General features: G+C 42.3%; 1 protein-coding gene across 1 annotated transcript; it reads right to left on the reverse strand.

The window, feature by feature from the left end:
• Nucleotides 1-11966: 11966 nt before the first annotated feature.
• On the reverse strand, nt 11967-208327 carry LOC126187644 (prion-like-(Q/N-rich) domain-bearing protein 25). Its single transcript, XM_049928847.1, has 9 exons — nt 208250-208327; nt 96765-96957; nt 79749-79871; nt 46965-47108; nt 43568-43708; nt 27895-28014; nt 18162-18305; nt 13326-13469; nt 11967-13242 (listed from the first exon to the last, which is right to left on the reverse strand). Exons 2-9 carry the CDS (start codon nt 96895-96897, stop codon nt 13178-13180), a joined length of 1014 nt encoding a protein of 337 aa, XP_049784804.1. The 5' UTR covers nt 96898-96957; nt 208250-208327; the 3' UTR covers nt 11967-13177.
• Between the last annotated feature and the right edge of the window lie 80031 nt (nt 208328-288358).

Consider the following 288358-nt stretch of genomic DNA (forward strand, 5'->3'; position numbering starts at 1 on the left):
AGTCTCTTTTGCAGACTAATTGCATTTTCTCAGTATCCTGTCAATGATCCGAAGTCTACCATCTGCCACACCTACGACTTGGCCTACATGATAGTTCCATTTCATATCCCCACATTCTCTTACTGTCTTTCTTTTTCTTTTTTCTTTTTTTTTTTACAATTAGGTATTTTGTTCTCATGAAGTGATTTATTCCAGTTATGACTCAATAATATGCTGGTGATAGGATAACACAGTTTTCGTTTTCTGAGGTGCACTATTTTACATTTGTGAACATTTAAAACAAATTGTTACTCTTCACCATTTTGAGATCTTATCAAGATGTGACTGAATATTCGTGCAGTTTTCTTTTTTTAGGCTGTACTTCACTCGTAGATAACTGAATAATCTGTGAAAAGTGCGACGTTAATATTAATATTGTCTGCCAGGTTATTTATACACGACATGAACAGCAATGGTCAATACACTTGCCTAGGGAACGCCTATAGTTACTTCTATCGATGAGTCCCCACACAGGAGGGCACCATACTTCCTTCCTACCAACAAATCTGCAACCCAGTCACAAATCTCCTGTGATGCACCATGTGATCGTACTATCGTCAATAAACGTTGGTGTCGTATTGATTCAAACGCTTTTCGGAAGTCAAGACGTAACCTGCATTTACCTGATCGGTTTGGCCCGTTGCTTTAAGAAAAGAAAAGAGATTGGCTTCACATGATCGATGCTTTTCAGAATCCATGCTGGCTGATACGGCTGTTCGACATTGTCGTTATGTCTGAGCTCAGAATTCGTTCCAAAATTCCACAAGCTTATTGAACAATAGTTTCGTGAGTCACTCTGTTAACTTTCTGGTTGACGTAATTGACCTGTGCTTTTTTAAGTACTGGGCACGGCTATTTATTGCAGGAATCTACGCTATATCGTGAACAGTTGAGGGGCTAACTCAGCCGCATAATCTGGATAGGTTCTGAAAGGGTCCCACTGGGCCCAGCAGCTTTATTCAAGTTGAACGATTTTAGCTGTTCCTCAACACTACTGTTGGCAATTTCCATATCATTCATCTTTGCGTTCGTGCTAGAATTAAAATTTTCTTTGTAATGTAACATTTGAAAAAGGATTTCAGCATTCCTGTTTTTTTTTCTCATCCATGAGTGTCTGGACACTTTGGTGCCAATTACAGCTTTTACGTATGACTACAATTTCTTTGGGTTTTGTGAGATGGCTTTCGATAGGACTCTTCTGCGGAAGTAGTTTAAGAGAATATTTATTACCCATTTGACAGCCAAACGCGTTTCATTTAGTATTTTTCTATTCATATGTTCACTCTTTCTTTACAATTTTTTTTCTAGAGGGACTGTATATCACTGGGGATCCCTCCTCTCTTTGCTACAGTTATATCTCCCCAAAGCTTAGTCAGCTGCATCTTGTTTACTGAAAATGTAAACCATTCTACTTGTTTTAATTGCTCTTGTATTCTGCTACTCATTATCACTACAGCTTCCTAATGGTCATTGATGCGAAATTCAATGTGGGTATCCTCAAAGAGGTCAGGTCATTTCAATTATGAATGGGCTTCCAAAACGTCTGTTTAGATAATCTTCAGGTAAGACATGATTTGTCACTTCGTCATTTACAAAATCGTAATTACCGCAATCGACTGTTGCGCTCTCCAAGTCTTTTCCAGTGATGATAGCCTGATTGCGCAATCTATGTACTAGCTAGCTGAGATGTCCTCTATATCTAGGAGGGAGTGTGGTGCTCGAGAGAATGAATCAGCTGTAAGTTTATAGTTGTTGTTGTGGTCTTCAGTCCTGAGACGGGTTTGATGCAGCTCTCCATGCTACTCTATCCTGTGCAAGCTGCTTCATCTCCCAGTACCTACTGCACTTACATCCTTCTGAATCTGCTTAGTGTATTCATCTCTTGGTCTCCCTCTACGATTTTTACCCTCCACGCTGCCCTCCAGTACTAAATTAGTGATCCCTTGATGCCTCAGAACATGTCCTACCAACCGATCCCTTCTTCTGGTCAAGTTGTGCCACAAACTCGTCTTCTCCCCAATTCTGTTCAATACCTCCTCATTAGTTATGTGATCTACCCATCTAATCTTCAGCATTCTTCTGTAGCACCACATTTCGAAAGCTTCAATTCTCTTCTTGTCTAAACAATTTATTGTCCATGTTTCACTTCCATACATGGCTACACTCCATACAAATACTTTCAGAAACGACTTCCTGACGCTTAAATCTATACTCGATGTTAACACATTTCTCTTCTTCAGAAACGCTTTCCTTGCCATTGCCAGTCTACATTTTATATCCTCTCTACTTCGACCATCATCAATTACTTTGCTCCCCAAATAGCAAAACTCCTTTACTAATTTAAGTGACTCATTTCCTAATCTAATTCCCTCAGCATCACCCGACTTAATTTGACTACATTCCATTATTCTTGTTTTGATTTTGTTGATCTTCATCTTGTACACTCCTTTCAAGACACTGTCCATTCCGTTCAACTGCTCATCCAAGTCCTTTGCTGTCTCTGACAGAATTACAATGTCATCGGCGAACCTCAAAGTTTTTATTTCTTCTCCATGAATTTTAATACCTACTCCGAACTTTTTTTTGTTTCCTCCTACTGCTTGCTCAGTATACAGATTGAACAGCATCGGGGAGAGGCTGCAACCCTGTCTCTCTCCCTTCCCAACCACTGCTTCCCTTTCATGTCCCTCGACTCTTATAACTGCCATCTGCTTTCTGTACAAATTGTAAACAGCCTTTCGCTCCCTGTATTTTACCCCTGCCACCTTCAGAATTTGAAAGAGAGTATTCCAATCAACATTGTCAAATGCTTACTCTAAGTCTACAAATGCTAGAAACGTAGGTTTGCTTTTCCTTAATCTTTCTTCTAAGAAAAGTCGTAGAGTCAGTATTGCCTCACGTGTTCCAAGGTCGGCTTCTACAAGTTTTTCCATTCGTCTGTAAAGAATTCGCATTAGTATTTTGCAGCTGTGACTTATTAAACTGATAGTTCGGTAATTTTCACATCTGTCAACACCTGCTTTCTTTGGGATTGGAATTATTATATTCTTCTTGAAGTCTGAGTGAATTTCGTCTGTCTCATACTTCTTGTTCACCGTATGGTAGAGTTTTGTCAGGACTGGCTCTCCCAAGGCTGTCATTAGTTCTAATGGAATGTTGTCTACTCCCGGGGCCTTGTTTCGACTTAGGTATTTCAGTGCTCTGTTAAACTCTTCACGCAGTATTATATCTCCCATTTCACCTTTATCTACCTCCTCTTCCATTTCCATAATATTGTCCTCAAGTACATCGCCCCTGTATAGACCCTCTATATACTCCTTCCACCTTTCTGCTTTTCCTTCTTTGCTTAGAACTGGGTTTCCGTCTGAGCTCTTGATATTCATACAAGTGGTTCTCTTTTCTCCAAAGGTCTCTTTAATTTTCCTGTAGGCAGTATCTATCTTACCCCTAGTGAGATAAGCCTCTACATCCTTACATTTGTCCTCTAGCCATCCCTGCTTAGCCGTTTTGCACTTCCTGTCGATCTCATTTTTGAGACGTTTGTATTCCTTTTTGCCTGCTTCATTTACTGCATTTTTGTACTTTCTTCTTTCATCAATTAAATTCAGTATCTCTTCTCTTACACAAGGATTTCTACTAGCCATCGTCTTTTTACCTACTTGACCCTCTGCTGCCTTCACTACTTCATCCCTCAGAGCTAACCACTATTTTTCTACTGTATTTCTTTCCCCCATTCCTGTCAATTGTTCCCTTATGCTCTCCCTGAAACTCTGCACAACCTCTGGTTAATTCAGTTCATCCAGGTCCCATCTCCTTAAATTCCCACCTTTTTGCAGTTTTTTAAGTTTTAATCTACAGTTCATAACAAATAGATTGTGGTCAGAGTCCACATCTGCCCCTGGAAATGTCTTACAATTTAAAACCTGGTTCCTAAATCTCTGTCTTACCATTACATAATCTATCTGATACCTTTTAGTATCTCCAGGATTCTTCCATGTATACAACCTTCTTTTATGATTCTTGAACCAAGTGTTAGCTATGATTAAGCTGTGCTCTGTGCAAAATTCTACCAGGCGGCTTCCTCTTTCATTTCTTAGCCCCAATCCATATTCACCTACTACGTTTCCTTCTCTCCCTTTTCCTACACTCGAATTCCAGTCACCCATGACTATTAAATTTTCGTCTCCCTTCACTATCTGAATAATTTCTTTTATTTCATCATACATTTCTTCAATTTCTTCGTCATCTGCAGAGCTAGTTGGCATATAAACTTGTACTACTGTAGTAGGCGTGAGCTCCGTGTCTATCTTGGCCACAATAATGCGTTCACTATGCTGTTTGTAGTATCTTACCTGTACTCCTATTTTTTTATTCTTTATGAAACCTACTCCTGCATTACCCCTATTTGATTTTGTATTTATAACCCTGTATTCACCTGACCAAAAGTCTTGTTCCTCCTGCCACCGAACTTCACTAATTCCCACTAGATCTAACTTTAACCTATCCATTTCCCGTTTTAATTTTTCTAACCTACCTGCCCGATTAAGGGATCTGACATTTCATGGTCCGATCCGTAGAACGCCAGTTTTCTTTCTCCTGATAATGACGTCCTCTTGAATAGCCCCCACCCGGAGATCCGAGTGGGGGACTATTTTACTTCCGGAATATTTTGCCCAACAGGATGCCATCATCATTTAACCATACAGCAAAACTGCATGCCCTCGGGGAAAATTACGGCTGTAGTTTCCTCTTGCTTTCAGCTGTTCGCAGTACCAGCACAGCAAGGCCGTTTTGGTTAGTGTTAAAAGGCCAGGTCAGTCAATCATCCAGACTGTTGCCCTTGCAACTACTGAAAAGGCTGCTGCCCCTCTTCAGGAACCACACGTTTGTCTGGCCTCTCAACAGATACCCCTCCGTTGTGGTTGCACCTACGGTATGGCTATCTGTATCATTGAGGCACACAAGCCTCCCCACCAACGGCAAAGTCCATGGTTCATGGGGGTGAATTTTATAGTGTGTGGATAAAAATGCTTAGTCAAGGTTGCAAAAATTCCTTTCATTATAACTAGCTTCAGCTCATTGCTGAGTAATCTTTCAACCAATAAAAATTATTGCTTAATTCAGTGTGTGTCAGCCACCATGCATTACACATTGTCAGATCTGCTGAGCCGAATCACTCTTTACATCCACACATGGAGTAAGTAACTGTTACTACTGTCAATCTCTCTGTATTTAAACAAAAGTGTGGCAATATGAGCAATGGATATGGTTATGATGCATGGCTAACTTTTTAAATTTTATGACCATGACAACCTTCCACTTTAGTGTGTACATGATAACAGGAGCGATTCAGCTCAACAGATCATGATGATGTTTAATGCCTGGTGGCTCATACACACTTAATCAAGTAATAATTTTATAGATTGGAAGACAGTTTCTCATTGAGCCGAAACTAGTTATCAATATAGGAATTTTTGCAGTGTTGACCTAGGATTTAAATTCACACATTTTAACATAACGGATTGCCTGTCTCCCTATGTGACAATGTCAAATATCAACGTAAGTTGTTGCCCACCCTTGATACTGACTCTTACCCAAAATCCAGCTTCAGTTTCTGTCTCACTGAATTTGAGTTCCTTGTCTATTATACCTACGGTTATGTGAGCTCTGCTGCTTTTTAGAGTTCATCTAAGATGATTAGGCCCTTCAAGGCAAATTTCTAGGTTTTTGTGATGGCACTTAACCTATTTTATTTAGCTTGGGCCACAGTGTTTGAGCAAATGTTAGACAGATTTGTTAAAATTTCAACTCATTCACAAAATGAGCACATTGCTAGCTAATGAGGTTGTTCCCCAGGTTATCGCAGGCATAGCTGTCGCTAGTTCCTCACCCCATTCTCATCATGTACACCAGTAAAGCGCCATGTTTCATAAAATTATGTGCCATAACTCCTTGTGGAAGAAAATGCAGGTACCTTATTTAAAGTCTTACCTAAAGGGCTCTTGGATATATTTTCCTGTCATGCTTGTACATTGGTCATCTCACCAATCTTGCAATATGGGATTATGCATGGTATGACGTTCATTTAAATTTGGTCCTTGCCCTAGCATCTGTCTGACTTTTTTGTCTCCACTACATGACTAGCTTTCCACTCCCTTCTTCCTGATAAAAAATAGGAATAACTGGAGAGAACTTCTATCTTATGCAAAAAACAGGATGTTTAATTTTATCTATGGATGCTGCAGTGTTTGGGAAGCTGTCATCAAGGAGTTATTATTCTGTCTCACATAAAGCTTCGTGCTAGTAGTTTTATGCTTTGCACTCCCAGACATGCCTTTTTATGCTGTTGTCTTGTTTACAGTCATATTAGACATATAAAAACACCCATATTTTCCCTATCGCTGTTGTAACAGTTACACACAAGATTACTACCACCAGTTCAAGTGTCATCGTAACTATATGTGGATATAAGAAATGTATTCTTAATATTTCGAACGCCCACTGAAGTGATCCTATAAGCATCAGCGTATCTCAGTATTATATCCCTCTGCACAGTGCTTGTTTAAATTTGTCTAGTCTTGCCCTGTAACCATACAGACTGACAGCTTAACGTATTAAGAATGCAAACTTGGGGTCAAATCAAGTATTACTGCGCTTCTTAGCAAATAAAATGTGTTTGGGTCACCCTCATTTGTACTCTCCAAGCCATTGTGAGGTGCGTGGCAAAGGTATATCCCATTGTACCATTTATCAGGGCTGTTTCGCACTCCGTTCATGAATGGAGCATGAGAAAATTAGCTGTTTAAAAACCTCTATACATGCTGTAGTTAATCTAATCTTGTGCCCATTCTATGGGAGCGATTTATAGGGGATATTATTATATTCCCACTTTGTAACTACTCATTCTTGGGATAATTTACATCTATCTTCAACTGTCTGCCAATTCAAAAGTAATTTCGTTCATCATGTTGCCTGTTCAACAGTAATTTCGTTCATCATATTGGGACTTTTTGAAATGCTGATGAAAATTCTGATTTTTATCAAAATGCAGCGCCAGATCCCTCCTTTTCACATACCACTAAAGAGAATGGTTATTTTTTCTGTAGTTTATTTTGCTTTACAGTTTTCCCTTGAGTACAATATGAAGGGCTTGTTTCAATAGTGGTACATGTCCATTACCTCCACTTTTCTGTCTATAAAGCTTCTGAAATTAATGAGCCAAACAAACAGAAAAAAAGGTTCATCTCTAGTAAGAGGCCATATACTTGAATATTTCTGGTATCTCAACTACAGATTTTTCAGCACTCATTTAACTTTAGGCCTCTATATCTCAATATGAACAAAAATGGACTTGTATCATTATTGAAATAAGCCCTTAATATAAGCTATTTTGTCGATGTTTATTTTAATTTTGTTTAAGATATTAAGAATCAAAAATGAAAAGTTGTAAGAAACAGAATATTCTATATTGGTCTGCCTACAGAATTATGTTCCATATTAGTGAACGTCATGCATCACTTTGATTGAGGCAGTTCACATATATTCACTAAGTTTCCAGGCTTGTATTTTGACATCTGTGTGAATATAGATATACCTAAAGATACGTGTAGCAATAATTACTTTGTGTTCTCAAATGTGATGGCGATACCCATGGGAATGCCAGAGCATTCCTGTGGTAACTGTTAATTTAAATTTTGTTTAAAAGTTAAAGGATAGTGTCAATATTAGGATTTTTGTTTACTTACATCACCATCGGTGTACTTATTAGAATGAAACAGTGTCAAACATAAGTTGCCATGGAAGCTGAAAACTTGAAGTACACAGCTATTTATTCTATCACTCCTTTCTAGGTTCAACAATATGAAGTTAAATGTCTAGGACATCACATGGGGCATGCCACAGGGCTCTCTGTTTGGATCTTTACTCTTCACAATATATGTAAATGACTTGCCAAGTATGTGTGTAAATCCACATTAGTTACAGGTGACACTGCTTTTATCTCAGCTCAAAAATATTTAGGACCATTAAATCAGGAAAGTAAGTGTCCTCTCAGAGCAGCCAGTTAGTGGTTCCATATCATGAATTGTATATTAATGACGAAAAAATATAAATGTTCTCTTTAGTTTATTAATACCTATGCTAGCAATGACTGTGTTAAATGGAAGAGTCACACCAATTATATCCATACTAGTGTGTGCTACTTATTTATTAGGTACACTATAGTCTTGTGTTAGTTATAAGCTACTGCTCAGTGCACACTATATCTTCTGCAACACCCACATGACATATGCCATTTTGTTGTGGGGGGATTCCCCTGGAGGAATCAAAGTTTTAATTTATCCAAAGAAGACAACTAAGACAACTGGATGCATCAGTGGAGTCAGAAATAATGAGTCTCATAGGCTACATTAAAAAAAAACTAAAAATACCAACATTTATGTCTCTCTTTATAATACATTGCATAATACAAAAAAAGGAAAATCAACACAGTCACAAACTATAAAAATATGTCTATCAATATGGCATATGCCTAAAATCATAGACCAACAACACAGTAGCTAGGTTTAAGAAAACTCAAGAGAGTTATAAATACACATGAGTAAAGCTATTCAACATGTTGCCATTGCAGCCAAACAACATATCATGGAATATGTTTTAAACAGCCAGATAGAAATGGCTTAGAGGCAAAGCATTTTATACAAAAGAAGGATTCAAAATTTTCCCTAAAGATGATGTTATTTACTAATATAGTGTCATTCACATTAAACTTATATGTGTGAATATATTGAATACATCATGTGCAGTATGATGGACAATTATGTATCTTTGTAGACAATAATAATCTGAAACATCTTTTACATGGTGAATGTTGTTTATGTAATTGAATATGCAAGTATGTGTGTATTCAAAAGATGACATCAGTTGAAATTTTTAATGCCTAAAGATGGATTGTAAATAAAGAAATAAATAAAAAGCAAGAGCTTTACCTGCTCTGTTACTCTGTTTTGGTGAGATGTCTGCTATCATCAGTTAATGCTTTGTAGTGCTGGAGCCTCAACCACAACATAAATTCGAGCTAAGATAATACAAAATGGTTTAAAGTAGTTTGCAATACTGTAACATATCCAGATGCAGCAATGTGACAGAAAGTTGTAGCTATGGAATAGATGTAGATAGCATTACATTAATTCTTGCAGCTGTGTGTATATGTTCTAGTCCAAATTTAGAGCTATGTGGTCATCCTTAGTTGACTGTTTCTGGACCATTCTCCTAAGAAAAACTTTTTGTGCCTTTCTTTTTCGTGATGGTCTCAGACAGTGAAAAAAAATTTCACAGATGTTTACTCATCTCAGAGCAGCAGAAAAAAGCACACTGACAGAGGTTATCAGTGTTGACTTTAGAATTTGATTGATCAGCATCATTTATTCCTAAATCCAAACAGAAATGCATTTAGACTGATTGTATTTCATCCAAACACACAGGCTGGCTTTTATTTTATTCTTCCAAATGTCTTAATAAACATGTGAACCAGAAAAGTTTCACAAATTTCACTGATTTCTTTGATTACTGCCTGCCAGCTACTATTTTTTTTAAATTGTCGACCTTTACTGTACCAATAGTGAGGTTTTCTATTTCTGCCACATAGTTATCTGGAGTTAAAAATTATAATTTATTGCTGAAACATTCAAATTTCAGTAATATCCATAAGGAGTGACATAGTGGTATGGTCTAAAACACTGCAGAATTTATCCAACAGATATGCTCTTTAAATAAAGAATAGTGAAGTATATTAGGCTGAAAATTGACATTAACATGAAAGATGGCAAGAATTAATTCTTTGATAGTTACACCTTAAGAAAAATGTATAAGATATTATCTGAATAAGAAATACATGGCATTAAAGTTACTAGAATATTAATACATGTATGTCAGTGGACCAATGATGATATTTTTTTTCAGTGTGGCAGTTTCATCAAGTCTTAAGCATAATTAAGCAAATTTAGTAAAGATGTTAATCCATCAAAATATAAAGTTCTTTTACCTTTTTTTTTAAAGTAAACCTGAAAATAATCTACTTATTGTTGAATAATGTAGGTAAAAGCTTGATGCTAACTGGGTTCACAACCTTTGGGAAGTTTTTAAACAAATATATAATAGATAAATTCCAACTCCAAATGCAACTGCTCTTACAGCATGTCACAGCTTTCTGTCATTGACTAGGTTCCAAAATACCACAATGCTTGAAAATGACCATGTCAGAATTGCAAGTGCAAGAAACGCGGATGGAAATGAAGAATTTATAACAAGAAGATTCACAAGTTTCCATAGATATGTTATTGTATTCAAAGTTAGTAAAAATGTTTGAGCTCTGTTCTCTAATCTGAGGAGTAAAAAGAGAAAAAGAAACACATGTGTAAGGTGCAGAGAAGATGGGCTGAGAATTTATAGGGCAGCTAACTTTTACAGAGGAGGGTGCAAGATGTTCAGTGACAGGTAGTGTGAAAAAATGCTTGAATGGAGAAATATGACAAGTTAATTTTGTAAAACACTGGAAGCAGTCACAAATCTAGCAGATAAGATTTTCGATACTGAGGTACCCTGTTAGTGTTCCAACTGTGACTAAGTGAAAGAACCAAAAATTAATTATGTTGTTTTCTGTGGATATCAGACAAAGGAAAACTGCAAGATTAGCCTTCTTTGCATGGCCAATGTTCGCACATTAAAAAATTCTACTGAACCATTGGCACTATGACAGTCATGATCTAGAATCCCATTTCAGTGACCCGACACACTTGCTTCAACATGCTTGATTTACTTTGTTACATAAAGATTTTAGTCCACATTATTATTACTTCATTGATTATTTTTCTTTTTGGAGATAGTGTTGCAACAAAAATAATTACTGATAGTTGATTATCATCTGTGTCCTACTCCAAGTGCTTGGTCACTGCTTTTACAATATTTAAAAGCCTATGTCTGCCAGTTCCAATGTTTCATTGTCTTTTTCAAATTCTGTAGTAATTCATTTGATTATGTTGAAAAGTCAGGCCATAAAATAGGTTAACTTACAATGTACATCACAGTCCATAAAAATTAAAACCAAAATATTATCAAGTACTTCTCAAAAAAGTAAATGTTTTCCATATTTTTCATTTAAACTCTAGCTAATTTTTGTGATACCTTGTGTAAATCACATTTATATTAAGACAAAGTTCCTTAATCTACCTTAAATTAATGGCAATATTGAATAATAAAAGATCTCACTGTTCTGTCAACAAAATCATTCATATTCAATCATATGTCATATGGCTTTCTTGACTGAGAAATACCATGGACTGTAGTCAGCTGGCTCATCATTGACCCCTTTCCCTGCAGATATGTGAGAGTTATGTTGTATGTGTATTTGTGGAGTGCAGGTGAGTGTAATGGATGCATATATAGCGAAGTGTTATGTTTGTTTTGTATGATGATAAGAGAAAGGAGGGTGTGAAATCCAGTGTCAGTGCATAGCCTAATCCTCTCAAATAGCACCAAGGGACCACTGAGGTTAGTATCCCCATCTGATGGATGTGCCACAAGCCTTCATTTCATGAGACACCAGGGAGATATTTGAAATTTAATCCAGGACATTAATGCAAAGACTAGTGGTCAGGAACTTAAAGACACAATCTCTCCTCCTCTTACTGTCCAAATATTGGCAGCGAAAATTTTCCATCATCAGGACTTGTAGAAGCTTCTCTCCAAGTTCAGTGCCACCCCATAGGCATGTGTTGGTGACTTTGACAACAGGAGTGGGTATTAAAGGATTCTGTAAGTTGTACTAAAGGTATTTTTATGGTCTTATGTTCACTATTTTTGCAGCTCAGTACAAAGAAATGATTAGCTGTCAGCAAATTAATTCATGTTGTTTGAAAATATGAAAATAATATTTGTACAAACTTTTTATTTACGTACAACATTTTCTCAAAGTTGTTTTTTCTGATTGTAATCATTCACACTTACTGTATATGAACATTCTTTTATCAAATCAGAAAAAAACTTATATTGCAGAGATCTGTTGCTCATTCATTTCACCATTATCCATTTTTGTCTCGTTAGGGCACATTTTCATAAAGGGAAAGCTGTAACTCACTTGCAACTCTAAAATCCTAGTGATAACTATAAGTAGCTGAATTCCATTCCAAATGAAATTGGCATAAAAGCAAAGTTTTCATCTGTTACTAAAACTTAAGTTGTATAATTAAATATGCATAAAATATTAAGTAAGAGAAAGATTGGTACTATATATCACAGTAAGTTCATTTTCATACTTGTCCTACATGTTTATATAACATAGCTGCTAGATGTTCTGAGCAAAATACAAATAAAAAGAATAAAGAAAATGTAATGAGAATCAGATTACTATACAACCTTTGTACATTAAGAACTTGTAGAAAAACCATACTAAGGACAATCAATTTCCTTGAAATTGTCTTATTGACCTACTTATTTAGAAAATATGAGATGACAATTTTAACATTCTTCCCATATAATAAATATGCACATCATGTAAGTTACTTATGTCGCCATTGCTGTGTATCATCAGCACCTGTCTATGGATGGCTTGGCTACAAAAAAAGTCACAGAATACTCATTCTAAGCAAACACATTTCTCTCTTAGAATTGGAGATTAACTGGTTAAGTTGATAAAAAATATTCATTGCACACTAACAACATTGACTCATTATAACTTATGTATATGTGCCCTGCTCGTACAGATGAATAGTTAAGTATCTTTCATAACACAGTAACAGAACAGGAACTCAAGATGGCATACAATTACAAACATACATCAACATCTTAATCATTTTTCAGTCATCTTTCATACATATAAATATTAACAGTTTGAGTTATTATCTTAATCTGAGTTAAGCACCTTGACTTATTGTTCAATCATAATGAATGAGGTAACATCAAAAGTCATTGTGGTTACCTTAACAACATCAAATTTGCTTGCAGTTCCTGTAATTCACCTCATTCATCAAATTAATACTTTTGATGTTCCTCTTAAAACACTACACTGTGTTGACTACATCCTGTACATATCCACAGAGGGCACTAGAAAAAATCTCTTCATTATGATCAACATCAATTGCTGTTATCTCAAAGACAGAAGCAGAATCACAGCAGGAACAACGAAAAGTGTGGGATGATCAACTGCAGCTGTTGTAAAAGAGAAAACAAGATAAAATCAGCAAACAAAATCATTGCAACTGTTTTTTTCTTCTTCTATAAACTTTTCTTACCTCCTGAACGACAGTCAGAGTTGTCAGATGTTGGTTCATATCCTTTCATGCATTGGCATACACCAGAAACAGAGCAGATAGCTGTCATGTCATTTCCATGTTTGAGTACACACTCAGCACTATCTGAACAACGTTCATTAAGTCCTGAAAAACTAGCAATCTTGTTAAAACTGCAGACACATTGTTTAATTCACATTAATTTATATTTACTTGTAGACAAATGCGTTAAATGTTCCACATATTTTCCATTCCTGAGGTCCTACAGAAAACAGGAAATATGTCTTCAGCAAATGTAAATTCAAAGATTACTACCGTAAGAGATTGCCAAAATTTGTGCTGAATTTTTTTCAAGATGTATGGAAAGGTTTGAATTATCTGAATATACACATAAAAAAGGAGATTGGTATTAACAGAAATTACTTAAATAAAAAAGGTTAACCTACAAATTTGTTTTTTGTACAATGTATCATAGTATAGTGTTCCTGATGTTCTTAAACCTTGTATCACAGTGAATATTTTCTTTATCAGAGTAAATGTCTATATTTACAACACAAAATTAATTATTTTGTTTCGACATGTGTTCATATATACCCTATGAATAATGTACGGCCTGCACTAATAGCATGATCATTAAAATAGACAAACAACAACTTTTCAGAATCAACTGAGATGCCAAAAGTCATGGGATGCGTCCTAACACCTTCTTTTGCCTGGCTTAGTTCAGCAACCTGACAAGTCCCCTGCAGAAATATTGAGGCATACTGCCCCTACATTCATTCATAATTGCGAATGTTTTGCTTGTGCAGCAGTTTGTGCAACAACTAGTTTCTATATTACATCCCATAAATGTTTAATAGGATTCATGTCAGGTGATCTGGGTGGCCAAATCAATCGCTCAAATTGTCCAGAATGTTCTTCAAACAAGTCATGAAGAATTATGGCCCAAGTGACATGGTGCATTGTCATTTATAAAAATCCATCACTGTTTGGAAGCTTGAAGTCTGTGAATGGCTGCAAATGATATCCAAGCAGCTGAACATAAGCATTTCTGGTCAAAACGCATCTCACACAAATTGGAGCCCCCACCAATTTGTATAGTCACTTGTTGATAGCTTGTGTCCATGGTTTCATGGGGTATGCACCTGGAAAACTGAGTACTGAAATTAGATTGAAACACCCAAATCATGATTCTAGTTTGGTTTTCCTGTCTGTATCTTTTAAGAAATCTGGACTGAAATCTCTACAAATTATTGTTCCTTCTTGACTGGCAGGTAGCTCAATAAAGCATCTAGATTTCTCATAAATAGCTGACTGTTTTGTAGAGGCAATCTGTAGACTGTTACAATTATCACAGAAGTATTCTGCAGTAACATCTCACAAGCACACGCTTCTAGGTTCTGATTAACAAAAAAACTATTTGTTTCAGTATATTTGACTTTTTGTTCACCTTTTACAACATTGTCACTCCTTCTTTTTCCATATTAACTCTTCACAAAAATGATGCATGTCTATAATCCTTGATTTTTATACATAAAAAAGACACTCATTTACTGCTATTTAATATATAAATCTTCTTGTAAGACATCAACTGCCCCTGACTGTATTCATGTACGCAGAACTGTAAATAATATCAGCTATCAGTTTATGGTAGCAATATAATATAAATACTCATTTCTACTAACATAGTGTCTCAATTAATTTTACTCATTCAGTAAACTGTAAATCATAATTTATGAGTGCATATGATACAGTTTAAATGTTGTAACATTGCTCGTACCTCCATTTTTCCAGAATTGTATTTCGTTATCTACAGAATGATTTGCATTGTGAAACATTATCTCACTGAACCAAAATTTATCTTATTGAACAAAAATTTATTTTGCTCATAGCTGTAACTTGATCTATAATGACATGGGAAAATGACAAACCTGTATCTTCAAGAAATCATTGTCTGACATAGGAATAAATGAAGCTCATTGCCTCCACCAGGATAGATCAGCGACTAAACAAATGCATCCTCAAGTCAGAAAGGGTGCTTTCAGATATGTCATGTGGATGATAATGTGATGTGTCTCGAATATTAATTGTGTAGTTACTTGTAGAGGAACATTACATAAAGAAAATTAGTCTCCACAACAGACTTTGCTGAACAGCCATATGTGGTACATGGTGGACTTGACATCAGTGAATTAAAGAATGCAGTGCATTATTAGATAACTAATTTCCATGTCTTTTAGGTACAAACTATTAATTAACAAAAATGAATGGAAAATGATAATTCAGTCAGTGAATCTTCTTGATTGTACACTTACAGTAAATTCAAACAGGAAAAGATGTGCATTAACAGAATTGTCAGAAATATAGTCTGTAGACTGTATTAATAGTTAACTATCATTAAATTATAATATTTTATTTGTGCTCATACTTAATGAAGTTAGTAGGAAAGGAAATTCCTGTGGAAAGTTGGTACTTACTTAGTGGTGCTAAGTAACTATTATTTATCTGCTATTGATTCTTAAATATTTATGAAGTCACTGTGGTAATGTATAACACTATCACATATTTATATTCTGTAAAAATAGAGCCTTGTTTACAATTAACAATATACCAAGGAATTCTTTTCTTCTAAGAATTTACAAATTCTTAAAAAAGCTAAGTAATTTTTTTAGAAATGTAGTTTACTCTCTACTACAAGCTTTTTATCAGAAAATTAAAATTAGAAATGTAACCCTAGACAATTTTATGGAGCAACAGGAACTGAAATTATACAAGATAAGATACTGTCTCTAAATTCAACCCAACACCATCACATACACTGCAAATATGAAACATAACAAACTGACATTCTTGGAAACCCATTCTAGGTTCTTTATTTGTTTGCATAGTGAATTGATTAATGTCTGTTATTGGACTCTTACATCATTTTAATATCTATGAAGTTGCATAATACGAACCTTCAAGTAACTAAAGTGTGGGACCTTTATCAATAACTTTGTATCATGAGTAAACATTAACATTTTCATATGTCTGTTTTAGAGTCTACAGAGAGTATTTAAAAAATACTATAATCAAATATAAAATGATAAATTAGATACAGGACCAAATGAAAAATATACACAGAAAATAATTGTATTAAATATATTCAGGGATTGAATATTCCTATTAGCTTCATAAAAAGTTGCAATGTACATGGTAAACTGGCCTCTTTTTCATACAGAATGTAAAATCAATGCTTTTGCAGATACCATGTACGAGTATAATCAGGTAAACGCTAAAGTAGCTGTGAAATATAACCTGTAAGACATAATTCAGCTAGTAAACGTCATTTTTTCTGACATAACTTATGCTTTGCTTTCTGACCTATTGTTTAACAATTAATTTGATTTCATCATCATTTTTTTTCTTTTGCATCCTTTATTTATACTGCCTGCAGCCTTCTACATTTACCTTTCACCCCTTTTCATAACTCAATTAAATGTAGATATATGTAGAAAACGATCTATGCTAGAATTTCATCAAGGTTACTAACAAATCATTCATTTATAAAATTGTAACATTACATGATTTTTATAAAGTGCACTTTTTCTATTGCAGTCCAGGTGTAGAATTCTTCAAAAGGCAACATACACCTGAAGAAAATAAATGGAGTTTGAATATTTTTGAGAATATGGGCAACAATTTCTCTGTTTACTTTTTGTACTTTCACTAAAGGATTCTGCTTAAAGAAAGCCAGTAGTGTGTTCAGAAATAGTGTCTTTGTGGAACTAAATAAGAAATATTATTGTGTGGTATTTTATGCAATACCAGAGAACTTAATATTTTGGTGACCCTGAAATTTCACTTTTGAAACTACAATGTTCTGGCATTCTATTACACTCTTTTATTCTGCATCCTGTTTTGCTTCTCATTTTCCTGCAACTTGGTCCCACGTTTTACAAGTCACAGTTTACATTTTTCTCCTAATTTACATTTCTTTTCTCTTTACATTCAGCTGTTTCCTTTGCTATAGCGCTGTTCCAATTTCCTCTTCTGTCAAATTGTGTTGTTTCAGTACATTATCAATTTCTGTTCAGCACCCTCATTAATATTTCTATTGGATCATGAGTTAACATGCTTCATACTGTTTTAGAATACTTACATTACATTCACTTCAGTCTTTATCTCTACTTCATTTACTCATTTGTTCATTCATCAAATTCTGTAGATCAAACCATAAATACGACTTCAATGAATGTAGAATGAAGAAAAATCAGATTAAGGGTTAACATCCTTCTGAGGACAAGATCATTAAAGACATAGCAAAGGTTCACACTGGAGCAAGGATGGTGAAGGAAATTAGCTTTTTGAAAGGAACTGTCCCACCATTTGTGCTAACCAACTTACATAAATTCCAGAAAACTTCAATTTGGGTGGTTGAAGAGGATTGTGCACTGACCACAGCACCTCTGCATTTGATGTGTGAAATGACTCAACATACAGTATACATTAACAGGGAGAAGTAGCTAAATTTAGTATACAGTAATAACTTGGAACCATCATTAAACAGTTTTATTGAAGTTGTTCTTACTTAGACCTTATGTTTATGAACACACTTCCAAAGAAAGCAAAACCCAGGCTATTATCTGAATAGTTCACGATTTATTTTATTTTACATTTGGTCATTACTCCTATTTATCTTATGCATCAGGTAACTTATGCATCTCCAGTCAGTTGTCATTATATCCTTGATTATTTTCTCCCAGTTAGAAATGTTTTAACTTCTCTCAAGGCATCTTAACTAGTGACAGGATATAAAATTGTGTAGGTTCAATACTAAAAAATTGTTATGTTACATACCAATATTTCTCCAGCATTTAGTCTTAGCAGCAGTGTAGTGATAATCATCCTCACAGACACATAGGCCAGACTGACACTTGGAAAATTCAATGTATTTTGCACATTGTGCATCTTCCTGACATGGACTCTCTAACACTTCAGCAGCTGAAAAATTTACCCAATTGCAGACAGTAATCAACATCAGTATTTCTTTATTAATCACACACAAACAAACAAAAAACAAACAAACACACAGTACACCAATTGAACAGAGAGCTCCCAGAATAAAATTAAAACTACATTGCAATTGTAAAAATGATATCAGTGCAGAATGTTGACAGTGTCTTTTATGAGAGAATGAAATTGTCTCTGATCCACCACAGTAGTGCAAAATATTTAATGTTGCTTGTTGTCACTATTCAGGAAATTAAATCAAAATTTTATTGAAACTTCCTGGCAGATTAAAACTGTGTGCCCGACCGAGACTCGAACTCGGGACCTTTGCCTTTCGCGGGCAAGGCAAAAGGTCCCGAGTTCGAGTCTCGGTCGGGCACACAGTTTTAATCTGCCAGGCAGTTTCATATCAGCGCACACTCCGCTGCAGAGTGAAAATCTCATTCTGCAAAATTTTATTGTTACAAGTAAATATGCAGAACTCCTGAAAACTGGTTTTCTAACATAACCACATCACATTCAGCTGCAGAAAAAAAGCAAAGATGATACTGAATCAATTACTAAATCATTAAAGGGTAAAGATCCCCAAGGGTGATCAAATTTCGAGTAGAATTAAAAAGATTAGTATACCATATACTACTTCTGTACTCAGCTGTGCAGTGTTTCTTTCAGTTGTGGGCAGTTTCCTGACACATTGAAATACTTCTTGTGAATCATCTTTATTAAAAGGTAACAGAGATAACATACAAAATTACTGGCCAGTTTCTTAATTATCCATGTTTTCAAAATTTTTTGTGAAATCAGTCTTTAGGAGAAGTGGCTCATCTCACTACAAGAAGTTTGCTGTCGTTTTATTGGTTTGTGTGTGACTCATTAGTAGAGTTAAATGATCGGTTGAGAACAATAGGTATTTTTTGTTATTTAACAAAAGCATTTGATTTTGTGACTCAAATAATGTTCTTGCATAAGGTGGAACATTTTGGGATTAGGGGAAAAGCTCAACAGTTCTTCACCTCACATATGGAAAGTATGAAGGAGAAGATTGTCCTTCAGTATCAACAAACAGAAAAGAGGACTGAATCTGACTCAGGTCATGTAAAGTGGACTTTGCCACAGGGTTTGTTCTAGATGTGTTGCTTTTTGATACATACAAGAAGCATTTGCTACTAAAAGACAGATAATTCAAAAAAAAATTTCGCTCTGTGGATGAGACAAACGTTATTGTGAAAGACAAGGAATGTACTACAAATGATGTAGCTAATAGGATAGTTAATAACACCACCACCACCCAACTTCCAGGTTGACATTTAACTGCAACAAAACGCAATGCATACAGTTTCTGACACTGGACTCATAAAAGTGAAATTTTACTGTGCAAAGGTGATCAATTCTTACCACTGATGGTACATGGGAGGCTTTCTTGGAAGTATCACCTTCAAGATATTTTGCAGAAACGGAATGCCGCAATCTTCAGTGTAAGAATGATCTCCACTGCCTCTGACACTGAATGTGAAAGGCTTGTTTACTTTGCTTGCTTTCATGCTATTATCTTGTAAGTGAGGCAACTCTAGCATTCACCAAGAACATCCTTAGCTGAGGAGAGGGCACTTAGACTGATCTGTGGTGTCAGTTAATGAACTTTTATAGTCTTTTGTTCAGGTGCCACAGAATCCTAACCTTACCATCCCTGTATGCATCTTCCACTGTGGGATAGTTAGCGTAAGGAGGGCTATGCGTGAAGCGTTCAGTGAATTCGAATGTAAAATACTAGGTACCAACTTGACAGAAAATCCTAGGAAGTTCTGGTCTTACGTTAAATCAGTAAGTGGCTCGAAACAGCATGTCCAGACACTCCGGGATGATGATGGCATTGAAACAGAGGATGACAAGCGTAAAGCTGAAATACTAAACACCTTTTGCCAAAGCTGTTTCACAGAGGAAGACTGCACTGCAGTTCCTTTTCTAAATCCTCGCACAAACAAAAAAATGGCTGACATCGAAATATGTGTCCAAGGAATAGAAAAGCAACTGGAATCACTCAACAGAGGAAAGTCCACTGGACCTGACGGGATACCAATTCGATTCTACACAGAGTACGCGAAAGAACTTGCCCCCCTTCTAACAGCCGTGTACCGCAAGTCTCTAGAGGAACGGAAGGTTCCAAATGATTGGAAAAGAGCACAGGTAGTCCCAGTCTTCAAGAAGGGTCGTCGAGCAGATGCGCAAAACTATAGACCTATATCTCTGACGTCGATCTGTTGTAGAATTTTAGAACATGTTTTTTGCTCGAGTATCATGTCGTTTTTGGAAACTCAGAATCTACTATGTAGGAATCAACATGGACTCCGGAAACAGCGGTCGTGTGAGACCCAACTCGCTTTATTTGTTCATGAGACCCAGAAAATATTAGATACAGGCTCCCAGGTAGATGCTATTTTTCTTGACTTCCGGAAGGCGTTCGATACAGTTCCGCACTGTCGCCTGATAAACAAAGTAAGAGCCTACGGAATATCAGACCAGCTGTGTGGCTGGATTGAAGAGTTTTTAGCAAACAGAACACAGCATGTTGTTATCAACGGAGAGACGTCTACAGACGTTAAAGTAACCTCTGGCGTGCCACAGGGGAGTGTTATGGGACCATTGCTTTTCACAATATACACTCCTGGAAATTGAAATAAGAACACCGTGAATTCATTGTCCCAGGAAGGGGAAACTTTATTGACACATTCCTGGGGTCAGATACATCACATGATCACACTGACAGAACCACAGGCACATAGACACAGGCAACAGAGCATGCACAATGTCGGCACTAGTACAGTGTATATCCACCTTTCGCAGCAATGCAGGCTGCTATTCTCCCATGGAGACGATTGTAGAGATGCTGGATGTAGTCCTGTGGAACGGCTTGCCATGCCATTTCCACCTGGCGCCTCAGTTGGACCAGCGTTCGTGCTGGACGTGCAGACCGCGTGAGACGACGCTTCATCCAGTCCCAAACATGCTCAATGGGGGACAGATCCGGAGATCTTGCTGGCCAGGGTAGTTGACTTACACCTTCTAGAGCACGTTGGGTGGCACGGGATACATGCGGACGTGCATTGTCCTGTTGGAACAGCAAGTTCCCTTGCCGGTCTAGGAATGGTAGAACGATGGGTTCGATGACGGTTTGGATGTACCGTGCACTATTCAGTGTCCCCTCGACGATCACCAGTGGTGTACGGCCAGTGTAGGAGATCGCTCCCCACACCATGATGCCGGGTGTTGGCCCTGTGTGCCTCGGTCGTATGCAGTCCTGATTGTGGCGCTCACCTGCACGGCGCCAAACACGCATACGACCATCATTGGCACCAAGGCAGAAGCGACTCTCATCGCTGAAGACGACACGTCTCCATTCGTCCCTCCATTCACGCCTGTCGCGACACCACTGGAGGCGGGCTGCACGATGTTGGGGCGTGAGCGGAAGACGGCCTAACGGTGTGCGGGACCGTAGCCCAGCTTCATGGAGACGGTTGCGAATGGTCCTCGCCGATACCCCAGGAGCAACAGTGTCCCTAATTTGCTGGGAAGTGGCGGTGCGGTCCCCTAAGGCACTGCGTAGGATCCTACGGTCTTGGCGTGCATCCGTGCGTCGCTGCGGTCCGGTCCCAGGTCGACGGGCACGTGCACCTTCCGCCGACCACTGGCGACAACATCGATGTACTGTGGAGACCTCACGCCCCATGTGTTGAGCAATTCGGCGGTACGTCCACCCGGCCTCCCGCATGCCCACTATACGCCCTCGCTCAAAGTCCGTCAACTGCACATACGGTTCACGTCCACGCTGTCGCGGCATGCTACCAGTGTTAAAGACTGCAATGGAGCTCCGTATGCCACGGCAAACTGGCTGACACTGACGGCGGCGGTGCACAAATGCTGCGCAGCTAGCGCCATTCGACGGCCAACACCGCGGTTCCTGGTGTGTCCGCTGTGCCGTGCGTGTGATCATTGCTTGTACAGCCCTCTCGCAGTGTCCGGAGCAAGTATGGTGGGTCTGACACACCGGTGTCAATGTGTTCTTTTTTCCATTTCCAGGAGTGTATATAAATGACCTAGTAGATAGTGTCGGAAGTTCCATGCGGCTTTTCGCGGATGATGCTGTAGTATAGAGAGAAGTTGCAGCATTAGAAAATTGTAGCGAAATGCAGGAAGATCTGCAGCGGATAGGCACTTGGTGCAGGGAGCGGCAACTGACCCTTAACATAGACAAATGTAATGTATTGCGAATACATAGAAAGAAGGATCCTTTATTGTATGATTATATGATAGCGCAACAAACACTAGTAGCAGTTACTTCTGTAAAATATCTGGGAGTATGCGTGCGGAACGATTTGAAGTGGAATGATCATATAAAATTAATTGTTGGTAAGGCGGGTACCAGGTTCATTGGGAGAGTCCTTAGAAAATGTAGTCCATCAACAAAGGAGGTGGCTTACAAAACACTCGTTCGACCTATACTTGAATATTGCTCATCAGTGTGGGATCCATACCAGATCGGGTTGACGGAGGAGATAGAGAAGATCCAAAGAAGAGCGGCGCGTTTCGTCACAGGGTTATTTGGTAACCGTGATAGCGTTACGGAGATGTTTAACAAACTCAAGTGGCAGACTCTGCAAGAGAGGCGCTCTGCATCGCGGTGTAGCTTGCTCGCCAGGTTTCGAGAGGGTGCGTTTCTCGATGAGGTATCGAATATATTGCTTCCCCCTACTTATACCTCCCGAGGAGATCACGAATGTAAAATAAGAGAGATTAGAGCGCGCACGGAGGCTTTCAGACAGTCGTTCTTCCCGCGAACCATACGCGACTGGAACAGGAAAGGGAGGTAATGACAGTGGCACGTAAAGTGCCCTCCGCCACACACCGTTGGGTGGCTTGCGGAGTATAAATGTAGATGTAGATGTAGATATGTTGTTCACAATGTTAAATCATCCAGAAGAAACTGTAACATTCAAATATTTATTCAGTGAACACTAGACGTAAAAAAGATTTGTACTTGGATATCGTACAGAAAGATGTGCACTATTCAATACATTTCATTTTCAAAAGGCTTCCAGCATATCTGAAAAAATTGAATTATAAATTTGAAACATCCAAATCTATGTTTAAAAGCTTCCTTGTAGCACAATACTTCCATCCCATAAAAGAATCCTTGATGTAGTTGAGAACTACTCTCTGTAATGTTATTTATTCGCATACTCTCTTCGTTTTTTTGTTGTATTTGATTGATTCTTTAAGTTTTTGGATTATAAATTTTCTAATCAAGATTCTGTAAACTGTTTTCTGATACATTCCTCGACCCATTAGCTTCAGCTTGCATTGTTCCACGAAACCTGATAAATAACTGATTTAATGAATTAGCTTTTACTCCTGTAAACAAAAGACACAGATTTCCACATAATAAGGGACAGGTTATTAAGTACATAATTATATGGAGGAGTGACAGAATAGAAAATTTGGCTATGGAGGGTATGTGGCGTACAGGTGAAGGTTTTGGAGGAAAATAAAGGGTTGGGTAGGGTAAGCAGGTTCAAATTGATATAGAGTGCAGTAATTATGCTGTCATGAAAAGACAGTCTAGCATAAGTCTTTTGACTGACGACTATAACAACAACAAGGACATTAACAGTTGCGATATATTTTGTAATATTTAAAGACTGGTGTCATGGAAGCAATAAAAGCTGTTGTAAGGTATATTTATTCACAGACAACCATTTATGGACAAATGGACATCTTCGAGTGATACATTAACACTAAATCAAGTTAAAGGAAGGTTCCTTGGTGTCAAATACACTGCTTTGCAAAACCTAAGAACAAGGTAGATAAAGTAACATGAAAACTGTTCAGTGGAAATGAACGACAGTGTGGGACTATGTTGCCAGAGGTCTCTTACTCGTGCACAGAAACATGAACGTCACATGCCCTGAGGTTGGCGTCACTACAGCGCCAAATGGGAATGGACCCACATCACGAGGCAATTGAAGGAATGGGAACAGTTAGTGTGCGTCAAGCAGCGAGCACAGCGAACAGTTACGTACGTGGTAGTGGTGTTCTTTACTATGAAATGGTCTAGAGACAACATGTGGATGACTTCATATGGACAAAAATCATCGGAAACTTGAAGAAGGACCAAGGGTAACGAATATAGCCCAGGAGTCTGGTATCTCTCTAAGCATTGTTTCTCTTGCATGGAGGCCATTCTGAACCACAGTCACTGCAGCCCAAAGAAGAGGAGGTGGTCGACTACAGTCAATTGCAGCAACAGATCAGCGCTGCATTGTGCAACAGGCAAGAAGCGAACTACGTCAAACAGCGGGTGCAACTGCAGCCACATTTAACAGGACTGCAAGGTACAAAATCTCTCTCTCCACAGTGGCTCGACGACTGCGTCAGAATGCTCTCCTTCTCCCACGATCAGTACGTTGTGTTTCGTTGACACCAATACATCGGCGGCGCTGTTTGCTGTGGTGCATAGCGACTGGACCAGCAACGCATGGGATAGTATGCTCTTCCCTAATGCGAACAGATTTAGTTGAGCAGGGATTCTGGACGCACCCTCAAATGGCCAGAGGTGGGAATGCGTAATGCACCCGGGAACAATGTCGAACATGGTCGTTTTGCTTGTGCAGATGTTATGGTCTGGGAAGGTATAATGTTGCATGGGCATACTGACTTCCAAATCTTTGAACACGTTATACATTTTTGTGCCACTGTACCCGGTAAATGAAGACCGAAGGTCGAATTCGTGTAGTTGCAAAGTTTTGCACAGTGGCACGACGGAGAGCCATGAACAACATACGAAAAATCCTAACCTATGAAATATGAACGTGGGGTTGGATAGGGGCTTTAAGGGTCACTTTGTATGTTCTTGAATAACTCGAAAACAGCGGTTTCTTACGAAATTGTTTCCCAGAAGAAAATTATTCATTCAGTTTCTTACCAAAAAAATCTGACTCTACTTCTCTAGGACTTGTAGTTTCTGCATTACAGGGGATGGAAGAATTGCAGATTGTTAAAATATTGTTTTGATGGCAAAAAAATTAATGTTTATTGTTAAATGAAGTGGGTTAAGAATAAATATTTAATGCGTGTACCACATCTAAGCGCATCAGAACCGTATTAAGAGATACATTGTGTTCTGGGGCAGCGACAGACTGGAGCGGGTGTGGAGGGAAGATGCGTGAGGAAAGGCAGGTCGCTGGATTGTGGTCATCCATTTCCTTCCTACGTTGGTTTGCAAACGGAAGAGCAAGCGCCTTACGAATCATTGACAACTCGGTGTGCGGACATGATCGGCACATGAGGCAGGGGGGGGGGGGGAGGGAGGCGTTCATTTTTCACAACAAATGTGCATTAGCAATACATGGAATACAGATAATAGAAATTGTGGAGTGCACATGGTCTTTTTTTTTTAGTTTAGGCTGTAGTTTGCTGATCCTCTGATAAACACTCAGCAGTCGCTACGCAGAGAGCGAAATCTGATCTTATACAAAAGAAAGACACTTCCAATATCAAGATTTTAACTGTAAACGCAGAAGCATTTGTATATTTACTGACCTCCAGAAAAGCTGTCGCGCTCAGATTCTACTTGGAACTGGGAGCTGGATGAAACCCGACGTAAAAAGCTCCGACATATTTAAACAGACATAGAACGTATACTGCAAAGACAGTTCAGACGCCACAGAAAGGGGTGTGTTCTTAGCAGTCGTCAAAAATATTGTGTCTATCGATGTTGCAACTGAGCCTGACTGTGAAGTTATCTGTAAGCCATTCCAGGAAAGTCTACTCTCAGTAGTGCGCAAGTGCCCCGCTCATCCAATATTAAATGGAGGAGACTTTAGTCTACCGAGTATAGATAGACGTTTATGGATTCATTGATGGTGGTACGGTCTTGGGAAATAATTGTAAATACATTTGTCCGAAAATTGTCTTGAGCAGCTGGCTCTACTACCCACAATGGAAATATTTTGGATCTTGTAGCTGCAAACGCACTTGACCATGTCGAGAGTATTCGCATAGAGACAAGGATTAGTGATCATGATGTTATCGTAAACACGTTGGTTACTGAAGTTGATAAATCCATCAAAAATGGTAGGAGAGCTCTTATGCTGGAAAGAGTAGACAAGCAGTTGTTAGCATGGTACTTAGACAATGAATGGACATCATTTAGTTCCGCGATGAGTAATGTAGAGGTATTATTGGCAAAGTTTAAAATGGTTGTAAATCGCGTTATGGAGAAATATATGCCGAGTAAGTGGATTAAGTATGGATAAGACACACAATGGTTTTGCAAAAAAAATTCGGAAAATAGTGTGACACCAGAGATTGTTGCACTTACAGTTCCAAAAAAACGCAGAAATGTCGACATCCACAAGTTAGTAGAAATTCGTGCACTTGTGAAAAATCGATGCGCGAAGCGTACAACTTCCACCATTATACGTTAGCGAAGCATCTTGTTGAGAACCAGAAAAAATTCTGGTTCTACGAAAAATCGATAGCGGGTCCAAGGCTCATATCCAGTCATTCATCGAACAGCGAAAATAACGGACATCAAAGGAAGGCTAAAGTTTTAAATTTCGCTTTTAAAAAATCGTTCAACTAGGATAACCGTACAGACATACCATCGTTTAACCGTAGCACAAATTGGCTTTAAGATGACATATAAATGGACAACCCTGGCGTTTAGAAGCAAATGAAAGACTTAAAAACAAATAAGTACAAGTCCTGGATTGAAATCCAACACGGTTCTACAGAGAGTACTCTTTGGAATTGGTACCCATTACTTAGCTTATAAAGTATGCAGTCCCAAGCGGCTATAAAAGGGCAGGTGACTCGTGTTTATAAAAAGGTAAAACAACAAACCCGCAAGATTAAAGACCAATATCCTAAACATCGGCTTGCTGCAATATTCTTGAGCATATTCTACTTCTGAATACAATGAATTTCCTTGAGGCAGAAATGCTTCTGTCCGCAATAAGCATGGACTGGGCGAAATTCAGCTTGCCCTTTTCTAGCACGATTTTCCTTTATAGCTACGGTTAGAATAGAAAGTATTCTATCAACCAATACTTCAAATCGACAAACCCGTCCTGCAAAAAATTTGAGCTCATCGTTCCTCTCACTGGATCTAGACCACTTACAGTATTTTATTACATTCTTGCTTCTCTGTCATCCTCGAAAGTTTGGCGCATCATTAGGAAACTACCAAACGTCAGCTTGCTTGTATATCTGTTCCCTTTCCCTCATAGTTAAGTTGCTCAGCTTCGTTTTATAGGGTTAGTGTGCTGTGTGGCAAACAAACCGTTCAATTGTACCTTGTCGAATATTCTGATTTCCAAATTCCGAATTTATCAACAACACAAAAGGCTAATTAACTTAATTCTCATCATAAACGTTTGTTACTTACTAAAAAATAATAAGTAGGGCACTGTCTGGCAGTCATTCGATGTTAGTCCATAAGTACAGTAAGGAGCTGCCACTTGCATTTGGCGATATGAGGTATAACACGTAACTGGAACAAGGAATTACTGTTGTTTTTACCTACCTAAGAGACAGTGGCGACCGTCTTGGCTAATTTCATGATGTACTGTGCAGTGGCATACGTCTTTGCAGACGGCTCCTTCCGTTATACATTCTTCGTCAGTGTCACAATTCTGCCCAAGTTCTGAAATAGTTTTGAGTGTAATTTCATTAACAAATTAAAATAATCAAACATACTGTAAATCATGGTTACATACACCATAAGGAACATACACATTTCAATCTAATGTTATAGACACAGGACAGCAAAGCTCCACGGTCTGGTCCAGGTGGACTATTCGGGACTATCCTACAGCCGTGTCATCCTCTGCCAAAGGTGTCACATCAGGATGCGGGATGGAGGGGTTTTGGTTTTTCTGTACAGAGTTGTGCTATACCGAAAGTACGGTCGATTAGTTTTGGAACACTGCACGAATGACGTAGTAAATGGTACCATTGGTAGTGAAAAAAACATAAATGATTTTGTAAGAGAAAAAACAGGGAACCAACAACTTCTGTTACTTTTTAGTTTGTTTTCTTGTTTGTTTCGCACATTTTTAGGACCGCACATCATTCAGTGTTAGTCCAGTGAATATTTTACATTTTCACAGATTGCTTATAAATTGCATTTTGTAGGCAATAAAAAATTTTATCGTTCAACTTCTGAGCTTTTATGTAACCAATGCGATTACCTTTGATGCAAGTACAGTTCACATTCACATATGAATACACACATACAGGGTGTTGCCGTAGGAGCGTGCAAAAATGCAACAGGACGTAAAGAATGCTCCACTGAACAGTTTGAGGTAGGTAACGTGGGGTCGGAGAAGCCAGCTTAAGGAAATATGAAAGTAAACCTGTCTACCGCTTTGTCTAACATTATTGTTTTCCAGTACATTCTTTATTTCCCGCAAGGAAACAAGCAGGACGAGCCTGATTACTAGGAAGTCATGCTGTAGGTTTTGTTTGCGTTACTTATCAAAAAATGGTTCAAATGTCTCTGCGCGCTATGGGACTTAACATCTGAGGTCATCAGTCCCCTAGAACTTAGAACTACTTAAACCTAACTAACCTAAGGACATCACACACATCCATGCCCGAGGCAGGATTCGAACCTGCGACCGTAGCAGCAGCGCCGTTCCGGACTGCAGCGCCTAGAACCGCGTTGCCACAACGGTCGGCCATTACTTATCCATAAGGTGGCTTTGTCGTATCGTATATGACAGAACGTGCTATGAATCAACGACAGACCCATTCATTACTCAGTGCTATTCAGAGACGTACAGTACAATAAGTTGGAGCAGTACCGGTACAGTTTCGTAAGACTTACTGACACGCACCTTGTGTGTGGTGAAGTACGTTGCAATGCTCTCGCTGCTGAAAGGTTGTACAGGGAACGATTTCCTGACAGACATCATCCATCACGACGAGTGTGTATTTCTCTCGAAGGGCTGGCAACATGAGGACCACTCACACACTCGATTTTGAAGAGGAGGTATTCCCGGCGGGGTCAGGGATTTACTCTACCTCGTGATGACTGGGTGTTGTGTGATGTCCTTAGGTTAGTGAGGTTTAAGTAGTTCTAAGTTCTAGGGGACTGATGAGCATAGATGTTAAGTTCCGTAGTGCTCAGAGCCATTTGAACCATTTGAAGAGAAGGTGCTGGGACGTGTTGCAGCGGACCCCGCTACAAGTACTCGTCGTACTGCACGTGAAATGGGCGCTGCACATACTAGCGTGTGGCGAGTACTCCACGAATAACAATTACACCCATATCACCCACAAAGAGTCCATGCAATGCTTGTTACTGGCTTTGGACAAAGAGTCGCATTGTGTCAGTGGTTGCTGCAACAATGGATTGATCTACCAGATTTCCTCCAAATCATGCTGTTTACTGACGAGACCTCATTTGACAGTGGTATGTCGAACAGCAGGAACTGCCATGTGTGGGATGATGCAAACCATTACGCTGTATTAAAGACTTACCATCAGGTACGTTTAGCTGTGAATATCTGGGCCGGCAGGCTGTGGGCGTCAGTGTCATAGGGCCTTACCTTCTATTTGGCCGCCTTAATGGCCACCTGTACTTTGGGTTCGTGCAAAGAGTTCTACCAGAGTACCTGGAGACTGTACCCTTGGCGGATCATGAGAGATGTGGATACAACAGGACGGTGCACCGCCTTAACTTCAGTGTGGATGTCCGCGACCATCTCAGTGCTGTGTTTCCTGGTCGCTGAATTGAAAGGCGAGGTCACCTGACCCGAATCTCCTTGATTATTTCCTATGGGGGTATCTAAAGTCACTTACCTATGAGACCCCATTGTATACGGAGATGGAATTAGTTGCCAGAGCTGTAGCTGCCTGTGATGTGATTCTGAACACACCAGGGATATTTGTCAGCGTGCGTCAGAATCTTGTTCGCCGCATTGAAATTGATGGCCGACAGTTTCAACACATTTTGTAAGATACATCGCAAATGGTACGTTCATTGTGTCACTGATGGTATTTGCAGTTAATTGTAACTAATGTAAATAAAAAAGTACAGAGTAATGTGATTTTATTCCTATTATGTCCTTTAGCTGGCTTCTCCGACCCCAGGTTCTCTGCCTCAAATTGTTCAGTGGAGCATCCTCCATGTCCTGTTAAATTTTTGCAGGCTCTTACGGAAACGTGGATGTGTGTGTGTGTGTGTGTGTGTGTGTGTGTGTGTGTGTGTGTGTGTGTGTGTGTGTCTGTGTGTGTGTGTGTGTGTGTGTGTGTGTGTGTGTTACTGTTGCTATTTTACACTCAATAGAACGTTCTTCATCGTACTCAAAGGCAAGAATTTTTTCTTAATATTGACAAATGCGAAAGTTATTTATGTATAAAACAAATATGTTTTATATAAGTTCGACGAAGTATAGGAGCAACGTTTGATATACTGTTGTTTTGCAGGTGTTTTTATTTCACCTTTTTGTTGAGTAAATTGCACTTTCTAGCGGTATATGATTAATCTGTATTGTTTTCCTATATTTTTAGCGCAACATCCCTCTGTTGCACATTACAAATCAACCATTTTCGAATAAAACCTTATATAAACATTGACAATTCCAATTTTGCTATGAATAAGTGAGAAACAGGAGGATAACTATGCAGAACTAAAATTTTCCGTAGGTTACCTGGCCCTTTACATATTCTCACTCAGTTTCTAGATGGTTCACACTTCTTGTTTTAGGGGAATTTAGTAAAATACTGATCACAGACTTGAAGAAAGAGAGCATTATGCTGTAACGCCTGACATATATGCAACACACCTAACATGCAGGTAATGTGAGAACAACATTAGCTGACTGAAGCTACTAGAAAAACTACCATTGTCTCTGCTTACTTCTGATAGCATATGGTTACCTATGGTAGTTACACAACTCTATTCTTGACCATGCAATCGCTGATTCTCACTCAAGTAGCTCTTGAACTGGCACCGCGAGACTGACTGCGTCCCAGTCCAGTCTTCCCACCAAGGAAAAATCCCTGCCAGTACCAGGAGTCAAAACCAGGTCCTCTGCATAGCAGGCAGAAACACCGATCAAAGTGTTACAGAGGGGGATGTTATAGACATCGGGATATTTTTTTCACAGAGGTAGCTGCCATACGACTAGGAATTATAGTAGTCCCTCAATTTAAGTGCAAATACTGTCTTCTTTTTTCTTTTACAGCTAACCTATTTGCGTCTACGGTTATGTAATTCCATGCTCCACTTACTACATGTGATTTCAAGATTTGCGAATATACTCACTGAAAATAAGCTTTAGTCTGTGCTAGCCCCTTACAATGAGATCTTCAGGTTAACATTGATGTAATGGGTGATATCCTGAAAGCCATGGATCATGGCAGTCAGGCAGCTGCAGTATTTCGTGACTTCCGAAAAGAATTTGTCTCGGTGTCAAAGATTTCTAAAGGAAGTAGAATCACATTGGGTTGTTGTTGTTGTGGTCTTCAGTCCAGAGACTGGTTTGATGCAGCTGTCCGTGCTACTCTATCCTGTGAAAGCTTCTTCAACTCCCAGTACCTACTGCAACCTACATCCTTCTGAATCTGTTTAGTGTATTCATCTCTTGGTCTCCCTCTACGATTTTTACCCTCCGCGCTGCTCTCCAATACTAAATTTGTGATCCCTTGATGCCTCAGAATATGTCCTACCAAGCGATCCCTTCTTCTAGTCAAGTTGTTTCTGCACCTTGTGCCTCGCTTTCTGTCATGGACGAGATGATTATTCATATACGGGACAGGTTATTGATGAGGTTTTGATGTATTGTCACTAGTATGTCCCGCTTCTCAGACCAAACTGTTGGCTCAATCCCCTGCCATCTGTTAAATAATTTCCATTTATCTGCATGTTCCTTTAGATGTTCCTGCAAACGGACTTTCCGAATTAGAGTACCTGTGATAGGTAAATTAGTATTTCGAATTAGTACGGACTAAATCATTCATTAGTTAAATGTGACCTTTTATGTTGATTGCTAGTCTTGTCATATCATAAACGGACCAAATAAATAAGAATAACGTAACCACGTACCTGACAGACCAAAGCCAGGAAAAGGTTGCGTGTATGTGCAAGAGGATTGCTTTGAATGTTTGAAGGAGATGCAGTAAGTTTTTCAATTTTAACAGGTAACTGATGTAAATTTTGAATGACATCTCAAAGGCGTGTTTCTCCTGGCAAAGCAACCAACAAGCGACAAATGAAGCTCTGAAGCGTGTCACGATTGGCAACTAGCGAGTCCGGCGTAGTGGTCCCCGTGCCAGCAGAATACTGCACGAGCTGAGATCACATGGAATGCGGTAAATTCAACACACTGTTGGGAATAAAAAGCAGGTATCTGTATTGCAAACATTTCAAGACATCAAAACACCGATATTTAGTTTATAAAAGTACTTAGGGAACACGTCACGTAGCTCATTTCACTTTTGTCTGATCCTTTGCCTCTTGGTCTGTTTCTAATTCCGAAAGAAAATCAATAAAGTGCGGCCCACTCCACTCCCATCTTATCGTTGCTATGATTGTTTTACTATTGAGATAATATTCGTGAAAATACTTTTCAGAATATCTGTTTATGGTGTTGTTTACATGCAGAAGAGACTGTTTCGTTGTCAGTGGGCTGAGAATGACACGGCGGCCGGTCGGTTCCGTTGGGCCTTCCAGGGACGGAGATGTTGGATGTCCTGCTGAGGGGTGTCGTCCCAAATTCTGTCAAAAACCCGAGCTGGCTGGAGGACCGTGTACATAATACACCGGACGTTGTCAATTGGGGGGGGGGGGGGGGGAGATCTGTTGATCTTGCTGGCCAAGGTAGGGTTTAGTAAGCACGAAGGCAAGCAGTAGAAATTCTCGCCATGTACTGAAATGTAAATTCAGGATGACTTGTCACGAACTGCAATAAAATAAGGCGCAGAATATCGACCGCGTACCGCTGTTTCGCGAGGATGCCGCAGATGACAACCGACGAGATCCCGCTATAGAATGAAATGGCACTCCCGACTACCGGGTTGTATGATGGCCGACAGTCAGGATGGTGTCCCAACGCGGGTTTCCAGACACGTTTCTGCTTGGTGGTTTTGGAAATCAGCCTTATGCAAACGCAATTAGTTTATTTTTTTATATTTACCCAGACATGTTTCGACACCAATGTGTCATCTTCTGTGGATCAGATTTTATTACTATAAAGTATATCACATTTGTAATAATATAACTGTTGTAGGCATAAGAAATACAATATTTGCAAGTTGCTTCGTTTTGTTGGGCACTCATCTTAAAATTACATCGCTAACTGAACTGTATTGTTATGCATCGAATTTAGTGCTCGTTTACGTCGATTTTTTGACAGCATGACATCTGCAAACTAGCCATGAAGAAAATTATTACGTATTTGTGGAGAGCTGTTTCGAGGGTAGAGGTTTTGGACGTTCTGCACTTACATTTTCCGTCCTGTTTCGTGTTCCTGGTTGGTGTCTCAATCAGTAGCTGTTTGGTGCATTGCTTTTGCCCAATTTATCGCAAATTTCCGCTCACTACTTCACTTCACATGCACTTACACAAAATGTGGCGAAATGTGATCTGCACAGACTCTTCTGAGAACACACTGAATGAGAGGTGTCATGTTATCGCCGCTGCTCACTTGTTAATCGTTGGTCTTTTGTTTGTTATGGCGTTGCTTTTGAATGTGTGTGTGTGTGTGTGTGTGTGTGTGTGTGTGTGTGTGTGTGTATGAGAGAGAGAGAGAGAGGGAGATGGAAAGAGAGGTGGGTTGAGAACCCAGAAAACACAAGTTTTTTATGTTTTTTGTGGGGAGTCATTTTGGAAAAGTTCATTGAGTGTTCCAAACAGTGTTTCGTTGCACAGTGTAGTATTTTCATTCAGGACTGTGTTTCGTTGTATTATTGCTTTTTGTATGTGGTAGGTCTCTATTGTGAGTTTTTGATAGAGACTGTTGCTTTCTCTGAGGATCTTCAGATCAGTCTCCATGTTTTTTGGGTGGTGGTTTTCTTGTATTAGATGGTCTGCAAAAGTGGAGTGTGTACTACCACTTCTTAGGGCTCTGCTATTCATCGGGCCTCAGTTTCAAGCAGGACTCATCAATGAAGACAATTCTACTCCAGTCGGGATACGAGCCTGACTGTCACCCGCCGTATACCCATTTAGACGTCATCCGCGGCACCCTTACAGATACTCTACACCCAATTTAGTTGTCCTTCAAGGCAAACCACCCTGGCCTTATATTTTAGCAACATAATGCCCGCCTGCACACGATGAGGGTTCCTACTGCTTGTCTTTGAGCTAGTGAAACCCTACGTTTGTCAGCAAAGAGGCCGAATCTCATCCCTACTGAGAAATTTGGAGCATTATGGGCAATGACCTCCAACCAGCTCAAGATTTTGACAATGTAATGCGCCAATGACACGGAACTGGCACGATATGCCCATGGAGTACATTCAACAACGCTGTCAACCAGTGCCAAGCCGAATAACTGCTTGCATACGGGCCAGTGCCGGACCAACGCGTTATAGACTTGCTCAAATTGTGAAGCTGTTTCTCTCGACTAAGTCATCCAATTTTTTTTAAAGTTGTAATCATCTTTTGTGTGTACTTGTACATCACATCTATCGATTTCCATCCGACTCGGATAATTTTTTCGTGGTGCGTTGTTTCTTTTATTTTTTTCTTTTGTCTTAGGATTGTGATGCCAACTGAGAAGCTATCTGAATGAGAGGTAGCGGCACTTTTGTGTGTGTGTGTGTGTGTGTGTGTGTGTGTGTGCGTGTGTGTGTGCGTGTGTTTTATCTTGTATTTTAAAATCTGACTGAATATGTACATGTAATAGTAACTGAAAAGTGATGTACATTAAAAAAATACCCAAGCACCGGTAACTGCACCTTTCAATTATCTTTCTACTCGACGTAAACAAGCATGTCTCTCACATGGATAACACCTTTATGTGAAATGACACAGTAAACATACTGTACAGCAAAGAACACCTACAACAAATAGCATTATGCAGCATATTTGTGAGTCTGCTTCCCTAGCAAATTGACGTTACTCTTACAAACTCACGTTTTTTTTACAAAATAGTGCCTTTTCTGGAAACTGAATTTTATCACCAACAAAAGACCATATATAACCTTCCTTGCACATGATCTGTTGCTTTGAAAAGGCGCCTGTTCTTTACACCAACGCCAGTGACATAGCAACGGCATTCTTCATTTGAAGATGATGGTGTAAACCACCGAACGTGTAGCAGGGAAATAAATACGACTGAGTAAACTTCATACGAGGGGTATTCAATAAGTAATCCAACACCTTTTTTTCTAGGCCAGTTTTGGTTGAAAAAATACCGAATTTGCTGTGGGACATAGTGGAATATTAACGCTTCAGCTGTTATGGCTTCATGAACTTTCGAAAAGTTGCGGCGCTATTTGTAGGATTCAAAATGGCGTCTGTAAGAGAGGTGCGTTCCAAGCAGAGGGCTGTCATTGAGTTTCTTTTGGCGCAAAACCAGAGCATCGCAGATATTCATAGACGCTTGTAGAATGTCTACGGAGACATGGCAGTGAACAAAAGCACGGTGAGTTGTTGGGCGAAGCGTCTGTCATCATCCCAACAAGGACGCACTAACCTGAGCCATCTCTCTCGTGGCGATTGGCCGCACACACCTGTGACACCTGCAATATCGGAAGCGGACTCAATCTTTCGAAATGATCGGCGGATCACAATCAAACACCTCGCTGCAAAACTGGACGTCTCCGCCGGTAGTGCTGACACACTCGTCCACCAGTTGGGATACTCAAAGGTGCTAACCCGCTGGGCTCCTCACCGTCTAACAGGAGACCATAAAGAGCAAAGATGGACTATCCCTGAGGAACTGCTTGCGCATTACGGGGCTCATCGTGACAAGTTTTTGTCGAATGTCGTCACAGGCAATGAAACATGGGTACCTCACTTCGAACCAGAAGCAAAACGGCAACTCATGCAGTGGCACCACACCACCTCTACTACGAAGAAAAAGTTCAAAGCCGCACCCTGAGCGTGTAAAGTCATGGCGACGGTCTTCTGGGATTGCTACGGGTTTATTGTGTTTGATGTTCTCCCTCACGGTGCAGCGATGAGGACGGAAGTGTAATGTGCTACCCTCGGAAAATGAAGAAACGACTTCAGAATGTTCGTTGCCACAAGAATGCAAAGGAACTTCGTGACAACGCAAGGCCCACGCTAGTCTGCGCACCCGACAGGAGCTCGCAAAACTTCATTGGACTGTCCTTCATCAGCTACCCTATAGCCCGGATCTCGCACCTTCCGACAAAGGATGCACTCCACGGGAAGCTGTATGTGAATGATGGTGAGGTTACTGATGCAGTAAGACATCGGCTCCGACGTGGACCAGTAGAGTGGTACCATGTGGATATACAGGCCCTCCCAGTAAGGTAGCGAATGGCCGTCGCATTGAGCGGAGATTACGTTGAAAAATAGGTTTTTGTAGCCAAAAGAATGGTGAATAGTATGATACACAGGAATCCTGAACAAAACAAGCCTTTTTCGGAAAAAAACCATGTGTTACGTTACATATTAATGGCCCCTCGTATTTGTCAACAGTCACAGCTCCCATGCTGCAGCCCATTATGGACGAAATATTCATAGAAAATGTGTCTGAAGGAGTTTGAATGTTAAAAGTCTCGAGATAATGCACGAGCTGAAGCACTCGTGTTTCCACGAGGTTAGTAATGAGAGTAATAGTTGTAGCGTTGGGGCGCAGAATGGCGCAGTACTTTCCCTAGGAACATCCTTCTTGAATTTTCTCTTGAGGGCGGTCACGACTGTTTCTGCTGTGTTGCTCCCTCCCCCTACCCTTCCCCCTCCCCCAACTCCTCCTCCGCTGTACGCCTCTGGGTGGCCCAGAGCGAACGGTCCTTTTTCCAATGTGTGCTCGCGTCAGTAGCGGCTAAAACGTGGTCTACCCACCGCCGCTATCTCACCCCCAACTGTGAAGACACGACTCTCGCACATCAGCAAGGCAGCAGAACCTATCCCTTCCTTGGGGTCTCCCAAACGACACTGCCATTCGAACTTTTTTTTCCTTGCTGTTGGCGAACTGCGCAGCAATCTGACTGCCTCCGGACTGTGGCCGTGGGGCATGTACGCAATTTCATTTACACGTGTACTACTGTTTACTCTTGCAACAATTCTGCCTTTCCTAACATCGATTTTATTTGATTCTCTTGTTTCATACTGCTCCTTAGTATTACATCTAAATACTTACGATATGCCGCGACGTGCTCTATACGTCGGCCACAGATTTTATAATTGGGTACTGTAGGTTTCGCTGTGTTTGTTATAAGCATGGTCTTACACTTATCCACATTTAATGAGAGCTGCCATTCATCACAACCAAAGTGAAATTTTGTCCAAGCCTTTTTGTAATTCCTTACGTTACTGAATACAACAGCGTCGTCATCACACAGCCACATACTGCAGCGGATCCTAACTGATAAACCGTTTACGTATACTGAGAACATCAGAAGTCTACTGAGCTTCCTCGATGCATAACCGATGCTCCCTCTATTTTATGTTTAATATTCACCGTTCAATATAGTATACTGTATACTATTAGGCAAACATTCATCGGGATAATTACATATTTGCTATGATACTCTGTACGATCATATGTTTGTTAGTAGATGAAAATGTGGTACAGTGGCTAAGGCCGAACGCAAATCTAGGAAGACGTGATCTAACTGTCCACCTACACATGTTGTAAGCACGATGTCGTGAATGAGTGAAGCTAGCTGCATCCCTGACGAGTGACTTTTTCCTTAAATTGAGTTCATTCTGGGAGAGGTTGTTGGATTCCTCTAGAACGGTCATAATACACTGTCCAGTCACATTACTGTGACCACCTGTCAAAAGCCTGAATGTCCACCTTTTGCAGCATGGATCTCTGGGAGACGTGCAGGAAGTGAATCAATGAATTTCTAGAAGGTACCGACAGGGATGTGGAGCAACGCGTACTCCAGTGCCGTGCTCAGCTGTGTTGGATTTCTCGGTTGAACATCCATTGCGCCAACAGCCCGATCGAGGTAGGCCCGTAGATCCTCGATTGGTCTTAAAACCGGGAAGTTTAGTGGCCATGGGAGTACGTTAAATTCATCCCATACGTACTCATCCCCGTTAAACTCATCCTATATGTACCTTGAGCGTTTTGTGACACGTTGCATTGTCCCGCTGGTAGATGCCAACGTACCAAGGAGAAACAAATTGCTTGTAGGGGAGCATATCGCCCCGAAGGATACATGCATTCTTTTGTTGGTCCACTGTGCCTTCCAGAATGATGAGATCACCCAGGAAACGGCACGAAAACATCCCACCGTCCGTAACGCTTCCCTCTCAGCCCTGTACCCTTTGCTTTCAGACGTTCCACGCCTACACGCCAACGACGTAGTATGAGACGTGATTCATTTGAAAAGGCCACCTGTCGCTGCTCTGTGGACGTCCATTTACGGTATCGGCGGCCTTCGTCATCCATGAACAGCAGTCAGCGTGTCTGCATGAATCAGGCGCCTGCCGCAAAGATCTGTACATAGCAACATAATCTGAACGGTCGTTGAGGGTGTTGTGGCGTATCAATACAGCTACGCCACTCGGAAGTAGCCGAAATGCACGCGTTACACACGCCGGCTGGCGTGAGGTCTGAAACAGGATACGTAATGAATGCTATAAAGAAAAGTACGTAGCTGCTGCAATACTTAACTTTAATCCATCATTGTGGTACATCGCTCTTGACGATACAAATGAGACTCTTTAAATACAAGCACTGTAAGGCTAATGGCGCCTTGCTAGGTCGTAGCCATGGACTTAGCTGAAGGCTATTCTAACTGTCTCTCGGCAAATGAGAGAAAGGCTTCGTCAGTGTAGTCGCTAGCAAAGTCGTCGTAAAACTGGGGCGAGTCCTAGTACGTCTCTCTAGACCTGCCGTGTGGTGGCGCTCGGTCTACAATTACTGACAGTGGCGACACGCGGGTCCGACATGTACTAATGGACCGCGGCCGATTTAAAGCTACAACCTAGCAAGTGTGGTGTCTGGCGGTGACACCACAGAGGGGACACTGTTGGTAGCCCATTGGTTCATCTGGGTGGTCAGTTACTCAACGGTTCTATGTCTATTCGACTGTACACATCTCCGCAGCCGTCGTTCACGCCTGTCAAATATGGCCCGCAGTGCGTTGCAATTGTCTCGGAGTCAGTTTTGAATAGAACAATTTTGCCATTTTGTGCTGCAACCACGGCGGCCCGCGAACAGTTTACGAAGCTAGTCGTTTCGGAAATGCTTCCACCCTTGCCCCGAAAGCTAATGCCCTTTTGGATATCAGATAAATTGTTCCGTTTCCGCATTACGACAACGACTGCACTGCTTTCCATTGCCCCCCCCCCTTTCCAACACTCTTTATATACTCTCCACTTCCAGTGCTGCCACCTGCTGTCTGTAAATTATTACTGCACGTTGATATCGAGCATGAGCTGTGGTTACAAAACGCATACTGTATTTGAGCTTATAAAATGCTCTAGGATCCTCCAACAGCTGTATGTAAGCGATATTTGGCTCTAATTCTCGGAATCCGATCCATCACCCTTTTTGAAAACCGGAGTGACTGCACTTTTCTCCAGTTACGCATGATCGTTCACTGTTCAACAGATTCTCCATGAATATGAGGTAGAAAAATGCCTAATTCCACAGCGGATCCAGTTTAATGCGTAACTGAAATTCCTGCAGGGCCTCTTGGCTTGTCCACTTCAAGTAGATTTGTTTCTCAATACTGCGAGTCCTTATGTTAATATCTCTCATTTTTGAGTTTCTGAGGCAGTCAAACATTTTTGCGGTGCGCTGGCCACACAGTGCTTGTGAAGAACAGGGGTAGATAACCATTAATCATCTATCAAAAATGGCTCTGAGCACTATGCGACTTAACTTCTGAGGTCATGAGTCGCCTAGAACTTAGAACTACTTAAACCTAACTAACCTAAGGACATCACACACATCCATGCCCGAGGCAGGATTCGAACCTGCGACCGTAGCGGTCACGCGGTTCCAGACTGAAGCGCCTTTAACCGCACGGCCACACCGGCCGGCAATCATCTATCGAATTAGTGTAGAATGGCTCTGTTAGAAAGAGAACTCTCCAGTAGGCGAGGCTTGTCGCGTAGCTGACAAATGTCAGACCTTTTACTCGTCGTCTGACAAAAAAATAAAAAATAAAAAATAAAAAAAAAATAAAAAACGAGGTGCGAGTAGGACACGCGCACTGACCGTTCCGTACAAACTTAATTATGTATATAGGCACTCCATCCATTCTGGCAGTCGAGATCTCGACCATTTTTGCTTGTCATCGACACTGATACTGGCAAGATATGAGTCCCAGCGATTCCAAGATTTTCGAGAATATTATAAGTTCAATAATGACATGAAGTCATGCAGAAGAGAGGCGGCCATTATTATAATAGTCGGTAGTACTGTATTCAGGCTGACTGGGTCTCTATGCTAATGTTTGTTTCACATACAACTTGAAACGCCGTATCTACGTGCAGTAATCGTTCCTGGAAATTTCGGAGCGTATCATATGAACAACAGAGTCATTTCCTGCCTGATGTTTGACTTTTACTATTGCGACCCACTCTGCCTGAATGCAGAACTACTGATTACTTTAAATTAAGGTTGCCGTCGGATTACAAATGACAGGAGAAAGAAATGATAATTAAACCGAAACACCTTAGCTGCCGACAGGTGGCGTAGATATACATCATGGGGACAGCTGAAAATGTGTGCCCCGACCGGGACTCGAACCTGGGATCTCCTGTTTACATGGGAGACGCTCTATCCGTCTGAGCCACCAAGGGCACAGAGGATAGTGCGACTGCAGGGATTTATCCCTTGCACACCTCCCGCGAAACCCACATTCCCAACTATCCTCAACCTACATTCGTAGTACTCCTAATAGATATTTGCCAATTCACTCATTAGTCGCGCCAGACTAAGCTGACGAGTCCCATCAATGGTATCTGTTCTTTCGGGAACAGATACCATATTCATATAGTTAAAGGCTACCCGGCCTTTGACCTTCTTCTGTGCGAATGCACACGCTTTGCCCGAACTCTTATGGGACTCGTCAGCTCAGTCTGGCGCGAGTAATGAGTGAATGGGCAAGTATCTATTAGGAGTACTACGAATGTAGGTTGTGGACAGTTGGGAATGTGGGTCTCGCAGGAGGCGTGCAAGGGATAAGTCCCTGCAGTCGCACTATCCTCTGTGCCCTCGGTGGCTCAGATGAATAGAGCGTCTGCCATCCCGGGTTCGAGTCCCGGTCGGGGCACACATTTTCAGCTGTCCCCATTATGTATATCAACAACACCTGTCGGCAGCTAAGGGGTTTCGATTTAATTATCACTTCATTCTAGAGAAGCTGCACGGTCATCAATGGTATCTGTTCTTTCGGGAACAGATACCATCTTCATCTGACAGGAGAAATATTTTATTCGTGTGACATAATTACAAATTAACTATTTTCGGATTTTTTCTTTAGGCCTACTTGTACTGTGAAACATTACTTCTTTCGAAATTTGATCATTATCGATTAACGGAAGCTATAGGTTTTGATGAGTGAGTTTGCGAGACATAAATGACCGTACATTTCGATTGCATTGACTTAGAAGCTAACATTTACTATAGCGCCAAGCGACCAGAGACCTCAGATTGTGCCATAAATTTCAGCTTCATACGTCTAAACTTCCCTAAGAAAAACGTGTCTTACAAATGCGCGAGTAAAAGGGGTCTTAACAGATGGACAAACACTCATACAAGAGAGGAAAAACATTTTTTTTCATGTGATATAGTTACAGATTTACAGTTTTCGGATTTTTTCCTTTGGTTTCACTGTGGAATCTTCCTTTTAGGCAAATTTCATGGTTCTAGGCCAACGGAAAGTACTCTACGGATTTTGATGTGTGAGTTTGTGAGTATTAAAAAATGTGACAAAAATGGTTGTAGCTTTTTGTTGCATTGACTTAGAAGCTTTAATATTTTATTGCCGAGCGATCATAGAATTGAGTATGTGACATAAATTTTAGCTTGATATGTTTACCCGTTCCTGGAAAAAAGAATTTTTAACTGTAAGGCAGACAAACAAACAACCGGACAACGAAGTGATCCTACAAGGGTTCCGTTTTTACGGATTGAGGCACGGAAGTCTAAAAAGGACGGTTAGACTATAATCAGTTATGAAAACCATATAGATGAAAGTACGCAATACTCAAGGCAAAAAGTCTCAGCAAACATAGTCCCTAAAGTGCTTGCCGTCAGAGCTGCGAGCACTCCGTCATCTTCGCTATTGTGAAGTACATCTCTTCCGCTGAACAAGTGCTCATACCTCTTAAGGTATGCACTTTAGAGCGCATGTTTGCTGGACGTTTTTTTCTTGTTTCGGTCCACACTACCTGTTCCAAATATAAGAAAAGCAAAGAGTTTGCAATAGAAGAGATTTGTTTCATAGTATCGAAGATGCAGAAGTGCTGATAGCTTTTGAAGTATGCACTTTAGAGCCAATTTTACTGGATTTGTTTTCTTCTTTTCCTCCATACTACCTGTTCCAAAAATATGAACAGCAAAGAGGTTGCAGTAGAAGAGCTTTAATTCGAAGCATCGAAGATGAATTGTCCATAGTTCGTAAGATATGCGTTTTAGAGTCCATGTTTACTAAGACTTTTTGCTTCTAGTATATGTACTTTCAACTGTGTGCGTTTACGCTATTAATTAAATATGTGTGTGAGTTCCTAAGGGACCAAACTGCTTAGGTCATCGGTCCCTAGACTTACACACTTCTTAAACTAACTTAAACTAACTTATGTTAAGAACGAGACACACATCCATGCCCGAGGGAGGACTCGAACCTCCGGCGGGAGGGGCCGCACAATTCGTGACACGACGCCTCAAACCGCGCGGCCACTCCGCGCGGCAGCTATTAGTTATGAAACACCCTATATATATTTAAGGATTGTAAATTTTGTTGACATTTTCTTCTGAGATGTAAGGTCTTGAAAACAAACCCAGCCTACACAGAGAATAAGAAACCACTTTCTTTGCGCGCTTTACGTAATTAAGTAACGTAATTATCAATAAACTAACCCAATGTGCGTACACAGTCAGAGCCATTGTTAACAGGTCTGTACTGCTGGGGACACACACAGACCTGATAGAGGCAGCTCAGCATCACGTTTGGATTGTCAATGTGACAGTCGTTACTCACGCGGCAGGACTCGCCAGCCCCTGAAAAAGACACAACGGCCGAACATTAGGCGTTAAGGCGAAAGTCAAATACTTCAAACATTCAATGCAGAAAATACAATAAGAGTTGCAAGCAGAACCAACCGAATGTCCAATTAAGTTTAATTTGTGTACTATACACACATACTTAACAAAAAATTTCACAAGTTATCACTAAATTATAGCACCACTGATAGAAAAGTTTTAGGAAGATCTAAGCGGAGATTAGCCGATAAACTGTAAAGACGGAACAGGTTAACCCAGCAATATCAACGCATTTTCCATAATATATATACTGTCAAGGTGGAGGGGAGAACTTTATGCATATCATAACAAATTTTTAAAAAATCGTTTATTTTTGTTAACTGTCATTAACAACACATTTTTAAATAGGAACGGATGTGTAAGTAGAGTTCAGTACTCGAAAAGATCTTTTAGCACAATTTTAGCAATGCCTACGTATTTTCCATAACCATGGGGTTATAGGCTGCTTTATGATCACCACAAGTTTTTTTTATACAAATTTCCATTATTGTTGTTATCTTTTATTCACACCATACTTGTTAAGATATATAGACGCGTAAGAAGAATCCTGAACCTGGAAATATGAATATAACTGTTGTGAAAAGTCACATCCACTATTAACACTTAAATTTTCGGGTAAAGTTTTACTGAAAAATTTCAAACAGTTACTGAATTTGGCTGAGGTTGTCTTTAAAGACACAAAATTTTTTTGTTTCAAAATTTTAAAATATAAGGTACATGACTAGATAATGTTTTGGAAAGGTGGGCATGAAGTACCGCCCCGCACCCGCTTGGTATTTTAAGGGTTAAAGCCCAATCCAGAAAGCGCAAAAGAAGAAGAAGAAGTTTTGTCCTGAGCCTTATAAGTGCAGTAGCTACCAAAATAATTTTATGCTGTGTTGTCAGAGAGCAAAAATTCTCAGAAATCGAAAGTAAATAAATCATCAATTGCAGAAAATTAAGAACAAGGCAACGACCATCTTTTACACCTAATCAGACATTCTTACTGAATCAACATTACGCTATAAATAGTAGTACATAATATTAAAAAAGATAATAATATTCACAGTTACGGAAATGAATACATGGAATTTAAGAAACGCCAGTCTTATTGACATTGTGTTCAGCAGCCTTCGTTAAGTTCTCGTCGAATGGGAATAATGATAGCTAACAGAAACTTGTGGCAGCAGCAGAGAAGGAATCAAACGTGGACAAGCAGACTCATCATAGGAACAGCGAGAAATAATAGGGTAAGATTAGCAGATGAGATGGAAGGAAGCAACAATGTGGTAGAGACAGTGGTTTTCTGTTGCACAGAAAGAAAACAGCTGAAATATGCTGAGAGGGAAGCTGCACCGACGATAATAGACAAAGCTGTAATTTCGTCTCGAATGTAGAGTGGCTTTCGATAATATCAATATTATGATGCAGTTTTTTCCAGAATCGTGTTGCCGAAATTAAGAAGAACTAGTGTTATGCAAAGGCAAAGCCAAAATACTGGACACATTTGATTTCGTGTAACGGAATTATGATATACTAGGAGAGGTACTGAGGTCGCACTGACTAACAAGGGCAACTCCCCATCGCACCCCACTCAGATTTAGATGTAAGACGGCCAAGTAGACATCCCGTCAAAAACTGAACACAGATCAAGCATGAAAACAGGAAGAAGATCCACTGAATTATGAAAAAAAGAGGCAAAAGAGAAACAGTGGACGATCCAAGTTGAAGATCTGCACATCGTGCTTATAGTAATGATCACCGTGTCGTGGTTGTGTGATCACTGCGTTGAACTGCGGAGTGGCAGATACAAATATCGCTCGTACCACCCAGACATTTTTTCAGAAAATTATTAACTTTCCGTCCGGTCATTGACCTATCTGTTCTCCTACAGTCTTGGCAATTGTCATACTATACACTGGTTAAAGAATAAGAGTCCTGTGATAAGAACACATTACCGTCGCAAGTAAACGTGGTGAATAGTGAGAGCAGGCAAGATCGCCCGTAGACCTCTCACAGAAATGAAAACAAAAATAAGCGGTTGTGAACTATGTTACAACAAGAGAACTTAAAAGTCAAAACTTCCAAAACGGAACGCAACAGTCATAACATGTGGTACCTGAGTAGAACAAATAGGAGGTACGTAAGTCTGGAGGTCTCTTTCTTACATCTCGCTGTTGCAAACGGAAGTTACACCACGACCCAGACACACATTAGAACGCAGAGAACGGACACGTCAATGACCGAACGGATAGTTCATAATTTTGTGGAAAAAAAATTGGCATGAGCGAGGTATGAAGCTGATCTCCCCTTTCACAGTCCAGCACCGTAACAACATAACCACAACGCCATGGCTACGCACGTATGCTCAACGCTGCACATCTTGAGCTTGGACTGTTCACTGTTTGTGTTTTTCTTTCTATTTTTCTATTTTGCTTCCCTTATCACACTTCATTACACCTTCTTCCTGTTTTCATGCTTGATCTGTGTTCAGTTTCTGAGAGGCTGTCCACTGTCCATCTGTCCATTGGGCCGTTACAACTAAATCTGAGAGGGGGGGGGGGGGGGTGCGATGGATGAGGAGTTTCCCTTGTAAGAAACCGAAAAAGGCAGAGAGTGTGGAAATGACGTTGCCTATCCCGTCGCATGCACCCTAACTAAGCATACGAAGGACTGTCGTGATCAAATAACCGAATATTACACATATCTAACTCAAGCATACAAGGCTATCTCGAATTGTAAGGGTTTTTAACCGTTCCAGCCGCGTTGAACTACACCACAGTAATATAGCTACAACATAATTATCTACAGCAACACTTGTATATCATTGGAATTCATACAACTTCAGCCAAGAAATTACTTGCTACATAATTATATCAAAACATAAAGTATGTGACTAAGAATGTTATAACTATTACAGAGTGCACAGATAGGGTCGGGATACCTAAAGTTTATTAACAAATATTTCAAAACAGAATATGTAGAATGCACCCCTTAATACTAGAAAAAGCTTAATCTAAGATATAATGAAGTAACTTATTTGTACTGGTTCCCATACAGCAATAATGAGAGCTCTGAATGTCCAGTCATAAAACACGAACTCTCTCACGTCGTTCACATTTTAAAAAATTGACGATGAGCTCAGTTAGAATAAATACTGTGGCAGTAAGAAAATGATCACCTTCTGGCTGTCCAGCTGACTAAGTAAAGCTGTAGCTGAGCTGCGAACACTTACTTGAGGTGCGATGACACCGCCCCTCCACAAAGTGCGCATTCTCGCGGCACTGACAGCGCCCGGCGCTGTCGCAGACGGAGTTCTCGCTCAGGTTCATAACGCACTGCTCGGTCAGGAAGCAGGGATCGCCCACAGTTGTGGCAGCTGGAACATGCGAACACATCCAGCACTGTACACGTGACAGCACGGAGCATGGCCGAAGCTTAAACCTGACATACCCCCCCCCCCACCCCCACCCCCCAATTTTTAGAGGCTGTACAGTACTGCTCATAAAAGTAAGGATTGTGATTGTTGGGACAGTTGAAGGGTTGATACCTTTGTTGTATTCAGTATAAGATCGCATCCTATAAAAACACACAAGAAAACCGCGGTGCATCAACCCTTAACTGGGATCATACGGTTTTATAACATAAATGGTATCATGCTGTCTGTCAGACTCCAAAATTTTACTGTTGTTTCAAACAATGACCTCAAATAGTTACACATGTGTTTTAAAACATATGAAACGGAAATATCATAATTAATTTTAATAATCAAGAAGACAATACAGAAAATACGCAAGTGATGTTCCGAAAAAGTGGACTCCCCTACCTTTCTCAAAAATCTAGAAATGAAGCTTTTCGTTATTAAACTCACACTGTGCCAGTCTTTCTCAAGCGACAAGGAAACAGAAACAGAAACAAAATTGCTGGAGAGTTTCAAGAATAAATTCACATTTATTTGCTAACTTTTAAATTTCTTAGAGACCACAATCCGGGTGCTGTGTTAAGTACTGTCTCCTGATACACACAATCCTTAACCCGTATTGCGCCAGTTTTCTTGGCAGCTACATCCGAAGTCTACAGCGACCATGGAAAGGCACAAGGATTTCATCAATAAACATAGCATAGCCTGGGGAGTAACACTGCTGACAGTTCACAATAAAGATGTTAAAAATGTTTGACACTGTGGCAGTAGCATCTGATTTGTTTTCTGTCCCCTCGTCTGGTTTACCAAATAAAAGAGGTGTGGCTGTGAACTAAACCTTTTTCTGTCAAAAATAATACGTTCGGTTCCACCCAATGAGAAAATATCGTCTATAGATTCACTGCCAGATTTCGAGACTGCTGTGAATACAAGTAACGTAACTGATATCTTGATGTCTGGCAGACTTCAGAAATCCAAGAACATGAATATCATGTAAGAAAGGTATGTTCGTTTGGAAGTACTTTTATTTTACAGATGTTATTCATCAATCACTGAAGTTCTCATCTAAAATGTTATGAGTAAAAGTAGACCCGAGAGTTGTTCTGCATCTGGATTCCTACCCGAGGCATTTCCCCTAAGTCACAGACCAGGTATCTGCAACGCTATGTTACGTTGTCTTGTTCTGACATTAGTTGGATCTGGTGCTTTTCTCCATTTGCAACAGCTTCCCCTACCACAAAAGTAGAAATCTCGGCGATATGACTGTTTTTGACTCAGATAACGTTCATATGTTTGTATGTCCACCGTTCCATCATCACCACCACTCTCATCCACCTACCAGTTTTGAATTCGTATTGTCAGCACTCTCTATCTCGAAATCTCGATCAGTGTCACTGTCGTCCAATACTTCATTAATCTTTCCTTCCCAAATGCTTTTCTAAATCTGGTTCGTTTACTCACATAACTCTTTGAGAGTATCCTGTCTTTTCAGGCTGTTTTGAATGGTGATATCGAGCTAGGAGAGGCTCCATATTGTGCAAATAAATTACGAGATACTGTCAGTAATAACAATAATAATATTATACCACTGTTATCGCAAGAAACATGCAATGTTGTTAAACGCGTCCGACGGATAATGATCACACAACTGGTATCATACGTCTGCGAGACGTCATGGCGACTTTACTGCGGATTTACTGAAGGTCAAATAGTGCGATCGGCGCCCCACCTTCAAAGCAAGAAACCAGCATTACAACTGAAAGGTATGCGGTGGGAAAGGGCGAAACGACCCAAGAACGGGAGCGGATGTGCACCAGAAAGCTCGACAGCCGTCTCTTAGACGTATGACACCAGTTAAGGGAGGATTGTAGAATTAGAAAACATAGTTAAATGTTGTCACGTGGATTGAATGCCGGAACAACGGTAAAAAATACCTCAATCTCGCACTACTTGCAAGGCAAGCACACACCCGTCGGGTCACCGATGTTGCTTATCTTTTGCATTGTTGCAGTACATACTTAGCTGCAACAAATACTGATCTGGTACGACGTGCTTCACAAGCGTTTTGGAGAAATCGAGTTTCAAATTTTTACGAGTCTGTTGAATGCCAGCCGTCGAGTAATGGTGATAACTCACCAACCAGAAGTTTGTTCAGTACTGCATTCGAGTAAGATAATTTTCTTTTTTTTTCCCTAACAAACACATACATCGCTTCAACGAATCGTGTTTCTTCAGAAAGCAACAACAATAATAATCATAATAAACACTGTCGTACATTCGTGGCGAGGTATAAGCGAGGAAGTTATCACTTATGTGCCGGTACACACAGGCTCAAGTCTCAAATACATAGAAAGTTATTCAAAGCAGGCACACACACAAATGTATCCATAAATATTATAAAAATTGATGTATGTAAGCATATATGTATGTATGTTCCACATCTGCTCCTAAACCACCTTCCCGATTCAAGAGGATAAGAAGCGCCTGCCTACCAAGGGGATGGAGGTGGGAGTGCAAAAGAAGTGTAGCCCACGACCCGCGAATATCCACACTTTCTTCATCCAGTATTTGAGAACTGGGCACTTAGTGACTTGCAACAAACCTTGCAATGAATTTTAAACCTATACGAAACTTTTTCTCGCTGGAGACCTCCACAAAATGAAGAAAGGAAAAAAGTTTCTTACTTCATAAATATTCACTGTTCATGCTGTAAAATTGCTGCATTAGGCGTGACGGTTGCTTTTTTACTACTTAATGTATTCGCGATCCAGTTTGCAGACACAGTTCACATATACGACTGAATGTACCAGCAATGTTATATCATTCTACGACACATAGCTAAGTAACGTCATAAGCACTGAGATGCGTGAAAACTGAAGAATCATGGATGACGTTTAAATTTATTACTTCTTTGCTACTAACTCTATTCGCAACTCATTTAGAATACAGTATCCAAATACAGTATCCACATATTCCACTGAATGTACCTACAAAATTATATCGTTGTACAACATATAGTTCGGGAGATGTGACGTCAGAAACACTCAGCAGCGTGAATATGAAACTCCAGTGCGAAATTCTTTAGAGAGACAGATAAAGTATGTGTACAAATGTGAGTGACGTATGTTAAATATATGTGGCATGTGGGTATGCGGGCAATACCGCGGGTAAAAAGTCCTTCTAAATCCCTGGATCGATTTCCACCGAACTTGTAACACATATTACTTACTACTGTAACTGGAGGGAAATACTGTGGGGGTGAGAACCAGCAAACTCTTACTGGGGTGGGAGTGATAACGTGGAGAAAAGAGGGGGAGACAGACAGAGAGAGGGGGGGGACAACACGAAGCACAAGGAGAAGGGGAGGAGGAGATGGACACAGAAAGGAGAGTAGAGGGGATGGACAGAGAGAGAGAGAGATAAAGAGGAGATTTACGATTGGAATTGCGACAAACACGTGCCCGCGCAACGCAGGGTTCTCAGTTAGTCGATAAACAAATGATCATTATATCACAATTCCTTATAATATATGGAGTATACGTAGCCGACGAAAGCATCTCTTAGATTATTATTGGTATTGTCCATTTGCGAAGAAACATTTTCTGTAGTGATTACGAAAGAAAAAAAAAGTGGTGTTGCTCAAACGCAATAGGCCCTACGCCTTGACCGAGCGATGTGGCGCAGTGGTTAGCACACTGGACTCGCATTCGGGAGAACGACGGTTCAATCCCGTCTCCGGCCATCCTGATTTAGGTTTTCCGTGATTTCCATAAATCGCTTCAGGCAAATGCCGGGATGGTTCCTTTGAAAGGGCACGGCCGATTTCCTTCCACATCCTTCCCTCACCCGAGCTTGCGCTCCGTCTCTAATGACCTCGTTGTCGACGGGACGTTAAACACTAATCTCCTCCTCCCTACACCTTCTCTGATAGCGCTGAAGCCGGTTCTCGATGGCTGGCGCTCTAGGTTCCTAAAACTACGAGGCTCGATTTCTCAGAAACGTTTCAGAAGCTCATAGCATCAGAGAAACACGTGTCACTTCTAAGTAGGCACTACAATAGTGGGAAAGATGGACAAATTTGGTGACCCGTTGGCGCACGTTTGCCCTGTTAGCATTCCAATTTCTCTCCAGCTTGCCTAACCGTATAGACAAGTTTACAGCTCTCCACTAGCAAGGGGGTGTTTTCTCACAATACCTGAACGCGGTAGCCAGCTGGTGAACAATCAACATCACCTGTCAGCACAAAGCAGCACGAGTCATGCAGAAATAATGTATCTTGAGATTTTGATTTCCATTTGGACACATCTGTGTTATTGAGTGATCAACTCGTTTCATGACAACGATCCCAGTTGCAGCTCCCTAACTAATGACTTCCAGGAGCAACAAAATTTAATTTTCAATGTTTCATGTAGTTATTGATCGATTTATAAAATGTAAAATGCTATCATAATCTACTCATTACGAGACATGCGTTGAAGCAACAAAAGTCATGGGAGACCTCCAAATATTGTGTAGGACCTCCTTTTGCCCGGCGTACTGCAGAAGCTCGATGTGGCACGGACGCGACAAGTCGATGGAAGTTCCCTGCAGAAATATTGAGCCATGCTGCTTTCACAGCCGTCCACAGCTGCGAAAGTGTTGCTGTTACAGAATTTCGTGCACGAACTGACCTCTCGGTTATGTCCCATAAATGTTCGATGGGAGTCATGGCGAGCAATCTTGGTGCCCAAATAATTCGCTGGAATAGTACAGATTGTTCTTCTAACCAACAACTTTGAACCGTTGACGTGAAGTATCGTCATCCACAAAAATTCCATAGTTGTTTGGAAGATGGAGTCCATGACGGTTGCAAATGGTGTCCAAGTAATCGAACATGACCATTTAAAGTCAATTATCGGTTCAGTTGGATCAAAGGGCCCAGTCCACTCCGTGTAAACACAGGCCACACCATTGTTGAGTCACCACCAGGTTGCACAGTGCCTTGTTGACCACTTGGGTCCACGGTTTCGTGGGGTCTGCGCCACACTCGAACCATACTCTCAGCTACTACCAACTGAAATCAAGACTCGTCTGACCAGACCACGGTTTTCCAGTCGTCTAGGGTCCAACCGATATGGTCGCGAGCCCACGAGAGGCGCTGCAGGTAATGTCGTGTTGTTAGCAAAGCCACCTGCGTTGGTCGTCCTCTGCTATATCCACTTAACGCCAAATTTCGCTGAACTGTTTTAATGGATACGTTCGTCGTACGTCCCACATTGATTTCTGCGGTTATTTCACGCACTGTTGTTTGTCTTTTCGCACTGACAACTACTCTACGCAAACGCTGCTGCCATAGGTCGTCGGCCACTGCTTTGTCCGTGGTGAGAGTTAATGCCTGATATGTGGATTCTCGGCTGACTCCTGACTCTGTGGATCTCGGAATACTTAATTCCCTAACAACTTCCGAAGTGGAATGTCCCATGCGTGTAGCTCTAGCCAACATCCCGCGTTGAAAATCTGTTAATTCCCGTCGTGCGATCATAACTTTTTCACGTGAATCACGTGAATAGAAATGACAGCTCCGCCAATGCATTGACCTTTTATACCTCGTATATACGGTACTATCGCAATCTGTATAAAGCTGCTCTATGACTTTTGTCATCTCAGTGTAATTTCATGTTCAAGGTTCAACACAGTAAGACAAGTATGAAGGTTAGATACAGTGTGTATGTCTCGCATAATAAGCATAACTCTCAGCGCTCGAATTACCCATACATATCGGGGCACATCTGACTGGGTCACAGTTTTCCAGTCGTCTAGAGTCCAACCAATACGGCCACGAGCCAAAGAGAGGCGCTGCTTGCGATGTCGTACTGTTAGTAAAGGCACTAGCGTCGGTCGTCTGCTGCCATGCCTCATTAACGCCAATGAGAATGAGAGCACATAACCTTTAAGAAACTATTTCTCGCTGACACCTCGCCCCCCCTTCAAAATGACGAAACTAAAATTATTTATCGCTTACTGCGTTTTTGCTATTCATACAGTAAAACACAATATCACGAATAACATTTTACTTTAGTGCTTCTAAAGTAACAGCTCTATTCGCAACGTATTTTGCAAACAGAATCCATATATACCACTGAACTTACCTGCAAAATTAAATCATTGTGTGGCACATAGTTCAGGAGATCGGTGTCATAAACACTGAGATGCCTGAGAAGCTAGCTTTTGCTTGAAGTGGAGGTGAAACTACATTCATTGAGTATTCCATAATAAGAGCACTTAGCGACTTCCAACAAACCTCAAGCATAATATATAACTTTTTTTCCAAACTCTTACTTGCTAACATCCTTATCGCCAAATGTTTAACCGGTTAACCCATTTGCCCGCATCTGGTGGTCGTGCGGTAGCGTTCTCGCTTCCCACGCCCGCGTTCCCGGGTTCGATTCCCGGCGGGGTCAGGGATTTTCTCTGCCTCGTGATGGCTGGGTGTTGTGTGCTGTCCTTAGGTTAGTTAGGTTTAAGTAGTTCTAAGTTCTAGGGGACTAATAACCACAGCAGTTGAGTCCCAGAGTGCTCAGAGCCATTTGGTTAACCCATTTGTAAAGCGATAAGATGTACAAAGCAGAATTATACACGGACATATGATTGTTTAAACAATCAGCGGATTACCGGTACAGCCTAAGATAGCTGAGGTAAAGCACTAGCTGTCCGACACAATTAAACTGCATTGTAGCGAAGCACCAGTTAACAATTCGCGATTTTAGCGAGATTTTAGCTGACGTCAGATGACGTACGAAGAGTATGACAGCTACGGCAGGGCACCCCAAACACATCCAGGACGTGGTGCAAACAACGAGTCAGTTTTCTGATGTTCTTGTGTAAATTTTCACATTTATAACTGCGGACACTAAGGTGACAATACTCATGGGTATCTCGTAAAATCGTGTCCGACCTCCTTTTTCTGGCATAGTGCAGCAACTCGACGTGGCATGGATTCAAGTCGCCGGCCGCGCTGCCCATGCGGTTCTAGGCGCTCAGTCTGGAACCGCGCGACTGCTACGGTCGCAGGTTCGAATCCTGCCTCGGGAATGGATGTGTGTGATGTCCTTAGGTTAGTTAGGTTTAAGTAGTTCTAAGTTCTAGGGGACTGATGACCACAGCTGTTAAGTCCCATAGTGCTCAGAGCCATTTGAACCATTTGAACTCAAGTCGTTTGAAGTCACCTGCAGAAATATTGAGCTAGATCCCCTCTATCGCCGTCCATAATTGCGAAAATGTTTCCGGTGGAGGATTTTGAGCACGAATTGACCTCTCGATTATGTTCGACGGGATTCATGTCGGGCGATCTGTGTGGCCAAATCATTCGCTCCAATTGTCCAGAATGTTCTTCAAACCAGTCGTGAACAACTGTGACTTGGTGACATGGCGCATTGTCATCCATAAAAATTCCATCGTTTATTTGGGAATATAAAGACCATGAATATCTTCAGGTGGTCTCCATGTAACCGACCATAACCATTCCCAGTCAATGATCGGTTCAACTGGACTAGGGGACCCAGTCCACTTCACGTAAAAACAGCCCACACCATTACGGGGCCACCACCAACTTGCATAGACCTTTGTTGACAACTTGGGCCCATGGCTTTGTAAGGTTTGCACCATATTCGAACTCTACCATCAGCTCCTTCCATCTCATATCGGGACTCATCTGACTGGGCCACGGTTTTCCAGTCGTCTAGAGTCCAACCGATTTGGCCACGAGCCAAGGAGAGGGGCTGCACGCGATGTCGTACTGTTAGTAAAGGCACGAGCGCCGGTCGTCTGCTGCCATACCTCATTAACGCCAAATTTCGCTGCACTCTCCTGACGCATAAGTGCGTCGTACGTCACACATTCATTTGTGCGGTTATTTCACACAGTGTTGGTCGTCTGTTAACACCGACAAATTTACTCAGACACCGCTGCCCTCGGTCGTTAAGTGAAAGCTGTCGGCCACTGCGATGTCCGTCGTGAGAGATAACGCCTCAAATTTGGAATTCGCGGCGCGTTTTTTACATTGTGATCTCGAGATATTTAATTCCCAAACGATTTCCTGAATGGAATGTCGCATGCGTCTAGCTCCAACTACCATTCCGAGTTTGAACTCTGCTAATTACCGTCATGCGCGGCTATACACGGCGGAAACCTTTTCACATGAACCACATGAGGACAAGTGACATCTCCGATAATACTTTGAGTACGCAATACTACCGCCTTGACACCAAACCTTTCTAATGCAGTTATGTGCTATTTTCTGTGGCATTCGAAACAGACGTTGAAGAGGACTCAAAGCGAAGCGACGTGTGCGAAACTCGATCTCTAGTGACAAGATGTCCGCTGCCGCGCCGTCAGGAGGACGTCTGTACAGCTGCACCAAGTGCAAGCAAACGCGCCACTCAAGTACAGCTCGTGAGTTTAGCTGTACACTTGACATCCATCAGCCTGTGCTCTGCTGTTGTAGCGATCAAACAACTTTCTCGTGAAGATACTCAGTGTTTCCCAGCGAACACAACTGTCGGAAAAATGGGCATGGTTGACATTTACGGCGAATGTCACTAAACTTTTAGAGCAACGGTGTGATTTATGCAGAAAACCAAAGGAGCAGGGCGGATTCCGGAACATTTTCCCACACAAGCTGCCTATTACCCGGCGCCTCCTCTCTCAGACATTATTTGCCGTTTCTTGAGCTCTTTCTCTTTTTACTCACGCCGTAAATCCCTTTGTAGCCGTGAATCTGTGTTCGATCAGTGGTAACAACACCAATTGAAGGAGAAATGGCGTCAGAGGAAAATATTTCCAACAACTTGTGCGACCTTGCTGATTGTGTATTGTGTGTTAAACCGGGGAGCTAGAAACGACGGAGAGACTTCGTCCCGCCGTAGCCCTCTGTGGTTCACAACCCCACAACAGGCCACGGCAGTCCACCCATCTCACCACCGTCGCACACCGAACCCAGGGTTATTGTGCAGTTCGGCCCCCAGTGAACCCCCCCCCCCCCTCCACCCCGGAAACGTCACATAACAGACGAGTGTAACCCCAAATGTTTGTGTGGTAGAGCAAATTTTTGTGTACGCAGCCGCGCGGGATTAGCCGAGCGGTCTGAGGCGCTGCAGTCATGGACTGTGCGGCTGGTCCCGGTGGAGGTTCGAGTCCTCCCTCGGGCATGGGTGTGTGTGTTTGTCCTTAGGATAATTTAGGTTAAGTAGTGTGTAAGCATAGGGACTGATGACCGTAGCAGTTAAGTCCCATAAGATTTTATACACATTTTGTTGTGTACGTGTACGTGGAGACAGTGTTTGCGCAGCAATCGCCGACATAGAGTAACTGATAGCAACCGAGGCGGAATAAGAGGAACCAGCCCGCATTCGCCGAGTCAGATGGAAAACCGCCTTAAAAACCATGTGCAGGCTGACCGGCACACCGGACCTCGACACTAATCCGCCGGGCGGATTCGTGCCGTGGACCGTCACGCCTTCCCGCTTGGGAAGCAGCGCGTTAGACCGCGCGGCTAGCCGGGCGGGCTGATCTTGCTGATACTAAATGGTTCAAATGGCTCTGAGCACTATGCGACTTAACGTCTGAGGTCATCAGTCGCCTAGAACTTAGAACTAATTAAACCGAACTAACCTAAGGACACCACACACATCCATGCCCGCGGCAGGATTCGAACCTGCGACCGTAGCGGTCGCTCGGCACCAGACTGTAGCTCCTAGAACCGCACGGCCACTCCGGCCGGCTTGCTGATACTGTTATGGTTTTTATTTCAGTGTACTTAATGTTGGATCGTAGTGTCCTTTCTGTGAGATAAATATTATTTTAGTCTATGACTGTGGAGTAACCATAAACTTTTTTAGCGCTTTCTTTTACATAATATTTTCAATTTCACCGTTTTCCTCTATGTCTTCAATGGACAGATGGCAGTGTGCCACAATTAGGGGCTTTATATTTCACGTACCTAATGATGTGTAAAACTGACTTAACCTTTCTTTGAAATTACGTGTGATAATTATAAACACTTATAGATCTGAAGACGGCAAAACAACGTTTTTGAAACTAGTAATCAGGATATGTATAAACTGCTATCTGGACAATAAAACTGAAGATGGTAATATAACTTTACTGAAACTAGTATTCAGGATATGTATCATTTGCGATCTGAGCAATAAAACTTCTCTGTTGAAAGCTTTTTTACATCGATATAGAGCTCGCACTCATTCTGACAATGTCAGGTTGTTACAACATTTTTACACGTTTCCTTTAGAAGCGCCCATGAAGTAATGGTGCCTCCACGAACCCCCGCCGTAGACCACATGAAATACAGAAGTACCAGTTTTTCTCAATTTGCCTAAGCTTGAGGAAGTGTGTAATATTCATACTTTGACTCTGTAATGTAGGATAGTGACACTAAGACGACACTTCTGTTGGATATACAAATGGCCCCTAGCCCAACGGCTATCCAAAACCCTTGACCCCACCTTTCTATCAGCAACAGTACAAACCTATTAGTACGCGAGGTATTAGCCCTGGAAAAATCCCCTTTCCATGCGCCGCGTTTTGGAACATACTGCTAAGCATGTTGTTGCATACGTACCGATACATTTATAGTTTTGTGAGGAAGTTATGTATGGGGGTGTGTAATAAACCGCAACCAATTTTTTTTTTTTCATATGTCCAAGCACGTACAAGTCAGACGAGGCCAAATCAGGGTTGCAGGGTGCATCAGGCACCACTGACCAGTCCATTTTTGAAATCATTTGCGTTGTGAAATATGTGCGGGGGCATGCTAAGCCTAGTTTGAAAGGTGGCTACACTGAGTCACAGCGCCAGAGATCGCGCCAAAGAGTTTTATTCCGCCGCCTCCACTGGCAGTGCTTGTTGAGAAGTTCCCGTGAGCTGTGCTTGTTCAGAAGTTGCTGTGGGATGTCGATTGCTATACTAGTTGAGGCCATGTTGTGTGCAGTTGTTTTGATGGGCTAGACACCAGATGTTGTTGGATGTTGTAATGATCAGAGTGTACTTTTCGTCAATATATATGAAGGTAAAGAAAATTTTTTATTTCAAATGTCTTAAACAATAATGCCTCTTGGTCACAGGTTCAGTCAACAAAGCATCTGGCTTGTGTTCATGTATTAGAGTGTAATTCTGGTTTCTATGTGCAATTATAGTATTTCTGTTTTTTTTTAATTACTTCATTGTGAATGGCGTTTAAAGCATTTTGTCGAAGTGAGGAAGAACCGTGCCAGATGCGTACGTTGAATCGCACTTCCACACACAGAACAGTTACACTTGTGCTTTGTCGTTTCGTAGCTTTTATAGTTGCTGGGGACTTCATTAATTAATTGTGTCAACGCAAATTTCATTTCATTCTTTGTTGTTATTCTATGCAATCAGATTGCGTACTAATACTACTCAGGCCAACCGGACACACAGCTACTAAAAAAACAAAAAACAAAATATTTGCATTATAAATAATTAAGCCCCCATGCAAGTTACATAGATTAATCTGTTGATTGTGAACTTTAACGTGTCTGTCGCTCTAACCACATTATCAGCGAATCCTCTATTGGATTTGTGACAATACTGTCATCCGACTGCAGCGCTGTCTGTCTGCGATGTCGGTTTCTCTGTTACCAAACCTCTTCACGAAACGCCGAACATTTATGATGTCCATTACAGCGCCTCGTACATTTTTTCATCGATGTGGGTAAAACAACTTTAAAAACATGGATAAAGAACCAGAACCCTGAATTTTTCCAAACTGGTTTTGATGGCTGGGTTCAATGACAGTGCAAATGTGTAGAAATACATGGTGACCACACTGTGTGACGAAGGTCATTGGATAGCGATATGCACATACGCAGATGGCGGTAGTATCGCGTACGCAAGCTATAAAAGAACAGCGCGTTGGCGGAGCTATCATTTGTTCTCAGGTGATTCAAGTGTTGCCGGCGGCGGTGGCCATGCGGTTCTAGGCGCTCAGTCCGGAACCGCGCGACTGCTACGGTCGCAGGCTCGAATCCTGCCTCGGGCATGGATGTGTGTGATGTCCTTAGGTTAGTTAGGTTTAAGTAGTTCTAAGTCTAGGGGACTGATGACTACAGATGTTAAGTCCCATAGTGCTCAGAGCCATTTGAACCATTTTTGATTCAAGTGAAAAGGTTTCCGAAGTAATTATGATCTCACGACGGTAATTAACAGATTGGGTAGTCGAAGCTGCACACATGGGACATTCCATTTCGGAAATCGTTAGGGAATTTAATATTCTGAGACCCACGGTGTCAAGAGTGTGCCGAGAATACCAAATTTCGGTCATTACCTCTAACCACAGGCAATGCAGTGGCCGACGGCCTTCGCTTAACGGCCGGGAACAGCGGCGTTTGCGTAGGGATGTCATTGCTAAAAGGCAAGCAACACTGCGTGAAACAGCCGCAGAAATCAATGTCGGACGAGACGAACGTATCCGTCAGGACAGTGCGGCGAAATCTGGCATTAAAGGGCTATCTCGGCAGACGACCGACGCGAGTGCCTTTGCTAGCAGCACGACATCGTCTGCTGGTGATCGTGTCGGTTAGGCGCCAGACGACTGGGAAAGCGTGACACGATCAGACGAGTCCCGACTTCAGTTTGTAGAAGCTGACGGTAGGGTTCGAGTGTGGCGGAGGTCCCACGAAGCCGTGCACCCAAGTTGTCAACGAGGCACTGTGCAAGCTGGTGGTGGCTCCATAGTGAGTTGGGCTGTATTTACATGGAACGCACTGCGTCCTCTGGTCCAGCTGAACCGATCGCTGACTGTTCGGCTATGTCGAGGCCGCCTGCAGCCATTCACGGATTCCATGTTTCCAAGCAAAGATGGCGTTTTTATGGATGACAATGCATCATGTCACCAGGCCACAATTGTTTACGATTAGTTTGAAGAATATTTTGGACAATTCGAGCGAATGAATGCCATCGAATATTTATGGAACATAAACGAGAGTTCAGTTTCGTGCACGAAATCCTGCACCGGCAACGGTTTCGGTATTATGGACGGCTACAGTTACAGCATGTCTCAATATTTCTGTGGGGGACTTCCAACGACTTTTTGGTTCCATGTCACGTCAAGCTGTTGCACCATGCCGGGCAAAAGGAGGTCCGATATGATATTAGGCGGTATCGTATGACTTTTTTCGGTGCATTTTGAACCGTAGTGTTGCATAGAGGACAGTTCAGTCTGTGATCTGTTCCAATTCGCTGTTATATTTTAAATATAAAATTTTTACGACAGAGGAGGCACAGCTTTTTGATCTACCCTCGTATTATAATAGGCATTTAATAAGATTTTCCCCAGTATTTACTATTTTGCAAAATACCATGTGTAGAAGGATGAAAGTTTTTGGCACCTGTTAACATCAGTATCAGAAAATTTGGACAAAACGACAACAAATTTAGCGATGTGCTGGTTACTCATACAACATACTGGGCGAAGGGCATTAAGGTATTCAATGTGTAGTCATGAATAAAATACATTTGAAAATTCAAATGAATTTCTCGTTCATCGGTATTGGCTTACGTCGAATACTTATTTTACCATAAGAATAGCGACTGCTGACAAAAAAAGGCAGATCTTGCGAAGTTTTGCAAAGGTAATATTGCAGCGTTACCTCAAAAATGTGAGGTATGGTGATGAGAGTATACAGATGCAGCACCCCAGTTGCGAAATAATCAGTCAGTTTGCGTATTCACAAGAAAATAAATCGAAAGCTGCGTAGCTGATGTAGATCCAATCAGAGGTGAAATTCTACACTTTACACTTGTTTGTCCTCTACGTGTACCCAAGGGAAATAACATCGTTCAGTATATTCATTACTTTTATCGATTTCCCCTACTGTTTTATTGTTAAACTAGTTGAGTAGATAGAAGCGCTTGTAATATTGTGTTACAGAAGAATGCTGAAGATTAGATGGGTAGATCACGTAACTGATGAGGAGGTACTGAACAGAATTGGGGAGAAGAGAAAATTGTGGCACAAACTGTCAAGAAGAAGGGATCGGTTGGTTGGACACATTCTGAGGCATCAAGGAATCGCCAATTTAGTACTGGAGGGAATCGTGTGGGTTAAAAATCGTAGAGGGAGACCAAGAGGTGAATACAGTAATCAGATTCAGAAGGATGTAGGTTACAGTAGTTATTCGGACATGAAGATGCTTGCACAGGATAGAGTAACATGTAGAGCTGCATCAGACCAGTCTTTGGACTGAAGACCACAACAGCAACAACAACAGCTGAGTACCTGGTGTTTCCTGGGTACGTACCTTTTCCATTCTTCTATCAGTCCATTTCTCCCGTCACCCTCTGTTTGTCCATCTCCTCCTTCACCCGTTCTCTGTCCATCTCCTCCGCCCCCTCACTCTGAGCACTACCTCCTCAACCCCATTCTCGATCTATTTCCTCCTTCCCTCTCTCTACCTATTTTTTCGGCCTATTGTGTCTGTTATCTCCTGCTCTTTCCTTTCCCTGTTTCTCCCTACCTCTGTCCATCTCATCCTCCACCCCATTTTTGCCCATCCCGTCCTTCCCCACTGGCTGTTTATCCGTCCCTCCCTCCCCCTTTTCTCTCCATGTTATCACGCTCACCCCAATAGGAGGCTGCTGATTCCCATCCCCACAATACTTATTTCCAGACTGTAACTGATGTGTGTACCATAATTTGGTTGACATCGTTCCAGTATTTCTATCGCTCCAGGAATTTAGAATAAACTTTTAACCTGGGGCTTTGCCAGCGTGCGCACAAGTCAGATGTATTTAACATATTGCAACGTATTTGTACATATTTCGCCTGTATCTCTAGCGAATTTGCCGGCCGAAGTGGCCGTGCGGTTAAAGGCGCTGCAGTCTGGAACCGCAAGACCGCTACGGTCGCAGGTTCGAATCCTGCCTCGGGCATGGATGTTTGTGATGTCCTTAGGTTAGTTAGGTTTACCTAGTTCTAAGTTCTAGGGGACTAATGACCTCAGCAGTTGAGTCCCATAGGGCTCAGAGCCATTTGAACCATTTGAACCATCTAGCGAATTTCGTCCTGCAGTTTCGTTTCCAAGCAGCTGTTTTATAATGTCATGTCTCCTGAACTATGAGCTGTAAAATAGTATAAATTTAATGGTATTATTCAGTGAATATTTAGATACTGTATGACAAATGTGTTGCGAATCATTAGTAGTAAAGACATATTAAATTAATACGTCATGCATGATCCGACAGTTTTTCATGCATCTGAGTATTTGACGTCATACATCCCGAAGTATATGTTATAAAATGATATATTTTTTTGGGTACACTCAGCGCAGATGAGGGTACTGTTTCCGAAAATAGAGCTAGTAGCTTGCACGACGCGGCAGTTTTTCACACATCCCAGTGTTCATGACGTCATATCTCCTAAAATATGCGTCGTATAATGACATAATATTTCTGATACATTTTGTGGTGTATGTGAATATTGTCTACAAAATGTGCCGCGAATACAATTAACGGTAAACAAGTAACACATTAAAACTACGTTCTTCATGCGACAGTTTTACTGCATGAACGGTGAAATTATAGTAAGTGATAAACTTTTTTCCATTCATCATATTGTGGGGGCCAGAAACAGTTTCGTAAAGTTTAGAAATTATGTGTAAAATCTGTATCAAGTCTCTAAGTGCTCCCATTCTGAAATAGTGGATGCCGAAAGCATGGGAATTCACATTTCGTGTGCTACACTACCTTCTCACCCCCTTCACTTTTATAGGTAGGAGGTTGTACGTTATTACACCTGCCGCCGTTGTGGCCGAGCGGTTCTAGGCGCTTCAGTCTGGAACCGCGCGACCACTACGGTCGCAGGTTCGAATCCTGCCTCGGTCATGGATGTGTGTGATGTCCTTAGGTTAGTTAGGTTTAAGTAGTTCTAAGTTCTAGGCGACTGATGACCTCAGATGTTAAGTCCCATAGTGCTCAGAGTCATTTGAACCATTTTTGTTGTTACACCCACAGCGGCGATTTCCAGAAAGTAAGTGATACGCGTAGCAAGTTTGGCTGAAATTGGTCAGTGCAAAAAAATGGTTCAAAATGGCTCTGAGCACTATGGGACTCAACATCTTAGGTCATAAGTCCCCTATTAGAACTACTTAAACCTAACTAACCTAAGGACATCACACACACCCATTCCCGAGGCAGGATTCGAACCTGCGACCGTAGCAGTCCCGCGGTTCCGGACTGCAGCGCCAGAACCGCTAGACCACCGCGGCCGGCTGGTCAGTGGATTAGAAGGAGATCGGGAACACACATACAGGTACAAATGTATATACATACATACATTTTCATAGTAGATATGGATTATGAACAACACCGAAGTTTGTGTAACTAACGTTCTCTTGAGATATAGAGATATATGAATTTTTTCTTATTCAGTGCGTTTGGTACCCCCGAGGAGACACCTAGGTCTATTCTTGTAAGGTGCGTAATCAAGGTAGAAGATGTACTCTGGACCAGGTTAAGTCAATAGAAGTCTCAAAAAATAAATTAATTATTACCGACCGCGCGTACAGGTCATGTGGGTACCTACACTGCCGTCCACCAACGTGCTGGGGGCTCCCTCCCGCGCCTCGTCCTTGACTGCCCGGGAGTGCAGCGTAAAGGGCCACTCAAGATCGGCTAGGCTGTCGCTGCGCAAACGTCTTCTTGCCGTTGCCAGCGAGTTCAGACTCGGCAACGCCGCACGTAATGTTCGGCAGTTCTAACAGCATCCAGTTATTTGCAGGCGAGACACCAAATTATGCTGTTAAATTTCTTGGCAATCCTTTATCACCTTCATGAAACACTTTGAATAGTCTATATTATAAAGGGTGATCAAAAAGTTTCCGTTTGAGGGCGTTGCTGCGCCGTGTATGCAACGCAGCGCGATTCCGATGCGGGTATACCGGCACAGACACGTAGGCAAGGGATTGGTGTGGCATTCGAGTCCTTCCGACGTGTGCGCGGTTAATGCACAAACGTGAACTATGGCGACGTTGTTAGTAAAAGCGTCCAAACAGGACCAACATCCTGTTATTCTTTTCTTGACTGCCGAAGGACAAACATCAGTGAACGTCTGTCGGAGAATGAAGAATGTGTATGGGGCAGCATGTTCGTCGAAAACCACCGTTGTGGAATGGTGCGCCAAGTTCCGTGCTGGTCGCGACAAGACGACAGCCGATCTGGGAAGCCAGCACCATCCATTACTGACAAGAGGGAGACACTGGGGCACCCACCTCATGGCCCTGATCTCCCCCTATGCGAATGTCACACCTTCGGTCCCTTAAAAGAAGCCTTGAAGGGTCGATGATTAACGTCTGACAAGGATGTGTAGCAGACAGTGGAACTTCCCCTTTGTATGTAAAGAATGACAGTGCTGGAAAAACTCTTTGCGTTATTTGATTTTCAAACAGCTCAGCAAAGCTGAACATACTCAGACAGTTCTCTCTTTACTTATTCAGATCATCACAAAACTGACACACAATATTTTTAGCGCAACGCAATCTGACTTTCAATGATCCCTACAAAAGAATGGCCATCCCAATTGGCATAAAAAAATTCCAACACAGACATGAGCTGTAACAATAATCTTTATTTAGAAAGTGACAGTTCCCTTTCTTCTACAAAATGTCATATACACTCTGTTTCGTACAATAAATGTAACATATTTAACTTCACTTTGAATTACAACATTCTTACCTGGTTCATCACCTGCAATTAGTACGCCAATATAAAAAGGATTGACTCCCTGAAAAAGCTTATTTTTACATTTACATTGGTTTTCTAAATCTGACCTATACTTTCATGAATCACTTACCTCACAAAAATTTTCGTTACTTGAACTACTGGAATACAGCGAGCTCCAATACTGCCAGCTAAATAAAGATTCTAACTACTGAAGGCACTAACTACTGATAGGCATAGTTAGCAAATGAAAGATTTTGATTGAGAACAAACAACGTATTTACCTTAATAGTGCTCAAAAGTCATAACATATATATATCAGTTCATGACAACCAGTCTTACAAATTTCCTTTTTGTGACGGACACAAATCCAGATCGTCCGCTCATAGTAACCCCTCAAAACTCTGGCATCTCTCTCCCCACATTCACCACTGCTGGCGGCTCACCTCCAACTGCCCAACGCTACTCCTGTTCACATCCAACTGCCCAACACTACACTAGCGAATATTCCAAGAATGAGTCCAACCAGCCACAGACTGAACACAGCGCAGTCAGCGATTTTCATACAGAGCGCTACGTGGCGTTACCAACATAAAAACCTAAACAGCTTACTTACAACAGTTACGGACTTCTTCATGTAGGAGGACACAGTGTTTTACAAAAAGGATGTCTTCAACCTGCTGTGATTTGCCGGACTGGCATACCGATTGTGAACTGTACGGCCTTCGAACAGAACGTGTTTGATCGCGCCTTATACTAAACAACTTATCCGAGCACGGTCCCAGTTCGAGATTGCCCATCTAACGCTTGCTGGTGCAGCAGAAATTACACTCCTGGAAATTGAAATAAGAACACCGTGAATTCATTGTCCCAGGAAGGGGAAACTTTATTGACACATTCCTGGGGTCAGATACATCACATGATCACACTGACAGAACCACAGGCACATAGACACAGGCAACAGAGCATGCACAATGTCGGCACTAGTACAGTGTATATCCACCTTTCGCAGCAATGCAGGCTGCTATTCTCCCATGGAGACGATCGTAATGCTGGATGTAGTCCTGTGGAACGGCTTGCCATGCCATTTCCACCTGGCGCCTCAGTTGGACCAGCGTTCGTGCTGGACGTGCAGACCGCGTGAGACGACGCTTCATCCAGTCCCAAACATGCTCAATGGGGGACAGATCCGGAGATCTTGCTGGCCAGGGTAGTTGACTTACACCTTCTAGAGCACGTTGGGTAGCACGGGATACATGCGGACGTGCATTGTCCTGTTGGAACAGCAAGTTCCCTTGCCGGTCTAGGAATGGTAGAACGATAGGTTCGATGACGGTTTGGATGTACCGTGCACTATTCAGTGTCCCCTCGACGATCACCAGTGGTGTACGGCCAGTGTAGGAGATCGCTCCCCACACCATGATGCCGGGTGTTGGCCCTGTGTGCCTCGGTCGTATGCAGTCCTGATTGTGGCGCTCACCTGCACGGCGCCAAACACGCATACGACCATCATTGGCACCAAGGCAGAAGCGACTCTCATCGCTGAAGACGACACGTCTCCATTCGTCCCTCCATTCACGCCTGTCGCGACACCACTGGAGGCGGGCTGCACGATGTTGGGGCGTGAGCGGAAGACGGCCTAACGGTGTGCGGGACCGTAGCCCAGCTTCAAGGAGACGGTTGCAAATGGTCCTCGCCGATACCCCAGGAGCAACAGTGTCCCTAATTTGCTGGGAAGTGGCGGTGCGGTCCCCTACGGCACTGCGTAGGATCCTACGGTCTTGGCGTGCATCCGTGCGTCGCTGCGGTCCGGTCCCAGGTCGACGGGCACGTGCACCTTCCGCCGACCACTGGCGACAACATCGATGTACTGTGGAGACCTCACGCCCCACGTGTTGAGCAATTCGGCGGTACGTCCACCCGGCCTCCCGCATGCCCACTATACGCCCTCGCTCAAAGTCCGTCAACTGCACATACGGTTCACGTCCACGCTGTCGCGGCATGCTACCAGTGTTAAAGACTGCGATGGAGCTCCGTATGCCACGGCAAACTGGCTGACACTGACGGCGGCGGTGCACAAATGCTGCGCAGCTAGCGCCATTCGACGGCCAACACCGCGGTTCCTGGTGTGTGCGCTGTGCCGTGCGTGTGATCATTGCTTGTACAGCCCTCTCGCAGTGTCCGGAGCAAGTGTGGTGGGTCTGACACACCGGTGTCAATGTGTTCTTTTTTCCATTTCCAGGAGTGTAGATTTTCAATATTTCATGCAGTTATTGACCGAATTTAAAAATTTTAAATTGGCTGTTCATTAAGAGCTACAGTCGTAGGTTAAAATTTCATTACAGTTAGTCACGTGTTACAGTTAGGCTGCGTAACTCACTGCTCGCAAATTTCAGAGACTATATTCACCCAGTATTTGAGATTGAGAGCACGTCGCATCTTCTTGTACACTTTACAAACATTTATCTAAAGATTTTCTCTCTGATTCCCTGGAAAAGATAAAAAAGTTTGTCACTAGTTTCATTTTCACTGTAAATGCATTAAAACTGGAGCAACAGGTATGATGTTTTAATTTATTAATTCTCTGTTACCAGCTCATTTGCAGCACATTCTTAGAAGGTACCTACGTATACCACACAATGAATCTGCAAAATTATTATGTTGTACGACTCGTAGTTCGAGAGACATGATGTGTTAAACAGAAAAGGTGGATTCTTTGAAGGGGGGTTATATTTTCTCACCTATGGTGTGATATCGAGGACATAAATTAAATTTTGTTTTGTTCAGGAATATGATCGTACACACATGCAACGAAATTTCTTAGTTTTCAGTTTCAACGTTTTGTTGACACAGCACAACAACTTCCTTAATATTTCACAAAGCGTTTATTATCAGATCTGTCACAGTTGCAGTACATGTGGCTAGAGTTTGATTCTGACTTGCTAAGTAGGCACACGTTGATTGTGACAGTCAAAATGGCTCTGAGCACTATGGGACTTAACTTCTGAGGTCATCAGTCCCCTAGAACTTAGAACTACTTAAACCTAACTAACGTACGGACATCACACACATCCATGCCCGAGGCAGGATTCGAACCTGAGACCGTAGCGGTCGCGCGGTTCCAGACTGTAGCGCCTATAACCGCTCGACCACCCCGGCCGGCGATTGTGACAGTCATCTGTGAACATTTCATATAGCATGTATTGCCATTTTGATGGTTGTCATTAAGATCAGGCACTTTCAGTGCAGCCTCAGTAGGCCAGGTTTGAGAATGAACCAATTGGTTCGAAACTAATGGCCAAACGTATCTATTGCAACTGTGACGGATTTAATAATAAACGCTTCAATAAAAACGATTAGCGTTAACGTTGCGCAAGCTGTGCTTTACACACCATTACAGCAACGGAAGCGTTCTCCAGACACCACATCCCCGCGTGTCTCACGATCCCATACTGAAGCAGTTGCACCATGTTTCTGTGAAACTTAGCATTGGTCTACGTTATATCTATACCTTAGAGTTTCCTTTCACTTCCCCCAGTGCAACTTCATCATAACAGAAGCGAAAAAAGGCAACGCTTACACCTTTCTCAACAAGAATTTGTTTTTGTGTATATCTCTCTTCCTTTTGGACATTGCAAATATGTACTGTAGGTAAATCGTCTGTCCTGGTGCTTCACCTCCATTCGTCTCAGAATTTCAGCTATTTTATTTCGTCTCATATTATCGAAGGCTATCGAAAACAATCAAATGGCTCTAAGCACTAACTTAAGACTTAAACGTCTGAGTTCATCAGTCCCATAGACTTAGAACTACTTAAATCTAACTAACCTAATGACATCACACACATCCATGCCCGAGGCAGGATTCGAACCTGCGACAGTAGCAGCAGTTCGGTTCCCGACTGAAGCGCCTATAACCGCTCGGTCACAGCAGCCGGCTCTTGGGATCATTAAAGTGGAGAATCCTGGGAAAGATTCATCACTGCGCTGCAATTAGAAAAGTATCCTGACAGCATTTGCAGCTGGAAGTCCCAACCTGAACTCAACTGTGGGAAACTGGAAACGGGACGGCGAGTTCTCCAGGCAGGCGGCTGCCAGAAGGCACAGCGCCAAACGAGGCCCAGTTGGCTCTCGACGAGCAGGACCGGCCACAAGTCAGGTTCAGGAAGCCAAGTGTGACGAACAGACCTTCGACGTTCCTCATTCACACGATACGTTGTTAGAGCGTGTGCAGTGCGGCATCAGAGACAACTGAGAATGATTTAGTCGCCATGCACGTACTTAGGTTGACAGATACGGGCACTAAATACAGGGGAAAACATTCTACGCTAATCCGTGTACTCGGTACGTCACACACTATACACACCTACCAGGGTCTTCATCGGGTGAGTAGCTCAGCTCAGGACAAATTTTCTCATTGTACTATCGCTGCCTCCGTATCCGAGATTGCTTGCGAGGTGGCACTTGAGCCGTTGGCACATCGACCGTGCTTTCGAACGTCAACGTCGAGTGTGCCGAGTACAACGTGCTGCTGGCCGCTCGCAAGAAAAACTCCCCATCGCAACACCCGCAGATTTATTGCTAAAGATGGTCCAGTTGATAGCCCGCCAAATACTGAACACAGACCAAGATTAAAAACAAGAATAAGGTATACTAGATTGAAAAAAAAAAGCAAAATAGAAACAGTGGACTGTCCAAGAAAAAGAAATGCAATAAAAAGCTGTCTGAAACAGCAATTTGCGCCGCCAAGTAGGCGAGACGTAAATATTTATTTATTTTTCACAACATTGTGAACTCTCCTATCTGTCATTGAAATGTTTGTTATCTTTCTGTAGTCTTAGAGTTGTCGTACTATACACTGATTATAAAATATGAGTAATATGCTAAGAATACGTTACCGTTGCAAGTAAATGTGCTGAATATTGGCCGTCCGGAGTGGCCGAGCGGTTCTAGGCGCTTCAGTCTGGAACCGCGCGACCGCTACGGTCGCAGGTTCGAATCCTGCCTCGGGCATGGATGTGTGTGATGTACTTAGGTTAGGTAGGTTTAAGTAGTTCTAAGTTCTAGGGGACTGATGACCTCAGATGTTAAGTCCCATAGTGCTCAGAGCCATTTGAACCATTTTTTGATGAATATTGAGAGAAGGCGAGATACCACATAGATGTCTACAGGAATCGAAACAACAAATAAACGGGTGTGAACTATGTTATAACAAACGAATTCAGAAGACGTCCAAAACGGAACACAATTTCAAAAACGTTAAAAACGTATGTTCTGAAAGACCTCAGAGAAACTGTGCGATTGTCAAACTGTTGCGTTCATTTGTTGCAGCTCATGTAACGAACTATTATGTTTTCATCATTTCCTTGGGAGCGATCACATTGAAATTCATACGAACACCTATATGGGGCAAGCAGGCAATCGTACGAATTGGGTGCGTCGATAAGATATTCCTGTCATATGACACACGTACTGTCACTAATGCCGTGTATGACATGTTGTTGTTGTTGTTGTTGTCCTCAGTCCTGAGACTGGTTTGATGCAGCTCTCCATGCTACTCTATCCTGTGCAAGCTTCTTCATCTCCCAGTACTTACTGCAACCTACATCCTTCTGAATCTGCTTAGTGTATTCATCTCTTGATCTCCCTCTACGATTTTTACCCTCCACGCTGCCCTCCAATGCTAAATTTGTGATCCCTTGATGCCTCAGAACATGTCCTACCGACCGGTCCCTTCTTCTTGTCAATTTGTGCCACAAACTCCTCTTCTCCCCAATTCTATTCAATACCTCCTCATTAGTTATGTGATCTGTCCATCTAATGTTCTGCATTCTTCTGTAGCACCACATTTCGAAAGCTTCTATTCTCTTCTTGCCCAAACTCTTTATCGTCCATGTTTCACTTCCACACATGGCTACACTCCATACAAATACTTTCAGAAATGACTTCCTGACACTTAAATCTATACTCGATGTTAACAAATTTCTCTTCTTCAGAAACGCTTTCCTTGCCATTGCCAGTCTACATTTTATATCCTCTCTACTTCGACCATCATCAGTTATTTTGCTCCCCAAATAGCAAAACTCCTTTACTACTTTAAGTGTCTCATTTCCTAATCTAATTCCCTCAGCATCACCCGACGTAATCCGACTACATTCCATTATCCTCGTTTTGCTTTTGTTGATGTTCATCTAATATCCTCCTTTCAAGACACTGTCCATTCCGTTCAACTGCTCTTCCAAGTCCTTTGCTGTCTCTCACAGAATTACAATACCAGATGTGTTTCCCGGTGAAGAATTCGGTTGACTTATTGCCTTGTCATCAAACGTTTGCGGTTCCCATTCGAAAGCCACTTCCTTCCCGCTGCTACTGCAGTAGTTGTGTAGAATCAATTGTCGTTATAGGTCCCTACATTACGCTTCGCTGTTATAAACGGACGTCACACCACGAAACAGACACAAATTTCAATTAAGCGAACGGCGAAAAATTAAATAAGAATTGGCACAATGGAGGTTTGAAGACTACTCGCCCGCTTGTCAGTCAGGCACCTTGACCACTTAACCGTGATGTTATTTGGCTTGGCAGCAGCTCTGTATTGCACTTCTTGTTCTTCGCTGTTTCTGTTTTGCTCTTTTTTCACAGTCCAGTACACCTTCTTTCTGTTTACATGCTTGATTTGTGTCCAGTTTTGGAGGGGCTGCTAACTGCCAACCGGGCCATGTTGCCACTAAATCTGCAGCGCGCTCCAGCGGCAGTTTTCGGCTCGGCTGTATCTGGCTGGCAAATCACACTGTTCACGAAGAGGACGGGTATATAATTCCTATGTTAGCTCTATTAAAAGGCACATTTGCTCCCTTGTCCACATGCTAGTCACTTTGTTCCCCCAGTAGAATACATAAATAAAAATTTCAATATCCATGGACATTTTATAAGGCAAAGAGGAAAGCACCATGCGTAGTCATTATGTACATCAGCTTTTAAAAGTCCCATTAGAAAAAGTGCGATACAAAGTTACGGTTAGTTCTCTACGTAACATAAAAATTATTTCAACATGCTTACTTTTTAATAAAACCCTAAGGTCATTCTCGCTTGATCACTATTCCTGTCCAGTGGCAGAATCTTTACAACAAGTGAATCATAAAAATTAACACAAAAAGAGTGTAAAATATCTTACTGCAAGTAGTGCAAGCTATCTTGTAAATTGAGACAATCAAACAAACTCAGTCGTCAGAAAGAGAGCACTTTTATTTATATAACGTAGAATATTATAGAATATTCTTTCTTTAAATTAATAAAAAAGTATCACAACCTGTTAGAAAACACGAAGGTTAGTAAAATACTGTGTGGGTTCAACGAGATTCGAAAAGGAAGACGTCGTTTAGTATTGCACACATCTGCGACCCTGCTCACTGCGCTGCACCGACCATAAACGTCGGGCGAGTCTACTTTGTTCTTATCGTCTTCTGAAGGCTGTAGTTGTCGATATGTAATTAATTGACATTTAATTATTAGAACATCGCCTTTCTTATGAATGCTCAGTATGCCGATTCCTTGAAACGGGATACTTTAATAATACGCAAATTACAATAACTCTTTAACGACCAATATGACGTTTCCCGTTATGCTGTTGCAGCAAATCGTACAATTAACGACGGGTTTTCGCGCGATCCGCATCACGTTTCCATTGATCGACAGTTGAATCCTTATGGTCCCGTGCCCACTGCAGTCGTAACTGACTTGTCGTTGGGTCAACACGTGGTCATGTAGGGGTGCTCAGCTGCGGAGCTCTGTGTTCAACAACGGCGTGCTCCGACACACTTGTGCGGGCGCCAGCATTGTGCTCCTTCAGCAGAGATGCCTCAGATCGTCATCTATCCTACTTTACAGAACAGACAAGCCTCCAACCATACCTACTGGTAGCTCCACTGTCCTACTTCTTTCCGTAGATGCACATGACAGTAGCACATGAACATTACACCAGTTTCTCCCTTTCACAGGCTGTGCGGCATAATAATCTGCCCTTCGTCAAAGTCGCTTATCGCAATGGATTTCCCCGTTCGCGGCCCGTATCTTCGCTAGTGTGATCCCCCGTCCGTATCTCCTCCTCTTACACACTTTTGCTATCGTGTCACGTGCTCGCGACGCTAGCTAGTGGCATCCAACATCGCGGTGGTCAGTGGTCATAACGTTTTGGCTGATCAGTGTATGTACTTAAATCCGATTTCACCTTCTAGTTTCCTTCAGTACTGTGCATAATCTTAACGACACAAACTCAGTATTACAAAGCAATAGCAATCGTAGTTATTCGTATCACACACACATTAAAAAAGTTTTGCATCACCCCGGTTCCCAGAAGATAAACGTTGACTATGGATATTGTATCACAGACACAGTCCCTTTGACTGTTCAGAGATGTTACTAAAGCCGCCAAAGATGTAAACAACCGTGCATGAGCAGCGCCTATTAAACGGAGGGGGTCCGGCAGCCGATCAATTCCAGTCTTTCCACCAGGAAGGAGGTACACTGCTCGTGTTGTCTGTAGTTCAATCGTGCCTAGACGGTCATTACCGCAGTTCGATAGCGTCCGCATTGTTACTTTGTGCCAGGAAGGGCTCTCAACAAGGGAAGTGTCCAGGGGTCTCAGAGTGAACCAAAGCGATGTTGTTCGGACATGGAGGAGATCAGAGAGACAGGAATTGTCGATGACATGTCTCGCTCAGGCCGCCCAAGGGCTACTACTGCAGTGGATGACCGCTACCTACGGATTATGGCTCGGAGGAACCCTGACAGCAACGCCACCATGTCGAATAATGCTTTTCATGCAGCCACAGGACGTCGCATCACGACTTAAACTGTGTGCAGTAGGCTGCATGACGGGCAACTTCACCCTGACGTCCATGGTGAGATCCATCTTTGCAGCCACGACACCATGCAGCACAGTACAGGTGGGCCGAATGTTGCAGCTCAGGATTGGCATCACGTTCTCTTCATCGATAAGTGTTGCATATGCCTTCAACCAGGCAATAATCGGAGACGTCTTTGGAGGCAACCCAAACAGGCTGAACGCCTTAGACACACTGTCCAGCGAGTGCAGCAAGGTGGAGGTTGCCTGCTGTTCTGAGGTGGCATTATGTGGGGCTGAAGTACGCCACTGGTGGTCATGGAAGGCGCCGTAACGGCTGTAAGATCGTGAATGCCATTCATTCTCCGACCGATAGTGCAACCATATCGGCAACACATTGGCGAGGCATTCGTCTTCATGGACGACAATTCGCGCCCCTGTTGTGTGCATCTTGTGAACGACTTTCTTCAGGATAACGACATCGCTCGACTAGAGTGGCCAGCATATTCTCCAGACATGAACCCTATCGAACACGCCTGGAGTAAATTGAAAAGGGCTGTTTATGGACGACGTGACCCACCAACCACGTCGAATCGCCGTTCAGGAGTGGGACAACCTGGAACATCAGTGCCTTGATGAACTTGTGGATAGTATGCTACTACCAATACAGTTATGCATCCGTGCAAGAGGACATGCTACTGGGTAGTAGAGGTACCGGTGTGTACAGCAATCTGGACCACCACCTGTGAAGGTCTCACTGTATGGTGGTACAACATGCAATGTGAGCAATAAAAAGGGCGGAAATAATGTTTATATTGATCTCTATTCCAGTTTTCTGTACAGGTTCCGGAATTCTAGGAACCGAGGTGATGCCATACCTTTTTTAATGTGTGTACATCTATCCTGAGGAGACGAAAGTAATGGGATACCGATACGTGCATATACAGACGGCGGTAGTATCGCGCACACAGTGTGTAAATGGGAATGCATTATCGGAGGTGTCATTTGTGCTCAGGTGATTCATGTGAAAAGGTTTATGACGTGATTATGCCACACGTTGAACGCAGAATGGTAGTTAGATCTAGACGCATGGGACATTCCATTTTGGAAGTCGTTGGGGAATTAAATATACCGAGACCCACAATGTGAAGAGTGCCCCGAGAATACCACATATCAGGCATTACCTCTCACCATGGACAACGTAGTGGCCGACCACCACTGGCAGAGGCGTCTGCGTAGAGTAGTTGTCAGTGCTAAAAGAAAAGCAGCACTGCTTGAAATAACCGCAGAGGACGACCAACACAACTGCCTTTGCTAAGAACACGACATTGCCTGCAGCGCCTCTCCTGGGCTTGCGATCATATCGGTTGGACCCTAGACGACTGGAAAGCAGTGGTCTGGTCAGACGAGTCTCGATTTCACTTGGTAAGAGCTGATGGTGGGGTTTGAGTGTGGCACAGACCCCATGAAGCTATGGACCGAAGTTGTCAACTAGGAATGTGCAAGCTGGTAATGGCTCCATAATGGCGTGGGCTGTGTTTACATGAAATGGACTGGGTCCTCTGGTCCAACTGAACCTATCATTGACTGGAAATATTTATGTTCGGCTACTTGGAGACCTGATAGCCATTCATGGACTTCATGTTCCAAATCAACGATGAAATTTTTATGGATGACAATTCGCCATGTCATAACATTCTCGACAAGTAGAAAGAATGATCTGGCCACCTAGATCGCCTGACATGAATTCCATAGAATACTTTATTTAACATAACCAAGAGGTCAGTTCGGGCACAAAATCCTGCATCGGTAACACTTTCGCAATTATGTGTGGCTATAGAGGCAGCATGACTCAATATTTCTGCAAGGGACTGTTGGGTCCATGACAAGCCGAGTTCCTACACTAAGCCATCTTACGTTATCTGGTCGAGGTACCAATTGCCCCCGTTCCCTCTTCCAGTCGCAATAGGTGCAGGGGGAGAACGACTGCTGGTATGCCTCCACGTGAGCTCAGATCCCTCTCTAACTTTACCTTTGCGGTCTTTTCGTGAGATATACGTTGAACGGACCAGTTTATTAGTTGACTTTTCTAGAACTGGATGGTATCTAAATGTTGTCAGTAAACCACTCCGTGATGCACAACACCTTTCTTGTACCGTCTACCACTGGAGTTTGGTAAGTATTTCTTTTCTGTCTTCTCTGTCAGTCTTATCAGATAAGGGTCCAATACTGACGAGCAACATTCCAGTGTCGGTCGAACGACAACTTTGAACGTTACCTCCTTCATGGGTCGACTACACCTGCTGGGGGTTTTTCTGATGAATCTCTGTCAGCCATCACCCTTTCCTACGGTTCGTTTTATGTGGTCGCTTCTCTTCAAATTAATCTGCGTACTCCCATATATTTAATGGGTGTGACTGCTCCTAGGATTTTTTGGCAGTCGTGTAACTGTACAGTAATACGTCTTTCCGCCTCTTTATACGCAATACGTTGTAGATGTTCATTTAAGAGTCACAGAAAATAGTAGGAAAGCAGAGGACAGCAGCTCGTAAGATACTTATTCAGAGAAAGCAACAAATAAAGCTACCAACATTTTCGTATATTATTCTGGCAATCACCATAACAAGCACAGTTGCTGCTGAGCACAATCCGGACCATGACCATCTAGTTTTCAGAAGTTATTATGGTAGTTCTGTCACTTTACGATACCTCCAGAAACACGCAACCTGTAGTGGCAAAAAGTAAAATCTCCGTAGTGCAGTGTATGTTAGTCACCCCAGATATATAAGGTGATAGTAGCAGCTATAAAGCAAATCTTTGGTGCATGGTACCTCTCAGAAGCCCATGTCAAGCGGCTGTAAGCAAAGGGTCGGTACATCAGTTGAAACTTAGAACCCAAATACGGCAGTATCACTCGCCAACAACGATGTTATTAAATTAAGGAATATATGCCCTTCAGCTACGACAATGATGAGCATAGCGTATCTTTGGTTGCCATCAGTTAGGTGATACAACAGGGGCTGCACAGTTAAAAGATGTTATCTTCAGAGCTCTGCCTCTTTCGTGGGACTTTTGTCAATATTGGTCTTATGGACGTTAGTGAAGGCAGCAACGATGATGTTGAACACATACCGACATTCTTCTTTGAATGTGGAACAAATGAAATAAAATACATCACGGAACCGAATGTTACATGTTTTTTTTTCTTTTTGGTGCCTGCTAAAAGTATGAAATTATCCAGTGGCTATAACTGGGACTCCTTCAAAGAAAATTAATTTATAGACAGGCTGTACGTACGTGAAAAACCCAATTATCAGATTGAAAGGGAGATCCAGAGAGTAAACTAGAAGTTTTTTCTTTGCCAGAGTAAAGAGCGACGCTACGGTCGCAGGTTCGAATCCTGCTTCGGGCATGGATGTGTGTCATGTCCTTAGGTTGGTTAGGTTTAATTAGTTCTAAGTTCTAGGCGACTGATGACCTCAGAAGTTAAGTCGTATAGTGCTCAGAGCCATTTGAAGTAAAGAGCGAAATTTCGGATAATTTGTTGAATCCGCTGTTCACATTAGTCGACGCAAGACTGTGATTCCACTTCTTTCTATCGACACCGGCCGTCACTCCCCAGAAGATAAATATCCATATCATATCAGATGAACTAGTATTTTTGCTCTGCTAGAAGTTGAAGCAATTCGGTTGTTCTGTCTTTTTCTTTACACAACAGACGTCAGAACAAATGAAATGTATTACATGCAGGGGGTGGACAAATATTTGGAAACATCAAAAGCACAACGTGCCAACGGCCTTGGCGCAGTGGTAACACCTGTTCCCGTCAGATCAACGAAGTTGAGCGCTGTCGGGCTGGGCTAGCACTTGGATGGGTGACCATCCAATCTGCCGAGCGCTGTTGGCAAGCGGGGTGCACTCAGCCCTTGTGAGGCAAACTAAGGAGCTACTTGATTGAGAAGTAGCGGCTCCGGTCTCGGAAACTGACATACGGCCGGGAGAGCAGTATGCTGACCACATGCCCCTCCATATCCTCATCCAATGACGCCTGTGGGATAAGGATGAGATGGCGGCCGGTCAGTAGCGTTGGGCCTTCATGGCCTGTTCGGGAGAAGTTTGTTTTTTTAAAAGCACAACCCATTAACATGCCTCATGTTGTGCAAGGATAACGTTTGGCTTTTTAAACGTCTTCTAGGAATGGGTACATAAAGGTTCTGTATGGTTTTCAAGGAAATGTTGCACAGTTCTTCCGGCAAAATAGTGGTAATTTCAGGTAACAATGATGGAGGTGGACAGCGACTACTCACTTTTCTTTCCAAAATAGACCACAAAGGCTCAGTAATGTTGAAATCTGGTGACCATGGTGGGCAGGGGAAATGCGACAGTTCATCCTCTTGCTCACAAAACCAGCTCTGGACGATGTGAGCTGTGTTACAGGGCCCTGTCGTCTTGCAAAATAGCATCACCCTGGGGAACAAAGATTGTACCATGGGGTGGATCTGATCAGTCAAAATGGTCATATCTTCGGCAGCGATGCGAACTTGCAGAGTAACAATGGCGCCCATGGAATATCGCGATATGGTTGCCCAAATCATCATCGAACCACCACCATGTTTCACTCTTGGAACGTAAACTCGACCCTGTGAATCAAGACGCATCCGAGCAACTCACTTTCTTGCCATTACTCCATAGGCCAGGTTTTATGGCTTCGGCCGACACTTCCCTGTTACGGATATTTGCACCACTGATGAATGCTTTTGGAATTCCAGCTTATCCTGCAATTCCCTTCTTATGGGACTCCTTTCATGTTCTCTCTCTCTCTCTCTCTCTCTTTTTTTTTTTTATTTTTGACAGGGTTCGCGAATGCAACATTCTGCTCAGCAGTGGCCGTCTGTCACGCTCACTCAACACACACTTTCGTTCGCGTTGTGACATAGCGGATGATGTTACTCAGCTTTCCGCGTATGCGGTACTAATCTTCGAAGCGGTGTCGTCGTTTGAAACACCAAACACGTCGCCTCCCTTTGGTTACGGAAGCACCCAACACACGAGTACCAACAATTTTCCCACGTTCGAATTTTCTTAGCTCCGACACAATGCACTCACAACTACGCAGAACACTGTTCTTACTACTTCTGACATTTGCAACATACCGAGGACATTGCACAGGTGCGTTCCTGATCAGATACAACAGCGCAAGGTGCGTGCTTGGCTAGCGTCCGTATGTGTGTTCCAAGACGCATTCTTCGCGGTGTTCCCATATTTTTGTCCAACGCCCGTATATTGCCGTATAGAGAAAGTGGAGCCAGAACAAGTCAAGGGTTAAGATGTTAAGAGGTAACCGGCTTGACGCAAGCGCATAGTCTTGTGCCAGGAGCAAAGTACTTTGTAGTTTCAAGGTCGACGTCTCAAAATACCGGTCGGCACAAGTGCTGGTGTGTAAATGCCGCTTGTATACGTCGTACTCTCCTGGCAATACAAATAGTAGTCAGCGCTCTGGAAGGGCCTACCGTTTGAAAACTTTATTCCACTCTAGTAGTGTGTATTGACAAACAACAATTTCAGACAACGATTTCAGATAAGACGCAATACTCTGTCGTGAATTTTACAACATTGTATCGTCACACCACCAACTGACACAGTACACGAAAACAGAGTCGTTTAAAGCACAAAAAAATCCTGCTTACAGATAATTAAATGTAAAAATGTTAGAAAATTAAATTTATAAATAATTTTTCGCTCAAATAACGCCACAGAATTTTTTGTACTAGTCTAGGTATATTACACTTTATATGCACGTGAGTAAAAAAGCACGGAGAATTACGCAACAAGGTTAGATTTTTTGGCTCTCGTCATTATTTAAGTTCTGGAAGCTACCACTTAAACTGATGATATATAAACACGTAACATTACATTTTAGACCTTTTATGGTATGTGATATTACTTCCTATAAAAATACGTAGATTTATTTTATTGCTTCGAGCCAAAATACTGAGAGGAACGCGTGTACTGAGTGTTTTGGTGACATACCTTTGAGACACGCAGTGCTGCCATTGGTGAGCGTGTAGGCGAAGGCGCCGACCTTGCAAAGGCAGTACTTCTGCTCCTTGCAGTAGGCGTTCGGAATGCAGTCCTCATCGTACCGGCAATCGACTGGAAAGTAGGACAGAAATACAGATTCCAAGAGAAGACCGATGTCCAGCACAATTTCTTCACAGTCTGAAGAAATTCCATATCTCCATGAATGTTTTGAGTCTCAGTGCGACAGTAAGAATTAGTTAATATTCCGCTATAGACAAGGGGGACCACTAACCTGTGTAGTGGCGAATTTAGTTGATGCAATGTGCTAGTTGCTTTCCTTAGTAGTAAATGAACAGATTTGGTGGACACTTTACAAGAGACCAGGGTTAAATATGAAAGATGATCATGAACTGTGGAAAATAAAGGTGATGCATAAATTACCAGTTGTAAAATATTTAATACTGCAAGTTTTAATGATATCTTGGTCTGTTTCGGAAGAATTGTGATACCTCTTCACCACACACACTAATTTTAGTGGCGGAAAATCATTTTGAACAGCAAATTTCATAAAGATGGTAGTTTTGTTCATATGTTTCTCAGGTGTAGGATGACGTTACAAAAATTATTCAGTAATTTCGTGTGATCCAATTTTCCATATATACCTCTTGCACGTTCATCTGTATTTACTAATAATATAGTTTTGTAAATGAGGTTACGATCAGCGTTTAGTTAAAAAATTTGGCTATAAAATCAGCTAATGTAATTTCGACCATGTGGTGATTATCAACCGGAATAATCCAAACTATGCTTCAGCATATGTCAAAACGTAAAAATTATCTGACATTTGTACATGCCGTTGTCACTTCCTTATGTTGGGTATTTAATGGCAAGGATGCATCCTTACAGTTAAATAGCCGATATACAGTTGTGATGACGGCATGTACAAATGTAAGGTATTTTTTGATTTTGACATGTCGGCCCTCTGGAATGACAAGGCGTCAAATAAGAATTCATTCGTTTCGTGTAAATTGATTTCAAAATTTCTTTAACTCATTGTTCAGTCGTCTCTCCATCTACAATAGTGATTTTTTGATGTGGTACTAGTCAGTGCTTCTCACAAAGAACTGTGACAAACCTTTACAAAAGCAGTGAAATGTGCGATGTAACTGTGTTAACCTTTCCCCTACCTCATTCTTTGTAAAACTGTTGTTCCAAACAACCTCTGAAAACTACAAGAAATTTGTATCTGGTCATGCTTTCAAGGGCCTATGCGTTTCCAAGTGCCACTTACCTCTACCTTGTTTCTTCAGTCAATTTATAAGAGCAAATTTCCTTTGTCTTGTTTTTTTACTTCCAGAAATGAACAACTTACATGGCAGATATTTTCCTCGCTTAAGCGCTTATGTTTGTTAGGAAGATAAGATTTGACAAATTAAAACTATTAATTATACTAATATTCATATATTTTATCATTAGTTACAAGAAAAATTATTCAGTAATAAAAAAGTATGTTCCATCTGCCAAATAGACGTCGTCATCCCAAGGAATCAAACAAAGTGATATCAGGTGGTACTTCGGCGTTCTTGTAACTATGCTATTTCTCCGCAGATTGCAACATGACTACGTTCAACATGTATCAGAAGTCAGATAGAATCTCGTCATACTAAAAACTCATTTCTTTTCAATTTTATCAGTCGGAACCTTGTCATTGCAAAGGGTCGATGCGTTAAACCACAGCTCTGCAGTATTCCACTCGATAATAAAAGATTTTATAAATAAATTTCATTTATAATGGCGTTTAAAAAAGTATCGTGAGTAAGGACCACAGTTACAAGTTAATAATTCAGTGTATATCTGAAATACACCACCGGATTCCAAATGTTATTGCAAGAAGTTCCGTTCGCGCAGTTCCCAACATAACAGATTTAGCAGACAAGCTGAGCAGACCTCTCGGGTTGTTTGCACATGATGTTGTCATTTACCGTCTTATAAAGTAACCAGATGATAAAAAATAAATCACAAAATGATTTGGACTAAATATATGTATGGTGCAAAAAGTGTCAATTGATGCTAAATAATGAAAAGTGTGAAGTCATCCACATGAGAACTAGAAGGAATCCGCTAAATTTCGGTTACAGGATAAAACACACAAATCCAAAGGCTATAAATTGAACTAAATACTTAATAACTACAATTACGAATAACTGAAATTGGAACGATCACATAGATAATGTTGTGGGAGAAGAAAACCAAAGAGTGCAGTTTACTGGCAGAACTCTTAGCAAATGCAACAGGTCTACTAAAGAGACTGCTTACACTACGCTTGTCCTCCCGTCCTAGAGTACTGCTGTGCGGTGTGGGATCCGCATCACACAGAATTGACAAGGGTGTCGAAAAAGTTTAAAGATGGGCAGTTCGTTTTGTGTTATTGCAAAATAGGAGGGAGAGTGCCACGGATATGGTACGGGAATTGCGTTGGCAGTCGTTAAAACAAAGGCATTTTTCATTGCAGAAGGATCTTCTCATGAAAGTTCAATCATCAACTTTTTCCTCAAAATGTGAAAAATTTTTTGATGGCCCACGTCTACATAGGGAGAAATGATAAAATAAGAGAAGTCAAGGCTCGCACAGAAATATGTAAGCGTCCGTTTCCCTCCGCACTCTGTTCGAGAGTGGAACGGCAGAGAAATACACTACTGACCATTAAAATTGCTACACCACGAAGATGACGTGCTACAGACGCGAAATTTAACCGACAGGAAGAAGACGCTATGATATGCAAATGATTAGCTTTTCAGAGCATTCGCACAAGGTTGGCGCCGGTGGCGACACCTACAACGTGCTGGCATGAGGAAAGTTTCCAACCGATTTCTCATACACAAACAGCAGTTGACCGGCGTTGCCTGGTGAATCGTTGTTGCGATGCCTCGTGTAAGGAGGACAAATGCGTACCATCACGTTTCCGACTTTGATAAAGGTCGGATTGTAGTCTATCGCGATTACGGTTTATCAATCGCGACATTGCTGCTCGCGTTGGTCGAGATCCAATGACTGTTAGCAGAATATGGAATCGGTCGGTTCAGAAGGGTAATACGGAACGCTGTGCTGGATCCCAACAGCCTCGTATCACTAGCAGTCGAGATGACAGGCATCTTATCTGCATGACTGTAGCGGATCGTGCAGCCACGTCTCGATCCCTGAGTCAACAGATGGGACGTTTGCAAGACAACAACCATCTGCACGAACAGTTCGACGGCGTTTGCAGCAGCATGGACTATCAGCTCGGAGAGTGTGGCTGCGGTTACCCTTGACGCTGCATCACAGACAGTAGCACCTGCGATGGTGTACTCAACGACGAACCTGGGTGCACGAATGGCAAAACGTCATTTTTTTCGGATGAATCCAGGTTCTGTTTACAGCATCATGATGGTCACATCCGTGTTTGGTGACATCGCGGTGAACGCACATTGGAAGCGTGTATTCGTTATCGCCATACTGACGTGTCACCCGGCGCGATGGTATGGGGTGCCATTGGTTACACGTCTCTTGTTCGCATTGACGGCACTTTGAACAGACGTTACATTTCAGATGAGTTACGACCTGTGGCTCTACCCTTCACTCGATTCCTGCGAAACCCCACATTTCAGCAGGATAATGCACGACCCCATGTTGCAGGTCCTGTACGGGTCTTTCTGGATACAGAAAATGTTCGACTGCTGCCCTGGCCAGCACATTCTCTAGATCTCTCACCAACTGAAAACGTCTGATCAATGGTGTCGGAGCAACTGGCTCGTCACAATACGCCAGTCACTACTCTTGATAACTGTGGTATCGTGTTGAAGCTGCATGGGCAGCTGTACCAGTACACGCCATCCAAGCTCTGTTTGACTCAATGCCCAGGGCGTATCAAGGCCGTTATTACGGCCAGAGGTGGTTGTTCTGGGTACTGATTTCTCAGGATCTATACACCCAAACTGCGTGAAAATGTTATCACATGTCAGTTCTAGTATAATATATTTGTCCAATGGAGACCCGTTTATCATCTGCATTTCTTCTTGGTGTAGCAATTTTAATGGTCAGTAGTGTAGTCTGAAAGTTGTTCGATGGACCTTCTGACGTGCACTTAATAGTGAATTGTAGAGTAATTATGCAGATGCAGATGTAAATGTTCGCTCGAAACTGCCTGAGACAGACATGCATTCGCTGACTGCAGCAGTTTCTGTTGGGTTGAAACCGATCGTCATTGACAAGGTGTGACATTCGTCTCTAGTCCCTGACGGTTACCATTTGTCTACGACCACTGTTCTTACGTCGTGTTACGTTGTTGCGAGTGGTACAGCATTCCTCGTAGACACGTTCGACAGCCCACGTTGATTCAACAAATGAGGCAACTTCATTCGCGGTGTGATCATGCGGAGGATCATGCACGATAGCTCCTTTCTGCTTTTCTGTAGCATTATATGTGATTGAAGGTGGAGCGTGGAAGAAAGGAAAGGAAAAGGAGGGTTCATTGCTGTCAGATGCATTGGGACATGACGTGGAGTCAGCGGCGACGAATGAACTTGTATACCGGACCAGGATTCGAACCTCTGATATCCTGCTTACTAGGCAGGTGCGTTAACCACTGTGCAATCCGGGAGACAGCGTCACCGCAACTGGGCGGACACTCGATACGCCTCACGGCCGATCCACAGTCCCATAGAGAGCCACCTACCCGCAGTCCCTGTCCACACCCTCCTTGTTCGCTCTCTGAGATTCCCACAGGAGGTCGGACGTATTTGTGCATTCCCACTAAACAAATTGGATCCATTTCCCAGCTAGGCTCATCAAAGTATATAAATGCGTGGTGTCTATTTTTTCGGACATGTCCAAAACAGCAGACACCGCGCATTCATATTTTCTGTCACGTCTCCACGTCGACCATCTTGACTGCGCTGATTCCGTGCAACCCTCTGACGCACACACACTCTGCACCACCTACGCACGTCCCAAGCGACCAGTGTTCTCTTGTAAGCTGGTGACTGATAATTCGCCTTGTGAGCTTATAACAAATTAAGTCTCTTCTAACTATGAAGATAGCTGCTCGACTCTTTGAAACAATAATTGATTATGCTGTAATCAAGAACATCCTGTTGAGGAAGCAACATAGTAAAGTGAGGCTACGAATAGAATGTTGCTTTGTATACCTACGTCACCGTGATCTTAAGAAACTATAGTCCTATTAAAATTACTTGACAGTTGGCAAACGTCTGTCACTTGCCGCTGTAGTGTTGTCACAACCGCCGCCGGCTACTGCTCAGTTGTAGGCGACACACAGACACGGCGGATCACTTCACAAATGCTGTTAACGTGTAACGTAAAGCAGTGTCGGAAGCGGCCACCACGGCGTACGACGGGCGGAAATGGAAGGAGCTCCGCCTACAGCTGATTTTAAGTGCCACTGACTGAACTGCCGCAGACGACGCGTTTTGTAGCACTGAACTTAATTTCATGTCCTAAGCAAGCCACAACCTCGTGATGTACCATGTATCTGAGAAAATAGTGATCAACAACTGACGTCAGAAGAAAAATTACAATCGCCTTGTGCACGGTGATTAAAGCAAACCTATACTAGCAAACTCAAGACACGATTGTACCGTGAATATCAGGGATCCAGTAAAACAACAAATCTTCGACAGCGCTGCGGCGGAAAAAGATCCTGCAAGAACGGGACCAACGACGACTGAAGAGAATCGTTCAACGTGATAGAAGTGCAACTCTTCCGTAAACTGCTGCAGATTTCAGCGCTGGGCCATCAACAATTGTTAGCGTGCGAACCATTCAATGAAACATCATCGATATGGCTTTTCAGAGGCGAAGGCTGACCCGTATACCCTTGACGACTGCATGACACAAAGCTTTACGCCTCGCCAGTCCCCGTCAGCACCGACATTGGACTGTTGATGACTGGAAATAAGTAGCCTGCTCGGATGAGTCACGTTTCAAATTACATCGAGCGGAACTACGTGTACGTGTACGGAAACAACCTCATGAATCCACAAACCATGCATGTCAACAGGGGACTGTTGAAACTGGTGGAGGCTCTGCAATGGTTTGGGGCGTGTGCAGTTGGAGTGATATGAGACCCCTGATACGTCTAGACACGATTCTGACAGATGACACGTAGGTAAGCATCCTGTCTGATCACCTGCATCGATTCATGTCCATTGTGCATTCTGACGGACTTGGCCAATTCCAGCAGGACCATGCGACATCCCACACGTCAGGAACTGCTACTACAGAGTGCCTTCAGGAACACTCTTCTGAGTGTAAACACTTCCTCTGGTGGCCACCAAACTCCCCAGACGTGAACATTATTGAGCGTATCTGGGATGCCTTGAAACGTGCTGTTCAGAAGAGATCTCCACGCCACTTGTACGGATTTATGGACGGCTCTACAGCATTCATTCTGTCAGTTCCCTCTAGCACTATTTCAGACATTAGTCGAGCCCATGCCACGTCGTGTTGCAGCATTTCTGCGTGCTCACGGGGGTGCTACACGATGTTAGGCGGGTATATCAGTTTCTTTGGCTCTTGAGTGTATACGTTGGGTTGACACGCTATCCAGTGAGCCACGCCACTAAACTGTGGAAAACTGCTACATTTATGACTCTGGTGATCCAGTCGCATAAAAAAATTGAGCTTTACGCAGTGTCGTGCGAAGCTTATCTTGTGTAGCTGATCTCTGTGATAATAACAACGTATATGTGAGGCTGAATCGTGTCTTGTCCAGAAGGATCCAGTATGTAAGAAACCCGTGAATTTCGTTAGCGTCGTTGTGTGTGTGTGTGTTGTTTTTGGTGTGGTTATCAAGTGAGATGAAATACGAAAAAAAGGAGCCAGATGCAGTATTCGGGATCCAAACACATAAAAAAGAAAGCCGGACAAGGAATCGGAAGCGAACTAATTGTGGCAGTTTGTCAATGGCGAACGGTTTGGTCTTGTCGTTGAATGCTCTGATTTGAGGAAACCAGCTCCAGCGGGTAAAGTGTCGCTGTCAGACTACAGAATGCTTCAACCAACAGAAACTTAGACATATGAACATCAAACGGGATGACTTCATATCAAACACTACTGTCCTTGAGAAGGCAAAGATGTAAGGTACAGAAGCCACCATTATCGGCCTCCAACTCAGATGGATTGGGCATGCCCACCCGATGAGAAACGAAAGACTTCCTGGACATATTTTGTGTAGTGAAGTGAGCACATTGTTAGAAGGCCCCATGGTGCTCCTCTGAACCGCTATAAGGACCAGTTCAAGAACAATCTAAGGAGTCTAAACATCAACTCAAGTAACAGATGCGCCGCAGCAGAAGATCATGATCGCTGGCGCACAGATACTTCAGGTGTTGCCCTACGTATTGAATGGGAACGTCTGAGATGCAAACTTCGGCTGGCCTAGCCACGTCCTCCACCATTTATTATGTTTAACCCATGTGCCCGCATGTTTCATGCCAGGATTGATCGGCTAAGGCATCTCCATACCTGAACTGCGATACAATAATAGAAGTACAGGAGAAAAATGAAAACTCGGATACAAGTAAAAGGCGACTACGATAGGTGGAGGAGAATCCGAAACAAAGGTTTGCACTACGATGCAAATAATCGTTTCTGCGAGAAGCATTATTCAATTTTTGTAGTCAGGCTGTAGAGAATAATGTAAATAAGCGTCATTTGATTCGATAAACAAATCTACATTATTTCTAACGCGATACGTTTCAGATTGTTATAGGCTGGTACCATGATACGTGCATCATGCTGTAACACAATAACTTTAAGCATAAAGTAGGCTTCAAAAAAGTCTCTAATCTCGAGACCTATTTTGTAACAAGAGTTCATCCAAAGATAACATCCCACAGCCAATGAGGAAACAAGCGGTGAGTTAACCCCTGATAACATGTAGCTGCTGCTATCGCCGCGTGCCACAGTTTTATCGCTTACGCGACAGGCGTGTGACTCACTAACTAAACTGAATCCTCCGCTAACCGTACACAACAATGCGCGTATGTGAATATACAGTACTTCCATCATTAAAATGTTTGCCTGATGTTGTATATCTCTGTTTCTCTAGAGCGACCGAGCACATGAGTTTCAGACGCAGCGTTTTCAGAATTGTATTCCTCGCGATATTTTTCGTGGGGCAGTTTCATCACAATATGCAATCGTTGGAGGCGTGCCCGCCTTTTTGGCCGTTGAAGTACCTATTTCTCACTAGACAAACGCTCACCCTCGACTTCGTTGCACTATTCAGTTACAATCAATAACACTCTTTCTCTGTGATCTTCTCGGCGAAAGTGATGAACTCAGCGATGTTTCTTTCCGCGTCTGCAGTCTTTCGAAAGGTTGGATGCTACTCGCCATGATACACTCTTCATGTCAGAGTGGCACTTACACGCAAAGTCCTCAGCTAAATCTCATATACATTCTAATCTCTGCCTTCCCTCCATATTTTTTTTTCCAGCTAGTATTATGGTAGTTATTCCATGACGTCCTATCATCCTTAATTTTGCGGAGAACTTCATTTCTTGTGAGTCCTTTTGTTTTGAGTATTTTTCTGTAACATCCCATCTCAAACGCTTAGACCGATTTTCCTACAGACCACAATTCACTCCAGGAGCGTACATTCTCAGAAACGTCTTCCAAAAATTAAGATTGTGTTCGGTACCAGTAGAATTCCACCAGCGAAGAATATTCTCTTTCCCTGCACTAGGCTGTTCCTTATACTCTACTTGATTCGCTCTCTTAATTCTGCTTCCAAGATAGCAGAACTTCTTCAATTTGTCTACTACATGGTCCTCAGTTTTGATGTTGTTCGACGCTAATCGCATTTCTGTTAGACGTCTGATAAGATTTGTTCTAGTTAGTAATGTTAAAATCTGAACACGGAACTATAGCGTAGTCACATCGACCATTTTAGTGATTAATTAACCGAATTTTCTTGAATGACATGTATTGAACGACATATTGGAATTAACTTAAGTGTTTCTGTCTCAAAAAGTTGTGACTGTACAAACCTGTTTGTAATTCTTTTTATAGAAAAATGTACTTTGTACTCAGAAATCATCAAGGCTTTCCTATTTTTCTAATACTTAAGAGATATTGTTTTGTTATTTTTAAGTGATTTTTACATCCATATTTTCAAAAAATAGTTTTTTTGTAGTTGTTGATGGCTGATTAGTGTAACTGTTCAGGCTAGGCAGAGTAAATAGGATATCCAGGCTAAACAGCGTAGCCAAATAAAAAATCATTGATATCCTTCCACAATACATTTTAAATCCACTTCTGAACCTTTCTTTTATTTCCTTGGTTGCTTCTACGATACACACATTCAACTGTAGAGGATCAAGGTTGTATCCCTCCCTTATATTTTTTTAAAATAAAATTCTCTCTTGGTCTTCCTCTCTTATTGTTCGTCTTGGTTTCTGTACATATTGTATATCATCCAGATTTTACTATACAATAGTAGAAATCAGTATAAAGGCATAGATATTTGTAGGAAAATTATAATTGTCGGTTGGAATAGCTGTACTGGGTTTATAAGAAATAGTATGAGATACATTATACCGACAAATGCAGTCAGATGGTATCGCATTCGATGTCAGTAGTACAGTATATAACAAGATACCAATGATTAAGGTGGTAGAGGGTGGAACTCGGTATTTAGGCAGCTGGCTCTATGGGTGTCATGTGTGCGTACGTGCCTTTGTTGTGGAGAGGAAGTATACACCATTAGTGACCACGCGGTCACCATTATCATGGATGAAAAAGCAAAAGTCGGTGCGTACAAGGAAATGGAACTCTCTAATCGTCGAAACGCCGAGAAGTTAAACCGTTCAAGTGCAGTGATTGATAACTTCGTTAGATTGGGTGCATGATACGGACAGTATCGAAAATACGGGCAGAGTACAAAATTATCTGAGGCCTCGAAACTTTTACTTTTGCGCAAAGCAATGGCCACAAACCATCTTTCTTCTCAACTTGTTGCTGATTTACAGTTGCCAGTAACTGCCAGACGAGTACGACAAATTTTATCAAACGACAAACATCTTGTGTTCCAGAAACAACTGTAGAAATCTGCTCTAACACCAAAACACAAACATGCTAGATTGGAGTTTCCTGAAAAACAAATGTCTTGAACTTGAGAACGGAATAAAGTGACCTTCAGTAGTGAGATGGAGTTTAATTTAGGTAGGCCTGATGGACTTCACTATCAATGGCATGATCTGAGAACAGAGCAGCCAGTAAGAATGAGCAGAAATTTTGAAGGTGGAAGCGTTATGATTTGGGCAGCCTTCTGCGCTAAAGGTAAGTCACGCACTGCTTGGCAGAACACTACAATGAAATCTAACATATACACTGAGATGTTAGAGACAGGATTGGTTAGAATGCATGAGGACCTAGAGGACGAAACTCTAATGTTTCAACAAGATAACGCACCTGTGCGTTTCTGCTATAAGATAAAGATGTCTTGCCCTAGGCTGCACGTAACCGGATTTGAACCCCGTGAAAAACCTTTTGGGAGTACTTGCAACTTGCAAGGCGTGTTCATCTCCATGGAAGGCAGTTTGAGGCCCATGTGATCTGAAAAGAGCGACACAAGAAGAGAGGGCGACAGTTTCACTGCAGTAGCTACAAACCCAAACAAAATTAATACCGAACAGAATTTTTTGAAGTAATTAGGAAGAACGGAGGTTGGGCAACAATGCAATAGCTCAACAAAGCAGTGAGTGTCTTTATATCAATTTCCATCCGGAAAATGCAAACGCCTCATTTTGTTACTCGTGTTATGGAAGAAACTATTTAATTCCGTCATGATTGTTTGTCTCGTACGTATCTATTACTTTCGTAATAAAATTCCAGACATGTATGCTTCAGACACCGTACTATAACTTTCGTAGAAACCCTGCCTTTATACTGATTCCCACTATTGCAGTGTATTTCTATTTTTCCGAATTTTTAGATCAAGTTGGACCACTTTACAATGTAAACGCGTTTTCTTGATCGGCAGATCCTATGACAATTCCTTTTTATTTCTTAAATTTTGCCTCCATTATCAAAGAGTTTCATTACACAAGTATACTTCCATAAATATATAACAGTACTAACGATGTTGCAGAATTACTCACCCCTCTACCTGGTGTCATTTGCTGGAAAACGTGCTTCGATACTTTCGACGTTTCAAGAATTAAAACAGGTCTTACGCCTTACGCGATACATATAGTGACAAAACTACCCGGAGTGAGGGAAAATCAATGTTTGACATTGTTATTTTATAGACCAGACCTGCAGCTGCGAAAATCTTCGCCTTCTACTCGATATTAACTAATTGCAGTGAGAGAAACTCATGATCCAGTATGTAATTAACAGCTGAACACGGATATCTTTTTGCATTTCGGTCACCGGAAAATACTTAGACTGTGTACAGCGAGCAGAGATGTGATATCTAAGGATGTGCTCTGTTATCTTGGATATAAGCTTTCAGTTTACATTGCTAGTGATAATTTTTTTTCCGTCGTCGAATGAAAAACCAGAGCAATGCGGCAGTGAGTTTGAAATGAGTGAAACCGGCGCACTCGATTGATATTGTTTTTACACTTCAAGTAAATGCTAGAATGGGTCCTCAAATAATAGGACGACTATCTCTTGTCGTGAATTTAGCTGATCACGTTAACTGCAGTTTGAAGGATAGGAGTCACCTGTTCCAAGGTTGTTCTAAGCCCCATTGTGTTTTACCAGGCATTGTCCTGTTGGAGATAGTATTCTCCTGTCTTCCTTCGATCTGAGCACGGTTTCGTACTGTCAGCAGGGGTGGGGGGGGGGGCGAGGGGGGCGGTGAGAGCTACAGTGGAATCAATTCTCTTTGCAATTAAAGCTGTGTGCCGAACACGGAACCTTCATTTCCATTAGCCGGGATCTTACCGAAGTGTCTCGCAATCTGTCTCGCAGTTTCAGTCTGACAGCACCTTCCTCTTCCTGCAGTGTAGTCATTTAGCCTCTATCAGGTACATTTAGTAACGACGGAGGTGAATGCTACTTAAAGCGTCAAGAAGTAAAGCTGAGGCCACCCGTCGATCCAATGTGAAATTCTTCAGCTGACTAGGACTTGAGTAAACACCCATCCAAAAATCCTCTTAATGCCACCTAATTTTCATTTAAATATTTAAAATCAGAAAATAGAGGGTGATTCTGACATTTACATAAAATCGAAACGCACTGTCTGTGAGTACGTTCGCTAAAATGACCGTTCCGCTTTCGAATCTGTGTGATATTATTTCAGTATCATTAGTGACTACAAGACAGCCATCAGATACTGGTGACGTTATTAAAAGGGCTCAGTTGTCAAATGGTTTGCGTGAGGCTGTCAATGGAATCACTGCAGCTCACAACCAGACATATGTTTCACTGCTAGAAGTGTCCTACCAACGTGCGAGGTGATGCCGTAGGGTCTTTTCACACTCGTCTTTCAAGCTGCTGAACCTCTTCCCTAGTTATTGCTTTCACCTTCTACTTAAAACTGCTGATACGGTTTACAATTCAAGATAACGACGCTTTACGTGAATAGAAACTGTCTATTGTAGCTCAGTTATGCAATACTTTACCAATTCAGTATTATTGGTGTTACAAATAAAAGGCTTTCAGTACAGCACAGTGAAAACACAAGAATACGAATGAGGCAAGTAACTTACGAGGGACTGTTCCATGTCACTGATTCAAAAAGCACTTTTATATCTCAGTACAACCTTCTTATTCACAGAGACTTTTAGCATATTGTTCAGCGTGTCACTGAAAACGGCCAGCATAGAATTACTTTTTCTGTCTGCAAATGAATTTACTTTCTTTGGGAAAGATGGTACCTAAGAGCAGAAGAGGAATGAAAGCCCCTCGATCTGTGTCGAAACTATGCGCAAAATACTCCCACCTGAAATATTGCAGCGCGTCATTTGTTTCGTTGGCAGTGTTGTCAGGCACGTAGTTGCGCACGGATAGGACGCATTTGGTTGGTTGGTTGGTTGGTTTGGGGAAGGAGACCAGACAGCGTGGTCATCGGTCGCATCGGATTAGGGAAGGATGGGGAAGGAAGTCGGCCGTGCCCTTTCAGAGGTACCATCCCGGCATTGGCCTGGAGTGATTTAGGGAAATTACGGAAAACCTAAATCAGGATGGCCGGACGCGGGATTGAACCGTCGTCCTCCCGAAATCGAGTCCAGTGTCTAACCACTGACAAACCTCGCTCGGTAGGACGCATTTGGTGAGGACCTGTTTCCAGAGGACATTTCAGTACGATTTGTAAATACGAGTACTTATTTGTTCTTGATGCAAGAATGGATTTTGCGGTATAGCTGTGTGATTCCAGAACAGAGTTAGAATCGGAAACTCATGTGTATGGTGCCATATTTCTTTTCCCAGACGACGTAGTACGTTTCCTTCACATTCACGCATGCGCTGTCTCGAGAAAGTAACGAAGACCCGAAACACTGGTAAAAAAAACCAATATAGTATACTGTGTCATTTTCCTTGATTGACATTCCGTAATGCCATTTCCAGTCTTTGCACATTATGCTATGGGAGTAGGTAAGCAGCAGGTCTCCATCTTTGTCAGACAAAAGCCGGTTACTTATACTACGAGATGGGTAATGTCTTGTGAGGGACTAAAATCAGCTATTGCAGTGTCCATAGTTCTCTCTGTCTTATACCCATCATTTCCCTTCCTGGCAGTCTTCAGTGATTGGACGACGCGGTTTTCGAGAACTGCGTACCGTATTCGAAACTGCGCTTCACACAGCTCTAACCAGTGTGTTCTGCTGGGACTTCTCACCGTGGATAGCGACTATTTCTTTATGAATAATCTGTCCACAAAAATCTCGCAGTATTAGGCTGTTCGAATGTTCCACACTCACATGGACCGGCCGGCAGCTTGTGTGTGTTGTTTTGTTTTAATCATCGCTTGTCTCGATTACATTGTCAGCTATTGACACTGAACTAATGTTGCAATGAAGTGATGAAATCCTGAAGAGTACTAATCAAACGTAATATTAGCGTCAATTTGTAATTTTCTTAACATTTCATTCTAATAAATATTAATTTGGCAACAGAATGAGAGATTCACATCTACACCTATATCTACATGACTGCTATGCATTTCACAATTAAGTGCCTGGCAGAGGGTTCATCGGACCACCTTCAAGCTGTTTCTCTACCGATTCACTCTCCAACAGGAAGCGCGATAAACGAACCCTGAAATCTTCCCGTGGGAGCTCTGATTTTATTACGATCATCGTTCCTCCCTATGTAGGTTGGAACCAAAAAAATATTTTCACACTCAGAGGAGAAAATTCGTGATTGAAATCTAATGGAAAGATCCTGCCCAAAGGAAATCGCCTTTGTTTTAGTGATAGCCAACACAAATCGCGTATCATGTCCGTGGCACTCCCTCCCCTGTTTCGCGATAACACAAGACGAGCTGCCCATTTTTGAACTTTTTCGATTTCTCCCGTCAATCCTATCTGACGCGGATCCCACACTGCACAACAGTACTCCAGAAGAGGGCGGGCAAGCGTAGTGTAAGCAGTCTCTTTAGCTGATCTGTTGCATTTTCTAAGTGTTCCGCGAATAAACCGCAGTCTTTGGTCAAATACAAAGTACTGCCTTTATTGAAGAACCACGTTTTATTAAGTTCCTGAGAAGAGGTAGTGCAGTGAAGTAACGATGGAAAATTAATCAGAAGAACTGTGCTTCGGATCCTAGTAACCTCATTTAGTGAACCGCTCGCAAGCTGGCTTGCGTTTAAAGCGATAATTTTAGACTAAGCCAAACAGTGAGTTGTGAATGCTAACTGAAATCATAATGTTGAAAGCAAGTGAGTTGGATGTAATATTTTCTTGATTATAATCATAAAATTAATATAACTAACAAATAAAAATAATTATTACAACTCCAACATCAATTGTACTAAATGACCTTAATTGTCAAAAATTTTGTTACATTTGTTAGTGGAATAATGAAAGATGTGTAAGCTGTGAAAACCAACTTATCATCACAGTAGATTGTGTCAGCAATATAGTTCTTCGTACAGTATCTTTGACAACAATTTATTTCAGCTAACGAGGAAAATGTACACTATCTAATCAAAAGTATCCGGACATCTATTGGTGGGCATTAATGTGGGGTGTGTCCACCCTTCACATTTGTGACAGCTTTAGTTCTGCTGAGGACACTTTCAATTAAGTACCTGAATATCTGTGAAGGAGCCGATGCCAGAGAATGTAGTGATGCTGGATTCTGGGGTGCGGAGCGAAGTCGATATTCTAACTCAAACCACAGGTGTTCCATTGGGTTCAGGTCGGGGCTCTGGATAGGCCAGTCCATGTCAGGAGTGTTATTGCCCTACAGATACGGCTTTATGACAGGGTGGGTTATCATGCTGGCATTAACAGCCATCGTTTCCGAACTGTAGCTTTGTTTTACGCAGTGCACAGTGGTGTAAAATGTATTCATAGCCTTCCGCATTTAGCGTTTTCTTAAGCGCAATAAGGGGAGCTCACCCTAGCCACGAAAAAATTTACCACCTCCTCCGTATTTCATTGTTGACACTGCACATGATGACACGTAACGTTCTCGAGGTATTCACCAAATCCACACTCGTCCTCTGGATCGTCACAGTTTACAGCGTGATTCTTCACTCCAAATCATTCGTTTACAGTCATTCAATGTCCAGTGGCGTCGGTCTTTACACCATCTCAAAAGTTGCTTTGCCTACAGAAAATGGTTCAAAAGGCTCTGATCACTATGGGACCCAACATCTGAGGTCATCAGTCCCCTAGACTTAGAGCTACTTAAAGCTAACTAACCCAAGGACATCACACACATCCATGTCCGAGGCAGGATTCGAACCTGCGACCGTAGCAGTCGCACGGTTCCGGACTGAAGCGCCTAGAACTGCTCGTCGACAACAGCCGGCTGAATACAGAAACATGTGACTCATGAGGAGCTGCCTGACGATTGTACCTCAGCCCAGTACGCACAGTCATTGTGCTAACTGGAGTACTGATAGCACTTTCGAAATCGCGAGTGATTTGTTCCAGTGATTTCATGCGGTTTTCTACAACCACTGCCTGCATTGCTCGACAGTCCCTGTGCGTTAGTACATGATATCTGCCGGGTGTTGTATTAGGCGTGGTTGTTCTTCACTTTTCCACGTCACAATCATATCATCAACAGTCGACTTGAGCATGTTAAGAAATGTTGAAATTTATCTGACGTATTTATTGCTCAGGCGTCAAACAATACCCATGTCACGTCGCAGAGCTCTTCTCACTGGCCCATTATGTTGTTACTCTTTCTCTACTGACAGCACAATAATCACTGCCTCTATATATACTGGCATCCGCATTATACAGAAGTGTCCGGATACTTTTGATCAGACAGTGTAATACTCCCAAAGAAGGAAAAAGGAAAGAAAGTAGGGTTTAACGTCCAGTCGACATCGAGGTCATTAGAGACGGAGCACAAGCTCGGATTGTTTGAAGGAAGAGGAAGGAAATAGTGCGTCTCCTTTCAAGCGAAACATCCCGGCATTTGCCTGATTTAGGGAAATCATTGAAAACCTAAATCTAGGCAGCCGAACGCGGATAGTATTCCCAAAGTGTCGTGGGATTGTAAAGTAACTGCAAGTGGTAGCAGGTACTGGAGGAACGCCGGTGCAGTTATGGTCACAGCGTCCCGTCGACATCGAGGTCATTAGAGACGGAGCACAAGCTCGGATTGTTTGAAGGAAGAGAAAGGAAATAGGGCGTTCACTTTCAAGTGAACCAGCCCGGCATTTGCCTGATTTAGGAAAATCACGGGAAACTTAATTCTAGGCAGCCGGAAGCCGATAGTATTCCGAAAAGGTGTCGTGGGATTGTAAAGTAATTGCAGGTGGTTGCAGGTAGTGGAGGAGCGCCGGTGCAGTTACGGCCGCAGCGGGCAGGCAGCGCCGGTACTCACTCTGTCCCCTGCGGAGCTGCGCGGGGTGGTGCACGGCGCTGGCGGCGCCCGTCAGCAGCAGAGGCAGCGCCAGCAGCAGAGTCAGCGCCAGGTCCGTCAGCAGCGGCGCCGCCGGCTCGCGGGGCGGCAGCATGGCTTCAGCAGCCGCGGCGGCCGCGCGCCCGCATCTCCGCCTCTATCTTATCGCCTCCACCTGCACGCAGATAACACGCGCCTCTTGTCTCTGTTCGCCACTCAATCACTTGCACGTTCGACTTGACGCCGGAATAAATATTAGTAACCCTCCAAAAAAAAAATTTTTTAAAAATTGCACACTGGTCGCTTTGGACCACAGCGGCTACGTGACCGTCCACCACTAACCAGCCATGGCAGTGATAGGTGTGAGATGGGTCCGATAGTACACTACTCGCCATTAAAATTGCTACACCAAAAGAAATGCAGATGATAAACGGGTAATCATTGGACAAATATATTATACTAGAACTGACATGTGATTACATTTTCACGCAGTTTGGGTGTATAGATCCTGAGAAATCAGTACCCAGAACAACCATCTCTGGCCGTAATAACGGCCTTGATACGCCTGGGCATCGAGTCAAACAGAGCTTGGATGGCGTGTACACCTACAGATGCCCATGCAGCTTCAACACGATACCACAGTTCATCAAGAGTAGTGACTGGCGTATTGTGACGAGCCAGTTGCTCCGACACCATTGATCAGACGTTTTCAATTGGTGAGAGATCTAGAGAATGTGCTGGCCAGGGCAGCAGTCGAACATTTTCTGTATCCAGAAAGGCCCATAAAGGACCTGCAACATGCGGTCGTGCATTATCCTGCTGAAACGTAGGGTTTCGCAGGGATCGAGTGAAGGGTAGAGCCACAGGTCGTAACACATCTGAAATGTAACGTCCACTGCTCAACGTGCCGTCAATGCGAACAACAGGTGACCGAGACGTGTAACCAATGGTACCCCATACCATCACGCCGGGTGATACGCCAGTATGGCGATGACGAATACTCGCTTCCAATGTGCGTTCACCGCGATGTCGCCAAACACGGATGCGACCAACATGATGCTGTAAACAGAACCTGGATTCATCCGAAAGAAATGAAGTTTTGCCAGGTTTGTCGTTGAGTTCACCATCGCAGGCGCTCCTGTCTGTGATGCAGCGTCAAGGATAACCGCAGCCATGGTCTCCGAGCTGATAGTCCACGCTGCTGCAAACGTCGTCGAACTATTCGTGGAGACGGTTGTTGTCTTGCAAACGACCCCATCTGTTGATTCAGGGATCGAGACGTGGCTGCATGATCTGTTACAGCCATGTGGATAAGATGCCTGTCATCTCGACTGCTAGTGATACGAGGCCGCTGGGATCCAGCACGGCGTTCCGTATTACCCTCCTGAACCGACCGATTCCATATTCTGCTAACAGTCATTCGATCTCAACCAACGCGAGCAGTAATGCCGCGATACGATAAACCGCAACTGCGATAGGCTACAATCCGACCTTTATCAAAGTCGGAAACGTGATGATACGCGTTTCTCCCCCTTACACGAGGCATCACAACAATGTTTCACCAGGCAACGCCGGTCAACTGCTGTTTGTTTATAAGAAATCGGTTGGAAACTTTCCTCATGTCAGCACGTTGTAGGTGTCGCAACAGGCGCCAACCATGTGTGAATGCTCTGAAAAGCTAATCATTTGCATATCACAGCATCTTCTTCCTGTCGGTTAAATTTAGCGTATGTAGCACGTCATGTAGCAATTTTAATGGCCAGTAGTGTAATATGAGTCGACACGGGGACGCGACAGAATGGTATAGAGGAGCTGACGAGTGCTTACACGAAAGGCATGGCGGTTGTCACTGATAAAAATCTCCTTTCAGTTATATAGATTTTTTCCACGCCTGTTAAACCTGACTGTTAAAACCGCTCAAAATAACTGCTTTCTGAAACAACCAGTTTTCGATTTTTTTCCATATTACACACATCAAAAAAGTTTTGCATCACCTCGGTTCCGAGAGTTCCGAAACCTGTACGGAAAATTGGAATAGAGATCAACATGAAAATCATTTCCGCCCGTTTTATTGCACATAAAAACCACACATTGCATGTTGTACCACCATACAGCGAGACCTTCAGACGTGATGGTCGCTTTGTACACACCGGTACCTCTAATGCCCAGTAGCACGTCTTCTTGCATTGTTGCATGCCTGTATTCGTCGTGGCATACTATCCACAAGTTCATCAACGCAGTGTTGGTCCAGCCCCACTCCTCAACAGTGATTCACCGTAGACCCCTCAGTGTCCTTGGTTGGTCCCGTCGTCCATAAACAGCCCTTTTCGATCCATCCCAGGCATGTTCGATGGGTTCATGTCTGCAGAAGATGCTGGGCACTCTAGTCGAGCGGTGTCGTTATCGTGAAGAAGTCATTCAAAAGATGTGCACGATGGGGACGCGAATTGTCGTCCATGAAGACGAATTCCTCGCCAATGTGCTGCGATATGGTTGCACTATCGGTCGGAGAATGGCATTCACATATCGTACAGCCGTTACGGCACCTTCCATGACCATCAGCGGCATACATCGACCCCACATAATGCCACCCCAAAACAGCAGGGAATCTCCACCTTGCTCATCCTGACCGGGTTGCCTCCAGACACGTCTCCGACGATTGTCTGGTTGAACACATATGCGACAGTCATCGGTGAAGACAACTTGATGCCAATCCTGAGCGGTCCATTCGGCATGTTGTTCGGCCCATCTGTAACGCGCTGCATGGCGTCGTGCTTGCAAAGGTGGACCTCGCCATGGACGTCGGGAGTGACGTTGCGCATGCAGCCTATTGCGCGCAGTTTGAGTCTTAACACGACGCCCTGTGGCTGCACGAAAATCATTATTCAACATGGTGGCGTTACTGTCAGGTTTCCTCCGAGCCATAATCTGTAGGTATCGGTCATCCACTGCAGTAATAGCCCTTGGGCGGTCTGAGCGAGGAATGCCATTGACTGTTCCTGTCTCTCTGTATCTCCTCCATGTCCGAACAACATTGCTTTGGTTCACTCTGAGACGCCTGGACACTTCCCTTGTTGAGAGCCTTTCCTGGCACGAAGTAAACATTGCGGACGCGATCGAACCGCGGTATTAACCGTCTAGGCACGGTTTAACTACAGACAACACGAGCAGTGTATCTCCTTCCTTGTGGAAAGACTGGAACTGATCGGCTGTCGGACCCCCTCCGTCTGACAGGCGCTGCTCATGCATGGTTGTTTACATCTTTCGGAGGGTTTAGTGACATTTCTGAAGAGTCAAAGGGACTGTGTCTGTGTTACAATATCCATAGTCAACGTCTGTCTTCAGGAGTTCTGGGAATAGAGGTGATGCAAAACTTTTTTTGATGTGTGTACTTCCTCTAATAAACGAAGATACCGAACAAAGATAGAAAAATTTTGACTCTCTCAGTTTCAAGATATATAGAATCAAAATGTAAAATTAAATAAATACCGTGTTGTAAACAGGGATCATGTCAGTATTTGGGAATTACGAATAATCAGTGCTAAAGGTTGAAAACTGAGGTTGAATAAGTCTGGTTGTCCGTTTTCAAGAGCTACAAACAGATAAAGGTATGTTATGTAGATACCGGCAGAAGGTCAGCTGCTTTCTAGTTTTGTTGTGCATTATGAATGAATAGTTGCTAAGCTTTTAATTTATTAATGTTACCATAATCTCCTTCCCCTTTTATTATTTAATATAAATCACAGACAAGCCTATAATCTTTTAAAGCAAACGAAGCATTTCCAGGCTAGGGTTGGTGCCATTCTTCAGTAGTACCGCTGTTCGGCGATGACAGCGGGAAACCAACCAATAGATCAGGAGCGGGCAAGTCTTCCACACTGCACGTACACGCGTACCTCAAGCCACGACACACGACAGCAGCGACGATGTCTCAGCAGTGCTGCACCAATTCTTACGCTATGTGTGTGTTGCTCGTTCCTGACGGCATTGTTATCAAAACAGCAGTGATCGCTTTTCTCCATTTCTGTAATAGCACAATATTCGAAGTAACGTCAATGTTAAGTATAAAAAAGTACTTCTCTTTTAAGAACGTTTTATTTATAATAGCACTATTGCTATGGCTAATTGGTATTTCGTTTTTTTTACTTGGTTATTAGTAAACAATAAAAAACACGTGTTGCAACCGAGACCCAGAAAATACAGAAAACTACCGATTATTCGGAACTAAAACACCGGTATCGGTTTTCACCGACCGGTTTTCCCATTCCTGTTACTCGTGCCGTTACCACAGAGCCGATGAAGTTGCCCGATTCGTCGGTGTATTAGCGCGGACTGCCTGACGTGTTTACTAATGCAAGGTGTACCACTCAGAGACAGCGAATACGGTACAAGAACGGTCTTCGTAATCATCCTGAACGACCGGAGACGAGTTTTCGACCACGCGTTGCACATTTGGAGCTGGGTACCTCGTAAAAGGACAGCTACACGTAAAGCTGCACGTTTTTAATGGGCCAAACAATACCGAAGCTGGACGTTATCTGACTGGAAGCGGTAGTCGCGATGTTGCTTTTAACTCAAATTATGCCAAGGCCCAGGGACCGTTTAAACCACAATGTGCAGGAAAGTATATTTCAAGTCGAAGAAGGTTTAGTGGTGTTTTTCAAATGGTTCTGAGCACTATGGGACTTAACATCTGAGGTCACCAGTCCCCTAGAACTTAGAACTACTTAATACTAACTAACCTAAGGACATCACAGACACCCAGACCCGCGGCAGGATTCGAACCTGCGAACTTAGCAGTCACGCGGTTCCGGACTGAAGCGCCTAGAGCCGCTCGGACACCGCTTCCAGCAGTGGTGTTTTTAGAACCATGTGTCTGGCCCACTGACTCATGCTAGCCTGAACTTCAATCAGATTGTTTATTACATTCTCGGTGAGCGAGTGCTGCCCCTTCTTCTACATCTTTGTGATGGGTGTTCTTTGAACCTTCCAAGATAATGGCCGTGTTCAACAGGCGTACGTATACGTTCCTAGTCTGACGAACATTCAGAGTTGCAGTTGCACCTTGACCGACCCATTAAATCATCCGATCTTAGCTCCACAGAAAATATCCGGGACTATTCGGAACGGGTCGATCGTAACAGTCAGCAATTCCGCAGTTAGATAGCTCTACGGGTTCTGATCAGCAACGGCTTCAGCTGAATATGGCAAACCTGAAGAAACTTATGGGTTCTCTTCCTCTCCAAAATGAGGCCTTTATCAAGACCAGAGCCGATGTCACGCGTGGGGCGATTAATTTTTTGCATGTGCGTATTACTGACAAGTTCTTGACACAACACCGTTGTGTTTACCACCAAGAAAGGGAAGCATCTTGTCACTCTGCCAGCGGTTATTCTCTGTGTATTTTCTGTGAACCCACTACGTTGAGACCCTTAATTTATTTTTATCAATCCAAGTATGTCCTCTTTCTGTTTTATCGTTCGCACTTGAATTCTAATCTGACATCTTTGAAAACTAGTTCCCCTAGATCTTGGGAATATGATTTCTTTAATCGTTTTTGGTCTTAACCACACAACTTTCGACATACATACACTTCATTATAAAAGTAGGAAATCATCATCATCAGCAGCAGCAGCAGCAGCACGAACAGTTTCCAGCCTCAGACTGGGACTGTTCGAAAGACGACACCGCCATTTGCTCCTGTTTCCTCACCATTTTTCTGTGTTCATTCTGATCCAGTCTTTGCCTCTTTCTTCAACACACTCCTCCACACCTTTCTGCCATCTAACCCTTGGTCTTCCTCTTGTTCGTTTCCTTCGACTCTCCATTTCATGTATCTTGTTAGGAATCCTCTCGTTTGCATTCTGTTTAAGTACGAAATGTATATGCAAAACCAATACAACCAGTAAATATACGGGGTGAATCAAAATTCATAATCGCCGAAGGACGACATTCAAACCCGTATCCGGCCATCCAGCATTGAGTGCTCCGTAATTTTCCTAAATCGCTTAAGGAAAGTGCCGCGATGGTTCCTTTGATAGGCATGTCCGATTTCCGTCCTGCCCTAATCCGGGCTTGTGCTCCGTCTCTAACGACGACGTTGTCGACAGGACGCTAAACGCTAATCTCCACTACTCAAAATTCTCTGGTTCGAACTTCGCAGCGCGCCTCCTAGTATACTAACAGGATAAATGTGTTTCTAATAAAATTTCGTCACAGGCACACTTCCAGTAAAAAATGGAAGTCAAAGAAAGGCAATTTGTCAACACTGTAACCACATATAGGACGACGATGTTCATTCGGTAGTCTGTAGGTGTGCAACTTGCTTAGTACAGTGGGTACAGTTTTGCGTCAGAATACTCTGAGAGTTCTATTCTAGATCTAGGTCTAATTTTATTTAATTTTTTGTGGGCTACCCAATACTGCAGTAATATTGTGTTCATCAAAAGAGACAAACTGTTGAACTGCAGTTTTTTTCTTTTTACGTTGAACTGAGATATGAAACTTCCTGACAGATTCAAACTGTATGCGGGATTGTTACTCGAGTCCAGGACCTTTGCCGTGGGGAGGCAAGTGCTCCACCAACGGAGCTAACCGAGCTCTATTCAGAACCCCTCCTCGCAGCTTTACTTCCGCCGGGAAAGCATCAATCAACACAGTAATCATTTCAAGGCAAAATGCGTCTTAAAAACAGAATAATACCAACCGTTCTATTCTCCTTTCTCTGTTAGTATTAATTAATTGCTCGTGTTTTGTGTAAGACACGCTGTAATTGTTGTATAGCGATTAAGAAGTTAAATAAAGTATGATGGAGCCTAAAATCAGAAAAAAAATTAATTATACCCAGACTTGGAATCGGAGTATTCTAGCACAATACTCTAACCCCCCGCACTAACTGGACAACCCAGGAACACATTATCGAATGTAGATACTTGTTGTACATGTGATAACAGTGTTGCCAAATTGCCTTCCTTTCACGTAAATTTTCTGCTGAAAACCTGTAAGAGGCGAAATACTGTCAGAGACATTTTTGTACTCTTAGTATGGCGGGAATCTCACTTTGGCGTCCACGTGCGCTAATTTCGATTCATCCTGTGTATGCGATGGCTTCGCATCGTATCCAGTAATTAAGACGGTGTAGACGTAACACAAAAATAAATCGAAAATCTATACACCAATCCTATCGCTACCTACGTCAATCCTGAAAGCTATGAGTTGAAAGAAACAGATTATATATAAAATGCTTTTTTACGACCAACTGGAGCCTCATCGTAAAGGGACGGCTGTTAGATACAAAACGCATGCACGATTAACCCACGATGCCGACAGAAACAAGGTCGTAACTTCGTAAACACTGAACGTTTTGCTAGCACCACGGGCAGCACTGTTCGGTTCACGTCGAGCGAGCGTGCCGTCCCTACCATTCAACGGGAGCATCTCGAGCGCCATGACGTAAGAAGATACCGTCATCAGAGCTAAAACATTTGCTCCCCAGGAACAGCGCCGCAAGCGGATTACGCAGGCATCCTCGAACGATAACTCTTCAAACATGCGCCTCACGAATGGTCTAGACTTTAGGAGACGAAAGTGCTTAAGAAACCCGTCGACTTTACGGCGACGAATTGGTAAAAAAGAAGCTCAGAAGTGACACGCTCGATACTGTCGATAATGGTTTAACGTTGATAGCATTCTTCATTTACCATAGCAAAAACGGAGGGCGTGAATGGGCAAAATTGAGACAAGTAAATGGTATGCTACTTATCACAAAGATCCCCCAATGCGTTTGAAATATTCTGAGGACACAAAAGTCATGGGACAGCGATATGCACACATTCATCTACATCTACATCTACATCCATACTCCGCAAGCCACCTGACGGTGTGTGGCGGAGGGTACCTTCAGTACCTCTATCGGTTCTCCCTTCTATTCCAGTCTCGTATTGTTCGTGGAAAGAAGGATTGTCGGTATGCCTCTGTGTGGGCTCTAATCTCTCTGATTTTATCCTCATGGTCTCTTCGCGAGATATACGTAGGAGGGAGCAATATACTGCTTGACTCTTCGGTGAAGGTATGTTCTCGAAACTTTGACAAAAGCCCGTACCGAGCTACTGAGCGTCTCTCCTGCAGAGTCTTCCACTGGAGTTTATCTATCATCTCCGTAACGCTTTCGCGATCCTGTAACGAAGCGCGCTGCTCTCCTTTGGATCTTCTCCATATCTTCTATCAACCCTATCTGGTACGGATCCCCCAATGCTGAGCTGTATTCAAGCAGTGGGCGAACAATCGTACTGTAACCTACTTCCTTTGTTTTCGGATTGCATTTCCTTAGGATTCTTCCAATGAATCTCAGTCTGGCATCTGCTTTACCGACGATCAACATTATATGATCATTCCATTTTAAATCACTCCTAATGCGTACTCCCAGATAATTTATGGTATTAACTGCTTCCAGTTGCTGACCTCCTATTTTGTAGCTAAATGATAAAGGATCTGTCTTTCTGTGCATTCGCAGCACATTACACTTGTCTACATGGAGATTCAATTGCCATTCCCTACACCACGCGTCAATTCGCTGCTGATGCTCCTGCATTTCAGTACAATTTTCCATTGTTACAACCTCTCGATACACCACAGCATCATCTGCAAAAAGCCTCAGTGAAGTTCCGATGTCATCCACCAGGTCATTTATGTATATTGTGAATAGCAACGGTCCTATGACACTCCCCTGCGGCACACCTGAAATCACTCTTACTTCGGAAGACTTCTCTCCATTGAGAATAACATGCTGCGTCCTGTTATCTAGGAACTCCTCAATCCAATCACACAATTGGTCTGATAGTCCATATGCTCTTACTTTGTTCATTAAACGACTGTGGGGAACTGTATCGAACGCCTCAAATGGAGGTAGTATCGCCTACTCAAGGTATAAAAGGGCAGTGCATTGGCAGAGCTATCGTTTACACTCAGGTTATCCATGTGAAATGATTTACGAAGTGATTATGCCCGCACGACGAGAGCTGACAGACTTTTAATGCGGAATGGTAATTGGAGCTACGCGTATGGGACATTTGATTCCGGAAATCGTTAGGGAATTAAGTATTCCGAGATCCACGGAGTAAAGAGTGTGCTCAGAATGCCACATTTTAGACATTACCTCTCGCCATGGACATCGCTGTGGCCCACAGCCTTCACTTAACGACCGTGAGCAGCGGCGTTTGCGTAGAATAGTCATTGCTAACAGAAAGCAACACTGCGTTAAATAACCGCATAAATCGACTTGGGACGTGCTACGAACTTATCCGTCAGGACGTTGCGACGAACTTTGGCCTTAATGAACTATGGCTGCAGACGACCGACGCGAATGCCTTTGCTAACAGCGCGATATCGACTCCAGCGCCTCTCCTGGACTGGTAACCATATCGGTTGGACCCTAGACGACTGGAAAACCGTGGCCTGGTCGGATGAGCCCCGATTTCAGTTGGTAAGAACTGACGATATGGTTCGAGTCTGACGCAGACCCCATGAAGTCATGGACCCAAGTTGTCAATAACGCAATGTGCAAGCTGGTCGTTGCTCCATAACGCTGTGGGCTATGCTTGCGTGGATCATTGACTAGAAATGGTTATGTTCTGCTACATTTGCAGCTATTCGTGGACTTCATGTTCCCAAATGTCGGTGCAAGTTTTTTAGATGATAATGCACCACGTCACCGGGCCACAATTTTTCGTGATTGGTTTGAAGAACATGCTGGACAGTTCGAGCGAATTCACCATGTCACTGGTCCACAGTTGTTCGTGATTGGTTTGAAGAACATGCTGGGCAGTTCGAGCGAATGATGCAACCAACCACATTAACCGACTTGAATCTCATCCAACATTTATGGGACATTATCAAGAAGTCAGTTCGTGCGCAAAATCCAGCACGGGCAACAGTTTCGCAATTGTGGACGGCTGTAGAGGCAAATGGCTCAGTATTTCCGCAGGGGACTTTCAAATGATTCAAATGGCTCTGAGTACTATGGGACTTAACATCTGAGGTCATCAGTCCCCTAGAACTTAGAACTACTTAAACCTCACTAATCTAAGGACATCACACACATCCATGCACGAGGCAGGATTCGAACCTGCGACCGTAGCAGCCGCGCGGTTCCGGACTGAAGCGCTCGGCCACAACACCGGCCAGGGGACTTTCGGAGACTTGTTGAGTCCATGACACGTCGAGTTTCTGCGCTACGCCAGGCAAGAGGACGTCCGACACGGTATTATGAGATGTTTCATGACTTTTGTCACCTCAGTGCATGTCTATACGGTAAGGGAGAGCTCTTGATCAACCTAAATACCGTGTAAATTACACATGACGCCATAAAAGATTTGTATCGGTGATTTCCGTAGGTGTCTGTGAAAGGTGCGCGTTGGAAGATGTTCTGTTCACTGGAGAACTGGAGAATTTCTCAAGCTGTGGGTTTTTCCAATAAGCAGATCATTTACATGACCTTGCCATAGAATAACGAAACTGTCAAGTATTAGGTGCTGTGTGACTTACTTTGTCTTCACGTTGTCCGACCTCGATCCACAGTCTCCTATATCTCATGCTGTTACAGCAAAAGCTGCCGTCTTCATTTTGGTGGACTAGAGAGACGTTTTCAACAGTAGCTGAATTTGACCACATGATGTGGCACAGTGGTTAAGGGTCTGGACTCCCATTCGCGAGATGTGTAGCAAAATTCTCCACGCCAATGTTTTGCGTGTTTTCCGTTAGTCACATCACGTACATGCCGGGATGTTGCCTCTGAATAGGTCTTTGCCGATCTCCGCGCAGATCTTTATCCAACTCACCTAGTGCTCCGTCTGTTAAAATACCTAGAGGTCACCAGCTTTCAGTAATCTGAAATGTCGCCGGCCGGTGTGGTCGAGCAGTTCTAGGCTCTACAGTCTGGAACTGCTCGACTACTACGGTCGCAATTTCGAATCCTACCTCGGGAATGGATGTGTGTGATGTCCTTAGGTTAGTTAGGTTTAAGTAGTTCTAAGTTCTATGGGTCTGATGACCACAGAAGTTAAGTCCCATAGTGCTCAGAGCCAATCGGAAATGTCAAGCGGACGTTCAATGTCTGTGGTCCCGAAGAGTACGATAACACTCTACGGAGCCATCTGAATAGCAGGGAATACAGGACACACATAGCAGACGCTGTGTACACGGGTTTGTGTAGGTAGATGTTTCTGCATCTGCACGCGTGGCACCTGCTGAAAGACTGCGTGGAAAAAGTTCGTAAAGTTCTTATGAAAACTCATTTTTTATAATTACGTGATTTTTCGGTCTCGGTCATTTGTCATATGACGTCACTGAAAGGACACAACATGGCATCCGTTCAGCACATTTTTAATGGAACACAGCACAACATTTCGCTGTTTAGTATATTAGACAATAGGTTTCGTGATTTAAAAAATGAAAAACTGCACCAATTACTTACTTTTTCATGCTAAGCACAAAGCCTTTCGAGAAATAATTCTCAGTTTCACGTGCATTTGTTTACATTAATTTTTGTGTGATGTTTGCATGTGTGATTTTCTGCCTGTCTTGCACTGTAGTAGTCTTTTGGAGATCGCAAGAGAAGCAGAAAAACACTCACACAAACATCACAAAAATTATTTACGTAAATAAATGCACTTGATAATGAAAATAAATTCTCGAAACGTGTTGTGCTAAAAATAATTTAAATCAAGAATGACATAGCTGCAAGCTTTCCAAAAACATCGAATGTGACATACGAAATTAAGTAAATAGATTTCGTATCCTTTTGTTAAATTTTCCTAGTTATTTGTTAGAGAACACTATAAAGTAATTATTAATATGCATCTTTGAATCAGTCTCCTTGACAGGTAGTGAATGTGGAACCAAACCTAAATCCTTCCATTACAAACATAGGTTCTTCAACTTCTGTGCAGATACATTAGTCCCATTTTAAAAAATCTTGATATATGCGACGAAAGCATATAACATTTTACCTACTTTCAATAATTGTTTTGTTCAATTCTAATATTAAATTTCTTATTCAACGAAAATATCTTACAAAATTTTAATACAATATATGTGGAAAACGGACAAGAACAGTAACTGTAACTGTAAACGTGCTAGAGAAAATTTCTATAGTTCAAATTAATAGAACTATTGTCATGTTAAAGGTTGTACGGTTTCTAGTTTGGTTTCACGAGCGACTATATAAATCAAGTATGGCCTCCGCATAATATTTCGCTTTAATGCCACAGGCTGTTTGGAATAGGTAACTCCACGTTGTCACATGATGCAGTCTCTATTACTCCATGAACATTGTGTGCAACTATTCATATGCATAACCAGAGCTCCTATCAGCACGTAAGAAACATAAAATTATATCTAGCATTATACTGAAGAAGCTAGAAACTATTTTACAGCGTGCTGGTACAAAGTTCTGCATGTGGACTGAAATCCTTGCTCTCTTTCATTAAGGGTTCCGACAACGTTTGGCTTTGGGTGTAATAGAACGCTATTCCCAGGGAATCTGATAGCGTTTAACCAAGCGGTATCAATGTAATTTTGTTTCACTTGACGTACTGCTTGACCAATGTTCAGAGACGAACCAGGAGAATCCGAGAGGAAACCCGAATTATCTTAAGAGCTCTCCGCTACACTGAATGACATCACGTATAAAAATCGCGCAGCTGTCACTAGCTCGAAAACATAGTGTTAATCTGAAACTGATGACGTATATAATTATCTCAACGTGAAATTTGAGACAATAAACAGTACACACACTACACCGTATATGTCCTCACCTCGTTTCGTTCCACGTTTTTACGATAAGTTATCAATATTTTTACTAAGAAGAGGACTGATAGTCTATTCTAGGACTTTCATTTCCAGTCATATAACATTTATAAAGAGTATGACACCTGACTGACAAGTTCCTAGCTTCAGGAGGTGTTGGATTAAGTTCAGAAGTTTCTTATAACGAACAAGAACTAGCCGCCATAGGCTGTTCTATGATGCAGTCGAAATTTGGCAGGGCGAAAATAAAGGGACACCTATTTTAACGTAGGTGCCAACAATACAGGGTGAGTCAAGAAGGACTTCATAACTTTGGAATGATACAGAAATTTAGTGAGATAACTTACAGAATCGGTAGATGTGTCATTTTGTAGCGAACAAAAACATAACACTGTCGAAGGTCATTCTAGTTCGATGTGACGACCATTTGCGATACGGCAAACATTCCACCGGTAATCAATTTCTTCCCACACTCGTTGCAAGAAATCGGCTGTAACTTGTGCAGCAGCAGCGTAGATTCGATTTTCCATGCCGGCTAAACTGTTTGGTAGGGGGGAAAAGACACACCGTCTTTAATGAAATACCAGAGAAAGAAATTCAGTGACGTCAAGTCTGGGGAGCAAGGTGGCCAAGCGATTAACCCTTCACAGCCAATCCAAGCGATAATCGAGGAAACCTTGAACTTCTGTGAGGAAATGAGGTGGTGCATCGTCTTGCTGGTAGCAAAACATCCCATCTCGGTCATCTTCATCGATCTGTAAAATTAAAAAGTTTTCAAGCATATTCAAAAACACAATCAACAACGCGCGGGCGACCTGGTCATTTATTATGTCGCAATGGACAACCCATCCCAACAAACTTCTAGTGTCAGGAGTAAATTATAGGCCATCTTGGAGGTTCTTTAGCGTATTCGGTGCGGAAGTTACGTTGAGCAATTCTTGCAGAGTTCGTTTCATGAAACCAAAACACAGCGAGCACGCTCCGCACCATTGAAAGTAGCCATTTCAAGTATGCATTACGCTGGCGCTCCTGGTCATGGAATGATGTACTGATGCGCTGTGTGAATCAAACTTGGGGTTGTTTGCTATAAAATAACATACCTACCGAATCTGTAAGTTATCTCAATATATTTCTATATCATTACAAAATTATAAAGTCGTATTTGACCCTATAAATAGTATCCGAGACGTAGCTTCATCAGTCCTCTCGCGCAGCATATAACCACGTGAATTGGTACCGCAGTATCTGAGAACACCGCCGTGTTCAAGTCCAATCCTTTTTTTCTCTCTCTTTTGTTAGAGCGGATGTAGGCGGCAAATATTTTTTTGCGATATCGTGAAATGCAATGGAATTATTAATAAAACAAGTAAGCATTTCAAACGTTATTAAAAATAGCTTTTATCGTCGCAAATTAAACAGGTTAACACCTTCCAGAACACAGTTACCAACAGCTTTTGTCTCTCTCTAATAAGTCAGTTTCAAATCTGGCCCTTGATTCCAACAAGACGTAGATCAATTAATGGAACGGCAACACAATGTCTACGCTACAGCAACGAAATCGGGACAGCTAACAAAAGAAACCTATCATCAAATTTTGGACAAAGTTTTGCGACCTTACGTAAAAGCGGAGTCGTTTCTTACATTATTGACGACTGGGGTGGGCAAAGCGATCATTCTTACGATGGGCTGTTTGTTGGTGAAATAGGAGCACCGACGTTTTAGGTAAAAGTAATTCGGCCATAGAGTATGTGAGTATGTTAACCCTGCGACGTATACTTTTATTAACAGGTGAAGAATGACATTGGCCGATTACAGTGCCCTATTTTCATCGCAATCACAAGTGGTGCAATTAAAATACGCGACTTAATATAGCTTTAGAGAAAATTTTACGACATGCGTGCTTTGCCGCGAAATTACCTCCAGATCGCAAGGTATTTAGCTACAATAATTAGGATGTTTCCCTAATTACATTCACTCTAAAAAATGTTCTATGGCGTACGTGACTTAGTACATTGTTCGTGGTGATTGAATTTTCATACTTTGAACGTTATTGTGATAGATATCGTAGTGAGGAATGTTTTGGTGCTCTCGAAGACGTAAAAATCAAAGTAGAATGTGTGTGACATACTAGAATTTCTATGTTTTTAACTTGCAGTTATCGTTAATTATATAAGATTCGTGATGATAACATTTGTTTTTAACACGACATGCAATGATCATTTCTTTTGTAAATAATTCCATTGCACTTCAAGATGCCACAAAAAATATTGATGTCACACACTTCCGCGACGACAAAAGAGAGAAAAAGAACATAAAAGTGAATTTGAACACAGGGTGCAAAAATCCGAAGCTGTGCTCCTAACCGATGCGCTACCAACACACTTAGATCCAGGTTGCGCAAGCCGACTGATGAAGTGACGCTGAACTTTGACCGTCATTTTGTAGTAAGTTATTTAGCGATGGCACCTAAACCAAAATAGGTGTACCTTTATTTTCACCCTTCTGTCAACCTGCCAAGTTTCGATCGTTTATGAGAGCGAGCTATGGCGGGGTTCGCATTGTGAGTGATATTGGCCACGAGCTGCTTTTCGTTGCGGAGTGCTGCAAGAGCCTCTTGACAGGAGTTCTACAATCCACGCGAAAGGAGTTCCCATCCAACAGTTGTAGTTGCTTGCTTTTAAAAATATGCTTTACTGTCTACCATATAGCACAAGTATCTTGGATGTGCATCTGAAAGGATATAACGTACCCGTACAAATACACATAAAGTTAGCATATTATACCGTACGCACCCAGCAGATTTTTAAGAGCTATGTCGTCTATTTCTAGTGTTTTGTTTTCATTTTATTTTTTAACAGATTCTGATGATGGAAAAATCCGAAGCAAATAAAACTGCTATCTTGACGTAACATTCTAATAAAAAAGCGAGAAAATGACCGCGACTCTTACTCAGACTTAATGTCTTCACGTAATATACTCCGTGACCTTTTTTTAGTTTTAATCCACCTGCATTGTAGAAATACCAATGTAATATTGCATTCCTCAAGTTTCTGGAAATGTTCCGTAAAAGATAAAATTCAAAACGGCTGTAATAAGATGTCACGGACCATGAAAGTAGTGAGTCTTATCAACTACGTATTTCTTTCTTTCTTTGATATGACTAGGATTTATCACATATAAAACATGTTGCAATACAGTTGTTGTTGTTGTGGTCTTCAGTCCTGAGACTGGTTTGATGCAGCTCTCCATGCTACTCTATCCTGTGCAAGCTTCTTCATTTCCCAGTACCTACTGCAACCTACATCCTTCTGAATCTGCTTAGTGTATTCATTTCTTGGTCTCCCTCTACGATTTTTACCCTCCACGCTGCCCTCCAATGCTAAATTTGTGATCCCTTGATGCCTCAAAACATGTCCTACCAACCGATCCCTTCTTCTAGTCAAGTTGTGCCACAAACTTCTCTTCTCCCCAATCCTATTCAATACCTTCTCATTAGTTACGTGATCTACCCACCTTATCTTCAGCATTCTTCTGTAGCACCACATTTCGAAAGCTTCTATTCTCTTCTTGTCCATACTAGTTATCGTCCACGTTTCACTTCCATACATGGCTACACTCCATACAAATACTTTCAGAAACGACTTCCTGACACTTAAATCTATATTCGATGTTAACAAATTTCTATTCTTCAGAAACGATTTCCTTGCCATTGCCAGTCTACATTTTATATCCTCTCTACTTCGACCATCATCAGTTATTTTACTCCCTAAATAGCAAAACTCCTTTATTACTTTAAGTGTCTCATTTCCTAATCTAATTCCCTCAGCATCACCCGACTTAATTCGACTACATTCCATTATCCTTGTTTTACTTTTGTTGATTTTCATCTTATATCCTCCTTTCAAGACACTGTCCATTCCATTCAACTGTTCTTCCAAGTCCTTTGCTGTCTCTGACAGAATTACAATGTCATCGGCGAACCTCAAAGTTTTTATTTCTTCTCCATGAATTTTAATACCTACTCCGAATTTTTCTTTTGTTTCCTTTACTGCTTGCTCAATATACAGATTGAATAACATCGGGGAGAGGCTACAACCCTGTCTCACTCCTTTCCCAACCACTGCTTCCCTTTCATGCCCCTCGACTCTTATAACTGCCATCTGGTTTCTGTACAAATTGTAAATAGCCTTTCGCTCCCTGTATTTTACCCTTGCCACCTTTAGAATGTGGAAGAGAGTATTCCAGTCAACATTGTCAAAAGCTTTCTCTAAGTCTACAAATGCTAGAAACGTAGGTTTGCCTTTTCTTAATCTTTCTTCTAAGATAAGTCGTAAGGTTAGTATTGCCTCACGTGTTCCAACATTTCTACGGAATCCAAACTGATCTTCCCCGAGTTCCGCTTCTACCAGTTTTTCCATTCGTCTGTAAAGAATTCGCTTTAGTATTTTGCAGCTGTGACTTATTAAACTGATTGTTCGGTAATTTTCACATCTGTCAACACCTGCTTTCTTTGGGATTGGAATTATTATATTCTTCTTGAAGTCTGAGGGTATTTCACCTGTCTCATACATCTTGCTCACCAGATGGTAGAGTTTTGTCAGGACTGGCTCTCCCAAGGCCGTCAGTAGTTCTAATGGAATGTTGTCTACTCCCGGGGCCTTGTTTCGACTCAGGTCTTTCAGTGCTCTGTCAAACTCTTCACGCAGTATCGTATCTCCCATTTCATCTTCCTCTACATCCTCTTCCATTTCCATAATATTGTCCTCAAGTACATCGCCCTTGTATAAACCCTCTATATACTCCTTCCACCTTTCTGCCTTCCCTTCTTTGCTTAGAACTGGGTTGCCATCTGATCTCTTGATATTCACACAAGTGGTTCTCTTCTCTCCAAAGGTCTCTTTAATTTTCCTGTAGGCAGTATCTATCTTACCCCTAGTGAGACAAGCCTCTACATCCTTACATTTGTCCTCTAGCCATCCCTGCTTAGCCATTTTGCACTTCCTGTCGATCTCATTTTTGAGACGTTTGTATTCCTTTTTGCCTGCTTCATTTACTGCATTTTTATATTTTCTCCTTTCATCAATTAAATTCAATATTTCTTCTGCTACCCAAGGATTTCTATTAGCCCTCGTTTTTTTACCTACTTGATCGTCTGCTGCTTTCACTACTTCATCCCTCAATACAGTACAGTACAGTACAGTATACAGTATACAGTATAGCAAAAAAAATATTTGAATGGACTAAGGCAGAAAATTGTTCAGTAATTCCACGGTCGTCACAACAATTAATAGTATTTGGAAATAACAAAATCTATTAATAAGATGTAATGATATTGAATTAATCAAAAAATAATACATTCACAGTAGCTACAGAAAACGTTAAACACGAGGAACGTCACAAAACTCGAATGCTAATGGATTAATCAGGCCGGCCGCGGTGGCAGAGCGGTTCTAGGCGCTTCAGTCCGGAACCGCGCGACTGCTACGATCGCAGGTTCGAACCCTGCCTCGGGTATGGATGTGCGTGATGTCCTTAGGTTAGTTAGGTTTAAGTAGTTCTAAGTTCTAGGGGACTGATGACCTCAGATATTAAGTCCCAAAGTGCTCAGAGCCATTTGAACCAATTTTGATTAATTAGTTATAAAATGTGAATTGGAGAGACTTTTGTAGCTAGAGGCTTTGGGACGTTGATCATGACTGCTGGCAAAGAGGATAATTCGTCGTGAACGATAAGGAATGCGCTCAAATTCAAACGTGAATTTTATTGTCGGTTTAGAACATAGATCATAGCTATTCCTGATATTGAGAGTGAAATCGATCCGGAGTGTGGATCCCCAAATTCGATACATTTATAAAATACTTCAGTCGGGACTTTGAAAGAAAAGTTCAGCTTTTTGTAGTTTCAACGAATCACATTATGGAACAGTGTGGCGAATTCTGTTTATTAGAAAATACTTTTTTCAATTAAAGTAGTTTGTCGGTTCTCGTAATAATTATTTTGTATTGTAAAATAGTTTTGAACTTAGACTTTCACTTCACACAGCTGATTAAACTGTTTATAGGCATTACTTTCGGCTTAAAATTATTGACATATTTATATAAGATGAGCCATAAGTTACGCAACCCTGAATTTGAAAAAATCAAATCTTTATTAATGTACTTATAATGTATACACTCACCACATGTTGCTGCTATGGAAAAAAATCGCAACACCAAAAAGTAATTAATGTAGAGTAATGAAATTAAGGGAATACATTTGTCTAGGTAACATATTTAAGTGAATAACGTTGACAGATTACAGGTTAATGTAAGCGCGAAATAAGACATTGCAAACGCGAACTGCTGGTACGTTAATAACCGGTGTCATAGCCAGAATGTTGAACGCAAACATGCAAACCTGCATGATTTGTGTTGTACAAGTGCCGGGGGGATAGAACTCCATGCCTGTGGTACTTGATCATTACAACAATGCTGTTTCCTGGATGACACTGGTGTTGTCGTCCGATGATGTCCCATTTGTGCTCGATTGGAGACACATTTGGTGATCGAGATAGCGAAGGCAACATGTAGAGTAGAGTATGCTGGGTTACAACAGCGATATGTGGGCGAGGGTTATGCTGTTGGAAAATATCCCCTGGAATGCTGCTCATGAAGGGCAGCTGCGGGCTTTCACATAGCAAAATGAAATGGAATGACGTTGGCCCTCAACAACGTACCCTTCAACTCAGAGTTGCAACATTAAAAGTTTTGGCTGGTTTCGTTGTCTAGGGGCTGGGATACGTAGTTGTCGCATTACAGGCCAAATACTGCTGAGTCTACAGTATACGATAAGAATACACACATGAATCGAATGGTTTCTATCACTCGGCAATTGCGAATTATGAAAGTAACATATTAATTTACAAATGAAAGATTGCAATTAAATAAAATCTGCAGGTACTATCTTAACGACTTTAAATGATGAGTACAATAGTAGAAGTACTTTTGAGAATGAGGTATATTTCTGCAGCCGGCCGAAGTGGAGTCGATAACGGCGTAGCGTAATGGTCAAGCGCATTGCTTACTAAACAAAGCGAACTGGGATCAATCCCAGGTGCTTCATTATCGCCGGCACGGTAGCTCAGCGTGTTCGGTCAGAGGGTTAGCTGCCCTCTGTAATAAAAAAACTGAGTCAATCGATCAACCACGAACATAAATGGATGTCTTACGACGTCTGCCACGAGCAGATGCAACGAACAAAAGCGAACAAAATGAGAAAAAAAAAGTGGCCGTGCGGTTAACGGCGCTGCAGTCTGGAACCGCAAGACCGCTACGGTCGCAGGCTCGAATCCTGCCTCGGGCATGGATGTTTGTGATGTCCTTAGGTTAGTTAGGTTTAACTAGTTCTAAGTTCTAGGGGACTAATGACTTCAGAAGTTGAGTCCCATAGTGCTCAGAGCCATTTGAACCATTTTTCTATTTCTGCAAAACACTTATTGGTGTCGATCATCCAGTAATTAAATAAAATATAAGTTGAATAACAGGGAAACAGTAGATTCCTACAGCACGTAATTAGTTATGAACAACAACACAGCTCGCGAGATACTCACTTCTAAAGGCACGCTACGTCTTCACTGCAGAAGCCCCAGAAACCTCACAAGTGCACAAGTCGGCACTCCAAAGTATTTCTATCTGCCGCGACCACGCGCAAACCGCTCCACACTCTCCAAGTCTCTGTCGCGACCGAGCGTCAAGTCCAGCACTTCCCGTGTCCTGTCCCGTGCTACCCGCGCCGCACCGTTCCAAACCACCTCGCGTCCTCTCCGGAAACGATGCTCCTCCACAGCCTCCATATGTCTCTCTTACAAGGGAACCTCCCCATCGCACCCCCCTCAGATTTAGTTATAAATTGACGCAGTGGATAGGCTTTGAAATACTGAACACAGATCAATCGAGAAAACAGGAAGAAGTTGTGTGGAACTATGTAAAATGAACAAAATATACAAACTGAATAGTCCATGTGCAACATATGCAACATCAAGGACAATCTGAGTTGAGGAGCGCCGTGGTCCCGTGGTTAGAGTGAGCAAGCGAGGAACGGGAGGTCCTTGGTTCGAGTCCTCCCTCGAGTGAAAACTTTACTTTCTTTATTTTCGCAAAGTTAAGATCTGTCCGTTCATTCATTGACGTCTCTGTTCACTGTAATAAGTTTAGTGTCTGTGTTTTGCGACCGCACCGCAAAACCGTGCGATTAGTAGACGAAAGGACGTGCCTCTCCAATAGGAACCGAAAACATTTGATCGCAAGGTCATAAGTCAACCGATTCCTCCACAGGAAAACACGTCTGATATATTCTATACGACACTGGTGACGGCATATGCGCCACAAGACAGGAATATGGTGTCGACCCACCTAAATTGCACACTTGGCGAATGGGTAAAAAGATTCTTCTACCTTGCCCGATTTAGGTTTTGTGGATGTGATAATCACTCCCAAAAAAGTGATGAAAACATAAGAGTTTGTCACATAAACTGCAACAAATGAATGCAACAGTTTCACAGTCGCACAGTTTTCTCTGAGCTCTGTCAAAACATATGTTTTTTACGTTTTCAAATGTTTCCGTGTGTAGACCGTCAAATCCTGCATACGTCCAAGCAAATCTAAACATGTCCTTGAATTTTGGAGATCGAAGTTGATTATGTGTGAGTGCCTGAACATTAATAATAATGAAAATAAAAAATTAAACTTTTCACTCGAGAGAAGATTTGAACCAAAGACCTCTCGTTCCGCAGCTGCTCACGCTAACCACGGGACCACGGCGCTCGTAAGCTGATCCTCTCCTAGATGTCGTCTACCTTGCGCATGGACTACTCAGTTTGTATATTTTGCTTCTTTTTTTCATAGTTCCACACAACTTCTTCCTGTTTTCTCGATTGATCTGTGTTCAGTTTTTCAAGGCCTATCCCTGTGCCGACTTATAACTAAATCTGAGGGGGGTGCGATGGGGAGGTTCCCTTGTTAGTAACGAGCGCTGTGATTGGCTAGAGCGCTCTCTCCATGTTCCCAAGCCAACGTGCACTCACAAACACAATTGAAACACATACCAAATACTGGATTTACATTTGAATCACTTGAAATTAAATAAATGTTCCTACGGCTGGATCATAAACACGCTCTAGCACACATGATTAGGAACATCAACAAATTAAATATCCATATATCAAAGAAATAGAACAAAACGTAGGCCAGTAGCGTAATGTCTCTGTGCTTTCTAAAACACAGTAAATATTTAACCAATTTCTTCATGAACAGTATATATCGAGTATAAACAAAGACTCATATGAATAAATATATTTACAAGCATGCTGCTACCGTTTTTACGTGTAACTATGGAGTACTTACGGCCTGACACGATCGATAGTAATCGGCCACTTTGACCTCCAATAACTCATGTACTATTCAAGTTACACGCCTGTAATTTGCACCAATTTAGGTTTACACTAATAGCTTTCTACAGACATGTCTATCGACGAAATCGGACGAAGCGTTTAGATTTTGGAAATTCGTTGCTGGATGTTACTTGTATAATTTACCGTCAGGTGCTAAGCTTTAAACAAATAAATATATTGAAAATCTGATTACACCATCAGAATAGTCGTGCAAATAACAGTAGTGTACATGTTTTTTTTTTGCGGTATCATGATTCATCTGGCTACTATTAATTCCTACACAAACTGTTAAATGTTTGCCATTAAGGTTTCACAAAGTCCATCATCTTTGGTCCTCCCGGCGCACAGCGTCACCAAGGAACTCCCAGCCACGAGCTCGATAGACCATGTTCTCGGCCGGCCGGAGTGGTCGAACGGTTAAAGGCGCTACAGTCTGGAACCGCACGACCGCTACGGTCGCAGGTTCGAATCCTGCCTCGGGCATGGATGTGTGTGATGTCCTTAGGTTAGTTAGGTTTAAGTAGTTCTAAGTTCTAGGGGACTTATGACCACAGCAGTTGAGTCCCATAGTGCTCCGAGCCATTTTGAACCATGTTCTCCGACCGTTGTGAGGCACCATGAGAATGCTAACGAGCTCGGCCCTGCCGCTGCAACTCTCCCGTTACCTCACGCAGCACAACAGGTAGAATCACCGGACTGACGTACTGACTTGCAGTCAGGGTGCGTGGAATAACTACGAGAGTGCTACTGCTGTCATACGAAATCGCACCCCAGGCCATAAATCCAGGTGTAGGTCCAGCGCGGAAACAGATTGGTCGAGGGCGCGCAACTGGCCTCCTTCTAACCAACACGAGGCCATCGCTGACACCGAGGCAGAACCATCCTTCATCAGAAAAACAACAGACTCTCACCGTGCCCTCCGATGGCAGTGGTTTGGTATCAGAGGAATGCACGCTACAGGGCGTCTGGTTCGGAGCTGTCCTTGAATTAGGGGGCTCCAGAAAGGCTCAAAATCATGAAAAAGTTCAATTTTTACTTTTTTGCGTTTTCTGAATCTGCAGACTATTACCTTTTAATAGATATATAATTTATTCAATTCCGAAGACTACAACTATTTTTAAATTTTTTTTCAAATGTGTTCTACATGGGCGTGACCCACTGTGGCGTTTTTAAACTGCTGTCAAATGGTGTTATTATTAACGTCCGTGTTCATCAGGTACATTTTAGTGATGTGAGGTAAAGTATGTGTTGTGGCTAACCTGTGATGGTTCAATATATATCGCTGGTGTGATTGTCGATTGTTTCATGTTTATTTATTTTGTCGTTATCTCGAAAATATTCGTAATTAATTCTGTTTCTTGAGTCTCTGTTCTGTTGAAGTATAATAATGAGTAAAAGTAAAGTTGCTGTTGCGACTTTCAATGATGGCAACATTGTAAGGTGCAAGGTATTTAGAAATATGGGAATGAAGATAGGTTCTAACATGGTACGAGCGATGCTTGCTTTAGACAAGGAACGCCTTCGGGCTGCAGACAGGGCTGTAAAGAGTCTAGAAATACAAGCAAGAGTAAACAGGAGGAGGAACAAGAGGAAGCTGGAGGAGGAGTTTGCAGAGGATGAAGATAATCCATCCTATGGACCTGGAATGCACTAAAAAGTTAATCCAATCTTTGTCGCTCGATTCCCAAAACTTTTATTTTCTCATACTAATTACATGTTTTCTAAGGATCTTCCAAACATATTTGTTTCAGACTTTCAGTAAATGTTACACAGTACCTTCTGCATAATTTAACACAGCCTTTTTCCAAAAAACTGTATATTTTTGAATATATAAATAAAAAATTGCAAAAAAAATGTTGTGAATTTTCATTACAATTGAAAAAAAATCATCTTTAATAACTGAACTAAAATTTTGTAAAATCCCTGTGATAAGTTGTAGCCGATATTCCAATAAATAATCTGTAAAAAGTTCAACTTCCTACCTCAAATACTTTGTGAGGAAAGATGTAATTTATAAGCGTTATTTTAACATTGCAAGTATAGGGCGTTCCGGAGCCCCTTAATCGATTTGTAACAGTTCGTTTTGTTTCGGTGGTGCCAACTGCTCCTCGAATTGCTGCTGCAGATGCAGTACGAAGTGCCACAGCCATACGCCGAACACGTGCCGTCCGGAGTCCGGTCTTCTTGCGACAGTGCATTCCCGTGACCACGGCTACCAGCAGTCATGTACAGTGGCTACATTACTGTCATGTCTTTCTGCAATATCGCAGAAGGAAGATCCAGCTTCTCGTAGCCCTATTAGACGACTTCGTTCAAACCAGTGGTGTTCTTGACTAACATCAACTCACCACGTCCAATTACAAAAAGTAACTAACTCTCATGACCGTTACAGCACATATTTAAAGCAAACCTGATTTGCGTCGTCATAGCGAAGCTGCTAGCACCGCTCTTATGTGACTGGCGCGAAATTTGAACAGACATTATCCTTCAGATCAGGACACGCGCCTACAAACTTTCGTTTGTGTCGCACAACTCCTTCTTAGTGTTACCATTTTTTCCGTTAGTGTATTTTTCCGTAATATATTCAGAAGTATTGTTCATGTGTTTGAACACACATCTCAACATGTTTCGTCGTGTTAGCTGCTACTCTGTGGATGGCCGCTACACTTTCGCGGAATACTTCATCTTCTATGCTGTTTTTCAGTTGGTCGGTTGTATGAGGGTTGTTCCTGTTATCCTTCAGAGACCACCAAAGAAAAAAAGTCGGGGACATTGGGATAGGGGAAGAGGGAGGTGTAAGATAAATGTATGGATGTAGGCGACCATATGAAATGATGTGCCCCCAAAGAACTCAAGCAACCTTATTATGGTGCTATTCGCCATGTACGCTGTTGCACCATTATGCTGCAGCCCATGGTGTCGTTCATCAGCCTCTAACTATTCTACGAACTGTATGACGATGTCATGTAACGTTCAGCTGTTATGGTTTCTGAGAAAAAAATGGGTCTATACTTCTTTCGAGCGAAACATCACCCCAAACTGCTCTGTGAATGTAGCGGGATCTGGAAAAAAGAGCGTTTCCTGAACTCCAGTGTCTTTCTTTCTGGCTGTTTACATAAACACTTGGATATAACCTTGCTCCGTCACAGTAGAAAACACAATCCAACACCCGAATACTGTCGTGAAAAGAATGCAAAAACCATTAAGATTAATTTAGTTTTTTCCTGTATCAGGTTTCTCGAAGGTCATGCAAAAAATCAGTGTGATAAGTACGGAGTTTCAGCTTTTCTGTGGCTCTGCAAACACTCCGGTAACACATTTCACTCTGCTGACATAGTTTTCGTACCGACTCTCTTGGTGAACGTAGCAAGGATGTGCGAATATTTTCTAATGTGGCATAACTTAACAGTCTGCCGGAACGTACACATTCATTCACACTACGTACCAGTTTTTCTGAAATGAGACGACTATACATGAAATAGTTGATTTATTAGGTACCGTTGTTTCAAGGTCTTCCTGATATTGTGAGAAAGATTGCGATTTGAAGAAACTTTCTAGAAAGAACACACCTTCAGCCTGAGAAAAATACATGTTTGTTCGCGCACAGCTAACTAAATACTGCCGGCCGCGGTGGCCGTGCGGTTCTAGGCACTTCAGTCCGGAATCGCGTGACTGCTACGGTCGCAGGTTCGAATCCTGCCTCGGGCATGGATTTGTGTGGTGTGCTTAGGTTAGTTAGGTTTAAGTAGTTCTAGGGGACTCATGACATAAGATGTTAAGTCCCATAGTGCTCAGAGCCATTTGAGCAATTAACTCAATACTGACATCAAAAGGCCGGATAACTACTTGGAATCCTCGTTCTATATGTTTTCCAAGGATCATCCGTTGCCAACAGAAACATTTTCGCCGGTAAGGAACTCAATTTCCCATACACTATTTTTTTTTAAATTTTGGATTGCTTAACTAATGGCTCACCTTGTATTTCATACAGTTAATTTCACTGATATTAATACAAATGATGCGGTGGAATGATTAACAGCAGCATAGTTGTGGAGCAGACGTGGCTGGGAGTTGTTGCAGCGTTATCCAGTAAACAATTTAATTATACAACGGGATAGAATAATAAACAGAGCTGACTTATAAATAAGAAAGGTACCTGTTATTGAGAAACAATAATAAAATAAAATATGCTTAAACACTTACATAAAAATGTGTTGTAAGTAAAGAATTATAACATAATGAGAGCAAAGTATGTACACAGACACAACTGAAGGCAAAGAAATCTTCTTTAAAAAAGAAAAGCAAATGGAAGCAACGTCTCCAAAACATCAACAGGAAATGACATTGCATTACAAATGCATAGCAATATTTGAATTAAGGTACATAATATTCCTTCTGCATGGTTTTTGTCGGCTCATTTTACGTAATGTAACATCGATAAAAGAATCGTGTTTTAAGGCGAATATCCGGTATTGGTTGCCGCATTAGATTTTCGCATCAATTTTTATAGACTAAATTTTGATTTATGGAGAATTTCATTAATATAATAAATATAACATATGTAAAAGTTATTTAAGGGCAATAAAACAATTAGACATTGTTCCGATATTAACTGTAAAAAATGGTTTAATGACGCTAGTATTTCCGATAAATGAAGAAGCAAACAGTGGACACCTGCATTTAATCTGGAAGACGGGAGTCATAAAGGAGGTTTGCAGAAACCGACAAATTATGCTTTTCCGTATGAAGTACTATTTTGTGGTGTGATGCGCCATAAGTAATGTCTGATCAGTAACATTTCGTTGTATGTGCTATTGTTCCAGAACTGTTGAGTGTTGCAGTCTACAATTTGTATGTTGCTAGCACAAGAACGAACGAAAAACGAATTTTTTTACTACCAAACAGTTGTCAAACTACTGTAGTTGAAGCCTTACAAGTATTGAAATTATTCATTTCGTCCATAGGATAACACACAGCGTCTCAAAGTTGTTTAAAGAAATGGTACAGTATATGTCTTGGTGGCTAAGTTTCTGTCGGTTCGCATACGGCAGATTCAAACCTCGGACAGTTCAATTTCTATCCATTTACTGCTTCCTTCATCTCTGTCAGTGACTTATTAATGTGAAAGACTTGATTCACGTCTTGTAAGATACATCTGTTGTAAGACATTTACAGACCCCCATATTTTTTTATCTGTAGGCTACTTTTTCCTGACTGCTGTTCATTAATATTCACAAGGCGTATTACTACTAATTGAAAGTGAAGGGTATGGATAATCAATTATCCACATTACTCCTAGCCCGCATCTCGTGGTCGTGCGGTAGCGTTCTCGCTTCCCAAGCCCGGGTTCCCGGGTTCGATTCCCGGCGGGGTCAGGGATTTTCTCTGCCTCGTGATGGCTGGGTGTTGTGTGCTGTCCTTAGGTTAGTTAGGTTTAAGTAGTTCTAAGTTCTCGGGGACTTATGACCGCAGCAGTTGAGTCCCATAGTGCTCAGAGCCATTTTTGAACCACATTACTCCTATTGCGTTAGTGCAGAAAGGATAAATTTTTCTCTCTCGAAAAGAAGCTTCTGTGAAATGATTTCTTGCGGTTAAGCTTTTCTAATTATTGTCGGTGAAGAAATATATTTTCCAGATTTCGACGTCCTAACAGAAAGTTTCTAGATCCACAATGATTCACTGAAAGGATATTACGCGGGGACGAAAAAGTATACAGGGGTCTCAAAAAAAAGAAAACCACAGACAAGCTTTAGGGACGGATTCCTTACACTATAACAAGGAAAAAAGTCTAGAAAACGTGGGCTCTAAAATGAATACCTTGAAAGCTATGAGCACTTGTTCATCTTTGCCAGTATGAAACACATCTTTTCTACTGCACGAGTGCTCATCGCTCTTAAAGTATGCATGTTGGAGCCCATGTTTACCAGACATTCTTTTCCGTACTACATCCTTCCAAAATACGGGAACCAAAGAGCATGAAATAGAAGAGATGTATTTCATAGCTCTTAAGGTATCTATTTTAAAGCTCATGTGTACTAAATACGAGGGCTATCCACAAAGTACATTACGTTTTGGAATTAAAAATAAATAAAGTATTGGAAATTTTTTTTATTCTATATAGATGAAAGCCACACTTAAATACTACTTTTCTACATAGTTGCCATTTAAATTAAGGCACTTATCGTAGCGATGGACGAGCTTGGAAATTCCTTCGTCGTAAAATTCGGCCGCCTGCGCCTTCAACCACGTGGCGACTGTCTTTTTGGACAAAAAAGGTGTGATTTTTGTGGATTTCCTGGAAAGAGGCACTACAATAAACTCTCAATCTTTGGTGTGACGTCATAAGCGAGTGACTGCGTGTGAGATCGCTCTCCAAGTTTTTATATATTTTTTAGGTTTCAGATTCATATTTTAACGGTTTTTGTGATAATATTTACTATCTAAGTGACTTATTAGTGGTTTCTTCATTCACCTCTGCCTTTCTTGTGCTGTGAGCTGATATTTGTGTTTCGTATCGAGCAACGTAATCTCTTACCTGTGTTTACATTCCGCGCTGACCAGTTGCAGCTGTAGTGGCGCATCGAAAGCTAAGTACTAATTAATTGTTTGTGTATAGTGGTTTATTTAGGAACTTTAGTAGTCTTCAACCGGAGTTTTTTGTGTTTTCTGGTGAAATAATTTCAGAAGAACCTTTTGGGAACTGTTTTCAGCTTCGGTACTGTGTCATTAGACGTTTGATTCTCTTTCTGTATTAGTCTTTTGTTATATTCACATTTGTTGTTTATTAATACTGTTAATAATAGTAGTTACTTCCCTTGTAGTGTAAGTTTGTGATTATTGGAGTCAGGTTTTTAACATCTTCATATTGTAGTAGCGGAACTTATAAAAAGTAAAACTTTACCATGAGTGAGAAGTGTGGGCTTTGCCGTAGGTTCGTGAGTAGTGGATTGCGGTGTGAGACTTGTTCGAAGTATTTTCACTGGTGGGAATGCAGTGGGGAAGCCAGTGGGCATTCTGGTGAGATCCTCTCCTGGAACTGCAGGTTATGTAGCAAGAGTAAATTGATAGAGAAGCAGGAGCGTAAGATCTGTGCCCTTCAGGTGCAGTTGAAAATCGCACAGGAGGAGCTAGATAGGATGAGGAGGGAGAAGGGGGTTGGGGAATGGGAGCTGGCTGTTGGCAAGAGATCTGCTAGGAGAAGAAGATTTTCAGATAGTTTTACTATTGGTGTTTACAATAGATATGACCAACTGTCAGAGTCTAGTGGAGAGGAATCTCTAGTAGCGTAGATGTAGGAAGTATGCAGCAGACCTCAGTAGTTACGGTGGCTAGAACAGTTGCAAAGTCGAAGAGGTAGAAGAAGGTTCTGCTGTTAGGTAGTTCTCATGGCAGAGGTGTAGGCCAGCAGTTGCAGGAAGTGCTAGGGAGTGAGTACCAGGTCACCAGCATTGTGAAGCCTAATGCAGGATTGGCTCAGGTGACTGTTAACATAGGGAGGTTATGTAGGGATTTTACTAAAGAGGATCAGGTAGTGATTGTGGGTGGGGCTGGTAATAGTATTAATAGGGATGGGGAGTATAACATAGATGGTGACGTGGAAAAGATAGCCACTCAGACTGGCAACACGAATGTGCATTTCGTGGAACTGTTTCAGCGTCACGATCGACCTCATCTTAATACAGCCGTCAATCGTAATAACATGAGGCTTGGGGGTGCGCTGATGACAGAAAGCATAGGTTACATTTCAGTGGTGTCGGTGGAGTGTATCAGCAGGACGGGTTTCACTAGACATGGCCTGCACCTCAACAGGTATGGGAAGGGGAGGTTGGCAAAGCTTATAGGTGACAGCATAGGTGGGGTTGGTGGAATCACTCATGGGAAAATTCCTGCAGTAGTGGGTGTTAGAGCTGCACCTTTTTTGGATTGAAGTCAGCTGATAGGTATTCCTGCTTAAGGGAAGTCTCTCTAACAAAGGAACCACTTTTGACAAAGCTTAGGTATCCGAGTAATGAGGGAATTAGTATATTTCATCAAAATATACAAGGTATTGGAGATAAAGTTAGTGAACTGCTTATAGATGTTGACTCTGAAATTATTGGTATATCTGAACACTTCTTAAATAAGGAAATAATTCAGAGGCTTCCTTTACCAGGATACAGGTTGGCTGGCAGCTTTTCGAGGAGCTCTTTGCGGTGTGGGAGAGTAGCCATGTATGTGAAAAACGGCATCCCATTTGAGTCAATTGATGTTTCAAAGTACTGCACTGAAAAGGTGTTTGAATGTTGTGCAGGTGTGGTTAAACTTAACGGAGCTAAACTTCTAACTGTTGTTATTTATAGATCCCCAGACTCCGATTTCACAACATTTTTGCTAAAGCTAGAGGAGCTTCTTGGTTCACTTTATGGGAAATACAAAAAGTTAGTTATATGTGGTGACTTCAATATTAATTGTGTAAGTGATTGTACAAGGAAGAGGATGCTGGTAGACCTCCTTAATTCATATAATCTTATGCAAACCGTATTCTTTCCAACGAGAGTGCAAGGGAACAGTAGAACAACCATAGACGACATTTTTGTTCATTCCTCGTTACTAGAAGGGCATTCTGTTAGCAAAAAGGTGAATGGCCTTTCAGATCATGATGCACAAATTTTAACTCTAAAAGATTTTTGTGCTGCATCACGTGTTAAATATAGTCATCAGCTGTTTAGGAAAGCTGATCCATTTGTTGTAGAGACCTTTGTAAACCTCATCAAGGAACAAGAGTGGCAAGATGTTTATAGCGCTGATACAGTAGACGATAAATATAATGCTTTTCTCAAGACTTTTCTCATGCTCTCTGAAAGTTGCTTTCCGTTAGAACGTTCAAAACAGGGTACTAGCACAAACAGGCAGCCTGGGTGGCTGACTAGAGGAATAAGAATATCTTGTAGAACAAAGTGGCAGTTACATCAAAACGTTAGAAACAATCAAAATCTAAATGCAGCAGCCCATTACAAACAGTACTGTAAGGTGCTTAAAAATGTTATTAGGAAGTCAAAAAGTATGTGGTATTCAGATACAATAGCTAAGTCTCAGGATAAAATTAAAACCATATGGTCAGTTGTAAAGGAAGTGGCTGGTCTGCAGAGACAGGTCGAGGATATAGAATCAGTGCGTAGTGGGAATGTCCGTGTTACTGATAAGTCGCATATATGTACAGTATTTAATAATCACTTTCTGAATATAGCAGGTGAACTAAATAGAAACCTAGTCCCAACAGGTAATCATATAGCGCTCGTAGAAAAAAGTGTTCCGAGACTGTTACCCGAAATGCTCCTCCATGATATTGACAAGAGGGAAATTGAGTTAATAATTAAATCACTAAAGACCAAGAACTCTCATGGATATGACGGGGTATCTAGCAGAATACTGAAGTATTGTTCTATGTATGTTAGCCCAGTACTTAGCCATATCTGTAACTTTTCCTTTAGGAGTGGTCGGTTTCCTGACCGATTAAAGTACTCGGTAGTGAAGCCACTTTATAAAAAGGGAGACATTGATAATGTTGACAATTTTAGACCTATTTCTATGCCATCGGTGTTTGCTAAAGTTATCGAGAAGGTTGTATATACAAGGTTACTGGAGCATTTAAATTCACATAATTTGCTGTCAAATGTTCAGTTTGGTTTTAGAAATGGTTTAACAACTGAAAATGCTATATTCTCTTTTCTCTGTGAGGTTATGGTCGGATTAAATAAAAGGTTGCGGACGCTAGGTGTTTTCTTTGATTTAACGAAGGCTTTTGACTGTGTTGACCACAAAATATTACTGCAGAAGTTGGACCATTATGGAGTAAGGGGAGTAGCTTACGATTGGTTCGCCTCTTACTTTAAAAATAGAAAGCAGAAGGCAATTCTCTGCAATATTGAGAGTGGTAGTGATGTTCAGTCCCAATGGGGCACTGTTAAGTGGGGCATTCCCCAAGGGTCGGTGCTGGGGCCACTGCTGTTTCTTATTTATATAAATGATATGCCTTCTAGTATTACAGGTGATTCAAAAATATTTCTGTTTGCTGATAACACCAACTTGATAGTGAAGGATCTTGTATGTAATATTGAAACAGTATCAAATAATGTAGTTCATGAAATAAGTTCGTGGCTTGTGGACAATAATTTGATGCTAAATCACAGTAAGACTCAGTTTTTACAGTTTCTAACTCACAGTTCAACAAGAACCGATATTTTGATCAGACAGAATGGGCATATTATAAGCGAGACAGGACAGTTCAAGTTCCTAGGCGTTCGGATAGATAGTAAGCTGTTGTGGAAAGCCCATGTCCAGGATCTTGTTAGAAACTAAATGCTGCTTTATTTACCATTAGAACAGGATCTGAAATAAGTGACACTTCAACACGAAAACTAGTCTACTTCGCATATTTTCATACGCTTATGTCATATGGTATTATTTTTTGGGGTAATTCTTCTGATTCAAAAAGGGTATTTTTGGATCAAAAACGGGCTGTTCGAGCTATATGTGGTGTAAGTTCGAGAACCTCTTGTCGACCCCTATTCAATAGCCTGGGAATTCTGACATTGCCCTCACAGTATATATTTACTTTAATGTCGTTTATTGTTAGCAATATTAGCCTATTCCCAAGAGTTAGCAGCTTTCACTCTGTTAATACTAGGCAGAAATCCAATCTGCATGTGGAATGCACTTCCTTGACTCTTGTGCAGAAAGGAGTGCAGTATTCTGCTGCATCCATTTTCAATAATATACCACAAGAACTAAAAAATCTTAGCAGTAGCCCAAACTCTTTTAAGTCTAAACTGAAGAGTTTCCTTATGGCTCACTCCTTCTATTCTGTCGAGGAGCTCCTGGAAGAGCTACAAAATTAAGCAAATTCCAGTGTTACATTGTTGATTTTCTTTATTTAAACTTACGACTTGTCACCTGAATATGTTTTTTTATATTTCATTTTATCTGTTTCTAATATCGTGTTATAATTTCATGTATTGACTCGTTCCATGACCATGGAGACTTCTCCTTAATTTGGTCCCACGGAACAATAAATAAATAAATAAATCAAAGGTATTGCCAAACTGCACAACCTCAGAAGAGTAATACAAAACAAGCATAGGGGAAAGTTGGGCTCAAAGATCTTGCTGATTCACGACAACGCTCGAGCCCACACGGCAAATGCCACTCGTGAAGTTCTCGAATCTTTTAAGTGGGAGTTGTTTCCTCATTCGCCGTACAGTCCCGACCTGGCACCGAGCGACTTCCACTTATTCCCAGCAATGAAGAAGTGGTTGGCTATGCAGCGTTTTGATGACGACGCACAGCTTCAGAAGAGGTAACCACGTGGTTGAAGGCGCAGGCGGCCGAATTTTACGACGAAGGAATTTCCAAGCTCGTCCATCGCTACGATAAGTGCCTTAATTTAAATGGCAACTATGTAGAAAAAAATTCCAATTCTTTATTTATTTTTAATTCCAAAACGTAATGTACTTTGTGGATAGCCCTCGCATTTCTTCCTGTTTTGGCGTAAGTAACCTGTCCCTAAAGCCTGTCGGAGTTTTTTTGGAACGCCTGTATTCCAGAGAGAGACTTTACTAACTTCAACGATGAATATCTAGATCTACACTATGTGGTCAAAAGTATCCGGACACCCCAAAACATACGTTTTTCATTGTAGGTGTAGTGTGCTGCGGCCTGCTGCCAGGTACTCCATATCAGCGACCTCAGTAGTCATTAGACATCGTGAGAGAGCAGAATGGGGCGCACCGCAGAACTCACGGACTTCGAACGTGGTCAGGTGATTGGGTATATACGTCTGTACGCGAGATTTCCACGCTCCTAAGCATCCCTATGACCACTGTTTCCGATGTGATAGTGAAGTGGAAACGTGAAGGGATATGTACAGCACAAAAGCGTACAGGCCGGCCTCGTCTGTTTGTAACGCCGGAAATGCATATCCTCCTATTTCCATCTATTGTACTATAAATTTGTTTTCCTTATTTTTGTTACCTGAATATATGACATTTCTGTGTCTTTACATATTGTAATTGTTTTACTATTTGTATATATATATTTATGCATTTATGTCGATGTATAATTGGTTTGTTTCGTAAATATTATTTGTATTTTTACGCTGGGACTTGCCTAGGGAAAACTGCTATCGAACGATTACATCGATAGGTCGTGTGAAGAATCAAAGTGTGTAGGATCTTTGGTAGTGTGGACTCTGTCGCGTGGAGCGCGGGCAGAGGAGTCTGGCTGGAGTAGCGAGTGGAGCAGGCGTGTTGTGTGATGCTCCTGCGAGTTGCTGCGCTTTCGGGGTTTGGCAGCATGTAATTGCGCTCGACTTGCGATGATAGTTTCTGACATGGTGTCGCGGACGGGAAGCATTAGCTGGCGCACATCAAGAGCCCGTTTCGTCTGGTGACCGTGTCGAGAAGAAGGCGCGCCAACATCCAGCTTCTGCAACAGCGACGGCCGACAATGAGTGACTGTCGCCACCTCCTCGATCGACGGCTTCAAATCTTCAATCAACCAACAAGGAAGACTGGAAGCACGTAAAGTTTTAGAACTGTATGGCAGACCTCAGCTTTTCAAACTTTTAAAATTGTTGCATCACAAAATTACAGCAACTTAGCATGAACCTTTGTTGCTCATTGTCCCAATTGCATTGCCAAGCAGGGTCCCTTCCTTTTCCGAAATGAACCCGAGTATCGTTGAAATTCAAACGCCAGCATTAAAGGAATATAATACAATTTCGCTGCTTTAATTTCTAAGTTCAGTTAAAGTATTCATAGCTGGCTACAACAGTTAGATTACACTAGCACAAATTAAGAGTGCGAGTTTTGTTACCGTATTTTAGCTTACCTGTGACTGCAGCTCAGCTTGGTACATACTAAATTTTACTATTGTTAATTGTTCTGAATCATTTAATTCAAGTTCAAAGTTAAATCTCTTATTTCTAAATTGCGTAGATTCAAGTAGCTTTTGAAATGATTGTTGAGGTAGTCCAAGACTAACCGTATCTTACTGAATTTCGATGTGCTTCAGAAAGAAAGCTCACTATTAACTTCAGTCACTAAATTAACTCTCGATTTTCCGGTTTTATTAGTTCTTTTGCTAAATTAAGTCAGAGTGTAGCGAAATTTAATACTTCTGACAAACTTTCAGTTTTCACACTACACTTGTCAACCTTCAGTTGCCACGCTTCTAGTGCTAATTATATGTGTAATAATCTTTCTTTTTCAGTTACTATAGTAATTGTCCTTAGGACTGGCGACCGTAATTTCCCCCAAATCTCAAATATCTAATTACCGCTAGTTGATTGTTAACGTAACGGCCGCACATTTACTTTCTTTATTAACTTTACCCCTATTTCAAAATTAATTTCCACCAGTTTCATTAGCATTTTTCCTTTCATTTAGATGTAACCCTTTCCTCCCTCTTTACCGACAAATTAACCTCGGTGACGATTGCTTTTCCCAAATTTCCATTAGGTACACGCGGTTTAATTTTTTACTGTCATTAAGGTCGATAAGTGAGGGGGAGGTTACACGTGGCGACCTGGTGACAGGACCATCTTCGGATTTGAGGTTGTTCTGGACACGAATTTTGCAGTGCGCAAATCTCGTAACAAAGTACTGGTTACGTACAGGCCGTTACGTCGGCGAGAATAAGTAGTGGGAGTAATCCTAATTATATTTGAGATTTGGCGTTTATATTGAAAATTATTAAAATGAGTGAAGGGAACAATTGCCAAAATTTGGTAGACTTGGATACGGAACAATCGGTCGAACAGTGGGAAACGCGCACCGCGGTACCCATTGTTCAGGGGCAGGCGGCTAGCATGAAAGACGCGACCGACGAAACGCAACAAAGTGCAGAAATGGAATTCCAAACTTTAGAAAATGTTTCGGAATTGGAAGTGAAAATCAAATCTGAATCCCTTGATGACGAATGCGGGGGGACAATTAAAGAGGAAGCCGCTACGGAAGTAAAACCGGTAGTTTCCGGGAATTTAACTGATTTATTGAATGTTTTGATTAACGAAATCAAGAGTCAATCGGCCAAGCAAGAAGATCAGGCTGCCAAGCAAGAAGCTCAGGCTGCCAAGCAAGAAACTCAGGCTGCCAACCAAGAAGCTCAGTCTGAAAAAATTGAACGGATGCTAGACAATCAGAACAAAGCTATTATCGTTGTTAACAACAATGTTGGAGTTGTTAACACAAAATTTGATAAAATCAAAGAAGATATTGTTGTAATTAATACCGAAATCGGTAATCTTAAACAGGAAATATAGGCGTTCAGGCGGAAATTGCGAGCATAAATACTCGTTTTTATTCCGAAATTAGCGGAATCGAGAAAAGTGTAGGAGAATCAGTTGCTCCGATCATCGAGAATAAGGTGACGGAACAAATTCAATTAGTGAAAAAAAGAGAATCAAAAGAAGGTGGGAACTTTAAAGGCTTTAGTATCCGAAGTAGATACCAAAGTGACGAAGCAGGCTAATACCTGCGAAGAGAAAAAACGGGAAGTAGAAACGCTTGCGACAACCACTTGCCAAGTAATTACGAGAGTATCGGAATTAGAAAAGAAACTTGACGAAAAACAGAGCTATGTGCCAATATATGCACATAGTTCGGAATTGTTGACGAAAGAGGAGCGGTTCGACCCCTTGAAGAAAGGCGGTATACACGCGACGGATTTCATTAAGAATTGTGAAAGAGTTTTACCCAAATCATGGACTAATGAGAGAAAAATTAATGCGGTTATTGATGTGCTGGCTGGTGATGCCAAGAGTTGGGGCTTAAACCTCAACATTACGAACCTGACTTTTGACGAATTTAAAAATTTGTTTCTGGCTGAATACTGGTCAGAGTAAAAACAGCAAAGTGTCTGGCGCGAATTTGTCGTATCGAGGCCTTTCGATGCGAATTCGCGCGGTTCGATGAAGGAGTTTTGTGAGGGCTGGATCCGCAAGTTGGAATATTTGCGTGATCGCCGCACGGAATCCGAAATAGTCTGGGAACTCTACAGGAAGCTTCCAGAGCATACAAAACGCTACGTAGGAAGCAATTATAGGACAATAAATGATTTCCTGGAAAGAGTGGAGGACGAGGACAATTGGCGCAATAATCGCGACAGTGGTAGAGGCCGTGGTAACAACAACGGGTACCACAGCAACCACAACAACGATAACCATGGGAATAATGCATACCGCAACCATGGCAGCAATAACAATAATGGTTCGGACCGTAATAACTATCGAACAATGCAAATAATAACAGGAATGACGGAAACCAGTATCATACTAACGTGATATGGGCTTCACAGAATAGTAATAACGCCAGAGGGTGTGATCAGCCGCCTCAGCAGCATCCGGGGAGCGTATCTGCTGGGACGAGACAGGGAAACCATTAGCCGCGCCGGTGAGGGGCCGACCGGGCGTGGAGAAATTTTGGCGGCCCAATAACAGGAGAAAACCCAGGTGTCGTCGTTATGAAAATTCCGTATGGAATAATCAACGGCGGGAGAGTGTGCCAGTGGTAGGAGGAAGGAGTGCGCCCACAAATAGTAGATCAGCTGTATACAAGGCAGTAGGAAGTACATTCACTGTCAGAGAGAACAATTTAAGTAGTGTTCCGGAAATCGATTATAAACTGGCAGCTGTAATACCCACAGCGGAACTGGAGATTGAGTTTAAGAATGATTCGCAAGTGTTGAGAGAAGATCAGATGTCGAATAAAACGTCCGTCATCGAGCGAGGGGATGCAGAGAGGAATGTGGTCTGGTTAAGGCAGTTCGGTCGCTTATACGACGAACTAAGAGATTATAGGGGTCTGTATGGGAGAAGTGTTTATGGGGAGTGCGTGCAGGATTTGCCGCGTCTCGTCCCGCAGGAAGATAGTGTTTGTGAAATGAGAGAAAGTTCTCGCCCTAACCGGCAGACTTTACCAGAAATAGTTGATGTTAATGGGGAGCACGAGCAAGATTCGTCGTGTTTCGTCCCGCAAGAGTTGGATGTTGAAGTAGTAACGGAAAGTTCTGGCCCTGACCGGCAGACTTTACCGAAAGTTATAGTGGTAGAAGTAGCCGACCCATCCGACGCAAAACTCCAGTTAAAACATTGCGAAAGTATTAAGGAGAAAGAGTACGAGAATTTTAGTGATAGCCGGACACGATTGGTAGAAAAGCACGTAGATTACAGCGAGTATTAGGTTAGAGCTGACGTTATACGGTCAGACGGTAGCAGTGTGGGTTGCGCAGATCTAGAAGAAGTAATTGCAGATACTACTGGGCACATTCCTCCAGGTAGATTGGCAGATGAGATCAGTCTGACCAAAGAGGAATCAACGAAGGTGACAATTAATGAATTGATAGCAAAGCAACACTCACTAGTTGACGAGTTACAGGAAAAGGTTTCGGTATTGGAGGCGAAGCTACAGACTAAGCCTCAGGACAAACGTGTTGAAATTAAAACTGTATGTGAACAGAGGCTGAAAAAGCCGCCAGATAAGCCGGATTTAGGATCAAAGCCAGATGGTTTTTTCTGGAATGACCTGGATATAGACGAGGATTTACTGTGGGAAAATAAAGAAACAGTCAAGGACAAGTGTAGACAGATAGTAGTGTCTGCTAATATGCACGGCCTACAACTAAACGTGTTGATTGACACCGGTGCAGAATTGAGTGCTGTATCTGGAAAAATATTTCAGTTACTGAAAGACAGGCCTGGCTGGCATCGTAGTTATGCCAGTAACAGGAGTGAAAATTATCGGTGCTACTGGGAAGGCCAGTAAACCAGTCACAAAACAGATTTTTGTCCACTTCGAGATATGTGGGGCACGATTGGAACAAGAGTTTGTCGTCGTGCCAGACTTAACTACGGAAGTAATTATCAGGTTGGATTGGCTATTAAAGTACCGTGCAGTGATTAATTGCGAAAGCAAAACTTTGACATGTACGTCACAAGACAAAACAATAGTAGTTAGTTTTGACGAGGCAGGAGACTGTGTGCATAGGCAATACCAGCCTATACACATTGTTAACTGGCCGGATGCTATTGACGTAGGTATGAATTTGAACTACTGTAATGTGAGGAATCTCAGCATTGATAATATTGTAGAAAGTGATTTGGAAAGTATTGTAGACGGTGTGTAAAATGTAACACACGAACAAAGACGAGACCTGTATGAAGTAATAATGAGGAATAAGTGTGTGTTTCTAGACAAACCGAGTATTGGTGTGAAAAAAGATCGTTTGCGAGAAGTAATGAAGCTAAAAGCCGATGGTCGCATACGTCGTCATGACGCTAAACCGCGTTTTGCTAAGTTTGCAATCGGAGACTTAGTACTTGTAAAAGCTCATGAGAAATCGAGCGAGATAGACTATGAAATCTCTAAATTTAAGTTTGTTTATAATGGACCATATAAAGTCATTGGTATACCTCACACAAATGCTTATTGCTTAGAGTATCCAAGCTCTGGAAAACTATTCGGTATACGGAACATTGTAGACTTGAAATTGTACCAACCTAGGATCGATTAATACCACACAATGGGTAATTTGTACAGTATGTAAAATAGAGTGTAAGATTTAACGATTTGCTAGATTGCCATGCTTTTGACTGACCAAGGTCATTAAAGAAGTTGTAATTAATAAGTAATTAATTTTGATTAATCAATTTAATTTTAATCAATTTAATCATAATCTAATCAACTGAAAAATCCAAGCTGCTAGTTTAAGTTATCAACTGAGTCACAGTAGATTAAGGAATGTAAGTATGATTTTGTAAATAGCTGTAAGATTTCATAAATATGTGATTTACTAGTCATTGCCGATGTACTTAGACGCTGTTTTAAGTTTCAGGCTAGTACATGCGTGTGATGATGGACAGTGTTGAGTTATCCACTGTGATAGTGTTTATGGACTCCTTGGGATTACTCGGGAGTGAGTTTTTCCGAAAGAATTCAGTGAAATGGACGTTCTGGAAACGCCGTTACAAGGGCGAGTGAGATCAAGCGTGCTGCACAGGCGGGCGCAACAATACTGGCAAGGTGGAGCCTTGTCGGCTCTTGTGTCGCTGTCGGCTCTTGTGCCGCTGTCGGCATTCTTTGTACTTGCGAGTACGGAAGGCGGAGTTGTTTTTCTTCCCTGACAGCTGATGTGAAAGAATTCTGCTGTCAATATTTATGCTTTTGTCGATCTGCTGTATATTATTTTCTTGTTTAGCGTTAAGTCGAGTCTCATGACGAGAATATTAACTATGAAAAGGTTACATAAAAATGTGTATAATATGTAATTAATAATTAATTTGCGTATTTTGATCTACCTGTTTTTATGACCATGTACTCTGATTAATTTTGTAAATAGTATTCCATTTCTTGATACTGCTAGGAATTTTGCTTTTTTAGAATAGCTAAACCATTTTCTATGTTTTCTATGAATTTTAATATGTTGTCAACCTGTTTTATTTTGTGCAAGATGACAGAGTGGAATAAGATTAGGAGTGTCTCTACTCAATTATTATCGTCTAAAAATTGGTTTACGGTTAATTAGACGAATGCTAAATTTTGTTGATGTTTTGAGCATATGCATTTCCGCTGTTTCTTTTTTGGAACATTTTCTGAGTCTGTTTAGGTTACACGAACATCCTCAGACAATGTGGGGCACGTGTAACGCCGGAAATGCATATCCTCCTATTTCCATCTATTGTACTATAAATTTGTATATATATATATATATATATATATATATATATATATATATATATATATATATATGCATTTATGTCGATGAATAATTGGTTTGTTTCGTAAATATTATTTGTATTTTTACGCTGGGTCTTGCCTAGGGAAAACTGCTATTGAACAATTACATCGATAGGTCGTGTGAAGAATCAAAGTATGTAGGATCTTTCGTAGTGTGGACTCTGTCGCGTGGAGCGCGGGCAGAGGGAGTCTGGCTGGAGTAGCGAGTGGAGCAGGTGTGTTGTGTGATGCACCCGCGAGTTGCTGCGCTTTCGGGGTTTGGCAGCATGTAATTGCGCTCGACTTGCGATGATAGTTTCTGACATGGTGTCGCGGACGGGAAGCATTAGCTGGCGCACATCAAGAGCCCGTTTCGTGTGGTGACCGTGTTGAGAAGAAGGCGCGCCAACATCCAGCTTCTGCAACAGCGACGGCCGACAATGAGTGACTGTCGCCACCTCCTCGATCGACGGCTTCAAATCTTCAATCAACCAACAAGGAAGACTGGAAGCACGTAAAGTTTTAGAACTGTATGGCAGACCTCAGCTTTTCAAACTTTTAAAATTGTTGCATCACAAAATTACAGCAACTTAGCATGAACCTTTGTTGCTCATTGTCCCAATTGCATTGCCAAGCAGGGTCCCTTCCTTTTCCGAAATGAACCCGAGTATCGTTGAAATTCAAACGCCAGCATTAAAGTAATATGATACAATTTCGCTGCTTTAATTTCTAAGTTCAGTTAAAGTATTCATAGCTGGCTACAACAGTTAGATTACACTAGCACAAATTAAGAGTGCGAGTTTTGTTACCGTATTTTAGCTTACCTGTGACTGCAGCTCAGCTTGGTACATACTAAATTTTACTACTGTTAATTGTTCTGAATCATTTAATTCAAGTTCAAAGTTAAATCTCTTATTTCTAAATTGCGTAGATTCAAGTAGCTTTTGAAATGATTGTTGAGGTAGTCCAAGACTAACCGTATCTTACTGAATTTCGATGTGCTTCAGAAAGAAAACTCACTATTAACTTCAGTCACTAAATTAACTTTCGATTTTCCGGTTTTATTAATTCTTTTGCTAAATTAAGTCAGAGTGTATCAAAATTTATTACTGCTGACAAACTTTCAGTTTTCACACTACACTTGTCAACCTTCAGTTGCCACGCTTCTAGTGCTAATTATATGTGTAATAATCTTTCTTTTTCAGTTACTATAGTAATTGTCCTTAGGACTGGCGACCGTAATTTCCCCCAAATCTCAAATATCTAATTACCGCTAGTTGATTGTTAACGTAACGGCCGCACATTTACTTTCTTTATTAACTTTCCCCCTTATTTCAAAATTAATTTCCACCAGTTTCATTAGCATTTTTCCTTTCATTTAGATGTAACCCTTTCCTCCCTCTTTACCGACAAATTAACCTCGATGACGATTGCTTTTCCCAAATTTCCATTAGGTACACGCGGTTTAAAATTTCACTGTCATTAAGGTCGATAAGTGAGGGGGAGGTTACATGTTGACTGACAAAGAGACCGCCGACAGTTGAAGAGGGTTGGAATGTGTAACAGGCAGACATCTGTCCAGACCAACACGCAGGAATTCAAAACTGCATCATGATCCACTGAAAGTATTATGACAGTAGGGCGGGAGGTGAGAAAACTTGGATTTCATGGTCGAGCGGGTGCTCGTAAGTCACACAACCACGCCGGTAAAAGCCAAATGACTCCTCGCTTGTTGTAAGGAGCGTAAACTTTGAGTGATTGAACAGTGGAAAAACGTTGAGTGGAGTAACGAATCACGGTACACAATGTGGCCATCCGATGGCAATGTGTGGGTATGGCGAATGTCTGGTAAACGTCATCTCCTAGCGTGTGTAGTTCCAACAGTAAAATTCGGAGGCGGTGGTGTTATGGTGTGGTCGTGTTTTTCATGGAGGGGGCTTGCACCCTTGTTGTTTTGCGTGGCACTATCACAGCACAGGCCTACATTGATGTTTTAAGCACTTTCTTGCTTCCCACTGTTGAAGAGCAATTCGGGGATGGCGATTGCATCTTTCAATACAATGGAGCACCTGTTCATAATGCACGGCCTATGGCGGAGTGGTTACACGACAGTAACATCCCTGTAAAGGACTGGCTTGCATAGAGTCCTGACCTGAATCCTACTGAACATCTTGGGGTATTTTGGAACGCCGACTTCGTGCCAAGCCTCACCGACCGACATCGATACCTCTCCTCAGTGCAGCACTCCGTGAAGAATGGGCTATAATTTCCCCAAAAACCTTCCAGCACTTGATTGTACGTATGCCTGCGAGAGTGGAAGCTTTCTTCAAGGCTTAGGGTGGGCCAACACCATACTGCATTCCAGCATTACCGATGGAGGGGTCCACGAACTTGTAAGTCATTTTTAGCCAGGTGTCCGGTTGCTTTTGATCACATAGTGTACATTTACATGGATACTCTGCAAATCACACTTAAGTCACTGGAAGAAGGTTCATCGAACCACCTTCTCAATATTTCCCTATTATTCTAATCTCGAACAGCGCGCGGAAAAAACGAACACTTGTATCTTTCGTTGCGAGCTCTGATTTGTCTTATTTTATTATGATGATCGTTTCTCCCTATGCAGGTCGGTGTCAATAAAATATTTTCGCTTTCGGAGGCAAAAGCTGGTGATTGAAATTTCGTGAGAAGTTTTCTCCGCAACGAACAACGCCTTTCTGTTAATTATGTCCATCCCAAATCCTGTATCATTTCAGTGACACTCTCTCCCCTATTTCGCGATAATACAAAACGTGCGGTTCTTCTTTGAACTTTCTCGAGGTACTCCGTTAATCCTACCTGGTAAGGATCCCAGAATGCGCAGCAGTACTACAAAAGAGGACAGACAAGCGTAGTGTAGGCCGTCTCTTTAGTAGGTCTGTTACATTTTCTAAGTGTTCTGCAGTCTTTGGTTTGCCTTCCCCATAACATTTTCTTTGTTTTCTTTCCAATTTACTTTCTTCGCAACCGTAGTTCCTAGGTATTTAGTTAAATGTAGGACCTTTAGATTTGATTGATTTATCGTGTAACCGAAGTTTAACGAAGTGCTTTTAGCAATCATATGGAAGATCTCACTCTTTTTATCATTTAGAGTCAATTGACAATTTTAGCGCCATGCATATATCTTTTCTAAATCGTTTTGCAATTTGTTTTGATCTTCTGATGATTTTACTAGACGATAAACAACACCGTCATCTGCAAACAACCTAAGACGGCTGCTCAGATTGTTTCCTAAATCGTTTATACAGATAAGGAGCAGCAGAGGGACCATGGCACTACCTTGAGGAATGCCAGTAATCACTTCTGTTTTACTCGATGATTTTCTGACAGTCACTACGAACTGTGACCTCCCAGACAGGAGATCACGATCCACTCACATAACTGAGACGATATTCCATTAGCACGCAATTTCTCTACAAGCCACTTGTGTGGTGCAGTGTCCCCTTCTGGAAGTCTAGAAACACGGAATCAGTTTGAAATCCCTTGTCAATAGCACTCAATACAAGAACGATGTTTTCTAAATCCGTGTTGACTGTGTGTCAATACACCGTTCTCTTCGAGGTAGTTCATAAAGTTCGAATATAATGTACGTTCCAAAATCCTGCTGCACATTGACGTTAATGATATGGGCCTGTAATTTAGAGGATTACTCCTTCCTTCTTTCTTGAATATTGGTGTGACCTGTGCAATTTTTCGGTCTTTGAGTACGGATCTTTCGTCTAGCCATCGGTTGTATATGATTGTTATGTACGGAGCTATTTCATCAGCATATTCTGAAAAGAACGTAATCGGTATACAGTCTGGGCCGGAAGACTTGCTAAAAAAAATTGAAATGGCATTAAAACATGAAATAAGACAGAAGAAACTTCATCTGATCTATTCCCATTATTTCCAGAACGTCAATAAACTATAAGAAATACTTAATATTTCACTATTCTTGGCGTTCGTCGGACGTATACACTGCTACACACAAGGCTGTTCAGTATAATCCACAGTAAATGCATTGCCACACAGGGATAATATTCGCTTCAGCTACATATAAAATCACAAGCTGGAAGTGCTATTTTGGTGTCACAAATCAGATAAATATCTTGTTATAGCCGATAAGCAAATACATTTCACGTTGCGACGCTACTTGTATTGATATACATTTCGCGCACAGTCTGGAAAAAACATGGCAGTTGGCTGAGGATTAATCAGTCTCTCTCTAATCCTTTGACGATCAGGCCACACAAAGAACAGTATTTTATACATACATTTTGAAGAAAATGGTATTACAATTTAATGAACTGTGCTAAATATGACTTCCTGATATAGTCATATTTTCTTTTCCATATCGAGTATAAGTTGGTGAATTGTACATCCATTGTTGACGAATTCTAATCTTAAACGAAATTCTCTCTTCGCTAGCATTTATCACGTCGCACGGGTCCACTGTTTTTTTTATGTTTCGGCCACTTTACGAGTATTTTAACTTCGTGGCTGGATGCCCTTTCCTGTCGCCACAGTCATCAGTAAAATTTAAGGGAGAGAAGTCGAGGACATCACCTGTCTCTGGATCATGTGAAGTTTGTTGTGTGGGTTTTCGTATTTTGAGAGGCGGAGTTTGACGACTAGCCCAACATTTGCCAAAGAGTGTGGAAAATTGCCTAAAAACGCTCTCTGGCTAGCCGGTGTGCCCGTGCGGGGGGTACTCCGCCACGGGGATTCGGTCTGGGTCCTGCCCACCTCGCTGACCCGCAAGATAGCGCGCTGCAGTGTTAAGTTACATGAGCAAGTCTTAAAATGAAATGTAGCTAGACCACAGTATTTCATCATTCAATCACACGGCGCCATATCTAATACCACAGGCGTCTCTCTTTTATAAATTGTTATTTGTGGGATATCCACAGCTATGACGCAACATATTAATGGTAAACAAATCCGTCAGTATTGTAAAATACTTTTATTGGCCGAAGTCTTGCACGATAGAAGTCGCTACAGACTACCACGGTTTCGACGTCTTAGCCCCGTCATTAGGTGCATCTAAAATCTAGCAGTAGTAGGACGTCATGTCCATGACCAACAACTATTAGATATTTGCCTTCTAGTTCGTTTGGGCATAGACATGACATCACACTACAGCTAGTTTTCAGATATACCTGATGATGAGCCTAAGACCCCGAAACCGTGGTAGTGTATAGCGACTCGTGTCGTGCAAGACTTCGGCCAATAAAAGTATTTTACAGCTATGGCGGATTTGTTTGCCATGGACTCGCATACAGTTGCAAGCGAACAGTGCGTATACCGTAGCAAATAGCGGAGTATAGAGCGCAGTCTGTGAGATTTCAGTGTCCATCAGTTCTGTCGTGGGCTCCAGTTGTACTGCCGTTTGGAAACAGCGACGCACGTGCGGTCGATGAACACGTAAACAGGAAGCTGAATGAACTTTCATAAGCTCATCGAGTGACGTAGTTCAACAGACGAAAATGATTTATGTCTGAAGCTACAGACACCATGTGCGCCAACTGTGGCACCCAGATAAGAGATACAACTGAGCACTGCCCGGCGCAAATAGTTCGGCACTCCTCAAGCTGATTGCTCTGACAGAGCCTGAGTGATGTTGGCTACAATGCACCCGAACTTTCTCTCATCACTGGGAGCTCAGCCAGCCGCCTCTGTAGCTGACGTTGCTAACGCATACTTGAGTGACGTCATCACACACTGACGTGCCTAGATTGAATCCTGGTTGTGGATGAAATTTTCAGCGCCATTGTGTGTACATCGTTTCTTGTTGTTTTGCAGCGTCCGAGAGTTTTTTCAGGTAGCGTCCCAAAAGACATAAAACAGTTGCAACGTAATAGATTTCTCAGTGATAAATTATTATGGTCTTCTGCGATACTACCACGCCTACTGATTCATTGCAATCGAAAAGTCTCCTCTACCAGGAGGAAATTCTTTCAGTTATCGTCAGTTTCTGTCTTTTCACAATAATATTCATCTCCTTGAAAGGCGAAGTGCAATCACTAATTTCGTTGATGCAGTTTCACTACTAATTTATTCATCTTATGTGTTTGACCCTCTGGAGTAAAGAGTATCTATAATTTCATGGAACTGATGATGCACGAAAATCAGAGTAATGTCACTACTTCCTGCGTTTTGTGTGTTCCTAGTTCCTGTAACCAGTTCTCTTCACTCACCACTCAGTCCATTTGGCAGATGACATCACAAAATAATTGTAACTCCTTGTTCTAGAAACGCATCATCGGAGTTATGAAGTGCTGTCATAAGCCACTGATCGAAACAATACAATCGTCTCGTACATTTCCGAAACTTTTTCCATGTGTTTTTCATGATCGGTAACATTAAATTTTGAACATTGACCGTGTTAATCCTCATCAGTAGCAGACGCTCTTCGATTCCTTTATAACTAGTTTTTCAGAGTACCTTTTGAAATCACTTTCAGCCCGTGATAAATCTCTAACAGTATTTCGTAACTGATGTGTGTTTCTGAAACTATTCCGTTCGGATTCACACAGTTCTCTCCGTTGGCTCGTTGCAACAGATCACACGCCTATTATGATGAATTGTGCCCTCACCTACAAACGCTCTGATGTGTATATTCACGTCACAAGTTCAGTTCGATAGCTGCATATTTTTGGCTACCTACTGTAATTCAGGAAGCGTTATAGACGCTCGTACGTGTCAGACAATTCTTTAGTAAAGCTAAAAATGTTACTAATAATAATATACAAGGTTTGAACTTTAATAGCGGCAACTATTTATTTACAGCTCGTACAAAATAGATAAGTGTTTCAAAGTTTTACTGACCTTCAGAGTAGTCACCAGCACTGTGTATAACCCGTCGCCAGCGATGTGGAAGTCGTAGGATACTCTTAGCAGTGCCAGTGGCGTTGACAATTCGAGCGGCGTCGAATTTGTAGCAGTTCTGAAGCAAATGCCGTGAAGTGTTTCCTTCACTTTAGAAATCGAGTTGAACTCATGAGGGCTTAAGTCAGGTGAGTGCAGTAGGTGCTGTAGCACTTAGTAGCCCCTTCAGTCAAACAAATCAGAAACGTCTTGCACAGTACGTGCTGGAACATTGTCCTGCAAAATGATGGTCAGGTCCTGCAGAAAGTGTCATCACTTCCTTCTCTAAGCTGGTCGTAGGTTGTGTTCCAAAAACTAACAGCATAGAGACAGAATTCATTACACTTTCTGCAGGGCCTGAGCATCATTTTGCAGGACAATGCTCAGGCACGTACAGTGCAAGCTGTTACTGATTTACTTGACTGATGGGGCTGCTAAGTGCTATACCACCTACTGCACTCCCCTGACATAAGCCCCCGTAAGTTCAACTCGATTTCTAAACTGACGGAAACACTTCACGGCATTCGCTTCAGAATTGCTACAAATTCGTCGGGTGATAAATCGCGCCGCTCGAACTGTCAACACATCTGGCGCTGCTAAGAGTATTCTAACACTTCCACATCGCTGGCAACGGGTTATACACAATGCTGGTGACTACTTTGAAGGTCAGTAAAAGTTTGAAACACGTACCTATTTTGTACGAGCTGTAAATAAATAGTTGCCGCTATTAAAATTCCAACCCTCGTACTACCTTATATCAGCCAGGTGAAATTTAGTTTCGTAAAGTGAATCTATCGTCTGTAAAAGATAGTTTGTAACCTAACTATATTTATTATTAATTCCAATTAGTTATGATTTAGTCGGTGTTTCACGACGTTTCCCTCGTGTGACTAACTCTATATGTATCTTGATGCAAAATTCACGGTGTAACACGAAAAGAAAGGCCAACTGCTAGGGGTGCAAGTGCTACTTCGGCATGAAGGGGAATTCGTGGCGAGCCACATCAAGTCATTCAGAACAGAGATGACAAAAAACGTCTTCAGGCTGAATCGAGGACGTCATACACTCCGGATGATATTCGTCCAAGGTGATTTAGAGAAACAGCGGGAAAAACAAGCCAGGACGACCGGAAGGGAATGTGAACATCTCTTCCTCCGACCCCTAGATCTGTTGTAGAGACCGCGGCAGAAGAGAAAGGAGGCATGTGCGCAGAGGCAAGTAATGTTCAGGTAGGCACCGTTGCGTCACAGCGGAGGCGCCCCAGTCACGGTCCCGCCGCTACGGTAACGGTGGGTGACATCACGCTCCGCTTCACGCCTTCCACGTAGCGGGATTCACAGACGTACACTCCAAGACAAAAACAAAAGAAGCGCTACGAAGAAATCATTCGAATTAATGGATACCGGTAGATGTAATGTACATGTACAGACTAACCAACCACTACAATTTCAGAAAAATTGGGTGGCTCACTAAAGAGAAAACTCTAACTCCGTCCGAATAGGCCTCCGGAGGCTCAACGGTACCTACCGACTGCGGTGTCATCCTCGGACGTTTAGCGTCATTGGATGCGGATATGGAGGGACGGGTAGTCAACACACGGCTCTTCCGGCCGTTGCCAGCTTTCGTGACCGGAGTCGCTACTCCTCAGTCGAGTAGCTCCTCAGCTGGCCTCGTAAATGCTCAGTGTACCCCGCTTGCCAGCGCTCGGTAGACCCGGACGGTCACCCATCCAAGTGCCAGCCAAGTCCGACAGCGCTTAACTTTAATGATCTGATAGGGTGTTAGCACAGCGTCAAGGCCGCTGGCATTCAAGAGAAATTCAAAGTGAGTAAGTCAATAACGCATTGGTCCACCTCTGGCCATAATGAAAACAGTTATTCGGCTTGGCGTTGATTGATAGAGTTGCTGGATGTCGTCCTCAGGGGTATCGTGCCCTATTCTGTCCAGTCGGCGCGCTAGATTGTCAAAGTCCCGAGCTGGTCAGAGGCCCTGCCCATAATGCTCCACACGTTCTCAGAGAGAGATACAGCGCCCTTCCTGGCCAAGGTAGGGTATGGCTAGCACGAAGGCAAGTGGTAGAAACTCTAGCCGTGTGCGGGCGGGCATTATCTTGCTGAAATGTAAGCCCAGGACGGCTTGACATGAAGAGCGTAGAATGTCTTCGACGAACCTCTGTGCTGTAAGGGCGCTGCAGATGACAACCAAAGAAGTCCTGCAATGAAATGAAATAGCACCTCAGACCTTCACTCCTAGTTGTCGAGTCATACGGAGGGCGACACTCACGCTGGTATCCCACTGCTGTCTGGGGCGCCTCCAGACACGTCTTCGGGGCTCAGCTCGAAGCAGGACTCACGACTGAAGACAATTCTACTCCAGCCAAAGATATTCCAGGCCGAAGTCGCGCCGGCCGCTGTGGCCGAGCGGTTATAGGCGCTTCAGTCCGGAACCGCGCTACTGCTACGGTCGCAGGTTCGAATCCTGCCTCTGGCATGGATGTTTGTGATTTCCTTAGGTTAGTTAGGTTTAAGTAGTTCTAAGTCTAGGGGACTGATGACCTCAGCTGTTAAGTTCCATAGTGCTCAGAGCCATTTGAACCGAAGTCGCGTCTGTAAACGGCCCGGAGTTTATCTGTGGAACAGTACAGCTGCAACAGGAGACATATTAAGTCAATTACAGAAAGGAAGGCAAGGATTTCAGTCACCACAACCTTTAGTGGATATAGTGTCGTATCACAGAACGCCACTGAGAGCAGGTAAACGAAGGAAGATTTGGAAGTGACGTCCCGTTGACAACGAGGTCATTAGAGACGAAGCTCAAGCTTGGAATTTTTAAGCACGGCAAAGAAAATAGGCCACGCTCTTTCAAAGCAACCATCCCGGCACTTGCCTGGAGCGATTCAGGGAAATCATGGAAAACTTAAATGCAAATTTCAACTGTCGTCCTTCCGAATGAGATTCCAGTGTGCCAACCACAGAAAGACATCTCGTTTCTCAAAAGTATTTCAAATGAATGCTACGATATTTATACCAATATGCACACTGTGGTCCTTTTGGTAACACTTTCTAATATGATCCGCATTCGGTTGTCGGCTTCCATGCTTTCACAAAACCGCTTCTAATGAATACTTGGATGGTTCATCCTTGAAGTCCGTGCTTGATTATTCGCACCATTCTTCTCCAACGAAGCTAACGCTTTGTTCGGACTATCTTCAAACTTGCCACGATGTTGAACCCTGCGGTAATCACTAAATATATTGGCGTGCAACACAAGCGTGGCAGGAAGAAAATTTCGTTCCACAGAAAGTAACTGCCGATATTGAGGTGACTTGCTAAGCACGCAGCAACTAATCAGCCTCGTCACAGGGCATATACGATTTAATGGAACTACGACAGAGTAATGTTGACAACACATATTACTTACAATTAACAAAAAATTATTAATAGATTTTAGACAGTGTGTCTAACCCGAAATGGTCTCTTCTCAATTTGCTCCCAACACAAAATTAAATGAAATACACTTATTTCCTTCTCGAAATAACATGTACGTCTAGTTAAGTTTTCAGAAATGATACAACATCAAAACACTTCGAGATGAGCCCCTGTGGTGACGGTAAGAATGACTAGACTGTATTAGATTTCCATCCATGTCTGCTGCAACATGGCCGGAGGGGTGGTACCGATGAAGTACACAATCCGAGTACAGAGGAGTCGAAGCAGCAGTGGTGAACACCCTGTCCTTCACGAAACCCCAGAGGGAAAAAATCCAATTGTGTGATGTCAGAAGAACGTGGAGGCAAATTCATGGGTCCATCTCATCCAATTCACAGCCCTGGAAACGTTACACTGAAAAGTGTCCGAACCTCCAACGACGATGAGTTGGAACACCATCTTGTTAAAGGCAAAGGTTTGGTTGCACGTGTACAACCTGGGGAAAAACAAATATCCGTAACACGTATCCTTAGCAAAGAAGAACGGTCCAATTAACTCGTCGCACACAGGGCCAAACCAAACGTCCACTTTCGGGCTATATTGCACTTTTTTCCTGATACTCTGTAGATTCTTGACCCCCCCCCCCTCCCCAGCGTGAACGTTAGTCTTATTCACAGTTAGAGGGACATAGAATGTAGTCTCGACAGAAAATAGACTTTACAAGACTGCCGGGTCTTGGTAAATTCGATTAAGTATCTCACAGACAAATCCATATCACCGTTGCTTGTTATATTGCTTTAAGGCCTCCCGAATCTGCATCTTGTATGAATACAGATATAGACGCATTTTAAGGACATTATGAATGGTTGCATGTGGTATCTGTAAGTTCCCATGAAGTTTGACGAATTGATTTGCGTGGACTTCACTGGAACGCTTGGGGCACATTCTCAACTTCAGACCATTTATCCTCTTGCGTTTGGTGCTACTTTCTTTTAAATAGAACTAAAACACCTTTGCACAATAACAGTGGATTTAAACATTGCGTACCAAACCACAGTTTGTGCCTTTTGCTGAACTGATGCTATTTTCGCTTGGACGGACAACACAGAAACTACGAAAACGCACCAAACATTGACAAAAAAAATAAGCTGCAACTATTAGTCCTTCTGCACCCATCGGACAAGTCAGACCTAAAACAAAGATATATTTACTATTTTTAAACCGCCTCAAAAAATAGCGTATTTCGGAGGTGACACCCTGTACATTGGGTAACTTTGGTATGATGATGATGATGATGGTGATGATGATGGTGATGATGATGGTGATGATGATGGTGATGATGTGTGGCAATGGTACCTTGATTCACAGGGCTCTTTTCATCTCACTTACAACAGCTTAGCATATTTGCGATTGCAGGACATTGTCTTGCCACCGGTCATCATATGGAAAATAACAACACGGAGATTCTGACATGCACTTCTAGCAACTGGGATAACATTATCAAGGAAGCTCTTGAAATTAAATTAGCAAGTAACCCTATACATAGAGTGTGTGTTTGTTATCTACATGGAATCCTGCTCTTTCTCTTATCAAAAAACAGAGGGACAGAGTTAATGCTACCTCACTCGTTGATTATTAGTATCACCATCGATAACTGCTTACGTCGGTCATCTTTGGTTTGTGATGGCGCTATTGTTTACAGTCTGTGTGCGTGTGTGTGTGTGTGTGTGTGTGTGTGTGTGTGTGTGTGTGTGTGTGTGTGAGTATTATCTTTCCGTAGTTCCTCTGTGAACATTGCATACGCTTGTTCAAGTCTCACAATAAGAGAATTTAATTCTTGGGCGTTTGAAGGGCTGTTTCTTCGAATTTTTCCATATTGAAATTCGCTACAGGTTTCCATTGAAATTAAATTGATGTTAGACAATGGTTAAAGACAACTCCCACATCATTTGCAATAATATCTGCCAACTGTGACATCACCTCATTAGGAGGGAGATAGTAAACAGTGATACATTAAAATTGGCCATAATACCTCTTGGACTCAACCAAAGGATTTTAATTTTTCGAACAGAACATTTAAATTTAATATAACTGACAATTTTTTCCACCAAATTCTTATAGGAGAATGGTCAAATATCTAGCAATCTTTCAGGGCAGACAATAAGTAGCGTTAATAATAGTTCTTACTGGAATACGAGATTTGTCACCTGGTGGCAACGCTTCTGATTTTACGATACGCTGCTTGACAGTGAGAGAAACTGAAGAGGTCTTTATCAGCTTGTTCATTATTCTATGAACAGAAACCGTGGACATTTCGGTTAAGTGTTCTGTATATTCCTGTCTGTAATATGGCCCCAATTTTACTACTGTAGTCTTCTTTCCACATAAAAGGTACCATGGTTTCATCAAGATAAAATTATTACTATGCCAGGGTGTAGAGAGAGACACCAGAAATTCAAAAGCAGAAAAATAACCTTAACAGGAAAGTTTGAAATTAGACAAATTGTTGGCCTCAGTGCTAAATAGAGTTAGTAGTTCCGTAACACATGTTGGCGCTACTCTGTGATGTCTGATGTCATGACGTAGTGAACTTTGTGGGGATACGCATAAACACTTAGGCTAGCTGAGCTTGTTTAAATTTTAACTGCTGCCTGAGTCTCTGTAGCCTCTGATGACGTTTCCAGCCTAGAATACGAAACGTTAGACACAAAAATGTGCCTTGGACCACGGCCCAATGACCGTGAAACAAAAAGTTCACCAAGGACACAAACACAGGCCGTGAACCTCTGCACTGTATGATCTACTGTTCAATTGTTTGTACGAACATAGCTTCGCCAGCGTTACATTATTACTCGACAGGCACTTTTTTGAACTTTGAATGCATTTGTTCGGCACATTGCTGGCTATCTGTGCCAACTACAGTAATTCACAAAGTACACGGTTCTATTATTATAACACTGGACAGAAATATTGCTCTTATTGGAACATTATTTGTGAAAAGCCAGTACCATGTAATTAGGCATTCTCGTTTGGATTGTAGGTACAACGTTTCTCAAGAGGTGCCTTCGATTTCTTGCAAGAATTTGCATCTACGCGACACACATCTTCAGAAAGTACACGTTTTGAACGCTGTACTCCACATCCGTGTCTTGTGCTACAGTCAGTTTTAAATCATGAGCAGGCTGCTTTGCCCTGTTTTGTGGATATACTTTCCTGATGAGTGAGAGTGTGCAGTTGGTGTTACCTCATTGAATAAACCTAAATGTCACTATCTATAATGCTAACACATGAATTTTACAGCCGTGCGTTCTGTTAAACATGCTTTCTCGTTACAGAGCAGAATGTACGTTAAAGTAATGTAAAAGATGTAATACATAAGACACGTAACTTAGCAAACATTAACAGGTAACACTAATACTCTTAGTTGGAGTGATGAAATGCGCTTTACGGCTCTGACAGAGCAGATATGTGTCAGGAAACGTGTTTACGCTCTGCTGGCGGCGGAAGTTCTCAGTGAGACTGTAATAACGACAGACACGTCAGCGGGCGCTAAATGTGTTTCACAGCCATTAGGGCCTCATGAGGACACTGCTGGTGTGTTGCCAGATACTAACGAGAGTACCATTTCCAGGCAAGAGTTTTATAAGTCGTTTTTTGTTGCTATGCTTCTTCGGTGTATAATAATGACATTGTAGGGAACATCACTCATCGAAGAGTTCCTAAGAAGTATTTATCGAAATGAAATTAACTAAAATAATGTGCATGGCGACATTTTGCTTCCAAAGCATTAATTTAATAGCGCCTAGAGATGAATGTTGATTCCAAGTGAGACCCTCACAAAATTGCTTTATCCTTATCTAGGGGACGTTCGTCTCAGCCTTAAGGCTAAGGCGAACTACCTCAGATGAAGTTAGCTTACATCTATGAAGTAGTGCCTTACTATACAGCTGAAAACTAAAGCAACTGGGACATGCCCGCCTTTTCGGAACGTCATTAACCGCCGTTAGTAGTAGAGGATTCTTCGTGAGCTTAATGTCCTTCGTTTTTGCAGCAAAACAATTTTAGGATGACTTTGATCTTCCGTGTTCCCTTATTACGCGATTCTCTTGGTAAATTTCGGGTTCATAAATTATTCACTATGTCAACTCAAATAAATAATCGGATGACATAGTTGAAACATAATATGGTCGACTGTTCGTTAGTGATGCAAAATTTGTTAATAATTTCCCAGGGTGTTCCTCTCTGGTGATGATTAACATCGCCGGACTTAAGGGAGGACTCTGATAATATTTTACTCGACCTAAGTAAGTGAGCACTGATTATAATGGCATGAGATATCTCGTTATTGTGGGCGTAATGGTTGATCCTGAACAAAACTATCTTCGCGTAACAACCTTCACGATTCAGAAAAAGCTCTATATGCAAATCCTATCATTTCAGGACGTCCCGTGAACCTCGATGAAAATACGTCACGAGGTTCGCGTTCGCAGCAATGACTAAACAAGCGTAACAGCTGATGAATGAGTCATACCAGGTGCGAGATAATTTGTCAGTTCGTTTATCAGTGTCTTCATGCCCATCACCGACTCCGCTAATTTCGACATTTTTCAATTATGTAGTCTACTGAGACAACATGAACATCAATCCTTTAATGGCGTTGGTGTCTTGAACCATTTCGCTTATACATCTCAGGAATCAATTAGGCACGAGAAATTCCTCACATTTATCGCAGCAGTGCTGTTCGCTGTTTCCTTCTTCTTTGCAACGACCGGTGCGATGTCGTTTCGCCTTTTAGACAGATGTTCACTGGACAGTTACCGCCGTTGTCGTGCTAGTTTTCCGAGCCAAGGCGTCAAACTACAGTTACGACGTATGCTAGCGTTAATATAGGCACCAAGATGCTGTGTCCAATGATCGTAGTGCATAATCCGAATAGCTTGTGATAACGGCTCATTCGTCCACCATACGCCGAGATCTGTGATCTTCCTTTGTGCATGTCCGTAGAATTTTCGAATTTTTGGTCATGAATCTTTAGTTGATCGGTAGTAGGGGAAAGGAAACTAGACGTTTCATCGACACTGTGATTTTTTAAAAATTCGCTTGTGATGGATGATATGATGTACATTCATTGAACTGTTAAATGACTTCATGATGTTCAACGTGCCCAGGTACATTTATTTATGAATATGTACAAAGCTTTTTAGAGGATTAAGCACAGCTGAAGATAGCAACTACCTGCCGAAACTGGTGATGTGAATAGTTTTAATATATTTAAGTAATCGTGATGTAACAAATTACTATACAGACATTGTGATTATTGGAAACAGCGTTTTTGGCTAAACTGCGTGGAAGGTTTATTCCTGCGGATATCTTTGATACAGAATCTTATTTGTGTTCCTGATAATATATATTATAACCACAGATGTGCAAACTAAGATTCTGTAACTTGCCCATCACACCGTGTAGTGGCTAATAAGCAGGAACATTTATGAAAATAGGTAAGTGTGAAAGCAAAGAGTGTAATAAGAAACACTAACTTTAATTTCCGGATAGCTAATGAAAAAGTCACTGAAGATGACACAGCAACGGTGAAACAAATTTGAGTGAATATACAACAAAATTGTGTTTTGCATGTGGAGGAACCAATCTCAAAAGATATGTATACGAAAATACCGCGAATTATACTATAACTACCCAGAGTTTTTGTTTGAAGTGTCAGTCGTTTCGAAATAGCGGACGTAAGCCTCAACTTCAGTGTTACCGAAAAGCAAAGTATTTAAGCGCAGATATTTGGTTATGTGCCGCTCTTTCTCAATCCCTAGAACCGGTTATTGCATTTGATTGATTTTTGAATCATTTCCGATTTTCTATTGAGGTAATCGTGTACACTGAGCACAAAGAGCGAGTATTTTGGAGGATAATAGTTAAGTTCACAAGTTTCGAGATTCCTAGTGCTATAAACTGACATCGGCTACTGAAATACCGATTCCTCATAAAATTCAAGTGTATTTACTGAACCAAAACTATGATAGTAGTAGTTAGACACTCTTTACATCTGTACAATGAAAAATACAAACATTTGGAGCACTTTTAATGCCGAATAGCGCTTTGCTTTGCAATGTCATGCTTTTTTATCAGTTTATAGCTAATGAAATTGAGAGACACAAACTGCAAGCGTTTTGTTCAGTGCCGAATCGTTTCGGGTTTATATAACAGAAGCAGCAAGCTTTATTTTTACTCCTTTTCCTTTCGGAAGGAAATGAAAGATGTCACAGCATGAATCAGCAGTTCGATATTTAACCAACTTTGAGATGTTCATCATGTAATGAATATTACGAGACTGAACTTTCATTCTGTTCGAAACTGATATCCATCATCATCAACATCATTATGAGATGTGGATTGCACAGGTACGAATATACTCTTGTTTTCGTTGTGGCATGGAAGCAAACAGCCTCCGAATGTCAGCTTGGGGAATTTCTTGCTATGGCTGGAACTGATGCCGTGTCAGTTCAGAAACACTGCTAACAGGAGGTTGATACGAAGTGTAATATACCATCGGTACCTTACTCATGAAAGGTATGACAACAGGATTTACCATAATGTCATTTACTGGCTACAGTTCAGACTCGCTCCAACAACTTTCAGTTCAGTTATGCCGTTATATTCAGTAGCTGCTCACACCACGGTTCCAGGGATTGGAGAGGATGGGTCTCGAGAATAGCAGCTTCCTGTGAACTTTAGCAGGTCATCTACTGACGACTTGGCATTGATGCGACAGCTATAAAACAGAAGCGAGACACAAAGCCGAACACCACAGAATGACCGTCAATGTCCCACTTGACGCTGGCTCCACACCATGAAGTCTCCGGGGTCAGCACTAAACGATACATGGCAATCCGGCTTTGCAGTCTCTTCCCGACAGTTCATGATTGACGCCTCTGTCAGGAATTCGGTTGTTACCTTCGGTTCCTCTGTCAGAGCCAGTCGAAAAACCCTACTGTTTTTCCGTGGTGCAGTCCTTCTGGAAAGACCCGTGCTTCCTCTTCTTGCCACACTGTTGTCCATCTCGTCACCACTCATTCCGTAGTCATTCCACTACTGCCAGCTATCAGTATGTTCTGACGGTATGATGCTCCCCAGTGACTAGACCTTTCCCTACGTTCGTAAGATGGCGATAACTGCACATTCTGTACCAGTTCAAGAACACTGCTGTCTGGAGGTTGATATGAATGTATATCGCCCCATCGCATCCCAGGCATGCTGTAAGGATGACAGATCGAGGGACCAGGCAGGTCTGTCAAGGACGCACACATCCCTCAAGGCCTGCTGAGTTGCAATCTCCACCCGAAAACGTCCAGTAACGTTAGACACTCCCGATAGCCATAATGACCTGTTAAAGGACGGCTTTCTTCTGTACTGAATGGTTCAAATGGCTCTGAGCACTATGGGACTTAACATCTATGGTCATCAGTCCCCTAGAACTTAGAACTACTTAAACCTAACTAACCTAAGGACAGCACACAACACCCAGCCATCACGAGGCAGAGAAAATCCCTGACCCCGCCGGGAATCGAAACCGGGAACCCGGGCGTGGGAAGCGAGAACGCTACCGCACGACCACGAGATGCGGGCTTCTGTACTGAAAATGCTGAATACAAGCTCCCACGAAATTTTAATCGCATACATGGAAATACTGGAGTATCGTTAATTGAATGAAACTGCCGCCATTTCAATGTAAGTTTTTATTATTCATTAGCGAACCCGGCAATGCTTCACGCAGTTGCTATTACGTACGTCATAATCTCCTTCTCCCCGCTATCTCTATCCACCTCTTCCTCGCCCTCTCGTTGTTCCCCACCTCATCCTTCCTCTCTCTGTGTCCATCACGTCCTCCCCTCTCTCTGTGCCCATCTCCTCTTTCCCCTTTTCTATGTTCATTTCTTCCCCCCCCCCCCCCCCTCTCTCTGACCTCAGACGTTGTTTATTCCTGTGGCAGATACAGCCTCCGTAGCAGTAGTCTAACCGTAACTCGACAATCCATATAAACAGCTTTACCCTTAACTGTGAAAACCAACTGCTAGCAAGATACCATTACATTTCATCGATTCATTAAAAACTTGGGTTAAAAAGTTTAGAATGGCTTAAATACCCTGTGATTGCGAGAATGAAAACAAAACCGTACATCTTCACAGCCGAGCAATGCACAGCATTTTCTTTCTTACAGCCGATTTTGACAGAAAACCTGCACAATCATGTTTAAAAAAATATATTGCTTATGCCCTATGAACATTTATTAGTGTCTCCTGTAAAAATCTGAAGTTCGAGTAAATCAGTCAAGAACTCTTCGTCATTTTTGCTAACAACATTTGCGTTTTATATATTATATGTGCATTTATATGTAATATATATTTAAAAATATCACCTATGTCGGTCTGAATATTTATTAGAGTTACATGTAAAAATCTGAAATAAATCTGACAAGAACTTTTCCAGATTTATGGCGAAGTTTCCCCTTTATGCATTATATATATTTTATAGACCCCTATTATACATATTAAAAGTATATGGCCTATGACAGTTTGACTGTTCATTGGAATCATGTAAAAATATTAATAAATCGGTCAAGCACTTTACGAGATTTTTGGTATCGAGGTTTCCTCGTATTATAATAACCTGTTCTGATCCACGTAAAATTTTTCTATTACTTCAGTTATCTTTTAATAAGAGCGTGGCATATCGATATCATAAATGAGCAGAGAAATTGTAGTTTTATGTTACTGTTCATCCAGACAGAGATTTCTCTATATCCAGCCGGCTGGACACTGGGACCCAAAGAGATTATTCGTGTGATTGGCCATGGAAGTAATAAGATACATTTATGTTTTTCTTATTTGTTTAATATTTACACTCATTACTTACAGGAGTATTACAGAAGTATGACACAAGAAAAGAACTTTCAGTTATCAATATTTCTGAAATTCTAGTAGTACACATTTCAGTTGTAGAAATCAAAGTTAGCGATATCAGGCATTCTTGCATTTCGGAGCAGCTTAGTATTGAAGCACTTGTTTCGGCATCTCATCCTAACCTCTCTGTTTGGGACTTGACCTATCTTTGAGCGTTTTCTAATAGCTACTTCCGGAGATTCAGATTCCTAGCCTGTGGAGAAAATGTCCTGTCGTGCTGCTGTTGCAGCTGAACTCAGGGATTCACCAATTTAAATCTTAAAATTCAATAGATCCATGGCTGATTTCTTGTTAGCACCTAGTACCTGTTGATCCTTTCTGTACTAAAACCACGAGTTCACAACCGCCAAGTCAATGAAATGGAAGAAGTGCCCTACAGACCACTTCTTTGTGCCGCCATAACGCAGTGAGCGGAACATCTCAGTGTAGCCAACAGCAGAAATCAGATATTCAAATATCATTAAGAAAAATGTTCTGGAGACAGCTAAAATGTCCACCGTACTAGACACGTCGTTTCAGTGTCGATGTAACTGTAATTGCACTGAAAGAAAAATAGATAAATAACGTCCAGCTGGCTGGACGCGGGGACTGAAGAGGTTAATTGTGAATTTATATAATATGGCGCCCCAGCAGGTATACAAAAAGACGCGCATGTTCGAATGTAATTGTGAGTCGAAATTTCAAAGCAATCGGAGATGTAATATTTTGAACAAACAAACATTTACATTTTTGAAACTTCCTGGCAGATTAAAACTGTGTGCCGGACCAAGACTCGAACTCGGGAACTTTGCCTTTCGCGGGCAAGTGCTCTACCTACCCAAGCACGACTCACCCCCTACCCTCACAGCTTTAATTCCACCAGTACCTCGTCTCCTACCTTCCAGACTGCAAAGATGCTCTTCTGCGAACCTTGCAGAACTAGCACCCCTGGAAGAAAGGATATTGCGGAGACATGACTTAGCCACAGCCCGGGGGATGTTTCTAGAATGAAATTTTCACTCTACAGCGGAGTGTGCGCTGATATGAAACTTCCTGGCAGATTAAAACTGTGTGCAAGACCGAGACTCGAACTCGGGACCTTTGCCTTTCGCGGGCAAGTGCTCTACCAACTGAGCTATCCAAGCACGACTCACGCGCCGTCCTCACAGCTTTACTTCTGCCAACCTCGTCTCCTACCTTCCAAACTTTACAGAAGCTCTCCTGCGAAACTGCAGAACTAGCACTCCTTTCTTCCAGGAGTGCTAGCAGAAGAGCTTTACAGAAGCTCTCCTGCGAAACTGCAGAACTAGCACTCCTTTCTTCCAGGAGTGCTAGCAGAAGAGCTTCTGTTAAGTTTGGAAGGTAGGAGACGTGGTTGGCAGAAGTAAAGCTGTGAGGACAGCGCGTGAGTCGTGCTTGGATAGCTCAGTTGGCAGAGCACTTGCCCCCGAAAGGCAAAGGTCCCGAGTTCGAGTCTCGGTCCTGCACACAGTTTTAATCTGCCAGGAAGTTTCATATCAGCGCACACTCCGCTGTACGGTAAAAATTTCATTCTAATTTACATTTTTATTTATGTAGATTTATTTCACACTAGTCCGCAGCTCGTGGTCGTGCGGTAGCGTTCTCGCTTCCCGCGCCCGGGTTCCCGGGTTCGATTCCCGGCGGGGTCAGGGATTTTCTCTGCCCCGTGATGACTGGGTGTTGTGTGATGTCCTTAGGTTAGTTAGGTTTAAGTAGTTCTAAGTTCTAGGGGACTGATGACCATAGATGTTAAGTCCCATAGTGCTCAGAGCCATTTGAACCATTTCACACTACCGCGATTGCGGCTTTGTTGTCTTTATCAAGCACAAAGGTGAAAAAATGTAATGAAATACGCGACATGTCTCAATGACACATCGTCACGCAGACATATCGGATATTGAGTGACTTCTATAAGTGAATAATAGAAAACTTATAGTCGAACGACGGCAATATCATTCAGATATATGTTTGACTGTGGTCCGCAACGAAGGAAACATCATTGACTGGAGTATCAGTTTTTTAGCGTTAGGTCAAGGTTTTCATGGCGTAACGCTTTTCTTTCCCGTCATGGTATTTCGAAAATTTGGTTGCACTCCCTATTTCATTTGGCAAATTCACCCTTCACAGGCAAGGCGAAGTCGTTTTATTTCTTGACCTGGGAAGCTGTACTCCGGCATTCCTGTGCGACCCGACACCTGCTGGCGTCGTACACAACCGAGATTGTGATGTACAGGAAGGGGGGGGGGGCGAGCGGAGAGAGTTGGGGAGGGGGGGTTCTGTTGCTCTGCTGACGGGGGGCTAGCGTGGCAGCCGACTGTTTTGCTGGCTCATCGCGGCTCACATCGCACGGCGTGAGCGCGCGCCGTCGCCAGCACACGCGCCACGCTGGTGCACGAGGCGCTCTCACCGTCCTATACAAGCAGGCTCAGTTTACACTACAGGGACCCCCCGGCCGCTCTGATGATTACGTACAGTGCCAGCTGCCAGTCCCTGCAACAACTGTTGATACACAGCAGGTCCTCCTACATTTATAGTGCGCGCAAAATACCGTAGCCGCTAGATGCGCAGTCGGCTGGGGAAAGCTTGGGGAGAGCGGCAGTGGTGGACGTTATGGGCAGACGCTGTAGGGGAAGCGCAGTTCTAAACCGAAGCCTACGCTCACATTTTGTTTTTAAATATTCAGTGGGGCCCCTCCACGCCCACACTTGCGTGGTGACCATTCAAAAAGATCTACTGTCACCTCTGCTTTCGTTAGTATCTAAAAAGAATTCCGCTGAAAATGCAGCGATTTATTTTCGCCTGGCTTGTTAACCAGTTGTAACTTTCAGAGAAGCCTCATGAGTGTCGGATTTTGAGTAAAACCTACACATGTCTCTGAATGTTGTACATCTACATCTACATGGCTACTCAGCAATTCACACTTAGGTGCCTAGCAGAGGGTTCATCGAACCATTTTCATACTGCTTCTCTACCATCCCACTCTTGAATGGCGCGTGGGAAAAAGGAACACCTAAATTTTTCCGTTCGAGCTCTGATTTCTCTTATTTTATTATGATGATCATGTCTCCCTACGTAGGTGGGTATCGAACAAAATATTTTCACATTCGGAAGTGAAAGTTGGTGACTGAAATGTCGTAAATAGATCTCGCCGCAAAGAAAACCGCCTTTGTTTCACTGATTGCCACCCAACTCGCGTAACACTCTCACCCCCATTGCGCGATAACACGAAACGAGCCGCCCTTCTTTGCACTCTTTCGATGCCCACCGTCAATCCTACCTGGTAAGGATCCCACACCGCGGAGCAATATTCCAGCACAGGACTGACAAGTGTAATGTAGGCTGTCTCTTTACTGGGTTTGTAGCAACTTCTAAGTGTTCTGTCAACAAAGCGCAGTCTCTGTTTCGCCTTCCCCACAATATTATCTATGTGGTCTTTCCAATTTAAGTTGCTCGTAATTGTAATTCATAGGTATTTAGTCGAATTGACAGCCCTTAAATGTGTGCGATTTATCGTAGACCCAAAATTTACCCGATTTATTTTAGTACCCATGTGGATGACCTCACACCTTTCTTTGTTTAATGCCAATTGCCACTTTTCGCACCATACAGAAATTTGTTATTGAAATTGATGGTCTCATGATATTACTAGACGGTAAATTACAGCGTCATCTGCAAACAATCGAAGGGGACTGCTCAGATTATCACCTAGATCATTTATGTAAATCAGGAACAGCAGAGGGCCTATGACACTACCTTGCGGAACGCCAGACATCACTACTGTTCTATTCGATGATTTACCGTCTATCACCGAGAGGAAATCACGAATACTGTCACACAACTGAGACGATACTCCATATGCACGCAATTTGATTAATAGTCGCTTGTGAGGAACGGTATGAAAAGGCTTCTGGGAATCTAGGAATACGGAATCGATCTGAGATACCTTGTAGATAGCACTCATTATTTTATGGGAATAAAGAGTTAGCTGCGTTGCATAAGAACGATATTTTCTGAATCAGTGTTGGTTATGTATCAATAAGTCATTTTTTTTCAAGGTGATTCATAATGTTCGAGTACAGTATATGCTCCAAAATCCTACTTCAGTGATATGGGTCTGTAATTCAATGGGTTACTCCTATATCCTTTCTTGGATATTGGTGTGACCTGTGCTACTTTCCAGTCTTTAGGAACAGACTTTTCGTCAAGTGAGCGGTTGTATATGACTGCTAAGAAAGGCGCTATTGTGTCTGTGTACTCTGAAAGGAACCTGATTGGTATACCACGTGGACCGGAAGACTTGCCTTTCTTAAGTGATTTGAGTTGTTTCGCAACACCTAAGATACGTACTTTTATGTCACTCATACTAATAGTTACCATGTTAAAATGTGCTTCTTTTGCCAAAACAAAACGGAGTGTACACAGCCTCACCCCACTAACATGTTGTGCAGACACAATTGCGAGAGAATCCTGAAACAGTGGTTTATTAAGTTTATGAAGTGAGAAACTGAGAAAAGTAAAGACAGTAGCCTACGAAAAGGCACACCCTTGGTACAAGAAAACGTGTATTGTCTTCACATATGTTGTTCCAAAACCCGCAGAATTTTCGTTTCACCAGCTGTCGATCGCCCTTAGAAATTACATTCTTTCACCAAAAAAGTCTGTAGTTATTAGAATAACACGGCAGTCAACAAAGTTTTACATAATAACGATATGGTAAAGTACTCTCCTCTTTGCATGCTATCATTTGCCAAAATCTCATTTCTATATATATGAAACCGTTTATGACATACGAGGAATGCTGTGGATATTTCTCTCTGGCTTTATCGCTGGCGCGAGCGATCGCAAGTGAGTGTGCTACATCAGATCAGTTTTCTCAAGATTGGTGACAAATAACTCTACCCAAGTCTAAAGAAAAATTCCATATATTAGCTAAATTTCATACGCAACAACATATTATGTAATATGCACCAAACGCAAAAGCATAGCGACCCCTATTTATCATTGCAAACTTTTTCGAATTTCCCGCAGTATCTTACTTCCATGTAAATATCGCAATAACTATGACCATTAACAAAATTATGGGCACATCATCATGAACCTGACATATAAAGCTACAAGTACAGCAAAAATGATTTTTTTCCCTTACCGAATACTTTCTGTAAAGTCCTTTGAGAAAAATTGCAGGATATGTGTCTCAATTCTGTCATCGCTGACCGGCCGAAAGGTGGAAAACATCTATCGGCATCCCCTTCCGATCAAACGAATGAACTCGCACAGCGCTATGGACGAAAAACTGATCACTGCGCATCGGCTACAGTATCCTATGCGAGCTAACATTGTTGCTTGCCTATGGAGTCTCGCTTCAGTTGTGCGACTTGTAATAGTACTTGAATTACGTAACCATTACGGGACCTCACCTCAACCTCTCGATACCAGCAATATTCTACTGTGTTTATGTAAAATAGTTAACATATTTCTGTGACAACATTCAGATTTGATTTCATTAATGTAGAGGTACTTCAATACATCGATATTTATATATTGCAATGATATTATTCTTATGTGTATTCTTTCTTATGTCACTATGATCTTTGACGTACTTGTAGCTCTGATTTTTGGGCGCATAAGCGGTTATTAAGGAGTCAAGCTTTGGTCGTCATGTTAAAAAGACGAAAATTGTAGCCAGTTTATGACATGTGAAGTCAGCAGCTCGTAGTCGTGTGGTAGCGTTCTCGCTTTTCGCGCCTGGGTTCCCGGGTTCGATTCCCGATGGGGTCATGGATTTTCTCTACCTCGTGATGACTGGGTGTTGTGTGATGTCCTTAGGTTAGTTAGGTTTAAGTCGTTCTAAGTTCTAGGGGACTGATGACCATAGATGTTAAGTCCCATAGTGCTCAGAGCCATTTGAACCATTTGAAATGTGAACTTTAATAGTGAGGAAGATATGTTCGAGTATGTTTTATATTGTGAAGTGATGTTTTGGGACGAGTTACGTGATCTTGCAACAAAAGTAATAAAAAAGAAGTGTAACTTAAATTCAGAGTGCTGATTACTTTTTTAAATCACCATTGTTCTAACTTGCAAAAGTTTAATCTTCAAGAATGGTTTTTGAAACACATCTATAAAACTTTTGAATATCGCAGAATAACACCTAGGCCTCTTTGCATCCGAGCTTGGAATCATCACTACCTAGATTTTCGACGATTGAGCCATGAGTTCACAACGAGACTAGCGTGGGAAACACGAAAAGATGAGTGCCTAGTTTATCCATTATTTCAAGAAATGACTTTATTAACTGTGCTTTAATGACACCTGCCACATAGTATAACTTTGTTGTTGCCCGAAAATGCAATATTTAGCAGCGTGAGCAACACTACAATCATAATTAATTTTTGACCTTTGTTGTGGTAGGGTTGTTAGAGACTGGATTCGTGACTCCATCTCAGATAGGTCACAGTACGTAGTAATCGACAGTCATCATCGAGTAAAACAGCAGTGATATATAGCGTTGCCCATGGAAATGTTACAGACCCTTTGCTTTTTCTAATGTACATAATCGCTCTAGGAGATAATCTGAGCAGCCTTCTTAAATTGTTTGCAGATGATGCTGTCATTTACAGTATTATAAAGTCCAATTACAAAACGACTTAGACGCGATATCTGAATGGAGCGAAAAGAGGCAATTGTCTCTCAATAAGTGACAGATGAGATCATAAAACGCGTACAAAAATAAATCCGTAAAATTTCGATTGCACTATAAATGACACGCATTTAAAGGCTGTCAGTTTGACTACTTGCTTAGGTATTACAGATACTAACAAAATAAGTTGGTACGATCACATAGACAATGTTGTGGAAAAGCCAGATTTAAGTCTACGTTTTACTGGTAGAACAGTAGATGCAACAGGTCTCTTAAAGTGACTGCCTACACTACGCTTCTTTGTCCTCTGCTGGAGTATTGCTGAGCTGTATGGGATCCTAAGAAGATAGGAATAAAGGAAAACATCAAAAATTTTCAAATATGTGTAGCTCCTTTTCTATTATAGCGAAATAGGGGAGAGATTATCATGGATATGATAAGCGAGTTGGGGTGGCAATCATTAAAACGAAGGCATTTTTCGTTGCAACGAGATCTGTTCACGATATTCACCAACTTTCTCCTCCAAATGGGAAAATATTTTACTGTTGCCAACCTACTTAGGGAGAAATTATCATCATAATAAAATAAATCAGAGCTCGTACAGAAAGATTTAAGTGTTCATTTTTCCCACGCGCTGTCAGAGTGGGAATGGTAGAGAAATAGTCTGAAGGTGGTTCGAAGAACCCTCTGCAGACAGTTTAATGTGAACTGCAGACTACTAATGTAGATGTAGATATTAACGTTTCTACCAGACTGCTCATTAATATTGTCAATAATATTGCGCAATAATGCGGTGATTTGGAATGTTGGACGGTATACTCACTGCTGCTGTGATGATTGCTCTGATTTGTGGCAAACGGAAAATAAGGTGAATGAAAAATTGGTCGAAGGAGCGTCAAAGATCACTCGCGAAGACTTATTGTGAAAATTGAGGTTGAAAGAAAAATAAAGATTATCACAACTTTTTGTGCGTTGATGGCTCAACATTTGACAAATAACTGGAAATGATTCACACCATACACTGGCGTCCCAATACATATGCACTTGCCTCCGTCTCCCTCCCCCTCGCGGATGAATTTCTGCGAACGCCCATATTCCCATGATCAGAAAACAAAATAATACAATGAGAGACGCAGTTCCACCAAGTCAGCGCTGATCTATTACTCTACGACACCTTGCTACTGAGAATTCTTTCGAAGACTAAATATACAAGTACGGTTCCACCGTACACTATCGCATTTGGTATATAGGTGTGGAAACGTGTCACGCAATAATACTTCCACTAAAGGATTACATTCGGATTAGTAATGAATATACAATGATAAATATCTATAGTTACCTTTATTACCAACTTTGTATTAATTAATTTTTTAAACATATTGCTTAGTTGCTGAGCAATAAATCATACGATTCATTAGTCTTAACACTTCTGTTTTTGTAATCACCTGTCCAAACGTCCCAAAATACCAGTAATGATTTATACATTTCGGTAATTTCCAAGAATGATTGCCCATCGCAGTCACGGGGTCCAAACGACACATATCGAACGTGCGATCCTAAATCGATCATGCGACTCTGGTGGCGGGCGTTATGGTCAATTATTTGTGATCGTCATTTTTATCTGTTATCCGTCGTTCTCTTAGTTGCTCTAAGTTACATACATCCATGAATTAATGGAAAAAAGGGAATTGCTCCCGTAGCATACGCATCACATGGCCTTTCACATGACGACAACACCGACGTCGAGTAAGGTAAGTCGTCTCCCTTGTAATTACAAGTATTTTTGTAACGGTCTTCTTTTGTCATTGCTGCAGTGACCACCCTAAACATACTCATAACGCCCACCACCAGATTCGCGTGATCGATTTAGGATCGCACATTCGATATGTATCGTTTGGATCCCGCGACTTCGATAGGCAATTATTCTTGGAAATTACCTACATTTCGATGCACTCTGATAATAACGCTCTTTCATCTTGTTTTGAATTCATTTTCCGCACAAGAACAAAAAACTCACCCTCCCTCTGTAGCTTGCGACATACTATCAAGGATATTGTCAATAGTGCCTAGAGCCCGGCACAATATTTCCAGGCAGCGCAATATATTTCTAAAGTTTTTGAAGTTCTCGATATTACTGCACAGCCTCTCAATCTCACTGTAGGGCGGCCAGTATTATTGTCAACATTTTTTACTGTCTAGGATCCAGTTTCTGGCGTTGCAGCCGTCCGATAGACAACAGCTTCCTCCACGAACAGCGTTACCAAGCTTCCGGCGTCCATTACATCAAGTACATATACAGATGGAAGCAGAACTCCGACGATAAAATTTCGGAGGTTCTTCAGGAACACGTTCTGAGAATTTTGGTATAAGGAGCCCGTGATCTCCGAGAGCTTGTTACACAGCAGTAACCTAATAATAATCATTTATTCAGCTTGCAAAGCCAGTCACCTTATTCTCTGTGCAATTTCCTTTAAAACACTGAGAAGGTCTGCAATTTACAATCACCAAATCGTACAATACAAAACAAAGAGTTATGCAACAGTCAACAGACAGATCCAAAAGTAATGTGGTGGGGTTGCCGCCGTGGGAACAGCTCAGAATAGGGCCACTGTTGTACTGCATTCAGTAAACCCACACACGAGGTGCACGTCAGTGAACAATCCGTGTACCATCGATAATGTGCAACTGACAATACCAAAAAAAAAAAAAAAAACAGAACAGAACCGAACAGTGCCGAATGCAAACTTGAAGGTGAAAAGTAACGTGGGCATTACTGTCGTCAACACCAAGTACCGTGAGCGACTGAAACATGTTTGTTTCAAAACAAGAAAAAGTTTTGGAAACTGCTGAGGTCATCGGTCCCTAAGTTTACGCACTACTTAATCTAACTTAAACTAACTTACCCTAAGGACAACACACACACCCATGCCCGAGGGAGGACTCGAACCTCCGACGGAGAGAGCCGCATGGACCGTGACAAGACGCCTTTAGACCGCGCGGCTACCCTGCAAGGCTTCAAAACAACACATGCAGCGCATAGCAACGGCATTTGCACTATTGTACGGATATTTTCAGTGCAATACAGATACAAAGATAAGTGAGGGTAAGAAATCAAACGGAATGCAAATGAAGGATGGAAATTGGAAACTCTTAAAGTGACAAAATTGGGATATTTTCTTGTTTTTTTTTCCCTGCCAACATCTGAACGTGCCATGATTAACAACTTGAGATAGGTTCCGCCTCTACTAATCTCTTTGTCGACGTAACGTCATAACCAAATGTTACTCCCATCTGTGAGATCTGGCAGTACCAGAGAAGCCTCCTTGTATTTCAAAGTGTATGTTCCTTTGCTCGTATTATGAGAAACGCTGTAAGTGCCGAACGAGGCTCTACGTGAATCGTTTTTGTCAAGTGAAGGGGAGGAAAGACATCACAAACGTGAAGGAGAATACTGAGCTAAGAATTCAAGGAAAGCCGCACGCAGCAAAAAAGGTGACGGCTGTTGCTCAGAAAGAACCACCACGACGTAAGTTGAAATCATCATAATTGAACTACGTATGGTGCAGCCTAATGAAATAAAAAAAAATCTTGTAATTCTGGGATACAAACGGCATGATCGTGTCCTCCTAGGAAATTTTCCTTTTTTCCCATTCACCAACAAATTAAGTGCTGAAAAAGAGAAGGAACTGTTAGCCATGGTCGATTTTCTCGATGTGGAATACAGGAAACTTTATTTCTTGTGGCGTCGGTAATGTCAGTATGGTATACTTTGTACTGCTCGGAAATAATCGGTGTCGTGCTGCCACATTTCGTGATTTCTAGAAGTGAAGCATGGCACTTCAAATAAATTTTCCATTTAATATGTTTTTTATTCTAAACTGTTTGCACTTTGTAGCACTTTCTCTGTCAGACGTTACAACTGATGAGAAATATCATAATTTGCACTCCTGCGAAAAAAAAATGTTTGTAACGTGAATCTCTCATTGTCTTTCCTGTTTCCTTACATTTTCACACTTCACGCTTTTACAAGGTATAATTATTCTACAACGAGCCGCCGGAGATCATGGATCCAGTATACGTAAATACTCTCAGGATATCCTCGAACAACCTCCGACGTTTTGTCGGTGGAGCTCGGTTTCACACTGTATGTGGCAAACAGTAAAGGCCCACTGCCTTGGGATACTCCCGTTAAGAATGACGTGTCCTGAATGGAGTCAAAAATTTGGTCAGAGACCCATTAGGCTCGAATTTTGTTCAATAAACGAAGTTCCAGCACTGTGTCGAAAGTATTTCGGAAGTCAAAGAGCGTGGTATCAACCTGGCAGGAATCTTTGTGTGCTTAGCGACACTTCTGTCGCTGTTCCCGAATTTTTCTTTTTATTAAGACAATGAGAACGTCAACCTTTAATTATATTAGTGCCTCTTGAGCAGCGTTTTTTATGTATGTTGGTAATAAATAAGAAATACAGACAGGAGAAGTTCCTGATACACATCGCTGTTGCCGTGACCACTGTCTGCTTCTTTCTTTGCAACGCCTGGTACGATATTGCTGACGCTTTTACAGACCCCTTCTACATACACTGAAGCGCCAAAGAATCTGGTACAGACATGCATTCAAATACAGAGATACGTAAACAGGTGGAATACGGCGCTTCGGTCGGCAACGCCTATATAAGACAACAAGTGTCTGCCGCAGTTGTTAGATTGCTTACTGCCGCAACAATGGCAGGTTTTCGAGGTTTACGTGAGTCTAAACGTGGTGTTATAGTCGGCGCACGAGCGATGGGACACTGCATCTCCGAGGTACCGATGAAGTGCGGATTTTCCCTTACCACTATTTCACGAGTGTACCGTGAATATCAGGGATCCGGTAAAACAACAAATCTCCCTCAGCGCTGCGGCGGAAAAAGATCCTGCAAGAACGGGACCAAAGACGACTGAAGAGAATCGTTCAACGTGACAGAAGTACAACCCTTTCGTAAACGGCTGCAGAGTTCAGTGTTGGGCCATCAACAAATGTCAGCGTGCGAACCGTTCAATGGAACATCGTCGATGTGGCCTTTCAGAGCCGAAGGCCCACCCGTATACCCTTGATGACTGCACGAGACAACGCTTTGCGCCTCGCCTGGATCCGTCAACACCGACATTGGACTGTTGATGACTGGAAACATTTTGCCTGGTCGGACGAGTCTCGTTTCAAATTGTATCGTGCGATTGGACATGTACGGGTAGCGAGACAACCTCATGAATCCATGGACCCTGCATGTCAGCAAGGGACTGTTCACGCTGGTAGAAGCTCTGTAGTGGTGTGGGGCGTGTGCATTTGGAATGATATGGGTCCCTGATACGTCTCGACACAACTCCAACAGTTGACACTTACGAAAGCATCCTGTATGATCGCCTACATCCATTCCTGTCCGTTGTGCATTCTGACGGACTTCGGCAATTAAAGCAGGACAATACGACACCCTACACGTCCAGAATTGCTACAGAGTGGCTCCAGGAACACCCTTCTGAGTTTAAACACTTCCGCTGGGCGCCAAACTCCCCGACATGAACATTTTTGAGCGTATCTGGGATGCCTTGCAACGTGCTGTTCAGAAGAGATCTCCACCCCCTCGTACTCTTACGGATTTTTGGACCGCCCTTCAGGATTCATAGTGTCAGTTCCCTCCAGCACTTCTTCAGACATTAGTCGAGTCCATGTCACGTCGTCTTGCGGGGGCCCTACACGATATTAGGCAGGTGTACCAGTTTCTTGAGTGTAGATACTTACTGTGTTGCTGCAGGCGTTGCCGTACTAGCTCTCTGAGCCAATGTCTCGGACTTCTTTTAATCTTATGAAGTCGTTAACATAGAAATCACTGTGGCATTAACTGTTGGTCTGTACAATGACCGTAATCGATCTGAATTGTTTGTGATAATTGATCACCGTCAGTTACGTCTGAAAATTTGGTTGTATGAGGTGAAAGAAGGGGGCAAGAGTGGGTTTAACGTCCCATAGACAAAGAGGTTATCAAAATTGCGACATGAGCTCTCGGTTGTTTTCAAACAAACCATACGGACATTTGTCTTTAAATGATTTAAGGAAATTGGGAGAAGTACTAAGTCTGGGTCGTTCAAAGAGGACTTGAGCCGCCGTCCTCCCGAACATGAGTCACTTTCTCACCACTGCCCTACCTTGCTCGGTCGGTAAAAAATGAGTCCTCCGTTTGGTCCACAACACACAATTTAGGTGAGCTGATAAGGGTTACTGCCAGGACCGATGTTGTCACTGAGGAAGTTTATAGCCTAGGGACAGAAAAATTTAGTGAAAACGATAAAGCGAAATTAGCGGTTCAGCGAAACAACGCGAAATAATTTTTTTTTTTTGAGAGATATCGCGAAATTTGTAATCTTGCCGTTTAAAAATATTATCAGTATGAGAAAGGCAGTTAGCTAACACTCATAAATGAAGAATGAAATTTTCACTCTGCAGCGGAGTGCGCGCTGATATGAAACTTCCTGGCAGGTTAAAACTGTGTGCCGGACCGAGACTCAAACTCGGGACCATTACCTTTCGCAGGCAAGTGCTCTACCATTTTTTTTAGCGGGGACATCGTAAATAAACAAAATATCTTTATTGGTACAAGCTTTAATACAACAGAAATACCACGAGAAATAACACGAGACATTACACTCGAAAAAGGCGAGCAAATTTTTTTATTAACAAGGTGCAGGAAGAAAATAATAACAATAATACTGATGTAAGCTAAGAGGTGTGAAGCAATAGACAGCAGAGTTGGGGGAATGACCAGCGTGCTATGGTATAATGCATAAAAGAAAGGCGGCGCCTGTCCTTGCACCTACTCCACTGTGGTTACGATATAGAAAGTAGCGAAGAGAGTCTCAGATGTCAGCAAGGGCGGGGGGAGGCGGGGGGGGGGGGGGGGAGGGGGGGAGTGTTGGAGTGTGGCACCATTCAGTTGAGCCGGGATGACGTAAAGCTGGCGTGTAGGTAATTGGCGAAGAAGGCGCGGTAACTCGGTCGGTGCTCAACTTCACTGTGGTCGGTTTGTAAATACTGCCAGAAGTCAAGCCGTGATTTGTCGCCATCATTATTCATGTAGGTGATCGTCTATCCCTTGACCCATACAATCGCATGATTTTTGTTGGCGGGGAAATAAGTATCCTCAGGATACAGGTGTGAGGTGATCCACATGAGTTCCAAAAGAAATCCGTTGGAATTCGATTACTCGATAAATAGTACAATTCTCAAGACTGTCAATTCAACTACGTACCTGGGTGTAAAAATTACGAACAACTTCAGCTGGAAAGACCACATAGATAATATTGTGGGGAAGGCGGGCCAAATGTTGCGTTTCATTGGCAGGACACTTAGAAGATGCAACAAGTCCACTAGAGAGACAGCTTACACTACACTCGTTCGTCCTCTTTTAGAGTATTGCTGCGCGGTATGGGATCCTTACCAGATGGGATTGACGGAGAACATCGAAAGGGTGCAAAAAAGGGCAGCTCGTTTTGTATTATCACGTAATGGGGGAGAGAGTGTAGCAGATATGATACGCAAGTTGGGATGGAAGTCATTAAAGCAAAGACGTTTTTCGTCGCGGCGAGGGCTATTTACGAAATTTCAGTCACCAACTTTCTCTTCCGAATGCGAAAATACACTCCTGGAAATTGAAATAAGAACACCGTGAATTCATTGTCCCAGGAAGGGGAAATTTTATTGACACATTCCTGGGGTCAGATACATCACATGATCACACTGACAGAACCACAGGCACATAGACACAGGCAACAGAGCATGCACAATGTCGGCACTAGTACAGTGTATATCCACCTTTCGCAGCAATGCAGGCTGCTATTCTCCCATGGAGACGATCGTAGAGATGCTGGATGTAGTCCTGTGGAACGGCTTGCCATGCCATTTCCACCTGGCGCCTCAGTTGGACCAGCGTTCGTGCTGGACGTGCAGACCGCGTGAGACGACGCTTCATCCAGTCCCAAACATGCTCAATGGGGGACAGATCCGGAGATCTTGCTGGCCAGGGTAGTTGACTTACACCTTCTAGAGCACGTTGGGTGGCACGGGATACATGCGGACGTGCATTGTCCTGTTGGAACAGCAAGTTCCCTTGCCGGTCTAGGAATGGTGTAGAACGATGGGTTCGATGACGGTTTGGGTGTACCGTGCACTATTCAGTGTCCCCTCGACATCACCAGTGGTGTACGGCCAGTGTAGGAGACCGCTCCCCACACCATGATGCCGGGTGTTGGCCCTGTGTGCCTCGGTCGTATGCAGTCCTGATTGTGGCGCTCACCTGCACGGCGCCAAACACGCATACGACCATCATTGGCACCAAGGCAGAAGCGACTCTCATCGCTGAAGACGACACGTCTCCATTCGTCCCTCCATTCACGCCTGTCGCGACACCACTGGAGGCGGGCTGCACGATGTTGGGGCGTGAGCGGAAGACGGCCTAACGGTGTGCGGGACCGTAGCCCAGCTTCATGGAGACGGTTGCGAATGGTCCTCGCCGATACCCCAGGAGCAACAGTGTCCCTAATTTGCTGGGAAGTGGCGGTGCGGTCCCCTACGGCACTGCGTAGGATCCTACGGTCTTGGCGTGCATCCGTGCGTCGCTGCGGTCCGGTCCCAGGTCGACGGGCACGTGCACCTTCCGCCGACCACTGGCGACAACATCGATGTACTGTGGAGACCTCACGCCCCACGTGTTGAGCAATTCGGCGGTACGTCCACCCGGCCTCCCGCATGCCCACTATACGCCCTCGCTCAAAGTCCGTCAACTGCACATACGGTTCACGTCCACGCTGTCGCGGCATGCTACCAGTGTTAAAGACTGCGATGGAGCTCCGTATGCCACGGCAAACTGGCTGACACTGACGGCGGCGGTGCACAAATGCTGCGCAGCTAGCGCCATTCGACGGCCAACACCGCTGTTCCTGGTGTGTCCGCTGTGCCGTGCGTGTGATCATTGCTTGTACAGCCCTCTCGCAGTGTCCGGAGCAAGTATGGTGGGTCTGACACACCGGTGTCAATGTGTTCTTTTTTCCATTTCCAGGAGTGTATTTTGTTGAGCCCAACCTACATAGGTAGGAATGATCATCGAAATAAAATAAGAGAAATCAGAGTTCGAACAGAAAGGTTTAGGTGTTCGTTTTTCCCGCGCGCTGTTCGGGAGTGGAATGGTAGGGAGATAGTATGATTGTGGTTCGATGAACCAACTGCCAAGCACTTAAATGTGAATTGCAGAGTAATCATGTAGATGTAGATGTAGATGTAGATGGATGAAAGTCCATGGGTCAATCGAATCCGGCAGAACGCGGAGGTAACAGGCAACGAACTGTCAGCCAAGTTTCCAGATGTCACTGGTGGCAGCACAAGTCAGTGGTGGACAGCGTCATCCAAGCGGTGGCAAATGGAACAGAGCGGAGAGTCCGTTAGCCCGATGGCGTGAAGACGTTGATTTGTGGCGAATTTTCCACTTGCGACGTGGTACCATGTTGCCCGGACGTTGGAGGGAAGGAAAGGCTGGTGGACATGACGCCAAATCGTGGGCCTGCCGCTTGGATGGATGTCTGAGCTCGATTTTGTTGTTGGATATGTAACGAAGCAGTAGGGTGTACAAATCTTTAGATCGAGGAGAACGCGTGGTCGGTATGTGTGTGTGAGCGTAACTGAAGTCGACGATAAAATCAGAAATGTGCGTCAGAAGGTGCTTGATGTGTCCGACTGGTACTGGTGGCGTTATGATCGCGGCATAACAATTTCCAGCAAGCTGCGCATAAGGGAGGTGCCCCAGTTCCACTGCTTGTGCATTGTGGACATGACGGAGTCGCACATTTATAAGGCCGAGGCCTCCCGCTCGCGGGGGAAGGCTGAGCGTTTCGTAGCGGACCTTAAAGAGCGTACCGGCCGTAAGAAAGTGTCCGAAAGCAGCCTGGAGGCTGTGTCCAATGGCGGCGGGAGGACCTGTGCGATGTGGACCATTCTGGACGTCACATGTTGATTGAGGTATTGGACACGTTGTAAAGAATCGAGTCAGTGAAGGATAATTTGGAGGGCACGCCGAAAATTGATGGCAGCGGAGCGGCGCACAGTGGAGATGAAAATGATACCAAGGTATCGTAGTTTCTGTACACACGGGAGAGGTGCTAAGTCATCGTTCAAATTCAAATGGTTCAAATGGCTCTAAGCACTATGGGACTTAAGCTCTGAGGTCATCAGTCCCCTATAACTACTTAAACCTAACTCACCTAAGAATATCACACACATCCATGCCCGAGGCAGGATTCGAACCTGCGACCGTAGCAGCAGCGCAGTTCCGGACTGAAGCGCCTACAATCGCTCGGCCACAGCGGCCGAGGAGGTCTTCCGCATACGCACGACGTCCAAAACTATGCTCTTGCAAAGTGAGACCAGAAAGGTGGCTCGTCAGACTCCCGATGAGTGGCTCCAGGTTTATGGCAGACAGTAGGGTCGAAAGTGGGCAGTCTTGCCTTACGGAAAGCCGGATCGCTACTGGTCCCGAAACACGGCCATTGACCTAAATCAGCGATTCAGCGGTGCCGTACAGGCGCCGGATGACATCGATAAAAGCTGGTGGAAAACCCATTCGCCTCATCACTGAGAACAGAAAACGATGCCGCACCTTGTCGAATGCGCTATCAAAATCAATGGCAACAACAGCGGCGCCAGTGCAACTAAATCACGACGTTCTCCTGTGGCCGTTTGTATATTAACTGAGCCACCCGGAGTTGTCTGTTCCGGGGTTAGGTTGCTAGGCAGGCATCACGTCGCCAGGAGGCGTGTTAAGATTTTATGGTCTGCGTTAAGCAGAGGCTGGAGACGGCAATGTGCTGTCGTCACTCCCGGTGTCCGTTTGTGGATGGGTATAATAATTCCCCTGACAAAGGACGGCGGTACGCCGTTCCCCATTTTCATCAGTTCATGGAACATCGTCGTCCACCGTGACGCCATTACTCCGAGGAATGCGCGATAAAATTCTATCGGCAATCCATGGACACCAGGTGACGTACTCAGAGCACCTTTGTTGATTTCATCGTGGACTTCGTCACGCGTTACTGGCTCCATCAGCTCGTCCGCTTCGTCGCTGGCGAGGGTGTGAGTTATGTGTGGTAACACAGACTTCTCAGCGTGGTTATTGGTAGTCTCCTCCCAGTACCTTGTGCAGTAGTGGTCTAGAAAGGCATTGACGATTTCAGCCTGGCAAGTGACTTGCTGGGCGTGACAGATGTAGATCTCGGTGATGAGTCGTTGTCGTCGGTGTTTCCTATCGGAGGTGATATGATGCATGGTGCGATGTTCTTGTTCCGCCGAATCTTGACGTCGGGTCCGCACTACCGCCACGTCGGGTCCGCACTACCGCCCCCTGCAGTCTACATCTACATCTACATTTATACACCGCAAGCCACCCAACAGTGTGTGGCGGAGGGCACTTTACGTGCCACTGTCATTATCTCCCTTTCCTGTTCCAGTCGCGTATGGTTCGCGGGAAGAACGACTGTCTGAAAGCCTCTGTGCGCGCTCTAATCTCTCTAATTTTACATTCGTGATCTCCTCGGGAGGTATAAGTAGGGGGCGTGTCAACGTTACAATTTGTGCCTTAATCCTGCTGCGTTCCCGCTGGGTGTCAGGGGTGGGCGGCTGGGCGTCCAGGTCGCGGGGAACGGCGTAGAAATAGTCGGTAGTGTGCCGGCGCCACGCAGCTACTTCCTTGCCATACTGAATCAAGGTACGTCGAGTGGCAGGTTTGGCACATTCCAGCCACCAGGTCAAGGTCGTGCAGTACTTAGGTAAGCGACGTTCACATGTGGCCCATGTCTCGTCAACACATTGAAGACATTTGGGATCATGAAGATGGGAAGTGTTTAGCTTCCACGGTGCACGAATACGCCAGACCACTTGCTGGGCGAGGAGAATGTTGCAGATGTAGGCACAGAGGTCCGAAAAGGCCAAGGGCCAAAGTTCTACACCTTGGACGGCAGGTGTGAGTTCACGAGAGACGTAAATCCTATCAAGGCGGCTCGCCGAGCGACTCGTCAGGTAAGTATTTCCAGGCGCGTCGCCGTGCCGAACTTCCCAAGTGTCGCGGAGCAACAGATCACCGACGACAAGACGCAGTTCTTGACAGGTGTTGTAGTGGGGCATTTGATCGTTAGGGTACAGGACACAATTAAAATCATCCCCAAGCAAGTAATGGCCACAGCGTCCAAGAAACAAAGAGGTGATTTCTTCTGAGTAGAAGTGTGCCCTGTCGCGTCTGCGGGTGGAGCCTGACGGAGAGTAAATGTTGACAATACGCGTCCCCATGACGGTGACGGCCATGCCTCTGGCGGATGGAAGGTATGTGATATCAGCCACTGGAATGCCTTCTCGGACGTAGATGGCTACGCCGCTTCCCGGGTGGTCACCAGGAGAAGGATAAGTGTGTTATTTCCAGTGATGTCTGGAAGTGTGGCCAAGTGTACTTCCTGTAGTAGTGCGATGTCGACGTCCAATGCCCATATCATCTCCCCCCAGCGTGTGGTCCGGGACTTCGTCACTCCACGCTATTGAAGGCGCTGTCGTTGTGATGTTCGTGCGTTCCACTTCGGTCGTAGGGGCGGAGGACGTCTCGGCGGTAGTGGCAAAGGTGGAGTCCATTGGTTCAGGTTCACCTGAGTGAACCAGCAGAGTAGGCACCGGCACAGCCACAGTCGGCGTCATGTTGTCGTCATTCGTCATTCGTGTCGTAGTGCAGGTTTTTCGAGGCTTCGTCGGGTCGGACGGCCCCTGGAGCATTATGGGGAGATTATCCGTCTCGTTCCGTACCGTACGGTGCCTCCTCTTGTGCCTTTAGGTGAGCATATTCGTCCCTCTGTGTCGGAAGACGGAAAAGAGTCGCGGCGCTCTGGGAGGAAGGCCGATGCGGGAACGATAAGGGGCGTCCATATGATCGGCCGGGTGGGCATCGGAAGTCTTCGCTATTGGTAGAGGCGCCGGAGTAGGATCAGGTTGTGAGCGTGATGCGTCGACCCCAGCGGTATCCGTAGCAGCAGGAAGGGTCACCGGTTAGTGGTCCGACGGGTGGCGGCAGGTGGAAGGAGAAGAGAGCGCCGATGCGTAGGTGATCGGTAAAACCGTCGTCGGAGTCGGAGACGCCACGGTAGCGTCGCTGAAGACACTCCGACCTGAGGTAGCCGTCTTTGCCGCACCTGGTACAGGTCTTGGATTGGCCGTCGTATATGGCGACCGCCGCGCGGCACCCGCTAATTTGCAGGTAAGATGACACGTGGTGATGGAGATCGATGGTGATCTGCCGTACACCGTTAAGAACGGGGTACGTTTGGAATTGCGCCCAGCGTTCGGCACTGTGGCCGTGTACAGTGCCATAGGGGAGGAAAGCCGCGATAACGTCTTCCGCCGGGAGCTCGAACGGGAGTACGAAAACTCTATGGTGCACATTCCCAAGCCTGCATGGTCGACAGTGACCGCACCGACATTTCCGTCGGCGTGTCAAAAGTGTAGTCCGTGTTTGGTGTCACGAAGTATTCTTTCTCACACCGCGTCACTGACGACTTTGACGTACACCGTACTGCTTAATGTGGACAAATGGATGCCCAAGATGTCGGAAGCTGGGATCTTAGCAACGTCACGTAGGAAGCGTTCCACTTCCAAGGCCTTTGGTCGTGTGTAGTCGTTGCAGAAGCTGAATCGTAGTGTTGATTTTCTGAAACGATTGGCCATGGTTCTAGCACACGTAAGCGACGCGTAAGAGACGGCCCGCCGGCCGCTGTGACCGAGCGTTTCTAGGCGCTTCAGTCCGGAACAGCGCTGCTGCTACGGTCGCAGGTTGGAATCCTGCCTCGCATATGGATGTGTATGATGTCCCTAGATTAGTTAGGTTTCAGTAGTTCTAAGTCTAGGGAACTGATCACCTCAGATGTCAAGTCCCATAGTGCTCAGAGCCATTTGAACCATAAGAGACGGACGCTGAAATGTAAACAATAGCGAGCGCGCGCGCACCGCAGGTGGAAACAACAGCACGTCCGCACTGCACGGCTGCTAAAGCCGGACACCACTGAGCTACCCAGCACGGCTCCCGACCCGTCCTCACAGCTTTCATTCCCCCGGTACCTTGTCTCCTACCTTCCAAACTTCACAGAAGCTCTGCTGCATATCTTGCAGAACCAGCACTCCTGGAAGAAAGAAAATTGCGGAGACATGGTTTAGCCATGGTTTCTCTCTGCAGCGGAGTGTGTGCTGGTATGAAACTTCCTGGCATATTAAAACTGTGTGCCGGGCCGAAACTCGAAATCGGGACCTTTGGCTTTCGCGCGCAAGTGCTCTAAGAGATGTAAAGCTGTGAGTACGGGCCGTGAGTCGTGCTTGGGTAGCTCAGATGCCCGCCGGCACAGTAGCTCAGCGTGTTCGGCCAGAGAGCTGGTTGGCCTCTGTAGTAAAAAAAACTGAGTGAAAGGATCAACAACGAACTTGATATCATGTGACGTCCGCAACGACCAAACAAAATAAAATAAATAAATAAAAAAGGCAGAGCACTTGCCCACGAAAGGAAAAGGTCCAGAGTTCGAGTCTCGGTCCGGCACACAGTTTTAATCTGCCAGGAAGTTTCTTACTCGTAAATGAAAGTTATTGAATGTTAAAACTGCATTTTAACTTTTAATCTCCTCAAGGCTGAGGTTCGTATAAAATCTTAAACTGACAGTTCATTCACGCGTTTGCAAGAAAACGATACGGAATTAGACAAAAACACCGAATTTGGCAAAAAATAATGCTGAATTTGGCCACAACAATAACACTAAAATTGACAAAAATATCAGTAAATTTGGCAACAAATAACACCGAATTTGGAAAAAAAGCGCCGAATTTGAAAAAAGTAACTCAGAATTAGGCAAAATAAAACGACAAATTTGGGAAAAGTAACACGAAATTGGGCGAAAAGCATTAAATTTGGCAAAAAATAACCATCAAGTTCGGTAAACACACCGAATTTGGCAAAAAATAACATCGCTTTAGGCAAAAAATAGCACTGGACTTCTAACAAAATATAACACCAAATGTGGCAAAAATAACACCAGATTTTGCAGAAAAGAATACTAAATGTGGTGAAAATACTCCGAGCTACAAAAAATACACCGAATTTCGCAAAATGTACACCGAATTTCGCAAATAAGAAACACCAAATTTCGTGAAAGTATTAACTAATTTGGAAAGATAACACCAAATCTGACAAAAATAACACCGAATGTGGCAGAAAATAACACCGAATTTGGCCATAAAATAAAACGATTTTTTACTGTCCCTAGTTTTATAGGTGGTCATTTAGAATCAAAACTTTAAGAGGTAAAAGTATGTTCAAATGTGTGTGAAATCTTATGGGACATAACTGCTAAGGTCATCAGTCCCTAAGCTTACACACCACTTAACCTAAATTATCCTAAGGACAAACACACACCCATGCCCGAGGGAGGACTCGAACCTCCGCCGGGACCAGGCGCACAGTCCGTAACTGCAGCGACCCTGACCGCTCGGCTAATCCCGCGTGGCGGCAAAAGTATGATACACCTTCACCGCACTTTAACTCAAGTTTGCTACGAGGCAGTAATGAATCGTGGTACAGCTTAACTTTGGTGAAATTTTTTTCGTACTAAACGTGTAAGAATCATCGATCATCCGAGGCCAGGGAGACCGATAACGTCAACAGCCGAGTGAAGTATGGAACTTGTGACTCATAATTTTGGAGAAGATCGTCGGCCGAGAAGAGAGGAACATTCAGGGACCGCAGGGGCGCCATTAGAGTAGGAAGAGTCGTGCGGCAGTGTTGGCTGGAAGACCCGAAGGGACGGTACAGCCTCATAATCGGGTAACGTTTTATTCTTCCGTACACATTGCTCACATTCCGCTAGGTGTGTGAGACTTGTGTATTTACCTGCTGTGTGTAGGTGACTGTACTGGGCGTGTGGATAGTGTGGTGCGAAATCCGTTACCAGCACACAGCCTAATCGTCTCGAATAGCACCAGATGAGCCACTAGTTTACCGTCTCCGTCAACAGTGCCATATGCCCTCGCTCCACAGGACACTGCGGACATGTTTGGAATTCATTTTAGCTTATTGGTGTAAAGTCACGTGATAAGGAATTCGCCTCCTCTTACCAGGCAATCGCTAGCAGATTGCTTCTTCCACCCCCAAGATCCGACACTGCTATGCTCGAGTCGAGCGCCACTACAGAGGAGTGCGTTAGCGACCTGGACTATGGGGCGGATAGAGGTTATACTAATGGCAGTATTCAAATTTTTATGAATTAATTGAGAAAGAGAAAAGAATGCCGCACACTCTCACTGTTTGATGGCTAAAAAGAAGCAGGAGCTGCTCTAGATTGCAACCTTGATGAAACAAATATTCGTTGCCATTGCGAATTGACGACCAGGTTTCACTGCATAAGAACAGTAAAGGAAATCCCACGTATCCTTATACTCTTCAAAAAATTGCCTCAAGGAATTTGGAGAAACCACGTAAATCTTATTTCTTGACGATCGAACGTATAGCATGTGGCTATATTTAAAGTGCAGCTACTCGTGGAGGTCCAGGGCGGGCTGCAATTATCGTAGGGCAGCGAAACTTGGTAGAAGTGCACATGCGGTAGTACAGAACCAGTTTACGTTGGAAAAAATTAGTTCCAATTTTGGTTACAAGTTGCTAATCTGGCGCTGTACACTGTTTGTATGACGGCATGACATCCACGCTGTCATTTGACAAGCCGTAACAGTTAATAATAAAATCAACATTATGCCTTTTTCACTTGTTTGACCTTTTTGGCTACGTTCCTTTCCTAATCCATTACATATGGAAACAATTCTCTATACTTCTTTCTTGCATTCACACCGCCATATTTGCACCTGGTGACGAAAACTGGAACTAATTTTTTCAGCGTAAATCGGTTCCGCGTTAACGCAATAGCATATCTACCAAATTTCGCTGCCATATGATAACTTCAGCCCACACTGGACCCCTGTGAGTAACTGCAGCTTATTTATAACCACACGGTATTCGGACGGTCGAAAGAAATTTGGAGAAACCTCAGGAAACGAATATCTTGACAGTCGAACAGAGGTTTGGAGAATACCTAATATCTTTATCTGAATGGCCGAATAGAACTTTGGATAAACTATGTAAAATCACAATATGGACGGCCATACAGAGATTTGAAAAAAATCACGAAACAGACAAATCTCGATGATCAAGAGAAGTTTGGAGAAACTATTGAATATCTATACATGGACGATCAATTTGACTGCTTTTCCTGCAAAATATGTGTCCTGTATCGTAGACAGTGCACCATCTGTCGCTTAACGTGGCGGGATTGAACATCAAGCATTTATATTGAGTACATTGTAGATACAGAGTAAGAGTTAAGGGGTCGCATGCATATGAAACGTGGAAGAATGATACCGGTACGAGAATCTTTTAATTTCCACTGTATAAACGGCTGAATATTCATCAGACTTATAATTTGAAGCACCAAACTACACACAGATTATTCGAAGTGCATTCCTTCCGTCTGACAGTAGGAGGTCAGGGTTAACGTGCTGCCAACAACAAGGTTAAGCTGTTTGCGGCTTTCCACGACGTAATAACTGCTTCAAAGGTTTCCGGGCGTTGCGTCGGATAGTATTATCTAAACTGTACAGTATTTCTACGAGGCAGTTGTTCTCGTGTTCAGCTGTGACTGTGGCTAGCTGTTGTGGATCGCCCAACTTATACGCCGGTGCGATAGACGCCAAGAGGAAGGGCTAGAAAGCCATTGCGGGAACATTGACATCGAAAGCAGCCTGGAGGAAAAACGAGCTCCGGATAGCGCATTCGTACCTGAAGATGACGAGCAGCTGCGTCGCTAGGGCCGTATCGAGGCAATGACAAAATAGACCCCGCCAAGGGCGCAGGCACAGGGTAGGCGCAAAGAGTGACAAAGAAAAAGAAAGACCATGTGAGAACTAAACGGGTGAGGCACGAGAGATCTCCTACTCATCGTGTTCCTGCCTTCTGCCTGCCAGAAGAGTTTCCCTCGGCCCGAGTCTGTAAACACATGCTGTTGTCAGTGTCATTTCGTCCAAATAGCACCATAAAGAAATTAGTACTACTGAACAAGTGTCACAAGGAATATGTTGCAGCAATGCGCTTGGTTCATACAGCTGCCGCTTATGTACTTAGATCGTGTTCAACAGTGGAGTTTTTGCCGGTACTTCGCCACCATATTATACGAGGGGCGTTCAATAAATAATGCAACACTTTTTTTTCTTCCTTGTTTCGGTTGAAAAGATGCGGAATTCGTTGTGGGTCATCATTGAACATTCCCGTTTCAAGCCCTATAGTTTCATGAAGTTCCGATAGTTGGCAGCCATATTCGTTGGCTTCATCGTTAAACATTCCCGCTTCACCCCTTTAGTTTCATGAAGATCCAATAGTTGGCAGCCCTATACGTAGGCCTCAAAATGGAGTCTGCAACGGAGGAGCGTTCCAAGCAGGGAGCTGCCACTGAACTTCTTTTGGCCCAAAGCCAGAGCATCACAGACATTCATAGGCGCTTGCAGACGGTTTACGGAGACTTGGCAGTGAACAAAAGCAAGGCGAGTCGTTGGGGAAAGCGCCTGTCATCACCGAAACAAGGTCGCGCAAACCTGTCCCATCTCCCGCGTGCAGGTCGGCCGCACATAGCTGTGACTCTTGCAATGGTGGAACGTGTGGACACTCTCATACGAGGCAATAGACGAATCACTACCAAATAACTCGCTGCTCATCTGGCATTCAAACACCTCGCTGCTCAACTGCCAATCAAACAACGGCTGCTCAGTTGGCAACCAAAACACCTCGCTGTTCAACTGGACGTCTCTGGCGGTGGTGCTAACACGCTCGTCCACAAGTTGGGGTACCTAACAGAATACCATAAAGAGTAACAAAGGACCATCTGTGCGGAATTGCTTGAGCATTAGGAGGCTGATTGCGACAATTTTTTGTCGAACAGCGTCACAGGCGATGACATATGGGTTAATCACTTTGAACCGGAGACAAAACGGCCATCCATGTAGTGGGCCCCACAACCTATCTTCCAAAATAAAAGTTCAAAGACGCACCCTCAACCGATAAAGTTGTGGGGACGGTCGTCTGGGACTCTCAAGGTGTCATTCTGCTTGATGTCCTCTCTCATGGAGCAACGACCAACTTTGAAGTATATTGTGCTACCCTCAGGAAATTGAAGAAACGTCTTCAGTGTGTTCGTCGCCACAAAAATGAAACCGAACTCCTCCATTGAAACACAAGGCCTGTCATAAGCCTATGCACCCGAGAGGAGCTCACTGGGCTGCCCTTCCTCATCCACCCTACAGCCCGGATCCCGCACCTTCCAGCTTCCAGCTGTTCGGCCCAATGAAGGATGCACTCCGCGGGAAGCACACACGCGGATGACGTGGAGGCTACTGATGCAGCGAGACGTTGGCTCTGGCGTCGACCAGTAGAGTGGTAACCGTGCGAACATACAGACCCTCCCAGTAAAGTGGCGTAAGGCCGTCGCATTGAACGGAGGTTATCTTTAGAAGTAGGCTTTTATACCAAAAGATTTGACAGTAATATGGAGTTTGGAATGCTTAATAAAACCAACCTGCTTTCCGAGGAAAGTGTTGCGTTACTTATTGAACTCCACTTGTAGAATCTCAAAGACTGAGAAGTGTGTGCTGAAGCAAATATGCTATTTGAGTTTTCGTATTTTTGCCGATTTCTGCCAACTGATCACTGGAGTGAAAATGTTTAAGCTAGAGTGCTTGGAACTATTTCATTCAATACTGAGTGTCCGCCTCTGGTAGCTGAGTGGTCAGCGCGACGGAATGTCATGCCCAACGGCCCGGCTTAAATTACCGGCTGGGTCGAAGATTTTCTCTGCTCAGGGACTGGGTGTTGTGTAGTCCTTATCATATCATTTCATCCCCATCGACACGCAAGTCGCCGAAGTGGCGTCAACTCGAAAGACTTACACCAGGCGAACGGTTTACCCGACGGGAGGCCCTAGCCACAGTGCATTTCCATTTCCAATACTACGTGAACTGGGAAACAGAACTCACATATAACAAACCAATTCATTTCATTTTAACTTACTGTTCAGACCGCCTTACTTAAGAGCTCTGCATCTTTTTTCGAAAAACATACAGCACATTTTTGTCGCCAAATTTAGCAGAAATATCGATAAAGATGAGCTAGTTAACAAAGCAGTGGCTTTCAAATTCCAGCAGAAAGAATTAATGAAGTGTTACAGGAACGAGGAAGCAGAGAGGGCTATGACAAGACGTCATCCAATTGCACGCTGACCGACCCCTCTCCAGGACGACAACGTGGCAGCAACAGCCTCTACGCGTAGAGAACATAAGCGCCGCGGCCAATTGGCAACGGCCGAGTTCTACGAGAAGCGACCTGAAGAGAAGCGTCAAAGCTCATTACTTGCTTGTACATTCCGTGTAGCTCAATATTAGAATTGTTATACCGAAAAGCTTGGTTTATTTCGGATGTCACCCTTTGCTTGTGACACATCTATGTAACTCTCAAAGTTAAGTATTGTCATTGTTCATTTTGTAATACGATTTTCCTGAATTATTGTCTAGCGGTCCGAAAAAGCAGATTTCCTAGACACCTCATCTTTGACGACTAGGGAGGATTCAACACGAAGAGCACAGGCACAGAGTCCCATTCGGATACTTCGAATATTTTAATTGTGGGTTGCGAGATACTTATCCAAATATCAAAATAGGTTGGAGGATAATTATCAAATATGCGGCAAGTGCACCACCTTGTCAACGCAGTGTCAACAAATTAAAGATGATGAAAAACTACTTTAGGTCGACTAAAAGTGTCAAATTCAACTATCTTGTCTATAGAATACGACATAGCCGCTAAATTTGACTTCAGTGATATAATCGATAAATTTTCTTTGCCCAAAGGCAAAGGAAAGTAAAATTATACTAAACACTCAATTTTTGGAACTGAATGTGTCTCAAAACTTGCTTATTAGAGAACGAGAATGAGCTCCGATGGGACAAGGCTAGCGAAGGAAATCAGGCGTCTCCATTTCAAAGTAACTATCCTAGAATTTGACTTAAGCTATTCACCCAGTACAACACAGGCATAAATATGGCTGTAAAGAGTTCGCGAGAGAGAATATTAACACGCAGTCACGTTAATCAGAAAATGGCTTAATGTCGCTTTCGTCGCCAAAAGCCGCAGAATGCCTACGAAATGACGCAAACCGACAGCTGCAGATAAAAAGAAGCTTCTCAGAATCTGAAGCAATAGAATGCATAACCGTATAGAGTTAAAACACGTGTGAGGAAAGCAGCTCAGTGTCTTTTTCTGGGAAAGTAAACAAAAACATAATGGTTTCAGAGAGGTATAGAGGACTTAAAGAGAATATTGAGAAACGAAACTATTTTATGTGTTGACAGCTTTGTGCAAGGTCAAAATAACAGAAGCCCAGTAAGCGTTGACTAACGTGCATGCTATTTCACAGTAAATATAAAGACCGCTAACAGCATAGCATTAAAAAACTACAGTCGGGAGTGCTTAAGCGCTTCATTAACTGAACGGTGTAATGAACGTCGTAGTAAGCGTAAGATAAAGTGCTTACGTGTGTTGTTGATTATTAGGCCTGTTCTGATTACGCCGAGCCAGTTAGTAAGAGGAGTCCCTAATAACAGAGATCGGAATAACAAAGTACCCAACAGCGGGAGATACGTAAGTGGAAATTTGAGCCTTCATTCGAGCCCTGAAGCGCGCTCCAGGATCTCTGCAGGAAAGGCACTCGCTGTGAAAGGCTGACTCCGGTCTCCAATGCCCGTCCAGGACTCGGTCTTAACATTTTGAGCACTGAATATCAAGGTACGTACATTCACTGACAAAAACCGCGACGCAAGTTGAGGGAACCCTGATAGTGAAATACAACTTCAACTCTTACGAAGCTACATTACTGAGGTACACGTACGTAAATAGCATCAGACTCAGAAAGGAATTGATAATATAGTCACTCTTTGGTGGCGTAGAAGGTAGCTGCTCCTCGGATCTACGAGTAAATGGGTACATGTGATTTGGGGAAGTTCGTACATTCGTTTCCGTTCTACCTTTTGCAGAAGCGAATTGGCCCACAGCTGTTGACGACATGTCTTGACAGCTTAGAAACATTCACAGGTCGGAATATACACTACTGGCCATTAAAATTGCTACATCAAGAAGAAATGCAGATGATAAACGGGTATTCATGGACAAATATATTATACTAGAACTGACATGGGATTACATTTTCACGCAATTTGGGTGCATAGATCCTGAGAAATCTCCGTAAATGAGAAGCATATCGACTTGTTCTTCGAAGGAATAAATCATTCACATTCACTTGATTCGACAATACTAGTCTCGTTCCTAATAGTGATGTATAGCGAAGCCGTCGAATGGTGTTTACATGTCAATGGCACGTTAGATGGATACGCCGTGTTCGGCGAATATTTGCTATTTGCACAATACACGAGAGAACTGTCGGAGCATGTGCTTCGATAAGTTCAAAAATGGGTCTGAGCACTATGAGACTTAGCATCCGAGGTCATCAGTCCCCTAGACTTAGAACTATTTAAACTTAACTAATCTAAGGACATCACAAACATCCATGCCCGAGGCAGGATTCGAACCTGCGACTGCAGCAGCAGCGCGGTTCCGGACTGAAGCGCCTAGAAGCGCTCGACCACAACGGCCGGCTGCTTCGATAAGTGCCGAAGTGATAAGGAATACCACTCAATCCATGACAAGAAGATTGCAGATTGATACCGAAGGTCATCACTTCGAACACCTTCTGGAAATGGACGTTCATGCCACCTTTGTGACCTTCGTTGACCTTCAAAGACCTTACTGTTACACATCACTGGATTCGTGTCGATAGCAGCTATCAGAAAATAAGTACCAAACTATAGCGTCCCATTGAAAAAGCAATGTCATGTCTTTGAGGCGACCCCACCTAGCAACAAAAAACCAACTTCATATTGTGGCCCCCGTTGTCTTATACTACATTTGTCCCACAAACGTTTCAGCTACTATCACACTTTCGGAGTTATTCTAGGTGGCAATAGTTAGTGACTCACACTGTATATGTACAGACAAACAACTGATTACTACGTCAGAAAAAGTAAATGATTTATTCAGGAGAAAGCTCTACAGAAACTGAGCAGGTCAGTTACGCGTTTATACAACTCTGGACCGTATTATTTAGCTTGGCATTGAATGGTAGAATTGTTGGACATCCTCCTGAGGGATATTGTGCCAAATTTTAACCAATTGGCTCGTTAGATCGTCAAAATTCGGGGACAGTTGCAGGACCTTGTCCATATTGTTCTGAACGTTCTCAGTTGGGGAGAGATCCGGCGACCTCGTAGGCCAGGGTAGGGCTTGATGAGCGCGAAGAGAAGCACTAGAAACTCCCGTCGTGTGCAGGTAGGCATTGTCTTTTCTGCCATGAAGGGCAACAAAACGGGCCCTAGAACATCTTCGACGTACCGCTATGAAAAGAAGTAACACACCAGACTATCACTGCTGGTTGTCAGGCCGTATGCCAGGCGACAGATTGGTGTCCCACCCCAGGCCAGGGCGTGACTCCAGACACATCTTCGGCCTGGAATCACATTGACTGCAGCAGAATTGTCTTGTGATGAGACCCGCTTCGAATTTAGCCCCGCTGACCAGAGAAGTCTTGAGACGCTTCGAACATGGCCCACCGGCCATTTCTTTTCATAGCAGGACCCTCTTTGGTTGTCATCCGCAGCACCCTTACTGCACAGCGGTACATCGACTATATTCTACACCCCGTCTTGTTGCCCTTTCAGCAAGATAATTCCTTCCCGCACACGGCGATAATTTCTACTATTTGTCTTCGTACTCGCCAAACCCTGTCTTGGCCAGCAAGGTAGCCGGACCTCTCCCCAGCTGAGAACGTCTGGAGTATTATAAGCAGGGCCCTCCATCCAGCTTGGGATTTTGACGATTTAGCGCGCCTTTTGGACAGAGTTTGGCGAGATATACCTCAGTAGAACATCCAACAACTCTGGCAATCAAACAAGCCGAATAACTGCTTGCGTAAGGGGCAGAGGTGGACCAAACACTACTGACTTACTCAATTTGTGAAGCTTCTTGTCTTGAATAAATCATCCAATTTTTCTGCAACGTCGGCCGGGGTTACCGAGCAGTTCTAGGCGCTGCAGTTTGGAACCGTGCGACCGCTACGGTCGCATGTTCGAATCCTGCCTTGGGCATGGATGTGTGTGATGTCCTTAGGTTAGTTAGGTTTAAATAGTTTTAAGTTCTAGGGGACTGATGACCTTTGCAGTTAAGTCCCTTAGTGCTCAGAATCATTTTTCTGAAACTGTAATCATTTGTTTGTCTGTACAAGTACATCACATCTACCGATTTCCGACCGATTCAGCTAATTCCTTTGTGGTGTGTCTTTTTTATGTTACCGTATTATTATCCGTAATCTTGTAAGCATTGGAAAGCCCGCCCGGTTAGCCGTGCGGTCTAACGCATTGCTTTCCGGGCGGGAAGACGTGCCGGTCCCCGGCACGACAGCACCCGGCGGATTAGTGTCGAGGTCCGGTGTGCCGGCCAGTCTGTGGATGGTTTTTAAAGCGATTTTCCATCTGCCTCGGCGAATGCGGACTGGTTCCCCTTATTCCGCCTCAGTTACACTAAGTCGGCGATTGCTGCGCAAACACTGTCTCCACGTACACATACTCTATAGTTACTCTACCACGCAAACATTGGGGTTACACTCGTCTGGTGTGAGACGTTCCCTGGAGGTCCACTGGGGGCCAAACCGCACAATAACCCTGGGTTCGGTGTGGGGCGGCGGTGGGATGAGTGGACTGCTGTAGCCTATTGTGGGGTTGTGTACCACTGCGGGCTACGGCGGGAACGAAGCCTCTCCGTCGTTTCTAGGTCCCCAGTTCCATACAACACAATGCAAGCATTGAAACATCGTTCCACCTCACATTTTTCCAACTTCGTCAAGGTCCACAGACGCAAGGAATGTGTCCTGATTTTTCTTCAATCCGTCTCACATTAACAGAGGTGCAATTCTGACATGGCGGTTGCTCCTTATTACTAATATAGAGAATGTCAATTTTTGAAATACATGAAAAAACACAAACTACTGCGTGAACACACTTTATTCGACATGGAAACGTTACTACAGATATTCGGATTTAGGTTATGACGTGTTCGATATGCCTGCCATCATTGGCGATGATGTGGCGCAGACGAATAGCGAAATTCTATATGACCCTCATGTCGGAGCATCGATACTGTCGATGACCTCCTGGATGGTTGATTTCAGCTCAGCAATGATTTTAGGTTTTGTTGCTATACACCTCGTCTTTTCTATGGCCCAACAAAAAAGAGTTGCGTGTGTTCAGATCCGGAGAATATGGCGGCCAATCGAGGCCTATGCCAGTGGCCTCTGGGCACCCCAGAGCCAGAATGTGGTCCCCCAGGACATCAAAAACTTTACTGCTTCGATGGGGTCAAGCTTCATCTTGCATGAACCACATCTTGTCGAAATATGGGTCGCTTTGGATAATGCTGATGAGATTATCTTCCAAACCCTTCACGCACCGTTCGATAGTCACCGTGATTGGACATGGCACACCACACAGCCACCCGTTGAGAGTGAAGAGAGTTCTCGATCGCCAAATGCGTATTCTCGGTCCCTCAAACGTTCCAATTTCGTTTATTGACGAACGCATCCAAATGAAAGTGGGCTTCGCCGCTAAACCAAACCAATATGCGCATACTAATTCCCATCATGCTAAAGGTGCAGTTTGAACGTCCTAACGCAAACCGTTCAGTAGTTTTGACGACTTGATTCCATATTGTTATAATTGTCACCCTTTATCTGCCAGGCGCGATATGTTGAGTTTTATTTTCAAGGAAGTCCTAAATCCAGTCACAAATCTGACCTATACTCGGTTGGTTCATGATTCATAGGTAAATGAGATTGAGAAATTTTATAAAATGCCTCTCCGACGATCCTTCTCGAAAGTGGGGATGACCTGTGTTTTTTTTTCCAATCGCTAGGTACCCTTAAAGATCAACCTATGATAAACTACCGCTAGAAGGTGAGTAATTTTTCTCGCATAATGTGCATAACACCGCACAGATCTCTCACGGGATTCAGATACCTTTCTGCCGTTCAATGATTTTAATTGATTTTCTATTCCGAAATACGTATCTCAAAATCTGCCGTTACGTCATTCGTCCGATGATTGCAAAGAGAAGCCGTATTATGATCTTCCATCGTGAAACATTACCGGGGGACGGAAAACAGTATTTCGGCCTTCTGCCTGACATCTTTCGGTGCGAGCACAGTCACCGAGCGGCTGAATAGTTTATTTTGATCCCCTCACTGTTTTTACGTAAGACCTAAACTTCTTATGAGATTTGCTCAGATCGGTTGGCTCAGTTTTATTTTAGAAGTCATTGCTCAATGAATTCTAAATAAAATTCAGCTTTTATTTGTTAACAATGGTTCGGTTTCGCTTAAGTCTATGATGAGGCTGTCTTTACTTTCGCAGCAATTTTCCAACACGGCTACTATACCACAGTGCACAGCTCCTGAATTGCGGTAGGCAACATGGCCAAAATTCAAAACCACAATCAATGTGATTCGCAGTCGGAATAATGGTGTTTTTGTCCTTTCTGATAACGAACTGGATACGTAATCTCTAAGAACCGAAATGGTGGACGAAATCCGAAATAAACGTGATTATTTTGACGAATATTGGTAACTTGGAATTATTGATCATGCGAAGTACGAAATTTATATTAAAAAACCCAAAAAAATAATACCGGATATTATTAAAATTTTCTTCTTAGATTCCTCCCACAGCTAAAACTTACCTCCACATTTTCTCAAAGAACTTTCCTTCAGATTGTATCCCGGAATGAAATCTCGCAAATCACTAACACGACGCCCCATAACATTCCTTAAGAAAGTTATTCAGAACGCTTAGTAGGTAGTCGGAACCATTTCCTCGAACATATGCTGTATGAATTATTTTATTCTTCAAAAATAGTTTCACGAGAGATTAGATACGGTGCCATATAGCGTACTTTATTGGAGATTTTTTTCGGAAACGACGGATCGTACGAGATTTTGAGAAACATTATGCAGGTCACTGTTCAGAACGTAGTGGAGAATACTTAGTACCGATGTGAGCCTCTTACCTCCACTGTTCCATTCATGTACTGAACAATGACAAACTGACTGTATATAATATTTTACTTATATGTATTATTATTAAAATCATCAGTAAGCGAGATAAAGGAAAAGAAGTCAAATTTCTTGCATTCTGTATCTGAAACAAGGATTCGTGGAAACAACGTCATCTTTGTACTCCTCATTCTCAGTTATATTCCCTGATTGTCTACGGCACTTTTTGTGTGGTTCTTATCTATTTGCACGATTCTAGCAGCGTGTCTTCATATTCCTTCAACATCCTGCATCAGGTGGACTTGATCAAGATGCTGCGACTGGAGTTCATAGATGACACACTATAATTCTCTCAACAAATCTGTTTCATTAGCTCTTTTTTGTTATCGATTCGATGAGGTCGTGTTTTTCGTGTCACTTCGCGGTATTATGTCCAGAGTTTTAAAAGCTGTATCAAGCTCCTGGAGTGCATCACTACAACTACATTCAGCAGGGCCGGTTTAAGGCTCATGGGACACAAGCGGCCGCTTGGGGTGCCGAAATGAAAGGGGAGCCAGCGACGCCCTAATGCGAAATTCGTACACAGGGCGTCTCATAATAAAAAGCGAAAACAAAGAAATTCACGCTCATCAGATTTGGCTTTCTTTTTAGACGACATCTAATGTAGAAGGGAGGGGGGGGGGGAGGAAGGGGGGATAGGGCGTTAAATGGTATGGCGCTTGTGTGGGAAAACGTTCTAGAACCCACCCTGATGTTTAGATACAACTTGGTTTCCTCTTTTTTAATGTACCTCATCTTTATTTTTATCCAAGAAGTGCCGAATCAAAGTCTCTAAATGGGACTTTGTATCATTAGTCAACGGGGGACAATACTACGTAGACAAGAATGTGATCAGCAAGCAATTTGATATTCCCTGACTGGCAAATCCTTTATATGCATTTCGGACCGTTAGCGGTTCTACCACGCTTCCTTTGGGGAAATCAGTGACACTTTTGCTTCTGTTGAACATTCACCGTCCTATAGGAGACTCTGGAATCTGTGAGTCAAAAAGTCTTCAAGTCAAACCCAGCTTAGATACGATATTTCCTGTGTCATGTTTTTTGTAACAGTAGACGCTGGCGCATAAATTTGAACATGTATCGGATGCATATGAAGACGGAATGTAACTGTTCTTTCGCTTACATTTACTATTTGTCTGGTGGTGCATGTGAAAACAGCATGCTGTACGTGTGAGTGGCGTTTCGTGAACGACAAAAGGAGCACCTTCCTCTCGAATAATGTTGTTACGTTCGAGTTCACAATAAACTACAATACCCACATCAAACCTACTTTGGACATGTTGTTGTTGTTAGTCCGACTACTAGTTTGATGCGGCTCTTCGAGTTGGTATATACTGTGCAAGCCTCTGCATAACTATTGCAAGCCAGATCAATTTGAACCTGCTTACGTAACTAGAACCTTGGACTTCGTTCTACAATTTTAAATCTGACACTTCCCTCCACTATCAAATTATTTATCCCGTCATGCCTCAGAATTTATCCTATCATCCTAGTCATCCTGTTCTCTTCACTTAGTTAAGTTGTGCCACACAGAAGTTCTCTTCCCGACTTGATTCAGTACTTTTTCGTTGCTTAGCCGATCAACCCATCTAATCTTCAACATTCTTCTGTAACGTCAGGTTTAAAAACAGTGTATTACATTCAACAGTACAGGATGGCATCCAATCAATGAATATTTTAGGGAATTGGTTTAAGAAATTTATCTCAAAGGCCCAGTGGAATCTTTACAATTTTTCTCCCAGAGTAATTCAAGCCGTGTGTACGTGACACAAGTCGCTTGTCTTGCAAAACCGAGGCAGTTCTGACCAGTTAAAACTGCTGACGGGAGACGCCATGAACCCTACGATGAAACTGCTAGCGAATTCGCGCAATTCGTTTTAGCCAATAGCGTGCGAAGGATAACGATCACGTGTGTGGACGCCGGAGCGTCCTGCGGTACAGAACACGCTTGTTTCTCTCTCCTGTAACCCAGACTTCAAGCAGGACAGACGTCTTCTTGGAAGGCACAGCCTCTGGCTATGCTTTCCACGACCGGCCACCAACGGAAGAACGGAAGTTAACGTGAACCGCTTCCTCTTCCTTTGCCCATTTCAATTAATTGTTCGACCTCCTAGACTGGCCTAAACCTGCTACTTCCCACCCTAGGCGCGCCCTTTGTACTCCGTATATTGAAATATATCCTCTTTATTGTACTTAATTTCCTGTTTTGTCATTTAATGGCAGTCCTGAATGCCCACTATCAGACCTTGACCGCTCGACCTCCTGCACACTGCCGCCACGAGAAAAATTTAACAACCTGCTTCCCCCTTCCCTGCCATTTTATACATTAACATTGGTGTCAGAAGTTTCTATCCCCATCCCCAAACCACGTACTCTTTTACACAACACTGTCAAAAATTTACTTTTCTTCAATATACTTCCAGAATCACTCGTCGAGTCTGTGTTGTTCTGCGTGTTTCTACACTACTGGCCATTAAAATTGCTACACCAAGAAGAAATGCAGATGATAAACGGGTATTCATGGACCAATATATTATACTAGAACTGACATGTGATTACATTTTCACGCAATTTGGGTGCATAGATCCTGAGAAATCAGTACCCAGAACAACCACCTCTGGCCGTAATAACGGCCTTGATACGTCTGGGCATTGACTCAAACAGAGCTTGAATTATGTGTACAAGTACAGCTGCCCATGCAGCTTCAACACGATGCCACAGTCTATCAAGAGTAGTGACTGGCGTATTGTGGCGAGCCCGTTGCTGGGCCACCATTGACCAGACGTTTACTATTGGTGAGAGATCTGGAGGATGCGCTGGCCAGGGCAGCAGTCGAACATTTTTTGTACCCAGAAAGGCCCGTACAGGACCTGCATCATGCACTCGTGCATTATCCTGCTGAAATGTAGGGTTTAGCAGGGATCGAATGAAGGGTACAGCCACGGGTCGTAACACATCTGAAATGTAACGTCCACTGTTCAAAGTGCCGTCAATGCGAACAAGAGGTGACCAAGACGTGTAACCAATGGCACTCCATACCGTCACGCTGGGTGATACGCCAGTATGGCGATGACGAATACCCGCTTCCCATGTGCGTTCACCGCGATGTCGCCACACACGGATGCGACCATCATGATGCTGTAAACAGAACCTGGATTCATCCGAATAAATGACGTTTTGCCATTCGTGCACCCAGGTTCGTCGTAGAGTACACCATCACAGGCGCTCCTGTCTGTGATGCAGCGTCAAGGGTAACCGGAGCCACGGTCTCCGAGCTCATAGTCCATGCTGCTGCAAACGTCGTCGATCTGTTCGTGCTGATGAGTGTTGTATTGCAAACGTCCCCATCCGTTGACTCAGGGATCGAGACGTGCCTGCACGATCCGTTACAGTCATGTGGATAAGATGCCTGTCATCTCGACTGCTAGTGATACGAGGCCGTTTTGATCCAGCACGGCGTTCCGTATTACCCTCCTGAACCCACCGATTCCGTATTCTGCCAACAGTCATTGGACCTCGACCAACGCGAGCAGCAATGTCGCGATACGATAAACCGCATTCGCGATAGGCTACAATCCAATCTTTATCAAAGTTGGAAACGTGATGGTACGCATTTCTCCTTCTTACAAGAAGCATCACAACAACGTTTCACCAGGCAACGCCGGTGAACTGCTGTTTGTGTATGAGAAATCGGTTGGAAACTTTCCTCGTGTCAGCACGTTGTAGGTGTCGCCACCGGCGCCAAGCCTGTGTGAATGCTCTGAAAAGCTAATCATTTGCATATCACAGCATCTTCTTCCTGTCGGTTAAATTTCGCTTCTGTAGCTCGTCATCCTTGTGGTGTAGCAGTTTTAATGGCCAGTAGTGTACATTTCTGTGGAGCCCGAACTGATTCTCTTCTGGCTTCTATCAGTTTCCCATTCTTTTATATTTAAATCATATCAGTATTTTGCAATAATTACTTGTTAAACTGATGGTTTGATAATACTCAACCGTTTGACACCTGATTTCTTTTTTACTGACTTTATTATGTTCATCTTGAGGTCTGTCGTTATCTTCTCTGCCTCATCCTATAGCTTAAGATAAGGGTCTGTAACTTCGCGCATCTTTTCTTTTAACCTTCTTATAAACATATTTGTGCTGCACTCCTTTCCAATCCCAGGTAATGCCTTTCTGGTATAGCACCAGGCGTTTCTGCACGAAGTATCACTAATGCTCAGATTCGTACTGCCGGACATCTGGGACACCGCGTTAGTGGCGCGCAACGAACTTGTCACAGCTGGGAGACCACGGTCCCGCTCCACCTGAAGGCGTTGAGCTGCGGAGCATGTTACCAACACCAATACTGTTTGGACACCAGGGACGTCTCTTGAGTATTCCTTGCTTCGTGTGGAAGATATCCGCTGAGTCAATAAAAGGACAATGCAAGAACATGGCGTCAAATTGCAATCCCGGAGTAAAAGTAGCAGGTGCAAAGAAGGCATTGCAATCTAGTATTTAGCACCTTTTGAAGACGGCGTGTGGATCCTAGCAAGTTTGGGCACCTAGATGAGTAGCTAAAGATCGATAATCTTTTATAGAAGTGATGTTGTTGTAATGACCGTCAGTCCGGAGACTTATTTGATGTAACTCTCCAAACTGGTCTACCCTTGTGCAAGCCTGTTCAGCTCTGAGTAGGGAAGGTAGGTGCGTACGATGGGGGAAGGGGGGGGGGGGCATCCGTCAACAGCAGCTAAGGACTCTACCAACTGTCTGTTCACTATGGAAGTGAGTGCCATTAGTCTCAACTGTCTAGTGCAAGACTTTCAATTGTATGCCACGTCGGTAATTTTTGTTCCTAATACGTCCCAGTAACCGTACTGGGTAAAAAGGGAACTCTATTTTTACGTGCAACCCAAACTACGTGTCGTTTCTGGCGAATTTTCATTCACTGACAGGTGAAGGTTAGGTTACAAAAAGAATGAAAAATTTCTGTGGATCCACAAAGATTCGACCATTCATCCTCTAAATTTATGGGCACACATTCCAAGAGCATTTGAGCCATTGTCAAGTCAATGTCTTGCCCTTTACACGTTTGAACGCAGCTGTTTGTCAAATTAATTGTTAATGTGCCTAATCGTGTTCAGTAACCAATCACGGTAAATCTAAATCTGCATATCTGGACGGGGATTTGAACCACGTCCTCTTAACCGCTGCGCCACATTCCTTGTTAGCGACAGTTCGTGTTGAGGCAAAGGTACCACCGTAGCCTCCACTAACACTAATGTATTAAAGGCAATTACAAGAATTTTGAGCAACATTTCGCTGTAGTCATTCACGTTCACGTTTCAACGTCATTTCTCCAGTCTCACTTATCGAGTTTTAGTAACCCTCGTACAAGTTTTCTTCCTGCCTGATGCTGTGCTCGCTGTAAGCTACAGCAGATAAACGCGTCCTGGTGTGGGGCGATCACTTTGCTGAAATATGCAAGTCACCACGCCGAAGATTCTGGCGCCGCTTGCAGTTCAATGTCGGAGGCGCATTGTACACTAACATTCCAATCTCAATTGCTTAACACCTGTAGCAGTTGATCGGTCTGCATGATATACGAGGGCCAAGCGAAATTTCTCGACCGGGCGTCGACGCTAATTAATATTAGTTTTTGGTATGTTGGTACGTGTTGGAGAATAACATAAATCAAACGCCAACCTGGTTTGCGGAATCATCTTGTTTGTACAGCTTTCTTAAGTAGTAGAGTTGCATGTGTTTCTTTCAAGTAGATAAACTAGAATACTTCCTCTTGTCGTAAGGTCCTGTGTTTCGGACTACTTATTGACGATGGAAGCTGTAGAATGTTTGTACGGAATTATTCCCTACACTTTCTATAGAAATCGACGACTGAATTCAAACTTGGCTGTACTTCTCTTGAAAATGATGCTCGTGAAGGCAACCTCACAAATGTAACAGCAGATGAAAACATCGAGATAGAGCGCAATATACTTTTGGGCGATCGGTGATTAAATGGTAAAGAATAGCTGATGTCATTGGCGCAGTAGGAAGGAGTATAGTTTGAGACAATTTCCGCTTTATGCAGAAGGCAGTTTTCTTCTTTCCGTTTCAGCCGAACATCTTTCAATACTTTCGTAAGTTGTCTTACTGCTTTTTTATTTTGTTTATAAACATACAAAGTTTTTTGTTTGGAAACGTAAAAAGTAGTGATAATTAAATGTTAACTTTACGTTAATATACAAAAGTTATGATACATATTACGCAGCTCATCTTGAAATGTTATGTGTACTATACTGAGTTGAAAATTAGGACTACAATACTAATTTGGAAAATAAGACTGTACTGCAGTTAGATTCACGTCACAAAACATTATTAGTTATTTTGTACCGCCAGTTTTACATGTATCATGACAGCTTGTCAGCTTGTCATCTGTAAACAACACAAAGTTTCTGTTTTACTATTTCTCTTTCATTTGAGGTAGCAAATTGCTGTATCATATAGCATTTTTAGCTTTTTACTCACAGTTTTTGATGCTTTTGTCTTCTTCATGTTGTATTAGACGTACTAAAACACTTCCTTTTGCTCACTATCACTGTTTTAACAGTTACATACGCATTTCATTTTATCACGAAATCTCTGAGTTTCTGCTATCACGTAAAGTGTTATTTTAGCTGCATCTTGTACAGAAATGGCGGAAAGTGTGGAGAGAAAAGTAAGAATAATACTGTACTTTCAGTTTGCTCATAGGTTTTGTTAGTTTATTTTCAGGCTAACAATGCATATTACATTAAACAATAATTAGTTTGTCTTTAGCACTACCGTACATATTGATGTATAATTACACGAGTTTAATTTATAAGGATATGCTTACATATTTAAAAAATATTCAGTAACTGTAGGAAGTTCGAAGTGCACTGAGTTCAGTTAACGTGATTACTTTACACGGGAGCACGGCTGTTGAAGTATTCCTAAATAAATGTCGCGCAGAAAGTCCACCAGCATGAACATAACCGCCATTCTCTGATATTGGCATAAGTAGGTAACAGCTCATTTCTGTTTAGTTCAAAATAAAGCTCGTTATTTTTCACTGAGAACGCGCCTCTGAGTAAATTGTGTAAATAGCAAGCAACGATACCAAATTATCTGCCTTTTCTGTCTTTAGACTGAAAGGCGAATAAAATATGCGAAATATTTAACTTCACAGAGCGAGACAAGAGAACGGTTTCATCATGTTTGGATGTAATCGAAATACCTCGTCGCCTACAAAAACAAGTGCAACTACAGTGCCCGAATTCGGCAGTTTAGTAGACGGAGGAAATCTCTTACCACTTGCAAATAATTTCTCGATATTACTTTTGTAAAACATTCCGCACAAAGAAGGCCGGTAGAAAAAAATGTTTATAGATGGAGGACGGTACAGAAAAAATGTTTGCAATACATTTTAATACACTGAGCCTGAGGAAAAAATTCGCACATGTTTTTCGTCGCTGGCACCAACACAGTGAGGAAAGTGCCATTTTTCTTCATATTTCTTATAGTTTGATTGTAACAGGTCAGATGAGATCAGTAGCAAAATGATCAGCAGTAATTTCTTACGTAGAACTAGCAGTACAACTTGGGTGATTCTGCAAATGTAAAAAGGTGATACTCTGAATACAAACGCCAGAGATGTGAATGTTTCTCCTAAGCCTAAGCCTAAAAACGAAATAAAAATAAGACAAGTGTAATATTAAAAATTACTATTATTTTTAAAAAGGCATAAAAAATGAAGAAGTACTGGAAGTTTTGCTTCCAGTAAAGGGAATAAATGGACACTGCCCAATATGCTAACATTTTTAAACAAAGAGGACTACAGACGAGAGTGGGTTACTATCTAATTTACCTGTTCACCCAGTTTTTTACGTTATTCCCTTTTTATTATTTACGTTTATTTATTATTGTAATTTATTGCGGGGAAGTATATCCAACATAGAGGGTGATGCCGGCCGGTGTGGCCGAGCGGTTCTAGGCGCTTCAGTCTGGAACCGCGCGACCGCTACGGTCGCAGGTTCGAATCCTGCCTCGGGCATGGAAGTGTGTGATGTCCTTAGGTTAGTTAGGTTTAAGTAGTTCTACGTTCTAGGAGACTGATGACCTCAGATGTTAAGTCCCATAGTGCTCAGAACCATTTTTTAGAGGGTGATGAAGCTTCCACATCGTGATGGTGAAGCGAGTAACACACAGGTGTTCCAGATTTCACCTACTTCTTCTAATGAAGATTTTTTTCAGGAAACGCGGACGATATCGCGTCGTTCAGACCAGCCAGCAACAAGAGGACACGTCTAAATGACAAAATCTTGAAAGTGGTGAATTCTCGGTGTGCCGAGAGAGAAACCGTACTGAATACACTGGCTGAAGGAAAACGCGATGATGACGTCCATTTATTTTTGAAAAGAATCGCCACCAGCGTAAAAAAATTAAGTCGTAATTTTATCAACGAGAACACTGGAGTTGTTTATATACACCAACAGGAAAAAAAATCGTAACACCAAGAAGGAGTTGTGCGATATAAGCGACAGTTGATATGCATGTTTCTACATCTGAAAGAGGATGCCTATTCAAATTTTGCGCCAGTTGCATAAGAGTAGCGCTGGTACTGCCAGTATGAGGATGCAAATCAGGTTTGCTTTAAACACACGCTGTAACGGTCGTGACCGTTAGTCACCTTCGAGATTGGACATGGCGGGTTGATGTTAATCAGGAATGCCTTTAAGACGACAAGCATGCCATTATTAACACCCCACTTAATTTGAACAAGGTCGGTTAATAAGGCTACTAGAAGCTGGATGTTGCTTCTGTGATACTGAAGAGAGATTTGACAGGAACATGGCCACTGTACATGACTGCTGGTAGCGGTGCTCATGAGAATGTACGGCCGCAGGAAAACCATACCTCTGGCTGCCACGTGGCTCTATCGAGAGGGAAGACCATCGTGTTCGGCGTATGGCTCTCGCGCATCGTACTGCATCTGCAGGAGCAATTTGAGCAGCAGTTGACTCCACAGTGACACAACGCAGTGTTACAAACAGGTTAATTCAATAACATCTCCGTGCCAAACGCCCTGTAGCGCGCATTCCATTCACCCTAAACCACCACCATTTGCGATTTCAGTAGCACTGGCAGCAGTTACTTCTGTAAAATTTCTGGGAGTATGCGTACGGAACGATTTGAAGTGGAGTGATCATATAAAATTAACCGCTGGTAAGGTGGGTGCAAGGTTGAGATTCATTGGGAGAGTCCTTAGAAAATGTAGTCCATCAACAAAGGAGGTGGCTTACTAAACACTCGTTCGACCTATACTTGAGTATTGCTCGTCAGTGTGGGATCCGTACCAGGTCGGGTTGACAGAGGAGATAGAGAAGATCCAAAGAAGAGCGGCCCGTTTCGTCACAGGGTTATTTAGTAAGCGTGATAGCATTATGAAGATGTTTAGCAAAACTCAAGCGGCAGGCTCGGCAAAAGAGGCGCTCTGCATCGCCGTGTAGCTTGCTGTCCAGGTTTCGAGAGAGTGCGTTTCTGGATGAGGTATCGAATATATTGCTACCCCCTACTTATACATGCCGAGGAGATCACGAATGTAAAATTAGGGAGACTCGAGCGCGCACGGAGGCTTTCCGGCAGCCGTTCATCCCGCGAACCATACGCGACTGGAACAGGAAAGGGAGGCAATGACAGTGGCACGTAAAGTGCCCTCCGCCACACACCGTTGGGTGACTTGCGGAGTATAAATGTAGATGTAGATGTTGAGTCAAGAGAGAGCTCATTGGAGGGCAGGGTGTAAGTCTGTTGTGTTTTCTGATGAAAGCTGCTTCTACCTCGGAGCCAGTGATGACCGTGTGTTGGTTAGAAGGAGACCAGTTGATGACCTGCAACCAATCTATCTGCGTGCCAGGCACACTGCACCTGTATCTGGAGTTATGGTCTGGGGTACGATTTTCGCGGAGCACTTTCGTGGTTATCCCACACACCCTAACTGAAAATTTGGATGTCAGTCTCGTGATTCGAGGTGTTGTGCTGTAATTCATGAAAAGTATTCCAGCGGGTATTTTCCAATAGGATACCGCTCGCGTACATACCGCTGTTGCAAACCAACATGCGCTACAGACTGTCGACATGTTGCCTTGGCCTGCTCGATCATCACATCTGTCTCCAATAGAACACATACGGAGCATAATCGGATAACAACTCTAGCGTCATCCACAACCGGCGTTAACTTCCCTATACTGATCAGCCCAAGTGCAACAACCTTGGAACTCCATCCCACAAACTGAATTTGGCATCTGTACAGCACAAAACATTCTGGCGGTTACAACGGTCATTAATGTACCAGCATTTCACATTGTCATTAGCTTATTTAGCGATTAGAGTAACCTGTGATCTTGCTATGCTATCAGTGTATGTCACGTAGAAAAATGTATTCCCGCAATTTCAATACTCTACTTTCTTTTCCATGTTGCATTTTTTTTCCATCAGTGTATTTGGGAAATCCCACCATATTTGACTTTGATTTTCCCGAGCGTCGATTATCATCCAGTACTTACACTCAAGAACTCCAACGCATCAATTGTGAATAACACTGAAATCGCACCTCCCACTTTTACTATGAGGCGGGCTGGGATTCAGACATGAGAATTCAGGACTTCTCTGCGAGCTAGGAGAAAGTGTAATGGCTGATGTAAAACTGTGAGGGTGGGTCGTGAGTCGGGCTTCAGTTGTTCGATTGGTTCAAAAATGGTTCAAATGGCTCTGAGCACTATGGGACTTAACGTCTAAGGTCATCAGTCCCCTAGACTTAGAACTACTTAAACCTAACTAACCTAAAGACATCACGCACTTCCATGCCCGAGAAAGGATTCGAACCTGCGACCGTAGCAGCAACGCGGTTCCGGACTGAAGCGCCTAGAACCGCTCTGCCACAGCGGCCGGCGCTGAGTCGGTAGTGCACTTGTCCGTGAAACGCAAAAGTTCGAATCCCAGTCCGACAAACAGTTTTAATTTACTTGGAATGAAATAATAGACATAAACGAACTGAAGATAGTACATGGAATGGCGGAGATACGTGTAACTCATATAAACAAACTGTACCTTCGATAAGGCGTAATTACTCTCTAATTTTTCTTTATATGTAAGGATAAGAAGCAGCTCTACAGCTCCCAAAAGAGGATGGTGCATCTCACTTGAATAATTAACGTTAAGACAACTTCGTCCAAGACTGACTTCACATTTGTTCAAAGATGAAAGAAACCGAAAGAACGAAAGGTTGGATTATATTTTTTAAAAATCCAGGACAATTATGCCGATAATTTACAGCGGAAGGAAGTCATTCATATTGCAGCTTTAAGTCCAATGTAGCATTCGACTCTGCAGCTCTGTGGTAACCCAATGGCAGTGACCCCGTGGTAGGCTGTCGGTGTGCCCTTTATGAGAAGAATTTTCGTCAGCTTGATGAGATCGCCTAGGACAAACGCGGATACATACAGTACACGGCGCGCTTGCCACCCTTTCCGTGGGTATGAAACGGTAACTGTTGAGGTCCCTGTGATGCTTTTAGTAAAGCTTTGAGTCTTGTCGACGTCGATGCTACTAGACACACAGCAGTGGTTCAGTTGTTGGAGGAAGGGGCGAGGAAATGGCTATCACCATTTCGAAGCCCCTTCCTAACTTCCGCCTTAAATAGGGGAACACGAGAAACACTACGAAGTGCTCGAACGAGAATCCGAAACGCGCCCATTCCGAGTGCCAGCCCAGACCCTTAACCACTGAGACCCAACTCTCTCGAGAAGCTCTTGAGAAAAAGAACAAGCTATTCATACCTCGCTCACCTCCCTATTATTACTGCCTTTTTAAACTGCACAGGTGTTTTTACATATTTCAAAATGTGGTAAACCCAGTATCATCAGTTAGTCTACTACAGTGGTTCCCAACAAATTTTCGGAAGGGCAAAAGCTAAAGGACTCAGGTTTGGTCACAAAACTAGATTATTTTTAAAATATCATTGCTATCATCAATATATCGTAAGAGAGTAATAGTGATTCCGTAAGTTACAAATGTCCAAAAGATCTGGTACCACACATTCGTATTATTGACTCGCCTCGATGGGCAATCAGTTCACAACCGTCACTGCAGATGCGCATTTACAGTGGCAGAGGTCATGCGGAAAATATTGTCAGCCTGAAGTCTTCCAATTTCTACCATCTGAGAAGTAAGGAATCCAGCAATTAGGTAATTTACAAACAAGAAGTAGAGTACACACATTTAATTTGGTTCATTTTAAATGGGATGAAAGGCGCGGGTTAAGCAAGTGTCGCTAGGAATAGAAGTGGTGCAGAGGAAATATGTTCTTTTAAAAATTCTTTATCTCAATGTGGATACTTAGCTTTCTTTTTTTGAGAAGCAGTTGTAGGTACCACTCGTGACGCACTGAAAATTGCTTCATCATTGTATAAAAACAGGCTGTTAGAAGTAAGCACCACCAGTTTATGATTGACTCATTAGTTCAAGGTTTAATAAAGCACTTACAAAAAATATAATTCATTTAACTTTCGTCATTTTAAAAATAAAGATGTTCAAAGAAAATTCTTTTTCATTCCAAAATTTAGTTAGGCGTTAATATTAATAATGGTGAGGTGAATGGATGGGTTTGGGGAACGGGGAAGGGGGAGGGGGTGTTACTAGCTAATACCTAACTGCACTCAGGGATAGTGGTTTCAGAGAGATTGAGAATCACTGGTGTAGCAGCACTTCAAAACAGTATAATCCGTCACGAATTAGAGTTTCGTGAATCCGTTTTCTGTAAAACATAAAATGTTTTGGTTTTTCTTTTGGTTACTCACGTATGTTCGTTGTTTATGTGCCAGCTTCTGTGAGCCTCTGTGAAAATACTGTCAGTCTAAATGGCTCCTAATTTTAGCTTTAAGCTGTTACGCGTGCGGCAGTATTTGCTGTAGTTAATGTATACCGTCAACGTAAATTTACGTGGTGGCCTTCTTCGGTATACTTTATGTATTGACAGTGTTTCATCTGAAAACTTGGTTTCCTTTTGCTCAAAAAACAAATATTTTTCCAGCGTTTTACAAGAGTAGCGGTAGTGATGTTACTCTACTTGAACTTTATTGGCAAATTTCTTCATTTTAAAAACGTGTTTTCACTCCTTTAACCACTCCTCTTTTACCCTCATTTTCTATATAGTAAACAAACATGAAGAAAGCACACCTGGAAGTGAGAAATTACAACTATAATATTGTACATTCATATGTAACAGTTCAGACTTACTCAATAACGTGAAGGAGGAAACTGATTTATATTTTTTCTAGAAAGAAAGGAAGACGGGTGGCTCATTGGTGCCTAAATACCTACTGTAAACCAAATGAGATCTAAGCATTTCGCAAGAATTAATTTTACTTCCTACACAGGGATAGGAAATAGCTTCAACAATTAAATTAATAATTAACTGCCAACCATGGTCTTCCAACACTGGTTTTTGTTCTTACCCAAAAATGTTTCGTTACTGTTTATTCTTATGTTGTATTGTGCGTTCAGAATAATATTGTAATCTTGGCACTTGTAGGAAGAGTCTTTTTTCTTGAGCGTGAAGTTCTAGTAGCTTTTGGTACAAAGTTGCAGGCATAGTTGCTCATGCGGGTAAAAACATGTTTGCATCTCCTTATGTGCATGAAGTCTTGTAGAGCTCTCTGTCCTCTTATTGCGCTGGCAAATCATTACCGTATTACACGTATTCGCACTTAATAGTATAGGTCGTCAACAGTGTTTTGTGCCCCATGTCTAAGTGGATTACTTCAGAAGCTGAGATTTCTCGGATACCAATACTTAACAGTGGGAGAATCGCACACAGTACTTTCCGCTTGTCGCACAGTCCTCAACAGAAAGTCTGTTCTTTCTTAGCAGCTATTGTCACTGTAATTTTCGGTCTTCCCCTCTTTTATTATTTCTTCTGTTTCCGACGATACGAAACACAGCTTCAAATGTGCGTAACTAATCGTGGGCTCACAGGATCTCCAGGCCTTTGTTGACTCCATCCATCCAGCTCAGACAAGGGATCCCCTTCTAGCACTGCCTTCATCATGCTTTCTTATCTTCTCAGTATATTTTTCAGCCTCTGACCTCTTCTTCACTTTATTACAGGTGTCACATCCGGTTCATTAAGCAGCGTGTGGATCTCTGGGTTTTTTCTTCTTCTAAAAATTCCGCCCTTTATTATTATATTATTGTTATTATTATTATTATTATTATTATTATTATTACTATTGTTATTATTAATGTCTATTATTAGTCTTATTATTCCTTGTTATTATTTGTGTTGTTGATTGAAATTGTTAAAAAATTTGTCATATTACATAATTAAAACAGAAGTATGCAAAGAAATTGAGATTCTGATATAAGAGAATGCCTTAAGGCCATATTCCGGCCAGGGTAAATAAACAATTAATAAAAAACTTATGACTTCTGATCGCTTACCATAGTGCCTAAGGCCACTTTTTTCCTCATAAACTGAGTAACGTAAGGCAGGAATCACAGCAAACAGTACCAAAGATGGAAATACTATGTATAAGGACAGCTTCAACCTAATTACATAAATCAATCACGAAGAAACTTCTATATAATTAAATGGGGTTATTCTTATCGTTTTCAGTTTACTGAATCCTAATATGACAGCAAGAAATGCGTATCACTTATCACTTCTTACAATTAAAACGCGAAGTTTAAAAATGCATTTTCAATGATTTTAGACATATACATTTCGTAACATATTTCTGTTAATAATTACGTGAAGTTGAACTTTCGGAGGCAGTAGTTGCACTGGCCAGTATATTTCGTAACACTGTGACAAGCTCTTTGGCTTTCTTCCTTTTTTCATAAGAACCTTGTGATACCACTACTGGATATTACATTGGGTCTAACGAAAAAGTTTGTGCAAGTCTTACCCAAGTTTTTTTTATATACCTCTTAGCTATCAGAAACGAAGTTGAGAGGAGGCATATTTGTTGGAACTGAATTTCGAAAATTTATGTTCGATTCCAACTTTGGGTATGATAAAAAAAAATGGTTCAAATGGTTCTGAGCACTATGCGACTTAACTTCTGAGGTCATCAGTCGCCTAGAACTTAGAACTAATTAAACCTAACTAACCTAAGGACATCACACACATCCATGCCCGAGGCAGGATTCGAACCTGCGACCGTAGCGGTCACGTGGTTCCAGACTGAAGCGTCTAAACCGCACGGCCACACCGGCCGGCGTTGGGTATGATCCGTGAGGTTGTTATTAAGTGCTTAGGCAACAAAAAGAACCGACATTACATTTCTCCACCGGCCAACGTGCTGGAAAATTTCCAAGACTGTACAGAAGAATATAACTGTCATTTGATTTTATGATATGCTTTATTACACGATCTAGAGTTCAGGCTTTAGGCCGTTTTCAAATGTTACAAATACGAAAAATCATCTGACTTGTGTGGAACACAAGACTTAGGCGGTTTAATGAGCCTCAAGATTTACGATAAGAACATTCACCCACTTGTTTTCCATAAAAATTTGATTATGTCTGTGAAGAACAAGATGAAAACTTTCGCCAAGCCATCAGAGCTGTGGAAAGGCGATAATCAGGGCCGCAGCTATACGAATATGATGGGGACTGCTGCCAATCACTTCAACGAGACAGACAATTCGGCACGAGAAAAGACTGGTTTAGATGAAGAGAGAGGAGATATGAGTCATTGGACTCACAGTCCTCCGTAATATTGAGGTGTTCTTACGTCTATACTTCAACAAAATGTTTCTTCGTATTGAAAAATTATTTTCCACTACGATTACATGTATTTTGCTAATTTTCTAATTATTAGATTGTGACACAACTATATTTATAGAAGAATACTGAGATCAGATATGGATTCAATTCCCAGGAAAACAAAACGTGTGATTAATCTATCAGCTAACAAAAAGTAATCACGAAATCTTCGAAGTTTGGATGGTGAACAGATTTATCGCTAGTAATGAAGACCTTTTATGACACATAAATGTTGATAGAAAGTGCTTGCATTAACTTTCATTTATTTATTTAAATCTGTTTGCCGGAACAGTTTCGGAAATTATTGTGGATAGTGCATTAATAGTCAATAAGTATTAAGATGGATCTTCTACGTAGTCACTGATGTACAGTATATCGTATATTAGTATAGGAGACAAACTGCTACAAAGTGATCGTAAGGTGCAACTTAGGATTTACATGTAGCAAATATCGTGTTATGAACCGTGAGCGCCGGCCGGTGTGGCCGAGCGGTTATAGGCGCTTCAGTCTGGAACCGCGTGACCGCTACGGTCGCAGGTTCGAATCCTGCCATGGGCATGGATGTGTGCGATGTCCTTAGGTTAGTTAGGTTTAAGTAGTTCTAAGTTCTAGGGGACTGATGACCTTAGATGTTAAGTCCCATAGTGCTCAGAGCCATTTGAACCATTTTTGAACCGTGAGTGATGTCACCGCTGTTTATATGCAAGCACAATCGACCAGCCGACACCACGCAAAAAGTTGTAACGGACATAATGCCTAGAGACGACCAAGCTAAACTATTCAGATACGGGTGTAATAACACCTATGGAATGTGTTTAAACCATCACGCGATCACACCACTGTCATCTCAGCAACGGATAAACGGTACGATACCGTTTTGGAGACGATTTTCTTGTCAGTTGCGAATATACGAATGTAAAGACAACACAACACCCAGTTCTCCGAGCGGAGAAAATCTTCGACACGGGCGGGAACCGAACCGAGCACCTTCGGTCAGCAATATGCCGCACTCGCCGCGCAAGTACCGGGACGGACGCCAGAAAACCTTGATAACTGATAAGCTTGAAGGTTCACTTAAAGGTTCGTCAAGATCATTAATTCGACGTGAAAGGTGCTGCATGAGCTGAGGCAAGTACCGGGTGACACCGCTAACTGCAGTACCCGAAAGGTCCCATTAAGGGCGTATAAACTGCAGAAGACCCGCAGCTGTGTGTTACGGCATCGCGTAAGTGGCGCGCGAGGCCGGTGCGGCTAGGACGCGGCGGGTAACGGTAAACGGGTAATCCGGCCGAGACCGGCCGGCAGCTCTACCTGTGTAACGATTCCAGAAGGAGCGTCTACTCACCGGCGGCGTGGCGTCGGCTGCAGCTAGCGACCGCGGCGGCAGTGGCTCCGGCGGCACCTCGCGTCGCGCGCGCAGCTGTCCGCAGACTGGACGCGCAGGCGCAGCGCGGCGCAGCATCTCGGCTGCAGCGCGAGCAACAAGTCGGCTCGGCGCAGCAGCCGGCAGGCTCTGGACCCCGCACGCCGCGCCCCGCGCCGCGCACGGCGACGCAGCGCGAGGTACAGTCGCGGACGGCCGACTCGCTGCAGGTCGCGTCGCTGTAGCCGCGCGAGGGGAGCACGCCGTCTTCTCCTCCGCACACGCACGTCAGCGGGGTGGGCGGTCAGGTTTAGTAGCCGCTGCTCGACTCTCCGAATCCCAGCAACGAGAGTGATTTTGCGGCGCCCTTGAGATGGCCTTCACCTTCGACGGGCTATGCATCACAGGCACAGGCAGCCAAGCTGCCCGCCTTTCCAACCAAATGCTGTAAGGACTTCCCAGCTGGCCGTCCGGAGGAACGACCGCTTAAAACAGGGGTTGTTGTTGTTGTTGTTGTTGTTGTTGTGGTCTTCAGTCCTGAGACTGGTTTGATGCAGCTCTCCATGCTACTCTATCCTGTGCAAGCTTCTTCATCTCCCAATACCTACTGCAGCCTACATCCTTCTGAATCTGCTTAGTGTATTCATCTCTTGGTCTCCCTCTACGATTTTCACCCTCCACGCTGCCGTCCAATACTAAATTGGTGATCTCTCGATGTCTCAGAACATGTCCTACCATCCGATCCCTTCTTCTAGTCAAGTTGTGCCACAAATTTCTCTTCTCCCCGATTCTATTCAATACGCCCTCATTAGTTATGTGATCTACCGATCTAATCTTCAGCATTCTTCTGTAGCACCACATTTCGAAAGCTTCTATTCTCTTCCTGTCTAAACTATCGGGTGATCAAAAAGTCAGTATAAATTTGAAAACTGAATAAATCACGGAATAACGGAGATAGAGAGGTACAAATTGACACACATGCTTCGAATGACATGGGGCTTTATTAGAACCAAAAAAATACAAAAGTTCAAAAAATGTCCGCGGATGGCGCTTCATCTGATCAGAATATCAATAATTAGCATAACAAAGTAAGACAAAGCAAAGATGACGCTCTTCACAGGAAATGCTCAAAATGTCCACCATCGTTCCTCAACAATAGCTGTAGTCGAGGAATAATGTTGTGAACAGCACTGTAAAGCAAGTCCGGAGTTATGGTGAGGCATTGGCGTCGGATGTCGCCTTTCAGCATCCCTAGAGATGTCTTTCGATCACGATACACTTGTGACTTCAGGTAACCCCAAAGCCAATAATCGCACAGACTGAGGTCTGGGGACCTGGGAGGCCAAGCTCCTTTTATACACGATTGTCATGCGCAGTCACTGACGTTTTGCTGTCTAGCGCCATCTGTCGGACATTTTGTGAACTTTGTTTATTTTTTTCTAATAAAACCTCATGTCATTCCAAGCATGTGTGTTAATTTTTACCTCTCTATCTACATTATTCCGTGGTTTATAAAGTTTTCAAATTTATACTGACTTTTTCATCACCCTGTATTTATCGTCCATGTTTCACTTCCATACATGCCTACACTCCATACAAATACTTTCACAAACGACTTCCTGACACTTAAATCCATACTCGATGTTAACAAATTTCTCTTCTTCAGAAACGCTTTCCTTCCCATTGCCAGTCTACATTTTATATCCTCTCTACTTCGACCATCATCAGTTATTTTGCTCCCCAAATAGCAAAACTCCTTTAATACTTTAAGTATCTCATTTCCTAATCTAATTCCCTCAGCACCACCCGACTTAATTCGACTACATTCCATTATCCTCGTTTTGCTTTTGTTGATGTTCATCTTATATCCTCCCTTCAAGACACTGTCTATTCCGTTCAGTTGCTCTTCCAAGTCCTTTGCTGTCTCTGACAGAATTACAATGTCATCGGCGAACCTCAAAGTTTTTATTTCTTCTCCATGGATTTTAATTCCTACTCTAAATGTTTCTTTTGTTTCCTTTACTGCTTGCTCAATCTACAGATTGAATAACGTCGGGGATAGGCTACAACCCTGTCTCACTCCCTTCCCAACCACTGCTTCCCTTTCATTCCCCTCAACTCTTATAACTGCCATCTGGTTTCTGCACAAATTGTAAATAGCCTTTCGCTCCCTGCAAACAGGGGTATCCGGCCTATAATTTGACTTGACACCTTATCGCAGAGTCGTCCATCCTTTTAACTTACCCGGGTGACATTCGAAGAAGACAAGTATTTTTTGGCCGCACGTAATATACTGGACACTCACAATAACGGTTGTGTAAAATAAAAAAGAGGATCGGTGGTATATTGTTAAATATATAAGCAATTTATAATTCTTCGGAAATGCTAAATATGTATGAGACTTGGATATACACTCTATGATCAAAAGTATCCGGACACCCCCAAAAACATACGTTTTTCATATTAGGTACATTGTGATGCCACCTACTGACAGGTACTCATATCGCCGACCTCAGTAGTCATTATACATCGTCAGAGAATGGGACGCTCTGCAGAACTCGTTGACTTCGAACGTGGTCAGATGATTGGGTGTCACTTCTGTCATACGTCTGTACGCGACATTTCCATACTCCTAAGCATCCCTAGGTCCACTGTATCCGATGTGATAGTGAAATGGAAACGTGAAGGGAAACGTACAGCACACAAGCGTACAGGCCGTTGACTGACAGGGACCGCCGACAATTGAAGAGGGTCGTAATGTGTAATAGGCAGACATCTAACCAGACCATCACACAGGAATTCAAAACTGCATCAGGATCCAGTGCAAGTACTATGACAGTTAGGCGAGAGGTGACAAAACTTGGATTTCATGGTCGAGCGGCTGCTCATAAACCACACTTTACACCGGTAAATGCCAAACGACTCCTCGCTTGGTGTAAGGAGAGTAAACATTGGACGACTGAACAGTGGATAACGTTGTGTGGAGTGACGAATCACGGTACACGATGTGGCGCTCCGATGGCAGGGTGTGGGTATGGCGAATGCCCGGTGGACGTCATCTGCCAGCGTGTTTAGTGCCAACAGTACAATTCGGAGGCGGTGGTGTTATGGTGTGGTAGTGGTTTTCATGGAAGGGACTTGCACCCCTTGTTGTTTTGCGTGGCACTATCACAGCACAGGCCTACATTGATGTTTTAAGCACCTTCTTGTTTCCCACTGTTGAAAAGCAATTCGAGGATGGCTATTGCATCTTTCTACACGATCGAGAACCTGTTTATAATGTACGGCCTGTGGCGGAGTGGTTACACGACAATAACATCACTGTAATGGACTGGCCTGCACAGAGTCCTGACCTGAATCTTACTGAACATCTTGGGGTATTTTGGAACGCCGACTTCGTGCCAGACCTCACCGACCGACATCGATACCTCTCCTCAGTGCAGCACTCCGCGACTAATGGACTGCCATTCTCCAAGAAAACTTCTAGAACCTGACTGAACGTATGCCTGCGAGAGTGGAAGTTGTCATCAAGGCTAAGGGTGTGCCAACACCATACTAAATTCCAGCATTACCGATGACGAACTTGTAGGTCATTTTCAGCCATGTGTCCCGATACTTTTGATCACATAGTGTACCTCCTAATCTCCATCTCCCTCCCCCCTCTCTATCCTTCTCCTCCTCACTCCTCCCTTTGTCCATCTTCTCCTCCTCCTCCCTACCTTTGTCCATCACCTTCCCCTCGCTCCCTGTACACTCTCTCTATACATCTCACCCTCATCTCTCTGTCCGTATCCTCCTTTTCCTTCTTTGTATCCATTTACTCTCCCATTCTCTGTCCATCTCCTCCTCCCCCTTACTTGACATTGTTTATTGTTATTACAAATGGAACCTTGATTGGGACTACAAGTCAAAATGGACAGGTAAATCGGTTGGAATCATTAGTGTACGGTTATGAGTGATCCAGCTACTGGATCTGTGAGGACAGTAGCTTTAACGACATAATTTCTCAGGTTTTAATCTACGAACAGGTAAGATTGTAAACACAACTTCCTTGTTTTATGTTAAATATGACTGCAGAAAGAAAAACAAAACCGCGCATTTTCACAGCACATCCTGATCCCCTTCTCCCCCGTCTCTCTCTCTCTCTATCCCTCTGCTTCTCCCCTTTCTCTTTGTCCATCTCCTCCATCTCTCCTTCCCCCCCCCCCCCCCCCATCCTACCTCTTTCTTGCAGAACGTTTAACAAAAATATTAATCATATAACATGTCTATATCTCCAGTGGTTTAAGGTGTGCATTGTTTGTCAGTCGGTCAGTTGGTCGAGAGGAGATTCAGCAGCAGACCAAATCCTTCCTTGAATTTGTGTGAGCTGAAACAAATCTATTTCAGTAAGATCATTAATTTATTGAAATGAAATAAATCGGAATTTATTGCTTTCACAATAATTGCTTGCTGTTTTTAATGCGTTCGTCGCTACTCTTTGTGGTGAACGATATTTTTTGTCTTTCCGTCCGGTGCGAAAACGAATAGCGCCAGTGGTTTACCGACTATCGAGCACGCCACGTCCAAATGCCCATGGGAAAAACAAGGCAATTTAAGATTTAGTCCATACATTTCCAACGTATGGCCTTGTGATTTATTAGTCGTCATTTCGTATTCAAGGCGAACCGGAAACTGGACACGCAAGTCAGTTGGCTAGTGATGTGTGATGCAGTCGAAAGAATTTATCTTAAAAGTTGGGTTAAAATCTCGTTCTGCAATAATATTCGCCGCAAATCATTTCATTTGAACAGAACTGTTGTACTTTTGTATATTCTGCAAGAAATGCTTCAATCGAAGTTCTTGGCCAGAAAGCAACGATGGCACTCTCCTGGTGGCGGTGTAAACTGTTGTAATTTGACATTTTTGCTCGCACACCATAATCCTGACCGTACGTGTCGAAACCTCAAACCATTACAAAGCTGACAAACATTGTTCATTGTTCCGAAATCGATCAACACATCTGCGGCGTAATCGATTGTTGTATCGTATCCGTATCCGTTGTTCCTAAGTCACAATCTTATTCGATTTGCCTCCAGACACTGTGTACGCTCTTCGTCAGTCCCACTGACTCGACAATCACGTTATTCGACTGCGTTTCGCGTACAGCCACCGATATTTCAACACTTCACGGGGGGCATTTTTTCCAAAGAAATAAACTATGAACTGAAATTGAGTGTTTGCAACACATCAAATAATCACCAACTGACAGCAATTCAATCTTCGCAACACACCAAAGACATGATCGCCACCGATAACACATTCAAATATCGCTTTCAATTGTATTCTTTTTCGCATAATATCAATATCCAATGCAGAATTTGTTGTTGTTATGAAAACCTGCGACAGCAGAACTGTCGAACTGAACGTCACATTTTTATGAAGACATACGACAGCAGAACTGTCAAACTGACCGTCACATTTCTTTCATCGGGACTTCCATACAAAAATTATTATCCAAATTTCCGCTTTTTCCGGTGAAATTATCAAAAATTTTCTTTCACACAAACCTTCTCATAACAGCTACGAACACAAAAAAAGCCAAATCGGTCTAGCCGTTCTCAAGTGATGATCTTTCACACATATGGGAAGTGATTTTTATACACTCCTGGAAATTGAAATAAGAACACCGTGAATTCATTGTCCCAGGAAGGGGAAACTTTATTGACACATTCCTGGGGTCAGATACATCACATGATCACACTGACAGAACCACAGGCACATAGACACAGGCAACAGAGCATGCACAATGTCGGCACTAGTACAGTGTATATCCACCTTTCGCAGCAATGCAGGCTGCTATTCTCCCATGGAGACGATCGTAGAGATGCTGGATGTAGTCCTGTGGAACGGCTTGCCATGCCATTTCCACCTGGCGCCTCAGTTGGACCAGCGTTCGTGCTGGACGTGCAGACCGCGTGAGACGACGCTTCATCCAGTCCCAAACATGCTCAATGGGGGACAGATCCGGAGATCTTGCTGGCCAGGGTAGTTGACTTACACCTTCTAGAGCACGTTGGGTGGCACGGGATACATGCGGACGTGCATTGTCCTGTTGGAACAGCAAGTTCCCTTGCCGGTCTAGGAATGGTAGAACGATGGGTTCGATGACGGTTTGGATGTACCGTGCACTATTCAGTGTCCCCTCGACGATCACCAGTGGTGTACGGCCAGTGTAGGAGATCGCTCCCCACACCATGATGCCGGGTGTTGGCCCTGTGTGCCTCGGTCGTATGCAGTCCTGATTGTGGCGCTCACCTGCACGGCGCCAAACACGCATACGACCATCATTGGCACCAAGGCAGAAGCGACTCTCATCGCTGAAGACGACACGTCTCCATTCGTCCCTCCATTCACGCCTGTCGCGACACCACTGGAGGCGGGCTGCACGATGTTGGGGCGTGACCGGAAGACGGCCTAACGGTGTGCGGGACCGTAGCCCAGCTTCATGGAGACGGTTGCGAATGGTCCTCGCCGATACCCCAGGAGCAACAGTGTCCCTAATTTGCTGGGAAGTGGCGGTGCGGTCCCCTACGGCACTGCGTAGGATCCTATGGTCTTGGCGTGCATCCGTGCGTCGCTGCGGTCCGGTCCCACTGGCGACCACTGGCGACAACATCGATGTACTGTGGAGACCTCACGCCCCACGTGTTGAGCAATTCGGCGGTACGTCCACCCGGCCTCCCGCATGCCCACTATACGCCCTCGCTCAAAGTCCGTCAACTGCACATACGGTTCACGTCCACGCTGTCGCGGCATGCTACCAGTGTTAAAGACTGCGATGGAGCTCCGTATGCCACGGCAAACTGGCTGACACTGACGGCGGCGGTGCACAAATGCTGCGCAGCTAGCGCCATTCGACGGCCAACACCGCGGTTCCTGGTGTGTCCGCTGTGCCGTGCGTGTGATCATTGCTTGTACAGCCCTCTCGCAGTGTCCGGAGCAAGTATGGTGGGTCTGACACATCGGTGTCAATGTGTTCTTTTTTCCATTTCCAGGAGTGTATATACACTACTAACCATTAAAATCGCTACACCAAGAAGAAATGCAGATGATAAACGGGTATTTATTGGACAAATATATTATACTAGAACTGACATGGGATTAAATTTGGGTGCATAGATCCTGAGAAATCAGTACCCAGAACAACCACCTCTGGCCGTAATAACGGCCTTGATACGCCTGGGCATTGAGTCAAACAGAGCTTGGATGGCGTGTACAAGTACAGCTGCGCATGCAGCTTCAACACGATACCACAGTTCATCAAGAGTAGTGACTGGCGTATTGTGACGAGCCAGTTGCTCGGCCACCATTGACCATCATGATTCTGCAAACAGAACCTGGATTCAACCGAAAAAATGACGTTTTGCCATTCGTGCACCCAGGTTCGTCGTTGAGTACACCATCGCAGGTGCTCCTGTCTGTGATGCAGCGTCAAGGGTAACCGCAGCCATGGTCTCCGAACTGATAGTCCCTGCTGATGCAAACGTCGTCGAATGGTTCGTGCAGATGGTTGTTGTCTTGCAAACGTCCCCATCTGTTGACTCAGGGATGGAGACGTGGCTGCACGATCCGTTACAGCCATGAAGATAAGATGCCTGTCATCTCAACTGCTAGTGATACGAGGCCGTTGGGATCCAGCACGGCATTCCGTATTACCCTCCTGAACCCACCGATTCCATATTCTGCCAACAGTCATTGGATCTCGACCAACGCGAGCAGCAATGTCGCGATACGATAAACCGCATTCGCGATAGGCTACAATCCGACCTTTATCAAAGTCGGAAACGTGATGGTACGCATTTCTCCTTCTTACACGAAGCATCACAACAACGTTTCACCAGGCAACGCCGGTGAACTGCTGTTTGTGTATGAGAAATCGGTTGGAAACTTTCCTCATGCTAGCACGTTGTAGGTGTCGCCACCGGCGCCAACCTTGTGTGAATGCTCTGAAAAGCTAATCACTTGCATATCACAGCATCTTCTTTCTGTCGGTTAAATTTCGCGTCTGTAGCACGTCATCTTCGTGGCGTAGCAATTTTAATGGCCAGTAGTGTACATACTCAGTAAGCAAGCGTACGGTGGATGGCGGACGTTACCACTACTAGTAATTTCCTTTCCAGTTCCGTTAGCAAACAGAGCGAGGGAGAAACGCCTGTGTAAAAGTCTCCATAGGGACCCTAATCTTTCGCATCTTATCTTCGTGGTCCTTACGTGAACGCCAGTTCTCCAAATTTCCACAATAGTGCATCGCGAAAAGAGCGTCGTCTTCCCTCAAGGGATTCCCATTTGAGTTCATGTAGCATTTCCATAATACTTGCTTAGTGGTCAAACCTAACACTAACAAATCTAGCAGCATGGCTCTGAATTGTTTCAGTGTCTTCCTTCAGTCCTACGTGTTGAGGGTCCCAAATACTTGAACTATTATCTGGCAAGGCGGGACTGAGGATCAAATCTGAAAAGTTAGGGGTTGGGTTCCCTGATATGTCGTTTCTAGACAATACCGTTTTGCCGGGAGAAATCAAAATTTTAGTGAAAAGCTGGTGATGGGAGTGGTAGTAGATCTAGATTTAGCTGAACGCTGATGTAAGAAACCCCAACTAAGCCGGTGGGCTGCTTTCCGATTTATTGCTTGTACTGGTGATTATCTGTAGAAGCTATTTTCATTTGTCATTTTCGTATTTACAGCCAAGAACCGAGTATTGTGAACTGATGTGTTGCATTTGTTGGCCCAAATTTACATCACTGGAGCAAAGTCTAATTTAGATTTTGTTATCATGGCCCTGACGAAATTTAATGTTCTTATTCTCTTGTTTTTATTCCTTGGCTTCAGAAACTATAATTGGCTTACAAATTAAGTTCATTTATATTATTATTTGTAAACTGTGAAGAAGGACATTTTATGTTTAATAAAATTGTAAAATTAAGCCCACGCCTGCAAAACGTCCAGCCCAAATTTCACACCACACAAAAACTACGCTACACCTTGTTACGAATTATTTCATAAAAATAAGTGGCTGGCCAGTTATTCAGAATCGTCTTTCGGCGACCTTGCACCTAATGTCCTGAGAATTTACGATAATTGCACCATACTCACATAGCAAAAGTCTCTTTTAATGGTCGATTTAAACCAATCAAAAACAGTGAGTATTGTTAAATCACTAAGACAGGAAACAGGTAATGGATGCACCCACATAATATGTGTTACTGCGGAGGATTTCATATTCTGGCTGAATCTGTTTAACTGCAAAGTTGTTTTTTGCTTGTAACGTTACAGCTATTTAGTGTATTAAAGCACGGCGTTCATAGGTTATAGGACAAACAAGTAGGCCTATATTTCATTTGCCACCTCATTTGACTTCGTAGCACATCATGTTCTCATACGTTTAATTTGTCTAGGGAAATGGTGTAAATGACAGTTATTAATATTGTAACTTGCGAAGTCTTTGGCGTATAGAAACATTCTAAGCGGCGATGGACTCGTTACCTCGACGTGATCGATTTGTTGGCTTTCGAATTAATGTATTGTTCTTGGATGGCGTGACACTAAACATCCGAGATACTTAAGAAGATATATTTTATTTCAGTGAAAGTTCTTATCATGACACCTCTTTCGCTCTGTGCGTGCCGATGCGATGTTTTTTGGGGGCAGGACATTCAGTGAGTGTTCAGTGTCTCTTCGCTTCTTGCTGTTCACCTGGTAACCAGAAGCTGCGCTCAACCTCTGCCCCTCGCGCTGGACTATCACCAACTCTTCTGACAGGCGCGCGTTTGAAACGAGCACTCTTGGGCGCACCCTCAGTATCCATTATGTTACATCGTGATACATCGTATATTTTCGAACATTTGCGAGTGCTGCCCAAAATTCGTGCTATATTGTGAGTTGTAAATTTAATTTGCACCTTTTATAAACCTTTAACAACCGTATCTTCGTTCAAAACAATCGTTGGCTTATTTAGTTCTGTATTTACTTGGAAAAGGTATATTTTTTTAATGATTTTCGGAGTCTCACGTGTAACTTATTCCTTAGCAAATTGAAAGCTACAGTTGTCACTTGTATATTCCCTAAATTTCAGCGGAATATCTTCTTCGGAAATCGATTTCCCCTTTATAGTTGTACAGATACTTACGTGATTAGTGTATTATTCCTCTTTTTTTCTGTTCATTGACGTGTTTCCTCTAAATCAGTGCTTGAAACTTTACCATAGCGACGTAAACTTAGCTCTTATCAGTTGTATTACCGTGTTGCAATATTTTGTTTTGCGCAAATTATAACTATCGAACCGCGTACCATTTCGTTCCTCACTTCAACAGTAATTAATGTTGCCGACGTTAGTGGCATATTACAACTGTTTTAGACGTTTTTACATGAGTCTGTTATTGAGCATAATCTCCAAAAAATATTAAAGAAACTAAGTTATTTTCGAAACATCTATAAATTTTATCATAGGTTTTCTTTCTTTCGTTATTTATACAAAGCAGTTTCTTTGGTGTTGTACCTCCAGATCCAAAACGGAACCTGTAATACTTGTAGCGTAACTGCTCTTGAAATTGAAACAAGAGCTATGCACCAGAGGTACCAAAGGTATCTCAAAATACTACCCTTTACAACGGATACTATCTCCTCGTCAGGAGCTACAGACTGTCACTGCCCGTCCAGTTGTCTACGAGTGACGCGTCAGTGGTACATCTAGAGGCCCTGTATAGGAGAGACAGGGACTGCAGAGAACTCAGAGTATTACACCCATCCCGCCAACCAACAAGTTCAACGTGCTGTCTTCCAGTAAAACTGAACCTGAGCCAGTGACATATATTACACCTTTTGAGGAACCTAATGTGTTCTTTGTCAAACACAAAGAGAGGCAAACACAAAGGGTAGGGGTCTGTCAGTTATCAGCAGTTCAAACTTGCGGCGAATAATGGTACCCAGTAGGGAAATGGCAGCAAGGAATAGGAAGGATCACCTTGTGCACTCTGTGTGTATATCTGGAGGCCTCATTCAACATCCTGAAGACGCTATTCGGACAGCCATTGACGGGACAAGATCCATCCAATTGCCGATTACGGCATACATTGGAACCAAAGATGCTTAGGGTCTCAAGTCATACTGGGATCGTTCTAGTGACTAGCAGAGAGCGCCGAGAAGGCCAGTCTTGCTCTAGGAGTTTTAACAGCGCTCACAATCTGCAGCATTGTCCCCAGAACTGATCGATGCACTTTCACTGAGCCAAAAAGGAAGGCTTGAACCAGAGATTTCGAAGGTTCTGTGACAAGGTGAACTTGCACCGTAAGATTGAGAATTTTAGAGCTGATTAAATGAATAAGGTGTGCACCACATGTCAGGTGTTACAACCCAAGTTGCCGACTGTGCACACTAAGGTTTTCTTTTATTTTTATCTTAGGCTTCTCTCCATCGACCCCAGATGATGCTTCCTAAAGGAGAGCTGAGAATATCACGGTACGAGTCAAAGAACTGTCGAAGCATTCGCAACAAATTACCAGAGTTCCAAACAGTCCTAAAAAGCGCTGAAGCTCACATAATATTAAGGGCACGAAGCCAGCTACAACCCTAAATGACAGCGAAGAAATCTGTGTAAGTGTACATCGAGTGAATATGCTAATGGAAAATGGAGGTGATACTTTAGTCGCAATGAACAAGAAATGTAAATGCACAGAGACTGAAATTGCAGTTGCATGCGAGATTGTTTGGCAAACTTCAGTATCAAGACTAGTAATACGTTTTTACTATCGACCACCGGACTCACCCTCAATACTACCCCAAAACTTTACAGAAAACCTTAGTTCGCTAGTACGAATGTCGCCTAATCATACTGTCATCACTGGAGGAGAAATTAAACATCCAACGCTTGCCCGGGATAATTAGTTTTGTAGGTCGAGGTCATGTCAAGACATCTTGCGAAACATTACTAAATATCCTCTCTGGAAACTACCTCAAACATATAGTTTCTGAGACCACTTATCATGGAAATATATTAGACCTAAAGAGAACAAAGACGCTAGACTGCTTTGAGGATAACCATATTGAAACTGGTATCACTAACCATGGGGCAGTTGTAGCATCAATAATTATTGAAGTGCAAAGAGTAGCTAAAAGAAATAGGAAAATTTACACATTTAGTAAGTTAGACAAAGAGGCAGTCGTGTCACGTCTCAAAGAGGAACTCAGACCATTTACCTATGGCTCAAGTTCCAAAGCCCACATCTCGTGGTCGTGCGGTAGCGTTCTCGCTTCCCACGCCCGGGTTCCCGGGTTCGATTCCCGGCGGGGTCTGGGATTTTCTCTGCCTCGTGATGGCTGGGTGTTGTGTGCTGTCCTTAGGTTAGTTAGGTTTAAGTAGTTCTAAGTTCTAGGGGACTTATAACCACAGCAGTTGAGTCCCATAGTGCTCAGAGCCAGCCAAGTTCCAAAGATTAGTTGATCATAAACTGGATCGATATGTGCCTCATAGGACAGTGGATCTTGAACGGTGTGAAGCCGCTAGAAGAAACTTCTAAACAAACTGCTGCTTCTGCATAACAGTTGCAAAACAAAGCAGAGGGTCTTACAGGGAGACACTGAATGAAACGCGTTTCATTGTCAAGAGGGCAATGCTTGAAGCCTTCAATGACTAACAGAGCTTATCGAAAGATCTCTTACATAATTCAAAAAAATTCAGGCCATATGTAAAGGTTGTCAGCGACACCAAAGCTAGTACCCAGACACTCATAGACGATACAGCAATTGAAACTGAGAGTAGCAAAGCAAAAGTAGAAATACTGAACTCGGTTTTCAAACGTTATTTTACTAAGGAAGAAAGAGATGTAATGTCTCGCTCCATTAGAAAGATGAGTGATTTACTGTAGATATTAGTGACAGTGACGTTGGATAACAACTAAAGTCGCTAAATTGAACAAGGCTTCAAGAACTGAAGGGAGCTCTGCCACATTATATACAAAATTCGCAAAAGGTCCCCTTTTAAACACAACATACCTAGGATCTGCTGGATAAAAAACATTGTTCATTGACTGGAGGGGATCATAGGTCACGCGTCAAGATGGTTAGCATAACTGGTACATAACCCATCCGGTCTCATTGACGCCCCTCTGTTGTGACATCGTAGACTAAACATAATCAGGTATCTCGAAAATAATTACCTCTTCCCTGCCAACCAGCATCGATTTAGAAAACACCAATTGTGCAAAAACTACCTCGCTATCTCGCGCTATTCTCTAACGACATTCTGATAGCCATGGAACAAGGAAATCAAAAGAGGTGCCAAAATTTCTTCACTTGCGAGATACATTTCACTCGGCACGACACCAACTTTTATTTACGAAAGTACAGTTACGTGGTTTATCAGTCGAAATTTGTGACTAAGGTGAGGATTTCTTCTAAGTGGGGCGCAACACGTTATCTTCGCTGACGATTCATCAACAGGAATAATTTCAGGCGCGCCTTAGTTAGAACCCTTGTTGATAATGTTGTATATTAAAGACCTCTCAGACAATACTCACATTAACCTAAGAACTTTTACATATGATGCAGGTATCTACACTCCTGGAAATTGAAATAAGAACACCGTGAATTCATTGTCCCAGGAAGGGGAAACTTTATTGACACATTCCTGGGGTCAGATACATCACATGATCACACTGACAGAACCACAGGCACATAGACACAGGCAACAGAGCATGCACAATGTCGGCACTAGTACAGTGTATATCCACCTTTCGCAGCAATGCAGGCTGCTATTCTCCCATGGAGACGATCGTAGAGATGCTGGATGTAGTCCTGTGGAACGGCTTGCCATGCCATTTCCACCTGGCGCCTCAGTTGGACCAGCGTTCGTGCTGGACGTGCAGACCGCGTGAGACGACGCTTCATCCAGTCCCAAACATGCTCAATGGGGGACAGATCCGGAGATCTTGCTGGCCAGGGTAGTTGACTTACACCTTCTAGAGCACGTTGAGTGGCACGGGATACATGCGGACGTGCATTGTCCTGTTGGAACAGCAAGTTCCCTTGCCGGTCTAGGAATGGTAGAATGATGGGTTCGATGACGGTTTGGATGTACCGTGCACTATTCAGTGTCCCCTCGACGATCACCAGTGGTGTACGGCCAGTGTAGGAGATCGCTCCCCACACCATGATGCCGGGTGTTGGCCCTGTGTGCCTCGGTCGTATGCAGTCCTGATTGTGGCGCTCACCTGCACGGCGCCAAACACGCATACGACCATCATTGGCACCAAGGCAGAAGCGACTCTCATCGCTGAAGACGACACGTCTCCATTCGTCCCTCCATTCACGCCTGTCGCGACACCACTGGAGGCGGGCTGCACGATGTTGGGGCGTGACCGGAAGACGGCCTAACGGTGTGCGGGACCGTAGCCCAGCTTCATGGAGACGGTTGCGAATGGTCCTCGCCGATACCCCAGGAGCAACAGTGTCCCTAATTTGCTGGGAAGTGGCGGTGCGGTCCCCTACGGCACTGCGTAGGATCCTACGGTCTTGGCGTGCATCCGTGCGTCGCTGCGGTCCGGTCCCAGGTCGACGGGCACGTGCACCTTCCGCCGACCACTGGCGACAACATCGATGTACTGTGGAGACCTCACGCCCCACGTGTTGAGCAATTCGGCGGTACGTCCACCCGGCCTCCCGCATGCCCACTATACGCCCTCGCTCAAAGTCCGTCAACTGCACATACGGTTCACGTCCACGCTGTCGCGGCATGCTACCAGTGTTAAAGACTGCGATGGAGCTCCGTATGCCACGGCAAACTGGCTGACACTGACGGCGGCGGTGCACAAATGCTGCGCAGCTAGCGTCATTCGACGGCCAACACCGCGGTTCCTGGTGTGTCCGCTGTGCCGTGCGTGTGATCATTGCTTGTACAGCCCTCTCGCAGTGTCCGGAGCAAGTATGGTGGGTCTGACACACCGGTGTCAATGTGTTCTTTTTTCCATTTCCAGGAGTGTATAATAAAGTACTGTCTCAATAAATGGTGCAGAAATGCATTCTACGAAAAAAAAAAACCGTACCACGAAGGGGAAGGAAATCAGTAGATGTGATGTAATGTACACGCAAATAGATGATTATAATTTCAGAAAAATGGGATGATTTATTCAAGAGAAAGAGCTTCACAGACTGAGCAAATCAATGACGCGTTGGTCCACCTCTGGCCCTTACATAAGAAGTTATTCGGCTTGGCATTGATCGACAGAGTTGTTGGACGTCCTCCTGAGCAATATCGTTCCACATTCCGTCCAATTGGCAATTTGGAAAAATTGCGAGCTGGTTGGAGGGCCGTGCCCATAAACGTCCTCAATTGGAAAGAGATCCGGTGACCTTGCTGGCAAAAGTTGGGTTTGACAAGTGCGAAGACAAGCAGTAGAAACTCTCGTCATGTGCACATGGCATCTTCCTGAAATGTAACCTCAGGATGGCTTGCATTGAAGGGCAACAAAACGGGCCGTAGAATATCGGCGAGCTACAACCGTAGTACGAGGGTGCTGCGGGTGACAATCAAAGGGGCATGCCAGACCATCACTCCTAGTTGTTGGGTAGTATGGCGGGCGACAGTCAAGTTGGTATCCCACTGCTGTCTGGGGCGTCTTCAGACACGTCTTTGGTCGGGATCTAATTGAGTGGTGAAGAACTGTCTTCAGTGATGAGTCTCGCTTCGAACTGAGTCTCGACGACCAGCGAAGACGTGTCTGGAGACACCCAGACACCAGTGGGATACCAAACTGACTGTCGGCCGCCATACGGTCCGACAACCAGGAGTGATGGTCTGGGTGCTGCTTTATTTCAGAGCAGGGCTCCTTACAGCACAGCGGTATGTGACGATATTCTACGCCCCATTTTGTTGCAAGCCATCCTGGGCTTACACATCAGGAAGATAATGCCCGCTAGTACATGGCGACAGTTTCTGTTGCTTGTCTTCGCATTTGCCAAACTCCACCTCGGCCTGCAAAGTCGCTGGATCTCTCCCCAACTGAGAACGTTTGAAACATTATGGGCAAAGCCCTCCAACCAGCTCGGGATTTTGACAATCTAACGCGCCTGTTGGACTGAATATCGCACGATATCCCTCAGGAGGACATCCAACAACTCTATCAGTCAGTGCCAAGCCGAATAACTGCTTATGTAAGGGCCAGATGTGGACAAAGGCATTACTGACTTGCTTCATTTGTGAAGCTCTTTCTCTTGAATAAATCACCTCATTTTTCTGAAATTGAAATAATTTGTTTTTGTCTATATTTACATCGCATCCACCGATTTCCGTCCCGATGGGATAATGCCTGCGTGGTGAAACTTCCTGGCAAATTAAAACTGTGTGCCGGACCGAGACTCGAACTCGGGAGCTTTGCCTTTCGCGGGCAAGTGCTCTACCAACTGAGCTACCCAAGCACGACTCACGCCCCGTCCTCACAGCTTTACTTCTGCCACTACCTCGTCTCCTACCTTCCAAACTTTAAAGAAGCTCTCCTGCGAACCTTGCAGAACTAGCACTCCTGAAAGAAAGGATATGGCGGAGACATGGCTTAGCCACAGCCTGGGGGATGTTTCCAGAATGAGATTTTCACTCTGCGCTGATATGAAACTTCCTGGCAGACTAAAACTGAGTGCCAGACCGAGACTCGAACTCGGGAGCTTTGCCTTTCGTTGGCAAGAGCTTTACCAACTGAGCTACCCAAGCACGACTCACGCCCTTTCCTCACAGCTTTGCTTTTGCCAGTACCTCGTCTCCTACCTTCCAAACTTTACAGAAGCTCTCCTGCGAACCTTGCAGAACTAGCACTCCTGCGTTGTGCGTCGTTTTTGTGCCTTAGGGTATATTGTATCAGAACTTAGCAGGATAAAATGATTCAAGGATTGGCAACTTGATTTAAATGTACTGAAGTGTAAAAATTATGCACTTTATCACACTAGAAAACATCGTATCCTGTGACTACATAATCAGTGATTCACAATTAGAATCAGTCAGCTCATACAAATACCTGGGTGTAACAATATATAGGCATATGAAATGGAATGATCAAATAGGAGCAGTCGGTGGTAAAGCAGTGTAGACTTCAGTTCATTGGCAAGATACTGGGAAAAATGGGTAAAGTCTACAAAGGAGACTGTTTACAAATCATATGTGGGTTCCTTCTTAGAATATTGTTCAAATGTGCGCAGGTATGTCAGACCTGTTCTAAATAGGACTAACAGGGAATATTTAACATGCACAAAAGGGGTTGTTTTACTCGCAGAAGAGTGTGCCAATTATCCTACCAACGCCTGTTTACAAACTCTCAAGGACCAGTATTAAGTGAAGAATCAGGAAATTTTCTTCAGCCTTGTTTGTATCGCTCCTGTAGGGACTGTGAAGACAAAATTAGGTATCAGGTGCTTCACAGTTACATATACGTTAATCTTTACATTGTGGAAAACTTTGGAGTGTCATAAATTCTGTTTGCTACATGTACCAATGATATTATGTAACAAAATTCACCCATTTTTGTAGAATTTGTATTTGTCTTCCATACAGAGCAAAAGAATAAACACACCACAGTCACTGAACAATTGCACATTCAGTTGTAAATATGGTGAAAGTGGCAATGCTAAGTTCAAAAATGGTTCAAATGGCTCTGAGCACTATGGGACTCAACATCTTAGGTCATAAGTCCCCTAGAACTTAGAACTAGTTAAACCTAACTAACCTAAGGACATCACACACACCCATGCCCGAGGCAGGATTCGAACCTGCGACCGTAGCAGTCCCGCGGTTCCGGACTGCAGCGCCAGAACCGCTAGACAACCGCGGCCGGCGCAATGCTAAGTAATGGTAGTGTTTTTATTCTTGTGCTCTGTGCACTAGACAACTATACATTTAGAAAAACGGATAAATTTTGATACATGGCCTTACTGTCGTACCCAGCAAATAGACCTCATCACACTCCAAAAGAATCTATACAAATTGATGTGCATGTAGTGGTAAAGAACCTGATGGTGGCAGCAAGCTGCCGAAACGCGTCGTGCTAATCAATATTAGTAAACGGTGACTGAAGCACAACCATTAGTTTATAAATTTTTTAAGACAGTCCCTGACCTCAACAAATTCCACACAACACGGATATATTTAAAAAGTACTGTATTGTGGTTGCCATCGCTGCGGTAATAGGTCACAAGTCAGCATAATTCATTGTGTCGCACTCCTACATTGCTTTCTGTGAACCTATACAACACGTGCGTATGGCCCATCTCTAAACCTGTTCATACCTCTCTCTGTACATCACTGTTAATGTACAACAAATACCACCGGAGGAAGAAATCCGAGTGAGCAGTAAAGAATGCAAGCTTGAAGGCGAAGAGTAAAATGCGCGTTACTGTTGTCATCATCGAGTACCACGAGTGAATGGAACAGGTTTGTTTCCAGATAATACACACAACCCATACAGTAGACATTTGTACTGCTGAGCAAATATTTTCGTTACAGAGGCAAAAACAAATAGGAGTAAGAAATCATAGGAAATGCAATTACCCTGTAATGAGCCACTAGGGACCACAGGCCCCAGTACCAAAATATCCCCGAATCAACTCCGAAAGTTTGCCTGTGTAGTTCGGGTTCACACAGTAGAGTGGTACCAAAGATGGGGAGTCATTTTACGTTAAGTGCCAGAGAAAGTACCATACCTAAATGAACCGAGGAGCGACTGCTCTATCTATCGATTAATTTGTCAGGCCCTATAGTATCACACTCAACAGTGAGGCTGCGAGGAGGGTGCGAGGGTGCCAGAATAGTTAATTTTATATATATGATTTATGCCGGTACGACTGTCTATCGTGAAAATATGGAAGATAGTAGCTGTTAGGAAGCGTTTTGAGGTAACATCTGCGTTATGAGCTTCCTTAGTATTTTTCATCTGCGACACGTCTGCGTCTTACCATTACTCCATACTCCGAAATTTAAAAGTTTGTGATCCTAATATTTTGTCTCCGCAATTGTTGCTTCTTTCACCTCTCGTAATGTATTGTTGCGCGGTTCGGTGGCTCAGTGGTAATACGCCAGATTACAGGTCCCAATATCACAGTTTCGATGCTAGGCCAATTCTAGGAGTTTTATCTGTCACTTATCACTTCTTTCACCTATGGCAATGTTTGTTGGTGCGTTGTACCGTGGTTTGGAATCCACACTAAACTTTAGATCCCTCTGTAACTGGCTGGGTAAGTCAGTTGATGTCGAAGGAATACAGCGGGATGCCATCTACAGCAGGACTATACCTAGCAAAGCACTATGGCGTCCAAAACAATCTTCTGATTGATGACATCTGCTTTTTTTAATGCCTTGTTAACGTGAAAAGTTGCTCCATCTGTATTCTTCCTATAAATGGCTGGGTCACTTCGTAAGTCTGAGGAAAGGGAGAGCATATCACTTCCAACCTACAAGTTGAGGACAGATTTATTAGTAGTAGTAGTAGTAGTAGTAGTAGTAGTAGTAGCTTTATTCATCAGTAGATCTCTTTTTACAAGGATAAAGGACATGTCAAAGTACTTACAAATTTAGATAAATTTGAACTAAGCTAATTCGTATATACATATACTTACATACTTCTAGTTAGAGACAATCATTAGATTTACTCCTGGTACGGTATACTTTTTTTACAAATAACTTATTAAATAATGTAATGCCACATTGTTCACTTACATCTCACTATCAGTCATTGCACACACTACACACACATTGTTCCATAACACTTCACTCACTATACACACACACACACACACACACACACACACACACACACACACACAAAAGGTCGCACATTTAGAAGACTGGTTCATGAAATATAGTTTCACTTACTACTCATTTTCTAACGATTTCAGACATGCCTTATAACTTGTTTCCTACTATTTCTCTTTCTGCCCGCGATTCCCCAAATGATTAACATTTTTGCTTCGCTGGGACTAGTTTACTTTCTACCAGTTACCATTTCGCAGAAGGTTGATACTTACTGATGAACACTTTTTGACAGATTCTATGGAACGGAGACTTACAGGCACTCATGGACGATATGAATACGTAATACAAGTGGAATGATATACACTGATAAGCCAGAACGTTATTAACACTTGCCTAATAGCCGGTATGTCCATCTTTGACATGAACAACAGCGGCGATGCGTCGTATCATGACAGCAGTGAGGTCTTGGTAGGTCGCTGGAGGGAAATGGCACCACATCTGCACAGACAAGTCACCTAATTCCCTTAAATTCCAGGTACTCTGCCCAGCAGTAAAGTCTGATGTTAAATCCGCCACAGTTCGCTACCTGACCAGTTTTACCACTCTGCCGAGACTGCGACATCCAACATCTGTAATGACGGGTGGCCGCTGAACCCCATGTCGCCTGGACGCAGTTTCACCTTGGTTTCCCCACGTGTTGCAGACGCTCACCACAGGACTCCTCGAGCGCCTGACAAGCAAGTCGTGCAGTTTTCGAAATGCTCGTGCTGAGCCGCTGGGCCATCACAATCTGCCCTCCGTCTAACTAAGATAGATCGAGAGCCTTCCCCATTCTACATACGAGTAGTACGCTCACTGATACTACATGCACCGAGCGTATGTCTGACTAGCCGTCATTCCTCACCAGATGACGCTGCTATCGCCTGGACATGTTTACATCGATAGTAGGTCTGTGGTCAAAATGTTTTGGCTGATCAGTGTATTTATAACGAAAAACGATATAGATAGATTTCACTATATGGGAATCAGGATAACAGACACAGGTCAGATCCCCAACATAAAGCACGATATCGGACTCTCAGTACAGAACATGGCAACCTCGGGCAGTAATGCACATTTTGCACTTGTCATTAATGCTGGCTACCAAACTGTTAAGGACTCCTTGAGGGATGTTGTCCCACTCTTCTCTCAAGGCGGGTTTCAGTTCTTGCACGTTTCGGGGAGGCTGTGTTCATTGAGAAACACGTCTGTCAAGAGCATCCCAGGCATGCTCTATACCCTATAGGATTTAATTGCAGGGAGTACACAGGCCATTCCTTAGGTTCAATATCTTCACTTTCCAGTGTGTCTGATACCTCAGTGGTGGTGTGTGGGCACGCATCGTCGTCCATAAACAAAAAGTCGGGACCTACCGCACCGAAAACAGATGAACATGAACCAGAGTAATCTCCTAGCAATACCGCCGTCCTGCAATGATACCTTGCGCAAGGATACGAGAGGTTTTCGGCCATTGTGGGTAATGCCTACCCGCAACATAAGACCTAGGCCACATCGATGATATTCATGAACGTTCTGTGGTGTGTAACATTTTCCCTTCCCCCCCCCCCCCCCCAACTCCCCACCCCCACCCCCTCTCTCTCTCACACACACACATTAACAGGTTGCCAGAATCACGTGCCATAGTGAAGTAGGGTTCGTTGGAAAATATCACTCTTGACCGCTGTTGCTGACCCCAACCCACATCTCCCTACACTAACGAATTCCTCCTCGACGATGGCGTGGTTGAAGAGGATTCATTTCACAGCTTCCGAGCATACAAACCAGCCTTATTTAATGGCCGCGAAGTGGTTCTGGCATAGAAACGTGCGCCGGCAGGGATTGCGGGGTCTGCAGTTATCTGCCCAGGAGTGACATGTCTGTCCCTTTTCACCACTATGGCCGCGTATCGATTGTCTTGTCGTGTACTGGTCCGTCTACGAGCACCGACATACTGTCACACGGCATTTCTCATTCAGCAGCGTTTTATAATCACGAGATGACGCTTTTGGACACACTCATTACTGTGGCCACACTAGTGACATTCTGACCTGCCTTGAGCCGTCCAGTTGCTCGTAAGCACTCAAATGATTTCTTTCACATATGTTCCCATACCACACACAATGTCGCACTTGTCAGTTCCACAACAACCTTCGTCAAGCACCGTACTGCACGAACTGTCGAATATATATGGAGCTTTCGTGCACAGGCTTTGCTACAGTTAATTTTAACACATCCCGTCCTCTACATCAACTTTTACTATTAATAGTTGGATTTTCCGTAGGAATTGTCTGTTGTTCCGTAGCAACTGACAATTGTTCCTTAGCAAGTGCAAGTTGTTCCTCAGTAATTGTCAAGCAGTGTACAAACGTGTGTTGTATTTGTGTATACAGAAAGTCCTTATATTTAAACAAAGCGTTCCTTCATCTGTCGTTTCTATATGCTGACCGTCCATGCCTCCAACGCTATACAGCAACAGAACCTTTTCTCCTGGTTGTAGTGGACTATGCATCATCCTTACCACATTTTTAAGGGTACTCAGTTTTGATTTCATGGAAACGCAAACTGGCAAACCAATTTGCTCGAAAACTGGAACTGCCAAAAAGTGTAAAGAACCTGTCTTTCAGAAAATGTAACTCAAATAAAGAAGATATGTGTGAAGTTCCTTCTCTTCCTTTGCTTACTTAACTCTTTGAAAAACATGCAAGAGACTATTAAGTAGCAGGTAAGAAGTAAGAAAACGATCTGGCAGCCCTTCGCCGAAGCTGCAGCTTGAAAATGAGACAGCAGTTTCCTTAGAGCAATCGTCCACTGCGACCTCCAAATTTTGCTGGCTCATCGGCTGTAGTCTCCGAACCGTAAATTTATGCAGATACTACACCCTCAGGCTGCAGTTTACTGTAGCGTAAAGGAATCAACGATATAATTTAGCCAAGCACTCGTTCATTTTTTCGAAAAAATAAACAAAAAAACTTTAAATGTCGTTGTTCCCTGCTAAGTATTGAACTGAAATTAATGCATAATATTAAATGTGTTTTTTGATAAAACTTACAACGTCGTAATAAAATTCACTCCAAAATTTGAGGGAGGTCGATCTTAATAAATGTTTACCCCTTTTCCAAGTTTTTTCTTGTTCTTTAAAGGCTCCAGAGGACCACATAGCAGTCTCGATTCAACACATTCAGTTTGCTTTATTTCCCTTTCCCTCCAGTCTGCATTCATCCGTTACCAGCTATTTCTATTCCCTCCCCTCAGTCAAATTTGTACAGCTCTTCTTTTCCTTTTTGCCTTGGTATCCTTCCATTAGTAATACTTTTATTCTAAACACATCTATATTTCTTCTCTCTTCTTTTCTTTCTTTGTAAATCTTTCTTGAACTCTTGAATCCATCCTCTTGATTTCTTTTCCCAACGGTATTTGAAGACTTCTTGGTTAATTCTGTACAAATGACCAATGAATATAAGTCTTCTCTTTCTTATTGTTTACGTTCTTACACCTATGTTAATACATTTCAACATTATTTCTCTATTTCCAAGGGTCGGCCGTTTTTTGTAGACCCATTGTTTTCCATATAATCAATAATTCAAAGTTACTGTAGAATGGACAGTCCAGTAACATATATTATTACACACAGTGGGAACTTGGAAGAGGAATCCGCCATCACGTTATGCTATGCATTGGTGTCTACAGTTATGGGGAGTCTCAACGTATGCAGCAGGGATTACTCGTAGCAACTTTGGAATCGCTCTGAACTGAAATATAAGAAAAACTCTTTTGTTGGCAGTTTGAACATAAATTCCTTACTACCTAGCTACTGCAAGAAATTTGCTTCAGATATTCTGTTTTTAACTGAACTAAAATGAGGTTTAACGACGCTACAATGGAAGTATTGGGGAAGTGTTTGGATCTTATTCCCACGCTGAAACATTGTTATTCTGTTATCATAGCCATTGAAAAAGCTGTTAGAAAGCTGTCTAGTGACTATTCTGAGAAAGTACGGTAAGGCAAGAGAGGTTGGTACCTTCTGCAAATGAAGGCAATATGTGTCTTTTGTCGCTCGCAGATCACTAGTTACAACCTGCCAGAGGAACCAACATATCGTAAGGTAGACATTAACCCCACTGACTGTCTTCAAAGAAAAACTACTTATTTTCGGAATTCAAGATCTCTGACAAATGAGGTTACCAGAGAGTTATTATTTTTTGTGCTTTCAAAGTTATACGGCCTTCTCAAGATCATCAAAGTTATACAAAAGCCTGAAGTTGTATTTAAGAAAATGGAAAGAGACAAAGATGAACTGATAAGAAATTTATGTAATGAAGTGAGAAAAAATCTGGCTCATACGAAGACAGAAACTTTGCTTGGAACAATGATAGAAAGCTTCGTCTTTTAGACCAGTACTGAGCACCTACTTATTTTTACTCTAGTCATTCTTGTGAAAGGGTTTCCAATGTGCTTATGGCCGCAGGACAGGAATTAATAGACTTGAGGCGTGGGATTGTAGTTGGAGCTAGACGCATGGGACATTCCATTTTGGAAATCATTAGGAAATTCGGTATTCCGAGATCCACAGGTCGTGAGTGTGCCGAGAATACCAAATTTCAGGCATTACCCCACACCACAAACAACGTAGTGGCCAACGGCCTTCACTGAACGACAGAGCAGCGGCGTTTGCATGGAGTTGTCAGTGCTAAGAGACAAGCAACACTGCGTAAAATAACCACTGAAATCAATGTGGGACGTGCGCCAAAATTTGGCTTTAGTGGGCTATGCAGCAGACGACCGATGCAACTACCTTTGCTACCAGCACTACATATCTGCAAGGCCTCTCCTGGGCTCATGACTATATCAGTTGGACCCTACATGACCAGAAAACCTTGGCCTGGTCAGACGAGTCCCAGTTTAACTTGGGAAGAACTGACGGTAGGATTCGAGTGTGCCATAGATCCCACAATGCCACAACCCAAGTTGCCAACAAGGCATTGTGCAAGCTGGTGGTGACTCCGAAATAGAATGGGCTGTGTTTACAAGGAATGGACTGGGTCCACTGGTCCAACTTAACCAATCATTGACTGGAATTGGTTTTGTTGGGCTACTTGGAGACAGTTCACAGCCATTCATGGGCTTCATATCCCCAAACAACGATGGAATTTTTATGGATGACAATGCACCATTGCATCAGGCCACAGTTGTTCGCAATTTGTTTGAAGATCATTCTGGACAATTTGAGCGAATGATCTGACCACCCAGATGCCTGCCATAAGTCCCATCAAACATTCATGTGACATAATCAAGAGGTTGGTTCGTGCACAAAATCAAGTACCACTGTTGGCTGTAGAAACAGCATGACTCAATATTCCTGCAGCAGACTTCCAACGACTTGTAAGAGTCCATACCACATCAAGATGCTGCACTACGCTGGGCAAAAGGTGGTCTGACATGATGTTAGGAGGTATCCCATGACTTTTGTCGCCTCAGTACATTTGTACTGCCCATTAAAAGTGTATGACAGTGCACGGACACTAAGCCTACTCAAAGAAGCAGAAGGAACTAACTCTAGAAACTATGACAGGGCTTCCACCAACACCATTTGTAGAATCTTCTCTTATCATGTCTTCACTCTCAGAGTGAACTTTTGTTTTAACTCTTTGCTGGTTGGCAGACACAGGAGAAGACAGTAAATGACAGCAATTGAGGATCTGCACATGTTTACTAAGCCACTGTGAAAGAGGAAAACGAATCTAGGGAAGGGAACATACAGAAGATGAACTAGGAAGAAATCAGCCTGAAGGCAATTTGAGTAGCTGATTCAAATGGCTCTGAGCACTATGGGACTTAACTTCTGAGGTCATCAGTCCCCTAGAACTTAGAACTACTTAAACCTAACTAACCTAAGGACATCACACACACTCATGCCCGACGCAGGATTCGAACCTGCGACTGTAGTGGTCGCGTGGTTCCAGACTGTAGCGCCTAGAACCACTCGGGCACCCCTGCCAGCTGAGTTAGAGAAATAAACAGTAGTTTATTGGAAATGTTCACATTATAATATACATATGGCTGCATTGGTTTTGACTAAGAAGTGATATTTGATAGTCCATGAAATCATTCTATTGAAAATGATTGACAAGCAAAAACAGGTACAGCTACAGACTTCATGAGTATTTGACTTTAAAAATGTGCTAACTGCTGCATTTTAATACTCACATTTTAAACATTCTTGGCTATTTCTCCTTTCTGTAAATTCATTGCCCCATTACTTGTAAGGTTTTTGAAGGAAAACACTTTTACTGAGGTTGAATGTGCTGTGCAGCTCCACAGTAATTAAATGTTCTCCAGTTATCCACTTTTTCAGAGACGTTCTGGCTTAACTAAATACCATAAAAACCATATTGCTTTGGAGATCCTTAAATGACTGAATCCCATCCCAGGTCTTAAAAATTCTTGTGCATGTATGAGGATGACATTTCACCCCTCCTACTCTTTACACTGCAACAAATTTCTACAACTGGTATCGTCTTGTGGTGCTTGCTTGTTGATTCCCATAATAATCCAAAGATTTCTCTACTGGCTAGTCTGTACTACAACTACACAAAGCAGCCCTTAAACACTGGGATTTATTATTATTTTTTTTTTTGTAGTAATAAAATAAGGTTTTTGAAGGAAAACACTCGTACTGAAGTTTGGTGTGCAGTGCAGCTCCACGGTAATTGAATGTTCTCCAGTTTTCCACTTATTCAGACACATTCTGGCTTAACTAAATACCGTAAAAACAGTCACTTTGGAGATTCTTAATTTCTTAATCCCATCTCAGGTCTTCAAAATTCTTGTGCATGTATGAGGATGACATTTCACCCCTCCTCCTCTTTATACTACAATAAATTTCTACCACTGTTATCGTTTTTTCGTGCTTGGTTGTTAATTCCCACAATAATCCAAAGATTTCTCTATTGGATAGTCTGTGCTACACAAAGCAGCCCTTAAATACCGGAATTTTTTTTCATAGTAATAAAATGCTCTACCAAAATCTCTTGCAAAGTGAGGGAAAAATGTATTGTTAAATAGCCCTGTACATCTGATAATGGATAATTTGGGTGCACTAGATGTAACAGTAGTTATCTGCTTCTGACCTCTAACATGATACAATTATACAATCTAGGCATGCAATTCTTATTCAGGGCTGCATTTTTATATAAATTGTCTTTATCACCCATACAATGAGGATGGTATAAACCACACCCATTGTATCCATGGTAGAGACAATTTCCAACTTCAGGTAGACTAGACAAATTAGCACACTAAATTATGGTTACAGAAGGATGCCCAGAGACTATTTGGAATGAGCATTTGTAGCCCTGACCAAGCCCACCACAGAAATCTGATTCATCTGAACACTAGCCAGCCCTCAGTGTTAGGACCTCAAAATTTTTGAGTAGTCACCATGTTATGTAAGTGAATAACAGACAGCTGTTTCAAATACCAGGTGGAGGTTTCAACCCTGTCTCCACAAGAGTAAATGGCTAACTACCGTATTTACTCAAATCTAAGCCGCACTCGAATCTAAGCCGCACCTGAAAAATGAGACTCGAAATAAAGGAAAAAAAAAATCCCGAATCTAAGCCGCACCTGAAATTTGAGACTCGAAATTCAAGGGGAGAGAAAAGTTTTAGGCCGCACCTCCAAATCGATACAGAGCTGGTTCATTCTAATATGAGACACAATTTAGGTCGAATGAACGACGATACAGCTACAGTAGTTTGGTTCGAGTCGTAACCTTAGCAGTTAAGCTTTACCACATAGCCATTGCTATGCGCAGGCGCTCCATCCGTATTTATACGGGTACCCTTCCTGTTTCACGTGCTTCGTCTGGTTTGAATCGATTGCTTATTTTGCTTTGATCTGATAAGTGCCGTTTTCTTTGTTATAGGTGTTTGCGTCACTCTTAAGCTGAAAATGCATTACTGCACTGTGTCATGCATTGTTTGTCGCATTCTGATAGTGCGTGTTTACGGCCTGTTGCGGCTCGCGACATGGCTTGCTTTTGTGCGCGCTACCGCCGCGTACAATTAAAAAAGAGAGAGAGAGGGGAATCGTCTCATTAGCGAAACAATGACAAGAGACGTTATTTACACTGCTGCGTTCTTTGATAATGATCAACAAGAATCAAATAATAGACAGCATATGATAGAACATGTTCTGAACGAGAGTTAGGCGAAAATTTTCTCCGTTTGAAAATCTTTGCGGCCGCTTCTTTATTACATCAAATTCTGCACAGAAATTAGAGTCATCTTAGATTTAAAAATCTAGTCACTTGCCGTGCTTCATTTCTGACTGTATCACTATTAGGCATAAGAATAATACGAATATAAACATGACACGATACGTATATTCTTCCGCGTTTGCTGTTGTCTCACTCTAGTTTCGTAGTTTATTAGGCAGACAGGATTTAAATGAGATAGCAACAAACACGAAAGAATACATGGCAAAATGTTTATATTCGTATTATTCTTATGGTGAAGAGAATACTGTATGTGATTCAAATTTCATCAGGTTCCGATTAGCAACCATCTCTTCTCACAGATAGGAAAAATTCAGAATGTAGAGTTGGCCATATTGACAAACATCCCAGTCAGTCTTGCCAGTCAGATTTTCGTAGTACACTGAAATTGTGCTACATTCGAAGATGAACAATACGGAATTTGTATTTATTTCGTTGGATAATGTATGAAAATGCAGTGGTCGAAACTCGCGGCGGAGAAAAAAAGCTCGTTTTCCACTTTTTTTAAAAAATTATTTACTGACGCAGAGGTTTTGGCGCCAGTATTTATCTTTGTGCCTACAAAGCATGCCCGCGTAGCGCTACATATATTTGACGGAAGAAGTTAGTTGTGGTGGCACGTACCAACATTTTTCATAACTTCCGCTTGCTTTGCCCTCGATTCTAAGCCGCAGGCGGTTTTTTGGATTACGAAAACCGGAAAAAAAGTGCGGCTTAGATTCGAGTAAATACAGTAATATCAATAACTACATTATTTCAGTTTCTTTAATCTGATCTAACAAATGCATTCTTTGCGCACAACAAATAGTTGTTAACATAAAGTAAGCTGGTAAGACACATGTAATTTGTTTGGCAGATCATGTGTTATGTCACAGTATCTAAACTTCAATAACCAGTTCATCTGGCTCATAAAATTGCCTTAAAAACTAATTTTCAGTATCACTGTCAATGACACTATTTATGCACCTAGAAACAGAAATTATTCGAATCTCATCCTCATTTTAAACACATGTGTGATGGCAAAACATTCTTCCAGCCATTTAATAGCTTCAATTTTTAAAACTATTGGCAACAGTTTACTTTATTACACATTGTCAGGCTACGCATTCAGTGTCAAAGTTTGTCTTAATAGGATGAAATATCCACACATATCTTCAGGATAGAGGACAAGGAATTTTACAAAAGAAAAAACATTTTCAATGACTTCATTTTTGTAAGAATTGTACATAATATTTTATATTTTTCATATGAAAAATTAAGGATTGAAAGCTAATTTTATAGGAAAAGACATGTTAACATTCTCTACACCTAGCAGAAAAATCATAATTTAAAATAATATACAATGAATTGCTTGATGAAGACAAATATGATCAACTTATAAGTTAATACAGTATTCAACAAACTCCTTTTCAAGATATCCATAAAATATATAAAAAGTCAAACAGATCTGATTTTTCTCATCAACTTATATCAGTTGTACTCCACTTCCTTCAAAAGAATTAAAAGTAAGATAATGTAATTGTCTCTTTAAAATGTACACTCAACAGCACAGAAAACACAACATGGAATAATTGATGTACACTTATCTATTAATCAAAGTATAGCACTTTATCCTTTATTCTTAGATAGTGTATGTCATTGACATTGCTTTGCGAGTAAACAATGAATTATTAAGTGTTTATTGCACAAGGCTTAACTGATTTTTACCATGCAACCTCAAAAACACATCATTAGATGTGAGGCAATAATTTTTTCCTCAACTTTTGGCACTTACACACATCAAAAACATTTTGCACCACCCCAGTTCCCAGAACTCCTGAAGATATACATTGACTGTGGATACTGTATCACAGACACTGCCCCTTTGACTGTTCAGATATGTCACTAAATCTGCCCAAAAATGCAAACAACCTTTTACGAGCAGCGCCTATTAGACGGAGGAATCCAACAGCTGATCAGTTCCAGTCATTCCACCAGGAAGGATATACACTGCTAGTGTTGTCTGCAGTTCAGCCATGCCTAGATGGTCAATACAGTGGCTTGATCGCATCCGCATTGTTACTTTGTGCCAGGAAGGGCTCTGAACAAGGAAAGCTTCCAGGCATCTCGGAGTGAACCAAAGCGACATTATTTGTAGACTAAGGAGAGACAGGAACTTCCGATGGCATGCCTCGCTCAGGCTGCCCAAAGGCTACTACTGTGGTGGATGACCACTACCTATGTATTTTGGCTCAGAGGAACCCTGACAGCAGTGCCACTATGTTGAATAATGATTTTCACACAACCACAGGACATCGTGTTACGACTCAAACTGTGCGCAATAGCTGCATGATGCACAACTTCACTCCTGATGTCCAGGTTGAGATCCATCTTTGCAACCACAACACATTGAAGTATGGTACAGATGGGCCCAACAAAATGCCAAATGGACTGCTCAGGATTGGCATTATGTTCTCTTCACCAGTGAGTGTCACTTATGCCTTCAACCAGACAATCGTCGGACACGTGTTTGAAGGCAACCCGGTCAGACTGAACGCCTTACACACTGTCCAGTGAGTGCAGCAAGGTGGAGGTTCCCTGCTGTTTTGGAGTGGCACTATGTGAGGCCAACATATGCCGCTAGTGGTCATGGAAGGCACCGTAACAGCTCTGATCGTTAGAGCACCCATATTGGCAGCATATTGGCGAGGCATTCATTTTCATGGATGACAATTCATGCCCCCATCGTGCACATTTTGTGAATGACTTCCTTCAGGATAATGACATCACTTGACTAGAGTGGCCAGCATCTTCTCCACACATGAACCCTATTGAACATGCCTGTGATAGATTGAAAAGGGCTGTTTAAGGATGACATGATCCACCAACCACTCTGAGGGATCTTCGTCAAATCATCCTTGAGGAGTGGGACAATCTGGACTAACAGTACCTTGATGAACTTGTCGATAGTATGTCATGATGAATACAGGCATACATCAATGCAAGAGGACATGCTACTGAGTATTAGAGGTATTGGTGTGTACAGCAATCTGGATCACCATCTCAAGGTCTCGCTGTATGGTGGTACAATGTGCAATGTGTGGTTCCCATGAGCAATAAAAAGGGAGGGAATGATGTTTATGTTTATGTTCATCTCTATTCCAATTTTCTGTACAGGTACCCAATTTTCTGTACAGGTACCGGAACTCTTGGAACCGAGGTGACGCAAAGCTTTTTTTGATCTGTGTATTTTTGTATCACTATAATGTTAAATTTTCACTTGTACACCTTTGTAAGATCTTTCTGTGATTATCATAACCAGTTTTCTGGAGCGAGTAAGCTCTTAAGCCCTGAGGTTGCTGCAAAAGCTGTTGATTTGTTGCAAGAGGACAGAGCATGCATTATGTTGCAAAAGTGTTGAGACTACACCCACAATGACTTCCAAAACCACAAGAAGGAATAGGAAAACAAAGAGGCTAGGCAAATACATCAGTATCAGGTCTGAGAAGAGTAACATTGACAAGTGAGGACCACTTCTTACAACAAAGTTCCCCACAACCATCATACCACCTCCATTAACACATGAAATTGATGCCACCAAGAGTAAGGGATCAATGTTAGTGAGAGAACTGTCTGAAGAAGGCTGGAAGAAGCCAAGCTTCCATCCCCAAGACCTGCTACAGGTCCAGAACTCACCAGAAAGTATTGAACAGCTATGCTACACATCACACATTGAAGAGAGCAAGTGTTGTCCACTGATGAGTCATTACTTGGCCCGCAGTCACCTGATGGTCGAGGTAGGGTCTGTAGAAGGCCTGAAGAAAGGTATTTCCTTTGCATATTCCATCCACAGCACATTTTTAGGGTGGTTCTCCGATGTTGAGGGTATAAAATCAGTGTGACTGCAAGGATAGATTTTGTCTTCGTGGAGCTAGGGTGGCTTCAGTTCATTGGTACACAGAAGAAATCATATTTGGAGCATGTTGTGCCTTTCAATTCATGTACTGGTAATAGTTATAAACTAATTCATAACAATGCATGCCCACATGTCTGCAAGAATTGTGTAAGAATTCTTGGATGATGTAGTGATTCATGCTGCGGCTTGGCTTGCTTGAAGCTCTTAATTGAATCTTGTTCAGTGCATGTGGTATCAGCTGGGAAAAGGTGTGGTACCAGCTGGGAAAAGGGCCAACCAGCACTATGCAGAGAATCTACAGGAGGATCTCCTGATGGAAAGGGAGATGATTTCTTAAAAGGACATTGCAGGACTAGTCAAGAGCATGCCTGAAACGTTCGATGCCCTAATTGGCGCATGATGTGTTCATGTGCACTTTTGAAGATGTGAAGAATAGTCTGTGAAGTGTAGAAAACCAAATGAGAAGAGAATTGCCATCATGAGGTTCCTCAAAATTTGCTTGTAGTGTGAATTCATTCATGTAACTTCCACATCCCTGGCTTAATTTGTTTATAATTGTCTTTTTTCAATGTTAAGATAGGGCTATGCACAAAATTTTGTCATACAATAGTACAGTGTCATAAAAGTGACAGGAATTTAAAATAAAAATTAAAACAATTTTTTAAGTAATTGAAGTGTTGTGTTTTTCATGCTGGTCAGTGTAATTTGAGAAGTATTTGCAGACAGCTGCATAGCAGTAAAAAAATCCGTCTTTTTACATCTGCTGCATACTAATAATTCAATGAAAACCAGCACTCCTCTCAGTAAGATAACTTACACAAAATGTCAAAATTAGAATAAATACTGTCTATAATATTAAAAATCCTCATTGTCATGAATGAATTAAATCTAGGAGGCTTCATTTTTGATACACATTAAAAATTAACATGACATCAAGCACAATTGAACAAACACAACATTGTCAGTTTTTAAAACTCAAAAGAATTTTTCTCCTTCCACCAAATTTACCAGTTGCTTTTCTGCCAGATTTCAGCACATTCATCAGTGGCACAGCCATACGATTCACATTCCATGGGCAATAATTTTCGGTATGGGAATCAGGTCCAGTTGCCCCACAAATTGGGCACACATACATTTGCAGCACTGGACAAACAATTTTGCCCTCATTGTCCTTCAGTTGATGGCTCCTATAATTTAAGGAACCATTATTTTTGCAAAGACGACACCAGGTATCTTGGTCTTGCTTCAGTTCTTTTGAAACTTCTCTGCAGGTGTACCTCGACGTTTCGCTACATTCTGGAGTATTGTCAACTTCTCTTCCATTGTTCCTGAATTCCGCCATCACATCACCTATAAATTTTCGTAGGATTACCCAACAATAAAAATTTTACATCACGGTAGATCACACAATTAATTTAGAACCATTCCAGGAAAAATTTGTAGGTTTAAAATTATACTACTAATGTTCAATTGACCATGAAATATTTATTTTATAGTTTTGATAAACTGAAGGGCAAGATGCCTACTTCCACAAACAGTTAAAATATAATGAAAAATATCCAGACATAACCATTTACTCTGAAGCTAAGACCTTTCACAGAACTTGATGACAGATTTAAGCTATTAGCTGTAGCAGGATTTAGTCCCATATTGTTTGTCTGAATAGGCATACTGTCAGCACGTTCATTTAAGAGATTCTGTAGCTGAACACTTTGATATCAAAAGAACCTGACTATGATACATCTCCTTAATATACCTTACCTTCTTTAGTATTCTTAATTCAAACTTAATTGTACCAAGCTCTAAGCAGAGAATTTGCTGTGATGTCTATTTGACTAGGAAAATCTGTCTCGTATTCTTGGATGATGTAGCAAAACATACTGTGGTTTGGCTTGCTTGAAGCCCTCAATTGAATCCTGTTGAGTGCGTGTGGTACCAGATGGGAAAAGGACCAGCCACCACTATCCAGAGAATCTTCAGGAGGATCTCTTGATGGAAAGGGAGATGACTGCTTAAAAGGACATTGCAGGACTAGCCATACCATGCCTGAAACATTGGATGCCCTAATTGATGCAAGATGTGTCTGTATGCAATTTTGAAGATGTGAGGAACAGTCTGAAAGTGTAGAAAACCAAATGAGAAGAGAATTACCATCATGAGGTTCCTCAAAATTTGCTTGTAGTGTGAATTCATTCATGTAACTTCCACATCCCTGGCTTAATTTGTTTATAATTGTCTTTTTTCAATGTTAAGATAGGGCTATGCACAATATTTTATCATACAATAGTACAGTGTCATAAAAGTGACAGGAATTTAAAATAAAAACAATTAAGTAATTGAAATGTTGTGTTTTTCATGCTGATCAGTGTAATTTGAGAAGTATTTGCAGATAGCTGCATCACAGTAAAAAATTCATCATTTCACATCTGCTGCATATTAATAATTCAATGAAAACCAGCACTTCTGTCAGTAAGATAACTTGCACAAAATGTCAAAATTAGAATAAATACTGTCAACAACATCAAAGATCCTCATTGTCATTAATAAATTAAATATAGGAGGCCTCATTTTTGATACACATTAAAAATTAACATGAAAAAACACAACATTGTCAAGTTTTTAAAACTCAAAGAATTTTTCTCTTTCCACGAAATTTACCAGTTGCTTTTCTGCCAGATTTCAGCACTTTCATCAGTGGCGCAGCCATACGATTCACATTCCGTGGGCAATAATTTTCGGTATGGGAATCAGGTCCAGTTTCCCCACAAATTGGGCACACATACATTTGCAGCACTGGACAAACAATTTTGCCCTCATTGTCCTTCAGTTGATGGCTCCTATAATTTATGGAGCCATTATTTTTGAAAAGATGACACCATGTATCTTTGTCTTTCTTCTCTTCTTTTGAAACTTCTCTGCGGATGTACCTTGACATTTCACTACATTCTGGAGCATTATCAACTTCTCTTCCATTGTTCCTGAATTCTGCCATCACGTCACCTATAAATATTCATGAGATTACCCAACAATAAAAATTTTTCATCACAGTAAATCACACAATTAATTTGGCCCCATTCCAGGAAAAATCTGTAGGTTTAAAATGAGAGTACTAATGTTCAATTAACCATGAAATATTTATTTTATAGTTTAGATAAACTGAAGGGCAAGATGCCTGCTTTCACAAACAGTTAAAATATAATGAAAAATATCCAGACATAACCATTTACTCTGAAGCTAAGACCATTCACAGAACTTGATGACAGATTTAAGCTATTAGCTGTAGCAGCATTCAATCCCATATTGCTCGTCTGAATAGGCATACTGTCAACAAGTTCATTATAAGAGATTGTGCAGCTGAACACTTTGATATCAAAGGGCTCTGACTATGATACATCTCCTTAAAATACCTTACCTTCTTTAGTATTCGTAATTCAAACTTAATTGTACCAAGCCCTAAGCAGAGAATTTGCTGTGATGTCTATTTGACTAGGAAAATCTGTCTCGCATTCTTGCACACAGACATATTAAAACAGAGCACATGCTGTTGCAGAGTGGAAGATTCATTTTAGAGGAAAAACTGGGTGCCAGGCCAGAATTTGAGAGGAGGACCTTGCATTCAAGGGAATCATAATGCCAATCACATCTGAATGTAAAGAATCAGAGTCAGAACTATATAGAGCTTTGTTCTAGTCTTTGAAGTGTGCTTGAATGGCATGACTAATAGCCACTGCATACAGAACATGAACAGTTAAGCTCAGCTCCTGGTGTGGCTGACACTTTTCATGTAAATTATATTCTGACTGTTAAAACTCCCAATAGTTAGGGTATAAAGATAACCAAACTAAGCAAAAATTTTGAAATGAATGCCTGGGGTACTTAATATCCTATATATTCCCAAATACAATTTGTACACATTTCATTATAATGTGAAAAGAGATTTTTAAGCAGTAGAAAAATGGAGTGAGCTAATTTCATTATTAATTATTTACTCATTTAATTTTATCATCCCATACCATCAACACAGAAACAGAATTTGGCCAATATCTTCCCACCAAAATAGCAGCTCTCTCAATTAGGGTATACAAATGGTTTGCTCACATGAAACCCCACTCAAAAAGATCAAAGCACCAAATATTGCCAGCCTCTGAACTTAGTGTTCAGTATATTCCACACTCAAAAGAGGAATTTTTTATTTATTTATTTTTTGAACAATACACAAGCTTGCAGACATCATTCTGCCACAATCCAGCAGTACCAGAGCTTGTTCAAAGGATAGTCCATCAGTCAGAAATTTGACTGAGCTTTGTTGTAGCAGTGGTAAAGTTGATGCAACAAAAGCATTATTGATGGCAGGGATAGAATATGAATGAGAATGCTTCTTCTCGGATAGTGTTTGGTTGGTTAGTTGGGGAGGGGTGGGGGGAGGAGTGGGGGACAGGGCTTACAGAGTTAATAAGTGAGGTCATCAGGTACTTGTTCAAAGGATAGTCCATCAGCCAGATATTTTGACTGAGCTTTGTTGTAGCAGTGGTAAAGTTGATGCAACGAAAGCATTATTGATGGCAGGAATGGAATAATTTAAGAGGCAGAAATATATGGTTCAGGCCAGTCTGCTAGTAAGAGAACAAACAAGGGTTTCCCAGGGTTCATCAATGGCAAGAGATACAGCCATCACATCACCCAGACAAAGTAAAGGAATAAGCAATTCCTTAGCCACATGGAGAGGATGTTCATAATACTTAAAGTGTAAAGGCAAAAAACATAATGAATGTCAGAAAGATCTACAATAGTAACATAATTTGAGAGAAATAATCAGGTCGGTACCTGTGTGTCCCTCAGAGGCTCTGCATATATCTACAGGGGGCAGGGGGGGATGACGTCTCTCCCAAAAGTGCCCCACACCAAACCATTATAGTTAGTTTTAGATAGGAATGGTAACCACTCTCAGAGAGAAAGTATAAAAAACTGTTCACTGTTCTTTCATTATCAGCTAGTATTAAGGATAAGGTGTCATTAAAATCCTGCCTTCATAGAGGTTATACATGAAGGAGAACTCCTAAAAAGGAAAATAAGGTAAAAAGAAAAAACAAGGCAAACAGTGGCTAAAAGTTATAAACAACAGAGCAAAAGATGAGTGACCAGGAACCAGGACAGCTAGAGGAAGAGGAAGTGGTAATGTCAAGATGACCCGAGGCCAGCTGTAATGGGAACGTCCCATCCCCAACCATTCTGTCCCCACCTCGAAAGTGGTCTAAATTGTTAGAGCTGAGAATAAAAATGACTTTCTCAGATGAAACAAAGTACTAATTCATCTGTCCGCATATCATCTGTGAACACTAGGCACAAAGAATTGAGGAAACCATGCTTGGTGTAGAAGTGAGGAGCAGACCATCCACCAGGATGTGAGCTACAATCTCTAAGGCTCTGCAACAGCAGCAAGGTCGGGGGGGGGGGGGGGGGGGGGGGGTTCATTGCACAAGATAAAACTATTGGTTAATCTTGTATGTTCAATATGGAGGTGACTTGGAATGGTGGAGTCCTTATGTAAGGAATAGGAGGAACATCATGTAGCCATAGTCTCCTTGATGACACAAAGTTTGTTAGAGATCTATAGATAGTGTTCTGTGTTCAACAGAGTAGAGGCTTTATAGGCACTTGCAAATCCCTGCTATGGATTGTCAAAGGCAATGATGGGCAAGTAATCATATCTTTAGCCAAATAGTCAGCCAGTTCATTTCCTAGCACACCAAAATTACTTGGGCTCCAGAAAGAAACAGATGATTTAAGGTCAGAGAGATGACCGTGAACAGCAGATATTGCAGGATAGCAAGTACCCAGTGATCGCTCTCTGAGTCACTACAAATTAAAATGCGATAGGAGGAGGTCTTTTTAATAAACAAAAGGCTTCATTAATCACTATCAACTCATCCACAAAAACACAAATATTGTTCCTGACTGATGGAAGATATAAAAGCATATCCCATCCTAGCCATGGTTTTAAAGCCATCAGTGTAAACTACAGTAGCACTCTAATATTTCTGAAGAACTGAGAGAAACATATGCCAAAAGGTCATAGAGCCAACTGAAACTTTAGGTTCTCGAAACAGTTTGATCCATTTCATAGTCTGGATACTAAGCAAGGAAGCATCACGGGAAGCACATTGTACGAGGGGAGCACATTCTGTAGGTGGTAGGTGAAGCTTCCAGCAGATGGTCTTAAAGCACTTTCCAACTGGAAAACTCATCTGAGGGATCTCATCAGGGCTTCAGCATCCCCTGTATGAAAAAAGAATTTGAGAGCTCGAATGACTGAGAAACTGTCATATGGTGAGTGTGTAAGTGAGCAAGAGTTGGTACTGCAGAACTGAAGAGGTAAGATCACCACTTCAGCAAGGAGACTGTCAGCAGAACTAGTCCAGAAGGCACCAGTGCCCAGTCTTCATCCACAATGATGTACTGAGTCTGGAAAGTTCAAAGACAAAGATACCACTGAGCCATAAACCTTACAACCATAGTCCATTCGGGCTGAAATCGGAACCTGACAGACACTGAGCAGAGTAAAGCAGCCACATCCCAAAGAGGTGTGGGCGAGGAAGCAAGAGACTATTAAACTTTCACATGAAGCTGGTCTAAAGTTGATGGATATGATGCTCCCAAAAATTGGCACTGCACAACAATGTCCAAGAGCTGTGTAGCAAAGCAGATTCCTGTGTCAGAAAGTACTGTGGTAAGATGATAGCAAAGTATATTCCTGTATCAGTACAATGACAGAAGTTCACAACATGCATTTTTGTAGCTGACATTGGAAGCCATGGGAAAGGATCCTAGTGGAGGCCCTTTGGATGGCTCCTTGGAACTGTCGCTCAACCAAGACCACAGATTGGGAGTTGTACAAAATGTAGAATTCGTTGAGATACAACATCAGGGTAACCACCGGTCTGACACAGGGTACAAGACCATTGATAGTAACAAGGAGGAGTGTCCCTGACAGACACCATTGTTGGACCCATGGGGAGCTGAGAGAGATGTAAGCCTTAATCTGAAATGATCAGACAGATAAAAACTGACAAAAATCGGCAGAAAGCCTATCTGGTGTGACAAGATTTTGGAACATTCAGGCTGCTGTACTTCCGACCTAAGCAAATGCAGGTGAGAAGATTTCATAGGAATGTTAAAGAAATTGAATACGAATTTAAATGGTTTTACATGTGAAATACAATACTGTACGAAAACATACTGTGCAACAGAATTAGAGGAGCACTTTTTCAAAACACTCTAATTATCTCTCATTATGACACAAAGGTTTGAAATTTGGCTAAAAGGTGCCTACAGCCTTACTCTGTAATGATGCAAAAGCATGATGACCTTGATATCACCCTCGGTCTCAGCACATGCGAGAAAAAAGGCCAGAGCTCAGAAGCTAATGTGAGGCAAATCGTGGGTTAATGATGTTTTATTGGTATCAATTTTCATCACAAATCTGCCCAGTGCCACTAGGGACATTTTGCATGATTGGAAGGTCAGCACATGCCTCTTATGCAAATGTCACCCCTTCTTTTGATACCATTGTGATGAAGGTCAGAACCATGATGCCCAGGGGCTTCAATGAAACCACCCTTTTCCTTGGAACATTGATTCCCACACATTTAGCACTCAAAAATGACAGTTTGTAGTGTGATGAGCATCAGGATGACCTTCTTGACAATTTTTGACATTGCTGACACACCCCAAATGGTTCAAACGTCCTATGGACGTAATGGGCCAGCAACCCCATTAGAATGCAGTGCAACTGCAGTTTTTGCTCTGATGTGCAGGGTGAAACCACCAGGGACGATTCTAAACCATTTGATGAAATCTGAATGTGATCCAAAGCAGCAAAGGGTGCTTATGCTTTTTCATCCCTTCTGATTCGCACCCTCCTATAATGTGATTACACAGGGATTCAACACTGTCACATGCATGAATAGAACGGCACAGGGTCCCTCTAAGAATCTCCAGTTTGGCAACACCCTCAAGAGCCTCCTGCTTGTTTTTTTTGAACACTTTAAAATGTACCTTTGCAAAGACAAACTGTGATGGAGTCCTAGGTGCTTGCAAATGTGCAGTCCCTTGACGTTTTCCGGTTCTGTATGCCTACAAACAGGCACAAGAGCAGCAGTGTAGCCTGCCTGCAGACACCTACAGTTGTCATCACAGTTTGTCTTTGTACAGGTACATTTTTAAAGTACTGTACAATGCAGACACATGGACTGAGGGTGTTGCCGAATTGGGGTCTTAGAGGACCCTTTGCCATTTCATTCACACATTTGTCAATGTCAGACCCCTCCATGATCACACCACAGACTACCCAAAACAGGAGGGATGAAAATGCATAGGCTTCCTTTGCTGCTTGGGGTTGTGTTCAAATTTCATCAAATTGTTTAGATCAGTCCCTAATGGTTTCACCCTACACATCAGAGTAAAAACTTCTGTTGCACTGCACCCCAAAGGGCTGCAATCACATTCAGTGCAGTTTCTGGCCCGCAATGTCATTACAGAAGTTTTTAATGATTTGGGCAGTGTCAGCAGCACTACTAACTGTCATTGTCAACTGTGAAATGTGTGGGAGTCAATACCCTAAGGAGAGTAGTATTGACACCCTTCATGCCACCCCTAAAAGCCATTACGAGTCAATTCTGATTTGTTATGTGTCTGAAATGTTTTCCTCGGCCAACCTTAGAAAACCATGTGATTTCAACACTGGATGTCGTGTTGTGGTTCTGTCCCCCACCACATAGGCATCAAAAGAAGGAGTGAAATGTGGCTATGAGGGGAAGTGACATCTCCCATCATGTAGTGTTGGGCAGAATTGTGGTGAAATTGGCTGCCAATGACACATCATTAACACCCATTACATGTGACATGACCTTCTGAGCTCTGGCCCTTTTTTTTCCCCCCATGTGTTGACACCTCACTATTTGAAACATCACCAAGCCCAAGGGTGATGTCACAGGGAGCCAATGACAGAGAAGTTTGTAAGTATCTTTCAGACAAATTTAAAACTCATCACAATGGGAGACAATTACAACGTTTGAAAAAGTGGTGCTCCAATTTTGTTGCACAGTGTATACTGTATTTCATAAATATCATTGTTATATTCTGTTTCATGATTACTGAGCGAGCAAGGCAACAAGCAGACAACAAAATTTTAAACCATGTTTTGGGAAACCTACTACACACATCAAAAAAAGTTTTGCATCCCCCCAGTTCCCTGAACTCCTGAAGATAGACGCTGACTGTGGATATTGTATCACAGACACAGTCCCTTTGACTGTTCTGAGATGTCACTAAACCCACCCAAAGATGTGAACAACCATGCATGAGCAGCACCTATTAGACGGAGAGGGTCCAACAGTTGATCAGTTCCAGTCATTCCACCAGGAAGAAGGTACACAGCTCATGTTGTCTGTAGTTCAGCCATGCCTAGACAGTCAATACCATAATTTTATCGCATCTGCATTGTTACTTTGTGCCAGGAAGGGCTCTCAACAAGGGAAGTGTCCAGGTGTCTCAGAGTGAACCAAAGTGATGTTGTTCAGAGATGGAGGAGAAACAGAGAGACAGGAATTGTCGATGACATGCCTCACTCAGGCCGCCCGAGGGCTACTACTGCAGTGGATGACTGCTACTTATGGATTATGGCTTGGAGGAACCCTGACACCTATGCCACCATGTTGAATAATGCTTTTTGTTTAACCACATGATGTCGTGTTATGACTGTGCGCAATAGCTGCATGATGCGCAAATTCACTCCCGACGTACAAGGCGAGGTCCATATTTGCAACCACTACACCATGCAGTGCAGACCATATGGGCCCAACAACATGCCAAATGGGATGCTCAGGATTGGCATCATGTTCTCTTCACCAATGAGGGTCACATATGCCAGACAACTGTCAGAGACATGTTTGGAGGCAACCCAGTCAGGCTGAATGCCTTAGACACACAGTCCAGTGAGTGCAGCAAGGTGGAGGTTCCCTGCTGTTTTGGGGTGGCATTATGTGGGGCCAATGTATGCCGCTGGTGGTTATGGAATGCACCATAATGGCTGTATGATATGTGAAGGAGGTACACCGCTCGTGTTGTCTGTAGTTCATACATGCCTAGATGGTCAATACCGTGGCTAGATCACATCCGCATTGTTACTTTGTGCCAGGAAGGGCTCTGAACAAGGGAAGCTTCCAGGCATCTTGGAGTGAACCAAAGCGACGTTATTCGTACATGGAGGAGAGACAGAAATTGTCGATGACATGCCTCACTCAGGCTGCCAAAGGGCTACTACTGTGGTGGATGACCACTACTTATGTATTTTGGCTCAGAGAAACCCTGACAGCAGTGCCACTATGTTGAATAATGATTTCACACAACCACAGGACGTCGTGTTACGACTCAAACTGTGTGCAACAGCTGCATGATGCACAACTTCACTCCCGACGTCCAGGGCGAGATCCATCTTTGCAACCACAACACATTGCAGCATGGTACAGATGGGCCCAACAAAATGCCAAATGGACCGGTCAGGATTGGCATCATGTTCTCTTCACCGGTGAGTGTCGCATATGCCTTCAACCAGACAATTGTTGGACACGTGTTTGAAGGCAACCCAGTCAGACTGAATGCCTTACACACTGTCCAATGAGCGCAGCAAGGTGGAGATTCCCTGCTGTTTTGGAGTGGCACTATGTGAGGCCAACATACATCCCTAGTGGTCATGGAAGGCACCGTAACAGCTGTATGATATGTGAATGACATCCTCCGATTGATACAGCAACCATATCGGCAGCATATTGGTGAGGCATTTGTCTTCATGGATGACAATTCATGCCCCCATCATGCACATCTTGTAAATGACTTCCTTCAGGATAATGACATCACTCGACTAGAGTGGCCAGCATCTTCTCCACACATGAACCCTACTGAACATGCCTGTGAAAAACTGAAAAGGGCAGTTTATGGATGACGTGACCCACTGACCACTCTGAGCGATCTACGCCGAATCGTCCTTGAGGAGTGGGACAATCTGGTCCAACAGTGCCTTGATGAACTTGTGGATAGTATGCCATGGTGAATATAAACATGCAACAGTGCAAGAGGACATGCTACTGGGTATTAGAGGTACCGGTGTGTACAGCAATCTGGACCACCACCTCTGAAGGTGGTACAATATGCAATGTGTGGTTTTCATGAGCAATAAAAAGGCAGGAATGATGTTTATGTTGATCTCTATTCCAATTTTCTGAACAGGTTCCTGAACTCTGAGAACCAAGGTGATGCAAAACTGTTTTTTATGTGTGTACAATAGACTTGCACTATGAGTTCAGTTCATACTGACAGTGAGATAGTGTAAATTGGGACTGTGCAAAACAGTTTGGGGAGTGTTGTGCTAGTGTTAGTAAAAGTAATATGTAAGTTCTGTGATGAGTCCCATGGGAATTAGAATAAAATATTTTATCATGATTGAATGAAGTACTAAATCACATGACATGCCTTCTAAATTTGCCTTTGGGGCTAAGAAATATGTTTAAATATGGAATTCATAAAGGATGGTTTTAAAAGCTTACAACAAAAATTTACAATCTAAGTATATGAGTAGATAATATGAATTCTCACTAGAGTATAATATTTGTGAATCGCAAGAGTGTAATGGTACACGCAGTTATGTTAGATGTATGCAAATTGGCCCTGTTGATCTCACATAATTAAACTGTTGTCCTCCAAAATAATTAACAAGGTATTCATTATCTACAAAATCAAACAAGAATCACAATTAACTCAGTTTATTACACTAAAGTGCATGATAAATGTTTTTACAAACATTGATGCTAGACTACATTTGCAAGGCTGGTCAGTGGATCTGGTGTCTGACTCTAATAAACATATATCAGGATTAAACAAATTTCCAATGATTGCCAAAAGGTTAGTATTAAAAGTCAGATAGCTTTACAGCAGGGTATGTGATTGCATCTATGGCCGGAGTTGAAAGCATGTTGGTCTTAAAACTGCAAGTATGTCTTCAGAATGAAGCTTTAAATTACTGAAACTTGGAAAAAATGATCTGACTATCTCTCTCTCTCTCTCTCTCTATGGCTAATGAAGTTGGACCTATGTAGCATATCCGTTTTTCTTTTTGTAACTTCTAAATTATTTATGTTGCCCAATTGCTGTGGTCCTCCCATTGTGTTAAACATTCCTGTCTGCCTTCAACGGTGCCCAAACTTTCCTGCTCCTCATTCCATTCTCAGATGCTACCTATAGCGATCTGTGCATTTCAAAGAAGCCCTACTTCCTATGGCTCTGATCATAAAAGCGTACTTCTGGGTCTTTACCAAAAAAAACACACTTACCCTCCTTCCACATGCAGTTTTTTAGAGTCTGTCAATTTCCCAACACCATGTAAGATGCTATATGCGTTGTGACTCTTGGCATCCAGCACACAGAGGGGTTCTTCAAAGCAGTGGCAAATCTCTGAAGTCTGACCACGAAGGGGGGGGGGGGGGGGGGGGGGGGGGGGGGGGAGGGGGGAGGGGAGGCAGGTGGAGCCCTGTCTGTTAGATTTCTGAAATTTGCAGCCAAGAGACAACTGCCCTTGCCAGCTCTGTGGTCCCCCTTTTTTTTAGGTGAATCATGCAGTTCAGTGTGGAAACATAATCTGCATTAGTTAAGTCCTGGCAATCACTGGTACTGATGCACATTTCATTTAATGATGGGGACTAAGTGTTACAATTTGACTACTCGTTTTATATGAGCTACAGGACAGTTTTGGAAAAATGATATGTGTAACAAGATGAAAGAGCTCAAATAAAAAGAGACATTAAAATGCATATGCATGACAAAAATAAGCTCTCTGTCCCATTTTCAAAGGCATATATTGACTTGTGACTTCCATTATCCGATTATCTGAGCTATATCTTGTGGATTTAGAATTGTATTGAAAAAATATATGTTGTGGGTGCTGTTTGGTGCACTCTCAATGCAACTAAATGTGCTTTATTTTATTAGTCTTATCTGATTTGTGTTGTAAGCTTCCCTCCTGTTTCATAATTCTAAGAGCAGCATCAATCATTTGTGATCAAGCAGATAACCTTGGCTTAATTTCACCCTGTAGTAAGTAGAAAATGAAATTTATTCTTGGGTACATACAGAACTCAGCTGAGCATTTGGGAAAGAATTAGTTATTTTGCCAAAGTTCAGACTTCAGTTTTACAGTCTCCCACTGATAAATTTTCGCAGCAGTTGATATGAGTCAATAGGAGTGGGAGGCAAAAATGTGTGGTGAGATGCACATGCTGTCTTCTTATGAGAGGACCAAGACTGCTTCAAAATATTTTTGTGGTGGTGTATCCCATCTTTTGTCAAAGATACAAGAACGAGAGTACATATGAAAGAAAGCAAGTAAAGAAATGAGAAGGACTATATCCCAGAATATTCTACAAAAACTCTGGAATGAGAAATTGTATATGATACGTTTTACAAATTTAGATCCCTTAAACAGTACAGAAGGCAACAAAGAAATATGCAATCAGATGAATAGAAATGACACTTTTATCCAAAGACAATAATTATGATGAAGTCACCATGATTCATGATGATTCCCTGGATACTATAAATGTTGCTGGCAGCAACAATGATGAGGTGTTCTCATGGCAGAGTTTTCCATTCCTTCACCAATGCCATCGACAACTGCTGGATGATTGTTGGTGCATGTGGATGTGGCACAACATCTCCTCACTGCACCCTACACACATACTCGATGGTATTTCAGTCAGAACGGGCAGGCCCGTCCATTCTCCGAGTATCCTCTCCTTTCAAGAGCTCCTCCACCTGGGCTGTTTGAAGCAGTCATGCATTGTCATCCATAAATATGAAGTCACTGCAATGTCATAATAATGCTGACCAGCAAGTGTACTGTGCTCAAAGACTTGGGAGGTCAGTACACCCAGGCAACATGGCTCTCCACACCATAACACCTGGATCACTAAAACGACCATGTTCGGAAACCTGTTGGATGCACTGAGGAGACATACTGCAGCACATCCACATGCGTCAACAACCAACCAGCAGTTCTCAACTCTGCTGGTGAAGGAGTGGAAAACCCTATCACAATAATCCCTCAACAATGTTGCTGCCACCATGGGAGCATGTTGCAGAGCATGCACTGCTATAATGTAGCAGTTCTTTCTAGGTATCTCTCTCTACCTTATTTGGCGGCAACATATCATGTGAAAGTCACTTGTGTCCTTATGTATTTGCAAACAATGACAGAAGCAGCATCCATGCAAAGTGGAGCACAGCCAACTTCAATCACTTATTTATGAATGTGCATCTGTACATAGTGGCAAAAAAAACACTGAAGATCAGATGAGTACAAGGGGCCAGTTGATAGGATACATTATGAGAAATCAAGGAATCATCGATTTAGTAATGGAGGGAAGTGTCGGAGGCACAAACTGTAGAGGGAGACCACGAGATGAATACAGTTAAGTAGGTTCAAATGGATGGATGTTACAGCAGTTATTCAGAAAAGAAGAGTTTGCATAGGATACAGTAGCATGAAGAGCAGCATCAAACTAGTCTTTGCCCTGAAGACCACAACAACAAAAACATCAAAACAATGTTCATCAGCTCTGGATGTTAAATGAAAGAAGTAAGTAATTCAGCACACACAAACTGAAGTTATCAAATATTTTTGACCAACATTATCTCACTGTAAATATCCTGCAGGGCAACAAAAAGAAGTAGTAGTGAAGAATAAGATACAGCCGGTCATCTTCGACCAGTGATGCTATCATAAGTATTTCAACAAAGATAAAAAATGCACAAGAAAACCTTCATTTGATCAACTTTACCAGTTTCAACAGAAGTGAAGCAGGCTCAAATCATTGGTAAGCCAACATCAAAATAGGTATCAGACAATAATATCCCATACTGCAATTTGCCTGAACCCATTTGCATTTGGAATCGAATTTACTTTGAAATTGGACAAATACTCAGCATTAGCATACATCTCTATAGGATACACTAAGAGTCTAGTTTGGGGCCGGTAGTGGGCCTGAGTGTTGTCATGCAGCAATGTTGTTGATGCTCACCCTGAGGTATGACAGGAACAATTGGGGGTATGTCATCAGCTGTTGGTTCTACACGGTCAATGAGAATGCAGTGGGGGATGATATGTTTGGAAGCAAAAGAGAGTGTAACATTCTCACGTCAGTATAGAAGCGAAATTCGCTATATTTTCAAGGAAAAAAGCTGTGTTTTCGGTTCCCACGTCCATTGCAATCACAACCTCATAAATCCCAACATTTTCAGAAGGAACAGACAAATATTTGTGACATTGAAGATAAAAGTTTCACAGCTGTCCTGTTAGAATGATAGTGACAATAATGATGATGAAAAATACTGTTACCATAGGTGACAGTCTAAGCAAACAAAAAAGGCCATGAAGATAAAACTTAATGTAAAAGTTTATTTTATTTCTCCTTCTACTATCCAAATATAGACAATCAATAAATGGCATAAGTTTAGAATAGGAGAATGTTAACTGTTTGGGCAGGAGAAGTTGGTAATTTTGATTAGTCAGAGTGTTAAAAAATAAACCTTTTTCAAGGAGGGTTTGCCTTTTATTCAGGGTCATCTTATGATTGGGTAAATACGACATTTGATTTTTGGGTGGTACCAGTTCAGAGAGTCACTAAGAAATATAAAATCATTCACATTTCCTGTGAGTGTGATGACAGTATCATTCACATATTGTCTGTAAAATGAAACATAACTAGCCAAAACGGAGTAAGATTTGGAAAGCTAAGCTCAAAATGATTAATAAAAATGTCAGCTAGAAAACCAATGAGGCAGTTCCCCACAAACAAAATTTTCATCTTGTTGAAATGTCTGATCACTGAAGCTGATATCTAAGGACAATTTCACTTCTGAAGATGACAGTTTAAACTGTTGAAACTGGTAAAGTGAAGTAAGTAATAGTTTTCTTGTGCAGTTGGCAACTGACATTTTTATCTTTGTTAAAACATTCTGCAGCTGCTGAACTACAGCTATGAACAAAGTCATATTCATCATTATTACTTAACCTCTATAACATTATGCAATCATACTTATTTTAATTATGGCATTACAAGATGAGACCTTCTTATTAGCTGCTTCAAGTGGGGTTTTCTGTGAGGATGTAAATGTAACCACAAAGTGTGGAATGTATATATAAAAAAAAAAAAAAGATGGTCATGACATTCATTGGCTTCATCAACTTATAACTGAACTATAACATAACCTAATCTAGACAGAGGTTATGCAGCAGGTTAGATTGTTGAGGAACATGTGATTTAGGGGTGCTGGCATGGTAGCTCAAGGTGTTCAGCCTGAGGGCTGGCTGCCCTCTGTAGAAAACTAAGCGAAGTGTTCAACAATGAACTTAAAGGGGTGTCTGCCTAGACCAGATGATGAGAAAAATAATGAACAAAATGGTGGGTTAGCACCTTTGACTTGTAATGCAAACTTCATCAGTTTGGGTTCAAATCTAGCCACTGCTTAAATTTTGAATAAAAATCATCAACAATGGCAGGCTAAGACTTCCAGCATAAGAAGTCACTGCCATTCTGCCAATGGCCTTGTCAAAGAGGGTGGAGGAGCAAACAGAGGTTCAGGGCACTCTGCTGGCCTTGTACAGGGAAACTGCCCCTAGAAGGTAGAAAAAATCAGCAACGATCAACAGCATGAGGTTTTAAAGGGCAATGGAAATCACTGCGTTAATGACACACACTGTGTATCCACGGGGCATGCTGCATGTAATTAAAAAATCATCATGATGATCTCCCTTCTGACAAACAATTCCAGATTAGTCCCCCACTCAGATCTCTGGGAGAGGACTGCCAAAGGGGAAGAGACCATGGGAAAAAGATGATAGGGATAACATTCTACCAGGTCAGAGCATGGAATGTCAGAAGTTGTAGGAAAGTTAGAAAATCTGAAAAGAAAGATGCAAAGGCTCGATCTACATATCCGGGTGTCAGTGAAATGAAATGAAAAGTAGGATTTCTGGGCAGACGAATATATGGTATTATCAACAGCAGCAGAGGATGGTATAACAGACATAGGATTCATTATGAGTAGGAAGATAGGGCAGAGAATGGGTTACTGTGAATAGTTCAGTTATGAGTTATTTTCATCAGATTCAACAGCAAATCAACACCAACAACAATAGTTCAGATCTACATGCCAACATCACAAGCTGAAGATGAAGAGATAGAGAATTTATATGAGGATACTGAACAGATAATTCAGTATATAATGGGATATGAAAATCTAACAGTTGTGGGGGATTGGAATGTGGTTATTGTAGAAGGAACAGAAGAAAGGGTTCCAGGAAAATATGGTCTATGCAGTAAAAATGAGACAGGAGAAAGACTAATTGAGTTCTGCAATACATTCCAGAAGGTAATAGCAAATACTCTGTTCAAGAATCAGAAGAGAAGGAGGTAAAATTAGAAAAGACCCAGAGATAAGAAGACAGCTTGGTTACATCATGGTCATGCAGAGATTCTGAAATCAGATACTGGATTGTAAGATATACCCAGGAGTAAATAAAGGCTCAGACCGTAATTTAGTAGTGATGAAGAGTAGACTGAAGTTTAAGGGAATCATATGGAAGAACCAAGAGGAGTAGACAGTTCTAACAAGGGCAACCAATGATAATGGACAGTCGGACATAGGTACAATGAAGATAACTGATGGACAAAAGGAGGAAGTTCAGCAAATGAGCAAATGACACGACTACAGCAGTATAAATCACTTGGAAATGAAATAATAGGAACTGCAGTGCAGCCAATGCGAAATGGCTGCAGGAAAAATGTGAAATCGAAAAAGAAATGATTGTCAGAAGGACCGACACAGCATACAGAAAAGTCGAAACAACCTTTGGTGAAATTAAAAGCAATGGTGATAACATTATGAGGACAATGGGAATTCCTCTGTTAAATGCAGAAGAAAGTAGCAGACAGGTGGAAGGAGCACACTGAACATCTCAATGAGTAGAAGGACTTGTCTGATGAATTGATAGAAGAAGAAGCTGGAGTCAATAAGGAGGACAGTGGAGCTCCAGTACTAGACTCATAATTTAAAAGAGGTCTTTCAGACCTTAGATCAAAAAGCAGAAGAGTTAAATTACATTCCATCAAAATTTCTAAACTCATTGAGGGAAATGGCAACCAAATGATTATTCAGGTTTGTATGTAGGATCTTTGAGACTGACAATGTATCACCAAATCTGCTAAAGAGAATAATATACAGAAGAATGGAAAAGAAAATTGAGGATTTGTTAGATGATGATCATTTTGGCTTAGAAAAGGTAGTGGCAAAGATGCAATTCTGACTTTGTGCTTGATAATGGAAGCAATACTGAAGAAAAACCAAGGTACGCTCATAAGATTTTCACACTAGAAAAAAGTGTTTGACACTGTGAAATGGTGCAAGATGTTTGGAATTCTGAGAATACTAGGAGTAACCTACAGGGAAACATGGGTCATATACAATATGAACAGGAATGAAGAGGTAACAATAAGACTGGAAGACTAAGAAGAGTGCTCATATTAAACTGGGTGTAAGACAGGGATACAGTCTTCACTGCTACTGTTCAGTCTGTACATCAAAGAAGCAATGACGGAAATACAAGAAATGTTTGAAAGTGGGATTAAAATTTAGGGTAAAATGATATCACTGACAAGATCCATCAATGAAATTGCTTTACACATTGAAAGTGAAAAAAAAATTACAGGATCTGTGGAATGTAATGAACAATCTAATGTGTATAGTATATGGAATACAAGTAAACCAGAAAATGACAAAAATAAAGAGACATTTTATCAGTGCCTGATCGTAATTATAATTTGCTGTCAGTTGGAAAATTGGAAATGTTTGAAAAAGCTCAAGTTTTAATTAAAAGGAGAAAGGAAATCATTGTTACTGCAAATAGGAGTGAACCTCAGCTACATGTTTTAAATTTTTTGCTACATCAGCTCTGTCAGCTGCTTCAAGTGAAACTGATGTGAGTCTGTGGCACCACAGTTGAGTTATGATAGTCCTATTGTGGAAGGTTAGATTCCTGCAGCTTTGTAGTAAAATGAGAAACCTAACATGAGTAAGCTGTGAGTATTTTGATGCATTGTTTATCTACTGGTACCAAAGGAAATGAGAACATGGAAATTTGACAGAAAGTCTTTGAAGTGCTACTGTCCTAATAGCTACAGACTGTGGTGTTCAGAGGAAGGAAAAAATAGTCACAGGAAGTAACAATGTCTTCTATGAAGGAAGATTTGACTTAAAACATGTACCAGTTAAGGACTGAATTCCAGAATTTCTACATGAATCATCAGAGAAGGAAACCAAAGACAATAATGCAGCTGAACTCACTGAAGATGGATGTTAAATCAAATGATATAGGTCATGAAAGAATTCTCATACCAGAACTGACTGATGATGAAGTGCAAACTGAAAATGAGGCTGTTCGATGTTCTACCAGGAAGAGGAACCCTCCCAAATACCTAGATGCCTATGCTGTTCTTGCAGTGAATGCTGAATCATTTGTCAATGATGTACCGAAAAGCTACAAGGAAATTGCAACTCGTGAAGATAATAAATACCGGTATAAAGCTATACTGGATGAAAGTGTCTCTATAAAGCAAAAGAAGACTTGGATCTTTGTTAAATTATCCCCTGGAAGGAAGGCGATTGGCAGTAAGTGGGTATTCAAATTGAAGAAGGACAATAGGTGAGAAACTGAAAATTTATCATGTGAGTGTTATTTATGGATGGGTCATGTGAATGTTATTTACGGGCGAGAAAGTGAAAATTTATCAGTTTTAAAAAAGTTAATGGACTAACTTCTGTTAACTTTCTTTGCCTCTGTTAATGTTTAATTAGGTACCTTCTATTTATGACAAAAATGATGCTCTGCCAGCCACGGAAATCATGTTCTAGACATGCAGGTGTGTTGCTACTCCAGGTTGCGAGTGACTGGTGTAGTCAGTCAAGGTGTTGGCTGTTTATTGTTGTTTGTTTACTGAGATCACACTTCAGTGCTACTTTTTGTTAGTGGATCTGTGCAAACTAAATCATGGAATCAGATTCTAACTCTAGAAATAATGAAACTCCTTCTGTATATTAAGTGATTATGTTAATTTTGTATCCAGATCGGGAGAACAAATAGTTTTCTATTATACACTGTGCCTGCCTAAAAAGTCAATATTTAAGGCTTACACTTCGAGCCTTAACAATCTGAAACAACACATGAATCATGGTATGTACAGTTTGAAGGAACACTGAAGATAGTGTCCGGTTGAGGAGAACCAAAAGGAAACACCAATCTTGAGCATTCAGATATCGACAGTGCAGAGCGGAGCCAGTAGTAGTAAACTCATTTGTTAAATATAATACTCCTATACTCTCAAGTGCTGCAATCAAACGACTTTCTTCTTAGGCACATAAATTTTGTCTCCTAAATGAGCCTTGCTCGGTGAAAACTTTAACATGTTGATGTTCATGAAGGGAAATATGCACCTTGTCAGATATTCTGATTATCCTGTATTTTTATTCTCCCATGATTTTGCATTGATAGCTAAATGATTCTAAAAATAAATGATTAAATTGTATTTTTTATTTATCTTCAATGTCCTGTCCAAACTTCCCAACTTAAACTTTTTATTAAAGCAAGGGTAATACGTTTGATTCACTTGCTCATTTCACTACACTCACAACATAAAGTTTGAGCGAGGTGGCATAGTGGTTAGCACACACGACTTCATTCAGCAAGGTGGTGCAGTGGTTAGCACCCTGGACTCGCATTCGGGAGGATAACAGTTCAAACTAGTGTCCGGCTATCCTCATTTAGATTTTGCATAATTTCCCTAAATCGCTTCAGGCAAATGCCATCGTGTTTCTTTTGAAAGGCCTCAGCCGACTTCCTTCCCCATCCTCCCCTAATCTGGTGGGACCGATGACCTCACCGTTCAGTCCCCTCCCCCAAAATCAACCAAGCACAACCATTTATCACGAGTTAACCTTAAAGTTACTTGTTAACTTTAACTTCCAATAAGTCTACTGTAAAATACCGATTTAACTTTTGATGAAGTTAACTTTTGTAGTAAAAGATTAACAACTAGCAAAGTTAACTTTTTCAATAATGTTGCCCAGCTACGGTGAAGTGCATGGCAGTACGTCCCATTTTCCCCGTTCTGATCATGTAAGGAGTGCAGAACGAAAGACTTTTTTAAATGTCTCTGTGCGTGCTGTAATTAACCTCTTTCTCAGAATCCCTATTTAGAAGGTTGTAATGTAATGCTAGTGTCATCATTTAAAGTTGGTTCCTGAAACTTTGCTAGCAGGCTTTCTCGGCATCATCAAGTGTGTGCCAGTTTACTTCTTTCAATCTCTTTGACTCTCTCCCAGGGGCCAAAAACACCTGTGACCATTCATGCTGTCCTTCTCTAACTTTTTGTCCTATTTGGTCGGTGTCACACACACTTATGCAATATTCTAGTATGGGTCACACGAGTGATTTGTAAGCAACCTCCTTTGTAGGTTGACTGCATTTCCCAGATGTTCTATCAATAAACCAAGGCTGCTACCTGCTTTACCCGCGGCTGAGACTATTTTATCGTTCTATTGCGTGTACCTACAAAATATTACCCCCAGGTATTTGTATGAGTTTACCAATTCTATCTGTGACTCTTTGATGCTGTAGAAAACTAAGTATTTTTCATTTATTTAAGTGTATGATTTTACATTTCTGAATATTTAAAGCAAGTTGCCACTCTGTGCACCACTTTGAAATCTCATCAAAATCAGACTGAATACTTCTGCAGCTTCTTTCGGACTGTACTTCACTGCAGATAACTGCATTATCTGCGCAAAGTCTGAGGTTACCATTAATATTGTCCACAACATGAACAGTAAGCATCCCAAAAAACTTCCCTGGTGTACACCTGAAGCTACTGTTACATCTGTTGATGACACTCCATCGAATATAACTTGCTCCGTACTCCCTAGCAAAAGATCCTCAATCCACTGACAAATTTTGCTTGATACACTACATAATCGAACTTTTGATAATAAGCTTAGGTGTGGGTCAGAGTCAACGGCCATACACGTGCGATCTGCTGAGCAATTTCACCACTACTTGTAACGCCACTGCATTAAGAAGTTCCACTGTGGAAAATGGACTGCCATGTTTAGCAGCAGTTGCAGTTGCTCTTCATGTAAAAAATAAATAAAGAACAGAAACTGTAATTTATTGAACTTTTTTTAAACGCTTTTCTTTGGAACTGTAGGTTACTTCGCAGAATATATTACATTTTTCACTGATGCCAAATGGGTTGTGTACATCCTTCTAGTGTATTGAAACTACTAGTTTTTCATTTATTAGCCCTCAGTTCCTTTTTCATTCATTAGTCTTACAGTTCAACTGAAAATAATTACATAACTTGTTTGCACTCTCGATGTGTCTTTAGAAATGTTGTCAATAGCACCCCTGCTGATTACAATAACTCTTTCTTATAAAGTGTATAAGGGAAAACTGGATTATATGAAATTACAAGAGACCCCGAGTGTAGCTGTACAATAGAGTTACCCTGAACATTTAGATTAAATGGCCACTTTATATTACAGTACTGGTACATCATTCCGTTCAGAAGTCAAAAACTAAAGAAATGTGTCTAATTCTTTCATACATAACTATCAGATGGACCCAGCGTAGTGTGACTATTTCTGTGAACTTTCCACCAGTTCTTCTTTTAAACACAAGCTTCAAAATGATAACAACAGAGGATGTTCAGATGTGTGTGAATTCCTAAGGGACCAAATTGCTGAGGTCATTGGTCCCTATACTTACACACTACTTAAGCTACCTTATGCTAAGAACACACACACCCATACCCGAGAGAGTACTCGAACCTCCAGCGGGAAGGGTCGCACAATCCGTGACATGGTGCCTCTAACCATGCGGCCACTCCGCGCAGCTCAGAGGGTGTATTTTGTACTGTTTTGTAATACAAATGGCAACTCTGGCTTCAGCTTCACTTCTCAGAGTGGTTCGTAGTCCCAGGATAACTATATATTCTAACATATAAGTTGTTACTCAACAATGGCAAAGTGAAACAATTCTAGATGAGCGACGACCAATTCGCCCATATACGTGTGATCTACGAAGCCAATGTGATGGATTGCTGTGTGTGTGGGGCCTTTAATCCATCCCTCTAATTGTGACCTCCATACCAGAAAGTCACAAAAGATTGAGATGCTAAAACCAGAGGTTGAGTAGTATAAAGAGTATGTATGCACAAAGAAAGGTGGCAATGTCTAAATAATTACAAACTTCACTGTGTCATAGTTGCTATTTATGGTAATATTCATAATTATATAACGATTTCAGATTCTTGTTAAGAAAGGCTCTTAATTCTTTATTCCAAAGAGGACTTATATACAGTATGTATATCTCATCATTTGAAGGTTGCTGGAGGGGGAGGAAGAATAACATGTAAATTTGCTGTTTCATGCCAATTGAAGGTGTCACCAGAAGAAAATATTAATCCACAAGAGCATATTTGAGATATTGGATACCATTTTTTCAGTTAAATTCAGAAACAAGAACGCATATTCAAAACACAAAAGAAATTATGTAGTATACTTACTTTTCTAACGGTACATAAGGAATTTATTATCGGCTTGTGGCGCATTCGGAAACACAACAGATAGATGTGATCACACTAGTAGATCTTTCTCAGTGGATGGTATGCAGTACCTGCCGACGGCCCTTCGGTTGTGCCATAGTGAGTTTTAGTAAAGTTTATTTTTGAGTACAGAGTCTTGTAATCTTCTGTTTGTTAAATAAAGTAACTTCATTCATTATTACGATTATTTATTGAGAAGTGACCTCAACCTACAACCAGTCGACAAACTTGTTTAACTCATACTTAACTGATGCTACGAAAACTCTTATTCTAAAAAGGTACATATTTCGGCATCACTGTCCAAAGCAGATGCATTATCGTGCATCGAATGGATTGAAATCCTATACAGATGCTGTAATAAGCTTAGTGCTCAATATTAATAACTTAGGGTACAAATTTAAATCTGACAGTATTCCTAGCAAATATCAAGGCATTTTCCACAAGTACATGATAGTTCCAAATAAAAGAAAAAACAAATTTCATTAGTTTTTGTTGAATTATATTAACAACACATTTGTTAAAGAGGTTTTGATTGTAACTAGGGTCCAGAACCTGAAAAAACTTTTAGCACACTCTTAACAATACGATTGCACTTTCAATCACTTATACTACCGACTTTATGACCACCACAAAAAAAATTTAAAAATGCAAGTTTGCTTCATTGTTGTTGACTTTTACTTTTTAAAGAGATACTGATGTGTAAGTAAGCCCCTGATCCAGCAAATATTGAACATGATTTTCATCAGGAAAAGTGACACCTACCATTGAAACTTAAATTTTTGGGTTAAATTTAACTGAAAAATTTAAAACATATAACGCAGTCTGGGAGAAGAATTTATTAAAAACAATATTTTCGTAAAATTTGAAAACGTAAAACAACTGACTGGATGGAAGTATTTTCAAAAGATGGGCATAAAGCATCCCCCACTCCCCCCGTTGGTATTGTGAGAGTTACGGCTTCATGGTGTTTTAACGAAAATGGCGGTGCATTACGTTCTAGATGGCATAAAAGCAAAGTTCTGATCGTAATTTCCTGAGCAGTGAGAAGGATGCAAAATTATCGAACGAGAATGACAACTACAATGACAGGATTGAAATCTTTTGGCCCTTAATTCTTTGCTTTCATTAACTGCCACACAGTTTAGGGTACTAACATGCAGATTTAACTAAAAATAAAATTTTCACAAAATTTAAATTCCATGAAACAATTAACTGTTGAATCAAGTGTCAGTTGTGTACAACACGTTAGAAATTTATTAATTTCGTTACTTCATGCGAATGGTGGCCGTAGGAGTTTATCTGGGAGTGCAAGGCTATAAAACTTGTCATTTTTGAACAAAACTATAAAACTGCCATTTTTTATATTGATGAGTTTGGAAGTTCTGAGATGTGTCGTGCTACAAGAATTAAATTTTATGACACAAAGAACTTACTGTATCCGAGAGAACTAATGATTATCCACTCAACATTTTTTATAGATCGTTTACATTGAAACTTTACAGGTAATCATGTTTTCATGATAAGCTTCAAAATAATCTTTTTCGTATTATTAAAATGATCAAGGAGGTGAAACCGGCACGTAATACTACAGTTATTGGCTAAACCAGAGGCTTAGGGAAATCACTTCTAGAAGTGTACGAGAATATGACAATCCTGTAATGAATAAAACTCTATACGCCAGATTAAAGGGGGCGGGGGCAAACACCACCTCTTGCTCTCTCTTGTGTACGCAAATGGTGGTGGAGAGAAAAGGTTCTATCAGATGGCCTAGAACAGTCTGAAGATATATTCGTAGCATTACTTCGCTGTACACTTTTATCCACATTGTTTATGATAAAGTTACAAAAATATACAGAAAAGGAAAGATGGCTGAGTATACTCAAAGCGAACAGTACTCTTTAGCATAAGCGACAAATCGATAACTAACAGCAGAAAGCTCAGGGAGCCTCTTAACCTTACAGCAGACTAATGTAGGGAAAAAAAAAGAGGCAAGACTGTAAGAGTTTCTTCCCATCTACCTGCTAATTCCCAGAAAGGGCAATTACCAGCAAGGCGCAGTGTTTTATTTTCTGTAAACAGTGCAGCGCAGCTCCAGCGTATTTACAGAACGGTAGCATGGAACCAAGAGCGGCTGTGGTGCATATTATTTTCAAGCGACCGCTTGAAGTCACAGTCTACCAGCAGCAACTGAAGAGTGCGTAAGACGCCAAAGGACCTCTATTTAGGGCTAGGCGCAAACTGAGACGCGAGTGGCGCGTCGCAGCGGGCATTTTTGTAACTTCACTGGTTCAAATGAGACCGAGCAAATTGCGACGCGACGCGATGCAGCGCGAATACTGTGGCAGGGGTGAGGCGGGGAGCGGGAAGGCAGTCCTACCTATGTTAACTTCGGCATGGTGCATACGGGCAGTGGAAGTATTGCCCATCCGAAAAATATGGCCTTACTTTATACTGAATTTTATTATCACTGAGTAGTGTTTCGTTTTGCGCCGTTTAAGCGGTCCATCTCTTTTCGGTAGTACATAATAGTTTTCAGTTACATACATCAGTGCAGTTCTTCTGTTTTATTTATTCTTTTGTCAAGAACAATGCACAGATCAATAACTGGTGAGCCATTTGCCACTCGGATTTTATCTTGTGCCCCCACAATGTTTTCAGATCGTAAGAAGGGACAGACGATTCATTGTGAAGGTAGTGAATAAGGAAGTAAGGAGTATTATAATCACCTGATTTAGAAGCAAGACAGGAAAGTATAACAAGGTTATCTACAGTATTTGCTACCTGTTATGCTGACGTATCTCTACGATCTGTTGCAAAAAAAGTCTAAATGGCGTAATTTCCACAGATACGACCCGTTTGTGCATTTGGTAAAAAGCGTCCAAGGAATGAAGAACATAAGTTCCACTATCGTTACTTGGATATGGATGTAATAAGAGACATTACACTATGTACATGTGGACATCACATTTCCACTGCAAGCTAGAAACAGTCGACAAGTAGTCACAAATAAGAATGTTTTAATTGGCTCGCCGTGTTCAGAAATAGCATTTCAATTGTTGCGTACACATTATCAGCAATAATGAACTAATTATAGCCGGCCGTTGTAGGCGAGCGGCTCTAGGCACTATAGTCTGAAACCGCGCGACCGCTACGGTCGCAGGTTCGAATCCTGCCTCGGGCATGGATGTGTATGATGTCCTTAGGTTAGTTAGGTTTAAGTAGTTCTAAGTTCTAGGGGACTGATGACCTCAGAAGTTAGGTCCCATAGTGCTCAGAGCCATTTGAACCATTTTGAATTAATTATACAACAGAGTACATAAATGAAAAAAATTGTCGGCATTATTACGAAAGTAGGAGTATCCTGAGAGAGTGTGGTGATTAGATATATTTAATTTGTTGAAATGTATTGCTGACAAAGGCAGATCTACTTTCTAGACAATGTTTTTCGAACTCCCGCTCACAAGTCACACATGGCTAGCTTCCGCATTCCTTTTGCGCGTATTTGCTCAGCTTTTGACAATGCACTGACCATTCTGATGTGCGACATATCAATTGTTTACTTTTCTCAGTAACCACTGTTTTATTCGCGAATCTCACATTGTCAATTTGGTTAGCAGTAGGTGAGTAACCAGCATCTGGCATGTGCCTTTCGTTCCACCTGAAGAGAATGCTCGTCATTATTTTAATACTGCTCAGATCAGGAGAAGGAATAAAATCCTTGGGTACGTTTCCATTTCAGTCGTTCAGTGTTAAAAATATGTTGGGTTACGCGGATTCAACCAAAATTGCAATTTATTTTTGTGTGAATTGTTAAAACTTTTCTCATTCGAAGAAGCATCGCCATTTATGAGTAACGGCCACATTTCTCTTGTTGACAGGTTTAATTGTACTTCCTTTGTCAAAACAGAGTGTAATTTGCACAAACTCATCTCACAGCAGTTATTGCAACAGAATTCTGAAACAGAGGGCGTCATTAAACAAGTAATGGGCAATCAAAGAGCTCAATTTCTTACGAAATACCTCATACTGTCGGTTTTCAGTAACATAAGAGAAGAAATTTCATGTTTATATTCATACTGGGATACTGTTGTTTCACTAGCTGTCGATAACTCTTAAAAAAATTACAGTGACTGGAGTGAAAAAAATTACTGGTATATCGCCGTGGATAAGAAAGTTCCGTGTGTTTAGGAATTTGAAAAATACTCTCCTCCTTGTGTTCTATCATTCGCCAAACTCTCGTTTCGATGTCTCGAGCGGTTTAGGAGATATGATAGATGTTGTGAATATTTCATTCTCGCTTGCGTCAGATCTGGAGTGAGCGCGCTACATAGGATCCATTTTCTCAAGACCAGAGGCAGACACAGACTTCCTCCCAAGTCTAAGGAAAAATTCGGCATGTTAGCTAAATTTCATATGCAGCAACATATGGTGTGATACGCGCCAAACGCAAAATCATAGCGACCCCTATTTTTCACTGCAAACTTTTCGAATTTTGCGTAGCATCGTACCAAAATGTGTATACCACAATAAGTATGGCCATCGTGACAAGATACTGCAGCGCGACGCGCAAGTTCCGCGCATAGCGCGTTGGTTCTGCGCATTTTGCGACGCTCACACACATACTTCGCACGCGCCGATTGGCGACGCTCTGTGCTACAGAACCGAAGCCCACACACACTGAAATATTTCTCAAACGATTTTACAGAAACTATACAGCGATAATATTTGATTTTTGCCTTACTTATTAGACAGCTTCGTGCCCATAATCTCGCTAATGGTCATACTTCTTGTGGTATAAACATTTCAGTAAGCCACTACGAAAATTTAGGAAAGTTGGAGTCGTAATGATTTTGCACCATATGTTGCTGCGTATGAAATTTGGGTAACATATTGAATTTTTGTTTAAACTTGGGAGGAGGTCTCTATCTGTCTCCGATATCGAGAAAATGAAGCCTGTGTAGCGCGTTCACTCCCGATCTCACGTCTGCGGGAATGAAATGTTCTCAACATCTCTCATATCTTCTAAACCGCTGGAGACATCGAAGTGCCGCGCGGGATTAGCCGAGCGGTCCAAGGGCGCTGCAGTCATGGAATGTGCGGCTGGTCCCGGCGGAGGTTCGAGTCCTTCCTCGGGCATGGGTGTGTGTTTCTCCTTAGGATAATTTAGGTTCAGTAGTGTGTAAGCTTAGGGACTGATGACCTTAGCAGTTAAGTCCCATAAGATTTCACACACGTTTGAACATTTTTAGACACCGAAGCGAGATTTTGGCGAATGATGGCACACAAGGAGAAGAGTCCTTTTCCAGTTTGTAAAAACACTGGACTTTCTTATCAATGGCGATATATCAGAAGTTGTACACTATTTTATTTTTGTCATTCCAGTGACAGTAGTTCTTTAAGAGTTATCGACAGCTAATGAAACAAGAGTTTCCTAGTATGAAAATAAAGATGAAATTTCTTCTCTCGTGATACCGCAAACCGACACAATGATGTTTTTCGTAAGCAGTAGCTCTCTCTGGTCGCCAAGTACTTGTTTAATGAGATACTATGTTTCAGAATTCTGTCAGATGCTGCAAAAACGAGTTTGTGCAAATTAAACTTTGTTTTGGCAAAAGAAGTATAATTAAACATGTGAACAAGAGAAATGTGGCATTACTCATTCTTAGAATGAGTTAACAATTCACACAAAAATAAATCGCCAGTTCTGTTGGAATTTTTGTTGAATCTCATAACCCATCGTCATTTTAACACTGAGCCACTGGAATGGGAACTTAACGAAAGATTTTAATCCTTTTCTTCATTTGAGCAGTATTAAAATAATGACGAGCGTACCGGTACCCTTGAGGCGGAATGACACGCCCATACCAGATGCTGGTTACTCACCTACGGCTTGTCAAACTGACAATCTGTGATTCGCGTATAAAATCGTTGTTATTGAGAAAAGTAAACAATTGATACGTGGTACAACACAGTGGTCTGTGTATCGTCAGCAACTGAGACTAGAGCGCGCGACAGGAATGCAGAAGCTAGCCAAGTGCGCTTTGTGAAAGGAAGATTTCACGTCGTTCGAAAAACATTGTCATGTAGGTAGACCTCCTTTGTTAGCAATACATTTCAAAACATTAAATATATCAAATCATCACACTCTTTCAGGATACTCATACTTTCGGAATAATACCGACCTCTACGTCATTTGTGTAGCATGTTGTACAATTACTTTATGAATGCTGTCAGCGTTTATGTAACCACTGAAATGCTTTTTCTTGTCACGACGAGCTGATTGAAATATCGTTATTCGTGAGGGCTTCTCGACTGTTTTTTGCTTGCAGTGGAAATGTGATGTCCACATGTACGTAGTATAATGTCTGTTATTACATCCATATCCAAATAACGACAGAGAAACTTATGTACTTCATTATCTTGGACGCTTTTTAACAGGAGCACAAAGGGGTCATACCTGTGGAAACCACGCCTTTTCGACTTTTTGTAACAGATCGTAGAGATACTTCAGCATAACAGGCAGCAAGAAAGATAACCTTGGTTTACTTTCCTGCCTTCCTCCTAGGTCCCACGATTTTGTAATATTCCTTACTTCCTTATTCACTACACTCACGATGAATCGTCTGCCCTTCTTTAAAAAAAAAAATGCTCTGAGCACTATGGGACTTAACGTCTGAGGTCATAAGTCCCCTAGAACTAACTACTTAAACCTAACTAACCTAAGGACATCACACACATCCATGCCCGAGGCAGGATTCGAACCTGCGACCGTATCGGACGCGCGGTCCCGGACTGAAGCGGCTAGAAACGCTCGACCGCCGCGGCCGGCTGTCTCTTCTTAAGATCTGAAAACATTGCGGAGGCAGAATGTATAATTCCAGTGGCTAATGGCTCACCAGTTATTGAACTGTGCATTGTTCTTGACAAATGAATAAACAAAACAAAAAAGTATTCAGATATATGTAACTTAAAACTATTATTAACTAAAGAAAAGAGATGGAGCGCTTAAACGGCGAAAAACGAAACACTACTCAGTGACGATAAAATTCAATGTAAAGTAAGGCTGTATTTTTGGGATGGCCGATACTCCCACTGCCCATATGCGCCAAGCCGAAGTGAGCGTCTGGCAGGACTGCCTTCCCGCTACCCGCCTCACCCCTCCCGCAGTGCTCGCATGACTCCCGGCGCGAGAAATTGTGCCGGGCCGCACGCGCTATACACGTCTCAATTTGCTCCTAGCGTAAGTGGATGGAGTGTTAACTCGTGAGATGAAGATTGTCGCTTAACGGAAACTGCCGTAAATAAACGTACATGGTGACTCCATAATTATGTTCTTAAAATATGGCATGTCCTTGAAATAGTAAGCATAATGCGTAAAAGATATTAAATGTTCCATCATAGATATTCTAAAATCAATATGAAAAATAAAACCCGGCAAATAATAAATCTCTATGTTGTAACCTCATGTTACCGTACTTATCACTGAGAAAGTGAATCCTAATTGAAATGCGACTCTTCCCATGTCAAAGCGAGAGGTCTCAAGTATGATGCATGGAATATGTAAATAATCAACCAGCCACCCAACGAAGACTTGCTACACTCGCATTAGCCGCATGTTATCCCCCGAAAAGAAGTTACAAGGATTTATGCTACTCTGGAAGTTCCGTGTTAAAAAATGCTGCAGAACTCGCACACAACTTTTCCAAAAAGAATCCGAAAAGGCAATTCTGTCAATCAGGACAAGTAGTCCGTCATTTTCATATATTGCTTACCATTAGTCTGTGGTGAATGTGTCTCCGAATACCTTAGTATGTCAACGAAGTCTAAGCTACTGGTGCTCTGGAAACGATGGTAAGTGAAATCCATAGCCGGCAGTGGTTAAACTCCAACTGACATCCGTCTTACGCTGGAACAGTATTCGTCCACTCAGAGGAACACAGGCGAGTGCTGTCGACTAACCTCAAGCCAGGTAAAGAAGACACTGGTGACTTGGCGAGCCGTCTGATGGGAGGGTACCAGTGAAATGTGATTGGTCGGACGCACAAGGGCGTGCCCAGCGAGAGGCGGGGGAGGAAAGCTGCCCCCACCCTTCAGAAACAAGTTTTCGCGAAACAAACACGCGGCCTGCCCCACCAAACAAACGTATTAGATGGGTATCAGTGTGGAGAAAGCCTAAAAACGTAACGGACGATGACTAGTAGCAAGTGGAACTAGAATCGTCACTGAAATCTCAAAACTATATGGTCCTTCAGATGAACCTAACATCAGTCGAAATCGAAAAGAGCCGCCTACCCAACACACAAACACATAGCTCAGTTCCTGAGTATTCTCTTGCAGACATCTATCCATATGAGCGCCCGTCTCTGCCTTTGTATCATATTTAATTCAGTGGCGTACCAACTAATTTTAGTGACTGTGTCAATGTGTGTTTGTGTGTGTGTGGGTGGGGGGAGAAAGCAAGCAAACCTACTCACTAATTCTTGGGTGCCATGGGTGAGGGGACAGAAGCAAACTTGTTTACTGATTTCGTCTAACGCGACTTACACATACAAATTTCAGTAAGTGTGTTAAGCATTGTCTACCTATAGTGAGAGAAGATGTCGTATATTCGGCAGTCGGTGCTATATTGTTCTGCAAAAAGAGAAATAATTCATTATCTTTCCGGTGGGTGCAGTGTTTACCGCGAGATCGGGCGCCTAAGAGCAAACTGATCCCTACCCTTATTCACTTCCTTATCAAATTTCAGTAATTAACCACATTATAAAGGGTAAATGTCTTTCAAAAAAGACAATGTTATCATAGGAACACAACAACAACGCTCTAATGAATATAGATAAGTTTACCTGATTTGCTCAACCTATTCGAACCAAGTGAGACAAAACTAATGAATCAAATAGTTGTTTCAAGAATCATTTTATTCTGATACAGTTCTTTTTGGCAAAATTAAGCATTTCTACATTTATTCTTCTATTATCAACGAGTGCAGAAATAAATAAATAAAATACACAATGGGCCAACGGCGCATATTACTTGCAATAGTGTTCGAAGCAGTCGACTTAACCGTCGATGCCATTATAAAAAGTTGCATTGGACAGTTTCCGTTTAAGTCCTGTGTAAGAATTTATCAGATTATTCTCATGTGTGCAAAACTCATGGGAACCTAGAGTACAACCTGTTTTGAAGGCAAAAAGTGGACTGTGGATAGCCGTTCCTTTGCGGAGGAGCCTCACAAAGGAAATATTTTTTTCTTCCTAACTCTTCGATCAAGCACTATTTTAAACTACACTACTGGCCATTAAAATTGCTATACCACGAAGATGACGTGCTACAGACGCGAAATTTAACCGACAGGAAGAAGATGCTGTGATATACAAATGATTAGCTTTTGAGAGCATCCACACAAGGTTGGCGCCGATGGCGACACCTACAACGTGCTGACATGAGGAAAGTTTCCAACCGATTTCTCATACACAAACAGCAGTTGACCGGCGTTGCCTGGTGAAACGTTGTTGTGATGCCTCGTGTAAGGAGGAGAAATGCGTACCATCACGTTTCCGACTTTGATAAAGGTCGGATTGTAGCCTATCGCGAATGCGGTTTATCGTATCGCGACATTGCTGCTCGCGTTGGTCGAGATCCAATGACTGTTAGCAGAATATGGAATCGGTGGGTTCAGGAGGGTAATACGGAACGCCGTGCTGGATCCCAGCGGCCTCGTATCACTAGCAGTCGAGATGACAGGCATCTTATTCACATGGCTGTAATAGATCGTGCAGCCACGTCTCGATCCCTGAGTCAGCAGATGGGGATGTTCACAAGACAACAACGGTCTGCACCAACAGTTCGACGACGTTTGCAGTAGCATGGACTATCAACTCGGAGACTATGGCTCCGGTTACCCTGTCGCTTCATCACAGACAGGAGCGCCTGCGATGGTGTACTCAACGACGAACCTGGGTACACGAATGGCAAAACGTCATTTTTTCGGATGAATCCAGATTCTGTTTATAGCATCACGATGGTCGCATCCGTGTTTGGCGGCATAGCGGTGAACGCACATTGGAAGCGTGTATTCGTCATCGCCATATTAGCGTATCACCCGGCGTGATGGTATGGGGTGCCATTGGTCACACGTCTTGGTCACCTCTTGTTCGCATTGACGGCACTTTGAACAGTGGACGTTACATTTCAGATGTGTTACGACCCGTGGCTCTACCCTTCATTCGATCCCTGCATTTCAGCAGGATAATGCACGACCGCATGTTGTAGGTCCTCTACGGGCCTTTCTGAATACAGAAAATGTTCGACTGCTACCCTCGCCAGCACATTCTCCAGATCTCTCACCAATTGAAGACGCCTGATCAATGGTGGCCGAGCAACTGGCTCGTCACAATACGCCAGGCACTACTCTTGATGAACTGTAGTATCATGTTGAAGCTGCACGGGCAGCTGTACCTGTACACGCCATCCAAGCTCTGTTTGACTCAACGCCCAGGCGTAACAAGGCCGTTATTACGGCCAGAGGTGGTTGTTCTGGATACTGATTTCTCAGGATATTGTTGTTGTTGTTGTTGTGGTCTTCAGTCCTGAGACTGGTTTGATGCAGCTCTCCATGCTACTCTATCCTGCGCAAGCTACTTCATCTCCCAGTACCTACTGCAACCTACATCCTTCTGAATCTGCTTGGTGTATTCATCTCTTGGTCTCCCTCTACGATTTTTACCCTCCACGCTGCCCTCCAATACTAAATTGGTGATCCCTTGATGCCTCAGAACATGTCCTACCAACCAATCCCTTCTTCTAGTCAAATTGTGCCACAAACTCCTCCTCTCCCCAATCCTATTCAACACCTCCTCATTAGTTACGTGATCTACCCATCTAATCTTCAGCATTCTTCTGTAGCACCACATTTCAAAAGCTTCTATTTTCTTCTTGTCTAAACTATTTATCGTCCATGTTTCACTTCCATACATGGCTACACTCCATACAAATACTTTCAGAAACGACTTCCTGACACTTAAATCTATACTCGATGTTAACAAATTTCTCTTCTTCGGAAACGCTTTCCTTCCCATTGCCAGTCTACATTTTATATCCTCTCTACTTCGACCATCATCAGTTATTTTGCTCCCCAAATAGCAAAACTCCTTTACTACTTTAAGTGTCTCATTTCCTAATCTAATATCCTCAACATCACCCGACTTAATTCGACTACATTCCATTATCCTCGTTTTGCTTTTGTTGATGTTCGTCTTATATCCTCCCTTCAAGACACTATCCATTCCGTTCAACTGCTCTTCCAAGTCCTTTACTGTCTCTGACAGAATTACAATGTCATCGGCGAACCTCAAAGTTTTTATTTATTCTCCATGGATTTTAATACCTACTCCGAATTTTTCTTTTGTTTCCTTCACTGCTTGCTCAATATATAGATTGAATAACATCGGGGAGAGGCTACAACCCTGTCTCACTCCCTTCCCAACCACTGCTTCCCTTTCATGCCCCTCAGCTCTTATAACTGCCATTTGGTTTCTATACAAATTGTAAATAGCCTTTCGCTCCCTGTATTTTTCCCCTGCCACCTTCAGAATTTGAAAGAGAGTATTCCAGTCAACATTGTCAAAAGCTTTCTCTAAGTCTACAAATTCTAGAAACGTAGGTTTGCCTTTCCTTAATCTAGCTTCTAAGATAATATTGTCCTCAAGTACATCGCCCTTGTATAGACCCTCTATATACTCCTTCCACCTTTCTGCTTTCCCTTCTTTGCTTAGAACTGGGTTTCCATCTGAGCTCTTGATATTCATACAAGTGGTTCTTGTATGCCTCTACATCCTTATTTTTATCCTCTAGCCATCACTGCTTAGCCATTTTGCACTTCCTGTCGATCTCATTTTTGAGACGTTTGTATTCCTTTTTGCCTGCTTCATTTACTGCATTTTTATAATTTCTCCTTTCATCAATTACATTCAATATTTCTTCTGTTACCCAAGGATTTCCACTAGCCCTCGTCTTTTTACCTACTTGATCCTCTGCTGCCTTCACTACTTCATCCCTCAAAGCTACCCATTCTTCTTCTACTATATTTCTTTCCCCCATTCCTGCCATTTGTTCCCTTACGCTCTCCCTGAAACTCAATACAACCTCTGGTTTAGTTAGTTTATCCAGGTCCCATCTCCTGAAAATTCCCACTTTTTGGCAGTTTCTTCAGTTGTAATCTACAGTTCATAACCAATAGATTGGGGTCAGAGTCCACATCTGCCCCTGGAAATGTCTTACAATTTAAAGCCTGGTTCCTAAATCTCTGTCTTACCATTATATAATCTATCTGAAATCTGTAACTATCTCCAGGTTTCTTCCATGTATACAACCTTCTTTTATGATTCTTGAACCAAGTGTTAGCTATGATTAAGTTGTGCAAAATTCTACCAGGCGGCTTCCTCTTTCATTTCTTAGCCCCAATCCATATTCACCTACTACGTTTCCTTCTCTCCCTTTTCCTACTACCGAATTCCAGTCACCCATGACTATTAAATTTTCGTCTCCCTTCACTATCTGAATAATTTCTTTTAATTCATCATACATTTCTTCAATTTCTTCGTCATCTGCAGAGCTAGTTGGCATATAAACTTGTATTACTGTAGTAGGCGTGAGCTTCGTGTCTATCTTGGCCACTACAATACGTTCACTATGCTGTTTGTAGTAGCTTACCCGCATTCCTATTTTTTTATTCATTATTAAACCTACTCCTGCTTTACCCCTATTTGACTTTGTATTTATAACCCTGTATTCGCCTGACCAAAAGTCTTGTTCCTCCTGCCACCGAACTTCACTAATTCCCTCTATATCTAACTTCAACCTATCCATTTCCCTTTTTAAATTTTCTAACCTACCTGCCCGATTAAGGGATGTGACATTCCACGCTCCGATCCGTAGAAAGCCAGTTTTCTTTCCCCTGATAACTACGTCCTCTTGAGTAGTCCCCGCCCGGAGATCCGAATGGGGGACAGTTTTACCTCCGGAATATTTTACCCAAGAGGACGCCATCATCATTTAATCATACAGTAAAGCTGCATGCCCTCGGGAAAAATTACGGCCGTAGTTTCCCCTTGCTTTCAGCCGTTCGCAGTACCAGCACAGCAAGGCCGTTTTGGTTATTGTTACAAGGCCAGATCAGTCAATCATCCAGACTGTTGCCCTTGCAACTACTGAAAAGGCTGCTGCCCCTCTTCAGGAACCACACGTTTGGCTGGCCTCTCAACAGATACTCCTCCGTTGTGGTTGCACCTACGGTACTGGTATCTGTATCGCTGAGGCACGCAAGCCTCCCCACCAACGGCAAGGTCCATGGTTCATGGGGGGGGGGGGGGGGGGACAGGATCTATGCACCCAAATTACGTGAAAATGTAATCACATGCCAGTTCTAGCTAGTATAATACATTTGTCCAATGAATACCCGTTTATCATCTGCATTTCTTCTTGGTGAAGCAATTTTAATGGCCAGTAGTGTAGTTGTCTACCATCGCATTTTGACCTCACTGATAAAGAGGAAATTATGCTCCTTACTGTAGCCTGCCATGAACGAGTAAGTACATTCCATCTAAAATACTAACATCCCTATAAACAGTCTAAGAAAATTAGAATTCTGCCTCCCAAAAATTAGTGGAGTCCTGGAAACTGTTTTAATCACTCAAGTAAGCGTTTGAGGTGAATAATCTGAGTCTTCTCCGGTTTCTGAGTGGATATTCAGCTATGATGAAAAGAAAACCGCAAAAATTTGGACTTTTTTCAAATTCTTTCTAAACTGAGCGTTTAAACGAAAAAGCCAAGGTAATCAGAAGTGAAGAGCATTAAATTCTGCATAGGCTGAGTGCCAAAAAGTTGATATTTGATTAAATTTTCGTACCTAAAAGCTACGCCAGAAAACGATAATTTTTCACACCTTTCGGGAAACACTTGTTTCGTTGTAAAACGTTTGGCATCTGAAGATTGGCTAATTTGACGCGTAATTTTATACAACAAAGGCTGTAGCGTATCATTTTGAGCTTCCAAAAGGCAAAAAAAAAAAAAAAGGTTCAAATGGCTCTGAGCCTAACTGGTAATTAAATATCACCATTATCCAATTATATGTAACTCACATGGTTAATGACTAACATTATCTTTCTACATCCCATTCAATAAATTTTTACAATATGCACCTTCTTATTTTTGTTTCCTGTACATAATCCCTAACCTGCACATTATCGACAGAATAGTTTTGAGAATTATGTAACTAGCAGAATAATGTTAATAAAGGACGAAAATTACTTTATAATGTTATGAGTGAAATGAATTACGTTAGGTTTATTACTGTTTTATTAGGATAAAAGAAATTTAATTCAATTAACTATAACTTTAGCTACATATGATAATGTCAAATTGTATTAAAGTAATACAATAAAACGAAGTATCTTCACTTAGAGTGGAAGATTAGAGTTTAGCTACGTACAATATTGTTTTTTTATTAATTTTACGGTACTACTTCTTTACACGCTTGGAGGATGGGGTCCAAATAACATTAACTTTGATTCTCCCATTTCTTTCGCATCCTCATTGGGATCTCTTCCTTACTCCAAAATGTCATTCTCCGTGTCACAGTCATCAATGTCAACAATAGGGATGCCAGTCGGAACACTGGTGTAGTATAGGTCTTTGCATATTTTGCAAACGGTGGAACAGTTAATGCCGTTTTTCTTGCAGGAATAACCTTCATGGCATCTGGGACGCATGTGCAGAAAGTGGGTTTCAGCATTTTTGTAGTTGTTGCGTTACTAACAGTGGGAACAGACAAGAGGCCGGAGTTTGAAGCCTTCCAGCCCCAACGCAGTGAATTTATCGGTTTATTTATTTTTTTTATTTTTTTCCAAGCTGTCGCCCGCAAATACATACTCAGGGAATGTTGTCGACCAGCTGCTTCTGTAAGAAGAAACGAGACGAGCTTCAATAATGTCTTTGACATACATTTTTCCAAGATAGCGAAAACTAATGGCTTTGTTTCATCTTCGCAGTACAGGGCTATTATGAATTCCCACCCCAGCCTGATCAGTCTCATCAGAGGTAGCAGTGGAATTGCTGAATATCTGTTGTTTTCTGTACGTTGTTTTTCATCTCCAAGGCTTGAAGAGTTTCAGTTTTCCTTTGCTGAAAAACGATGAGTTGGTATAGCACCCACTGAAGGAGTGAAGGCGTGCAGGAACAGAATGTTTTCTTTCGATACTTGAGACAACTTGAAACTTAGGGGGCTGTAGACTACGTCGCCTTTCCTGCTTCTGCGTAGCTTCAGCAGACTAGGGGTAAGATAGATACTGCCTACAGGAAAATTAAAGAGAGAAAAGAGAACCACTTATATGAATATCAAGAGCTGAGATGGAAACGCAGTTCTAAGCAAAGAAGGGAAAGCAGAAAGGTGGAAGGAGTATATAGAGGGTCTATACAAGGGCGATTTACTTGAGGGCAATATTATGGAAATGGAAGAGGATGTAGATGAAGATGAAATGGGAGATATGATACTGCGTGAAAAGTTTGACAGAGCACTGAAAGACCTAAGTCGAAACAAGGCCCCGGGAGTAGACAACGTTCCATTAGAACTACTGACAGCCTTGGGAGAGCCAGTCCTGACAAAACTCTACCATCTGGTGAGCAAAATGTATGAGACAGGCGAAATTCCCTGAGACTTCAAGAAGAATATAATAATTCCAATCCCAAAGAAAGCAGGTGTTGTCAGATGTGAAAATTACCGAACTATCAGTTTAATAAATCACAGCTGCAAAATACTAAAGCGAATTCTTTACAGACGAATGGAAAAACTGGTAGAAGTCGACCTCGGGGAAGATCAGTTTGGATTCCATAGAAATGTTAGAACATGTGAGGCAATACAGACCCTACGGCTTATCTTAGAAGCTAGATTAAGAAAAGGCAAACCTACGTTTCTAGCATTTGTAGACTTAGAGAAAGCTTTTGACAATGTAGACTGGAATACTGTCTTTCAAATTCTGAAGGTGGCAGGGGTAAAATACAGGGATCGAAAGGCTATTTACAATTTGTACAGAAACCAAATGACAGTTATAAGAGTTGAGGGACATAAAAGGGAAACAGTGGTTGGGAAGGGAGTGAGACAGGGTTGTAGCCTCTCCCCGATGTTGTTCAATCTGTATATTGAGCAAGCAGTAAAGGAAACAAAAGAAAAATTCGGAGTAGGTATTAAAATCCATGGAGAATAAATAAAAACTTTGAGGTTCGCCGATGACGTTGTAATTCTGTCAGAGACAGCATAGCACTTGGAAGAGCAGTTGAACGGAATGGACAGTTTCTTGAAAGGAGGATATAAGACGAACATCAACAAAAGCAGAACGAGGATACTGGAATGTAGTCGAGTTAACTTTGGTGATGCTGAGGGAATTAGATTAGGAAATGAGACACTTAAAGTAGTAAAGGAGTTTTGCTATTTGGGGAGCAAAATAACTGATGATGGTCGAAGTAGAGAGGATATAAAATGTCGATTGGCAATGGTAAGGAAAGCGTTTCTGAAGAAGAGAAATTTGTTAACACCGAGTATAGATTTAAATGTCAGGAAGTCGTTTCTGAAAGTATTTGTATGGAGTGTAGCCATGTATGGAAGTCAAACATGGACGATAAATAGTTTGGACAAGAAGAGATTAGAAGCTTTCGAAATGTGGTGCTACAGAAGAATGCTGAAGATCACATAACTAATGAGGAGGTATTGAATAGAACTGGGGAGAAGAGGAGTTTGTGGCATAACTTGACTAGAAGAAGGGATCGGTTGGTAGGACATGTTCTGAGGCATCAAGGGATCACCAATTTAGTACTGGAGCGCAGCGTGGAGGGTAAAAATCGTAGAGGGAGACCAAGAGATGAATACACCAAGCAGATTCAGAAGGATGTAGGTTGCAGTACATACTGGGAGATGAAGCAGCTTGCACAGGATAGAGAAGCATGAAGAGTTGCATCAAATCAGTCTCAGGACTGAAGACCACAACAACAACAACAGCAGCAGAAAAATGTCGGAGGACAGTGGGGCTGAAGCAGTGAGAATCACAAAATGTAGGTGTTTTCTTCAACGACAACAACACGAAGTGCTGAACAACGTCAACAGCAATACAGTATTTACAATTACAGTATCGGCATCCTTGACAGCTTGCCTAATATTGAACTGGTCATGCTTAGGCAGTAAAGAACTGAGACGCTGTTTAGTTTGTTCGTTCGACAGGAACAGATCTTCTGCCGTTGTTACTGATGTTTTATTAAACGTAACAGGTGGTGCAATTCATTTGGTGGAGCTGCGCGTAGCCGCTTCAGCTGTTTGCGATCTCCTGTCACTTGTCACATCGGAGTATACAGCAAACACAGTCGTAACATTTCTGACATATCGACGCTTGCTGTAGTCTACATACTTCCTAATTGAGGAAGAAAATAGCCCTTCTGGCTCCCAAGCCACTGTATGCAACAATCTACAATGAACGCCGCGTTTTCGCGCCGTTACTCAAAATAGTTCTGAAGCTCTTCATCGTTTTTTTGGAGAACGTGATTCTGGGAAAAATCGTTTCAGCATTGATGGGAACGACCTTGTGCATTGTAATTTTAGATGTCATACAATTTAGAGATAGAACTCGATTTCTTCTTTAAAATTTCACACTGTCAAAGCTGTTGCGAATTATCTTTGAAATGCGTGAAGTTCCAAATCCATCAACTTTGTGGCAATTGATCTTTCCCTCAGCAACTAGCCTAGTGCTAACTGCCATTACACACTCGTGCTCAGAAAAAGCAACACGTGACAAAAACTTTCTGGGATTTGCTTCATCTCTTTGGATTCTTGCGTTGTTGAACATAAGGCCCCGCAGTAAATATTTGTGAATTACATTCGAGTGGGAGCACTGAGAAACTAAACTTTTTAGGAGATATAATAAATGACAGTTTTTAAAATTGTGCTCTAATTTCGGTTTCCTTCTCGTTTTTCATTAAAATGAATGTAGAGAGAGAATGCCAATGCACTGTAGGTAATCGTGATACGTTTTCTTGACGTTAAGTTAAAATTTATTAAGTGAACATGTGGACTTTCTCAATATTTTGTAGTAAATAATCATACATCATTACTTAAATCATACTTTATTGCTAATATGGACAAAAATCAACCAAATTATGTCTCTTTTCCTTTCTTTTTGGTATTATGCTCCACACAAGGTTCATTCTTTGACACATGTTGGCAAATTCTACATTGTAGATCTTCTGGATGATTTCTCCTTTTGGTAGGAATAGTAGAAATGCCTAATACCACGCAGTTTGTTGTCATTTGCAGGCACATATCGTTATATTTAAAAAAGATTAAGTAAATACTCCAGAATTCGAATCAAGAACAGCTTCCAACATGAGTAACGTAGAAGTAAATGTCCTGGGCCTACTGAAGCAACTTAAATCACATAATAAAAGCAAGTCTTCTGTTCCTGACTGTATACCAATTAGGTTCCTTTCACATTATGCTGATGCATTATCTCCGTACTTAACACTCATATACAATCGTTCGCTCGACGAAAGATCTGTACCCAGAGACTGGAAAGTTGCACAGGCCACACCAACATTCAAGAAGGTAGTAGGAGTAATCCACTTAACTACAGATCCATATCATTAACGTCGATATGCAGCGGGGTTCTGGAACATATATTGCGTTCGAACATAATGAATTACCTCGAAGACACACAGTCAACGTGGGTTTAGAAAACATCGTTCTTGTGAAACACAACTTGCTCTTTACTCACATGAAGTGTTGAGTGTTATTGGCAAGGGATTTCAGATTGATTCCGTATTTCTGGATTTCCGGAAGGCTTTTGACACTGTACTACACAAGCGACTTGTAGTGAAATTGCGTGCTTATGCAATATCGTCTCAATTATGTGACTGGATTTGTGACTTGCTGTAAGAGAGGTAGTAATTGACGGAAAGTCATCGAGTAAAACAGATGTGATTTCTTGCGTTCCCCAAGGTAGTGTTATAGGCCCTTTGCTGTTCCTTATCTATATAAACGATTTGGGAGAGAATCTGAGCAAACGTCTTCGGTTCTTTGCAGATGACGCTGTCATTTATCGACTAATAAAGTCATCAGAAGATCAAAGGAAATTGCAAAACGTTTTAGAAAAGATATCTGAATGGCGCGAAAATTGGCAGTTGGCCCTAAATAACGAAAAGTAAGGTCGTCCAAGTGAGCGCTAAAAGGAATTCTTTAAACATCGGTTACACGATAAATCAGTCTAATCTAAAAGCCATAAATTCAACTAAATACTTAGGTATCACAATTACGAACAACTTAAATTGGAAGGAACACATAGAAAATGTGGGGAGAAGGATAACCAAAGACTGCGTTTTATTGGCAGGACGCTTAGAAAATGTAACAGATCTACTAAGGAGACTGCCTACACTACGCTTGTCCGTCCTCTTTTAGAGTATACTGCCCGGTGTGGGATCCTTACCGGGTAGGACTGACGGAATACATCGAAAAAGTTCAAAGAAGGGCAGCACGTTTTGTATTATCGCGAAAAACGGGAGAGAGTGTCACGGAAATGATACAGGATTTCGATTGGACATCATTAAAAGAAAGGCGTTTTTCGTTGCGAATTCTCACGAAATTCCAATCACCAACTTTCTCCTCCGAATGCAAAAATATTTTCTTGACACCGACCTACATAGAGAGAAATGAGAAACGATCACCACGATAAAATAAGGGCTCGTGCGGAAGGATATAAGTGTTCGTTCTTTCCGCACTGTATACGAGATTGGAATAATAGAGAATTGTGAAGGTGGTTCGATGAACCCTCTGCCAGGCACTAAAATGTGATTTGCAGAGTATCCATGTAGATGAAGATGTAGATGTACAAAATCGCAGATAACTCATTTTTGTCAAAAACCAGACATTTGATGTTTCTCTGTATTCCTATTCATATAATAGAATTACGCGACATTTACATACGAGTTAGTTTTTGTCACTGTCTTTGACTTTCTGAAAGCACAATTTGATGCTCTGCAACTTTTGTCGTGTAAAATTATACGTCAAATTTGCAAATTCTCATACTCTGAGCGTTTTATAGCGACGAAACGAGTGTTTTTCAAAAAGTGTGAAAATTATCGTTTTCTGACGTAGCTTTTATTTAGGAAAATTTGATAAAATAGTAGAGTTTTGACACTCGTTATTGCATAATTTAATTTTCTACATTTTTGGTTACCTTGGATTTTTCAGTTAAGCACTCAGTTTCGGAGAAATTGAAAAAAAGCCAAAAGAACATTAGAACTCCGAAATTTTGGCGGTTTTCTAACGTAGCTTTGAAATAGGGAAACTTAATCAAACAGCAAGGTTTTGGCATACAGTCTTTGTAGAATTTGACGCCCTACATTTTTGTTTACCTTGGCTTTTTCAATTAAACCCTCCGATTCGGAGGTTGGATAAAAGGCAAAAAACAGAAAAAGTCAAAAATTTTGGTGGTTTTCTTCTCATCAAGATTGAAGGTCCAGTCAGTAATCGGAGCAAACTTAGATTATTCATATCAGGGGCCTACTTGTGTGATTAAAACAGTTTCCAGGATTCCACTAATTTTCGGAACGCAACCCCATGTCAGGACCTAATTTTACTGGCCTATAGAATAATGCATTCGGACGTACTTTATCAAATCGATATTTGAAAATAAATACATTTTACTCACCAAATTAGCTCTGTACTGCTTACGAAGTTATGTTGATAACCAAACGCACTGTTGAAATGAGGCGGGAACGGGCGCAGTGTATCAAATTGATCAAGCAGTACATACATATCTCGATAACAGGTAAGTCGTTCCAATACTGAAGTGCACAACGATGAAAATGGTTCGGAGAAGGAAGCTACCAGCGAGAAGGTGTCATCACTGATGATTGTTGACATATTATTGAAAAAAATTGACACGCATCACTTTGATCAGCCGTGTCCGACGGAAGGTTGACATTGAAAGTCGTTAATTTTATTGGTCCTGCTTCTTGGAAACAATTTCTTTCTTTTAATTCTGAAAAAGGCATGTTGTTAGGAAGACATGAATTCTGCTTGGCTCCGAAAGAACAGGCTTATTACGCTCCCCCCCCCCCCCCCCCGGACTTGACTTGAAGTGAACACTTGCTTCTCCTTTTTCTCCCCCCCCCCCCCTTCCCCAGCTGTTGAATTATGAAAATTTTTCAACGCTTTACCATTAATTTTGTGCAACCTAATAAAATCACATTTACTGTTACATCCATGTATTTCATCTGTGCAAGAGATCGTCATACACTTTTCTTGACAAAAATACTTCGTGTTCACAACGACTCTCATCACTAGAAGTGTATCTTTTTGCCGAGCCAGCCGGGGTGGCCGAGCGGTTCTAGGCGCTACAGTCTGGAACCGCGCGATCGCTACGGTCGCAGGTTCGAATCCTGCCTCGGGCATGGATGTGTGTGATGTCCTTAGGTTAGTTACGTTTAAGTAGTTCTAAGTTCTAGGGGACTGAGGACCTCAGCAGTTAAGTCCCATAGTGCTCAGAGCCATTTGAACCATTTTGATTTTTTTTGCCGACTGCTTTAATTGGCAAGTAAATAATGTTAGTTGGTTCTTCTCCCGTTTCTCAACGACGTCGTTGGATACCAGGCCTCCATATTTATCTATTCCGTCTACATCATAATGTTTTTCAATTTCAAAATTTTTTTGCAGTAGTCTCTATTTACTGCTTTATTACTCCGAATGCATATTCTGCCACTTGACTATATAATCTTAGGAAGACGCTTATTGAAGGTAGTCTGCATTGGTCCAAGTTTTGATTCAGGGAAGGGTTTCATCAGGTTAGTCGCTAGCGGACAGCATTCTTCGCCATTGAGAATTTTAAATTCCTTGATGTTTGCTCCTGGAATACAGTAGCGAAATTCAACACCCGTTCATAGCATCGCGAGAATGTGAGGAAACACTACCGTTGTTCTCTTTGTCATATCGTCGCTAGGCAATGAAAACCTCGTAACTCAAATTGGTCAAATTTTACAGGAGAAACAAAAAACTAATTATAGAAATCACATGAGGACCTGACTAGTCAAATGTACTAGTTTCTGCTACACAATATGGATCCGGTCATTGGTACATAAGACTTTATTATGCACTTCAAATTGCCTGCCAGGTTTTGGAGTTACGAGTTTTTCACAGTTATTTTTTTGGTAGTGATGGAGATACGAGGCATGTAACGAGTGCACGGTTAAGAATTGAAATGAATTTGTTTTAAAAAAACTTACTTAAATTTTGCATTATTTGTGTATTATGAAACGTCTGTAACGATACATTGTTACAGATATAAAGTGAAATGAATAATTTCACATAGACCAAAATATTGGAATCTGGATGTTAATAAATTACAATGTTTAAAAAACATAGAAACAATGTTGTTAGCTTTAATTATCCTTTTATTACTGTAAATATTTGTGCAGTTTATCAACATTTATTATTGTTACTATTGCTGCTACACTGACAGTCATAGATGGCTGTAAACAAGTTTATTTTCGGCTGCATTTTTTAGACATGGACATGTCCTCACAATACAAATGTGAGGCAGTGTGTCATAAAATGAATGCACATCCTTAGGAAGGACCAGCTTTAGTTGTTGCAAATGCGTAAACTTTTCTGTGCTGATCTTTAGTGGTGAACTGTAGAGAGCGGGCACTGTAAATGACGTGGGTATCCTTCTTGGAAGTAGTTCCCGTGTATCGCTGAATTTTAATTTATATTCCATTTTTCCGGAGGGATCATACTTGAGACACCGGATATCAGTCACTGTTGGATCCCCAATGTTGGATCCTGGCCGAATAGACGCATACAACGAGAGTTTATCATAGGACTTGAAAAACGTATGGTCCAAATAATTGACAAAAAAAGGTCTTGGACTTTGTCTTGCGGTAGCACAAAATTCTACATAGCCAGCAGGAGTATAAATGTGTCTGTTTTTTAACTTCCTTTCTATGGTGGAGTGCATAGAACCACACTCCATTTGAGTGTGACCTTTCTCCAGAAATTTTTGCACTATTGTAATGCCTTTCTGATTGGCGAGATAAGCCAGTGCATTACTCATGACTGAGTTTCGATTCTGGTACGTGCATCCGTCGCTATAGAAAATAGCTTCTGAATCATTTTGGACGTACGTTTCTATAAAATGCACGAGTATACTGGCAAATTCCGAAGCTGTTAGTCCACCTTCACTCTCGTGCCAAAGGTACTTTTTAAATCATAGATGGTAAAGTTGTAGACCTTCAGTTTGATTTTATAGTACAGTGCATATGCTTTTAGTCTGGGAGAAAGCAGAAGTGCTTGAAGGTCCATTGTACACACTCTAGCTGATCCCAATTTATCACTACTTTTCGCTTCCCTTGCCTCAGTTTTTCGGGCCATATGCAAAGAGTCTTCATTGTCTGAGAGATTGCCTGTCTGGTGAGAACAACAAAGATCGCACTGGTCCTTTTTAGGTGAAAATAAGATTATTTTCATCGAATACCTCGCAGAACTGTTTGTAAGCAACTGGGATTTGTCCTCTTTTCTTGCAAAATTGTACATATTCCCTATGTAGTTCTGATTTACTCTGCCAGTTAGGTTCCAAGTAGAGTTTTGTGGAAGAACGACGGCAGTAATTCGATTCCAGTTTCGTAACTCTGCAAAAAAAATCTGATGCTGATTGTCGTCCACCTGAAACTTTCGTTGGTCTCTCCTGCATTTGAGGCCCTTCTGCAAGCGTTCTTCCTGATGCACTAGATGCCCATGTTCTGACACTTGTAATGACACATTCCGACGCAGAGACATACAATACCTTAAAGGCTGCGCCAAAGATTAAATTGAGAGGCATGTAGGATATAATCTTTGTAATGTTCACATTGGATTCTCTTTTGTTTCATACTCCAAGAAGGAGCTAAGGGACACTTTCGATTGTTGCCTCGTGGAGGATGGACGTAATTTTTGGTGTCTGCGGAAAGGCAGCCATATTGTTAGTAAATTATGGTTTGTGCGACGAGCAGAGCAAGTCTTATTATCTTGTGAATAAAAAAATAGTGAGAAGTATCGAAGTGTTACGAAAATTATTTAAAGCAACGTAGCATTGTATTCCTAGGTTTCCACCGTCTTCGTGAAGTGAATCGATGCCAACTTAGGAAGATACACACGGTCAACAAAGAGAAGAACTTCGATGGCGACTGATGAATTAATATTGTGGCAGAAGGACTAATTCTACGTCTAAGGTGAGAACTCTGATTAAATCAACAATGACGTGTTGTTGTTGTGGTCTTCAGTCCTGAGAC

Source organism: Schistocerca cancellata, chromosome 1, assembly GCF_023864275.1.
Source record: "Schistocerca cancellata isolate TAMUIC-IGC-003103 chromosome 1, iqSchCanc2.1, whole genome shotgun sequence".
NCBI lineage: Eukaryota > Metazoa > Arthropoda > Insecta > Orthoptera > Acrididae > Schistocerca > Schistocerca cancellata.

Excerpts from the sequence above, each read along its gene's own strand:
- LOC126187644 (XM_049928847.1), bottom strand. The coding sequence starts at position 96,897 with ATGCTGCCGCCCCGCGAGCCGGCGGCGCCGCTGCTGACGGACCTGGCG. Across the intron at positions 43,709-46,964 it reads GCGGTGTCATCGCACCTCAA|GGGCTGGCGAGTCCTGCCGC; the intron begins GTAAGTGTTCGC and ends TGTCTTTTTCAG. Across the intron at positions 13,243-13,325 it reads CTCTGACTGTCGTTCAGGAG|CTGCAGTTGATCATCCCACA; the intron begins GTAAGAAAAGTT and ends CTTTTACAACAG.